The sequence below is a fragment of the Macrotis lagotis genome, chromosome 1, assembly GCF_037893015.1.
Source record: "Macrotis lagotis isolate mMagLag1 chromosome 1, bilby.v1.9.chrom.fasta, whole genome shotgun sequence".
Classification (NCBI taxonomy): domain Eukaryota; kingdom Metazoa; phylum Chordata; class Mammalia; order Peramelemorphia; family Peramelidae; genus Macrotis; species Macrotis lagotis.
The window spans coordinates 700443228-700731585 of record NC_133658.1 but is presented as its reverse complement, the minus strand read 5'-3'; the positions used below and the strand labels follow the sequence as shown (position 1 = coordinate 700731585).

General features: G+C 34.3%; 1 protein-coding gene and 1 pseudogene across 7 annotated transcripts; both read right to left on the bottom strand.

The window, feature by feature from the left end:
* Window positions 1–54316: 54316 nt before the first annotated feature.
* On the bottom strand, window positions 54317–247469 carry COBLL1 (cordon-bleu WH2 repeat protein like 1). Of its 7 annotated transcripts, none has more exons than XM_074215822.1 (14): window positions 247350–247469; window positions 124145–124330; window positions 115155–115356; window positions 110513–110741; window positions 109676–109714; window positions 105714–105811; window positions 105340–105573; window positions 95837–95990; window positions 95295–95369; window positions 83611–83845; window positions 82185–82270; window positions 73766–75366; window positions 66827–67003; window positions 56717–58020 (listed from the first exon to the last, which is right to left on the bottom strand). In XM_074215822.1, the coding sequence occupies exons 1-14, from the start codon at window positions 247403–247405 to the stop codon at window positions 57934–57936; spliced, it is 3459 nt and encodes a 1152-aa protein (XP_074071923.1). In that variant the 5' UTR covers window positions 247406–247469; the 3' UTR covers window positions 56717–57933. The 7 variants fall into 7 exon arrangements, with proteins under 7 accessions (XP_074071928.1, XP_074071923.1, XP_074071926.1 ...); XM_074215825.1 differs by lacking the exon at window positions 247350–247469 and adding an exon at window positions 203357–207859; XM_074215826.1 differs by lacking the exon at window positions 247350–247469 and adding an exon at window positions 203361–207859.
* Window positions 247470–287073: 39604 nt separating this feature from the next.
* LOC141523422 (U6 snRNA-associated Sm-like protein LSm4) lies at window positions 287074–287786 on the bottom strand (annotated as a pseudogene).
* Between the last annotated feature and the right edge of the window lie 572 nt (window positions 287787–288358).

Here is a 288358-nt window from a genome sequence, read left to right as displayed (position 1 = left end):
TTGAGGTATTGAAGAAGGTTGGAGGTTATAGAATTCACAAAGGAATAGAATAATCAGGGAAATAGAAGAGATACTATTTGATTTCAGCCTTACAGTATGGACAGGGTTTCGAGGGAAGGATTCTTATCAAGGATAACAAAATAAAGTCACAGAAGTAGAATGGCATGTTTGTGCAATATCAAGGAGACTACCATAAAGAGAGTGTGTATGCCACAACTCTGGGAAATAAAGTTGGACACCATAATTTCTATCCACCAGGATGTTGTTCTCCAAAATAAATTAAGAATAATGGTTGAAGCCTCAAAATAGAAATTTTAGTTCTCCTTTTGGATCTTCCTAATTTCTTCATTATTTAAAATTAATAAATGTTTAATATCTTGAGTTGTAGGCACAATGGAAATAACTAGCAAAAATGAATTTCTTTGGACAGCTGATAAAAGTTTCAGTTGCATTTTCTATTGAGAATGGTTTATCTTCTCAGCCACTTTAACCTCTGTTTGTCTCATGTCTTACTATGTAAATTTAATGTACTTTACATAAGCTTTAATAACTGTCCTTTTAGATACTATTTCTAGAATGAGCTTATCATAACCTCAGCCACAGTTATTGAGCCTTAAAAGTGAAAAGGAATTTTGGTAAGACTTTGTAGATGAAATCCTTTGAAATCTACTCAATGATATCATCTGTAATAGTCATTTTCAAATGTCTTCAGTGTGAAAACTCACATTAACACTCCCTGTAGATTAATCCCTAAATAGGTGTTTGGGGTTTGAAATTGGTTTCCTAGGGGAAAGAACCAGTCTCCTATGTTCTAGTGTAGCTTGTGAGTATGTATAATTGTGACTAAAGCTCTTAGTTTCTGTCTGTGTGCTGCCCATTCAGAGTTATCTAAGCTCAAAGCAAGAGTTAAAATGTCACAATAGTTGTAAATTATTCCCCCCATAATTCTCTGAGGGCATTTTCCCACAAATAAATACAATGTACATGGGAAGAGTGGACACAGGCTTACAGTACAGTAATGGTAAAGCATGCATATAAGATACTATGTGTCACAGACAACTCATCGTTCTGGTACTGTCAGGCCACATTGCCCTTTCACTACTTATGAAAAATTTAAATATTTCTAGAGTCTTTCCCTCTCTGAAGTCTAATTCTTGATTGCCTAGACTAGCTCTTTTCTGAGTTCATAGTTGGATCTCTTCTTTGCCATCCAGAGGTCATAGTCCTCAAAGCTTTTCTCAGCCCTATTGACTGCCTTTCATTCTATCTCTGAAAATATGAACTCTCAATTGTACCTGAAACTCACTCAAACTGCTCAATGAAGTTTCTTCTAAGCAAGAAGTTTTATTCTGCTTTTAGATCCCATTGTCAGTGGGAGGGAAAGAAAGAGAAACCCCACACTCCTTCCTGTAAGAGGTCACATTCCCCAAAGCACTCCTGGCCTGGATTATCTGGAACCTCCAAAAAGCCTCGTCTGCAGACATACTTTAGTAATAAAGCCTCCAGGGAAATCCCATAAGATGATGGAATGAGAGGAAGTCCTGCAGCAAAACTCTTTCTCATAAATACTTTAGGAAAGATCAAGAAAACATGATTGTCTGAGTGATGATAGTAAAATCGTTGGAGACATTTCAGTGGGTGCTTTTTATTAATCCCACCTTGACAAAGTGAAACAACTAGACGTCTATGGGTACTAGAAAAGGGGTCCAAACATGAGGCTCACACAGTGGGGACCACACTTCAAGGCTAGGGACTACAGCTGTGTACTAGGAGCCAGAAGCAAAGCATGAACCAAGGATTAGATCAGCTTGTAGGTGTGTCGTTCTGACCTGAGACCAAGGAAATGTAGTCAGGGGTAGAGCTTGCAGGTTTACATCTGGAGCAGAGCACTTGGACCAGGAGAAAGTCTGAATTTCATTCAGACTCAGGAGGGCCCTCCAGCATGTTGACAGTGACTGGGGCCAACAACTGTCTACTGAAGAGCTTTGACCAGTGGCAAGCTCATTCAAAGCCTAATCCAGGAAGCTTGCTGATTTGAACCACCCACTGTGATCCATTGTTGAAGAATACAGGGCTCAATTCACAGAAGAATCAGTCACAGATAATACAAATCAGAGCTAAAGGAGGTTTCATCATTCATTTTAGAAGTATTCTGAGCTTGATCCTGACACAATTCTACATTAAGAAATAAGACTGGGGGGAGGCTAGGTGGCGTAGTGGATAAAGCACGGGCCTTGGAGTCAGGAGTATCTGGGTTCAAATCCGGTCTCAGACACTTAATAATTACCTAGCTGTGTGGCCTTGGGCAAGCCACTTAGCCCCACTTGCCTTGCAAAAACCTAAAAAAAAAAATAAGGCTGGAAGGGCCTTGGTGAAGCAGTGGGCACAGCTAGGTGAAGTAGTGGATAGAGCACTGGCCTTCCAGGAGGAAGGATGTCAGTTCAAATCCAACCTCAGGCAATTATAATTACCTAGCTATGTGACCTTGGGCAAGTCACTTAACCCCATTGCCTTGCCAAAGGAAAAAAAAAGAAAGAAGGCTGGAAAAATGAGTAATAAAGGAAGACAATGATTTTATGTATGTCTGTATGCAAATTTATACACATACATATAGAATATTAATCAACCACATATTTATAATTTTTAAAATGTATGTGTTTATACATAAATATGTAAAATGCAAAATCTTAAGCAAAACACAAGACTACAAGTTCAACAAGAATTCCTGGAAGAAATCATTATATTTTAGAGAAATGCAAATCAATATGTGATCTTTAGGGAATTCATAGCTGAGTTTGAATCACTATTTTTCAGGGAAGAGAAGAATAAGGAGAATAAATTACTTGGTATAAAAGGTGGAAAATCTTGTTCAAGCAACAAATTCCCTGAAAATTTGGGTTACCCAGAGAAATAAGAATCTGTAGTACAATAAGAAATACTGGAACAAAATCAAAAGACTGAAAAAATGAAATAAAATGTAAGGCATCTCCAATCAAAAATAATTGAATTGGAAAACATGTCAAGGAGGGAAAAAAACTATGTCATTGAGCTGCTTAAAAATTGTGACATCAACTACCATATTTCAAGAAATTATGAATAAAAACTGCCCAGAGCTATTAGAATCTGGAGACAAAGAAAAATAAAAAGAATCCAATGATGTCCTTTTGAAATAAACTTTATCATTATTATTATTTAAATTTTTATATATGTGTTATTAATAATATTTGGTATTTTTAATTATTTTAAAAGCCCAGGCAAAATTTGGTCATAGCCAAAATCCAGAGTTTCCAAATCAAAGATAAAAGCCCTGTAAGTCGTCAGAAGGAGAATCCAAGAACAAAAGAAGTTTTGTCAGGATCAGATCAGTTAACTACTACCAATATAGAGGAGGAAAGAACTTAGAATACTGTATTCAGAAGGTAAAAGATATAGATTTTCCACCAAGAATAATTTGCCCTTCAAAACTCAATATGTAAATAAGAAAGGAAAGTTAGGTATAAAATGGATAATTTCAATTACATCAAGTTAAAAAGGATATGTACAAATAAAAAAATGTTGTTAAGATCAGAAGGAAAGCAGAAAATTGGGGGGATTAACACACACACACACACACACACACACACACACATATAACTGTCAAATCTGTAAGAATACAAGTCATTCTTCAATTGATAAATGGTTGAAGGATATGAACAGGTAGTTTTCCAGTAAAGAAATCAAAACAACTTGCAGTCATATTAAAAAAAAGACTCTAAATCATTATTGATTAGAGAAATGCAAATTAAAACAACTTTGAGATATCATTTTACACCTATCAGATTCCTTAAAATTATTGAAGGGGAAAGCCACAAATGTTGGAAGGGATGTGTCAAAATTGGGACACATTCATTAGTGGTGAACTTGTGAATTGATCCAACCATTTTGGAAAGTAATCTGCAAAAGAGTTATTAAACTGCCCATCCCCTTTGACCCAGCAATGCAATTACCAGATCTATTTCCAAAGATGACTTAAGAAAAAGGAAAGGAATTTATATGTAATAATATATGTTTATAACAATTCTCTTGTGGTGACAAAGAACTAAAAATTACAGGAATGCCCATTAATTGTGGAATGGCTAAACAAGCTGTGGTATATGATTATTATGGAATAGTTCTGTGCTATAAGAAGTGATGAACTTAATGATCATAGAAAAACATGGAAAGACTTGCATGAAATATTGAAGAGCAAAATGAGCAGGACCAAGAGAACATTTTATGCAGTAACAACAATATTGTTTTAAGAACAAGAGTGAATTTTGACTATTATAAATATTCTAATTATAAAGGATATATGACAAGATGCCATCTGCATCCAGAGAAAGAACTGATAAATAGATGTTTGTATAGAGTAATTTTATGTGTGTGTGTGTGTGTGTGTGTGTGTGTGTGTGTGTGTGTGTGTGTGTGTGTAGATAGGCAGTATTTTTTACTGTTGCCCTATCCGACAGCATGATTATTACTATTGCCTTTTTTTATTTAAGATGAAGCATTATAAATATTATTCTAGCCCCTTAATTTAATTGTATATGAATCCTTATTTTTCAAATGTTTTTCTTGTAAACAATATATTATTTGTGTCTATTGGTAGCCATCTCTATCTTGTAAAGAAATTTATATGATAACTTTATTATGTTTTTGACCTTCATTTTTGAAGAAGACCAGAACATCAGAGGTGATGCCATGACAAGCACATGAATTCAATTTAAGTGAAGGCTAAGTCTCATTTTCTCTTCCAGAGTTATTTGCATCCAGTGGCCAGATATGAATCAGAATGACTAGAGATGGTCCTGAATGTGAGGCAAATAGGATTAAGTGACCTGTCCAAGATCACACACTAGTAATGTCAGACTGGGTTTGAACTCCTGTCCTCCAGACTCCAAGATTAGTGTTCTATCCAACTAGCTGCCAGTGTAAAAGGTGTAAAAGATATTTAACTTTATTATATATTTAGCAAGTTGTAAATAATAGACTTGCAATTTCACGTGCAGTTGTCTTTTTTATCATACTATGTTATGGAAATGCTTGTTTTGAAAAATAAAATAAAAAATGTGGAAAATGTGGAAAAATATAATACTGAGGAAAACGATGTACCTTTAAACAGAAGACTTGCAAGAATTCTTGATGTGAAAAACCAAAACTGAATAGAAACTTTGAAATACAAACATAAGAGAGATCTGCTGCCCACACCTGAGCCTGGGGGGTGGGGGTGGGGTACTGTGTGTGCTCTGGGAAGAGTTCCTTTCTCTCACAGGGCAAAATAGTTATTGAAATAATAAATCAATTCTCTCCTGAAAGGGATCCCAAATGAAAATACCAAGGAATATTGTATCCAAATTCCAGAACTATCAGATAAAAGAGAAAATACTACAAGCAGCCAGAAAGAAATAATTTAGGTACCAAGGAGACACAGGAAGGATTACATAGGACCTGTCTGCATCAATATTAAGGGATCAAAGGGCCTAGAATATGATATTTTGAAGAGCATGGAAGCTTGGAATGCAGCCAAGAATTCACTGTCTGGAAAAACTAAGTCTTCTCTTCTAGGGGAAAAGATGGACATTTAACAAAATAGGAGACTTCCAACTTTTCCTGATGAAAAGACCAGAGCTAATAGAAAATTTTGACTTCAAACAGGAGACTCAAGAGACACATGAAAACATAAAAGAAGGGAAAAGAAAAAAAAACTGCAATCTAATAAGATGAAACTGGCTATACCCTGGGAGAAAGATTTTCATAATTCTTGAGAATTATAAATCTATTAGAGAGAATATACTTAACTAGAAATAATGGAGACTCATGACTTGTCCATGACTGATAGAATGATTTAAAAACAATATAGCCTTAAAAAGAGGGGACAGTAAAGAGACAGGAGGATGGAGAAGATTGAATGTGGGTAATTCACCTTACATGAAGAGGTAAAAGGACCTATTACAATTGAAGGGAAGAAGGGAGGAGGTGAGAAGGCCCTGAATCTTACTCTCATCAGATTGTCTCAAAGAAGGATTAACAAAAATACAGTTAAGAAATTTATCTTACCTCTCAAGTATTAAAAGGGGAAAGGGGAAGGTGGGAAAAAAAGAGGAATTAAGGGAGGGAAAGGAAGGAAGAAGGGACAAAGGGAAAGGGGAAAGAAAGGGGAGGGGGTTGGATATAAAGGGGCAAACATACTGAAGGAGGTGGTGTTCAGAAGCAAAATATTGGGAAATATGGATAAAGTGGAAAAAAGGGGAAAATACAACCAGAGGGAAGATAACATAGAGGGAAATAAGCAGTTAATAATTATAACTTTGAATGTGAATAGGATGAGTGCTCCCATAAAACATAAGCAAATAGTAGAGTGGATTAAAAACCAGAATTAATCCAGCCTCAGATACTTAATAATTACCTAGCCATGTGGCCTTGGGCAAGCCACTTAACCCCATTGCCTTGCAAAAAAAACCAAACAGAATTATACAATATGCTGCTTACAAGAAACTCAATTGAAGCAGAAGATATATATATATATATATATATATATATACACATATATATAGTATAAAGGGAGGAGGAGAAATATATTTTGCTTCAGAGGAAGTGAAAAAGTCAGGGGTAACAATCCTTATCTCAGACAAAGCAACTACAAATATAGATTTCATTAAAAGAGATAAGGAATAAAACTATATCCTCCTAAAAGGTACCATAGACAATGAAGCAATTTCAATACTAAATATGCATGTACCAAGTGGTATAACATCCAAATTCTTAGAGGAGAAGCTGAATGAGTTACAGGGAGACATAGACAGAAAAACTCAACTGGTGGGAGACATCAAAGTCCCTCTATCAGATATAGATAAATCTAACCATAAAATAAACAAGAAGTAAGTTAAGGAGGTATATAGGATGTTAGAAAACCTAAACATGATAGACCTTTGGAGAAAATTGAATGGGAATAAAAAGGAATATACTTTTTTTTCTTCAGTACATGGCACTTACACAAAAATTGACCATGTATTAGGGCATAAAATCCTTATAACCAAATGCAGAAAGACAGAAATAGTGAATACTTCCTTCTCAGATCATAATGCAATAAAATCACGTGCAAAAATGGGACCATGGAGAGTTAGACTTAAAACTAATTGGAAACTAAATAGCCTCATTTTAAAGAATGAATGGATCAAACAACAAATCATAGATAGAATTAATGATTTTGTCCTAGATAATGACAATAATGAGACAATATAACAAAACTTATGGGATACAGCCAAGGCAGTTATTAGGGGATATATTATATCTTTAAATGCTTACATGAATAAAATAGAGAAAGAGGAAATCAATGAAACTAAGCATGCAACTGAAAAAAATTTGAGAAAAAACAAATTAAAAACCCCCAATTAAATACTAAATTGGAAATTCTAAAAATTAAAAGAGAACTTAATAAAATCGAAGGCAAGAAAACTATTAAACTAATAAATAAAACCAAAAGTTGGTTTATGAAAAAAATAAAATTGATAACCTTTAGTTAATTAGATTTTTAAAAAGAAAGAAAACTAAATTACTAGTATCATAAATGAAAAAGGTGAACCTACCACCAACGAGAAGGAAATTAAAGTGACAATTCAGAATTATTTTGCCCAACTGTATGCCAATAAATTTGATAATCTAAGTGAAATGGATGAATATTTACAAAAATATAAGTTGCCCAGGTTAAATAAAGAAGAAATTAAATACATAAAATAACCGTATCGCAGAAAAAGAAAACAAGCCATCACTGGACTCCCTAAGAAAAAATCTCCAGGGCAAGATGTATTCACAAGTGAATTCTATCAGACATTTAAAGAACAATTGGCTCCAATTCTATACAAACTCTTTGGGAAAACAGGTGAAAAAGGAACTCTACCCAACTCATTTCTATGACACCAATATAGTGCTGATACTTAAGCTAAGAAGAATCAAAACAGAAAAGAAAATTATAAACCAATTTCCCTAATGACTATGGATGCAAAAATCTTAAATAAAATCTTAGCAAAGCAATTACAGCAAGTTATCACTAGGATAATACCCTATGACCAAGTAGGAATTATTCCAGGAATGCAGAGTTGGTTCAATGTTAGGAAAACTGTTAGTATAATTGACTATATCAACAATAAACCTAGGGTGGCTAGGTGGTGCAGTGGATAGAGCACTGGCCTTGGAATCAGGAGTATCTGAGTTCAAATCCAGCCTCAGACACTTAATAATTACCTAGCTGTGTGGCCTTAGGCAAGCCACTTAACCCCATTGCCTTGAAAAATCTAAAAATAAAAAATAATAAAATAAAACTAACAAAAATCATATGATTATCTCAATAGATGCCAAAAAAGCCTTTGACAAAATATAGCACCCATTCCTCCTAAAAACATTAGAGAGAGTAGAAATAAATGGATTGTTCCATTGAACGATAAGTGGTACCTATCTGAAACCATCAACAAGTATTACATGCAATGAGGATAAGCTAGAAACATTCCCAATAAGATCAGGGGTGAAACAAGGATGGCCACTATCATCACTACTATTCAATATAGTATTAGAAACAATAAGAGAAGAAAAAGAAATTGAAGGAATTAGAATTGAGATGGAAGAAATAAAACTTTCACTCTTTGCATCGACATGATGGCATACCTAGAGAATCCTAAAAAATCATCTAAAAAGCTATTAAAAACAATTAACAACTTTAGCAAAGTTTCAGGATATAAAATAAACCCTCATAAATCCTCAGCATTTCTATATATATTACTAGCAAGATACAGCAGCAAGAGCTAGAAAAAGAAATCCCATTTAAAGTAATTTCAAAAAATATAAAATACTTGGGAGTCTATGTGCCAAGGCAAACTCAGAAACTCGATGAAAACAATGATAAAACACTTTTCACACAAATAAAATCAGATTTAAATAACTGGGCAAATATCAACTGCTCATGGATAGACTGAGCTAATACAATAAAAAATGACAATTCTACCTAAATTAAACTACTTATTTCGTGCCTTACCAATAAAACTTCCAAAAAATTACTTTAATGAGTTAGAAAACATTATAACTAAATTTATATGGAGAAACAAAAAGTCCAGAATATCAAAGGATTTAATGAAAAAAAGTGCAAAAGGTGACTTAACCTTACCAGATCTAAAATTTTATTATAAAGCATCAGTCATCAAAACTGCCTGGTACTGCCTAAGAAATAGAGTGGTGGATCAGTGGAATAGACTAGGTGCAAAACAGACAGCAGGAAAGGATTAGAGTAATTTGCTGTTTGATAAACCCCAAAAGCCCAGCTTCTTGAATAAGAATTCTCTCTTCAATAAAAATTGTTGGGAAAATTGGAAGTTAGTATGGCAGAAACTTGGATTACACCAACATCTCATATGCTATACCAAGATAAGATCAAAATGGATGCAGGATTTAGACATAAAAGACAATATCACAAGCAAAAACAAACTAGATAATTTTGATTTCATTAAATTAAAAGGCTTTTGCACAAACAAAACCACTGTAACCAAGATCAAAAGAAATGTAGTGAATTGGGAAACAACTTTTACAACTAGTATTACTGACAAAGGACTCATTTCTAAAATATATAGAGAACTGAGTCAAATTTATAAAAAAAATAAACCATTCCCTAATTGACAAATGGTCAAAGGATATGCAAAGACATTTTACAGTTGAGGAAATCAAAGATATCCATAGTTATATGAAAAATTGCTCCAAATCATTACTGATTAGATAAATGTAAATTAAAGAATTTCTGAGATACCACCTCATGCCTTTCAGATTGGCCAATTATGACCAGAAAGGACAATGATCAGTGTTGGAAGGGATGTGGGAAATTTGGGACCCTAATGCATTTTTGGTTGAACTATGAAATGATCTGACCTTTCTGGAGAGCAATTTAGAATTATGCTAAAAAGGCAATAAAAATGCACATACCCTTTGATTCAGCAATACCTCTACTGGATCTGTACCCTGAAGAGATCATGAAAAAGGGTGAAAACTTCACTTATACAAAAATATTCATAGCAGCTCTGTTTGTGGAGGCAAAGAATTGGAAATTGAGTGAATGTCCATCAATTGGGGAATGGCTGAACAAATTATGGTATATGTACATTATGGAACACTATTGTTCCATTAAAAACCAGGAGGGATGGGATTTCAAAGAAGCTTGGAAAGACTTGCATGAGCTAATGCTGAGCAAGATGAACAGAAGGAGAAGAACATTGTACACCTTAACAGCAACATGGGGGTTAATGAACAACTTTAATGGACTTGCTTATTCCATCAGTGTAATATTCAGGGACAATTTTAGGGTATCTGTGATGGGGAATACCATCTGTATCCAGAGAAAGAATTGTGTAGTTAAAGACCAAAGACTACTACCTTCAATATTTTTTTTAAAAAAAGTTGCCTTATGTACTACATAATTTTGTTACCTCTTATATTTTGTTTTTTCTTCAAGGTTATGATTTTTCTCTCAATACATTCAATCTTGATCAATATATATATAGCATGGAAAAATGTAAAGATTATCAGACTGCCTTCTGTGGGGGAGATGGAGGGAGGAAAGGGAGCGGGGGGAAAAATTATAAAATTCAAAACCTTACAAAAATGATAGGTGGGAACTACTATTGTATATCCTTTCTAAACAGATAAAATAATTATTAAAAATAATTATGATAGTCACATCAAAGATTACTGACCACAAATCACAACAGATAAAATCATAATGAAGTTTGAAATATTCTGAGAATAACCGAAATGTGACATAGAGACATAATCTGAACATATGCTTTTGGAAAATAAATGTACCAATAGACTTGGTCAATGAAGGATTGCCACAAACCTGCAATTTGTAAAAAAAATACAATATCTTCAAAGCATAGTACAATGAAAGACAATAAAATGAGGTAAGTCTTAAATCTATTCACCTTCTTATTCCTTGATTCTCCACTCTCCCAATTATCCTCTCGAGTCAAATATATTTCAAATATAAAAAAACATTTGTGTGTGTGTGTGTGTGTGTGTGTGTGTGTGTGTGTGTGTGTGTATCCTACACTCTTTTGTCTGGTTCAGATGAAAGTAAGTTAATTTTAAAATGTTGATTGGATCAGAGATAGGTCAATCCTGTTTCATTGTGAGAAATAATTTATTTGGACTCATACTCTATTCTAATCAGTATTAATCAGTGTGATATGATTCCACAGAGGTATCAATTATAAGTTCTTTGCATTAGGCCTCAGAGCCATGATGTGCAGATTATAAATTAATTTGTTCAATGATAGGAAGCTAACTAGAGGTCCTCCACCCTTGTTTTTCCTTTGTTTTGGTGACCAAGTCCAGTGTGGTAAAGATGACTCAATTACATGGAAAATGTTCCAACTTATTTTTGTACCTATGGATCACTCTCTCACCCAACATGAGCAGGTGTTACGGCCATTTTATGACCATTAGATATGTTGGATATGTCCCATGCTTCACTCAACCCAAGGTCCTCTTGCTGATATACTATTTCTAGTTGATGCATCATTTTTTGGCCAGAGAAGCAAAATCTACCATCCAATGGGATTCCTTTTTCTTTGTATAATCTCCTTAGAATGTTCAAGTATCAAGTCTGATACCTGAATTATAAAAATAAGACCCTGGAAGAAGGGACCATCTTAAATCATTAAGTTGAGATGATGTGATTTGCCAGGATCTCGCAGTTAATATGTGCCTGATGTAGGATTTAAATTCAGACCTTCCTGAATCTATGTCTAGTATTCTGTCCATTGTACTCCCTTGTTCACTATATTTTTGTGAGTGGATTAAGGAGATGAGTGTGAGAGATATGGAATTAGAATGAACAAGCCTTGGCAAATGATTGGATATAACAGAACATAGAGAGAGAGAGGGAAGGTATAATAAGTATGGCTCTCAGAGTGTGAACCTGAATGTTTGTGGAAGAATATTTGTGACCTTGATAGAAAAAGGAAGTGAGAAATTATGTTGAATTTCTTTAGAAGTAAAATAATAAGTACTATTTTGGACTTTTAAATTTCAGATATCCCCAAGATAGCTAATTCAAAATGTCTATTTGGTAATTAGTGTCATGGAGCCCTGGAAAAATACTAAATAGGATAACTTTAGGAATCATCTGCACAGAGATGATACTTGAATCCATGGAAGCCAATGAGATTGCAAAGACAGAATATAGTGAAAGATTGCCATTTGTCCTTCATTCTCAAAAAGGACCATGACATCAGATAGATAATGTCATGACTTGCAATCTAATTAGATTTAAATGAGATAGGACTGCACAAGGTCACCTGTCTCATTTTCTCATCTGAAATTATCTGGGTTCTGTGGCAAGATATATTGTTAAGAATGACTGGAGTTGGCCCCAGATGAGAATGAGGTAAACCCACACTTATGGACATAGATAGTGATATAGCTAAGAAATTCAGAAGAATGAAGTGAGAGATAGCAGTGTTTACTTAGCATTCTTCTGGAATAGAGAAACAGGACATTGTTTAGATTCAGTAGATTTGAACTCTGACCTGGCTCCTTGACTAAAAGCTGATCTCTAGAACGCTCTGATCTTTATTTTCCTCATCTTTAAAACAGGGATAACAATCTCTTCACTGCTATTTCACAAGGTTATTGGAAGGATTAAATTAGATATGAGAATCAAATGACTAAGTAAAAGTACATTGAAAACTATGAAGTACTATACAATTGTGAGCTATTACTGTTTTTATTTTAGATCCCAAGTTGAGTCCTTGCTACCCAAAAGTCTGTCTTTCCTTCAATTCACATATTGAATAAAACTGGGCCCTCAGACATTCTTTGAAAGCAAGGAAAATCTTTTGAGAACACATTTCTCCCATCCATTATTCATTTCCCTAAAGCACCTAAGTGCATTTTGTTTTCTAAAAACTATTTTTCCTTAGCATATCTATTGTGCTTTGTCCTATATAGCTTGCAATTCTAGTCATTAGTTTTTTGAAATCATGCCCTTTTCCCCACTCTTCCTTAGAGTGATTACTTAGTCATTAGCCATAAGATGAATACTTATAGAAGAAATCATCATTAGGGAGGAATAAAAAAGTCTCATTACCAAAGGTAACTTGTTTGAATTTTCTTTATGACTCTCAGTATGGTTGTTAGCTACCAAAAGAAGTCTATAATATAACAGGATTATCGAGAAAAAGTTACTGTAGAAGCATAATTAGAAATGGTCCCTGGAATAGAAAAGATTTGTGCCAGAGTACGTGCTAAAGCCCCATTGTTCAGCAAAAGCAATTTAAATGGGGTTTGGGCAAAAATTAAGAAGAAAAGTCTCCAGCACTGTAAAATCTATCCATGGGCAAGAGAAAGGGAGTTTGTTTTAAATGGCATGATTTTCAAGAAGATTAAATGGTACATTGTCAACTTTTAAAAAATACACAAGGAGACTATAAGTAAAAAGAATTTCCCTTAGGAAATGAAAGAAATAAGGGTAATATGTTGTTCAACTTTTTCTCCAAGTTGTTTTCTGAATTCCTTTTTAAATAAAAAGTTATAATAATGACTTTGTTGGAAAAATTCATTAAAATCATAATAGCATAATGATAAAATATTCTGTAATCATGAAATTTCAGAATTTTAGTGGATCATTTGAGATGATCTATCCCAATTCTCTCATAGACAGATGGGAAGAGCAAGAGACCAAGAGACTCTATGACTTATCCAAGTTTGCACAGTTGATTGGTAATATAGAAATAATTTTTAAAGTCTCTTCAGGAACTTTCTTTTCTGACCATAATTCAATTCAACAAAAATTAATAAGTTACCTAGTATGCACATAGAGCTACGTGCTAGACCCTGGGAATATAATGTCAAAAAATAAATAGTCCTTGTCCTCAAGAAATTTATGCTTTATTTCATATATTGCAATAAGTAAATGCAAAATAGATTATGGATCTGTCTGAATTTGTTCAGTCTTTGATTTCAATATAGAGATTCCCACTATCCATGCAGATCATAGTCCATTCATCCCTGCCCTTTCAGAGGAACTCTTCTCTATATCCCACCACAGGTTAACCAAAAGGAGACTCACCCAACATCCTAAAGGACTTCTTCAGGTTTTGTTGACATTGCAAGAGCATTAGTACACACATGTGCTGTTAAATTATGTTCTCTTCATGTGATCATATTTCCTTTCAGTCATCCATTTCTTTAGTGATATATTTTATACTGTTTCTTCTATATAGCTTCTTGAATGTGATGTGTTCTGATTTCCTAATGTCCACTATCTTCTTCTTCATAATTTAATTCATTAGAAATATGGTTTTTCATGATTCCTAGTCATATCATTAAATAAAAATCTTTTGATTAATTATGGATCTCACTTAGGAGGCTCTACAGAGCTCCTGAGCTTGATTTAATTAGCTCAACATTGTCAATGTACAGAAGCAACTACATGCTATGTATGGGGGCACCAGCCCTGGAGTCAGGAGGACCTGAGTTCAAATCTGGCCTCAGACACTTGACATGTACTGATTGTGTGACCTTGAGCAAGTCACATAACCCTGATTGCCTCACATACAGAACCACCTCCAGTTGTCCTGATTTGTATCCGACCACTGGACCCAGATAATTCAGGAGGAGAAAGTGAGGTTGTTGACTTATCATAGCCCTACCGACTCAAATACAATTCACTTGCTTGTCATGGCATCACCTCCCTGATGTCATGGTCTTCTTAAAGAATGAAGGACAGGAGGGGCGACTAGGTGGCGCAGTGGATAAAGCACTGGCCCTGGAGTCAGGAGGACCTGAGTTCAAATTTGAATTCAAATACTTAATAATTACCTAGCTGTGTGACCCTGAGCAAGTCACTTAACCCCATTGCCTTGCCAAAAAAAATGAAGGACAGATGTCACAGGGACATCTACAGCACCTTACTACCTATTGTGAATTTCTCCTCAATCCTTGTAAATATAACGTATTACATAGTAATTTCAAAATGAAAACAGTTCTAGATTGTGGGGATAAAGAAAGACATTTTGTATGAGGCAGCACCTGAGTGTACTTTGATGGAAGCTAAAATTTTCTATGAATGAATAGTTAACTTTGAATTATAATGGAATGAACTAGAAAAAGATGTTTTCTGGAAGGTCAAACTCCTATGGCAGAAATCTAATAATATTTCATTGACTTTCATATCATATTTTAAAGTTTACAAAATGTTTTTCACATATTAACACACCAATCTCATATTAATCTCTCATTAATCATCATTAACTCTCAGAGCTAAAAATTATTATTTTCTTCATTTTGCAGGTGAGGAAACAAAGAGAGATTTAAGTGATTTGTACAGTCACATAGCTACTAATAAGTATCTAAGGTAGGATTTAAACTCCGTTATTAACTGACTCCAAGTCCCACACCCTATTCACTATGGCACTTGGTTGCCTGGTAGCATAGTTATTCAAAAATATTTCTTGAAAATTTAGAATTTTCAGGCAGTTGTTATTTTGGGAAAAGTGAAGATCAGATAAGTAGAAATAAATATACATGCCCTCCAGGGACCCGAAATAGAACTAATTTTACCTAAAATGACCAAAAGGACGCTAATCTCAACACACCAGAAATGCAAAGAACAGAACCTCTAAAACTTCTTTCATGTTCTCCAATCATGCTAGACTTTAGATATATGACTTATATGAAGAGAATTAATTTAATAATTTGGGAAATTTAATTAATCTTTACATGAAAGAATAATATGCTTTGGAAAACCACACTCAATTTTAAAATGCTGATTCTTTTTATAAATCTTTAAAAGATTTAATTCCTTTAAGAGAAAATAATTGCATCATCTAATTACTGCAATTTATTCCATATTAAATCTTTATTGACATTGCAGTAGGGTAATCCTCTTCTACCACTGACTAATGAATCCTTCAACATCTATGAAAATAGATTTAAATATTCCAGGATTTAGATGGTCTGTAATTTAATTGTTCAATTTAAGGATATTATTTACTATATTAAGTATTAGAGGCAGGTTTTGGAGCTAGAATTTCTTAACTCCCAAACAAGTACTCTGTCCACTATGCCAAAGGTTGAACTAAAGATACTGGGAAGCCTATGCTTTCTCTAAACCTTTCAAACTTATTTCCTGGGAAGCTTTTTACTTTTTTTTCCTACCATGCCACATTATTTCCCAAATACCTTTCTTTTGAGTATCTAATTTCCATCCCATTCATATATACTATTGTTATTAAGTTTAATAAACATTTCTTAAGTATCTACTATTAATACTTTAAATTTGAATGGCACTTTCATAGTTTCATAATCATTTTCCTATCCATTTTCTCACCCAATCCTCACAAGTACAAGTAGCCCTTCTTTTACTTATCTGATTATATGTCTTCAGCACTACAAGGCTCATATATATATATACATATATATGTATATATATATGTATATGTATATGTATATATATATATATATATATATATATATATACATATGTGTGTTTGTGTGTGTGTGAGAAATACTTTGGATTATATAAAATTTATCTCTCATACCAACCCTGTGAGATAGGATGAACCTCATTCTACATATGAGGAAAGGTCAGTGCCAAAGTCATGTGGCCATAAGCAGCAGAGATAGGACTGAAATCGCGGAATATTAAGCTTTTTGTTTGAATAAAACAAAATCCCTTTGAAGAATCTAATCTACTAGACACAATCCCAAAAGATCTTGCTAGGTTAGAACACTGAGCTAAACAAGAAAACATAGAATAGTGATAAATATAAGTCTTATAGCTGGGTTCAAAGAATCAATTTCACCAGTAGAAGAAGAGAGGATTGTGAGAAGATTGCCGCTTGTTTTAAAAAAAAAACTCAGTATCTCCCTGAGCTTGCAAGCAAAACATAAGTAAACAATATAGCCCCAAATGAGAATGTGATCTAAGGTTGCATTAAGGGAGAAAGTATCCAAAACAAGGAAGTTTCTAGTCCCTCCATCCACTGCACTGGTCCAGCCAAATGTAGAATTCAAATATGGATCCCACATTTTAGAAAAGGTGTTAATAAACTGGAGAATGTTCAGAGGATTGTTATCTAGATTAGCTTTCATAAATGGAGATGATCTGAAGAAAAGGAGATGTAGGTTGGACATGATAGAGTTAAATACCTCATTTGGGAGAAAAATCTCCTCTCTGAGTTCATGGGGTAAGTAATTGTGACCAAAATATATTTACTACAATATAAAAAGTACAGTGGCTAGAGTACCAGACCTGGAAACAGGAAGACCTCCTGATTCCAAATCAGGATTCCAAATTCCTGAATTCAAATCTGGCCTGAGACACTTATTAGCTCTGTGTTCCTAAACATGCCATTTGATTTAGTTTCCTCATCTATAAAATAAGTTGGAGAATGAAATAGCAAATCACTCCAGTATCTTTGCTAGGAAAACTTGAAATGGTATTACAGAGTCAAACACATTTGAAATGACTGAATAACAAGAACAAGAAATTATAGAGGTTCTAATAGCTCCTCTTATGGGAAAAATTACATCAAAGTGGCAGAGAAATAATTTTTTGCATATTGCAATCTTATACATTCCTGTTAGGACATAATTCCATTTTTACAAGAAGATTCAAATAAAAGGGAAAAAAAAGATGAAAGTGAAAATACCATGTTTCAGTCTATATTAAATCAATTTTCAGCCCTTTCTCTGGAAGCAGATAGTACGCTTCATCATTGTCCTTTGGGATGGTTTAAGATCTTTGTATTTCTGAGAATAGCTAAATCATTCACAATTCTTCATCAAACAATAGTTGTTACTCTATGTAAGGTTGTCTTCACCATGCATCAATTCATGCATCAATTTCCAGATTTTTCTGAAATCATTGTGCTTGTCATTTCTTACAGCACAATAATATTCCATTATGATCATATACCACAACTTGTTTAGACTTTTGACAATTCATGGGCTTTCCTTTGATTTCTAATTCGTAGTCATGAAGGAATAGTTGTAGTATCATCTACTTAAATTTGAGTCTACTCTCCCCCAGGACTGAGATAGCAGAGTCATGGTTGATTTCAAAGGTTTTATCCTCAATCTTTACAGTTTTTTCAGTCCTTATTACTTTATAAAAGTTCAATCTTGACTATGTTTTTTCAGTAGTTATTACTTTTAAAAGTTAATTAAACAATATTGTAGACAGATCAACATTTGAACATCATATCGAGAGGCAGTAATTACTAATGATAGCTAGTGGGTAGATAGATATAGAACTGGTGATGGTATTGGTGGAACAGGATGAGGTGTGCGAGTTATAGTCCTAGAGAAACCCAGACCCTAGTTGCTGAGGTGTAAAGACTCAATCTGCCAGTACATTTTGGTGTATGCTACACTTGACTATATTCATTTCTAGCTTAAAATATTCTAAGTGAATGAAAAATCAGTTAGCTGGAAAGTTTTCTTCCAGAAGATGAGATGTGAAATTAGAGATGACAGAAACTACAGAAGGGGGAGCAGGAGGTAGCCAGTAGGGGCAGCTAGGTGGTATAGTGGATAGAGCACTGGCTCTGAAGTCAGGAATTCCTGAATTCAAATCCAGTCTCAGGCACTTAACACCTACTTAGATGAGTAACTTTAGGCAAATCAGTTAACCCTATTGCTTTGCAAAATTTTTTCAAAAAAGCAGCCAGTAAAATATGGAGTGACATGTTCTATGAAACCAAAAAGAACTGTTGTTGGAGGTATGAACCAGTCTATTTCACAAAGTAATTTAGAACTATGCCTCTCAAACTAATAATCTGTACCTCTTCTTTGCTCCAGCAACTCTGCCACTAGGGATATACCCCACGCTCAAAGAAAGAGGAAAAGGACTCCTATATGCAAAATTACTTAAATAAGCTCTTTTTTGTGGTAGTGAAGAACTGGAAAATTGAGGGCATTACCCATCAATTGGGGAATGAATGACCAAGATATAATACATGACTATGTTGGAATACTGTTGTACTTTAAGAAATGATGAAGGAGATGGCTTCAGAAAAATCTAGGAAAAACTGTATGACCTAAAACAAAGTGAAATAAGCAGAACTAATAGAACAATCTACACAGAAACAACAATATTTTGAAAATCTCTTGGAATGACTTAGTAATTATGATCAACACAATGACCCAAAGCAATTCCAAAGTATTCATAATGAAATATGCTATCTATAGCTTGGCTAATGCAAAAATTAATTTTTCATAGCTATATATACTTAAAATGGGTTTTGTTTTTTCTTCTTCTCACTGGTAAGGGAAGGGAGGAGAAAGGGAGAAATAATTTGGAACTTAAGAAAGAATAAAGAAATTTCTGTGCTTTAAAGTAAATTAAATTCATTGAATGTTAAAAAAAAAAAGACAGAGGTAAGTTGTTTTTGGACTTACCTATGCATTTGTAAGAATAATTTACTGAAGTGGATAAATGCTGAAAAACTTTCATAATATATATAATTAGAAAAATAGAATAAAATATCAATAAAAGGGGCGGCTAGGTGGCATAGTGGTGGATAAAGCACTGGCCCTGGAGTCAGGAGTGCTTGGGTTCAAATCCGGTCTCAGACACTTAATAATTACCTAGCTGTGTGGCCTTGCGCAAGCCACTTAACCCCGTTTGCCTTGCAAAAAAAAAAAAAAACCTAAAAAAAAATCAATAAAAAAGAATAACTTACCTAACAAAACTGAGTATAATCCTGAATGGAAAAAATGACATTTGGAGTCTGAAAGACTTCAGGTATTTGTCAAAACTTAATAGAAAATATGGTAGAAAAGATCCAGAAAAAAGAAAAGGAAAACATTACAGACTAATTATAAGGTTCATTAAGTTCAAACTATTTACTCATATATACATTTTATGTATATATAAAAATGTCATCTACATACATTATATGTGTATATATACAAATATATTATATATATATATACACAAATGTCAAATGTATTCTTAAAACTGTCATCATAGTTACTAAGGTAGTTTGAAAGAAAGGTTGAGGTTGAATTGTGTATGATCAAGTCATTCTAAGAAACAAAATTGGGTAGGAAATGGCAAAATGGAATAATTATATTATAAAAATGGGGCATTTTTATTAATTGTTGTTGTTAGTTATTGTAAATGTTGTTCTCTTTGTTCTGCTCCCTTTACTCAGCATCAGATCCTGAAAGTCATTCCATGCTTCTCTACAATCTAACCATTTATAGTTTCTTATAGAACAATAATATTCCATGATATTCATGTACCATAACTTTTTAGCCATTTCCAATTGATTGGCATCCCTTCAGAATATTGTTTATAGTCAACAGCAATATTGTTTTTAAGAACATTTAGCAATTTAGTTATTTTTGGCTATTATAAATGCATAAATTAAAAATAAAGGATATATAAAGATGCTACCAGAAATCTGCATCTAAAGAACTGAATATATATATATATATATATATATATTTATATATATATATATTTATATATATATATATATATATTGTACACACACACACACACACACACACACACACACACAAATTTGTATCTAATGCTAGCCATTTCTAGGATGGGGTCTAGGGAGGGAAAAAGGAAATTTACACAATAATATATATTTGACAGGAATAACAAGTATAAAGTGGATTTGCAATTATCTTTTTTATTGTCAAGGGTTATGGAAATGCTTATTTTGATTTGTGAGTTAAAAATAAAGGAAATTTGTAATACAAAAAGATTCAAATGCAATGAAAAATTAAAAAGACAGAGGATCTTAGATTTGATGCTAGGGGAAATCTATTATAGTTTACTGAGGAAGAAAGTAGCATGGTTAGACTTGTTTTAGGAAGAATATTTTTGCAGCCTAGTAGAAGATAGACTTGAGGAGGGCTGACCAACCAAAAAAACTATTATAATATCCTGAGTATGAGGTGATGTGAACTTGTAACAGACTGATGACAATGTCAAAGGAGAGAAAGGGGTGTATACAAAAGTATGTAAAGGTAGAATCCATAGGCCTTGGCAACATCAGTATGAGGCTGAGTATGAGGAGTCAACAATGACACTTAGGTTGCAATCCTGGTTAACTGGGAGAATGATGGTACTCTCAAAGAATTAGAAAAAGAGGTCGGCTTGGTGGTACAGTGGATAGAGCACTGGTTCTGGAGTCAGGAGGACCTGAGTTCAAATCCTGCCTCAGACACTTAATAATGGCCTAGCTGTGTGACCTTGGGCAAATCACTTAACCCTATTGCCTTAAATAAATAAAATTTTAAAAAAGTAATAGAAAAATGTGAAACAGGAGAGAGTTTGCAAGAAAGATTGAAAGGTTCAGTTTGGGACATAATGAGTTTGAGATAATCACAAGACAACTGCCAAAAGGCAGTTGGTGATACAAGACTATAATCTAGGAGGGAATGGGTTTGGCTAAATACATTTAAGAATTAAGTGCAAACATCTGCATCCAGAGAAAGAATTGTGGAGTTTGAACAAAGACCAAAGACTATTACCTTCAATTTAGAAAAAAAGACCTGTTATCTTATTATGTAATTTTGCTATCTCTTATACTTAATTTTTCTTCCTTAAGGCTAGGATTTCTCTCTCATCACATTCAATTTAGATCAATGTATACCATGAAAACAATGTAAAAACTAACAAATTACCTTCTGTGGGGGGTGAAGGGAAGGAAGCAAGAATAGGGGGGAAATTGTAAAAAATCAAAATAAATAAATCTTTCTTTAAAAAAAAGAAATTAACTGCAGAGAGATATTTGTATCCTAGAGAGCTGATGAAATTAATATTAGAGATAGTATAATGGAAGAATAGTAGAGGGGCCAAAAGAGAGCCTTGAGAACACTCACAGTTAAGAGGGCATGAGTTAGAACAGGGTGGGGAAATTTTTCTTTTGCCAAGAGTCATTTGGATATCTGTAACATTATTTATGGACCATACTTGGTCAAACATTTAATTAATTCTAAAAAGCACCTAGAATTTTGAGTCCCACCTGCAACTGGCTTGCAGTGCCAGATCAAATGATTTCGAGGAACTTACACAACCTGTGGGCCAGATATTCCCCATCCCAGATCTAGATAAAGATTCAACAAAGGAGACAAAGAATCAGAAAATAAAATTAATGTCAGGAAAACCTAAAACTGATACCTGATTACCAGTGACAAAAGTAAAGAAGTCAAGAAGGATGAAGACTGAGAAAAAGTCTTTAGATTGGCAAATGAGAGATCTTTAGACTATCAGAAGTATAATTCAATTTAATAAATGTTTTATATCACATAAGGAAGCTAGACTCATTTTTTTTGGTAAATAGTCCTAGGACTGATTTTGTAAGTGATACAATTGAATAAATATTTATTAATCTCCTACTGAGAACACAAATAAAAAATGGAAACAATTCTGTTTTTGAGGAGCTTATGACCTAACCACAATTAAGAAGTCAGGTAATTATATTATTATTATATTTTTATTGGATGACAATTCAGATAACTATTCAGTACATAGCATTTGGGGTTATTGTTACAGTACAATTTAAAATTCACATTCCTGAGGGGCGGAGCCAAGATGGCAGCAGGAGAAGAGCTTTTCTTAGCTGCTCTCTTCAAAATATTTCAAAGACCTTAAAATTATGACTCTAACTAAATTTTTGAGAAAAATAGTGGTAAAACTGCATTCCATGGAATTGGAGGAGCAGCATGGCACCATAGTGAAGGAACTTCAGCCTCCCAGGAAAAGCCCCAGGGCTCCTGGGAGTCCCTACTCCCAGCAGCAGAAGTAGTTTCCTGACCTGCACCCCATAGAGCACCAAGAACAACTTGGAACATCAGATGGGAGATCTCAGCCACAGTAAGCATGAAGCCCAGGCCCTCAGTGAGGCCAGGGCAGCCCAGATCCCAGCAAACAGAAGCAGGTCCATGGAACCGCCTAGCAGGAGGCTGCAGGCAGCTGAGCCCTGAGTGCTCAGCCCATTGAAAGTAAGGGAATGGAAGGAGACTGCTGAGATCTGTACTCTGTCCTGGGAACAGGACTCTGGGGCTTTGACTACATGCAGATCCTGGTTGCAGTCTGGGCCCCCCATAGAGCAGGGACCCCCTCCTCACAGCCCTAGGGCAGAGGGGTGCACTAGTGGTCATTCAGAGAATAGGAGAGCAGTCAGAGCCTCACACACTGAGGTCCTTGTGGGGGGGGGTGTCCCAATAAAACTCAAAAGCTCAGGAAGCACCCCCAAACTAAGTACAGGTTGGAGAAATGAGTAAACAGAAAAAAAGGAACCTGACCATAGACAGTTACTTTGGTCCCATGGTGGACCAACATACTCAAACTGAAGATAAGAAAGTCCAAGCTTCTGAATCTAAAGACTCCAAGAGATATAGAAGTTGGGTTCAGGCTATGATAGAGCTCAAAAAAGATTTTGAAAATCAAGTAAGGGAGATAGAAGAAAAATTGGGAAAAGAAATGAGAGAGATGTAGGAAAAACATGAAAATGAAGTCAGCAGCTTAATCAAGGAGATCCAAAAAAATGCTGAAGAAAATAACGTGTTAAAAACTAGCTTAGGTCAAATGGATAAAATAGTTCAAAAAATTACTGAGGAGTAGAATACTTTAAAAAGCAGAATTGACCAGATGGAAAAAGAGATAAGAAAACTCTCTGAGGAAAATAAATCCTTCAGATACAGAATGGAGCTAAAGGAAGCCAATGACTTTGTGAGAAATCAAGATAGAATAGTTCAACACCAAAAGAATGAAAAATTAGAAGAAAATGTGAAATGTCTCCTTGAAAAAACAACTGATCTGGAAAACAGATCCAGAAAAGATAATTTAAAAATTATCAGGGTAACTGAAAGTCATGATCAGGAAAGAGCCTTGATCTCAATTTTAAAGAATTTCTACAGGAAAATTGTCCTGATATCCTAGAAGTAGAGAGTAAAATAGAAATTGAGAGAAAGCACCCATCTACCCCAGAAAGAGATCCAAAAACAAAAACAACACCCAGGAATATTATAGTCAAGTTCCAGAACTCTCAAGTCAAAGAGAAAATATTACAAACAGTCAGAATTACACAATTCAAATATTGTGGAGCTGCAGTCAGGATCACAGAGGACTTAGCAGCAACTATATTAAGGGCTTGTTAGGCTTGAAATATAATATTCAGGAAGGCAAAAGAGCTTGGAATGCAACTGAGAATCAACTACCCAGAAAAACTGAACATCCTCTACCAGGGGAAAAGATGGATTTTCAATGAAACAGGGGACTTTCAAATGTTCCTGTTGAAATGACCAAGCTGAACAGAAAGTTGGACCTTCAATTACAGGACTCAGGTGAAGCATAGAGAGTGGAGGCGAAAGGTAAATTATGAGGGACTTATGATGATGAACTGCATGTACTCCTGCATAGAAAAATGATACTGATAATACTCATATGAATCTCTTATTTAATAGGGTAGGTAGAAGGAGTTTTTATACATGAGGTATAGGAGAGAGCTGAATTTGAAGATATAATATATTGTAAAAATATATGTTTTAAAAACGGAGTCAATGGGTGAAAGGGAAGTGTACTGGGAGAAAGAAGAGGTAGAATAAGCTAAGATATTTCATATAAAAGCTATTTCATGTAGCTTTTGAAATGGTATGGAAGGGGGAAGGCATGGGGGAATGAGGGAACCTTCATTCTCATTGGAAATGGCTTAGAGAGGAAACAGCATACACACTCAATAGGTTATAGACATTTAGAATAAAAAGGAGAGTAGAGGGATGGGGGAGGTGATGGGGAATGGGGGTGATAGAGGAGAGGGTAGATCATAGAAGAGGATAGTCAGATTTAAGACAGTTTCTTTTTTACTTTTTGCAAGATGCTGGGATTGGGTAGCCTGTCCCAGGGGTCTTGAGTGGATGTGGGCTTGGAGCCTCTTGGTCCCAGGGCCGGTGCTCTGTCCACTGACCACTTAGCTGTCCCACAGCACAATTTTGAAGGGGGACAGAGTGAAAGATGAGAGGAAATATAACAGATGGTAGTGGGGAATTACAATCACCACCAGCAGCTGTGGAGAAATATGGAAGTAACTACTATGATGGACTTATTAAAGAAAGTGATCCACCCAAGACAGAGATGATGGTGTCAGAACACAGACTGAAACACATTTTTTTCTTTTACTTTATTTCTCATGAAGTTTTATATTTTTGTGGGGGAGGGGTATTATGTTTACTCTTAAACAAGAATATTTTAGTAATGGGTAAATAAACTAAATCAAAACAAAACAAAAAATAATGATTCACATTCCTTAAGTCAAGCAATATATTGTTTGTTTGCCTGTTCTTAACGAATGATCATTTTAGTAATATACTGTAGTCATAGTCAAATATTTATTCATGCATTTTTCCCTTTGTATGACTTGAGAAGATGTTGTCCATCAATCATTACTACACCTTCTAGTTAGTATCCATTTGTAAAAACTGAAAAAAGTAAGGAGAAAAATAAAAGAATATATCCCCCAAATAATAGGCACAAATAAAGAACATGTATGGGTAAGGCATACATATAAAGGGACAACAGTACATTATGGAGACCCAGGGGAACCTATGATATCTTCTGATAACAATGCCCTTCTGGGCCTGCTGACCTTCTGGTCTTGATCAGATGCATAGTCTCCACTAGATGCTGCCATTGAACATGTAATCTCTTTTGACCACTTCCAGACAAAACCCCACTGGATATGTGGTCATACAACTTTTCTTTCCTTCTAGCTTCTGGCTTCAGCTTAGATCTTTGCTTCCCTTTGCTCTTATTGTTCTAAGTCAGAACCTTTTTATTTAGGCTTTAGAAAAATGACTGCCCAGCTATGGACTAGCAAAAGACCTTCCTAGGAAGAATCAATCCCCTTCTTCATCTTTCCCTTTGCTAAGTGACTAGTTTTGCTCTCTTCAGCCTTGGCTATGGGCTCTCATAACCAGCAAGAGATTATCCATCCCAGATGCCAAGCTCTTTAGAGCAGAGGTACTCCTAGCTAAGGACCTAAGGACCATAGATTGATCTGAATTTTCCAAAATAATTATCCTGATCACTAAGCTTGGTTTTGTGTGATTGACCTCACTCTGGTTTATGATGATATACCTTCCAATTTTAATCTCTAAAGACTGGACTACAAATGGACATCACCCATGTTAGGGTTACTCACCGAATACCGCCAAAGGCCTTGAAATTCAGATTACTTTAGTTTTTCTATTCTTTTAAACCTCTTCTACAATTCCTAGGCAAATGAATTTGGAGGAATGGAGGGGAGGCATAGAGACAAAACTGAAGCTAGGGTTCAAAATCATTGATTTTCTCTCCTTCCTACCTAATTCCATTCTTATTCTTTCATATACATAGTTAAAATTTATTTATGTGCTGCCCAGGTAGATTATATGTGCCTATACGGGCCTGTCTAGAGGTGGCTTATAGGGAAGGATGAGCCTCTTTCACCACCCTTCTCCAAGAGTAACTTCTACTCCTCTCAGGAGGGGGTTGCAGGAAATTGGGGCTTCAAATCTGATCATCCTGCTCTCTGATCTTGAATTATGACTATTCATCCCTCCCCAAAATTGTTAGTCTAGGGGAAATAAATTTTAGGTTTAAGCTATACCTCTGATCACTATCCCTTTAGCAGGGAAAAAGTGTCCCAAGTTATATATCCAAAGACTTAACTACCTTTCCAGCAAATACCAGTTATATAGACCACAGATAAAAAACAAACCCATTTATCCAAGTCTAATGAAAACAGAAGTGAAAGCTAGATAGCAGTAGTGACTAGAGTATTGGTGGGAGTCAAGGCTCATCTTTCTCAGTTCAAATCTAATCATATGCACTAGCTGCTTGATCCTGGGGAGGTCATTTAACCCTGTTTATCTGTAAAATGAGCTGGAGAAGTAAATGGCAAGCAACTCCAGTATCTCTGCCAAGAATATTCCAAATAGGGTCAACAGAACATCAGATATGACTGAAAAATGACTTGACAACAACAAATAGTCAAACAGAAATTAGAGAAATTGTCCAGATGAGAATTTACAAGACAGTACACAGAGAGAATGAGCTCTCCCACTGGGAGTGAGCTTAATAAAATGAGAAGGTCTCAGATCCTACTCAAGAGAAATTAATTGAAGTCTCTAACGTAGTAAGTTGAGGTTAGGGACATGATCCTGGTACAAGTTCTTCTATATATCGACTTCTTTCTAGAGTCTTTCTCTTTCTTCAGGAACTTCTCTCCCTGAAAAGAAATTGGAAGCCAGAAGGCCAGGATATTTCTTCTCCAAAGCTCACACCAACTCTGCCTCTCAAAAATTGAGCAAGCAAACACCTTGTGTAAGTAATTTTAAGGAATCTTAGGCAATGGGCTTTGAGCCTGTAGTTATACATATATAAAAACCTAAAGACTTTTCTATTTAACCTCATAGAATTTAATTAATTTGTCATGGGACACTTTTCCTATATAGAGGAACATGTTTTGTTCCATTTCAGGATAACTAAAAGATTGAATTAAAGGAGTAGAAGCAATCAACTACTTCCTTTTATCTGGGGTAGATTAACAGTAAAGAAAGTAAATTAATATTAATTCCTTTGCCCCTGCCTAGCTACCTCATTCCCAATTCTTTTTTATCTACAATCTCCCTCTTAAGTCCCCTGGGGTAAGGCTGTACATCACATGAGGCTTCCAACTGGTTGGTATAGTGGTCAGTTTACTAGACAACATTGATTCTGTAATGGAACAGACTCTTATGAAGAACAAAGTTAGTAATGGTTCTTTTGGTTCTGGGTTTGAGAATATAATTCATTTTCAATCTTATTCTTGAGCATGGCTTCTTAAACTTCTTTGTATCATGGATCCCTTTGGCAGGCTGGAAAAGTCTTTTGTACTCTTCAAAATAATGTTTTTAAATGAATAAAATAAAACACATAGCATTGCCAAGGAAACCAATTATAGTGAAATAAAGATGAAATTATTTTTTCCCATCCAAGTTCACAGGTCCCTTGGAATATATCCATTGACCCAGGTTAAGAACTCCTGCTCTAAAATAATGACCCAGGGCTCTCAAAACTTCTAGACCTTTTTGTAGGCCAAAGCAACAAACCTGGAATTTGAAAACTGTTACTAAATATAAACCTTTCAAACATTTTCACAAATGCTTTCTCACTCTTTTCCCTACCCCCACTTCCAACCATCTTTCATTTCTTTCACAGACACATAGGCATAAATGTTCTGACACCTTCCCACAGGATTTGCTATTACAATTTCTCAGTTAAATCATTTTCCTTAGCAACACTTTTTAGGAAGTGGGGATTGCTCTACTTTATGAAAGGTGGGAAATTTCAATAACTATTTCAACAATTCAAAAACCATTCATGGGGATCAAGTCCAAGATTCCAGAATAGGAGAATTCAAGGGAACCAGGTTCTTCACATTCTGTACCAAATAAGTCAACATCAAATAAAAGAGAAATAGTTAAAAAAACACAAGAAAATGAAAACCAATCAAAATGAAAGTTGAACAAAGAAGACTGCTGGTATAATTTAAAATACTGTAGAGTAAATGAATCAGCTGAAGCACTGAGATGGAAAAAAAGATCACATATGATGCCCCAGGAGACAACTCCACAATGGATAAATAATTTACAAAATAAATTAGGCAAGAAGTGGCATTGATTTAAAAAAGAACACAAGACAAATAAAAGAATTTAAAGAAATTTAGGAATTACATTGGAAAATTAAATACAATTTACATACTTGGTGACAGAGTTCAAAAACATCTTGACAAGCTAGAACATTGTACTGAATTCAATAAAATAAAAGTTAATAGTATAAATTGAAGTCTTACTTGAGTTCAAAAATAACTGTAGAAATACAAGAGGAAGCCATTGTTAAAATAGTAGTTTGTCTGAAAAAAAATTCTGTGTTTTTAGTGGAATGTAAACTCAACATGAGTCAATACTATTTTGTCTTTCTCAAGGGAAGTAATGCTAAGACAAGCATATAAATTGGATTTGAGTGAGGGGGTGCTGTGCTGAGTTACCAAGAGTCATCTGGGTCCAGTGACCAGATATGAATCAGGACAACTAAGATGGCCCTGAATGCGAAACAATTAGGATTTGAACTCCCATCCTCCTGACTCCAAGGCCAGGGCTCTACCCACGGCGCCACCTAGGTGACTCTCAGCATTATGATATTGGAACCAAAAATGCTAATGCGATATTAGAATACAGTAAGATCATCATAGTGTCCAAAACAAAGCAGGTAATGGTACTAATATACTCCACCCTATTCAGAACATATCTAAAATATCATATCCAGTTTGGGGCACCATATTTTAGGAGGAACATCGCTAAATTGGAGAGCATAAAGAAAAGGTCAGCCAGTTGGTGATGGATCTTGAAATTGTGTCACATGAGACTCAGGAAGAACCTAAGGACCTTGTTCCTCTTCTCTCAAGCTAGAGAATATTTTAAAAAATAGACAGTGAGAAACAGTATCAAGAACAATGAGAATATAATAAAAAAAAATAATGGATTTGGAAATAAAGAGATCATGGATTAACTTGGAAAGAGTTTCAGTTGAGTTCAATGGCTTGGAAATTTTCTCGAACTGTTCCTATGCCTGAAATGCTGTCTTTCCTTAGTTTCCTTTAAGTTCCAGCAAAAATTCCAGTCTCTCTAAATTCTAGTTCCTTCCCTCTGAATTATTTCCTCATTATAAACTCTTTGAGATCAGGAAATTTCTTTTGTCTCTTTTTGTATCCCCAATGCTTGGCATAGTGACTATCACATAGTTGGTATTTAGAGATATTTACTGATTACTTCATTGAGGAGATAGTGATTAACAGTTTCAAAGGTTTCAGAGAGGTTGAGGAAAATGAGGACTGAGAAAAGACCATTAGATTTGGCAATTAAGAGATTATTATTATGGGCAGCTAGGTGGCGCAGTGGATAGAGCACCGGCCCTGGAGTCAGGAGTACCTGAGTTCAAATCAGACCTCAGACACTTAATAATTACCTAGCTGTGTGGCCTTGGGCAAGTCACTTAACCCCATTTGACTTACAAAAACCTAAAAAAAAAGAGAGAGAGATCATTATTAACTCTAAAGAGCATTGCCATAGAGTGATGAAGTCAGAAGCCAGATTGTGGAGGGTTGAGAGACTAGAGAGAAAAAAGCAGAGGCAGTCATTGTAGACAGCATTTTAAAGAAATTTAGCTAAAAAGTACAAAAGAAATGTCAGGTGGTAGCAGGTTGGAAGAATGCAAGAGATTTTAAAATTATTTTTATTTTTATTGAATTTTACAATTTTCCCCTAATTTTGCTTCCCCTCCACAGAAGGCAGTCTGATAGTCTTTATATTGTTTCCATGCTATACACTGATCAAAATTGAATGTGTTAAGAGAAAAATTATATCCTAAAGGAAAAAATAAAATAGATAGAAAAATTACATAAAATAACTTTTTTTAATTAAAGGTAATAGTCTTTGGTGTTTGTTTAAACCCCCACAATTCTTTCACTGGATACAGATGATATACAACATACACACTCAATTGGGTATAGATATTTTTCTTACCATACAGGAAAGTAGGAGGTGAAAGGGATGAGAGAAGGCAGCTGATAGAGGGTAGAACAATACATAGCTAGTAATTTTTACATCAGATTTTTCTGATAACTCATTTCTCAAATATGTAGAAAACCAAGTTGAATTTATAGAAATAAGAATCATTCCTCAATTGATAAATGGTCAAAGTGTATGAATGGGAAGTTTTCAAAGTAATCAAGGCTATATATAGTCATATGGAAAAATGATCTAAATTATTACTGATTAGAGAAATGCAAATTAAAATGAATGAACTTATCTTCAGATAATAAGAACAATAAATATTTACTGAATTGAACTTTAAAGAACAATAAATATTTACTGAATTAGTTAAATAGTTAACTCCTACTAGATTGGCTAATAAGACAGAAAAGGGAAATGACAAATGGTAGATGGGATTTGGGAGAATTAAACACTAATGCACTGTTGGTAAAGTTGTGTATAGATTCAACCATTATGGAGAACAATTAGGAACTATGCTCAAGGGGTTTTAAAAAACCATACATATTTTTGGATCAAGTATTAACATTACTAGGTCTATATTACAAGGAAAGAAAAAAACTATGTACAATGGCAGCTCTTTCAGTGGTGGCAGGGAATTGAAAATTGAGGGGAGGTCCAGCAATTGAAGAATGACTGCATATGATTGTGATGAAATACTATTATGCTATGAGAAGTGATGAGCAGGATGCTCTTAGAAAAATCTGGAAAGACTTAATAAACTGATGCAAAGTAAAATGCAGATCCAGGGAAAACACTGTATACAGTAAATGCAATATTGTATGATGAACTTAGCTTTTCTCAGCAATGCAACAATACAAGACAATTCTGAAGGACTTAGGATGAATGGAAGGAAAAATGATAGAGATTGAATGCAGATAAAGATGTTTTTCATTACTATTTTTCTTGGTTTTTTGTCTATTTTCCATCTCAGGATGACTTAAAATGGAAATATTTTAAACGACTGCATATGTATAACCTATGCCAAGTTTCTTGCCATCTCAATGGGAGGGGAAGAAGAAGGAGGAAGGGAAAGAAGTTGAAACAGGATATCAGCCATGTTATCAAATTCAATGAGGATGAACATGGCCTTAAGGTCAACTGCTACACTGTTGGTAAATTCTTCAACTTTAAAAGACTTCAAGGGAAGACCATAGTGAAGGGAGTATTTGTGCATGATCTTCTGTTTGCAGATGATTGTACACTCAACAGCCTCTGAAGCTGAGATGAAACAAAGTATGGATCAATTCTCTGCTGCTTGTTCTAGTTTTGGCCTAATAATTAACACCAAAAAAAAAAAACAAACCAGGTGCTCCATCAGCCAGCACCACACCATCCATATGTGGAACCATCTATTTCACCAAATAGAGAAGTTTTGAATACTGTGGACAAGTTCACTTACCTTGGCAGTGTCCTTTCCAGGGAGGTACACATTAACAATGAAGTTGACCCTCGCATTACCAGAGCTAGCTCAGTGTTGGGAGGCTCTGAAAAAAAAAAATGTGGGAGCGAAGAAGTGTTAGACTGACACCAAACTGAAGGTCTGCAGAGCTGTTGTGCTGACCTCATTGCTCTATGCTTGTGATACCCAGACAGTCTACCAGCACCATGTCAAGAAACTGAATCACTTCCATTTAAATTGTTTTAGGAAGATTCTGAAAATCACCTGGCAGGAGAATGCACCAGACACTGAGGGCCTTCCTGAACCTAAACTGCCCAACGTTCCAATATTACTACAGAGAGTGCATCTATGATGGACTGGACAGGTTGTTGCCAGATGTGCACTTACCAAAAAATCTATTTTATAGAGAACTCACACATGGCAAACACTCACAGGTGTCACTGAAGGTATCATTGAAGAACTTTGGAATTGATTGTACAGCTTGGGAGACACTGGCACAAGAGGTGCCCTCATCAGTGAGGGAGCTGCACTGTATGAAGAAGGTAGAATTGAAGCAGCTCAAAGTTTCGTAATTTTAAAGTAGCCACCCCCGGGTATTAACATGTACTATTTGTACCCAACCTGTGGTAGAGCATTCTGAGCTCATTTTGGTCTGATCAGCCACAATTGTACATATGGTATCTTTCTCTAACATGGTGATGTCATTTTGAAATCTTTGATAATGAAGGACAAGAACCAACCATTTGTAAAATGAACTTTAGAAGGAAATGTCAAAACATTCCAGTATCTTTACCGAGAAAACTCCAAATGGTGTAATAAAGTGTCAGGCACAATTGAAACAACTGAACAATAACAAACTGTGGTGAGGAAATTTGAGTAGACCTGCTTTAGGGAAAAAAATAGTAAGCCTCTCAGAAAGTTGAATTGTCCTTTGGGAAATGATAGGGAGAAGGCTATGTGTAAAAGCCCTAGGAGAGTAATGAGATCTGTAGGTAGAGAAATGGACTTGGAAACAGAATTCTCTAAGCCCTGACTAGACCACTGACTAGCCATGTGATACTGTGGCCTGGATTAGGTAATCTATATATAAAATAATGAGGTTCATTCCATTCATAATAATAAGAGTGTTGTCTTATTGCTCCAATGGGGTCTTATTTCCTCTTACTGTCCCATGGTTTCCTTCTTTTTCTATAAAGTAGAAAAGAAGTTTCATCTTATAAAGCAGAGTCCATTCCATTCTTGATGAGAACTACTCATTATTATGAACGGAGTGGACTCTGCTTTATAAGATGGAACTTCTTTTCTTTTTTACGAAAAAGGAAAGAAACCATGGGACAGGGCAGTAAGAAAAAATAGATCCCACTAGAACAGACATTTTCCAGTATACCAAAGGCTGTAGTGACATTGATCTAGCAATGGTAAATATGGTTTCCAAGAAACATTTAATCCATTGGTTGTACTTTATAAGGAAAAATGAAAGGACCATATTAAGAAATGTCTCTTCAACAAGATAATACAGGTCCTTGAGTCCTTTTTCCTGGGGTCTCAGAGTGAACAAAGTAGATGCTTAATAAACATTTATTGAATGAATGAGGTCAATTATAGAATGGCACTGAACAACTGTTACTGGTTTCTTTTATCCCTTAATTAAATCTTCTTTGCAGATTGAGTTAAGTCCTGTAAATTACTTCAAATTACTTCAGGGGAATACATGCTATTCATGGCAAAATGGATGACTAAAATCATTCCTTGACATACTATAAAAAGTCTAATTTTCAGTTGGATCAGAATAAAAATGACTTTTCTCCTAAATTCATCTGACATCAGTGACCCAGTTGTACTCTGATGTTTATTCTTTAGGCATCTCTGTTTATGAGCATCTTTGTGGAAACTTTTTTTTTCTTTCTTAATTGAATGATGATTCGGAGTCTTTAAACATAATAAATAAAAGTATAAATTGGACTTTTCATTATGGCTACCTAAACTGTTTTCTTTTTATGAATCTTTTCTTTGAATTTCATCTTTCTTTCAGTATTTATAATATACCATTAAACCATTATAATTGATGTGGTGTTTTTAATTCTTTTTAAGTGAAAAACCCTCTGACCCTAGAGTACAAATGTAGAAAGAAAAAAAAACAAATTTGTTAAAAGTTACCAGAAACATAAAACAGAGAAAATGAGAAAAAGTTAAGAATTTCTTAAAAATCATGTTTGGGTTTAGGGGCCAATGGTGTTAAGCAATAATCTAAATCAGGCAGGCTGCTGATTAGATTGGTTAGGAAAGGTGAGGTGTAAGAGAGCAAACCACACACACCAGAACCCTCTTAAATGCTCCTTCAGGGTTATAGATAGGAAGGAGATACTTTTTTTGGCAGGGGGTCAGCATCTGGTATTAGATGTAAGAGGGACTTCTATTTGATTCAGGTGATATTTACTACACTCGTGAAATTTAGCCTGGTGATAGATGAGCCTATGGTCAAGGTCAAAAAGGACTATAATTTACAAGGCATAAAAAAAAGACTAAAAGTGAAACATTTTAATAGTATAGAAAAGATAACAAAAATCCGTTCCTTACATATATATATATGTATATTAGATTGCAAGATTTAATTAATACTTTAACAGTACAAAAAAGATTACAAAACGTTTCTAAAATACATGATTATGGTATTTCTCTGTGGCCATAATTTTTCTGCATCATAATGACATTCATTATACTTTTAGAAATAAGACCTCAGCCTCACACATAGTTCTCTCATTTCCCCCCTTTCTTCCTACCCCTTTCTCTTCCAATCCAAAATTATAGTAAGTGCTGAGAAACAATGTTAAATTAAAATTTGGGAAATAATTCAGTGAATTTTTGAGTAATATAATTATTTTGTTTTTATACATGTAAATGGAAAGATCTATAGTGTGCTTGGCATGGTAGTATGTGACCATGCAAACTTTCTAGACCTCAGGAAACTTATCTTAAAAGAATAAGTCACTTTTCTACTCTAATATTAATATAACTTTTATAGGCAATAGGAAAATGAGGAATATTTAGAAGCACCTGCTTTCTAGGTAAAATCAATAATTTTATGTTCATATGGACTACAATTTTGTATTTCATCAATTTTAATGATTTTGTGTACATTTCAACATCTGAAATTTAGTGTAATGGAAAATAACTACAGTGACTGTATTCTCTGTATCAAAAAAACTGGGATCAATTCTAGTAAAGACATTCCTTTTGCAAAACCCTAATAAACACTTTGTTCTTCTTGAAATCAAGGCAGTCCTAAAAAAAACAACAAAAAAAACCAAACCAGGGCATATGATTTCTATAAATGTAATTAGAATGTTGGATGTGTCTTTGTGTACATATATAGGTTATATATACATAATTATATACACATATATTGAGTGGGGGGGTAAAAGAAAGAGTGCTTAAGAGAGAACCTATAATTTCACCGATTTAGGGAATTTACCAATTCCAATCAATGCCTTCTCTGCAATTTTATACTCATAAAGTTGTCTAGGGCTGTGAACGGTTAAGTGACCTATTCTAAGTCAAATAGCCAATAGGTATCAGGAGTAGGTTTTCCTGATTCTAAGGATAGCTCTCTAACCACTCATTCATTTTGTCTATCTGTTGTATGTACACATAAATATACAAATATATATGTATATTATTAAATTCTCCGAACACAACAAAAATGTAAAATTGCAGATTGTTCTGTTCTCAGAAATTGAAATAAGGTGTTATAATTTTTTAAAAGAATAGGATTACAGGCAATTAGAGGTGACATGGGGAATAAAGCACTAGACCCTGAAGTTTGGAGGATCTGAGTTCAAATTTGACCTCAGACAAATATTCACTTACTTTGTGACCCTGAGCTAGTGGTTTAAACCCAAATGCCTAAAAACAAATAAATAAAAATAAAAATATGCAGAAGAGGAATAAAAGGAATTTGTAGGGAATAAAATTTTCCTTGAGAAACAAATTATTGTACAATATTGACTATATTTAATACCTTTCACAATTTAACAAATATTTATCAGTCTTCTCTTAGACACATAGGTGTCAGATATTCAGAGTAAATATATTAGAACTGAAAAAAACTTTAGAAAATACCCAGTCCAAACTGTTTATATTATGAATAAGGAAACTGAGGTGCGAGTGGTGTGAAGTATCTTGCCCAAGGTCATACAGGAAATTCAGAGACACAATTGATCCTCATTGAATTTGATAACATGGCTGATATCCTGCTAAAAACTACAGGAGCAAGGAGACAGCCTCATTTGACTCCACTGGTGCCTGGGAAATCTCAAGAGCATCATCCACTATTCAGAACCCAGGCAAGCATGCTATCATGACATTGACGGAAAATACTGATGAACTTCTCCAGGCAACCAAATTTTGACATAATTTTCCATAAAATTCCTAATGACTAATAATATCAAAGGCCTTGGTCAGATCTACAAATATTATATACAGACCTCTATTCTGTTCCTGGGATTTTTCCTGGAGATGTCCAGCAGCAAACTGGACTGTTCCTCTACCCTTTCTGAAGCCTCACTGGCTCTCAAGAAGGTGACCAATTTCCAGGTAAAGGAAGGACTCGTGCAAGAATCTTACTAGCAATGATTCAAAGAGTAACTTCCCTGTGATTGTCACAGCACAATCTATTCCCATTATCTTTATAGAGATGGATGATGGAGACATCCTTAAATTCTTGAGGAATAACCTCTTCATACCATATAACATGAAAAATTTCAGTCAGTTTTTAGATGAGCTATGGACTCCCCACCTTATAGATCTCGGCTGGAATAGAATCAGCACCAGGTGATTTGACACTTGAAAGGAACCTAATGATATTCCAAACCTCTTCTTCAGCTAGGGGCTGACTAACTTCAACTTGAGGTAAGCAGTCAATGACTTCTGCATTGATTGATGATGGTCTGTTAAGAACTCTGCAAGTGTTCAGCTCACCTGTTCTAGGATCAAGTTCCTATTGTTAATCAATGTGGATCCATTAGCACCAGGTAGTTGAGATGCACCATATGCCTTTGGCCCATAAATAGCTTTCAGGGCATCATAAATGCATTTCGGTTTGTTATTGCATGCATAAAATTGGCAGTTAATTTCACAAATAAGAAAACTGAGGCAAATAGGTTAAGTGACTTGACCAGGGTAACACAGCAAGCAGCTGTCTGAGGCCAGATCTGAATTCAGAAAGATGAGTTTACTTGATTTGAGGCCAAGCACTATTCACTGTTCCACCTAGCTGTCCCCAAAAGAAGGTGGGTTCAGTTATGTTGTTCGATTATGTCCTAATCTTTGGGACACCATGGGCCATCCTGTTCCTGAGGTTTTTCTGACAAAGATGCTGGAATGGTTTGTAATTTCACTCTCCAGTGGATTAAAGAAAATAGAGGGTAAGTGACTTGCCCAGGCTCATATATCCAGTGAGTATTTGAGAGGGATTTGAATTTAGATCTTTCTGATTCTAGTCCCAGAGCTCTCTCTCAGTTACTTGCTTCTAAATTTGAGGTTTTGAGGTCTTCCTTCTGTTGGCCTATTCATAATTACCTAGGAATAAATGTTTTTATGGATTGAAACAAAATTACTAAATACATGGAAAAATCAGAAAGGTTAGGGAAATATGAATATAATTTTTTTTAGGTTTTTTGCAAGACAAATGGGATTAAGTGGCTTGCCCAGGGCCACACAGCTAGATAATTATTAAGTGTCTGAGACCGGATTTGAACCCAGGTACTCCTGACTCCAGGGCTGGTGCTTTATCTACTGTGCCACCTAGCCACCCCAAGAATTTCATGTCAAATGTTGCTACCTTTAGTCTTTGTATCCCTGGATCTGTTGGGATAGCTAGCTTCCAATCTTAAATTCTTTCACACAGATATATCGGGCTTACAAGAACCTCAGAATTTCTGATCTAAAAGGGGGCAAAATCTAAACTAGTGTAGAGCATTCCCGACAGATCCCACCCTTCTCCCCACCCAACCTTGGAGATTTGACTTTTGAGTTCAAGGGAAATATAAATTAGCATAATTTACCATCCACTAGCCATCTGGAGAAGATCCCTATCAAAAGCCAATGCCTTTCAGAGGAGTTAGATGGCACAAAGACTAGAGCACTGCTCAAAGAATGCCTCCTACACCTCCAACTCTGGGACCTGGGCAAGTCATTTAACATCTCTCTGCCTTAGTTTCATGAACTCTATTAAAATAGAGGTGATAATTAAGTGAGGATTATATAGATAATACGTGTATCATGCTTTAGGTTTTTTTTTTCTTTTGTTCCCTTTAAAACAAGATCAATCTTTTAAATATTATGTATGGACTGGGGCTGAAAAATTAGAAAAGGTGTAAATATCTCTGGGTTTGGATGGCTGGAAAGCAGAGCCTTAAATTTTCCCAAAGGCTCCCTTTAAATTGGACTCACAGTCTACCAGGTTAACTCCTTTTTCCATTTGCAGTTCTCCACCCAGGGATACCCTTTTAGCCATAGTCCACCCCTTTCAACTTCCTTTGGGTGTCTTCTTTCTCATTACCTTGTGAGCTCCTGGAAGGCAAAGACTATCTCACTATGTCTGTTCTATATTAAGTGCTTAATAAATGTTTACTGAATTGAATGCTTCATTGACTTATGTAGTCTGTGTCCCTGGTTCTGTTTCATGGCTTTTCTTTCTTACCTGGGAATATTCTGAGAAAACTATAGGGATGGGAGATGTCCTTGATGGAGTATGAACATCTATCCATAATCAATCCTTTACACAGTTTTGTCTAGGAAAGGTCTCAGATGAATTTTCATAGTCTTCAACCTGAGGAAGGTGAGGCCACCCAAGCTAGATTATTTATATAATTTATATAATAGAAAAGATCTGTACCACAGAAGTAAAAGTAGAGGAAGCCAGAAAATGAAAAGGCATGACAGACACAAGCTATCAGAAATACAATAAAAAGATAAATAATGCATGAGATAGTATAAACTTATAGACAGAATAGGAAAAAATTATATCAAGAATTGTTATATTTTGATTATAGTTTCTTATAGTTTGAGGGAAAGTGAATCAAAAACAGATTCATTGAAGATTATAGAACAATAAACATCATGAATGAAGTGAGAAACTCTAGAATGATTCAAAGAGAAATAAAAAAGCATATGTTTAGATGGAAATTATGTAAGAAGTTAGAATTCACAAAGCAGAAATAACTAAGACAAACAATAGAATAAAAAACTTAGAGCAGAGGATAAAGAATCTCTCCAAAATAGAAGCTATAAGAAACAGAATGGCAGATTTAGAACTTAAAAGCACAGAAATGGAGGAAAATTAAACAGAGAGAGAAACAAAAGAACAGCTTCTCAAAGCAGCTGACCTTTAAGACTGAGTGCATAAAAACAACAAAGAGTTTATCTTCCTCCAAAAATAAATTAATATAATACATTTGAAACTTGAATATTATACTATAAAAATATACATAGACTACCCAGAACTTTTGAGTAGATGACACCTTGATAAAATGCAAAGATCACCATCAGAGAAAAATCCATACTTGAAACTCCAAGACATGTAATAGTTAATGTCAATGTCCAGAACTGAAGCATCTAAGACAAAGATCTTCAATTATAAAATACTATTCATTAGTGGGGGAAGGGATTAGTCCATATTAATAAGAAATAAAAGAAGAAAGTAAAATAAGATCATTTTCCTTTAAAAAAATTCCCAAATTAGCTTTGACCAAAATGAATGTTTAAATTTGTTCTCTGAGCTCATCAGTTCTTTACCTAGAAATGGGTAGCATGTTTTATCAAGTCCTTTTTTTTCCTTTTCTTTTTTTTTTTAAGCTCCTCAAGATCCAACTTCCTTTACTGGGCTAGAAAAAAATAGTAACAAAATTCATCTGTAGCAACAAAAGGGCAAGAATAGCAAGGAAACTGATGAAAAAAATGTAAAGGAAGGTGGCCTAGCTCTACCAGATCTAAACCTATACTGTAAAGCAGCAGTCATCAAAACTGCCTGGTACTAGATACAAAGAACTAGAGTAATGGATCAGGACGGGTTCAAAAGAAGTCACAGTAAAAGACTACAACAATCTACTATCTGACAAACCCAAAGACATCAGCTTCTGGGATAAGAACTCACTATTTGACAAAAATTGCTGGGAAAACCAGAAAATAGGATGGCAAAAAGTAGGCATAGATCCACATCTTAGGACTACCCTTTCTTTCTAACCCTCTTTCTTATTTCCCTTTCCCTGTTGAGTGAAATATATTTCTATATTTGTTTTCTTCCATCTTTTGACCAGTTAAGATGAAAATGAGGTTCAAATGTTGCTTGCCAGGGCAGCTAGGTGCTACAATGAATAGAGCACTGGTCCTGGAGTCAAGAGGACCTGAGTTCAAATCTGCCCTCAGATACTTAATGCTTACTAGCTGTGTGACCTTGGACAAGTGATTTAACTCCATTGCCTCACAAAAATAAAAAAATTCATATATATATATACACACACACACACACACACACACACACACACACATATATTTCCATTTCTACTTTATGGTTCTAAAAGATCTAGGAAGTTTTCTTTTATGATTTCTTGAAGTATGATGACTAGGCTTTTCTTCCATGGTTTTCAGAAGGTCCACTAATTCTTAAGTTATCTTTCCACAATGTTTCCCAGGCTAGTTGTTTCTATAAATTACTTTATTTTTTCAGCCTTTTGATTATTATAGTATTTCTTGTCTCATGGAGTTATTAATTTCTATCTGGTTCATTCAGATTTTCAGGGAAGTATTGCTTCATTAAGCTTTTCTGCTTTTTTGCCAAACTGCTGATCCTATTTCTAATTCTTTTGTCTTATAACTCTTATTAAAACAAAGAAGGATTTTTTTTAACAATCTTGCTTCATTTCTCATATGAATTCTCAAATTCTCAAATTTAAACTCCTTCCTGGGCTGTTTTTCTTTGTTCATTTGCTTGTAAATATTTTTGAGTCACTCTCTTTGTCTGGGTTTATATCTTGAGCAACATTGTTACAGATCTTTAGGATGTAATTATTTTTGTCTCTTGGCTCATTCTTTAATCTACTTATTGATTTGGACTTTACATTAGGACCAGACTATGCATAGATCTGGACGTAACCCCTGGACTGGTCCTGTTCAGTATATTGAGTGTTGCGTTATTCCAGGTTTTCAGGAAAAATTCAGTCTGGTACCTGCAAGATTTTGGTGGTTCCAAAGTGGTTGGATCTTGGGCAAAATCTGATCACTGCCCTCCCTAATCTAAGAGCTTCTAATCTCTGACCTTAGTTTGGATTTGAACATTATGCCTTGGTATTCCAAGTAGAATGCTACTAGTTTCAGCCAACTAGAAAATTCAGAGGTTCAGAGCTATAGAACTATAGGCTCCTATTTGGTCTTAGATTTTTTTCTTTTATTATTCCACAGGAGATTTCAGATTGAACTTGAGATCCCTTTCTACTTTTTATGTCAGAGTCACAAAGCTGCTATTTATGCAGTTAGGGCTTGGGATGGCTCTTTATCCTGGGGGACCTTCCCAAGAATATGTTCCCTCCTCAGTGACTTTGGATCTGTTACTTGGGATCAAGTAGTGACAGTCTCACTTGGCACTTCTTCCTTCACCTTACACAAGGTCAGGCCCTCTTTTCTGACCCTCTTCTTATTTAGTATACATCCTTTACTTGAACTGGAATGCTCTTACAAGGCAATTCCTAGCTAAATCTCACCCACAGTGTCTTCTGACTTTTCTGTATATCTCCCTATGCCATCCTGGGATAGAAAAATGAGAAATTGAGTTTTTTCCTTGAATTTCCTTATCAAGACTAGGTATAATGTGTTTTCTAGATCTTTGTGGAGATGTTTTGATTATATGTATTTGTGTGTGTGTGTGTGTGTGAGCACATATGTATACTTCCATTGTCTACCAAAAGTATTTTTATAAGATACCCCCCCCAAAACAAAGAAATTTGAGACCTATCCCCACAAAAATAACCAAATGAGCTGACTGTTCAACTTGGGAACACTTTGAATATGTGTAGTGTAGTAAATTAAGTATTAAACTTAGAATCAAGGAAACCCACCTCAGATATATAATAGTTGTGTAACCTGGGACAAATTATTTGATTTCTCTAAGCCTTAGTTTCCTCTTCTGTAAAATGAGTGAGTTGTATTTGATGACCTTCAAGATCTTTTAGTTCTAAAGCAATGATTCTATGAAATAAGTATAGATTTTTTTGAACAAAGAATGTGATAAAAAAAAAATTGTTTCATGTTTCTAGGATACTGTTAAAAAAGAAATTAGATTGGGGCGGCTAGGTGGATAAAGCACCGACCCTGGAGTCAGGAGTACCTGGGTTCAAATCTGGTCTCAGACACTTAATAATTACCTAGCCATGTGGCCTTGGGCAAACCACTTAACCCCATTTGCCCTGCAAAAAAATTAATTAAAAAATTAAAAAAATTAAATTAGATCAAAGACAAATTTAAGAACAAGGAGAGATTATCAAAGGACAAAAATGATCTAAGAAACTAAAGATATAAGAGGATCTTAAAAAGTTAGGAAAAGGAGAAAGGACTGAATTAAAATTCATGGACTAAATTTCAATCTGCCTAATTGATGAATCAGTATCTTTGGGTGACTGAGCAATGGTGAGTAATACAAAGAGAAGTTTCTAATATTGGTTAGAGAGAAGGAAGAGAAAGAGGATTATTGAAGAGGCACCCCACCCTATCCAGGCTGGACATGAACAGAGAATAAATTAATTTTTTCACTATTTCAGGAAAAAAAAATCTTTGGAGGGAATACAGGACAAAAGCTATTAATGGGAAAGGGACTGGCATAAGAGGAGCAAGAGAAGACTAGTTAAGCTTGAGAAGGAAAAATAAAGAAGTATATTAAATATTCTCACAAGGGGTAGGTGAGAGATGTGAGCCTTTGTAAGACTCCATATGATGGAACATTAGAAGATGACTTTTCAGAGCAATACTTAGGCTTTTCAGGACAGCATACCCCCAAGGAGAGAAGATGTATGTACATGAGACTAATGCTCATAGTGGTCTGAGATGCAAAAATATATTGGTCTTAGAATGGGTGCATGGTCATACTAAGAGCAAGGAGTAGTAGTATTGGACCTCAGGTCTTGTGATATAGAATGCATCAAAATTCCAATTATGTCCAATGACTCTTCATGAACTGATATCTCTAAAGGTGAGGCAGACCCCATTCAACAAACAAGGCATGTACTATCTATAGTGTTTGGGGTTTTCTTTTTTGTCTTCAATTCTTTTATTTGGGGGCCATTGTTTTCTAAAGCACTGCATATTTATACAGAGTAGGATTTCTGACATATAAAAGTGTCATATTCATAAGAATTACATTTCTGGGTGGTATTAATGGAGAGCAACCAAATGCATCTATTCAAAAGTAAGGTCACCAAATATGGAATTTATTAATTCAAAATTATCTGACATGATGTATTTGAATTAAGAAAATATAATCATGTGGGGCTTCTAGGAGTGGAGTCAAGATGGCAATAGAGAAAGGACTTTCCCAATATTCCCCTCCATTCAACTTTTAATAATAACTCAAAGAGAATTCTATAGTGTCAGAACAACAAAAGGTAGAGGGCTTGGAATATGATATTTCTGAAGGCAAAAGAGCAGGGATCACAAAGAAAAATAACCTGCCCATTAAAAATGAATATAATCCTTCTGAGGAAAAAAAGAATATTCAATGAAATAGAGGAATTTCGCACATTCATGATGAAAAGACCAATGCTGAATAAAAATTATGACTTTCAAATAAAAGACCCAAGTAAAGCACCAAAAGGTAAATATGAAAAAAAAATCATAAGGAACTTTGAGATATATATATATATATATATATATATATATACATGAATGTGTATACATAAATTATATAAATGCATACACACACTATGTGTATATATATATATATATGTATGTATATATATATATATATATATATATATATATATATATATATATATATATATATATCTTTTCTTTTAGGTTTTTGCAAGGCAAATGGGGTTAAGTGGCTTGCCCAAGGCCACACAGCTAGGTAATTATTAAGTGTCTGAGACCAGATTTGAACCCAGGTACTCCTGACTCCAGGGCCGGTGCTTTATCCACTACGCCACCTAGCTGACATACACACACACACACACACACACACACACACACACACACACACATATATCTTCTAAGAACTTCATAATTTTTAGGGTAGTTAGAAGCTTTCTACATTGAAAGAGGATTTACAAGTAAGTAGATCATATTGGATAATGTAAAAAATGAATAGGTAGGAAAGAGAGATGTCTTGAGAAAAGGGGAGGGGTGTAGAAGAATGGAGAAAATTCTCTAACATAAAAGAGATGTATAAGGAAGCACTTTTATATGGATGGGGAAATGCTGAGGATGGAGTGTAATGCTAGAACTTCACTAAATTAGTTCAGAGAAAATTACACACACACACACACACACACACACACACACACACACACCCCACACATATTCAATTGGTACTAAAAACCTATATTACACAAGAGTAGGGAGTAGGAAAGAAGGAGAGAATGGGTTTTAAAAAAGGCGGGGGAGATAATCAAAGGGTAGGCAGATTAAAGAAGGCAGTGGTCAGAAGCAAAATATATTTTAGAGAAGTATGAAATAAAGATAACTAGAAGAAAGTTACTAATCAACCAGAAGAAAGCAAAGAATCATAACTGAGAATGTGAAAGGGATGAATCCACCCATAAAACAGAATTCAACAATATGTTGTTTACAAGAAAGTCTTGAAATTAAGATACACATAGAGTTAAAATGAAGGGCTAGAGCAGAATCCATTATGAAAAAAAGAACAAATTAAGAATTACCAATTGAAAGACAAAAAGGAGATACTGAAATCAAAGGGAAGATTAATAAAACTTAAAGTATAAAACAAATAAACAAAAAACTCACTGAACTAATAAACAAAACTAGGAGCTGGTATTGTAACAAAACAAAAAACAAAAAACACTACAATATAATAGATAAACCGTTGGCTAATTTGATTAAAAAAAGAAAGAATACAACAAATTATCAGTATCAAAAACAAAAAAAGGTAAATGTATCACTAAAGCAAGTACTAGTTATTTTGTTCAATTATTTGCAAGTAAAGCTGACAATCTAATTGATAAGAATGAATATTAACAAAAGTAGAAACTTCCCAGATTAACAAGAGAAATTATGTATATGTGTATACCTATATTTATATATTATGTATTATAAATATATGTATAATTTTTATATTACTTTATTTTTATTGAGGTTTCTCTTTTTGGGGGGGTGAACTTTGTTTACTTTTACAACATGACTATTACAGTAATGTTTTACATGACTACATAGTTTTAACTTATATCAAATAACTTGCTTTATCAATAAGGGGGGAATGGGGTGTGAAAAAGGAGAAAATTTGGAACTCAAAATTTCAAAGTGTAAAAACTTGTTTTTTACATGTAAATAGGAAAAAATAAAATAAAATATCTTTACAACAAAAAACAAATAGAAATTGAACAAGTCATCAATAAGCTAGCTGCCTAAGGAAGAAATCTCCAGAACCAGAAGGATATACAACTGAATTCCACCAAACATTTAAGAAACAATCCCAACATTATATAAAAGATTTGAAACAAATAGGCAAAGGAGTTCAACTAAATTCTTTTAATGACATATGGTTTTGATACCTAAAAGAGGGAGAGCAAAAACAGAAAAAACAAAACAACTATAGGTTGAGGCAACTAGGTGGTATAGTAGATAGAGCACTGGCCCTGGAGTCAAGAGGACTTGAGTTCAAATATGAGTTCAATTATCTGTGTGACCTTGGGCAAGTCACTTAACCCCATTGCCTTGCCAAAATACAACTCACTATAGGTCAATTACCTTAATGAATATTTATGCAAAAAAATTTAAATAAAATGTTAGCAAGGGAATTATAGCAATATATCACAAAGATCATATATTATATGATCAGATGGGATTCATACCAGAAATGCAGAGCTAGCTCAGGAAAATTATTAGCATAATTGAAATAATAATAAAAATAAAAGTCATTTGTATCAATCAATGCAGAAAAAGTCTTTGAAAAATACAAAACCATTCCTATGAAAAATACTAGGAAGCACAGGAATCAATGAATTTTTTCTTAAAATTATAAGTGATATTTATCTAAAACCTAGAGTGCATAATCTATGATGGTAATAAAAAGTTTTCCCAATAAAATCAGGAATGAAACAAAATTGTCTATTATAACCACTATAATTCAATATTATACTAGAAATCCTAGCTATGGCAATAAGAAAAGAAAATGAAATTTAAAAAATAAAATTTAAAGAATTAAAATAGGCAATATGAAAACAAAACTATCATTCTTTGCAGCTAATATGATGGTAAAACTTAGAGAACCCTAAAGAATCAAGTAAAAACCTAGATGAAACAATAAACAACTTCAACAAAATTGTAGGATATAAAATAAATCCACATAAATCATTAGAATTTCTACATTCTTACAACAAAACCTGGTAGGAAGAGCTAGAAAGAGAAATTCCCTTTAAAATAACTGCAGACAATATAAAATATTTGGGAGTCAAACTGCCAAGAGAAACCCAAGGAGTAAATGAACACAATTACTAAACATGTCACACATATAAAGACAGATCTAAACAACTGGAGAAATATTAATTACTCATCAGCAGACCAAGCCAATATAATAAAAAAGACAACTCTTCCTAAGGTAATTTACTTATTCGTGCTATGCCAACCACACGGCCAAACAATTATTTTATAGAGCTAGAAAAAAACAGTAACAACATTCATCTGGAAGAATAAAAGGTCAAGAACATCAAGGAATCAATGACAAAATGTGAAGGAAAACAGCTTCACAGGGTCTGATTTCAAACTATATTACAAAGTGGAAATCATAAAACAAGCTGGCTAAGAAATAGCATGCTGGATCAGTAATACACAGTAGTACACAGTAATACACAGTAGTAAAATGAACATTGTATCAAGTGCTTGATAAATCCAAGATTCTGGAGTAATATTTGCTAAAAAAAATTGCTAGAAAATCTTGAAAGCAGTTTAGAAGGAAACTAGGCATAGACCAACATGTCACACTATATACCAAAATAAGATCAAAATGGATAAATATTGTAGATATAAAGAATGAGATCATAAGTAAATTAGAGGAGCATGGGAAAAGTATACTTATTAGATTTATGGATAAGGGAAGAGTTTAAGATCAAACAAGAAATAGAGAGGAACCCAGTAAGTAAAATGGATAATTTTGATTATATGAAATTAAAATGCTTTTGCACAAGCAAAATTAATTCAGCCTAAATTAAAAGGAAAACAGGAAATGGGGAAAATTTTTTTTTATAGGAAGGTTCTCTGAAGAGGAGCTTATTTCAGGGGGTGGCTAGGTGGTGCAGTGGATAAAGCACCAGCCCTGGAGTCAGGAGTACCTGGGTTCAAATCCTGTCTCAGACACTTAATAATTATCTAGCCATGTGGCCTTGGGAAAGCCACTTAACCCCACTTCCTTGCAAAAACCTAAAACAAACAAAGAGGAGCTTATTTCTCAAACATATAGGGAACTAAGTCACATTTTTAAAAATATGACCCTTTCCCCAGTTGATAAATGGTCAGAGGATATGCATGTGCAGTTCAGAAGAAATCAAAGCTATCAATGTTCACAAAAAATGTTCTAAATCAATTAAGATTAGAGAAATGCAAATTAAAAAAACTCTGAGATACTACCTCACATTTATTAGATCTACTAACATATCAGAAAATGAAAATGATAATTGATGGAGGGAATGTGGAAAAAATTGGGACACTAATGGATTGTGGTTGGAGTTATGAAATAGTGCAACCATTTTGGAGAACATTTTAGAACTGTACCCAGAATGCTATGAAACTGTATGTATTCTTTGACCCAGCAACACCACTACTAAATTTGTATCTTAAAGAGATCAAATAAAAATGAAAATCTAATTGCACAAAATTTTTTTTAGAGATCTTTTTGTGGTGGAAAAGAATTGGAAATCAAGGGGACATTTACCAATTGGAGAATGGCTAAATTGCAAGAACCTCTAACACGGTGCCACGTTACAATTGTGTTCTAAGAAATAATGAGCAGGATGGTTTCAGAAAAACCTGGGAAGACATATATGAAATCATGCAAAGTGAAATGAGAAGCAGAATATTGCATACAGTAATCACAATATTTTAAGGATGTTCAACTGTGAAAGACTTAACTATTCTGATCAAGAGAATGATTCAGGACAACTCCAAAAGACTCATGAATAAAAATGCTATCCACTTCCCCAGAGAACTGAAAAACTCTAAATTCAGATCAAAGCATGATTTTTTTGTTTGTTTGTTTTTTGTAGGGCTATGGGTTAAGTGGCTTGTCCAAAGTCACATAACTAGTAAGTATCAACTGTCTAAGACAATTTGAACTCAGGTCCTCTTGACTCCACGGCTTATACTCTCTCCATTGTGCCACCTAGTATAATGTTTAAAATTTTATTAAAATTTTTTTATTTTACCATTATGAATTATACAGAAGTATGTTTTGTATGACTTCACATGTATTATTAATTTCAAATTGCTTGCCTTCTTATGAAGGGAGAAGATACAAAAAAGAAAGAATTTTTAAATTTTATTTATTAAGGCAATGGGGTTAAGTCACTTGCCCAAGGTCACACATCTGGGTAATTATTAAGTGTCTGAGGCTGAATTTGAACTCAGGTCCTCCTGACTCCAGGACTGGTGCTCTATCCACTGTGCCACCTAGCTGCTCCAGAACTGAAACTCTTAAAAATTGTTATTTTTATTTGTAATTGGGGAATATTTAACAAAATAAATTAAAATTTTGAAATTAAAGGGGAAATTAATTATTACAAAATGATTATCTTCATGTAGTAGTAAAATTTCTTAGGAGTAGCTTTATCTGCAGAGATTAGGTGAGAAGACATCCATACATATATTAGTCACTTATTGAGTGGCTTGTTGGATTTGTTGAATGAATTAACTCATTTTCTAAGAAATTTTGTAGTTTTCTAGTTACTATGGTGACTTACTTTTTTTTGAATTTCTAGTTTTTGAATTTCTAAAATACTTACAATTCCTAAACCACTTTACTGAAATATTAACTCACTCTTTTTTTTCTTATTAATATTTGAAAGAATTCCACTATAACATAATGAGTTAAGTAACTAAGAAACACAGAATATTTTCATGTCATTAAAACAATATATAGAAAATTAGGAATATTTACTTCTCCTGCAAAGAGGTGGGTTGGAACATAACACCTATTTACCAAGCCTTGCCAGTCAAAATTAGGAAGCTACTAGATGGTAGATTGGAGTGAACTGCTCCATTTTCTCTCTCTGTTTCCCCAACAGTAAATTCTGACCTATAAGTCCCCCTCAAAGCTTTACCTCGTTCTGAACATTTGCTTCACAGACAACTGAAAGTTGGCTTCCTATTGTAAATTAAAATTGTCTATTTTTCCAATAAATGGGAACTAAGAGTAATTTAAATCACCTTCATTTTTTATAATTTCCTAAAATATGTTCCTATTCAATAAATGTCAGTGCTTTAGGATCAATCATAAAACATTCTGTGTGATATTTAAAGCCCTTCATAATCTACCCTGCTCCTAATTTTCCAGTCTTTTTTCCACCTTCATCCCCTCCACATTCTTCGTGATTGAGTGACACTAGCCTCCTTGACATTCCTCAACAAAGACAATTCGTCTCCCCAAACTGAAGCATTTTCACTGGTTGTCCATGTCTGCAACATTCTTCTGGCTCTTCACCTCCATCTCTTGGCCTCCCTGGCTTCCATTAAATCCCAGTTAATGTCCTGTCTTCTTCAAGAACCCTTTGCCAGTTCCTCTTGATCTTAATGCCTTCTCTCTGATTTTATCCCTAATTTATCCTGAATTTTTGTTGTTTGCGCATAGTTGTTTGCATGCTATCTACACTGTGAACTTCTTGAGAGCAAAGATTTTGTTTTCCCTTTAAACTGCAAAAACTTCTAACACAGCACCTGTCACATGGTAGGCACTTGCTAAATGCTACCTTTCATATTAATGCTCCATGCCAGGGGACCTTGTCTCTGAATTTACATTCCTTAGAATCGAGGAATTTTTGCAATAAAGAATTTTTGTTCTCAAAGACATAAAAAAGACATAGAAAATAAAATAGGAAGCCAACTTTCAGTTGTCTGTGAATCAAATGTTCAGAATGAGGTAGAGTTTTGAGGGGGACTTATAGGTCAGAATTTACTACTGGGGGAAACTGAGGGAGAGAAGAAGGAGCAGTTCACTCCAATCTACCATCTAGTAGCTTCCTATTTTAACTGGCAAGTCTTGGTAAATAGGTGTTAAGTTTGATTCCTTCTCTTCAGCTGAAGGATGGCAAGTGTTGTCAGTGCACTTTAAATATGGTACCTTCGGTCAAAGCTCTGATTATACCACCATAGTTACTGCTTAGCTTTTAATTGAATATAGGGCAAAGGTTCACATTCAGAAACTTTCAAAAAGCCACCCATAATAATTTTTTCCCTTTACATTTGCCTGTCATCATCATTCTCACACTTAAAAGACTCAAGTAAGTGAATCCAATTTCATTTTTCTCTCTCTTTGAGGAATTTCAGAGACCTTTCTTCTGTTAAAGACAAGTACTGTAGGGAAGGAAATTAAAAGACCAACTGCCAGTGTTTGTTGAAGGGAAGCTCAGTTGTTATTCACATTGTGCAACAGATGGCATTAACAGCCTGAGGGTTTGAAAGAAAAAAATAAAGGGAAAAGAAGTACATTCCCCATTTAACCAACCAGCGTTCTTATCCGAATCCAAGTCTATGATCTCAAGCAGGATTACTTATTCACTTGCTTTCCTTTTAATTCTCTATTACAAATAGGATGATGTATTTAGTGTATGCACATTATCAGTTACTTTTGTTCAATATCAATCAATCAATAAGCATTTATTAGGCAGTTATAATTTGACTGGTTATTTATGTGGGGGACTCAAAGAGTCCCTGACCTCAAGAATCTCAAGTTCTATTGAAAGACAAAAACATGTACATAAAAAAACATATATAAAATGGGTACAAAATAGTTTGGGAGATATAGAGGAGAAAAGGAAACATGATTGGAACAGAGTCAGATGTAAAAAGGTTGTATTTATACAGGTTTTTGAAGAAACTGAGGATTTCTAAGACCTCTATTATTTGGTTTCAATACAATCTCTTAGAAAGGGCAAGTAAAAGTCTTCCAAAATACTGACTTAGAATTCATTTCTAAGTAAATAATCTTTCAGTTAATAGCAGCTAGTTGGTATAGTCAATATAGCACTGGACTTAGAGCCTGGAAGAGTTGAGTTTGAATCCTGCCTTACATTATTATCTGTGTAACCCTTACTAAGTCATTTAATCTCTTTCAGCCTCAATTTTCTAGTTTTTTTTAAATGGAGTTTATAAAAGCACCTAACTCACAGGTCTGTGAGGATCAAATGAGATAATACATGCAAAACACTTTGTAAAAACCTTCAAGTGCTATAGAAATATTATTACTGTTATTATTTTTGGATAATGATAGTTCCTACTTCAAGAGTTCTATGATGATCAAATAAGATATATAAAGCACTTGTAAATCTTAAATCATTATATAAATGTTAATTATTATCACTAACAAATAATGATGGCCAGTTTTTTGACTCATTTTATTTTTTTAGATTTTTCCAAGGCAAGCGGGGTGAAGTAGCTTGCCCAAGAACCATACAGCTAGGTAATTATTAAGTATCTGAGGCCCGATTTGAACTCAGGTACTCCTAACTCCAAGGCCAGTGCTCTATCCACTGCGCCACCTAGCCACCCCCTCTGACTCATTTTAAAAATCTATTTCAATAGAAGTCCAATAACCTTTGGTACCTGTCATTTCATCTAGCTATATGCCTTTAGTATATGGAGACTATTTTCTGCATATCTTAGGAATCCATATTTTTCTTTGGAGAGAGGTGCATACTTATGTATTGCAGGCAAATGGGATCTTTCTAACATGTCTTGTGCATTAGTGACATCAAGAAATGTAATCATTGGTTGCCCAATAGCACAAAAGTTCTTGTTTGGGACTTACATGGCTGGATAGAGAAGTGTTTTAGCCTTTCCATGATGTGGTACTTGAGTGAACTAAAAATAGGCAACCCTGAACTACGCAGCAGTTGAAGGACAAGATAAAAATAGGTAATAAACTTGAAAAATATTTGTATAAATAGAGTACAGGGATTAACAAGTTAACCAACAGGATTGAAGGTACTAATAGGATCTAATATTTGTGTTGGATACAGGAAATAGGATAGCTATTTAAATATTTAAGAGAAATGTAGATATAGCAATCTATCTATAAACCAAATTTAAATTGTTTGACATTCATACCTTAACAAATTAACACTTTGATTTAGGATTGCAGTTCCTTAGCTTTTCATTTTTAGTCCCTTGTCCCTTTTGATTTCATCTTCCATCATTTACCAGTCCCTCCCACCCCATCCCCCAAGCTAGTGCAATCTAATATTTGTTAAATTGAGAGTTGTTTGGAGCTTCCTAGATCTGACCCCTGCACTCTAGTATAGCAAAGTTCCATGAAGGCATTCTTGTTTGACAATTTATTCTATGATTCCCTAGAAGGTCCTGATCCTCAGATGAAAAAAAACAAAACAAAATGCTGAAATAGAGTAAGTTAAAAACACAAAGCATAATCCATTCTTGATACTCGAGTGTCATCCATACTTTTCTTCTCTTTTTCTCTCCTTACCAGTTCAATCATAAGAAGTTGCCAAAAAAAGTTGCCACACCTTCATGTTGTCTTGCATATGTGTCCCTTCTTTTCTCACTGTCAACGTCTTAGTTCAGACTCTGCTCATCTCCACAAACTCCTGCTACAGTTTTCAAACTGGTCTTGCCTCCTGGATATTTATTCCCTGTCCAATCTATGCTAAACCCTGCCGCTTCAATGATCAAATTAAAATACCACTTTAATCATGCCACTTTCATGCTGAAAAACCTACAGTAGCTTCCTATCATTCACAAGGTAACATTCAAAAACTTTGGTTTAGCACTCAAAGTACCAAATTTGACCCCAATCTAACCTTCATTCTTAGGAACCTCCAGTGATTCTCCATTGTCCACAAAATTGCCCCTTTCCATCCTGTGGCTCTAAGATTTAAAGTCTTTCTTGGACTAAAGGTTTGACTGGTGCAGGTGCTATTTTTTTTCTCAATAACAGTCTCTGGGATCAAGGAAATTGTGAATACCTAATTTTTTTTTTGTAGTCTAAAATAAAAATTCTTAGCCTGGCATTTAAAGCCATTTAGAATCTTGGTCCATTAACCTTTAAAGCATTTAACCCTTATAAATTCTTGAAATGTTTTTTCAACACCATCATTTCCATTTATTTCCTTCCTTTCCCCAGATAGTCATCTGTTATAACAGATAAAAACAATTTAGCAAAAAATAACCTAAAACTAAGTCTGTTAGTACAATAAATGCAATGTGACATTACCATAGTGCCACATCTTTGCAAAGACTGGAAGAAAGTGTTTTCTCTTCTTTTTCAGGGTTAGTTGTTCAGTTTGAAATTTTTTATTTTAATTTATATTTTTATAGTCATTGGTTTTATTGTTTTTCTTGTTTTGTCTTTTTTGTCAGTTCATTTAAGTTTTCATATTCTTTTCATATAGTCTTCATATCCATTGCTACTTATGAAACCATAATATTCTATGTGGGGATGGCCCATAATACAGATATATATATTCATCAATCTGTGAGTACCTATTTTGTTTCTAAGTTTGTTTTTTTGTTTTTTTATTACAAACTGAATTATTATAAATATTTAGATCTTTTACCTTCTTGAAGTATGTGACTAATGGTAAGTCAAAGTACATAGTGCATTTCAGTCCCTCTCTTAGTTTAGTTTCAAATTCTTCTCAAGAATGGCTGAACCAGGGTGGTTAGGTGGTGCAGCGGATACAGCACTAGCCCTGGAGTCAGGAGGACCTGAATTCAAATATGGACTCAGATGCTTAATAATTAACTAGCTGTGCGACCTTGGGCAAGTCACTTAACCCTACTGCCTTGCCAATTAAAAACAAAAAAAAAAGAATGGCTGGACCAATTTCTTTCTCCAGTAATGGTAATATGTTTACTTGTCTTTCTATAAATTCTCAAATAATGATTAATATAATCTTTTGTCTTGTCAATTTGCATGATAGAAGAAGAACCTTTGCTTTGATTTGCATGTCTTATGGGTGATAGGAAATAGCCTCTAAGAGACTTATAGATTGAAATTCTTTTGACATTTCCTTGTTTATATTGTTTGGTCACTTATTCATTAGAGAAAATCTTGTCACATTCCCCCTTGCATAATTTTTTTTCCAACTGAAAGCATTCTTAAATGTCTTATCTCCAGCAAATTTGTATTGACTAATCTCCATACCTAGAAAGCCCATGTTCTACATTTCCACTTATTGAAATTCTTTTCTTTTAATGTCCTGTCTAATCACTATAAAGTCTTCCCTTATCCAACCCCTCCAACACTCCAGTAAAAAGTGATCTCTTTCTCCTTGAATTTTGTTTGAGCATTTTACCTATATCATACATAGTTTTGCCCTTATCAAATACTTGCTAATATATAACTTTCTTGTGGAAGGGAAGGAAGAGGGAAAACATAATGAACTAAAGAATAATGTAAAAGATAAATGGAGCAATTTGTTTTTGGGGAGCTGTACAGACTTTTAAGCAGCAGCAGCTGTAGCAAAGGAAGCTACAAAAATTCCAAATGGAATTTATCCATTTGTGAAGTAGACTATCTGTAGTCCTTTAAAAATTAAGGGAACAGCTTTTAATCCCTCCATAAATATCAGTCAGAAGTTATTCCCTTATCAGTATAGAGAACAGATCTTGGCATTTTCCCTTGTCATGGACAAAAAAGAACTACAGCTTAGTTGTAAAAATCTGAAGCACTCAGGTTGAAAAAGATTTTTTCCAAGAGAGTGGTGATATTTAAAAGAAAAGGAAGAATATTCAATTGAGGTGACAGCATATTTGAGCACTGTAGATCTTGTGTTTTTGCCTGATAAAATGGAGGCAATATACTGTTCTATTTTGGGGCAGTGTATCATAGGATATAACCACTTCAATCTGAGCAAGGGTATGATAATAGTAATTTCTGTTTTAACCACTCATTTTAGGATTCCTTTCCTCACTCATCTGATGATAATTGAAAAATTGGCCAGCCTGATTTCTCCCTTCTTTTCCCTGACTAATGGAAGGTGTCAATAATCAGGGAAATGTACAAGTCTGGAAAAAGAATTAAAAAAAAAACCTGACAGAGTCCCCAAATGGGATAATCTAGAGTTGAGTCTACTCCATTATACTTCATACCTATTCTTACATAAGTGTGGATGGGATCACTGAAAAGTGTGTGACATTAAAGCATTAAATTAAGAGTGATATTTGTTTCTTTTGATAGTGGCCATGGCTATATTTGGAATTTAGACTTTGCTGGCTCATACTGATTGATCTGTAATCTATAATATTGTTGCTTAAACTAAACCAACTATTCTATCTCAAGGAAGTCAACATATACTCTACTTCTCCTTTGCTTTTGACTTCTGACTCTGAAACCACTACTTCATCCCTGCCAGGTTTCTTTTCTCTCTTCCTCTCTTTTTTTCCTCTGATACTAGTCTGAAATACAGTTACAATTCACACGTGAGTTCACCAAATGATACTTTCTTGAGTTTTGTGTTGCAGTCTATCTTCCTCCATAGTTTAGCCAAAAACTTTGTTGCATTGTATGTGGACTTGATACCAGTTGATTGATCCATAATGGGAGATGAAATTGACTGATCAAACACAATCTATTACTTCTCCCATTTTTCCCTTTCACATTGATTTACTCTCTTCAAATTCCTTGTTTTTACCTCATGATCTGTTTATCCCTTCCTTGAAATTGTAAGCATGACATTCTTTAGCAATCCTTTCCATCAGCTAATTGTGTTATGTCTAATTCAAGTTGCTCTGGACTGGGAAATAAAGCCAATCAATTTTTTTTTAAATTATGTGTCAAATAAATCTGTGCCTAAGGAAGTCTCCAATAACAACAATACAACTATATTATCTTACATTTTTTGGCTGAAATGCTTTGATTTCCATTTTTTCCCCCAAATTTTACTTTACGTTTAATTATCATCTCCACAATATTCATGGGATATTATTTTGTTAATACACTTCATTTCAGTACTTGTTTATTACAGATCATAAAGAGCTAGAAATGATCTTCGGATGATCTAGTCTCCCTGAACCCTGTCACTCCTCAAACCTATTTTATAGATCAGTTAACTCAACTCAAAGTTAAACACAGTATTCAACTGTCTGCATGTCTGATGTCTTAGAAAACTCAGGATCCATATCTGTCTTAATATAATCAACCCTCTCATATTTATAAAGAAGGATAATACCCATGCATGTATAACTGTATGGTGCAAACGACCTTTAAAGAAAAAGTCCTCAAAATTAAATAAGATAATTTTTATTTAACTGGAAAAGAATCAACATACTTTTAAAATTGGCAAATTTCATACTAGGGACAGAAATCTACCAGAATTCACAATCATCTTGCTTAACCAAGAGATATGATAATAAGTGATCAATTTAGCTCCTTCTTTCTGTGGACAAATATCACATAAAAATTGTAAAGCCTAAAAATCAAGTGTATCCCCACCCCCTACCAATTAGGCACCTCAAAGTATTCCAACATTAATTTACTCATTTTTAATATTTAGAATAATAAGTATCTCAATCTTAAATAAGTTTCATAATGACTTACAATTATATCACATCACTATAATTAAAACAGGTTGACTGGTATTTTCAAAGCCCATTTTAAATTGTTTAATCTAGACATAATCTAACCTTTTCCGGCCCTAATCATCAAAAATAAAATAGTTATTACTATAAATCAATATTTTGACAAAGGATATTTTAAGGCCTCTGGTATAAGGAACATGTAAGACTAATCTCTGCCCTGATACTCTAAGAATTATATACATGACATATTTAAATTTTCTTTGTGCATTTCAAAAGGTAAAAGCAGAAAAGTTAACTACAATATTAAAATATTAATAAGATCTTGTCACATAATCTTTGATTTTTGCATTGTTCCCACGGAAAAACAAAGTAAGAGAAAGAATCCTAAACACAAAATGATTCAACAATTAAAACCAATGTTCAACTGAAGACAGCTATTTGTTATCACTAGTATTTTTAGTTGGTTCTTTCTGCAGAATACAAAGTTGGAAATTTATGCTTATTACAAGTTTTTAATTTAACAGCAACATCAAGACAACATATGGCAGACATTTATTAACTCATATATTATGTTAAGGTACTTATATAATTATAACCTAAGGATATTAAAAACTTATCCTTTTGTCTAAATCACCATTGTAAATATGCTTCTACAAATAATTCAATGAAATCAACAAAATGTAATTATTTTTCATTTCAAAAACTGAAACTCATCTGCACTTCATCTTAAAAGCCCTACAGCAGCAAACTCAACTTTTAAGGCATCCAGACAAAAATATCACTATAAATTACATATTCCAATAATTCTTCTCTTGGCATTAAAAGTCATGACACAAAATTCACACATTTTAATAGACAATATCTCAATTAGTATTTTGTTGGCAGTAAAGTGCAAAATAGCTGGTGTAACATCTTTAATGGTCAGACTGTGTTTCTGTAGACAATGGACAGATGAATCTTGATCTTCCACTTACAGATATGGTATTGGATGGAACAGTTACCTAAAAGAGAGACAAACATGATCATATCTTTCCACTTAGAAACATACAGTTGCCTAATTTCAAGTTTTCATTCACTAGAACATTTTATTTATTGCTTAATTATAAGCACTCACATTTAGTATTTTATTGTTCAATGAAGTATAAATCATTAAGAATCAACAATCACTCATCCATGAAATTAAAAAATGAGAGATTTGTTATTTTCACAACAAACAAGTTAAATAATCCATTAACACATCATAGTCTTTATAAAATGACTAAACCAATTCAAAGGACAGGAGCACAAACACAGACTGCAATCCAAGCTGTTAATGAGCTTTTTTTCAGAAGCTTAATTCTAGTATTGAGAATGCAGAAAAATACAGTAAATTTTCCAAAATATTTTTTTAAAATGTGGATTTTGACTTTCATCCTAACTTTCCCCTTGCATAGGCTATATATTCATAGGGAAAAAAGCTATATTTGCATTTTAGGAATTCATGTACTTTGGCTAATATGACAAAAATGAAAAATTCTGGATGTTGGAGGCAACGCAGGAAAACTGGGACATTAAAAATTTTGGAGGAGTTGTGAACTGATCCCACCACTCTGGAGAGAAAATTGGAACTATGACCAAAGGGCTATAAAACTGTGCATAACCTTTTGATCCAGTAACACTTCACTGCTAGGTCTCTATCCCAAAGTCATCCAAAAAATGGAAAAAGACCTAATTCTACAAAAAATATTTATAGCAGCTCTTTTTGTGGATTAGAAATCAAAGGCTATGGCATATGACTGTAATGGCACATTATTGTGCAATAAGAAATGACAAGCAGAATGATTTCAGAAAATCTTTGAAAGACTTACATAAACTATGCATAGTGAAGTGAACAGAACCCAAAGAAAAGAATAACAACAATATTGTTTGATGATGAACTGTGAATGACTTAGCTATTCTCAGCAAAACAATCCTAAAGGACTAATGAAGCATACTATCAACTTCCAGAGAAAGACTGATATTGGGTGAATATAGATTGAAGCATGCTATTTTTCTTTTTTTCCATTTTTCCATTGTATTTGAGTCTTCTTGTACAAAATGACTAATATGGAAATGTTTTACATAATTTTACATGAATAAAATATATGTTTGCTTATTGTCTTAGTGGAAGGGATGGATAGACTTTAGAACTCAAAATTTTAAACAGAAAATGTTAAAAATTGAGAAAAAATGCATATACTCAAATGGCAGAAAAATACACAGATATTTCTATACTTGCTATATCATTAAAATTGTGTTATCAAAATAATTTGGATAGTGATAATTAACAACAGTTTAATAAATTCCTCAGAGACAAGATTACAGGATCATGTTAACAATTTTTCTTTATGAATTAATCTGAGAATCAAATACAATGAAACCTGAATTTTCTATTATCTCATATCATTTAAAAGACTAACAAAAATGTCATTAGATGAGGACATATTTAAGGTTTTCTGGAACCCTGAGAGAAAGATAGCTATCTAGGTGGCATAGTGGATAGAACACTGGACTTGGAAGTCAGAAAGACTTGGGTTCAAATCCTTCCTCAGAAGCTTAATAGCTATTATCACTGCTAAAATCATTTAATCTATCTTCCTCAAAGGGCTGTGAGGTTCAAATGAGATAAAGTCTGTAAAGTGCTTTGCCAACCTTTAAAATACTACATAAATGGGGTGGCTAGGTGGTGCAGTGGCTAGAGCCCTGGCCCTGGAGTCAGGAGTACCTGAGTTCAAATCCGTCCTTAGATACTTAATAATTACCTAGCTGTATGGCCTTGGGCAAGCCACTCAACCCCATTTGCCTTCCAAAAAAACCCCCTAAAAATAAAGTACTATGTATATAACTGTCAACTACTATTATTTTATAAAATTAGAAAAATATGAAAAGTTTAAAATTAACATGAAACATAATAAAAAATATTTCAAAAGAAAGGGAAAATGAAATTTTTTCTCCATTTAGATTATAATTGGTGAGGTTCTTCCCCCTTTTCCCTGAAAGAAAAAAGATCAGTTGTCCTAAAGACCAAATTATCTATACTAAATTATCTATCCTGGGCAAATATTTTGGCAAGCTACTGAAGAGGAAAAAAAAGAAAATTTTCCTGCCTTGGGCCACTGTGGCTCAATTTTTTGCCTGCTTCCTTTAGAGAGGAACTTGTAAAGCAAAAGCATACCATAGAATATCTACAGGATTCAAGTAGATTAAAAATCAGGTTTCTGGATTTCACACATGCCAAATTCGGGAAAGCCAGAACTAAACCAGCTGATATGCCTCTTGTTCACAAGCCCCTAGTAACAGTATGTTTTTGTCTCAGTGATAATTACACCGTTGTTGACATTTTCATGGGCAAAAATCATTTTTTGAGAATACTGGGGAACAGGAGGCTATTCAGATGGTAGAACATTGGTCGAATGTCACTGATATTTAGTAGTAAAACCATGGGGGGGGGGAGGGAGAGAGAGAGAGAGAGAGAGAGAGAGAGAGAGAGAGAGAGAGAGAGAGAGAGAGAGAGAGAGAGAGAGAGAGAGAGAGAGAGAGAGAGATCAAATGCAGTTAGTTTATTCTACTTCAGTATTAGTAAATCATATTTAATCATCAGGTTTTCTCTTAGTGTTCCATCAGAAATTCCCTTTCTGTGGCTCAATAGTTTCTGAAACAAAAGCTTGGAGCAAGTACATTAAACTGGAAATATGCCAGTAGATAAGGTGTCCCCTCACCTATGGGGAGAAGTCAAGAGTAAATTTTCTCCTTAGATTTGGTTTCCTTTTGCTTTGTTTCTTTCCTTGATCTAAAATGGTTCATTCATAGCAGTTTTGTGTCATGGACCCCCCCCCCCCTTTGGCAATCTGGTGAAGCCTATGGAACCCTTCTCAGATAAAATATTTTCAAATGTATAAAATAAAATACAAATTCTTACAAAGAAACCCAAATATATCACAATACAATTACAAAATTAAATTTAAATAATCCAAGGACCTCTGGTTAAGAACTCCTGATTGCTCAAAATTGTGATCAAACTTGTCTTTTCATGTACATTTTTATTCTCAGAAAATTCTTCTGTGTACTGTTGTCTGAGATTTCTACAACTTAGGTAGTTTGGGGGACAGGGAAGGTCAACTATTAGCTGAAATCAAATAGTGATATAATAGATTTTAAAATTCTCTGAAGAAGGGAAAGAATAATTTATTTACTGTTTATAATGAATTGGTGTCTTAAGATGGGGCTACACCGAAATGAACAATATTTGCTATACCTAGGATCCTTCCATCAATAGGGTTCCAAACTTGTCTAATGTAGCTTCATCTAATTTTCAATGGTTGGATTCAAGTCAGTTTTGGCCCAAAAATCTTCAGCTATTTTTTGAATAAAATAAGGAGTCAACAGGTTTTGTCATTATAAAATTACTGAAGATTAAATATACAAGATGAATTGTCAAAAAATTGAAAAGATCTCTTTTTCTACAGTGAAACTTTGAAAAATTCCTTTAAATTTATAGTTTTAAAAAAAGGATTGCTATTAGGAGTGCTTTTGATAGCTAAAAAACAATTCAAGGAAATATGAGAGAAATCAGCAGGAGACTAAGCTTCTTGACAAGTCTGCCCCACAGCCCCCCATCTCTAGCCTTTGGTCTATTTTTGGAAAGCCTCCAAAGACTGAATAAGTACTTTTCAGATAAAATAATAAAAATCATTCCTTAGAGTTTGATATATTCCTAAAAATTGTATTCTAATTCAAAATGGTATGTTAAAAGACATGTGCATAATTAGAAGAAGAAAAAAAATCTAATACTCTGCCACCAGGTGTCTTATAAACAATATGACTCAAAGAACCTTATGTTTAAAAATTAGTTCAGCGGGATCAACTGAATCTAAAAGGATATGCTGATCATATATTAGTCCTAATATCAAAAGCAACTCATAAAATCCCCCACCTTTGTTCATCAATCCCTTTCTGTACAATAAGGGGGATAAGAGAGAAATGACCTCTATGAATGTGTTGAACACATGGGCAGGGGAGGGGATGAATTTCAAAAGGTTAGGGTATGAAATCCATGACATACCCATGCTATGTCAGTTATGACTATATCCTCTCTAGAGCAATCAACCAGATAATTGCTCTAATGTGAATTTAACCATTATAATTAAGGTTAATTGCTGTGGTGTGAACATCAGCCATAAGGCAGGTTGATACCTGAAGTTAAATTGAACATTCTGGGAGCCAAGTCATAGAAAAACACAGAGCCAACTTTCTGTTGAACATCTAAACTCACTGTCAAAATCACTAGAGCTTTTATTTGGCAACATAATTGTTGTTCTATAAAAGAAATGTCATCATTTGAAACAAACTAGGAAAAATTTTCAGTGTACTGGTATAAGGAAGATGGTATGTAAGCATAGACCAGAATGAGAAATTAGATCCTGCAGGTGCCTGTTCATTTTTATGATATATATGAATTTTTACTTTTTTACTAAAAATCTAACAGTAGATTATGACCTCAGGTGCTTCTTGGAGGGACTGGCAGTGGCAATTATCTATGGCAGAATCACTGGCAGTAGTGGAGTGCAGTGTAATGGTTCTCAAGTGTGGTCTTGGAGGTCTTCAAGATCCTTTTAGGGGGTCATGAATGTCAAAATTATTTTTAAAATTCTAAGATCTAATCTGTTTTTTTTATTTCATTTCATTCAAATAGTGGAGCCTTCCAGAGGCTATATGACCTATGAATTAGAATTATGAATTTAAAGATTCAGCTGCAAACATGAAGAGTTACTCTCTCATCTGCAAAATTGCACTTTTGCCTTACAAATGAATGAATCTATAGATGTGCTGGCCTTGCTGTTTTGCTTCAATTCATCCAGTATTAGCAAAAACTAATCAGTAAAGAAGTGTGAATGTGAATTTATATGAATGTTTGGCAATAGATATAAGTGGCGTATTAACAAAAGTTCTTAGAGGGAAGGTTTCCAATAATTTTTAAGAGTGTTAAAGGGATCCTGCAATCAAATGAAAATAGGAGTCAAGAGTATTAGCTTTTCATCTCAATTCTTTCCATTTAACTGTGTGACTTTGGACCCATTACTTGTTACCTATGGTCCTCAGTTTCACCATCTCTTAATTCAGGGGCTTTATCTCTCTTCTGCTAACTCTTTATGATTCTGATTTTCCATTAGAAGTGAGATGGATGTTTCTTAGACAAGAAAAATCTAAAGAAATGGATATGAAGTAAAGCATACTGAATTTGTAATTGGAAGTCCTATTCTTTTCTGCCACTTATCAGCTATGTGACCTTAGACAAGTTATTTTACCTTTTAAGGTTCAATTTTCGCATCTGGGGATAATATTTTTACTTCCTACCTCAAAGAACGTAGAGAGAAATTTTAAATTGTAAAGTGGCATTTAAGTGTAAACTATTTTTTTCTGTCTATTGTGAGTGATATTATAAGAAGATCTAGACATTTTATGACCTGAATTTCTAACATCTATTTCTCATCTAGCCTATCCTTGAATTAGTGAAAGCTTTGTAATGTGAAAGGACTCTTCCATATCTGTAACATACTGAGAATACAGTGACTTCTTAGTTTGACTTTGCAGTCTATAAAAGAAATTCATACTTAATTTGTAGATTCTTTTAATTAATTAATTCATAGAAGATGATTAATATTTCCATTGACTTTACAGAGAGAAAAAAGAAGAGCAAGGTATAGTTAGTTTAGCTTTGTGTGGGTCTTAAGTACACTATAACCAGTGATCATTTCTAAATTTTTTTCCTTAGAGAGAACGGTCAGAAATGATAAAAATTTTCCCCAAATAATGATATCCAATTTTGTTAACCTTAGAAAACATACTTTTTTATCCCTTCTGCATATTTTGAACATGTAACCATACAATATGCAACAAATTTTCTATTTTAATTGCCTACTGAATAATTAGAAAGTATACTTCTAAGGCAAACAAAAACTCCTACAAATAAAGATATAAAAATATTCAAAAATCACATATTTTATGTCTCTTCTAAAAATAAAACCTAATCTCCTGAAATTCCCCTTCATCTTTTCTTCCCAAGACCCAAAAGAAACACCTGGAATAATTTCTGCAGTTGGTTAACTGTGAACCTGTGATAGTTTTGTAGTGGCCTCTAAGGTGGCTAACCTCTTGCTCCACAAGAAGAAAGTGATTGACCTGAGGAGGTCTGAGATGGCTTACCCAGAATCATTTGCACCTGTCTTTTCCTCTCTCTGCATAGTGCCTTTGCTCCTTATGTTGAACCAACTGTTCTTTCAATTCGCTTCATAAAGCACATATTAAATATTTACTGTGTGTTAGGCTCTGTGGTAGGTGCAGGGAGTTACAAAGGAAAAATGAACAACTCTTAAGAACTTACATTTTAGGGGTAGGGTATTATGTGCACAGAAAAAATAAATAAATACAAAATAATTTGGGGAGCAAAAGAAAACAATTGGGGACAGAGAACAAGTGATGATTTGGAAAAAGTTTTTCTTAGATACTGAGGCCTGAGAAATTTAGACTTTAAAGAGGTAGAGCTGCAAAGAAAATACATTTCAGATATAAAGGACATCTTAAGGGGGCAGCCAGGTGGCACAGTGGATAGAGCACCAGGCCTTGGAGTCAGGAGTACCTGGGTTCAAATCCAACCTCAGACACTTAATAATTACCTAGCCATGTGGCCTTGGGCAAGCCACTTAACCCCATTGCCTTCAAAAATCTAAAGGACATCTTATGCATAAAGTTTGGAAATAGAGTAATTACTAGATTTAGGAAACTGCTATTATGTCAGTTTAGATCTAGTCTTAGAGATGCTTAGTTCATATGGAAATTAAGTGACTTGCCTATAATGCAACAGATAGTGATGGGCGCCATGGTTTTAAGTTTTGGTGTTTTTAATTTGATGGTCAATCTTCTAAAATATACCATATTCCCCTCTCTGAAATCTTCTTTTCATTGACAGCCTTCTACTTTCTTCGAAATAATTGGTCAAAATGAAGAGGAGGGTATTTAGAGGATGTTCAAATAAGATCAAAGACAAAGTTAGAATATACAAGAATATCTCTAGTCTTACTTAATAGATGAGAACAGTGAAGCCCAGAGAAGAGAATGAAATTAAATAAGCCCACATCAGTAGCTAGCATGAGACCTGACATGTAATATAATATATTTTGCACCTGGACCACATCATAAGTCATTTTGGAAAATAAGCCTAAAGATTACTACAAAGCAACAATAATAAAAACAATGTGATACTGATTAAAAAAAATAGGGAGATTGTTCAGCAGAAGAGATTTAAAGCAACAAGCAAACCATGAGCGTGGTGCTCGCCAAACCAACACTCCAATTTTAGCAGAGTAAGGATTCATTATTTTACAAAAAAAATTGCTTGGGAAACTGGAAAGCAGTTTGGCAGAAACTGGGCATAGACCAACATCTCATACACTATCCCAAGATAAACTGCAAATGAATACATGATTTAGACACGAGGCAACATAAATTTAGAAGAACAAGGAAGAAATAACCTTTCAGTTCAGTGGATAGGGGAAAGATTCAGATGAAGAAATGGAGATTATAGAAAATAAAAAGGACAATTTTGATTATTATGAAATTTGAGGTTTTTTTATAAATCTAATGTAATTAAAACTAAAATATAAACAAGTCAATGGGTAAAAAAATCTTTACAATAACTTTTTTGTTACGGGACTCATACTCAAGATTGTGTGTGTGTGTGTGTGTGTGTGTGTGTGTGTGTGTGTGTATAGGCTTGACTGTAAAACTAAGAGTCATCCTTTCACTCATAAAAGACAAAAGGACATGAATAGGATATTTTCAGAGGAAAAAAAACAGGCTTTCAATGGTCAAATGAAAAAATGATCTGAGTCACTAATAATTAAAGAAACACACAGCAGAACAACATTAAAGTTCCATCTTATAAGACTGGCAAAGCTGGCAAATGAGTACACTGACAAATGTTAAAAGGGATGCAAGAAAATATGCCCTCAATCTATGTTTTATTGGTGGCACTTTGAATTGAACCAGCAGTTAAGGTACTTCTGGAAAGCAATTTGGTATGATGCTCAAATAATTTCAAAACTGTATATTATGACTATAATCCAAATATATCAAAGGGGGAAAGGAATCATATGAACAAAAATTCTTAAAGCAGCTCATTTCATAGTAACATTAAAGTGGAAAATAAGTGATACCTACCTCTTGGAGGAATGGCTAAACACAGAACCCTTTAGGAATATAATTGAATATACTTGTGCCACAAGAAATGATGAAACAGAGTAAACTGTAAAGTTTCCAGTACAATGTGAAATGAGCAGAACCAGGAGAACTTTTTAAATAATTACAACATAACAGAGGGAAAACAAATATTAGAGACTTGTGGCTGTGATAAACCACAAGTCAAGAGGAATGACAGTGGATTACACAATCTATCAGAGAGGTGACATATCTAAAATCCAGAATAAGACATGTAGTATTTGGATATGATCAGTGTGGGAATTTGATTTTCTGACTATGTGTATTTGCAGTGAGAGTTTAAAAAAATGTTTTGGGGAGGGAAGCAGTGAGGGGAAAATTATAATTAAAAAAATATGAATTCTTGCTAATTAAATATGTGTGTGTGTGTGAATTTGAACTTCAAAAAAAAAAGCTTATGGAAAGGAGCCCACTTTTAGTGTCCTTTTTTAGGTTTAAATGTCAGAAACAATTTTCCCTAAATTGACAATGTTGAAAATAAGTCCACTGTTATCCATCTGATGAAAGTAAGTTTACCCTTTTCAATTTGGCAGCAGCCTCTCCAGAGCGAATTGCGGTCAGCAAACTTTGTCGAATCTGTTCTGGGTCAGCACTTTGGAATGTTAAAGAAGTTTGTCTCTTAAGGGTGAATGATGGGCGGTCAGTTGATGACTGTGTCTGGCATTTCTGTTCGGTGTGTGCACAGCTAGCTTCCTATACAAGGAAATAGAAAATGTTTAGATGGCCCTCATGAGCACAATTGAGAAGGCAAGAGAAGCAGATGAGAAAAAATGATGGGAGAACCCCAGCAAGAGATGGTGCACTTGGGAACATAGACAAATTTCAGTTCTGTTATTCTTAGAACTTATAATTCATAGTCATCCTCCATTAATATTGCTATTCCTTTATTTCTAATATTATCAACCACTTCTAGAATGAAAAGAAAGCTACTATCAAGCCATTTTTCAGTTTAACCCATTCTCTGTGACCTCATTTGGGGTTTCCTTTGCAGAGACTGACGAGATTTGCTGTTGCCTTCTCTAGCTCATATTACAGAGGAGGAATTGAGGTAAAAAGGATTAAGTGACTTGCCTAGGGTCACACAACTAATAAGTGTTTGAGGTTGTTTTTGACCCCATGAAAATGATTTTTCCTGATTCCAAGTCCAGAGCTCTAACCAATGTAACACCTAGCTATTGATGATAGAAAGTAACACTGAAGAGAGATCTTGCTCATTTTGTAGTGTAACTATAAGATTATAATGCTAGAACTAATAATATATCAATAAATACTACTACTACTAATAATAAATGTAGTTTTTCTCTAGCTTTTTTATTAGCAACCAAATCAGAAAACAGGCCCTCTATTCAAATAAAATGTCATCCTAAAAATGGACATCTCATGCCATACACTGACTAATTTAAAGATCATGGTGATTCTAGAATGGTGAATCTCATGATTCTAGATCACTACACTCAATTTTTTTTGTGCTCTTGAAACTACTAGTTTACACAGTGCCTGATATAGAGAAATCACATAATAAATGACTGATTGAATCCAAGTTCTCAACCCAATAGCTCAAGTTATTCTGAACTCTATGAATTCAATATATTTCCTATTCTGTCCAATGAAGATTAAACTAAAAATAAAAAAAATATATAATTAGTATCAGTGACACAAAATCAATAAAAATTTTTTAAGAATAAACATTTAGGAAAAACCTAGTAAAAAGATTACTCTCAAAGAAGTACTTAGTCTTAGAATATTTTTTTTCAAAAGCGTACCTTTATGTAAATAGAAGTATAAAAGACTTTTTTCCAGAAATTATGCAAGACTTTAAAAACTCATTACTCAAAACTTTAAAAAATCATTACTGTTCATGGTTAGGCTATACCAATATGAGAAAAGTGACTATATTGTATAAAATTAATCTACAGATTTAGTGCCATGTTAAAGTGGCAAGATGATATTTTATGTAACTAGACACAAACAAAAATAGAATTGATTTGGAAGAATAAAAGGGAAACTCAAGGAAAATACTAGGAGAGGAGGGGAAGTAAGAATGAAGAGACAGCAGCAGTGCAATGGAAAAAAAAGTATTAGATTTGGAGACATAAGTCCCATGTTCAAAGTCTGATTTTGTTACTATGTATTCTTGGGTAAGTCACAACCTTGCTGGACCTCAGTTTCCTCATCTTTGAAATGAGGAGGTAAGAGGAGCTAAGGTCTGATCTATGATAGTTATCAGATATCCCATTATATCATAAAAATTAATGCACAACATAATCATATTCTATCATAAAATTAGCATCAAACTGGAGACAGTGAATAGAATGCTGAGCTTAGATTCAAGAATACCTAAGTATAAATCTCACCTCTGACAATTATTAGTTTTGTAACTTTTAGCAAATCTTTTTTTTTTTTAGATGTTTTTTGCAAGGCAACGGGGTTAAGTGGCTCGCCCAAGGCCACACAGCTAGGTCATTATTAAGTGTCTGAGGCTGGATTTGAACTCAGGTACTCCTGACTCCAGGGCCAGTGCTCTATCCCCTAGCCATCCCTTGGCAAATCTCTTAATGTTCATTATCAATTGACTCTCTCCAATATTAAGTCAAGGATTTCTCCCTTTGCAGGGAGTTCCCAAAGCTGATAGGCTCACAAATTCCTTGTATTTTGGAATATGTTAGTTAAAGAACTAAAAATTAGACCAATAACACAGATCAGATAAGGAAGGGATTAAGTATTTGTATAGTTCCTATTATGAGGCGCTGTCCTAAGTGCTTTACAAATATCACCTCATTTGTTCCTCATTTTATCCTGCAAAGTAGATACTGAAATTATTTTATTTCAAAGTTGAAGAAACTGAGGCAAACAGAAGTTAAATCATAGCACTTTATCTATTGTACTACTTAGCTACCTCTGATAAACAAGAGCCAGAAGCAGTAGAATACAACTCCCCAGCACGAGCAATCCAGGAACCAAACTATCAGGGGAGGTTTTTATTTGATAAAATCTCTTGGGAAAATTGTAAGGTAGTTTGACAAATTAGATTTAGACCAACAATTTTACACAATATATCAACAATAATACTATGCAAACTAAATATAAAAAGTCACATTATAAAAAGAGATGCTTTTTATAATTATAACCAGGAGAAGAATCTTTATCCAACTAGAAAGAGGTAATCATGAAAGATAATTATAAACAATTTTTATTACATAAAATTAAAAATGCTTTTATATAAAAAATATACCTAGAATAAAGAAACTGTCAGATGGGGGGGGAGAATCTCTGCACAAATACCTGGAAAAAGCCTCCCCTCTAACACAACTCTGTGTGTGTGTGTGTGTGTGTGTGTGTGTGTGTGTGTGTGTGTGTGACACCAAGAGCTATATTGGATAAATGGGCAAAGGATATTGAACAATTGTATGGAAACTATCACCAATCATATTATTGCTTCAAATAATTAATATTAAGAGTATTACAAATTAAAACAACCCTTAAGTTTCATTACACTTCTCTCAATGAAACTAAGATAATAAATAATTGATATAGTCAATGTTAGCAAATCTTAAAAGAGGTACATTCACTTATACAGTGTTGGGGGATTTTAGAATTTGACTGATATAGTCAAACTCAAATAGAAATGGATTCCTACAGCAGTATACTGACTAAGAAAATCACAAATTATCATTACCTATGTTATGTTGTATTTTTATTTATTTTTAAAACATTTACCAACATCCCATTCTCCCCTCCACTCCATGTTTGACACTTTCAATCTAACCAACTAATCTGAAATTTGAAACTGTGATTTATTTTTTTTTTTGGTTTTTTTGTTTTTGTTTTTTTGCAAGGCAATGGGGTTAAGTGGCTTGCCCAAGGCCACACAGCTAGGTAATTATTAAGTGTCTGAGGCCACATTTGAACTCAGGTATCCTGACTCCAGGGCCAGTGCTCTATCCATTGTGCCACCTAGCTGTCCCTGAAACTGTGATTTTAAAAAAGTCACTTAGTTGCACATATTCTTTGTCTCCCCCCAAACCTCCCCCAGACCTCCCAAAATACATATATTTCAAGAAGGCTGAAAGAAAGAAAAATCAAAACATTCATTGTAACCTTTTTTGTGTAACCTTTGGAAACAAACTGTATATTCACACCTTTTTTTTTAAAAGAACTCTATAACAATCCTTTAGTGAGATAAAAGGACACAAATATGCAATATATGGAGAGAGGGGAAAGCCTTCAGAATAGTCTGAAACTTGACTTGACAATGTATTTAGTATTATGTCAAACTCAGGATGTTTAGAGAAGTAATTTGAAATAATGGTGAAACTTTAAACTGAATAAGAAATTATAATCTACACTAGCATACTAAAAGACCATGAAGTACATAAAAGAAATCTCACTGCAATCTCCCTGTGATCACACAAAGTATTTTGTTCCCTCTATTCCACCATGAAGTCAAAACACACCACTTTTCCTTAACACGTCCCAGGCCCTCTTACTTCTGAAATAGGATATGGTCAATATGTCATAATGGTTCTCCCAGACAGATTTTTTGTTAGAATGACTATAAATGCAAGAATCTGAAACTGAACTAGGGAAAAAAGTGGCTTCAGAGGTTATTTTAAAAAACGGCTAACCAACATCTAAGATACATTTTAAATTTCTTTTCACTTGGTTTGTTAGGGAGGGAATAGCCTATTAGAAAGGTAATAATGGATTGGGGAATGGCTGAACAAACTATATAAACATAATAGAGTACTATTGCCCCATGAGCTAAAATTATGTCTTGTTACAGTTCCTTCAAGTAAGTGTATTTATTAATAATCAGTCGAGGTAACAATATATAGGAAATAGAAATGAAGAATGTAAAGGGGAACATGGCTGCCATTTGCCCCAAATGCCTTCTAAATTAATCAAGGTCACTTCTGGAGATTGTGTTAAATTAGAAAATACACAAGGAAGCAAATTACTAATTGGGAAATGAAGAAGGGAGCATATTAATATTTTATTATGAAAGATATTTTTCCTCAGATCTTCTTTCTATGAACTTATTTATGATATATACTTTTGTCAACAGAAAGAACTTGAAAATTCTGTATAAAACGTAATGGGATAACTATCAGGACAATGGGAATATCTTTAGCTCATTTAACCAATCAATTGTATGAATAAGAATTTAGGAAACTGTTTAATAAGGTTTTTTTTTTGTTAATTCTGTTACTTGTTTGTTTTTAAAACTGTCAGTTGTTTACCCTAACTTGTCATAAAAATACATTCTACAGTACTTGTCAATTCTAAGTTGTCTTATATAGAACTGAATAGTAAACAATAAAATAATGTAATGAACATTTATTACTCCAGAATATGAAAGGTGAAGTGAGAGAAATACTTCATTTGGACCCCACTCTAGTCCAATCAGTATCTCAGTATCCATCAATCTGATATGATTCCATAGAGGTAGTGATGATAAGCCCAGTGTATTAGATCCCAGATAATGTGAGTTGTGGATTGTAAATTCTCTTGCATAATGATAGAAAGCAAGCTAGAGGTCCTTCACTCTTGTTTTTCCTTGTCTTGGTGACAAAGCCCAGTGTGGAAAAGGTGAATCAACTACATGGAAAGTATTCCAATTTATTATCATACATCCAGACCATGTTCTTTAATACAGCATTAACAAATGACTCTCTTATCACTATCCTAGTCAATATGTATAGCTTGCACCATCTTTTCCTGCCTAACCTAAGTAGGAGCCTTTTTATCTTAAGACTACCTACCTTGACCAATCTGTGATCCAGACATATAGTTTTGCTTATTCTAGCCTATATATGCCATATGACAATCAATGGAATCATTCCATATTTAAGATGGCCTTTTTTTAAAGGTTTTTCCAAGGCAATGGGGTTAAGTGACTCAACCAAGGTCACACAAGTGTCTGAGGCAGCATTTGAACTCAGGTCCTCCTGACTCCTGGGCTGTTGCTCTATTCATTGTGCCACCTAGCTGCCCTGAGATAGCCTTTCTTAAATGTCTAGATACCAACCTCTATAAAAGTAAGACCCTGGAAGGGGAGGGCATCTCAGATCATGAGAAAAATCTAAGGTCCACTTCATGAGAGAATACCATGAACCCTTTAATAAAGTACTATGACACAGAGCTCTGTCTCAGGCACTTTTATTGAAGGCAAGCCAATTTTAATTGCCACAAAAGCATTAAATTTATGACACTGGTTATAGAATTATTGTTTTAGGGTAAAGAATATGTGTATAAATACATCTACATATACTCATGCATAGATAAAAATGATACATAGGACACACATATATACATGCATGAAATAGATTTCTGTTAATTAAAAATATACAAGTTGGGGGAGGATGCTGCAGATGTGGAGTATCGCATGCACTTTGAGATGAGATCACTATCCTTAATTTTATGTAATAAACATTTTTACAAGACGATGAAACATTCTATTTTTGACAGGCTGAGGATATAGAATGAGATATATATGAGTACATTTACCATATATATGTATTTTAGATAACATACATATTTATTTGTTTGCAGACACTGAAAAAATTGGTTTCACTTGACTATGCACATTTGTTACAAGGAATTTGTTTTTAATTTAGTTTACTTTTCAATGGAGTGGGGAGCATAAAGAGAAAAAAATAGATTTTTTTTACCTAAAAAAATTAGAAAGGGTTAGCAGTGTATTTGTGTGAGAAAGGGAGAGAGAGAAGTATGTATGAGAAGTGAATGCAATAATCCATATATAGAGAATGTTTCATACACTTTCAGAAATGTTCACTTTATCATTAGTCTTAAATTTTGCTAAAAGATGATAAAATGGGGTGGTTAGGTGGTACAGTGGATAGAGCACTGACCCTAGAGTCAGGAGGACCTGAGTTCAAATTCAATCTCAGACACTTAATAATTACCTAGCTGTGTGACCATGGCTAAGTCACTCAACCCCACTGCCTTGCAAAACAAAAACAAAAGATGATAAAATACATTATCCTTGACAGAGAAGTAATGGATTTAATTTACAGAATAGGAGTTATGTGTATTCATAGCACATAGACATATATATATATATATATATATATCTACAGATGCACATGTATGTCTGTATACATACATATATAGGCATATGAATACAAACACTGAAATTTGTTTTCATTTTCATTTTTTTCCAATTGAATGGGGAGTGGAAAGGAGGGAAAAATAGATTTTTGTTAATAAAAAAAGTAGAAAAATGTAGCGGGAATGGTGTTACTGATATGGAGAATTACATGCACTTCCCGCCCTAAGATCACTATATTATTAGTTTTATGTAATTCTTTTAACTTTGCTGAGTGATGCCTCCAAAGAGAAGGTAAACTAAATGTTTGCAAAAATTATAAATAAGACACATTAATAAAACTTTAAAAACCAAAACCAACAAAAGGAAAATAAAGTAATATTTACCTTGTCAGACTGTAGACCTCCCAGAATCTTATCTAATGGGGGGTTATTTTTTTCCTCTTCCTCTTTGGAAGTTGATGAAAGTGATCCAGGGGATGGATCCTCTCCAGATGACTGCCGTGGGATAGTGCATGTTTTACTGAAAGATTGGGATCTTTTGACTACAGCAAGTGCAAAAGGAGAAGGAGAAGAAGCTGTATAGGGCCGGGGTGCACCAAAAGTCCTCAAGGCTTTTAGGCTGAATGCTGCTGGCTGAGCAGAGGGGAGATTCACTGGTTTGGGGGGTTTGGTAGGAGAAGTTGGGGAAGCTGGGATGTCTATGTGTCTCCGACTGATATCACAATCAGTTTGTTTGTTGGGAAATTCAGAAGGGAAGTTAATTGTCTTATTTAAAGGAGAAAGTGTTTCCTCTTGGGGAGCTGATACCTTCCTTTCAACCTCTTTATGCTTCAGTTCATTTTGAGCAGAACTTGGAGCAGCACTGACGCTTTTGGCAGCTGCAGATGTAACATAATGACCCGAGGCCCTTTTCTGCATCTGGAGGAAAAAAGAACTAGGTTTTGTCTGGGGACTGATCACCTTTGATCTTCCTTTCGGCTCTATAATACTATTTAGGTGTTCTAAATTCAGCACCAGGGGAGTTGCACCATTGTCTTTATTTACTAAAGAGGCCAGTTTTGAAGAAGATACAGTACCATCAGTGATGCTTATTTCATTTTGGATGCGATGCTCTCTTCCCAATTTGGATTCATATTTCTTGTCAGCCTGTGTCTCCTTTGGACCTTCATAAATAAGATCAACTGTTTGGATAGCGGATTCCTTCTGCTTCTCATGGGGCTGGACGTTTTCTGAAGTGGGCATCACCTGATTGTTTTTACTGTACTGGGTGGTTTCTGACTCCCAGTCCTTCAGGATGTCCAGGGACTTGGGAGGAACTATTTTATAAGTTGTCATTCCAATTTTGGGTATGTAGTCTCTCGTAATTTCATTAGAAGGCTTTGGTTTGGTTTTGTAATCAGGTTTGTACAGAGGATAACTCTTTATACAGGAATCCATTGGAGTTTTATCAGTCCCATCTACTGGGATAAAGAGATCATTACTGCCACATGTAGGACTTATATCTTGAAGGTTGAGTATGTCTTCCTGCCCATTTAGTGGTCTCTGGTTCTTGCGTTCTCGTGAGGGATCTATAGATCCCTCTGTTTCAAAAGATGAGGTGTGAGATGATTTACTGTCATGTGAAAACTGTATGTTTTCATTGCCCCTGAAGTTTGACAAATTATAATTCAGGTGAGCAACTGTTTCACTTAAAATATTATTATCCAAATTGTTATGGGATTGAGTTGTCTGAATTGCTGCATCCTGAGTTTTCACCTTTTCCAAGTTGGATTGACTCAGTTTCTGATCTTGAATGAATAAAAGTGATGGAAGATTTTCCTTATTACTGACAGCACTGTCAGTTTTACATGTTTGAGAGTCTGGTAGTCTATTCGTGTCAAGCTTGCTATTTTCAATGACATCAGCTACACTTATTTCTACTGTCCTCATGCCATTTTTCATTTTTTCTTCTGAGTCCACTGGTAGGAATGTCTTATCATTTTGATCTTTGAAAAAAACAAAACAGAATAATTTGTAACTAACAGCTCAATACATAAATAAAAAAGAAATTTTCTTCCCCAAATAACTCATAGGCATAAGCCTGAGCTCTACATACTTTTTTTCTGAAATTGCTATCTATAAACACAATTCCCACGTTATGAATAATTTTTAAAACTCTAATACTTAATATGAGTTTATTTAATTTGTAAAAAGACTCATGGGATCATTTTCAAAGGAAGCATTTCCAAAAAACACATCATCAGTACATATTCTTTGTTGCCTTAATTCCCCCTTCTTTGACCAATCAGAATTTCCTGTCACCTACGAAGTATACAATACTATTAAATGCTGTGAAAGATATGAAATAAAAATATAAAACAAATCCAGTAACTACACAAATACAATTACAAAACACTTCTCACATAAAGACAGAGAAATATTATTTGCTCATAGGCAGGCTGAATCAACATAATAAAAACAATTCCACCTAAGTCAATTTACTTATTCAGTGTCATATTGATTAAACCTCCAAATAATTATTTTATGGAGCTAGAGAAAAATAGCGACAAAAGTCATCTGGAAGAACAAAAGATCAAGAATACTAATAGAATCAATTTTAAAAAAGTGAAGAAAGGCAGTTTAGAAGTACCAGATTTCAAACTATTTTACAAAACAGAAATCATGAAAACAATATAGAATTGGCTATAACAAATAAATTGGTGATTAGTAGAATAGACTGATAAACACAAAGATCCAAACTTTGGGGACAGAAACTCACCTTTAAGGGTAAGAACAAAAAATGCTAGAAAAAGTGGAAAGCAGTGTGGAAGAAACTAGGCATAGACCAACATCTCATACTATATATTAAGATAAGGTCAAAATGGATACATGATTTAAATTTATAAAGGGTGATATCAATAAATAAATGTACCTATCAGTATAGATCTATAGATAAGGGATGAGTTTAGGAATAAACAAGATATAGAGAGAATCACAGGGAGTAAAATGGATAATTTTTATTACAAGAACTTAAAAAGGTTTTGCATAAAAAAACTCATTCAACCAAAATTATAGAAGGAAAGGAGGAAATTGGAAAAAAAATATTTAGAGAAAATTTCTCTGATGAAGGCCGTATTTCTCAAATTAGAGAGGTAACTAAGCCAAATTTATAAAAATGAGAGTTTTCCCCTAATTGATAAATGGTTAAAGAATATGAATAAGCAGTCTTCAGAAGAAATCAAAGTTATCAAAAGTCATATGGAAAAATTCTCTAAAACACTATTGATTGTTGTTATTTAGTTATTTTTAAGTCATGCCTGACTCTGTGACCACCTTTGGGGTTTTCTTCGCCAAGATACTGGAATGATTTGCCATTTCCTTCTTCAGATCATTCTACAGATAAAGAAATCGAGGTAGACAGGGTTAAGTGATTTGCCCAAGTTCCTGTAGGTCACAAGTGTCTGAGGCCTGATTTGAACTCAAGTCCTTCTGATGCCAGGCCTGGCATTCTATCCACTCTGCCTCCTATGTGCCCTGAGCAGATAAAAGCAAATTAAAACAACTCTGAGATACCACCTTACATCTACCAGTTTGGATAACACAATAAAAATGAAAAATGAAAAATGTTGGGGAGAATATAGAAAAATTAGAACACTAATACATTGCTGGTAGAATTGTGAATAGATCCAACCATTCAGAAGAATAATTTGGAACTATAACCAAAAGTTTATAAAACTGTATTTACTCTTTGATGTAACAATACCACTACTATATCTGTATCTAAAAGAGATCAAAGGGGGAAATGACCTATTTGTTAAAATATATATATATATATATATATATATATATATATATATATATATATATGTAAATAATATAGCCACTTATGGTGGAAAAGTACTGGAAATTCATGAGACACTCAAAGTTGCAGTATATGACTGAGATGCAATACCACTGTGCTATAAGAAATGATGAGAGGGGAGGCTAGATGGTGCAGTGGATAGAGTTCCAGGCCTGGCATCAGAAGGACTTGAGTTCAAATTTGACCTCATTCACTTAAAAAAAATTACCTAGCTATGTGAACTTGGGCAAGTCACTTAACACCCACTGCCTTGCAAACAAACAAAAAAAAAAAAATGATGAGCAGTATGGTTTCAGAAAACCCTGGGAAGACTTACATGAACTGAAGTATATTGAAGTGAGCAGAACTAGGAAAATATGGTACATAGTAACAATACTGAAAGGATAATCAACTGTGAAAGACTTAGCTACTCTGATCAATGATCCAAGACAACTCCAAAGAACTGATGAAAACTGCTATCCATCTTAAAAGAGCGAACTGATGAACTCTAAATGCAGACTAAAGCTTACTTTTTAAACTTGTTTTATGTCTTTGTGTGTGTGTGTTTTCTTTTGCAACCTGGCTAATAGGAAAATATATCTGAATAATTTCTCATGTATAATCGAGATTATTATTGCTTGCCTTCTCAATGGGTAGGGTAGGGGCATGATGGAGAGAAAGTGGAATTCAAAATTTTTAAAAAGAATGAAAATATTTACAAAATTTTGAGAAATATTTAATGAAATAAATAAAAATATTTTTAAAAGATATAAACTTAAACCATGACCCTCAAGAAATAACTATCAAATTCCTCTTGCTTCTTTTTCAGCTTTGTCATGCTTAGAGAATGAAGAGTAGAGATATAGCCCTCTTAATAAAGATGAGTTCTCAAAGTTTATCAATATTTTTAAAACTCAGATCTAACTTTTTAACTTGATTGCTAAATGTTTTTTTTTTTTTTGTTTTTTACAAGGCAAATGGGGTTAAGTGGCTTGCCCAAGGCCACACAGCTAGGTAATTATTAAGTGTCTGAGACCGGATTTGAACCCAGGTACTCCTGACTCCAGGGCCAGTGCTTTATCCACTGCGCCACCTAGCCGCCCCTTAAATGTTTTAAAAAAAAAAAAAAAGAATTCTTTTCTTTCCCCAAAGGGATAATTAATCACCAATATATCTATTTTGTCACTTTTTTGGTTTAACATGCTTTCTTGGGGGGGGGGGAGATAATCTATACCTCCATTATTAACATCAATAGTCTTGGGACAAGACACCATTTTCCAACTACAGATTGACAAAGATTTCTTTCGCCTTAACCATAGCCTAGGAACCTGGAAGAAACAAGGGTTTTACTGAAATTAGAAATTTCATAATATTAAAATGAATTTATAAGAAGGTAATAGCTAAGGTGTCTTCTATAACTAAACAATAAAGGGAAAAGCTCTGCAAGTAAGCTGCCCTTCCTCTGCTGGCCCCTAGCCAGTGAGATGTAGCAGATTAGATTAAATAATAATGATTTGATAAGAATGAAGTGATTATTATTATGTGTTTTGCAGCTAGGGGAGGCTGGGGAAGATGGGAGGTGAGAATGAATAACTGACTAGTTTAAAGATAACAGTAATGAATTGGTTTTTTAAAGGTTTGAAAATGTCTCATTAAATTATGTACTTAATGTATGCAGACATAATTGAAAGCAATTTGAAAGTAGAGGTTTTATGCATGTACACCTGGGACTTTCATAACTATGTCAAAATCCTGAAATAACTTAGTAAATACAGCAAGATTAATTTTGATTTTGAAGAGTGGCAACCAGGTTTTGACATGTGAATTCTGAAAGGATGTGGGATAAAACAGTGTTGTAGGGGGGGGAAAGTCCCATATTTAGAGTCAGAGATAAACATGGGCTCTTCTGTTACCACTTCCTACATGACTGTGGACAAGTAACTGAGACCTCCAGAAAGTCATTTTTCTCATCTTTAAGTGAAAGGGGGTTAGACTAAGTGATCTCCAAGGTCCTTTCCATCTCTAAAATTCACATACCAGACATAAACAGTTTTAATCATTTTCTACTGGCAGGATATTTGCCATTACTTATATTATACATTCAATTTTCAATTGTATTTTCACATACCTATGGCCAGTAGTGTCGTTAGTGGACATATCAAGGCTCTAGATATTTTTATCAGATGCCAATGAATCAAATGCCACCAATGAGGCAGGCAAGCAAGTCTGTCTCATTAAGCAGGTGGGATTCCTGGGCAGCTTGGAGACAAGTCAAACCACTACTACCATTTGTCCTACTTCTTTCCCTCAGATTCTTATGAAGGTAAACAAAGAAACTGAAAACTTTGGTAACAGCAGAACCTCTATCCAAGACTATCAACTTTGCCTCCAATCCAGTTAGTAAGAAGAGTAATTGATATTGAGAAGGGGCTCATTTTCTTTGCAACTACCAACACTAACTACTAACTCACTTCTGAGGAGGTAAGTCCTAGAAATGAAACTACATACTTTTTCTGCCCCTAAACCATCAGTCTTATCTCTAGACCAAACCCTGAAGTTTTCATCCAAAAAGGAACCAAGGATGCAAATTAGAACCTCTCCATGCATGCTACAGCTCTTGCCTCCATTATCACCATCATCACCATCATCATCAATAACTAACATTTATATAATGCTTATTATGTACTAGACAATATGCTAAGTACTTTTCCAATTATTATCTCATTTGATCATCACAATAGCCCTAGAAGGTAGGTGTTATTACTATACCCATTTTATAGATGAAAGAAGCAAACAGAGGTTAAATGACTTGTCCTAGGTCACACAGCAAATAAGTCTGTAGTTAGTTTTTAAACTCTTAAATTCCTTTCTCTAAACCTAATGCTCTATCCTCTTTGCCATCTGGCTGCCAATAGGCAAAAGTATTAAAGCTCTAGAAAATAATTTCTTTTGCACTAAATAATGGTTCAATATCAGAAAGTTATTAATGCTCTTTTATTGTCAAATCTAATGGTCTTTTCTCAATCCTCATTTTTCTTGACTGCAAAGCATTTGGTCACCACATTCTCTATCTTGCACTCTCTTCTCTCATGTTTTTTGTGATACTTCCTGGTTTTCCTTCCCTTTATATCCTTCGGATTTTTTGTTGGACTATCTCTAGCATGCTTCCTAACCATGGATATACCTCAAGGCTCTAGCCTTTACCCTTTGGCTATTCTTAAGGTGACTTAGAAAGGATTTATTAATTATTCATTTGCATGCAATACACTATAAGTGCTTTTAAAAATTATCTTATTTGATCCTCACAACAACCCTGAGGTACAGGTTATTATTATTCCCATTTTATAGTAGGAGAAATTAAGGCAAATAGAAATTAAATGACTTGCCTAAGGTCAGAGTGACTGACAAAATGTAGGTGTTTCAATAAATGTTTATTGCTTTGAGAGAATTCAGAGATATCAGAGCGGAAAAAAAAGTGAGAAACAGGTAGATGGATCTTTTCTCATTATGGATTATGCTGAGGAAGGGAAAGAACAGGAAATGGAAATTGTATAAATCATTCTTTCCCTGAGTTTCTGGTAGTTTCTCTGTAATTAACAGTTCCCTGAGTTTCTGGTAGTTTCTCTTAATTAACAGGTCAAACACATCTTATGAATACCTAAAACTCTGTTTGTGTATGTGTGTGTGTGTGTGTGTGTGTGTGTGTGTGTGTGTGTGTTTTACTTTTTGCTATTTTTAATTATCTGAAACCTCCTCCAATAATTTCAATAGTTAAGAGATGATTATATTCTTTTCCCAACAAATTCCCTTTCTCCTGGTTTACTCAGAAACTATCACTAAGTTCCATTTCAATGTCTTATTGTGCCATAAAGGCAAATTTTTCAAAGTTATGCTAATGAATTAATCCTAGGACATTCTACTAACCTAAGTAGGTTTTAAGCATGAGCCTGGCACTAGAAAATAAGCCTGTATTTGTACAACCAGTCTGGTTATATTTTCAGAGACATATCCCCATTTGTTGGTCACTGATTAATTTTTTTTTAGTAAAACTAGCTCTTTAAGTAGATATACTAAGACATAGTAGGATTTGATCTACATCAGTTAAAGAACTAACCACAAAGACACCATCATGAGCTTTTAAGAGCTGAGGAAATTTAGAATACATAAGGAATATCTTACAATAATTATTGTGCTTGTAAGGAATCTCTTTTAAAAACCAATCAGCCGACCAACCAAAATATAACAGCACTGTTAGATATATGATAGAGCATTCAGAAGAAGTCTAAGACAACCTCTGTCATCAAGGTGATGATTACATTCAAACTGAGGCAAAAACAGCAATATACCTGAAACAAGACAGAAATCATTGGAAATCCATGAAGCTTCATGGAGAAAATAAAATTTAAAACTGAAATTTGAAGTAGATATCAGCAAGGGTTACATATGAACAAAGACAGCTTATAAAAAGAGAGTCTGAAGTCAATACAAAGCAATTATTAAGCATGAGAATTGGGGGGATACAAAGAAAGGTAAAAAACAAAATATAAACAATCCCTGTTCACAAGGAACTCATAGTCTGATAGCCAATTGGAGGAATTTTGACTTAATGAAGTAAGAAATGGGAGCCATTGATGACTTCTGTGTAAGGGAATGACATGATATGACAAAAGGATTCTTTTAAGAGTATTTATTTGGCAGGGATATGGAGGTTAAATGGAATGAGTGAGATAGACTGGAGTAAGCAGACAATAGATATGAGAAGGCCAGTTAAAAGACTGTAATAAAGTAAGGGAGTAATAAAAGGTTTATATTAGAATAATGACTGTGAAAATAGAGATTTACTTAAGGCTAGGATAGACAATTGGATGTTGTTTTTTGGTTTGTTTTTTAACGTGACTGACTATAAACAAAATAGATATGTCTTCGAGATACTTTTTAGGATTATAATACTATCTGATATCAGAATTAGTTGGAATTACTTACCATTATTCTTATTTTGGTCCAGTATTTTAGAGTTTCTTACATTTTCAGTTACTGTCTCTTTACTACTTGTACCATTCTGTAGTTCTCTGCAAAATATAGTAATGTATATTGTATGCTGATATCAATAACAGGCTCCCAAGTGCATGTGCACACAGACTCCCAAAGAACAAGAAAATTGGCAATGCATTCTGAAGACAGATGGACTAAAATAATCATCTGTTTCTGCCAAATACTGGAAATGTAATAGCTTGATAAAACAAAATACAACTGGGAGGAAATGCTGCTATGAAACATTATATTTCAGATGAAAGTACCAATAGAGAGCAGGAAGTAAAAAGCTTAGTAGACTGGACAATTTTCCAACTCAGTTAAAATGAAGGGGGAGAGACTGAAAAGTGTCAAACTTAAATCTGGCAAGGTCAGGCACATAATATGGGAAATGAATTGTTCTCATTGATTTTTTAAGTTTCTTTCCAGCTCAAAAAAATACAAGCCTCTAAGCCTTTGGTTCTGTTTGTTCTCTCACAAAACAGTTTTGTCCAGAAGATGAAATCCTAAAACAGGTTATAATAACCCTTTTAAAATGGCACAGAATTTGCTTTGCATTGTACTTTACTAATTAGACACTGGAAACATTTTTACACATAGCTTGTAGGCCGCAGGTAAAGGGAATTATATTGTAACTACTAATTTCTTTCTTAAAGGGGAGGTGTTATAAGACCTTAAATTCTTTTTTTGTAATTTAGTAGCTAGTCTGATCAAAATGTCTACAATACTAAGCTCTGCTGTGCTTTAAAGGATGCCTCGAGATAGACAAACAGGAAATTCATTTTTATGAAATGGATAGATGATCACCAAACACCTCCCAAGATTCAGAATCAAGTTCAGTCTCTCAGGCATGTCCAACTCTTTCAGACCTCATTTGGATTTGGGATTTTTTTTTTTGGTAGGTAATGGAGTGGCTTGCTACTCTCTTCTCCAGCTCATCTGACAGAGAAGGAAACTGGCAAACTGGGTTAAGTGATCTCCCAACGGTCACAAACATATTAAATTTGAAGTCAGATTTGAACTCAGGAAGAGGAGTTCAGGCTCAGCCCTCTATCTACTGTGCCATAAGAGTTGTGCAGATGCCAGTTATGGTCCTATTAAAGCTAAACTATTTTAATTAAATATTTTAAACTATAAAGTTCTGAGATGGCAAGTGCTTTAGATTCTGGTTCTGGTTTGAACCCTTCCTAACAGAACACTCTACTACTTAGAAGCTTTTATTAAATATTTTCACAGGGATGGTAAAAATTATAAAGAATTTTAAACCAGCAAGCTAGATATTTGGAAGATATTTGTATTTAAAATATTGAATCTAGATTTTAGAAGCCTCGTATCCATAAAATAAACCAACAACGTTTGCAGTATCTAGGTTACTTACTTTCCATCTGTGTTTCTATTTTCTTGTTTTTCTTCCTTACAGCTTTCTGGGTACTCTCTAGCAATAATGCCAAGTTCTGATGTAGTATCTTCTTTTTCATTCTTTATTACACGTGTAGATTTTAGAGAATTATCTTTTGGCTTAGAAGAAACATTTTCACTCTCTTCCTTATGGAGGACATTCAATTCTTCTTTTTCATCTATTTCTTCAAGGCTGTATTCAGGGTTAATTCCAGCTGCAAAAAATATGGTCATAACTAGTCAATTATTTACCATACATAATTATGCTGGGAATGTATTTTTTCTTTTTTATTTATTTATTGATTTTTCTTCACATTACTACAATAGTCTTGTTGTAAAAGTAAACATATTCTGACCACCTCACTCCACAAAGAGAAACTTCAAGAAAAATAAAGTGAGAGAGGGAAAAAAAAAGTGTTTCAGTCTGCATTTAGATACATACCATCAGCTCCAGTAAATCAGAGAAAATTGCTTCAATATTCTTTTCTAACAGTTGCTATTGCTAGCTGTATTTCCCTCAATCCTATTCTTCCCCCCACCCCATTATTCTATTCTATTCTATTCTATTCTATTCTATTCTATTCTATTCTATTCTCTCTCCTTTCACCCTGTTTCTCCTAAAAAATGTGTTGCATCAAGATCTTCCTTCTCTTCTATCACCTACACCCCCCCTCTTCTCCCTGTACCCTTTCTCTCTTCCCTTTCCTGTCCTATTTTCCTCTAGGGTGAGATAGATTTCTATACCTGATTGAGTGTATATGTTATTTCCTCTCTGAGTCAGTTTCAATGACAGTGAAGGCTCACTCATTCTGGGAATGTAATTTTTTTTAAAAAAATTGTGCTTCACTAGTTTTTTTTATAATTTGGACTAATCAACCCCACAGCCATCTGAAGCATCTATTATATGCATATTCATATCTATGATTAGCTTATCATAGAGCATCTACTATAAGCAAGTCTCTATGCTAGAGTATTAGAAAATGAAAGAAAAATTAGTTCCTGTCTCCAAGGTACTTATATTCTACTTGAGGTTAGGAGATAATACAACATATAGAAAAGTAAGTATAGTATTATCCAATTTGCATAGGAAAAGGGAGACAGCACAGACTGGTTAGACTAGAGAAAGTAATATTTAATTTATTCATCAAAGAAACAAAGACTCTGAGAGACAACAATGAGGAAAGGTATACAAGAAGTAAAAGATGGAAGTGAAATCTTGGAAAGAACAACACAGTTTGACTGGGTTGGAGAATAAATAAGAGAGGTATATGAAATAATGCTGAAAAGGTAGGTTAACAGTATATAACAAAAAGCCTTAGATGTTAGCCTGAGGAATTCCTATGTTATCCAAGAGAGAATGAAGGAGTGAATTGAAGGGTTTTAAGGAGAGTGACATGGTTAGACAGACATAAGGATAATTAGTTTGGCTGATAGGTGAGGGATAGATTAGAGATGCGGCAGACTAGAAGTAAGGAATCCACTTAGCTACTATATTTTTAGTAGAAAGAAAAAGGAAGATACAAAAGATGTTGGGAGAAGAATCAATACTATGGGGTAAACAATAGAGAAGGATAAAGGATAGCTCTGAAATTTTGAAATTGGGAGGCTGGGAGGATGGTGAAATCTTCAAAAATGATGGGTTTGAGGGTAAAGATAATGTTTTGTGTGGGAAATTTTATACAACATGTAGGAAGTCGCATCTAAGAAATAGTTAACACTGTGGAACTAACATTTAGGAGAAGTTAAGGTTGGATATAGTCATCATCCAGTAGAGCTCATGGATGAGACCACTGAAATAAGTAGGGGAAGAGAAGAGAAGACCAGGTCTCTAAAACTATGGAAGCATCAGAGGGATGATGATCCATCAAAGGGAAGAAAGAAGGAACATCCAAAAGTTATTGGAATGGGGAGAGATTAGTGTCATAAACAAAAAATAATGAAAGATAATTGAGGAAGTTACTAGTTTCAAAATTACAAAAGTCAGAGTAGGAAGACTTAAAAAACATTTATTTTTTTTAGCAGTTAAGAGACTATTCAAAACAATCAAATACTTTGCATAATATATAAATGTGCGTGCTTAAGCACATTTTCTATATGTTGTTATATAATTAAACTAAACATTTTAAGCAATGTTTTATTTTTTAAAAAACATTTATTCCCATAACGTTATACTGCAGAATAAATTTAAAGTTACATTTTTGAAATTTCAAAAAAAAACTATTCCAATATTAAGTAGTTTATTTTAGAGAATCAAATAATCTATACAGTTATTATTTTTGCAAGGTAATGGGGGTTAAATGACTTGCCCAAGGTCACACAGCTGGTTGGCTCTTGTCCTTCGTAATCGAAGAAGAGCAAAATGACATCACTACGTTTAAGACACATTACAGTGTGCCTAACTGTGGTTGATCAAATCAATGTGAGCCTGGGATGTTCTACCACAAGTTGGCCACAAATAATCCATGTGAGTACACTTGGGGTGGGTATTTGCAGTTAAGTAAGTATTAAGTACAGGAGGTCACATTTGAATTCAGGGCCTCCTGACTCCAGGGCCAGTGCTCTATCCACTTCACTACCTATAGCTGCCCCACAATCTATACAGTTATTAAGAACATTTTAACCAAGACAAACCCAGAAACTGTATGAACACAATTATAAAGCGCTTCTCACCCAAATAAAATCAGATCTGAATAATTGGAAAAATGTCAATTGCTCATGGTTAGGTCTATCTAATATATTAATATGACAATTCTATGCAAATTAAATTACTTATTCAGTGCCATGCCAAAGTACCAAATAATTATTTTACTGATCTAGGAAAAATAGTAACAAAATTCATCTGGAGCAACAAAAAGTCAAGAATAGCAAGGGAACTGAGGAAAACAGGTAAAGGAAGATGGCCTAACTCTACCAGATCTAAAGCTATACATAAAACAGTGGCCATCAAAACTACCTGGTACTGGTTAAGAAATATAAGAATGGATCATTGGATTAGGATAGGTTCAAAACAAACAGCAGTAAGTGATTACAGTAATCTACTGTTTGACAAACCCAAAGACCTTAGCTTCTGGAATAAGAACTTACTTTTTGACAAAAATTGTTGGGAAAACTGGAAAATAGTATGGCAAAAACTAGGCATTAGACCCACACATACCCTTTACCAAAATAAAGTCGAAATGGGTACAGGATTTAGACATAAAGGGTGACAACATAATAATAGACCAAGAAATTATCTATCAGATCTATGGGGGAAAATTTATGACCAAACAAGAAATAAGTACATTATAAACTGCAAAATGAATGTTTTTGACTACATTAAATTAAAAAGGATTTACACTACTACAATTATTGCTGCCAAAATTAGAAGGAAAACAGGAGGCTGGGAAACAATCTTCACAACTAGGAGTTCTGATAAAAGTCTCATTTCTAAAATATACAGAGAATACTATCAAATTTACAAAGTTACAACTCATTCCCCAATTGATAAATGGTCAAAGGATATGAACAGACAATTTTCAAATGAAGAACTTAAAGCTATATATATATATATATATATATATATATATATATATATATATAATTATATAAAAAATGCTCCAAATCACTATTGACTAGAGAAATGAAAATTAAAACAACAATGAGGCATCACCTCAAACTATCGGATTGACTAAGATGACAAAAAAGGGAAAATGATCAGTGTTGGAAAGGTTGTGGGAGGAATGGGGCATTGATGCAGTTGGTGGAGTTGTGAACAAATCCAGTCTTTCTGGAGAGCAATATGGAACCATGCCCAAAGAGCAATAAAAGTGTTCATTCCCTTTGACCTGGCAATTCCAATTCTAGGCCTAAATCCAGAATAAATCATAAAAAATGGGAAAAGCCCCACGTGTTCCAAAATACAGCAGTTCTTTTTTTAGTGGCAAAGAATTGGAAATCGAGGGGATGCCCATCAATTGGGGAATGGTTAAACAAGTTATGGTACATGAATATTATGGAATACTATCGTTCTATAAGAAACCATAAATGGTTGGACTCGAGAGAAGCATGGAATGAGTTACAGGATCTGATCTGAGTGAAGGGAGCAGAACCAAGAGAACAATGTACACATTAACAGCAACATTGTGAGATGAACAACCTTGATGGAAACAGCTCCTCTGAGAAATTCAGAGAGCTAGGACAACTGTATTAGACTGGCTATGGACAATGCTATCTCCCCTTCCAGGGGAAGAAAAACAAACAAAAAATCCTTTAGAATCTGAGGAACACTACCTTCACTTTTTAAAAAAATATCTCTTATGTATTTCTTTCCTTTCATCCTAATTCCCCATACCAAGAATAGCTAACCTGTAAACATGCTTAACACAAATGTGTTAGTACAATATTAACTTGACTGTTTTTCACTAAGGTGGGGGGGGTCGGAAGGGAGGGTAGAAGGAAATTTTGAAACTTAGAAATATGCGGAGGCATATGGATGAATGTTGAAAAAATTCATAACAAGTATTTGGAAAAGTAAAACATCAATAAAAAATAAAACAAAATAAAGAACATTTTGAAAGCATGCAAATTTCTAAGACTACTTAACCTAATGCCGAAGATTATGATAGCCAACTCCAAGTTTTCCTTGCTTTAAGATGAATAAGTTTAATTTCCTTTCTTCTCCCTATCCCTTCATTCTTCTTTGTGGAATCTCAGCATCTCTACTTGGTGACAGGTAAGCTCAAAGGAGAAGAAAAATTGGGTTTCTTCAGCTTTGTTAAAATTATTTTGGAAAAGAGGTGAAAGTGGAAAGCTGAATAAGGTTTAATTTTCTGCTTAATCCAATATTCATCTCCTTCATTACAAAACAAAGAGTTAATTATCAAACATTTTATTTCATCCTAATACAGATCTAAGTAAATGAGTAAATGAAAAGCATTTCTTTTAAAACTAACCACATGTCTATGTATTACGCATTTAGAAGAGTAGAGGATAAGGAAAGGACTCATGGTTCGGAAGTCACAAAATTACATTAATATAACTTATCCAAAGGCAATGACAGTAATAGTTTGACTACACAGACTACAACAAATTGACCAATTAACTCCCCCTTCCTGGGAGAGATGGAGGAGAAGAATAAAAGGAAGAAGTAACAAAAAAGGAAACAATAATGTGAAAATACATGATTATATAGAAACCAATATAACCAAAAAATCCAATTAAAAATTGAGCATATTTGCATTAGATTCTTTTTAAAATTATTTTTATTTTATTTAAAGCAATGGGTTAAGTGACTTCTTCAGGGTCATGCAACTAGGCAATTATTAAGTGTCTAAAGGTCACATTTGAACTCAGGTCCTCCTGATTCCAGAGCCATTACTCTATTCACTGTGCCCCCTAGCTGCCCATAAGATTCTTTAAACTGCTTCCTTATCAGTAATTTGTATATGTACATTACCTGTTTTACAGGACCACTTTTATAATATAAAATATATGTACTATGTATGTATTATGTAAGTACTTTTGAAGAACAGTCTTTCAATTGTCAATTATTAAAAACGATTTTCCTTACTTATTCTTTCAAATAAAGTATGAGAAAATAGCTAAAGACTAAATCTGAATTTTAAAGCTTAAGTAGATAAGCTTTTCATGTACAAAACTATATGAGGCAAAATTTTATTATTTTATTTTTTCATAAGATAGTATTATTCAAGTTCAATCAATCAATAAACACTTATTAAGTACCTATGATATGCTAGCTGGGGATACAAAAGAGGCAAAATACAATCAGTGTCCTATAGGAAGTAGCAATCTAATGGGGAGACATGTAAGCAAATGTATTCAAGGCAAGTTTGATACAGAATAAATAGGAAATAATAGAGGAAAGGCATTGGAATTAGGGTGGTTTGAGGAGCAAAACCACTCAAAGATCACAAAAATTTAGTCCAAGGGACAGCTAGGTGTTGCAATGGATAAAGCACTGGCCCTGGAGTAAGGAGGCACCTGAGTTCAAATCTGACCTCAGACACTTAATACTTACCTAGCTGTGGTACCTTGGGGCAAGTCATTTAACCCCATTGCCTTAAATTAAAAAAAAAAATTTAGTCCAAATGAGGTTTTCAAAAATATACTTGCTTGCTTTTTTACTAAATGGAATTTTAATATAAAATGTTGAGTACTTTAAAAAAATTAATAGATTGGTATAAGGTCTTTAGAAATATTGTGACTGTAAAAAAAAAAAATCCAAAACAAACCATTCTGCAGTCAGTAGACAGATATACAGCCAGTCCAAGTCTGACATCACATCACACTCCTTATAATTTCCCAGGACTGGTCAGAGCTTGAGTTTTATTGTCACTGCCTTTGCTAACTTGGAGTCTCCTCCATATCAAAGAAAGATATCAAAGAACAGTTTTACCAGAGGAAGACATGAAGTCACCACGATAAAAATAACTAAAATTAAATATTTTTCTGCACTAATTCATATACTCTCTGATCCAGAGACTCGTCTTTTTGCTGTTTTTCATGCACAAATCCCAATTCCAGTCTGACCATCTTCCCTGCCTAAAACATATTCCTTTATCTCCTAAATTCCCTAGTTCTCTCAACTTCTCTCAAAGTTGGTTTGTTTATTAAATATTGTATACCAAATTTCAGCCCTATATGCAAAAACAAACAAAACACAGAAAAGGGTCACAGGACAGAATGAAAGAATTTCAGACTTGGAAACAATTCCAGGAACTTTGCAGGTCAATTAAGCTTTGAAAAAGGGTGCCCTTTATAATAGAATACATATATACACACATCTACCTTATGCCTGCAGTGAGGAGGAACCTACTATCTTCTGAAACAGACTTCAGACATCTTTCAAGTAATTAATTATTAAAATACATTGCTTTTTTTGGTTGATTCTATTTACTAGGGAGCTTTTCTTGACATCTGACTTAAATTTGCCTTTCTGTCGCTTCTATCCACTGTTTTTTTTTTTAAGGTTTTTTGCAAGGCAAACAGGGTTAAGTGGTTTGCCCAAGGCCACACAGCTAGGTAATTATTAAGTGTCTGACACAGGATTTGAACTCAGGTACTCCTGACTCCAGGGCTGGTGTTTTATCCACTATGCCACCTAGCTGCCCCATATCCACTGTTTTTAAGACCAAAGATAGTAAATTTAATTTTTTCTCTTCTCTAATTTAAACAACCTGAGTTCTTTTATTAGCTGGAAGGGAGAACTTAAGTGACCTCTGAGATGTTTTAAAATTCTATGGTTAAATCGATATCACTCCATCTACAAAAGAGCTTTATACTTTCAAAGAATACATTTGTCAAAGAAAGAAATTCATGCAGATACTTTGCTTACTAGGGACTTTATTGAAGTATTTTTAAATGATTTCCTAGTAGGAATCACTTTGAAAGCATTTGATAAAAAAAAATTACTTAACTAAGCAAAAGTGAATTTTTGATATCTTTTACAAAAGCATCCCAATAATTAACATAAAAGAAAATTAAGATGCAGTAAAAGTCTACAGGAAAAAATTCAGGGCTAGGGTTACAAGAATGTAGCTAGATAAGGCAAATTCCTGAATATAATATTTCATAGAAATGAAAGTTACAAATCTAATAAAACAGGAAACAGTACAAAAAAGTGAAAGTATTAAGCATAGAAAGGAAGTTAGAAATCATTCAAGTCCATGAATCTTATTCATCTCCAGCAGTCATCTTCACCTATGAAGTTGAAAACAAAGTTTGAAAGGAAGAAAAATCAATTAAGTCTAAAGCCTGCATAATATTACAAATGAAAGCAAGAAGCATTGTTTCTATATGGGATAGCCATTTTATAAAATTTTTAGAAGAAACAAAAGTTGGCAAAAGAAAGCAACTGATAAATATTATTTTAAGAAAAGTAGCTTGGGAAAAAAGCTACCACCACCTACATTTCAGTGATGTAATGGTTAACTCAGGTGTTTTAGCACCATCAGAATAAGGGGCTTCATCTACCAGTACTCTGACAGTACTTTGGTCATGACCAGGTAGCTCAAAGCAAAGTGAAGCATTGGTCAAAGAAGTAGCTTATGAGTGAGAGTGCTTAGCTTAAAGCCTAACAAAAATTAAGCAGTCACTTAAAACAGCACGATTGATTCCAATCACATGTAGATAAAAATAAGGAGAGAGTGGGACAAAAGAAAAGGAGAACAGGGACAGTTAGAGCAAGTATTTTTTACAACTAATTAATGCATACACCTTTTCCAAATGCTTTTTTTAATACTTCATTTTCATGTTGTAAATGGGACACATAGCACAGTATTCAAACATTTTATTTTCTTTAAGACATTTCCTTGGTAAATAAGAATATAAGTGCTTTGGGATTCTTTTCTACAAGAGAGACAGAAAAACATATATAGCAAATTAATTTTAATTTCCCCACACACAAAACACATGATCACCAGTCTTAACAGTATATATTTTGTTGTTGTTGTTCAGTCATTTCAGTCACATATGACTCTTTGTGACCTCACAAGGTTTTCTTGACAGTTACTAGTTTTGACATTTCCTTCTCTAGATCATTTTACAGATGAGGAAACTGAGGCAAAAAGGTTAAGGAACTTGCCCATGGTCACACAGTTAGTAAGTCTCTGACCAGATCTGAAATCACAAATATGGGTCTTTTTTACTCTAGGCCCAGCACCTCTATCCACTGTGCTGCCTTGCTGCCCTAACGTATATGTTACAATACTTAATTACCTCTCATTAAGTTCACAGAACAGTGCTAGATAGTTTGGCGAAGACAAACCCATTACAGATATTTTATTTAACATGGCAGAAGCATCAAGGATCAGAATCTTAAGAGTCAAAGAAACTTAACTTCATAATTTCATATACTTATAATTAGAAGTTGATAAATCTTATCCACTGAATTTAACCGAGGAAAGTGAGGACTAAATTAGTTAAGTAACTTGCCCAAGGTCACAGAGAGAAGCAAGTATTAGAATTGGAATTAAAAATAAATTCAATGCTCTTTCTTTTCTCTATCAAAACACATCAAAGATTGTATGGTCTAGTGGTGTGAAATTCAAATAGAAACAGAGGTCACTAAAATCATCCATAAGAATCCTATTTGTTCAATTGTTTCAATTTGTTCAATTGTTCAATATCTCCCAATTACATTTTAATCTGATTTTTGTACTCAGAATTGTGGTGGGTCAAATACGAACACATTCGAGCCATGTGTATTCAGTCCAACTTTTTCATTTTATAAAGGAGAAATATAAATTCTTTGACAGTGGAATGACTTGCCTGAAGTCACAGAGTAGCAAAGTTAGAATTCTGGTACCTAGTTAGATTCAGTGTTTTCATTATTTACAAATTCATCAATAAAAGTGAAAAAAAATTATAGGAAGTGAATACATAAATCCTACAAAATCTTTCAAATCTAAAATACTATTCAAAAAAATGTTTGAAAGTATAGTAATATTTTTCCTTCCATATTTATGATAATATACTAGAGCACTATTATAGTTGCTATAATACTATCCTTTTTAATTTTAAAAATATTTATTCCAATTAATCAACAACCCAATTTTAAATCCACTAAAATTTTTTTTGAATTTAAAATTTTCTTCCCCCTTCCCCTTAACCCTCATTGAGAAGGCAATCAATTTGATATGGTTGATGTAGTCATGCAAAATATATTTCCAGATTAGTCTATAACGTCATTCTCAACCACATCCTTTCATTGATACAATGTTCAAAGAACAGAGGTGCTGGATATAAAGTAGGAACATGTGGGTTCCAATACCACTTTAATAACAACAGCAACATCATCACCATCAAGCACTTTACAGTTATTATCTCATGTGATCCTAAGATAGTATTCATCTCCATTTTATAGATGAGGAAACTGAGAAACAGTTAAGCATTTTGCCCTGTTCTTATTTGACCTCAATTCTTCCTGTATCCAGAAGTGGTAGTGCTTCACATTCACTTTCACATTACTGATTGTGACTCTGGGCAGGTTGGTTAACCTTTCAGTGTTCTAGGTAACTCACAAACACTTTAAATTTCAGCGAAGACACCTGTCTGCAGTAGAAGAAGGTTCATTTTTAGGGAGTACTTGAAAATACCAGGGAAATCACACCTTCACCACTATCCCTAAGATTTAAAGGTGTAATAGCCCTCTTGAGGTAATTAGGTGGTGCAGTAGATAGAGCACCAGCCCTAGCATCAGGAGGACCCAATTTAAAATTTCATCTCAGACACTTAATAATTGCCTAGCTATGTGATCTTTGGCAAGTCACTTAACCCCATTGCCCATTGCCTTCAATAAATTTGTGTGTGTGTGTGTGTGTGTGTGTGTGTGTATTCCTGTCCTCCCCAATGTATTATATTAATTTCCCACAAATTAGTATTTCTAAAAATTAGGTAAATCTATTGTAGTTATTGATGTCAATAAATAAGTGCTGTTCCTGAAAACATTTCTGGATCAAATAGGTTTATAGATAAATGTTAATAAAACTTCAAATTATGTTACTGAGTTGTTATTGAATAAATAAGAAACATTTTCATTTTCTTTTTTTTCCCTTCCTTCTCTTTTTCTTCCTTCCTTTCTTTTTTGCTAAAGTTTATGTGGTAACCCTATTCTTTATGAACAAATTTGATAACCAAATTCTGAACTTCCAATTATCAAAATGACATAAAGAACAGTATTTAACAGCTTTATTTTAGGTAAAGCCTAAGTACTTCACAAATCATCATGTATCAGTTAGCAAATGGGGTGGATAATATTAATCAACCTCATGGTGCCATATGGAACAAAAAAGATGTTCAAGGATGAGTATATTATTTAATGTTTGTCCTTCACTCTTGAAGATGACAACATCAGGGACGTGATGCCATGCCAAGCACATGAATTGGATTTGGGGGGGGGGGGGGCTGTGCTAAGTCACCAGCCTCACCTTCTCCTCCAGAATCATCTGGGTCCAGTGGCCAGATATGACTCAGGATGAGTGGAGATGGCCCTAGATGCGAGGCAATCAGGGTTAAGTGACTTAAATGTTGTGTCTAAGGATGGATTCAAACTCCCATCCTCCTGACTCTAAGGCCAGTACTCTATCCACTGCACCACTGAGCTGCCCCATATCATTTAAGAAACCCACAAGGAAAGAGCTTCCTCATTAGGATTTACCTATGCTGACAAAATCGCAGATCTGTACCAAAAAAAATTTAATCCCCCCCCAATACCCCAATAACAAAATTAAGAGTCTTATCAGTTTTGAGGATAGGTTAATAGAAGGTGGGACTTGGGATTTCATTCGCATAAGAACTGCCAGGAGCTGCAACTCCCTTTACCAATGCAAACTGGCATCTTCTCTGCATCTTATAGTTTTAGGTGTCTAGGACACTAAAAGGTTAAGGACTTTGCTCTAATAATAATGATACCTAATAATAATAGCTTAGGGCCTTTTATCATTACAAAAGCCAATCATTTCCCAGCATGGCCTTTTAAAAGTAATGATATCAGGGAATCCTAAACTACTGTTCTTCATACTTGAAGTCAGTCCTTCCTTTTTGGGAAATTAACTTTCAATCTATTATGTTCCTAATAATCCCCAGTACTTTTACCATATGACTTTTACCTATTACACATAATTTTTATTTTCATGAACCCCCAAATTTTTATAGGGTATAGACTACCTGAATCAGGTGACACTTCAGGAGGATTTGTTTCTGGAATATTTTCTCTTGGAATTGTTTCTACTGATTTCAGCACTAAAACAAAGAGAAATCAATTATCACAGAAATACTGTAAGTACATAAAAAACAAATTTTCTAATTAATTCCCTGATATACTATTATCTAAAAGTGTGTGTGCATGAATAGTTATGTTATTTAGCCAGCTCTCTGATGTTCAAATTAAGTTTAAATTTATACTTCTATTTATTTTGCCACATATCAGAATTATCCGTACTTTTTTGTGAAATGAATAGAAAATTTAGAATCTGGCTCCCATACACATCTTATAGTAGAAAATTGATTTGCTTATTTCCTCCCACCAGATTTTATCTGACTTTTCTTATTAAAAGAAAAAACATTTTTAACTAAAGAACAAATTTTAAGAGACAAATACGAAAATGATTTAACATAAAAATCTGGCTTCAATATCATTTTACTGTTTTCTACAGGCTAACCCAAAAACAAAATCAACAAATATTGTTAATGGATAAAGTCACATTTACCTGTCACATTACTGATCTCATAACTTTGATCTGGAGGTACATTAGAAGGAGGAGATGGTGCTTTGCGTTTTGTCCTTCTCAAAGATGAATTGGCTGAGGATCTGTTGCTGTGCTGCAGAGATCCTGTCCTCACTATGCCTGCTCCAGAATGATCCTAAGAAAAATAAAACAAACAACATACTAGCTAGTTATCTAATGATAGTTTATGAGGCAGTACATGGAACCATGGATAGAGCACTGGACTTTAAGAAGGCTTGAGTTCAAAACTAGCCTTTGAACTTGGTCTCTAGGTGTCTCTTATTAGTAGGTAAATTGATCTCTTTTAGGTTCAATTTCCTCACTGATAAAATGGAAAAAATACTGGTACCTATCTTCTGGAGTTGTTGGAGGATCAAATGAAATAGCTTACAATTCCTGTAAATGTTAAAGTACTATGTAAATGCTAGTTATAATTTGGCAGTTAATTTTCAGTTTAAGTGTCAATTTACATGAACCAAAGTCATGTTAACCAAAAGTAAACAGAGGAAGGCTAGAGCCTTAGGAAGGCTATAGACTCCTTATGAGGTTTTTTTTTAAAGGCATAAAATTCATTAGATTGCAAAAGAAATTTGCAAAGGAAATTTCACTTATATCAAGTTATCAAAAATATTGAAAAATAACAACAATGACCACAGACAAATAAGATTTTCAAATCCCATGGCAGAAGAAAAGGAGCAATGTAGTCCATGGATCCCAGGTTAAGTACATCTAGTCTGGGCTAACAATTAAATTGGCACTATGCAATAGAAAAACCATCAGATTTCAAGTGAGAGGACCTTGGTCTAAGTCTCAGTTCTTCCATTAGTTACATGGGCAAATTTAACTAAAAAATGTCTAACTGTGGGTGTGACTTCTATGTTCTCTTCCAACCCTAAAACTGTGATCCTGTGAATATATAATTAACTTCTTGAGGAAAAAAATGGGAGTAAAAACACTGACAGCAAATTTTATTAGTCAGCTAATAAACATTTCTTAAAAGCTACTATGCATGCAAATATTTTTTTTTAAAAAACAAGCTACTAGGTGCCAAACTTTGCTAAGCACTGGGGAACACAAAAAAGGCAAAAGATAGTACCTGTCCTCAAGGACCTTACAATCTAATGGCATAGACAACAAGTAAATAAATATGTACAAACTATATAAAGGATAAGAGGGACAGGTTGGGAAAGGCTTTCTGTGGAAAATATGGAAGGTTTAGCATTCTGTTTAGCCAGAGAAAATGACAACAGTCTTGTTCGAGAAAAATGGACTGTTTTGCTTGAGATACAAGGACAAGTGTCACATTATAGAAGAGTCAGTTGTGGGGAGCAAGATGTAAGGAGACCAGAAAGTTAGAGGTGAAAGGGAGCAGGTTTTAAAGGGGCTTTGAACACTAAACAAAGGATTTTTTTATTTTATCCTACAAGCAAAAGAGATCAGCTGGAGTAAACTGAGTAGGGAGTTGATACAAACAGTCAGAAATCATTTTTGTTGTCTGAATGGAGGATGGACTAGCATGGGGAAGCTCGTAAGGCAGGCAGACCCTCTAGTTCAAGCATGAGATGATGAAGACCTGAACTAGGTCAGCAGTAGTATACCAGAGGAGAGAAGGGAGCATATTTGAGAGATGTTACAAAGATGAAATTCACAGACCTAAGCAAGATTGGAGATGAGGGGAGGGGGCAAGAGAGAGTGAAGAGTCAAGGAAGATGACAAGGTTGTGAGAGTCTGAGGAACTGGGAGCATGATGTTGACCTCTAGAGAAGGTAGAGGTAGGAAGAATAAGTTCAGTTTTTGATGTGTTGAATTTGAGATGTATGAAAAGGGGTTGGAGATGTCAGACTAGATGTCAGCAGGAAAGATAGATTTGAGAATTATTAGCATAGATGGTAATTAAGTGATAAGATCACCAAGTGAAGTAATATAGATGGAGAAAAGAAGAGGGTGCAGGACAGAACTCCGTAGGACATCTATGGCTAAATAATATATAGGGTGAGGATACAAGATAGAAAAGAAGTGGCCAGAAAGGTAGGAGGAGAATTAGGAGAAAGTGATCTTCTAAAGACCTAGTGAGAAGATGACCAATAGTGTCTAGAAGAATGAGAACTGAAAAACAACATCCTGTTGCATCAAAAATTCTGAAATTTATAACAGTACCCATGAAATTAATTGTAAAAAACAGTATTTAATAAATAGGTAAGTACATTTCTGAAGACTCATTTTAAAAACAAAAAGATTTCTAAGTTTAATCTTGTTATCCTTCTTTACATTTAACCACAGTCTTCTACTTATTGAAAGTATTCATGTACATGACATTTGAAAATTACTTTTAGAGCTGATGTCATTTGTCTTCATGCCATTTTTTTTTCATCCCTCTACTCTGGACAAAAAATACTCTTTTGAAAAAGAATAATTAGGTACAAATAATCTAATACAGATCCTAAACCCATATTCTTCATAGCTAGTTTCTTGACTTGCTACCATGAGGAGGGTGGCATGTTCCACCATCTATTTTCTAGAGCCTTCAATATTGTCAGTTATTTGGAGTTTGACTTCCTTTTAGTGATTTTTTTTTCATTTTATGTAACTGCAGGCACATACATTATTCTCTTGGTTCTGCTTACTTGGGTCTACTTCAGTTTATATACATCTATCTGAACTTGTATTCATATCTCACTGAGCAATAATATTTCATGATATTCATCATATGATATTGGTTTTTCTCTTTCTTTCCACAAAAAATTGCAGTTATGTCTACTTTGGTATATAATGGACTCATCTGTCATTGAGTATATGCCTCCTACTAGGACTTGGGGAAGCAAGACATTGTTATTTCTTGACTAGTTTAAACTCCTTATTTCAAGGAATACACACACACACACATACAATAAAATGTACAACACTATTACCAAGAACTTTACTATTCAGAGGTTCAGCAAAACTGTGAATTCACATCACCTTCCCTGTGTTAATAAGGCACAGCTAGATGGTGCCATAATGCACATACCATTAAGAAGACCAGAGTGAGAAAGAACCAGTTCAAATCCAGCTTCAATTACTATGTATGACCCTGAATAAATCATTTTAATCCATTTACTTCATTTTCCCTCTAAGATAGTTCCTAACTCCCATGGTTGTTGTAAAGATCAAATCAGTAATATTTGCAAAGTACTTTGAAAATATTAAAGTTACATAAAGTTAGTTATAATTATTATAGGATTTCACAATGAAGGAATCTTTCTTCTTTTGCTGCTCAGTGATAAAAATGTGTTCTTCTCCTGGTCACTTATGTCAGTTTCTCCATTACTGTGACTTGTCTTTTCTATTACCTGATAAAACCCAGTCATGGCATTCATTTCTTCAGGAGATATATTTGCTTGTGAGTTAGACCTGGAGGTCATCTTCAAAGGACTTTTGTTTGTGCCTCAATTAAGCAGACTCTCCCCATAAACTAAGATGAAGGAGTAGAATTGGCATAAATAGACCCACAAATCTCTTCTGATGATCTTTCCACAATTGAAAAACTCAATGACAGAAGAATTTTGACCTTGTCAAATAACCATAGCCACATTTATCAACCTGTACCTCTGTAACAATCCCACGTTAGAATAAGCTGACATATTTGTTCAGGATATTTATATTTCTGTATATGTAGGATTTAGGATCTGCCACAAAGAGATATGTTTCAGTTCTACATTAAGATAAAATTTATTCTGTACATTTTTTAAAAACAGGTTTGAGTAGATGCTCAGCCTGTGGGATGACAACTGGGAGGGGAGTGGTAAAATCAGCATGCATGGTAGGATACAGTAAAGGTTTTATAACCTTATTTTCTGGGTAATTTTATTGCTACTAAGAAGGTATGGCATGAAAGGAAAAGAATGTTCATCACCAGAGCAGTGATGTGGTCAAAAAAGACATTCATAAAAAGTACAATCACACAAGAGCTTCCCTTCAGGGGAGGGAGGGACACGGTTGTCAGAAAGGAGTCTTGAGCTAGCCTGCTGTGACATGTCATAACTAGGTTTCAGGTGATGAATAATGACTACAGTTTAACTATATTTCCTCCAACCATGAAATCCAACAGTCAACTGGGAGACAGTCTTAAGGAGGACAAATTAAAGGGGGAAATGTAAGTAGGGTATTTGGATCATTAGCCTTTGGATAAAGATTACAGACAAAAGAAGCTATTTTCATCCAGATAAGATGATAACACTACCTCTTTGGGGAAAGTACTTAATTAAAATTAGAAATTAGAATCAGGTCTTATGCTATGCATCATATAAAGTCTTAGCCTCTAACCATGTCTGGACACTAAAGAAAGAAGAATGTTAGATTTGCATAAGCATTATAATGAGATTTTTTTTCCCCTTGACTCAGTTAAGTCTATTTAAATTTAAACTAAATAGAGCAAACTAACAGGAACAGCATTGGTATTAGAATCAAGATATTTGGCTTCAAATCTGTTTCATATTGTACAACATTAAGTAAGTAGCAACTTTCTGAATTTCAGTTCTCTCAATTTGAAAACGGGAGGGGGGAATCTTGAGATTTACTCATAAAAATAGGCTCAAGTTAATGATTACAGATAACTCATTTGCTGTCAAACAATAAACATTTTATTAAGCACCTACTATTCCCAGATACTGTGCTGAATTGGGGGGATACAAAGAAGGGCAAAAAACAATGCTAGTTCTCACAGAGTTCACAGTCTAATGGAGAAGATAATATGCAACTAACTATGTACAAACAAGCTATATGTAGGATAACTTGGAAATAAATAAGAAGGTACTCAAATTAAGGGAGATTAGAAAAGAATTCTATAGAATTCCAAGTCAATTTCCCTTTCACATGGTAAGCATAGTTTAGTTCAAATCCACTTTTCCCCCCATTACATCATTCTTTATTCCCTTTTTAATTCACTGAAATTTTGTGCAGAAATACAAACAGGTCTGTGTTTAAACCAGAGATTAATAACTAGTCTAAAAAACCAAGAAGAGGAGTACTTGAGGTGATTAAAAGATGCTTCTTTTTTTTTTGCAATGATTTAATATTCTACAGAAGAGAAAAGTGCTCCTTGCTACCAATTCATTCCATCCTCAGTCTTGCTTTTAGACTAAAGAATGATTAGATGGAAAATTTAAAGAAAAAATTTTGGGTAGTTTATTTTCCTTCCTCAGTAATTCTTTGGAAACTAATTAATCATCTGCTGAAATCAGCTTAGATGACCAGTAGCTTTTCCAGTATGTATTCCCATGGGAGCCATATTATCTAAGTTCAAAGATGACTTTTCAGGGCCCTTGGTTTTCCAATCCTATTTTAAAGGGTAATTACTGATACCCAAATAAAGTATGAAATAATACATACATACATGTACATATATAAATATGTGTATATATTATTTTTTCCTTTGTGAAAACACTGGAGCCTGCCCCATAAAAAAAAGAACAGGACAATCATAAAAATGTATTGGTTAAATAGGAAAAAAATAAGCAAATCAATTGTGAATATGTTTTATGTGAGAATTGATGTGATGGCTAAACCTGATATATCTATGATCAAATTACATTATCATATAGGAGAGGCAAAGTATAATGGATAAAGAATTTATTTCATCATCAAGAAAATCTAGATTCAAGTCCAATTGCTTCTGGCTTTGTGACCTTGGCCATGTCTCTGCTTCATTTTCCTTATCTGTAGGATGAAGTTGATAAATAACAACTACTTGTAAGGTCTACTGTATTTTTCAGTTCTTTATTTCTACCTGAAAACCTGCCCCTGAGACACACATCACATATTGAAATACCATTTGTGTGCCCATTAGTCCATCAAAAACTATTAGAAAATACTTATATGGAAACTGATGGTCCAAAATCAAAACAGCTATTGTAATGTCAAATCACTTGTTGACCATCATTAGATATCAACTACTTTTATTTGCTAATCTATTTTTCTCTATTTTCTCTACCTAGACAAATAAAAATGTGCATATTTATCTTTCTATCTCTCTATAACTGCTATATTAAGCTACATCATTTCCAAAAAAATTTTGTCATATGGTATTAAACATTTCCCATTTCCTTTGTTACTTTGGCTTCTTCACATTTAAAAGGAAAAATGAAACTGAAAAAAAAAATCCAAAGGCTTGTTGTACCTTTGTTAAACAGCGCTCTCTTGTGGTTTATTTTCACATGAAAAAGAAAATGTTCTCTTGAGGATAAATGGCTTACAGAGCTTATTTTGCAAGATTCTTTATTATGACTAAGTAAATAAACTGTATGCTCTGTCACAATTTTACCTCTTTCAGAATTCTGTTTAATTCATTTAGATGATCATTTTAATTTTTGAGTCAAACAAGAAACACAGATATGCAGAGATTAGGTTTACACTGGTTAGATTTGCTTTTGATCTGTTAAAATTAACCTGACATGTTAAACTCATCAAGATATCACCTAACACAGTAATGTGTTAAATTGTCTGTTTAGCTAAAGTTGATAGAAATTGTTAGTTGTATGCATTTGATTATATTAACAAATTAAATGCTAAAGTCAATTTCATTAAAATTCATTATAAAATTCATATTTAGTTTCAACTGAAGCCCCTTGGGCTAACTAACAAAGATTGTGAGATTCTGAGGTTCCCCCCCCCAAAAGAAGACTTTAAGATGAGATTGCTAAGAACCATTCTTATACTAGCAAAAACAAAAATAATTTTCAAATGACTGAACTACTTCTAAAAACGAAATATACATATAACCTCACTCCTCCCAAGTCTTGGGTATTTTTTTTCTGAGGTACAGCTCTGTGAAGCTTTGGTGTAAATGGAGTAGTGACTCCTACTTGGCTAAGAGAACTCTGAGGCAATGTCTCTAAGAACCTAAGGAAAGGGTAGATACTTTAAAGGTGGTGATCAAAAGAGGCAAGTGCAAACTTTTGAATGGAGGAATATAGAGCTCCCTGGAGTCACGCTTAGAAAAAAGCTAGCTTCTAACATGTTCCTCTCTCCTCATCTTTCAAACATAGAAACTACTAAGAACCAATTGCTTTCTCAAAGTGAGATCAACTTTCCTTTGAGATCTTACTTTACAGGTAGTTAGAGATTCATTTATAATGGCATAGCATATGCTTTCACCTATTCTGAAAAACCTCTGATTTTGTTCATTGCTCCCTTTGATAAGAAAAAATAGTACACAAATTATCAGTAATTGTTATTTTTTTGTAACCATTATTTAGCAAATAGTGGGGCTAAGCTAAGGAGAGTAAACTGATTCACCAAGATGCAGCAAGATGGCATAGTTAACAGACACTGGAGTTGGAGTCAGGAAGATCTGAGTTCAAATTCAACCTCAGACAATTTGTAGCTATGTGATCCTAGATAAAGTCTCTCTGTATCAGTTTACTCAACTATAAAATGGATTTAATAATAGTATATTACCTAGTTTGTTGTGAGGATCAAATGAGATCATAATTGTAAAGCAAACAGCACAGTACCTAGAATTTATCAGGCCCTTAATGGATTTCCCTTCCATCTTCTCCCCTCCTCATGAAGGTAGGAAAAAGTAGCTTTTTTCCCCCTTGAACACCTTATCATACCATTAGATTACAGATATTTGATGTGAAATAGATACATATAATTCTAGTCCAGCATACCTCTGGAGATGGAAGAGTGAAGAAGGGATTGCCAAGAGTCAAAAAATTCTGGATCCTTCCTACCCCACCCATAGTAGACTGTGCTCCTACTCTATGAAAAGATGAAAACTATAGTCTTATCCCTGATCAGGGCTAGGTAATGCCACATGAGATCCACCTATACCTATATTAGATAAATAAAATTTGTATTTAAACATATTAAATACAAATGAAGGGCTTGAAAGCAATTGCACCTTTTAAGTGACATAACTCACCCCCCTCACCTTTATATATCCTGATCAGGTGATAGCCATGAAATAATTCATTCAAAAAGCATCTATTAAGTATCTATTATGTATACAGCAGTGTGTTCAGGGCCTTGGGAGATAAATATAAAATATAATATATAAATATAATATAAAACTGGCTAAAATAAAAATATATGAATATAAAAAAAAGCATAATATATATTATGACCAAAGGTCCTTGATCTTAATGTATTAATCACCTAGTAGAGGAGACAAGATGGACACTTTCATTAATTCATTCAACAAACACTTATTAAGCAACTATGTCATGCGAAATCATGTTATATGATGAAAATGATAAAAAGTTATCCCCCCACTCAGTCCTTGGATAAACAGAAGGGGTAGAAATTTCCCCAGGTGCCCATGTGCTTAGTGATAGAAGCAAATGATAGTATAAGGAGAGTATGGCTAGAAAAGGGAAGACCATTCAAGGCAAGATTCATGGGAAAATATTTGAAGGGGTTAGAGGAAAAGCATACATAAATAAATAATGAAGAAGAAATAATTAGAAAAGGAAAAATCAGGAAAGCATGGAATTCCTTAAGACAAGAGAAAAGAGAAAATGCAGTAAGAAGAACCAAAGTGAATAGTGATTGTGAAGTTTTTAAGCCAAGGTCATGGAGAAAATGAGAATACCACTGAATGGGGGGAGGGGTAAATTGAGAGGAAAGGATAATGATTTTCATCTAGAAGAATTTTTTTTAAAATTGTTTATACTTTCATGAAAATATCATCTTCTATTACAATATTCAATTGCTGTACTAACAGGAATTCATAACTTCACAATCTCTACTGAATTCACCGGAGAAGATGGCAATCCATACCATTATCTTTGCCAAGAAAACCCCAAAAGGGGGGAGTCAGATGCTACAGAAAAACACCTGAACAAAGTACTAACAATTTTATTCCAATTAGTGTCCTTCATTTATCATAAATTAAAACATTTATTAATCCTCATATCTGCATTTTGTTTTAGTGTAATTTCGGTATAATACCCATGACACACTACTGTGAACTTAGTAGTAATCAACGAAGTCATTTAGGACAAGGGTTTATCTGATGAGGAATGCATAAAAATTTGTACATGGGTCATTTAACAGAGTAGTAAAGGTCTTCCCAACATAAGAGTCTCATGGGTACCACATATACATTATTTTGTGAGCAAGCATGGTTCCAAGTGTTATGAAAAAGTCATTACCTATGCCTTAGTACCTTATCAATACTTTCTGGTAACTCTGGTAACTTCAAAAAGAAAAGACCTGAATAATTAATGATTTTTGCAAAAAAAACAAAAAAAAACAAAAACAAAAAACTACATAAAAGTGTGTGTGTGTGTGTGTGTGTGTGTGTGTGTGTGAGAGAGAGATTAATAATAACACTTCAGGTAAACTTTATAAGCAATTATATGCAATAACTATACAAAAATTTATATACACTGAATTCTTAGCAACTTTATCTGACCATTCCCAGTAGCAAAATCTTCCCTTCTCAAGCCTAATAGTAAGTGAGGAAGAAAGAATAGTTTAAAAATAACAATAACATAACTTACCTTAGTTGTTTCATCCACACTAATTGACTTCACTACACAGGAAGCTGGTCTTATTTGATGTTCAAGATCCTGTGGAAAACTTTGAGAGGTTGTCATTGGAGGTAAGGGAGCTCTCCTCTTTTTTGGCACATCAGATGGCAGTGTATTTGAAATATATGGTTTAGAAATGGTATTTGATCTTGTAAAAGTTGGCCGAGGTTTACTTATCAATGGAGTTGCTGGAGCACTTGAAGTCTTATGAAAAATAAAAGGGTAGGGAGAAGGAAAAAAGTACCATAAGTATTAGGAAGATTTCAGAAAATAAAATACTGAGACTTGTTTTTAAGTTTATACGGAACTTTATAAGCTGACTCCTTAACCTTAAAAATACTTACTTGTTCCCTTTTTTTCTTGCTGCGCTGAAAAAAGCTGAAAAATTTTTTATTTTCTTTTTCCTTCATAATATCTAGGTTTTGAGATATTTGGCAGGAGTCTAAAATAAAAGAAAGATATATATTACTCTTTTTGTTTATTTTATTATCTTAGAACTCCTTTTTCTTAGGTTTCTATCACTGTCCAATTTAAAATATGTGTATTTTTAATAACTAAATCTTTAAAAAGAGAAATTGAAAAGTGTCTATTATGTTACTTTTTTCCTCCTTTTCATTATGCTTTTGGTTCATAACTAAAATACTAGAAATAACATTTTACCCTGCAAAATATGACTCCAATTTACTACTGAACATTTGGTTAAAAGGCTTCATGGTTATTACTATTTATTTCAAACACAAGTTTGAAAAGACTTTGATTAAAGAATAAAAAAGTTTGTCTAGATCTATACATAAAAATATTTAGCTTCTGCCTTAAATTTTTCTTAGTGTTTTTAAAAAGATACATTTAATCTCCAGTGTAAACATTTTTTTAATGGAACAAACTATGAATTAAGTAGTAAAAATGAAATTTAATACCTTCTAAACATAAAAATTTTATGTTTGTTAGGTCTTAGTATCCTTCAAAATTTCCCACCATATGAAATTTACAAACACTATATAGCATGGTTTCTCTTGGGAAATTCATAATTACTTAAGTAGTCACACCGACAGTCAAATAACTTTAAGTGTTTAACCTTAAAAAAAGAACTATGGTATAAATGGTCTTAAAGCTATTTAAATACATTTATTTTTTCTAATTTAGAATATGCCACAATCTTAATCTTAAACCTCGGGTACAAAATTCAAGTTAAAGATTTATAACAGGTAATGAGAGGGATTGATTGCTGGTTTTTCTTCTATGGTATTTTGCTAGTGATGTTTAATAGCCATTTTGGACACTATCAGTATTAAAGAAATTTTAAAACTGATGCTTTGGTTTACATACTTTTCCAAATGACTGACATGCTTCATATTCTTGACACTTTTCTCCATGGACTTTCTTTATCTGAGGAGATGCATATTTCCCTTTTTCAGTTTAACAATTATTTTTATTTTAATAAAGTCACCAGCACCTTACCCCCTAATTACAAATCAATAAAGGTGTTTCTAATTATCAATTATCAATCTGTTAGCAGGAAGTGAAGTTTTTCCATAGTTTAATTAAAAGATGAAATGTAGGACGTGTATAATATCACTAAAAAAATATCTTTGTTCCAAAATTATAGCAACTTCAAATTACTTAGAGATAATTCATCTTAAGATTTTTTTTTATATATTTTTTTCAAGGCAATGGGGTTAAGTGGCTTGCCCTAGGCCACACGGCTAGGTGATTATTAAGTGTCTGAGGTCGGATTTGAACCCAGGTGCTCCTGACTCCAAGGCCACCCTTATAACTCATCTTAAAATACTGCAAAGTAGCTTTTCCTTTCCTTCAGATGAGTAAATTTTGCTATTTAGAAATTATGATAAATGGGGTACTGACCATGTGAAAGTTAAATAACCTAATTGAGAGTAAGGGTTTGGAGCTATAAGAGGGAATTTTTTTTAAAAAACTTCAAGACATTCCATTATATTATTTTAAAATTAATAACAGGAAATTAAAAAGTTTATTTGCTATGTGTAACAAATAATAAAATGAGTAACTAAATACCATGGTCAATTAAAAAATACATAGAAATATAGGAAAAGCTTGGGGTGGCTAGGTGGTGCAGTGAATAGAGTACCGGCCTTGGAGTCAGGAACACCTGGGTTCAAATCCGACCTCAGACACTTAATAATCACCTAGCCGTGTGGCCTTGGGCAAGCCACTTAACCCCACTGCCTTGAAAAATCTAAAAAAAAAAACCCCAAAAAGAAACATAGAAGCAAGAAAGGGAAAACAAAGGAATATAAAAGAGGTAGAGGAAGAGAAAGGAAAAAACAAAGGATAGCAAAAGAGATGGAAAGGGAGAGAAAGGAGGCAAAACTTAAAGGCGGGGCTGTGTGATGGGGGAGCTCCTTAGCTCTACCCAACAAACATGAATTTCATTATTCATCCTCTCAGGTTCTAGAACTATAATGATATTCCTTTTTCTGGATCCATATCTCCCATGTAGGTGAGCTATGTTAGTGGATGTCATTGCCTAATAAAGTATTCTAAAATCTGTGATTTTAGAGTGATGTAAAAGAAATTTGTTCCCTAGTCTCTAATGCAGTTAATTGTTTTATAAATTAAGTTTATCCACAAGAGTAATGACTGAACTAAATATTATTTATGTACTATATCTGAGAAATTTCAAAAAAGTTAAGCCAACATGAAAGGAAAGATTATTGTTTGTTCTTCATTTTCGAAGAAGACTACAACATTAGGGATATGATACCATGACATGCACATGAACTAGATTTAGTGAGGGAGTGCTATGCTAAGTTACCAACTTCACTTTCTCTTTGGAGCCATTTGGATCTAGTGACGAGATATAAATCAAGACAACTGGAAATGACCCTGGATGTGAAGAAGTCAGGGTTAAGTGACTTGCCCAAGGTCATACAGCTAATAAGTATCTGAGACCCTTTAGTCTCCAAATGAGATGAGGGGCAAGAGATGTTAAATAATTTTTAACGAATACCTTCTAATTTACAGTTTTCTTGAGGATTATCAGTTTCTATATTCACTGTGTTTCTCAAATCACAAATTGAGATCAAAGGATTCCCAAGAGATAATCATACTCAGTTTTACAGATGGAAAAAGCTGAGACTTTTAGTGTCTTAATTTCTAGTAGAAAAGAACAAAGCATTTTTTCTATCAATAAAAATATTTTTGAAGAGAAAAGCAAAAAAGATTCTCTCAAAAATATTAATATTTTCTTCCTTTCTGGGGGAAGCTAGGTAATGCAGTGGAGAGAGCATTGGCCCTGGAGTCAGGAGGACCTGAGTTCATATCCTACCTCAGACACTTAATGATTGCCTAGCTGTGTGACTTAGGCAAGCTAAAAAAATTTTCACTAAAATTATTTTATATAATTCTCCTTTGAAAGGAAAAAAAGCATTTGCTTTTTAGTTTAGAATGATTTCCTTGGGGCAGCTAGGTGGCGCAATGGATAAAGCACCAGCCCTGAAATCAGGAGGACCTGAGTGCAAATTTGAATTCAGACACTTAATAATTACCTTGCCGTGTGACCTTTGGCAAGTCACTTAACCCCATCTGCTGTGCAACAACCCCCACCCCCCCAAAAAAATTAGTTCTAGAATGATTTCCTTTAAATATACCAGGTATATTTCAGGTAAATTATATGGGTACCCATTAATTTGAAAAAGGATAAACAGTAGAAAGCTTTTGGGTATGGACAAATAAAAGTATAACTTTCTGAGAATATTGCACAAACTGTCAAGCCAACTAGATGTTCTGGGTGATACTTTCCAAGCAAATTCTTATCTTTGCTTACTGTATTTCCATCTCTCAGAATTAGAAGCAGCAACAAAGGGTTGATTTCCTAACAATTAAAGTTTTTCCCCAAAATCGAATGGCATGTTTTGTAAAGTGGTCAGCTCCATCCCACAGGAGGCTAAAAAGCTATCAAGCATATTGTCAGCAGGACTTCTGAACTACATAGAAGTCTGGTCTGGAAAACTGTGAAGGGGCCTTCTACCTCAGATTCTCCAAGTTCAGAAAGTGAAAAGAATGGCTGTAACATATTTTTCAGAATCTGAGGGGAAACTTTTGAAAGTACACTTGTGTGAATGAAATCAATGCAATTCTAAACTGAAATCCATAAGCTTCAAGAACATTTATGTTGATTGTGCCTCGGGTGATAATAATTTGTGAAAGCTCAGCAAATATTCTAGAACCTAGACATACTTTCAATATACCCAGTAACCTAAGTAGACATGTCAAGGTGTGATGAGACTATCTACTGTGTATATTAAAAACCCAAATCCATAGCTCTTACCTGGTAAAGATGATAAACTGAAGTCAGTAACAGAAGGAGCTATAGGGGGAGGGGTAAAAAAGGTAAGTTGACTATAATAAAGATGTTTGTTCAAGTTCAAAATGTTACTGTCTCAAAGAAAGGGGTGTAAATTATATCTTAACACCCTCTTTGGGGAAGTGTTAATATTTTCTAAAGGTAGAATAATTGTTTTCTTTCTTCAAAATTTATTTCTTTCAAAAGGACACTAAAAAAAATCATAAACCCATACAATTATATCAGTATTCATTAGGATCCCATATGTTTGCATTTATACATTAGAAACGATTCTGAAGCATGTCAAACTAATATTCTTTAAAAATCTTTAAATCTTATAACATGAAATTATTTTGTCATTTGTTAAAGATGCATGCAATACTTCTTTTTAGATTTATAATTATAAAAATATAGTATTTTAACCAATTTGTCAGGTGCTAGGTTTAGGACATTTTAAACATGATATTTCCAAACTTAAATGAAATAAATGGATACAGATGGGACTTTAGTTAGTCAATAGTGTTCACACTTTATTAGAACAAGAGATTCACAAGATGTTACTCAATGTTTTTTCCATTTTAATCTAAGAAGTTGTGTTTGCTATTCCATTCTTAGCCAAAAAATTTTAAGTTTATGAGAAATGGAAATTATCAACCTTAGCTGAAAAATTCAATTTCTTATTCCAGGTCCATGAGACGAAATCAGTGATCCCTTACTTTTTTGTCTCACAATATATACAGATTTTAATAATTTACCAGATAAGAAGTAAAGAAAACACATGATAAATCAATTATCAAATGAAACAAAACAAAACAATCTTACCTCTACTGACATCCATTGCATAAAGTTCTCGGAGTCCAAGGTCATTAAAGGACTTTGCCAGGTCAAGAGGCTCCTGAGATTGATAGTCCTTCAATAATATGGTGTGTAAAGGGTCAAACTCACATTTACTACAGATAATAGGGGTGAGTTCTCGAAGGGATGCATGTGGACTGACTCTCACAACTGTCTTCTGTGTTTTCTTGTAGTTTATTACCACTCTTACAGTTTGCTGAAATATAAAAATTAAAGTCATACTTGTTGTTGAGTTGTTTCAGTTGTGTACAACTCCTTGTTCCTCCCTTTTGGGTTTTTTTTTTTTTTTTTTTTTTTACCAAAGATACTAGAGTGGCTTGCCATTTCTTTCTCCAGTTCATTTTATAAATGAGGAATTGAGATAAACAGGGTAAGTGACTGAGCCAGGGTCAAGCAGCTATTAATGTCTGAAGTCAGATGTGAATTCAGTAAAAATGATGCTTCCTGGTTTCAAATCCAGTGTTCTATCCACCGTGCTACCCACCAGTCATAGTATTATTATGATGAGAAAAAAGTATCAATTTCAATGACCTGGAATCCTAGAATTCATCTTCTTAGCTATATTCACACAATTAAGATTAATTTTATGTCTATATCTAAAAGTTATTTTGACTAATTTTTCCTAGTTCTAGAAGTCCTTAAACCAAAAGACATCAATTTAGTATAATTTATAGTACTTCAGCATCAAACTACAAGATAAATATTTCCTCAGTACATTGTAGACTCTTAATAAATTACCTTGTTTCTTCTACATTATCATTTTAAAATTAGAAAACATACAAAGATAAAGTTCTTATCTACCCTCCATTCAGGAAGTACATGTTTTACAAAAATTTTACTAATTAATAGATTTTTATGAGGTCTTTGTTCTAATTTAAGCACTTAGTGTTTTCTAATATTTGTATTTATAGTTACTTACATTTAGGTGTGAATTATCTTAATCAACCTAATCCCAAATCATGGTATAAACTAAAAGGGTAATTTTTATTCATTTTTGGTAATTTCTCCCCCCTTCTATGTACTTAGACTTATTTTTCTGAATAGTTATAGCTATCTAACTGAAAAATCCTTTTAGGATACTGAGATCCAATGCAAAAAAAAAAAAACCAACAAAAAGCAAAAAACACAATAACATCTACAAAAGGAGCACAAAGAAAACCATAAACTTCAAAGGGAATGTTTCTCTCTAACTTTGTGTATGTCATCACTTTTATCACTTGCTGAGTACTCTTGGCAAGCATGAATGTCTATATTTCAAAGGATCAATTAAAATTCACTCTGATTGCACCAATAAAGGCCCTTCACATAATCTTTTTTTACTTCTAGTTCAAAAATATATAGCTCTTTCTGCACCTTATGTCCAATATCTTTCTGCCAGGAGACAGGTAATAGGCTTCACTGTAGATCCTTTGAAGATATGGTTAGACATTGCATTGATTGGAGTTCTTAAGCCTTTCAAAGTTGTTTTTCAAAAAAGAAAATACATTTCATATGAGCTTAACATGCATGAGGGAGACATTCTCATAAGAGAAATTTTCAAATTTCATTTTCCTCCATGTCAAATATTTGCTGGATAGAGGTGCCTCTTTCTATGTAATTCTTTGACCCCTCGGGTTATTAACATTTTCTCCCATCTCAATTTTCCTTGTTTTATACTCATTTGTGTATGATAATATGCATAATTTTAAAATCTTTGTCCAAACTAAGCATATAATTAATATTTCAAAAAATATTTGTCAAACTGAATTGAAATAGTAATCCATGTTCTCTGTAGTAAAGTTATGATTCTTTTTCCTTCCAGCTTTGACAAGATATTTCTCTCTCTCTCTCTCGCTTTTTTGTAAGGCAGTGGGGTTAAGTGATTTGCCGTCACACAGCTATGTAATTAGTAAATGTCTGAGGCTGGATTTGAACTCAGGTCCTCCTCACTCCAGGGCCAGGGCTCTATTCACTGTACCATCTAGCTGTCCCAACAACATTCGTAAATATGTTTTGACTGATGATTCAATTAGAATTTATTTTGGTAAATGCTGTTAAGGTATGAATTTAGCTTTTTTTTTCATCCTTGCCCAACATTCTGTGACTCCTTTTGGGATTTTCTAGGCAAAGATACTAGAGAGGTTTAACATTTCCTTTCCCAACTCATTTTCCAGATAAAGAAACTGAGGAAAACAGGCTTAAAGGGATTTAACCAGGACTCACAGTTAATAAGCATCTGAGGACAGAGTTGAATAAGGTCTTTCTGACTCCAAGTCCAGCACTCCATCTCCTTCACCACCTAACTCTCCCCAAGACATGACTATGAACCCAATTATCCATCCAATTTGGTCATTAAAGACAAACTGCCCTTTAAAAAATACATTGACATATTCTATTTCTATATTACTTAATATTTTTGCAATGCTTCATAAAGATTTCATCGAGACAAGAAAGAACATAAATTATAATTGATGAGATCTGTTCAGTTTAGTTGCTGATAATAATCATATAATTTTCTTCCTCATTTTATATATCTCCTTGTAAATAGAGGGATTTATCATGAAAATTAATTCTTCAGTGATGCTGAAAATGTATTGTCTTCAACATAGATTATTTCTTCCATGTGCTTGATTGGTTCCTGATGCTTTTATCCACTTTATTTTCTTCAGTGTCATTACCTGCTCTTTCGGTAGTAGACTGAGCTATTTGACAATCCACATGTGGAATGGTTCTACTCCAAATGATGATAAGAATAGATAGTAGAGGAACAATGGAAAATCCTTTCCATCTTTTTTTGTATATATTTTGTTTCTGTCCTTCCAGGTTTATATTCACAAATTCCAATGAATTTTACATTTTCAAATCATGAACAAGGAAAACCATATACATCATGACTACACAAAATATATTGTTGTTATTTATCTTTTATTTTCAAAAAGGGCCAATGATATCACAGGATGATGTCTTGACTCAAGCATGAATTGAATTTTTATGAAATCATCAGCTTAATTCTCTCTTCCAAAGTCATCAGAGTCCAGTATCAAGACAAAAGTCAAGAGGACTGGAGATGTCCTGTGATGCAGCAGATGTGACCTTGGTGTCTTTGATATCTGACCAAACTATGCACAGGACAGCATTTGCTTCAGCTACCTTCACAGTCAATGGAATTGTTATCATTCATTCATTCTTCTGGGAAGTTTTTATATGCTTGGGGTAGATATCCCTCTATCTCGCAAATGAATCTGAAATCCATTGGCTAATCTGTTTTATCCCATCTGTCAAAATCCTTTACTGGGGAATGGTTGTTGTGCATGCTACAGCTTTTTGGAACCATAAGTTTGAATTGGGTGACCAGGTTAGTCATCAAAGAAGGATGAGCAGCTCAATAAGGGCTCACACCAGAAATGCGAGTCCTCTTTGAACATCCCGTAAACACCACACAAAATATAAATGGGAGGAAAAAGAATATAATCAAATGTTTAATTTTAATGACCCCAGCTAGGATTAGAGACAAGTTGAAAAAATGAACCTCTCAATTCTCAAATAAGTGAGGGAACTATCAGTGTAAAATAGTCTGAACATTGCCAATGTTCAGTGTATTGATTAGTTTTTTCTTTTTTCTTTTTTTTTAAACAATCTTAGTTACAAAGGGTGACTTTGGGATATAACCATAAATAAATATGACAGGGAAAGAGAAGACTCATCAAAAATAAAATTTAAAAATAAACTCACTTTATTAAAAGTGAAGGAAACTTGAGAAGAAAAAAATTTTAAGTAATGATATAATGCTTATCAAATATTAAGACCATAACATAAACTTTATCTATCTATGAATGCTATATTTAATATAAATACTTTTGTGTTCCACAAGTGACAGAGATTCATATAGGCAATAACCACTAGATTTTCTGTATTCCATATGCCACCTATATCTCATGGTATACAGCAATTAATTCAATTTACTCAGAAAAAGAACACAAAAAAGTCACTGACATGAAACATAACTAATAAAAATATAATAAAGGAAATTATGTAGACATCAGAATAGCCCACTCTGAAAGTAATTTAAGATTTACTGCTGTCTTACCAAAAAAAAAAAATCTTTCATTTAATTAAGGAAACTTTTAAATAAATAATTTTTCATGTAGTTTTAGAATAATAAATATTTAAATTTTTCTTAGGATTATATTGCAACTAATTTGAAAAACTGACAAAGCATGATCTGATTTGGGTGCCTAACACTTGAAAGTATTCTTTCTTTTTCTTTTGCAGGGCAATGGGGTTAAGTAACTTGCCCAAGGTCACACAGCTAGGTAATTTTTAAGTGTCTGAGGCAGGATTTGAACTAAGGTCCTCCTGACTCCAGGGCTGGTGCTCCATCCACTGTGCCACCTAGCTACCCTGAAAGGATTTTCTCAAATCCTGTCAATACATGGCTCTCAGTAACCATTTTCCCCTAGAAGTTTAAAAACTTAAGACTTGATGGTACCTTTTATTCACATTGCATTCACCAAATCTGTTTTCAATTAATTTATAATAAATGTTGCCAATGACTGAAAATCAACCAAGCAAAATATGACATTTCTCATAACTTATACCACAACATCAAAATTGGAAGCATGGTTCCTACCTCTGGTATCACAGGTGTAGGCTTCTTCTTATCCAAATGTTTTGGTTTTAGAATTACCTTCTCTACTTCCAGCATTCCAATTGGTGTATTGGGTTTAAATTTAATGGGTGTTTTTTCCGCTGATAATAGGTCAATTGTATAGCTTGATGGGTTTAAATGATATTGTGCACAAAGGTATATTAACAAATCCATCATGGGTTTGCTGTAAAATAAGGAAAATAATGATCACCAAAAACATACTCAAGATTAAGGACCACTAAAAATTAGTTTTTTAATAAAAGTCTGCTCAAGATTTAATCATGCCTATAATAAAGGGGTCAAATTTGGATGTAATGAGTTCACAGAAGCAAAAAAGAGGTGTATATAGTAGGAAGCTCACCAGATTTGAAAATCTGAGCTCAAACACCATTTTTGGATGTCATTTAACTTCTCTGAAAATCCTCCAGAAGAATCCTTTCCAGAAAATAGGGAAGTAAGAAAGGAGGTAATTTCTGCATCCAAGAGAAGCAAAAGCAATGAAAACATATTAAAGTGTGAGAAGAAGCAAAAGGGCACAAATGGTGGAGATTTAGCAATTAATGGTCAACAAAAGGCCAAGAGGGCAAGGGATTCAAGAGATTGGCATAATATAGGGTCAGAATTGGAAGAAATGAAAGGACCTGGGAAAATACTGAGTAGTGGAAGGATTTGAAGTCAAGGTGAGAATGAAGAATACAGGTTCCATGAGATAGAGAAAAATCATGATCAATTAATAAAATTTTTGGAATTCATGAACATGGAAATGAAACACATAAGCCAAAGAAAGGATAGAGAATATGACTAATAATGTAGTTGAGACAGCTATATGGCACAATGGATAGAGTTCTGGATTTGGAATCAAGAAGTCTCATCTTCCTGAGTTTGACTAGCCTCAGACACTTAGTAGTTATGTGATCCTGGTCAAGTTTTCTAACCTTGGTTGCCTCTGTTCTTCAATCTGTAAAATGAGATGGAGAAGGAAATGGCAAATCACTCCAGTATCCTTGCAAGAAAACCCCAAAGAAGGGCCAAGAGATGGACACAATTGAAACAATTCAACAATAACTTGAGGTAAAGAGTAGAACTGGTAGTTAAATGGGTTGAAGAACTGCTAAGTTAGGGTATTTGAGGGAATATCAGTATGTATACTAATAATAATAATAATTATAATTATGATGATAACATTAATAGCTATCATTTACATATAGCTTTAAGTTTTGCAAAGTGCTTTACATATTATCTCATTTGATGTAAGGAGAGGTCCCCCTGGTATAAGGAAAGGAATTGGGGTAGAGAGGAAGACTGAGTTAAGCATTAACTAGTTGAGAAAGAAAGGACAGTATCCTGCAGGTTGGTAGATAGATTATGCTTTCTGAGACTGAATTGGGTGGTCAATTTTGCTAGCCTGAATCTCAAAGAAGTGGTTGCTGAGTGATAGCAGTAAAGGGAGAGAATGGAAATGTAAACCTGAAGGCAAAGGGCTACTATTCCGATTCTCTCACAGTACACCAGTGAGATCATAGTTATGAGAGGAGGTAAACCAGAATAGAAAAGGATGGATGCAGTGTCACCAGAAGAATAAAGCATGAGGAAAAAAAGATAAACATGAGAAGTTTATTATCTATGAAGTAGCAATTACAAAGGACACCAGGAAAAGGAAAGTCTGGATTTGGGATGTAGGACTAAGGTAGAATCGGAAATAATGGTATGTACAGTGAAAATGTTCTTGGAAAGCCTCAGGTTTAAGTACCGCTGCAATGGGAAAAGCAAAAAAAGGGATAGGACTAACTAACTACTGGGGGCAAGAACCCAAGTCCTATTCTCTTCTTACTCTTCCCATTGCCAAGACCTATTAGACAGGATTAAGAATAGAAATCTGGGATTTCAACTGCTGATGAAAAACACTTCCAAAACCCAGTAGGCAGCAACCCTTTCAAGGAGTCAGATTAAAATGCAATCAGTATTTAACTAGGAAAAAAACTCCTTTAAAAATGCAAGAGAGGACATTGTTAGTATGTTACTTTCTAAATTAGCATGAGGCCTATAGGAATCTTTATGTACAGTTTAGTGGCCTGGGTATATTTAAGTCTGATAGCAATGTTCTAGGAAATAGTAAGTTCTAGGGAAGTTGCTGGTGAGAAAATTATTCCCCCAAAACATACAAACAAGTGTATATTAGAGTCAGCTTGAAATGGTTTAAAAGCCAATCACTAAGTTTTAAATCAGAACATTTATACCTCAGAAATCAACAAATGCTTCAAACTAGGGCTTGATCTATTTTGTTGATTGTCTAGACTTAGGAAAATGATAGAGAAAATGTTAACACATTAAATTTTAAAATATTTTCTTCTTATATTTTATAAAGCCAGCTGTTAAAATTTATGAGCACACATATTTGCACATACATCTATATAGATATATGTGTATATGTTTGAATCATATACCCACAAGCATGTACCATGAGCTTGTTTGTATTACATGTTATCTTCCTTGATAAAATGTAAGCTCTTTGAGAACAGAGATCTTTGTGGATGGTATAATGGCCCTTGTTTCTATTTGAGTTTGACACCACAGGTTTGGGGAACTCATTGAAGAGGGAATTTCTTTTAACTGTTATGTGATGTGGTGGACAGAACACTAGGTTTGGAATCAGATGGCCCCAAGTTCAAATTTGACCTTAGATACTCTAACTGTATGAATCTGCACAAGTCATTTAACCTTTGTCCAACAGATTCCTAAACAGTAAAAATTAATTATAATATGTTAATAATAACTGCCTTCCAGAATTGTGGTGAAGATCAAATGAAACAGTATTTGTAAACTGCTTAGTAGAGTGCCTAATACATAACAGGCACTAAATACAATATCATTGTTATAACTGTTGTTAGCAGTATTGCCTCTCTCCAAAAGCATTCTGATGCAGGAGGCTGATGCTGGAAGAAAAGTCAAGACTGGCATGCCAAGACAACACTCCTAGAATGGCTATATATTCCTCTGACTTAATCAGTCTTATTGGATTTTCACACAGACACATTCCCCTCTCCTCAAGTAGATACAAAACAACTAGCATAAAAAAGCAATATAATTTTTTACTCTTTTCCCTTCTCAAGTGGCTCGTGGCTCTCCAGATTCCTTTTTCTACTCTGCCCCAGAAGCCTAATAGGCCTTTCCTCCACTGCTGCCCTTTCCTCTGATTGGTAGGTTTCTCCTAGAATCTCCAGTTTAGGTTAAAAGACCCAGGACAACCAGGTTCACTCCTTCATTAATCTACGCACTCTGCTCGACTCCCCACCATAACTCCTCCATATGGGTACTTTCTCCCACTTTTTCATCTTTGTTGTTGTCTTCTCCTACTAGAAAATAAGCTTCTATAAAGCAGAGACTCATTCTTTTTCCTATTATTTATATCCCACAAAACCTTCAATGGTGAATAAATACTCGTTGACAACTTGACTAACTCCCAACATTTTCAAAGAGTACCAGATATTAAATGAATCCTTTAACTTTCCAAATTTTAAACAGCATTGTCCCATTTCCATCAGTAGGCTCAATCTCTATTCACTTACAATGAATTAGAGTAGGTCTAGAAACTAATTTGATGTGAGAGATTTAGAACAACATACAGGTAAGCTTAAGCCTACCTTTCTAGGTTTATTACATAGTTTTTTCCTCCCTCAATCTACCCAACTGGCTGATTTGTGTACCTGCCAACACACTTCCTTCTCACTTGACCACTTAGCATTTCTTTTTATTGGTGTTATTGTTAAGTCATTTTTAATCATATCCAACTCTTAATGACCCCATTTGGGAGTTTCTTGGCAAAAATATTGGAGCTATTTGCTATTTTTTTCCAACTCATTTTCACAAATCAGTAAACTGAGGTAAAACTTGTCCAAGGTCACATAGTTAGAAAGTGTCTGAGGACACATTTGAACTCAGGAAAATGAGTCTTCCCGGCTCCAGGTCCACTATGATACTGAGTTTCTCCTTTAACATCTCTATTTCCCTTTGAATGAAGTAAAGTGCTGCCTAATATTAGAAATCTATGATGAGTTCTGAGTTACTACTAGTAACCTCTCTCTGGAAATTATTATCTCTTTGATATTTAATTTTCTAGGCAGAAGTTTTTCTTTGAATAGAACATAATAAACTCCTCTATACACAAGAAATGTTGTGATTATGTTTTGGTATTCCCAGAAATAGTACAGTGTGTCAGAGAGAGAAAAGGACAGGATATATAACCTCATTGGTATAGAGCAATTAGGAATTAAAACTTGCCATCTATGCTTTCTTTTTGTTTTTCCACATAGTTGGTTACCCTTTTTTGTGTTTCCATATAGTTGGTTACCCTTTTAATCCTATGCATTTTATTTTATTAAATGTTATTCTGAGAAGTGTGGTCTTTTTGTTAAAAAGGAAAAAAATAATAATCTCAAGTACAGAGTTCTCAGCTAAGACTCAGCTAGATCCCTGAAGAATGGCGCCTTCTCCTCAACTCTGAGGCTTAAAGATGTGCTTTGAGTGCTCAGAAATTAAACGATTTGTCATGAGTCATATAGCTAGAACTTGTTAGAATGGAAATCTGAACTTGTATATTAGGCTTTCTCTTCCTATGCTATGGCAAGTGGCATAGTTGTGTTATATAAATGCTTTCTGAATAAGCAAAAGAACTGCATCTGAATATACTTTTTTTCATTTCATTGTATTGTCCTTTAGATAATTTCACAATTCTTCCAGGGCATCTTTGTCTAAACTCATTACAGATTTACTATCACTAAAATAAATGCTGGAAGTGGTGCAACAGATAGACCTGGATAACTTAAATTTGGCCTCAAACACTTACCAAACATGTGACCCTGGTCAAGTCACTTGGGCTTTTTCTGTCTCAGTTTCCTCCTCTTTAAAATGGAACTAAAATAGCATTTACCTCCCAATACCACTGTGAGGATCAAATGAGAAAAAAAGATTATAATGCCCTTAGTACAAAGTATTCAGTGGGTAATTTTTTTATTATAGACTTTTTAAAATAATAAAATGTATTATAATTATTTTTATTTTCAAATTCTTAGATTTCAGATCCTGCTTTTAAATCTATGCTTCTATAAAGGAAGCCAAGTAAGCCATAATCACCCCAATTTCACTCAATTCTTTGGCATGCTACTTTTAGCCCATAGATGGCACTGTATTCCACTTAAAATAGTCACTTAAGTTAGCCTTGACTAGATAAAATTACATATTTATCCAGTAAGACTATGGCTATTGTACCTAAGCATAAAAAGTCAAGATATATCCTGCAATATAAATCACTCTCAATTTTTCTTAAAACACACACACACACACACACACGTTCAGTTTAAGGTAGGACAAGAAGAAAAAGAAAGAGGATCATGTTGTTTTCAATCCTCCTTCACCTTAAAGGGGGGGGGGAGTATATCATGGTGTAACTGTAAGAAGTAAGTTCATTTACAAGTTTACAGCATTAGAAACAGGGCCTTACATTTTCTGATAGGGGAGAATGAAAGGTTCTTCTGTCAATGTATTTCCTAAATTGGGAAGCTGTATTTGAAAATGTAGCTTTGAAAAAGAAAAGAAAAGAGGGGAGGGGAGGGGAGGGAAGAAAAGAAAAAGGTCTAAATGAGCTGTGAGTTTTCTTTTTTCTCTGATATCTGGAATAGTTTTGGTGACACGCTCATTTGCATAACATTAAAAACATACAAATCACGAGACAATAATAGCTAGCATTTATAGGAATGGCCCTTTAAGTTTCACAGAAATACTTTCCCCCCTCCCTACAGCAACTCAAATGAGGTAGATACTATAATTATCCTCATTATGCTGATGAATAAACTGAGCACAGAAAGATTAAATGACTTGCCTATGGTCATAAAGTTGGGGAGTGTCTGGGGTCAAGATTCTGAGGTTTTCTTGACTCCCATCCCTACACCCAAATCCATTGTGTCATTTACATACTACTTTAAGGTTTTCAAAGCCTTCTATAAATATTTCATTTTATTTTTAAAGCAATCCTTGGAGGTAGGTGGAATAATTATGCCATTTTACAGATGAGGAAACTAAGGCAGAAAGTGGTTAGGTGACTTGCCCAGGGTCAAACATAAGTAGTAAATCTTTTGGGACTAGATTTTAACCTAGTAAGGACTCCAGACCTAGGATTGCCCACGTAACTTCTCAGTTCTTACTGATGCTACTGTAGCTAACATTGCTATCTGTGTGGTTGCCTGGAGTGGTATTTTTTGAAAAAGCATACAAAAATGGAATCTAAACAGAAAGAAGCCTATAGAAACAGGATACAATGATATAAATTTTTCCCTTTTTTTTTCATAAATGGTCAAAGACCATTTCCCTCTATCACTCTCAGAGAGCCTTCAGTACTCCCATAGAGATTTTAAAAAGAAAAGAAAAATCCAGAGCTTGATTACTGCAACTCAAAGGAGAAAAGTAATAAAGGAAAAAACTTGGTGCTTTAGAAACACCATTAAGATGATTATAATCAGCCTAGATATCTGTACCTTTGTTCTGAAAACAGAGGCTAAGAACCCATCTCCTAGCATATCCCTGCCACCATTCACTGGCAGAACACACAGCAATTTTACTCAAATCTCAATACTAGCATGGAACTTCGTCAAAGATACAAACATTTATTAAATAAGCACCTAGTATGGGACAGGTACTGCAAAAAGTTCTTTATAAGTTTTATCTGACTTGACCTTTAAAACAGCACTAGGAGATAGGTGCCATTATTGTTTCCATTTTACAGATTAGAAAACTTATTAGTTTTGTCTTCTTTAAGACAAAGGTTAAGAGACTTCTGTTTTTGTTTTCTGGGGGGTTTTGGAGGGTCTTTTTCAAGGCAGTGGGGTTAAGTGACTTGCCCAAGATCACACAGCTAGGTAAATATTAAGTGTCTGAGGCTATATTTGAACTCAGGTCCTCCTGACTCCAGGGCTGATGCTCTATCCACTGTGCCACCTAGCTGCCCCCGGTTAAGGGACTTTTACATATTTGCACAGCTAAGTGTATGATGCAGGATTTGAACTGAGGTCTTACAGATTCCAATTCCAATATCTCTCATTTAACTTTGTATTCAAGGAAGGTGGAAGAGTATTCTGGAACTCAGTTCCAGATGTTAAGAATGAGTTAAAAATGAGAAGGGAGGGCAACTAGGTGGCACAGTGGATAGATTACCGGCCCTGGAGTCAGGAGGATCTGAGTTCAAATCCGACCTCAGATACTTAATAACTGCCTGGCTGTGTGACCTTGGGCAAGTCACTTAACCCCATTGCCTTCGATAAGCAAAATAAAATTAAAAAAAGAAAAAAAAAACAAAAAACAAGAAGGGAGTAGTCTAATTGGACAATGTGGACTTCTAAAGAGAATAGCCCTGATAGTTAACAAGCATTTATTGAGAATAATAGATTTTCTTTCTTACTTAGATAATTTAATATAGTTAACTCTACCTGTTGTTTACTTCTTCTCTACTTAAGCTTTTAAAGTTTTCTTCTAAAGATTTGCTACTTAATGGGAACCTTGCTATTGCCTTTCAGGTGTACTCAGGCAATCTTCATATATTCATCATGGCCTACCTCCCATCTCAGGCTGATGAAAGTTTGAATGGGTTCGAAGCTCTGAGTACCAGGTGTTTATGGGGCTACAGAGTCTAAAGCATAGTGACATGGTGGATAAGGAGCTGATCTCAGTCAGGAGACCTGAATTCAAATTTTGACTCTAACAACTATTGGCTTAGTACACATTACTACACCTAAGAGGTAAGAAGGAATAACAGAAAATAGGTCTTATACGACTGACACATTGGCTATCTGAGCAAGTCACTTAATCTTTTACAGCCTCAGGAATTAACTCTATGAGCTGTAGAAGAGGCACAATGCTGCACTGATAGAGGAAATTTCTCAATAGGAGCTCCTCAGTGAATAAAACCATAGGTCTTGTCAAAAAAAAGCAACTACATCTTAACTCTTCTATTCTCATCTACTTTTCATGACTCAAAATTCTACCTAATTATGGAGATAAATCCTAAAATGAAGGCTGAAAGCTGTCATGTTATCTCAAGAACATGTTTGTCCTAGATAGAACCAGCCCAAACAAGACTTAAATACCCCATCTTTATTGCTCATCTAGTTTTTATTATGTACTGTAATTGTGAGTAAACTGAGATGAAGGCAGCTTAGTAAGCTTATGTCTTCAGAACACCCTCAGTGATCATACACAGTCAATGGAAACTAAAAGGAAGGGCAAGGCCAAGAATATTGACTGTACAAAGTAATTTTCCATGTCAGAAAGGCATGATAACTCAGACTTAGCTTTGTCCCACTTTTAACTTTTTAATATGGATTTTAAGAATTACCAGTGCACTAAAGCAAATCTTTACCTCTTGCTTTGTTAAAACTTTATTTTTATCTTTCCAGTTAACTTACCTACATCCTAGTGAATGATTAACTTAACTGATCAACAAAGAGGTAGAAGTTGGTGAGTTCTTTTTACACATACAACTTATTTTTTTTATTTATACAGAAAGAAATCTCTTAAACCTAAATGAAGAATTAGGAAAGTAAAGGTTTTTGTTATTTCAAAGTTGTTGGAATGCAGGAATAAATACAGTTTTACAAATCTAAAAAACCCACATGCCTGTGGACCTTTACTCTGGAAAAAGGGTTTTTCTTTTAAGGTTTCTTAAGCCTGGAACAAAAGATATGAAACAGTTTTGAATGAATGGAACAAATTTTGATTGGAAATGTAGAAAAATTTAAAGGAAGACAGTATTAGAGACAAAGAAAAATACTTCAGCAGACAATCCATGGCCTATTTATTTGGAAATTAATATCAAAATTCTGCTAAAATGAGAGATAAATAAGATGGCCAGAAGTCATCCCATATAAGACATTAATAGTAAAACTGAAATAGGTCACTTTTAAGTATCCTATTAGATTGCAGCATACCCGCCATGAACAGTTGTGGATTTGATCACATCCCCTGGAAGAACCACAGATAGTTCAATGTCTTTCTCCATCATGTTTTCTTTCTGCTCCATTATGAAATTAGAGGAGTCTATTGACTCATGCGAGGAAACATCAATGGATTGAATCTCAGCTGGAGGAAGTGGTGCCTTGCCTTTAGTTTTTCTTCTAACAAAAAACAGAATAAAAAAAATTAATTAAATTTAATGAGTAAAATGTAGCATGAAGTTAAGAGATTTATTATTTAAACATTGATGATTAAATATTACACTTTGGTATATAAGCAGAGTATAGTAAGAGCATCAATATTTACATGTTTCACACAATGAGCTACTCTTCCTCCCACTCACTCCCTCTCACCTACTCCCAACTAGAATATCCTACTTTGTTCTGCTAACCTAACCAAATTTCTATCTATCTTTCAGTTGCATTTCTTCTATAAAATCTTCTCTACTTGAGTAATACTCTATATAAATAATATTTGCAAAGTACTCACTTAAAACAGTGTTTAGAACATAATAGGTGCTACAAAAATGCCTGTTCCTTCCTCCCCCAATCCACTTTGCCTTCTTGCCAGATAACTCAGTGAACAGAGTGATAGGGTTGAACTAAGGAAGACTTGGGTTCAAAATGTAACATCAAACATTTCCTAACTGTGAGAGACCTCTTTTTTCTCATTTTTCTTCATTTTTCTCATTTGGAAAACAGAGAAAATAATAGTACATACCTTCCAAGGTTATTGTGATGATAAAATGAAATAATATCTATAAAACAATTTTGATAAAATTTCTATAAAATTGTTATTATTATTCAAATTCCCACCATACTTAGAAAAGATCATATTGGCAGTCCTTAATTCCACAGAATTGTTGAAGGGAAAGCATTTTGTAAAATGTTGGAGTGCTATTTAAATGTGAGTTATTATTAATAATATAGTTAATTGTATAGTAAGCATATAATTTCTTATGTGATAACCTTTATCTCCAGGTGGACTTTTTTTTTAAAGTGAGAAAGGGGAACTTCTGTATCTGACACACACACACACAACATTTAGCAAGAAAATAAAAGTATTCATTAAATACTGACTGATGTCAAATTTTATAAAAATGCAATTTTTAAAGACAATCATTTGAATACTATTTTCTGACCATTTAATAGGATAATTTGTTAGTTGAGCAGTTATAGGAGCAAATAATTTTCCTCAATTCTACTCAATAAGCATCTAATATATATGATGCACTAAGCTAGATGCCTTTGCAATAACAAAAACTAAATAGTTCCTGCTTTTTAGGAAGCTCAACATTCTACTGAGGGAATACAAGTACAAAAAAGTATTACACAAGATAATTTAAAGATAACAAAGGCATTAAAATTAGAATTTGTAGTTGGCATATTGATATTGAGAGATAAAGATAAGAAAAGAATGTTTTCCTGGCATGAGGGACAATTTCTTTGCTATAAGCTCCCTATATTCTACTTAAAGTCCAAACAGGAAGGATCCTTCCAAATCAAACTCAGTCTAGCCCAATGTGTCATTGGTGATAATGTATCAAATTCTAGAAATCATATAGTTTCTTCAATAAGATCCACAGTGACCCCAAAATGATTGGTCCAGGAATAAATGCAAAAAAAAAGTAAATAAAGAAAGTTCAAAATAAGTTGTATTAGTTGTATTAGTAGTCCATTTAGTCCAATAATAAATTGATTATAAACAATGAGAAAAAAAACTCACCTGGAATACATTTGAGAATTTACATGATGCTATTGCTGACACAAAACTACTTCCTGCAACCAACAAGTATCTTTTAACACTAACGTTCCTAACACAGAAAAATCTTTGAGATTAACTTCTGGGATAAAAGTCTGATATTCAAGGTTTTTGGGAACTGATACAAATAGAGGTTATCTTCAAACTCTTAAAATGGCAGATATGAGAACCAGGGGTAGAATAAAATCCTTCCTTCCTTTGACATATACCCTAAGACTATGAGATTCGTGAATGCACACAGGTCTCTCCTCTAAAATAAAAGCCTACAGATGGCACATGGCTTTGACTCATGCAATACTAGTCTTAGATGAAGCAAAAGTGAAATTACTCAAAGGGCAATGGGAAAAAGAACATGTAAGGTTGTAATATTTTGAAAAGGAGAGTAGTGTCAAATCATAAAAAAAACCAGATCATTAATTCACACATAAGGGTCCCTGTAGATCACATATTGAGTTAATTTTAAAATGTTATATTATCTGTTATATTGCATTTTTATAAATTTGTTAACTGTTCTCAATAATAGTTTAAACTGGTTCAAGTACATGTAAATTCCATGCAACTGGTGGATTACCATGTCAGATATCTCTGATGTTAAAAATGCCATCATAAGGAAGAAAAGATGAGCCAGGTCATGTATTGAGAATGAGGAATAATAATAATATTTGGAATGCTGCCTGGCTATTCCAGAATATTAGATCACTCACGGGCCATCAGAAAGGGGGAGGGGGTGGATCTTCTGTTTTGGAATTATGAAAGGACACAAATGATGCTTGCCCAGGGTGAAAAGAGATAGATGGGCTATTTTATTGATAAGAAGACAGATCCATGGAATATTTTCATTCAATAGACTTTCTCCATTTTTCCCATGGGTCATTGGTTTTAGGGTCCACCTCAAGGTATTATACTTTTTCAAGATTACTCTTAATAACACTATTTGAGACTTTCTTAGCAAAAAAATCAGTGGAGTCATTTGCCATTTCCTTCTCCTGCTCATATTGCAGATGAGGACACTGAGGCAAACAGGGTTAAGTGACTTGCCCAAGGTCATATAGACTATCTCTGAACTAAAGAAGATAAGTACTACTGACTCCAGGCTCAGCTTTTTATCCACTATGCTACTTATTTGCCTTAGACATTACATACCTGCTAATTTATCTTGTGGCAATAGAACAATATTGAAATTTTTTCTCTCTGACTTCCATATGTTTTCCATTCAGTCATTCAGCTAAAACTAACAACATTTTAAACTGCTAAGATCAATTTAATGACTTGGTGGTCAATTGAATGGATCATGGAAAATGGTAACTTCTATTTCAAATAACCTTGTTATTTATATTTGGCCTAAAATTTAATTATACACCAAATAAAAATTTTGAAAGTTTGTCCTTTAGTCTAACAAATATTATTTTAAAGGCAAATGCTGGTAAGTCTCACCCAAGGTATCATTTTGCAATTTGGTAAAAGAACAAGGAATATACACAGATGCTCCTTTTCTAAGGATAATTTCAATGTTTATTCATTCATTCTTTTAAAATTAAATACAAAGCCAAATGTTCTAACACGAAAGAACCAATGTTCTTAGGTGATTATCAGTATTTAATTCCCCAAATGGTTAGAAACTAGATAAAATATTAACAACATAACTATTTTTTTTAGAAAAAAAGTCATAACTGATTTTTAAAAGAGAATTCATTGTTTGGTATAAATATCACACCTTTGGAACCAACATATGGTAACTAAAATACTGTCTAATAATACTAAAGAAATATATTATTTTCATTTAACCTATTATAAAATTTTATCTTAAAGGTATCATAGAGAAACAAAATCAATGCACTTAGAAAGGAAATATTTAACTAGGAAAAAAATCTTTGAGATTAACTTCTGGGATAAAAGTCTGATATTCAAGGTTTTTGGGAACTGATACAAATAGAGGTTATCTTCAAACTCTTAGTATTAAGATATCTTATATAGAATAACAAGTAATTTCTCTATAGATAAATGTCCAAAGACAATGAAGAGGCAGTTTAAAAAAGAAAGAAATGCATACTATCTCAGTCATATGAAAACCATTTCTAAGGAAGCCATTAGTGGAGCTATGAGTCATTCAATTTTCAAATACTGCTACAAAGCATATATATATATATATATATATATATATATATATATATATATATCCCAAAGATATATATTTTTCCCCTCAAAAAAAGGGGGAAAAAATCCAAGACTACCAAAATGATGTTTATAGTGGTACTTTTTATTGTAGCAAAGAATTGGATATAAAAAAGGTGCCCCTCAATTGGGGAATAGTCGAATTAAAAGATTTTTTATTGTACTATAAGAAAGAACAAAAAGGACAAATACAGAAAGATTTGAAAAAACTTACAGGAAATATTCAGAGTAAAGTGAAGTAGGAGAATAATTTCTAAAATGATGATAATAAAGTAGAATAAAAAGCTCCAACTTCTTATGATTTAAGAACTCTGATCAATGCAATGACCAATTACAACTCCATAGGGCTAATTGATGGTAGGAAGAGATGATGGACTAAGATATACATTTTTCAGAGAAAATTACTGAAAGAATTTATTTTGTTTGTTCTATTTATTACTAGAGAGTGATTTTATTTGGGGACGGGTATGAAAGAAATGTCAAAAAAAGGGGGAGTCTGTGAAATATCTTTTCTAAAGATACTGAAGAAAAAAGAAGGAGCCCAAAGTTTATAACAAAAAAATTAAACTAAAAAGACTGTAGAGATCATGACTACTATATATTTTGACCTATTGAAAATATATAGCAGTAATAATAAAAGCTAACTTTAAAGTATGCCTAAAGCTCTTTAGGAAAATCATCATATTTAAATCCTCACAGCAATTCTAAGACAAAGGTGTTTTTATTAAACCCATTTTACAGATGAGAAATGTGGGGGCAGTCAGATGTCAAGAGACTTACCTAAGGAACTAGATAAAATGTAACTGGGAAATATTAACAAAATGAGTAAAATACAACATAACATATATAATATCAATGATTTTCTAAATCAGTGTGCACAGGGATTCTTATGTATGGCTTAGTGGCCCCATTTCTATTTGATTTTGACAACACTGATGAAAATCAAAGTCTTCATTTTATATAAATAGAAACCAAGGTAAAGGCTATCTAGATATCTAGCTGAAGGGCAAACTTGAATTCAAGACTTCAGCTTCCCTTGATCTACTATGATCATGACCACAGATTTAAATTTCATCTTTCTTTCTTAAGAAAAATATACTTATTTAGTTCATAAATGTAAAATATATAGTAAATATAAAATATTATATATTTATAAAAGGTAAAATACTATACATAAAATATAATACCACCTAATATGCTAAATATATTCATTAACCCATCATTGTCTGACTACATGTACAGAGAACTAAAGAGTGTGCTTTCCAGAAGCTGACAATCTAATTAAGAAGATTGGACATTCATGGAGGAAAACAAAACAAAATTGCATTATATTATTAAGATATTTTTCTGTCTCCATATTTAAATTCAAGTAAAAAAGTTTATAATGTTATATAAAATGTTATAGGAAAAAAATTTCCATAATATAATCTCATAAAAGTTAAATCCAAACCAAGCAAAAGTGATCCCTGGGGAAACAGTTAGAAGTAATCACATGCTAGTTTATGTTTCAAGGGAATTCCAGAGAAAAGAATGCATATGGGCTTTAGGAAAACTAGGATAAGATTTTATCTCCTAATTGTAGTATGCAGCCTAGATTGTGAAGGATAAAAAAGTTCTAAATCCTGAGATTAGCTGCTAGTCAGAGAAAAGGTCTCCAGTTTAGAATAATTATAAATAAAACCCCTCAAAATGATCATTTCTAATTTCTATAACCATTCTTAAGAGAGGAAAAAAAGTGTACTAATCTAATTCCACAATAAAGTAAGCCAGAATATTCTCTAAGGATATGGTAGAAGAATGACAACTCTAACAGGAAATAAAAATGCTAGAAGACTCTGAACATGGTCCATTCCAAGTCTAATAGGGTTGTCCTAGCTCTCTGAACAGCTGCTTCCATCACAACTGATCAAACCCTAAGGTGTTATTGTTAATGTGTTTGTTGTTCTATTGGTTCTGCTCCCTTCACTCAGCATCAGATTCCTTCCATGCTTCTCTAGAGTCCAACCCTTTATGATTTCTTATAGCACAGTAGTATTCCATAATATTCATGTACCATAAATTGTTTAGCCATTCCCCAATTGATGGGCATCCCCTCGATTTCTAATTCTTTGCCACTACAAAAAGAACTGCATTGAATATTTTGGAACATGTGGGATTTTTACCTTTTTTATGATTTCTTCTGGATATAGTCCTAGAATTGGAATTGCTGAATCAAAAGGAATGAACATTTTTATTGCTCTTTGGGCATAGTTCTATATTGCTCTTCAGAATAGTTGCATCAGTTCACAGTTTTGCCAACAATGCATTAATGTCCCAAGCCTCCCACTACCTGTTCAACATCAACTATTTTCCTTTTTTGTCATTTTAATCAATCTGATTGGTGTGAGGTGATATTTTAGAGTTGTTTTAATTTGCATTTCTCTAATTAATAATGATTTGAAGCATTTTTTCATATGATTATATATCTTTAATTTCTTCACTTGAAAACTATCTATTCATATCCTTTGATCATGCATTGTTTTTTTTAATGGAAATCTGGATTGGAGGCAAGATAAAAATGTACTTGAATACTAGTCTTAGAGTTTAGTCTGCTTTAACTAGACACTGAGAAACACCTGAAGAGTTTTGAGCAGGGGAGTAATATAGTAAAGTCTGTACATCAAGAACCCTAATCTGTGCAATAGAATAGATGGAGAGAGAGCCTAAAGTCAAGACAAACTGTAGCAATCTAGATGACAGGTGTTAAGGAAATACAAAGGAAGGATGATTTTGATGATGACACTGACAGGATTTAACAATTAATTCTGTATTCAGAAAGAAGAGTCAAAGCATGTGATGTTACTAGCCCACTGGATTAGAAAAATGACATTACAATTAAAAGGTGAGTCACGCTTTAGACACTGAGTTTAAGGTGTTGATAGGAAAGATGGGGGGAATGTACAAGCAGGCATGTGTGTTGTGTGTGTGTGACAGACACACACGCACACACACACGCACACACATACACACACACACACACACACACACACACCACCCCCACCCCGAGAGAAAGGACCTGGAATTGCTGTTGTCAGCAAACCAGAAAGAAAAGATGGGGGGAGGGGGGAGAAAGGTCAAAGGGAAAAAGCCTTCAGGAAAATAAACACTTTGAATGTAGGAGGAACTAAAGGGGACAAAAAAAAGAATCAAGGGAGAAAAAAGGAACTTCCTTTACTTTCTTTTTTTCCTTTCCTTTCCTTCCCTCCCCTCCCCTTCCCTTTTTTCTTTTGAATTGCATTCTTTGAATTTCATTCTCTCTCTCTCCTTTTCTCTTCCTTTTCTTTGAATTGCATTCTTTGAATTTCATTCTCTCTCTCCTTTTCTCTTCCTTTTCTTTGAATTGCATTCTTTGAATTTCATTTTCTCTCCTTTTCTCTTCCTTTTCTTTTTCTTTCTATTCCTTTCTCCCCTCTTTTCCTTTCCTTCTCATTCCCCTTCCCTTTCCTTTTTTTTTTTTTTGTATTTTAAAAGACAAACAGAAGTTAAGTGATTTGTCCAGGATTATACAACTTGTGCATATCTGAGGCCATATTTGGGCTCAATCTTTCTGACTACAGGACCAGTGAGTGCTGTATCCACTGTCTAAGGTGTCTCCATTTATGTCTAAATCCTGTACCCATTTTGACCTTATTTTGAAACAGGGTGTGAGATGTGGGTCTATGCCTAGTTTCTGCCATACTATTTTTTGTTCAATAGTGGGTTCTTATCCCAGAAGCTGATGTCTTTGGGTTTGTCAAATTGAGAATTGCTGTAGTCATTCACTATGGTTTCTTTTGAACCTGTCTTAATCTACTAATCCATTACGCTATTTCTTAAGCACTATCAGACAGTATTGATAACTGTCACTTTATAGTATAGTTTTAGATCTGATAGAGTTAGGCCACCTTCCTTTACATTTTTTTCATCAGTTCCCTTGTTATTCTTGAACTTTTGTTGCACTAGATTAATTTGTCACTTTTCTTCTAACTCAGTAAAGTAGCTATTTGGTAGTTTGATTGGCATGGCACTGAGAAAGTAATTTAATTTGGGGGAAATTGTCATTTTTATTATATTTAGCTTGCCCTAACCATGAGCAATTGACATTTTTTTCAATTATTTAGATCTGACTTTATTTGGGTAAGAAGAGCTTTATAACTGTATTCATACAGTTTCTGGGTTTGTCTTGGGAGATAGATTCCCAAGTATCCTTCAATATTTTCTTACAGAATAACAGTATTCCATCACATTCATGGGATATAACTTGTTCAGCCATTCCCCAACTGAAGGTCATCCTTCAGTTTTCCAACCCTTTGTAACAACAAAAAGAACTTTTTTCCTCGTACTGTTATCTCTTTTGGGAATATAAAGTTAGTAGTAGCAATATTGGGTCAAAGGGTATGTACAATTTAAATAGCTTTGATATAAAAACCGCTTTCCAGAATGTCTGGATCTGTTCCCAGTTCTACTAACAGTCTAATAATGTACCTGTTTTCCCAGAGTCCCTTCAGCATTTGTCATTTCTTTTTCTCTCTCATATCTTACTTACTAATCTGATGGGGTAAAATCTCAGAGTTCAGACTCATCTATCTACCTAGTATTCTTCAAATTTTATTATGTTCTATATTGCTCCTTCCCTCTCCTTGCATTTTTGACTATTAAAATGTAACTATTATTCAATGCTACACCTGCTACATTTCCTCATACTCTTTTTAAAATAAAATTTTGATATTTTAATTTTTATTATCCCTTTTCATATAAGAATATAAAAAGAACCAAAATCAGCAAAACTGACATATATATATGTATATATATATATAAAGTTGATAACACATTCAGTGACTTCCCTCTTGTGTCTATGGGCCCCACATTTGAAGAACACTGTAATTTTGGAGGTCTCATATGTCTTCTTTTGGAACCATGCTTGCTCATTGCAATCTCAGATATCTGCATTCTATTTTGACTGATTTGTGGTTATTGCTCTTTCCATTTTATATTTTTAATCCATAAATATACACATACTTATTCATATATATTGCTTTCTTGATTCTTAACTTCATTTTGCATTAGTTAACATAAATCTTTCAATGTTTCTCTTTATTCATTGTATTGGTTATTTCTTACAGTAACACAATCTATGCACCAGTTTTTTAAATTATTCTCCAAACAATGAGTATATATTTTGTTTTCAATTTTTTGCTACCACAAAAAAGTTCTGGGATAAATTTATTTTAGTGTATATGGGGGACCTTTTTTAAAAAAACTAAAATTCATTGGGAGTATGTCTATCGGGAGAATCTTTGGGTTAAAGGGTATGGGCATTCTATCCATTTTATTTACAAGATACCAAATCACTTCCCAAAAATGACTGTATTAATTCAAACTCCCACCTCAGTGACCCTATCTTCCAACAATACCTCCAATACTGACTTCTTAACCTTTGTCATTTTATACAATTTACTGGAGTAAGATGAAATTTCAGAGTAAAGTTTTAATTTGCCCTTCCCTTATTATTGGTAAGATGGATCTTTCTTTCATGCAGCCATTTAATAACTTGCAACTCTTTTGAGAATTTTGTTCAAGTCATTATTTAGTTTGAATATTATTTACTGTCTTCTATTTAATTCTGAAAGCATTTTTTATAAACCAATCAATAAGCATCTTATTAAGAGTTTACTACTTGCTAATAAGTATTGTTCAAGGCAATGTGAAGAATGAAACAAATATGAAGAATGAAATAAAACCTACTCTCAAAGATTTTTTTACATTTTAACAGCATAGCAGAACCTGTACAATGTCTGTAGTTATTTTTATATACATATGTCCTTTATACTGACTAAATGATTATGTTATTTAAGGGCAAGGTCTCCTTGGCCAAGTATTAAAGATCCTTCACAGTCTGAACCCAATCTATCTTCTCAATTTTATTACCTACTAATATTCAAGAGAATCCTATTTTAGTTCAATTGTCTGCTCATTTCTCTCCACAACAAAAGCATGGTATGCTTACATTCCTACATTCCTTACAATCCAGGGTCATCCCCACTTTCTTTGATCTATATCTGGCTTCTGGACTCAGATGGTTCTAAAGGCTGGTGACTTTGTACAATCTTCCTTCACTTAAATCCAATTTACCTGCATGTTATGGCATCAGATCCCTAATGTCATAGTCCTGTAGGAGAATAAAGGACAAACAACAACAATCTTTTTTCATTCATTATCCAATCCTTGAGAAGGCAACTAGTTTTTCCTGCATTTCTTCTTTTCTGAATCCCAGCCAGCCTTCAAAGGCTCTAGGTCAAATCACAACTCTTTCCTGATTAACTATTTAATAAATACTAGTTTTTTAGCATATGACTAACCATACTAGATTAACCTTTTACTATAAGGTACTCATTTTCCCTGAGAGGCCATGACTTGACTTGCACTGTATCTTAATCCATGTAAATGAGCTAGGCAAGTTATAACAGGGCTCAGTAGTACTTTATCAGTTCTTATTAACCTGATCCTTGGTGCTTCTTAAATCAAAACAGGTAATTTTTTATGTTAAAAAACAAAAACAATTCCCACTCTAATATGAACTTCTGTTTGAAACCTCTAGTTTGACACTATTGTGTTTTCTGTGACTTAAAAGTCATTAATAATGCACTAGGATAGAGGGCTAAAATACCACCATTATTTAAGAATAATCATGCAAAATATAATTATACTTTTATTTTAAATAGCAAAGAGCAATACAACCAGATAGTCATTTAATCTCAACAAATCTTATTCATTTTCCTCCATTGCAAGGTTGCTGCTAAAATTACTTTGCATAAAATAACTTCTGTTCTGTTTAAATCAAGTATGTATCAAGAGAAAACAATCCCTACCCCACCCCTAAAGTCAAAGTCTAACAGTTTTACTTTAAGAAAATATTTTTCCTATATATCTCACCCCAACTCTTCTCTATTTCTCCTGTCACCAGTCAAGTACAGGCCTTTATTCCAATATACCTTGAATTATAATGATCTCATAATCTCCTCAATTCCAGGTGTTATTCTACCAACCACTTTTCACACAACTATTAGATATTTTATTTGTCAATAAATCAAATCAACCAGTATTTCTTCAGTGCCTAATTCATGTTAAGGCTAATGTGCTAAATGCTAGTGATATAAGGTAAAAGAATTGAAATAACTCCTACTCATAAGGGAGAAAGATGAGTCCACATAAAATATATATATATATGTATATGTATATGTATATGTATATATGTATATAGCAAAATAATAAAAAAACAAAGTTTTTACCATATTTCTAGAAACTTATAGTTTGGTGCACAAGTACCAATTTGGAGTTTTATATTCCCAGGTACATAAGAAAATTCCCTAGTCAAGGTAGGCTCTATTTCTTTGTCTTGAGCTTACTCACTGCAAAGTAACAGCTTGCTTTTGTGAACTACATCAAATACATATCAACACCTCAAAGTCTTTGAAAGGAGTTATCTGGGGCTCAAGGAGAATGAGTAACTTGCTAAATGACTTCTAGTTGAGGCAGGGTTTGAAATCCAGTCTTCCTATCATGTTTATCACTCTTCTATGCCTGATTGCCTCCTTATTATGTCTGAGATTAAATAAAGGATACAAGCTTAGCAGTAGGTTAATATGTAGTTCTAGGACCTTAGTTTTCAAGCTTCTATTCACCGAGTTTCTGACTTAGGAGACAGACAGGAATAAAACTGCCTGTTTTTAAATTTTATTTTTAACTTATGAAATAAAATCATTTTCCTAACATAGAGGAATCAAAATATGATTTTGCATGAAATTGCAAAGCTATTATGTACAACTTATTATTTCATTAAAAAATATAATAAAGTTATCATATAACTTTTTTCTTTTTTTCTTCCCCTGCCCCTTGCTCTAGAGATGGTAACCAGGAGATACAAAATATACACAGACACAAACATATGTAAAATTATTCTATACATACTTCTAATTATCATTTCTTTCTCTGGATCCAGATAATATCTTCTTATGGCCTTTGTAGTTAATTTGTGTGTTTATAATAGTCAAAATGACTTAAGTCACTCAAGCTGTTCTTAAAACAATATTGCCATTATTGTATACAATGTTTTCTTGGTTCTGCTCATTTTGTGTGATTCTATTCATATTTTTCTAAAATCAACAAGCTCATCTTTCCTTATAGCACAGTATTATTCCATCACAATCACCCTGCCTCTTTCCTATAATTAATATGTCATTAGCATAGCATTTTAAGGTTTATGAAAAGATCTTCCGAACAAATCCACAAGAAATGTATCACAAGTATTACCATTGTTAAAATTCTCAAAGCATTAAACATAAAGCTTTAAAAGGGGCTAAAAGAGAGCTTGGACGAAGATACTTGGGTTTAGGATTTCAGGATGTAAAGCTGAAGATACCTTAATAGTATATTCAATATCATTATATTAGGAATATCTTTTTGAAGATAAAAGAAGACAGTGTGAAGTATTAGATAGAGAGCCTTCAGGTCCCACCTGTGACATATACTATGGCTATGGAACTCTGAAATAAGTTTTAGGGAAAACGGTGACTTGCATTGATAAAAGGAATTTCCTGATTTAGTACCAAAGAGAAAGGAGGGGAGAGTCATGGTTTATGGAAATGACAAAAATAAGGGTCTTAAAGCATCAATTTTTCCCATTTTATAATTTAAGAAACTGAGGTTCAGGGATGAAGTAGCTTCCTTAAGGTCACACAGCTAGGGGAGGCTAAGTGGTACAGTGGATAGAGCACCGGCCCTGGAATCAGGAGTCCCTGAGTTCAAATCTTACCTCAGACACTTAATAATTACCCAGCTGGGTGGCCTTGGGCAAGCCACTTAACCCCATTTGCCTTGCAAAAAAACTTAAAAAAAAAAAAGATCACACAGCTATTAAGAATAAGGGAGAAGGATTTGAGCCTAGGTCTCTGCCCATTTATGCTATCTAATATATTAGGCTGTTTCATTTTCTTGGAATGTCTGGTTGGACTTTGTGAAAGAGAGAAAGGAATGGGTTCTCCTTTTTCTCCCAAGAGTCAATTTGCTATCTGCTTCTGCTCTCCTGTCATTCACTGATAAGAAATATGGTCACTTTAAAGCTCTTTAGCAAACCTGGAAACTCCCTTCTAACATCCATTTGCATTCCTTCACTCACTTTTTAAAGGTCTTTTTTGAGAAGTTTCCTTGAAATAACTGATAATCTACCAAATCCAATCAATGGTCACAACTACTTTAATTTGGTTTCTTTCTTTACATCCAGTTAGTTTCTAGAAGATCTAAAATACTAAATATAGTCTGGAGAATTCCTTAAAGAATGAGGTTTTCTAACAGCAAATATCTTCTACTTTACCTTATTTCTATATATTAATAAAAGTTAATAGCCTGCTGTCAGTGGCCAGTTAGAACCCTTATTTCTTGGGGACTCAATTTTTGTATCTGTGAATTCAAGGATAGGAATCAAGACTCTAGCCTCTAAGCTGGTAATAACTGTGCTCTCATATGTTCAAAATTGTCTCCATAATTGTCTTTTCACATAAGTGAAAAAAGTATTACCAGTAATTTGAAAAATATATGATGATGATGATGATGATGATGAAATTCCTATCCATCAAATCAATTGTCAATTCCTATGGATTCTATTTCGACAGTCAAAGGGTTGTTTCCATGTGCCCAACCTTGTCTCCTTACCTCTTTGCTTAGATTATAAAATAGCCTAAAAGTCACCTGCCTCAAGTCTCCTCTCTCCAATCTAATAAATATATTTCACCCAAAGCTTTCTTCTTAAAGCACAACTCTAATAATCCCGCTGGCCTGATTGGTTGATTGTTTTTTAAACCCTCACTAATTTCCAGTGATCCACACATCAAAATCTAATCCAATTCAAAATCCTCTAAAATCTGGTTCAATGTTTCCAATCTCTCTCATAATGTGTCCTTTTCACATGTTCTGTGTTTGGGCTTCTCCTTAACCCTTAAACATATCACATTTTATGTTTTCTTCTCTTACAAGAACCTGTAATTGAAGTGTGTTCCTTCTACAGCCTTCTCCTGGCCTCAATCTCCATCTTTTAAAATTCTGCCTATCTTTCAAAGACCAGTTTAACTTTGTTCTTAAAAGATCCAAATTTTAATCGTTCTGTTATTTAACACTGCTGTCAGTGGCCAGTTAGAACCCTTATTTCTTGGGGATTCAATTTTTGCATCTGTGAATTCAAGGATAGGAATCAAGACTCTATCCCCTAGGCCGGTAATAACTGTGCTTTCATACAATCAAAACTGTCTCCCTACTAGTCTTAAGCACCAATACTCTAGCCTATGTTACAATAGTTTACACATTGTAGCCTTATGGCTCCTGTTCTGAAAATTCCTTGAAGGCAGGGAAATATCTTACTGACTTATTGAGTAAGGGAAGTATCTCCCTTAGCACCAGCTCAGACATTGCACACAGGAGGTACTTAATGCTTGTTTTATTGCAGTGCTGCCTAATTTTGTTTCTGTGAAGAATAAGAAAAATATTTGTACTCCCTGAGCATAAGCATCATAAAAAATATATAAGAAAAAGCAATCATAAGAAAAAATAATGGAAAAAGCACCAGCTGAAAAGTTAGGAAGATCTGAGTTCAAATTCAGCCTCAGTCACTTCATACTTACTGTGTGACCTTGGGCAAAGCACTTAACACCATTGCCTTGCAAAACAAAAACAAACCAAAAAATACCTTATATGAAGTACTCTGGTGACAAGAAAAATCAGTTTGGAATTAAATAAATAAAAAAGTTAAGTAGCTGGCACAATAGATATAGAATACAGAAGATCAGAGTTTAAATTCAGCATTAGACACCAGCTATGTGCCCTAGCAAATCACTTAATTTCTGTATGTCTTAGTTTATGTGAAGTACCTTACAAATCTTAAATTGCTATAAGAAAACCACTTATTGTTAAATGACTGTTCTAGGTAACTCTGCTAGCAATTGTTTGAGGTGGAACTGGAACCCAGATTTTTCTAACTCCAAAGCCTGTTATCTTTTTACTTTATGAGGCTGTCACTTAGCAAAAAAGAAAGGACAAAATTTTAGACCCAAAAAGGAACACAGCTCTTCTTAGAGATCAACTAAATTGAAATCTGCCCCCAGCAGCTAAAGGAATACTGCTCTTTAAGTACATATCAGATTTTTTTTTGCCAAAAATAAGTGTATCTGTACATGTATTGACTTACCTCATTAATTACAAATCCTGAAACCCTAAGCATTGGAGGGGAGAACTGCTCAAACCTAAAGTTCTTTTGTCCCACCTATCCCCCTCATACCACCCAAAACAAATTACCAAGAGGGTGATCCCACTTAGGCTCTTTATTATTTAGTTATCTCCACTGGCAGTTCTCCCTCAAATCCCATTATTACTGCCATATTCCTTTCTCTCTTTCTCTCCAACTCCCTTCCCCCCCATCCCTGAACCCCATTTTTAGTGCTAGGATCTCTTAACTTTACAAGATGAAAAAAAACTAGTGAAAAATTATGGGCACTTTCTCTTTTTCCCTAGGACTTTCATCCATTAAAACAATAGCCTTCTGGAGACAAATTATCATTTTAGTTTCTATTTGACATTCTATTTTGACATAAAATATAATAAAGTATATAGCAGTTAAAGTGATGTGGTATATAAAATTTATGGTATCAATTAAAAATAAATATGCATATGTATATATTTATACATCCTGCACACACATTTATAGATACACACCTTAAATATATATGTGCATGGGTGCATGTATATTTATATAGACACATTTATGGGGAATGTTAATAAAAAACAAAATATTTTAACTTAAATTTTACTGAATTCTTGTGGAAGTTAAAGAGCCTCATCCTAAGGCCCAAGCTAGTGGAATGAACCGAAGTCCTTCCACCAATCTATACCTGCCTATTTTTTCTAGTTCCATCAAACAATCAGCCTGATGATCACAGGGAAGAATAAATTACTCTCTAGGTCAATAATAGACATATTTTCTTGCCTCTGGATCGGCATACCTTTATTTAAAACTACTTTAGAAAGAAGTCATGAACACTTTTATAGACACAATATGGAGATGTTTGGAGGAGTAGACACTCTTTACAGCAGGAACCACAGGTTGTATTAACATTTTATGCATCATATTAAACTGAGTACCAAATTTCTTTCAGTCTCGACTTAACATTCCAAAGTTTTCCTCCTCCCTGCCAACCACCTACCCCAAACTGGAAAACGTCTAATTTAAGGCCCAATGCCTTCCCAGTAACAATATTTATGGAAAAAGCCACATTACTCTAGAATTTTTCCTTCTCTTTCTCACTAAACCACCTGTCTTACACCAGTAGTATTTTTCCTAGCACCATCAATTAATAAATCATTTGCTACAAGCATAGGGAACTTCACTACCTAGAGGGAGCATTATACACACACACACACACACACACACACACACACACACACATATATATTCAGGAATATTCAGGAAACCACTGCTTAAGGATAATAGGAATTCAGAAACATTTTTGTTATTGTGATTTTATCTATAGATAAATGTATTTTTCCAGACTACTGTTCTAAAGAGATTTTGATACTCACCTCTGTAACACAAAAACATGAACTAAGAAACTCTTAAAAATTCTAAGCTTTATTAAAACAAGTTTCAAGTTACATTGCAACATACTCCCTGAGGCACTTCAATAGAATTCCTAAAATATAGAGCACGAGAAATAATATAGTTCAATGTTAGCACTGAAATGAATAATGCAGTCTAGTACATGCAAAAAGATTTCACTAAATGTCACTATATCAGAAATACAAAATTTGAAATTCAAAATATTTACTCTTTAAGATGTGTGTGGGATTTTCAAAGTATTATTTTTAAGAAAAAATAAATGAATACTATTTACATGATACACTTCCTACCTTTTTTTCCTCTGGAATGACAGAGAAACCAAATTTAAATGAAGGATTTTCAAAGGAAAAAGTAAAATCTAATTTTATTATTACCACTACAATATAAACCACATAAAAATAAAAGGATATATATATATCTGAATAAAAATTTAAATACAAAGATACAAAATATAAGGGGACAGAGGCATCAATAAAGCAAGTATTCCTGACAAACAAATTAACTTTAAACTTCAATAAATGAATAATAATGATATCTAGAAAAAGCACTGAAATAGAGAACAAAGAACTGGATATAAATCCTTAGTTTGACCTTAGCCAAACAACATACCAATAAAACGAACTTCTCTGAGTCTCCGTTGTCTCATCTTTATAATGGGCATTTTATTACTAGTTAACTACCCACAAGGTAGGCTTGAGAAAAGCATTTTGTAAAATGATATACAATGAATAATTAATTATTATTATGAGAACTTCCTTTAAGCCACAGATTGCATGAACTACACTTGGGTCAGATAACACTACATATTTTCAAATATTTTCTTAAAGGTTTCCAGGAAATATAATCTTTAAATTCTCTTTCCACAAAAAAAAAAATTCAAAGGGAGAACAATCTGTTTTTGTTAACTAGCAATCCATGTGAATTTAATATTCCCAGATTACTGTCATTCCCCTTTTGTTAAACACTTTGACTAACACTTAAAAATATTTTAGGGGTGTCTGAGAATTTGAGGTCTAATAGCAAAGATGTTTATCTTTTATATTAAATAGGGTATTTCTAATAACAAATTTGTGTCATCTCAAAAGACAAGAGAGGCTCTAACTACACAGTACTTCCTTAACAGATTGTTTCCTAATATGCATGTGTCATGTGAATTTGGGGAGACTCTTTTGCTTAGTCATCTGGCAGTCTCTGCATCAGATAAGTAAGCTGCATTTACTCTCATGCATGACATATTAAATGCATAAATCCGTATATACAAAATCTGACAAGGAATGATAGAAAGGGCAGAGTGAAAATGTAGAACTAGGGAAGTAATATTGAGAGGGGTTGTGGAACCCATTCTATAAAGTTATCCATTAGTCAACTAACATTTGCTAAGCAGCTGCTAAGTAACAGGCTAATATTATGGTAGAAGTTGGGAATACAAAGGAGGAAAAAAAAAAAGTCCTTGCTCTCAAGGGTCTTACAATCAAATGGGGGAACCCAACATGCAAACAACCATATACAAACAACATATGTCAGATAAATTAGTGGGAGTTTGGCAGTCTGGAAGGAAGACACTAAGATTAAAGAGGAATGGGAAAAACTTTTTGCAAAAAGGTTGCAATTTATTTGGGATTTGAAGGAAGCCAGTGAAGCCAGAAAGATGATGTGAGGAAGAAGATTGATTTCAGGCAAAAGTGAAAATGCTTGGAATCTGGAGATGAAGATTTGTTCCATAAGAACAAATGATATACAACTGTAAACAAAAGATGTTGTTTAGGGTTGACCTTGGCCATAATATAATGTCATTTCAAATATCATCTAAGTTATCCATCTCTGTATCCATAATGTTTTCTCAGGAAAATACAACCTGCACTCAACAAGTCCTTAGAGTTAGACCATGAAGTACAGAGGTTGTACAGAAAATAGAATGGTAGGATTCCATGCTTAAAAGGAATTCTCTCCTTACAAATATATCTTAGACTCCTTTGTTTCCTTCAAGAGTCAACTCAACAAGCTCCACTTTCTATATGAGGTCCTCCATGATTCCCTCAAAGGCTAGTGCATTCTGCCTCCAAATTTCCTTCCAGCAAAATCTCTGAGGATCAGAACTGTTTCAATCTTATTTTTCTATTTCCAGTATTGAGCACAGTGTCTGGCACATAAAAGGCACAATAAATGCCTATTGTTGACTGAATTGAATAGGTGGCAATTTTTTCTTTATTAATAATCTTTCCACTACAGAACAGTTGAAAGAAGATGATATCTGGAGCTACAGGAATCAAACTCAAATCTAACCTCTGCTTCTTATCTCCTGTGTGACCTTGGAAGAATTTTAAGACTTTTCTGGGATTCAGTTTCATCACTGAACTAGATGATCTTTAAAGTATTTTAGACTCTAAATCTATCATTTATCCAGTTCAAGAATTGCTGGTTGCCTTTTGGATCACAGGCAATATAAAAAGAGGCAACAGGCCAGATTTGGCCCTTGGGCATTAAGTTTGATGAAATATCCATAGTAATGTACTATTGGTAGAATTTTTAATTGGGTCATTCATTCTGGAAAATAATGTGGAACTATAGTCTTAAATCTTAAAGAGATCAAAGAGGGGGAACCCCAGTATTTATATATTTAGAGTATTTTAGAGTATTTAGAGTAGTTTAATTTCTTGCAGCAAAGAACTGAAAACTAAGGCGTAAAACATCAATGAGGAAATGACAGAACAAATAATGGTATGTGAATGCAACTGAATACTATAATACTTTAAGAAATGTTGGAAGATAGTTTCAGGAGGACTTGAGAAAATTTTCATGAACTAAGCAAGGTAATTAACTTTCACAACAACCAATAAGAAAGAAAAATTCTAAATATTTCAGAAACTTGAAATGACACACTGTGATTTCAGAAAAATAAGGATGAAATTCTATCCAGTTTCTAATAGAGATGTGATGGTGTCAGATTCGGAATGAAATATACCATTTTTGGACATAACCAGTGTGCATAATACAGGTATGTTTTGTTTAAAACCATGACTGTAAGAAGGATTTTGTTTTACCTTTCTTCCCCCCCCCCTTCCAACTGGGGGGGGGGGGTCTGAAGAATAGCTCCCCCTCTAAAAAAAGAGAAAAAATAAAACTATTCTTAAAATGCATTGAGGTGAAGAGAAGGAATCATGAGCAGGACAGCTTTGAAAATAAAGCTGAATTAATTATGTATTTAAAAAAGAAAAGCAATATTTGTGGTTTCCTGTACAATCTTCATTATTTACTCTACTTTGGATAAAGAAATATTTGCTTCATTTGTTATTAGAATAAAAAAAATTCCTGAGGGGGACCATCCAACCTCTGCTTGACATTTATAAAGCACTTAAAAGTTAATAAAACACCAAAGATACATTATCTCAATTAAGTCTAACAATTCTATAAGTGTAGGTAGATACTTTCTTCTTTGTTCAGACATTATTTTATTTCTATAGGAAATTCCCTACAAACTTCATCTACCAACACAGATAATCAACTACTCTGAGACTTGGAGAGTTGAGTTAATGAGAAGTTAAGTGACAATACAGTTTAGAAGGGGGCTTAAATACAGGAACTACTTTGAATTTGGCTTCTCTGTCCAGTAATTTTCTCTGTGTAGACAGGTAGGAACATTTACAGATGTTATACCCATTTATCAGATGATGGGTTCAGAGACAGTTAAGTGACTTGCTAATGGTCACATTGCTAATAAATGAACAAAATGGGTTTTCTAACATTCTATTTTCTATACAACCCCTGGATAACGACCTGCACAAACCAGCAACTAAAACCAAGATTCTACAACAAAGTATAAACAGTTAGGCTTCTCAAAAGGACTACTCAGTTATCCAGTCAGTCAATAGTACGAAAATTATTTTAGTGGCTGAAGTGGGGAGAGACTTGCCAGCAGACTCACTAGCAGCTATTGCAATAGTAAAGGTAATAAGAACCTGAACCAGAGGGGTGGCAGTGTCAGATGAAATAAGGGGGTATATACAAGGGGTGATGAAGAGCTAAAACAGACAGAACTTGGCAACAGAAGGAACTGGGTGAGTGGGAGGAAGGGAGATAAGACTTAATGTGGAATGCAGGATGATTTCTAGGCTATGAACCTGAAGGAAAAGGAAGATGCTTGCCATCTACAGTAAAAAGGGAAAGAGGAAAAAATTGGGGAGAAAAAATACTAAGTTCTGTTTTGGACATAGTGAGTTTATGTTGCTACTGGACATCTTAACTGGAGATGTCTGAAAAGCCGGTGGAGATGCAAGATTGGAGGTCAGCAGGGAGGTTAGGGAAGGATAGGTGGAGTTGAGACATTGGCATTAGAAAGGAAATTCTTTGGGAGCTTAGTTTGGTTGACTTAGTCACTGTTTGCTTTTAGTTAAACTCAGCTAACTCCCTTCCAAAAGGTTTCACTCATAATTTACTCCACTAACATTCTATCAATTTTTAAAGCTTTGGCTTTAAAAAAAAAATTTAAGCTCAATTTTTTCTTTTAGTTATAGAATATTAAATCAATCAACAGATTCTACTATGAGCCAGGTACTATGTTAGATTCTGGGGTTACAAATAAGAATGAACAATTCCTTCTCTCAAAGCTCCTCATTTAAGCAACTTTTAAACCTAATTGCCAAAGAACCTTTTATTATGAGGTAGTATCTGATAGAATGAAAAACCCCTTGAGAGTTGAGATTATTTCATTTTGTTTTCATCATTTTCTCCTGGTGATTTGCATTTATAAATGTTTGTTGATTCATTGTGATTGAAGGTTATCCTAGGAGTGTGTGTGTGTGTGTGTGTGTGTGTGTGTGTGTGTATATATATATATATATATATATGTATGTATATAGAATGGGAAAAGTCCTTAAGAAACAATTAACTCAAATCCTTTATTTAGTCCTAGAGAAGTTATGCTACTTGCCCAAAATGACCTAGAGAGTAAATAGTAGTACTGAAATACAAATACAGGTCCTCTGATACCTTCCAAATTTTGTGCTATTTACCTTGCACCATATTGACTGCACTAAATGAGACTATGTTCAGGAGGTATAATGATCCTAGGACCTCTGAAACACAGGTTTCCTCCCTCCTTTCAATCAACCTTCCACTCGGAAATAAAACTGATTTCTTACTCTGTGCTCCCAAATGTAATATCTTCCCTATAGCATCTATCACAATTGGTCTGGCATTATAGTAATTTAAGAATATGTCCTTTCCCTTCTACATTTCCTGAGGGTCAAAATGATTCATCTCTATATCTCCTTCAGGGCTTAGAATGGGACCTTGGAAATAGTAAATGATAGTTCTGTTTCATTGAATATGTTTCCCAATTATGATTTTGTAATAAGAGAATCTCATAATATAATGTATCCTAGTCATCTCACAACTAGAGTACAAAAATATCCCAATTATAAGTTTCAGATCCAGAAAAAGCATTTTTTGAAAATGTAACAAAAGAAAACATGAAACAAATAAGGTAAAAGAGAGAGAGCACTAGGCTGAGAATAAGATGGCTTAAGTATAATACTAATCTACCATTAGATATCAGGGTGAATTTGACTTAATAATTTATTACCTAATTTGAATAGAGGATTATAGAATAAGAACTAGAAAGAAATACAAATATTCATCCTCTCAATTACACATGAGAAATGATGCCTACAGCACAGGTGATAAACAGAACCAGAATTCCAATCTGGGTCCTCTACCTCAAAATATAACTGCTTCCCTCCAGCTCCAAAAATGCAATTAATTCTATGATTGCAATGACTGGCAGAGTAGAATGTTATCTACTTTGGAAGGCAAGTAGGATCAGTTATTAATATTAAGACTGATCTTATTATCTATGTTAAAATACAAGAAAAATACATGACCAGCAGTATTGTACAACCTTCTTTTTTCCATTCTATTGGGTAGATGTAAATATCCATCCTATTTAATGTTTAAGTTTAGAATAAAAAAATTTTAATGTTCATTTTAAAATACATCTACTTTAAAAGGGTATTTTAAACTGCTTCTTGACTCCTTTATATTGAAATTCCATTAATAAACCAATAAACATTTATTAGGCACCAATTTATTTCAGATTCAGCAGATCTTATTTGCAGTTAAGACAGAATCTTTACATGACAATATTTTTAACCTAGTAAAATTTAGCAGTAATATTTTCTGAAGTATCACTAGAAAGAACCAGACTCAAAAAACACTAGATACAAAATTACTAACATCTCATATTTAGGAAAGCTACCTTTCTTGAATTAAAATTTTATATTGACTCCCATAGAACAGAAAGCATCAAAAAATCTATCACAAAAAGAAAATATTTAATTGTTTATTTGATCTTTTGTTATCTATATATAAAAAGAAGCTCTCCTTACCCATCCTTGCAGTCCCAAGAGAAAGTAAGTTAATTTATATTAAGTTTATAAATATTCTAAAATCCACTAGTTCTTTTTTTGGCCTAGAAACAACAGAAGGAAGTGACAAAGAAATATACAGTATTCACAATGATAAGAGAATATGCCACAGGAAATAGGTGGGTCTAGAAACAAAAAACTACAAGCTATGCCAAGTTACCCTGCTCAAGAGAGCACCATATTCAGAGTCTTAGCAAGAAGTTTTGTTCAGAAACAGCTGTTGAATGTTCAAAACATTTTTTTATCTGTCTTTCACATAGTAGATTTTGCTTTATTATTATAAAATAACAATTTCCAATACCCAAAAGCAAAGTATTACTCTTTTACCCTTAGAATAAAAATTAACTAGAAATATTTAAAATACATATGATAACATTTCTGTAAAAAATCCACTAAGTAATCTCTACTTGGCCTATAAAATTTCATAGAGCTATTCATGCTTATTATCTTGGCACTTTTATCCTTTCTAAAATTCATGATATTTTGAGTGAGAAGGCATTTCAGTGATCAGAGTCAACATCCTACAGATGAAGAAATTGAGGCCCAGAGAACTGATATACTTTATCCAAAGTCACACAGGTAATAAATAGAACAAGAATTCAAAACTTAATCCTCTGACTTTAAAGGATTAATAAACACAAGATTTCCATAAGAACAAACTAGAAGGAAGGGGAAAAAGTATGTTAGATTAATTATAGTTTCAGTGATAAGCATCTAATTTTCCTCCTTTATTTCTGTTAAAACTCTTGATTTATGGATTGATCTCTCCTCACTGCATTTACTCAGTATCTCTATAATACAACTCCAAACAAACAGAAACACAATCATTCTAGTTGAAGAGATGTGTCAAGTTAAATGTTCTTTAGATTTAGAAGGAATAAGACAGAACTAGCAGGTAATAAATGGCAATCAGTGTCATTGGAGGAAATTGCCACAACTAAATGATTACTGATCCAGTTAAGTATTTCATGACTATATGCGTATGTTCAACAATCAGTAAATTTTGGAGGATTAATGATTTCTCATGAATTTGAAGTTTAAGGAACTTTTTTTAAACACAGGCATAAATAATAAATCTCATAAGTAACCATTAAATATTCTTACTTTTATCCCCTTTTAATTTATAATCTAGTTTCTGTTTGAAGACAAAAGAAAATTCAAACTAGATGCAATTCATTCATCACAGAAGCACCTTCTACAAAATTATGTGAAGTGCTCAATTTTATATATATACATGTGTATGTATGTGAGTGTGTGAATCACAATATTATTTGAGTATAATTCTTGTCATATGGAATTCAAATTTATTAAATAATCTAACAAAACAGTCAACGCAATTATTCATAAATGATGCTGAGTCTTTTCTGTATCACTATACAATATGGACAAGTAAGGAACATAAGAGCTGTCACAGAATAAGACATGCTTTGCATTTATGTATGAGTGTAAATCTCTAATATATAGTCTGTATTCAGGAGCCAAATGTAAAGAATAATTTTATTATCTGAACATAGACATACTTTCAAATAAATCAGGGACATTCAAGATCTTAGGTGTAAAGAAATTTGGATGTTCTTTTCAAACTATACATTTCGGTTACTAATCTCCCCCCCCACACACACACCCAGTAGAGTAAATATATTAATATATTCTTTTTACATCTAAGTTGAAATGACTTAAAAATATACTTACTGCCTATGTTGAGTTTTACTGCTTTTTTTATATTACATGTTCAAATGACTAAATTCCTCTTCTTACCTCTAAGATTCATTTTTTTCCTCCTTTATGTATCAGATCTAATGATTTTCTTCCAAAAGACATATGAATCAGAAGGAGGAAAACAGACATTTCAGGAGCACTACCCCCCCCTTCACAAATGACATCATTATGCCTGTCTATTTATAACTTCACCATCTGAACTCACAACCCATCTGGATCATTCAATTTATTCAGCTGTTAATCCTTAAGTGATCCTGAGTAACTTATGCCTGCTTTTATGAATTCTGAAATTAAATATTTAGATTAAGAAACCATTAAAACTAATTTCATTTCTTTTATACTTCTATAGCATACATTTTAAATTGTAGTTTCAAAAAAAATCACAAAGTTATACTTTTCCATAAATATTGAACATTACTGTTTTGGCCCCACCCTCTCAGGTTTTCATTATCTTCCCACTTCTAAAGAAACCTCGTCTTTTTGTTATGTCATTGCAAAGTCAGCTATGCAATAATGAATACTTAGTTCAGTGCTCCACAAACTGAGTTCCCTGGAACTCTAGTGTTCTCCACTATATGAAAATGGATTCCATAAGGAAAAATACACCAAATTCTACCCAAAATACCGATATTTTCTCTCTCCTTTCTTCTTGCAGAACAAGAACTTCCAACTGAAATAAGCTAGGGTTTTAACTAAGGCAATCTTTTTGACTACCCACAAGTATTTCACTCAAATAATATTAACCTCTATGAAAGTATTTATTTTCGCTATAATTTCAGGTTTCATCTGACATTTATATCTAACCAGGCATATATTTAAGAGGTAACATTGGTATGGTTGCAATAAAATGGAATTTCTACCATACAACTCTGCATAAATAGAAATACCATAAATCTAGCTGGAGAAACAAGTCATGTTATATGTTTTTTTAGATTTAGTCAGTTAGCAAAGTAGCATATATTCCCAGACAAGTTCTGAAATCAAGGACAAGGCAATGCATAAATTTTATTGCCTGTTCCCCTACTCAAAGGTGATCTGCAACTACGCTTAATGCTTGTCTACTCAATCAAAACATATTTGTGTTTTCAAATAGATAAAAAGACCTCTGAATAAATGTTGCTTTTTACATTGTATTCAGAAAAAATAACTTAGGATGAAAGCAAGGTAAGATGAAATGGGTTGTAATACGTCAAATGACCAAGATTCCCATGTCATCTTAACTACTACACATTCAATAACCCTGGCTATGTTATTAAACTCTCATGAATTTATTTCTTCATTTGTATGGATTTAAGAACACAATGCTCCCTATGTCACAGGGTTATTAATATGATCAGAAGTTTCTTCAAATTCTAAAATGATTTGAAAGACATAAAAAGTAAAAGCATGCTTTAATTGGAAAAGTTCCCAAAAGAATATTATATTTATAAACAATTTTGCTACCCTTTATACAGAACTAGATCTTGGCTAAACCACTGAAAGCCTCTTAAAATAATTTCTGAAAGAAGTCTAACAGATAACATTAATTCCATTTTGGGGGGGGGGGGATTGTTGTTCTTGGAAATAATTCAGAAATCAAGGTGAACATTTAGAAGTAGGTTTTCACCCTCCCCAACAATATAAATGAAGTTTGGGACAGCACATATCTTTTCTATGCTTTAAAAGAACAAAAGACAATACAAATAATTTAGTCTCAAACTTACTCATTCAAAAAAGGTGGAGATTCTTCCTCTTTCTTTCTATTTTAAGATATTAACCAAAAATAAAAAAAAGATTACAATGAAGTTCCCTAAATACCAAAAATGAATACAAAACAATAGCAGAAATTTTTCTAGTTTTTCTTACAGTAGAACTAATAATAACTGCAAATTTTCTCTTTCATTTAAAAATTTTCCTTTTCATTTAAAAAAACACATACTAGGAAGAAAATAAGAAACAAATTATAAAATGAAATTTCTGGCTCTTTATAAACCTTATACATTTTAATTAATTAAATTATATATTATATAATTAATATACATATATACATTTTCTATATATACTTACAGCATTACCTAAAAGCCTTTATGAAAAAGGTATCATTCACTTGGGACATTCCCAGCATATGAGATTGCAAGACCAACTATCTGCTTCTTTTATATTCATGATAAACAGCAGCATTAGTAAGTGCCAGGCACTTCCTAACACTAGCAAATATCTTTTTTTTTTTGTTTTAAGGAATTTACTGATCTTGCAAAATTCTTCTTGGAAGTAATACTTTCACAAGAAGAATTCTTTTAAAAGGTGATGCATTTTCCATAGTAATCTTTTTTTAAAAAAGAACACTTCCTCTGAATAAAATTATTTAAAATATACAGAAGATAAAATGTTATTGCTTCAGGTCTTGTTCTACTTCAAGTATGTTTTTATAATAACAGTTTGTGTAGCTTTAAAGTTCTAACATCTACCCCAAAAATGGAATTTTTAAAATTAGTACCAGAAAAGTCAAACAGTAATTTAAGACTACATGTATTACTTACTAGAGGGGGGAAAATATTCTGAAATCCATTGGAGAGTAAAAAGGAAACATGTATCAGTTTAAATTCTGGCTCTTCCTATTTTCTACCTATATAACCTCAGTCAAGTCACTTTATATCTTAGAGTCTCAGTTACCTCATTTGTGAAATGAGCTTGTTGAAATCAAATAGGTATGCCTAATCAGAAAGCACCCTGTTTATTTAAAGCTTGAAAAATATAAACAAAATAGAATCAGTTATTGACATTTTTAAAAGCCAAGAACAAAAATCCTATTAATTTTAACCATTATTTTGTAATCTAAAGATTACAAGCAAAAAAGCAGAGAAAGAATGATGAGTATAGTAGTCCTCCAAAGGTTTTATTCACAGGTTACATTTATACTCTTATTAATAAGGATCCCAAAAGAACTTATCTCTGTAAATTTTATACATATTCACATGCACACATATGTTAATGGTTACTGTACTAAAAATTAAAATGATAAATTTGAAACATATATAAATTCATTTAAAAATATTTTCTAAAACAAGATAATTTATCCAAAAAACTATATTTATTTTATATATTCCCTGAAGGCTAGATATGGAATCAACATTCTATTGGTACTTTATTGCCTTCTCTGTTCTGCATAAATATTAAATCAAACAGTATCAAATCTATAGGACTGGTCAAATCTACAGGAAATGCTGATGGAATATAACTGGAACAAATATGATTACTGGTGCAATGATTATTCCTTTACTCCACTGTCATCACAAGAGAAACTGAACCAAAAATCTCAAGAAATATAACACTTATTTAACCACAGAAACATTCTAACACATTTATATCGATACTTTAAAAATATGTGTTTTCTCTACCAATACCAGGATGTTTGTTTCCATACAGCTAAAGAATAGATAAAAATAATAACTCTTGCTAAGCAATACAAAACATGTTCAATTTGTCTTTGATGATGGTATTTCTTGTGAAGGTCACATTTTCCACTGGCATATAGGTTTTTAAAGATTCAAACTAATCATTTCTAAACATAACTGGGGGATGGGGAAAATTTCTCGTTTCTCCATAGATAACTGGCCTGAATCATTATGCAGGTCAAAGCATCAAGAGTTAATAGACAAATAGATCAATAGATGGCTACAAAGATGTTAAGAGTTTAAATATATATATACATATATATATAATATATATATGTATGCATTTATAAATATATCTTATCTATAACTATTATTGGTTTTTATGTAACTCACCTAACAAATTAAATAATAAATTTTTAATATCAATAGATTTTATAGGCCTATTGGATGAAGACATCTTATCACTCCAAAAAAGGGATTAGTTTCGGGTACAAAAATAACATATTAGAAACAACTGCCAATTGCTAACTAGCTTGTTTTAAGTTGCTTTCCTCAGAAACAAATGACGATGAACAAAGAACAAAAATTTGTCATCATGTGACAATTCTAAAGGACAGCTAAAATAGGAGTCACAAAGTGACACATAACTAAAAATATTCACCATCTCTCAAATTTCTCTCTTTAATGGGATTTCAATTGGTAGGGCAAGACTTTATATAAAAAAAATCCTTTCCAAATTTCAATTTTCCCATAAGTTTAAGAATCAGGACCCTTTTCCCCATTCTGCTTGAAATTCAATGTTTGATGACTTCTCTTCTAATATTGGGAATCAATGCCATACATATGTCTACAAGTGACTCCCCTTAAAAGAAAAATCAAAATGTATTTTCCAGAGAACTGAATTAAACTTCATAAAAGCAGAGTTTGTTTTTTTCTTCATAGCTCTTAATTAGCTGATGCACCCCACCTGTGCCACTTCCCAGAGGCACATAGGCACAATTCTGCTTTGCACAACTCACATGCTCATGTTCAGACAGGTGTGCTTAGTTAGAGGAGGAAAAAGATCTCATATAAAACCTCTACACAGACACAACCAAAGTTCTTCATTCTCCTGATTAATGATTAGCATGAGGTTAGCACTTTGAAAGTTTAGATTTTTCCAAACTAAAGTCCCAAAGTAGGGTGGCTTAAAAATTAGACTTGAAGAGAAAGAAGATGAAATAGGTGAGAATTAGGAAGGGCCAGGGAAAAGTAAAAGATACAACAGTAGGAGACATAAATTGAGCCACACCTTAATTGCTCCCCAGGTGAATTTTTCATACAGTATTTGAGATACAGGAAGTATGAAGGCTTGCTTAATGCTTTCATAAAATAAAAGGTAAAACAGCTAAAAGCCCTTCATTCCAGGTTAATTGTAATCTTTTTTTTTTGTTTTTATTTCAGGTGTTTTTAAGAATCTAGTAAATTACTCCACTCTCCTTACTACTTCAACATTTTTCAAACAACAATCAACAAAGATTTATGATGCTACTTACTTTATAACAGGCACCATGCTATGCACCAAAAACAAAAATACGGAGAGAAGACAACATATGAAAGAGAAGAGAGGGAAAAGAAAAGTAAGTCTAAAACTAGGACATGGTAGAGAAAGACCTGTGGGTTGGTGGTGCAGGTTGGAGAGCAAGACACAATACTTTTCTAGTTAACTAAACCTCTCTGAAAATAAAGCTGTTTCTACAAATACCAGTGAATTCAGCAAGGGGAAAAATTGAATGTACCAATTTACTGAAATGACTTTCAATTAATTCAAACTAATCAGTCCTTCAGTCTTATGTCAAGACAGTCTTAAAAACATTTTTAGTTTGAATATGGACTTTGTGAAGTCCAAGACTTGTAGGTGGCTGAAAACATTAGTAATATATATGAAGCACCTGAATCTTATTTTCATTTGTCTCTTCTTAGAAATTTATTCAACCATTTTATTGAGATTTAGTAACTTGTAGACAGCAAATAATTCTTTATTAATTCTGCCACAAACATTCTACTTGAATTCTGTCTAAATACATGTTTTAGGCTTCTGGGCTTATTTATAAAGCAATTGATGGAATGTACACAGGATGATGTTTTCAGTGACTTGAGAATATTATGCCTTTAGTATGAGTGGGCAGGAGAGGGCAAACAGACACTGGACATGCTGTGTTTCCAAAGGAGACATGCTGTCGCCTTGTGAGGTTTCTGGACAAGCTATTAATATTCTGAGTCAATAATCTGCTCTCCCCTTTACTCCACCTGGAGAACAGAACACCCTTTAAAAAATAATTTTGCCTTCAAACTGCACATTTATCCCTGAATATTTCTTGCTTAATTTTGGGAAAAGAAAATCTTAAAGATTTCTCCAGCAATGAGGAATATGATTTTTTCCCCCTGTTATAGTATTCTGGATTAAGCAATCTACAATTAATAGTGAAGGAAAAAAACTTCATAACTCAAAACCTAACATTTAAAAATGCTGTCCATTACAGTTGTATGCTTTCAGTTTACGTTGTGGATTTTTCTATTTTTCACAGATTATAAAAACAAAAAAAAATTTGAGGAAGGTCTCATCTTGGGAGTTAATGACTGAAAAAAGACCTGACCCTCACTTTGCCATTATTTATTATTCTATGCATTTTATTCACTTTCCTGGTAAAAGTATTCCTGTAATCTAAGGATAGTGCTAAAGTGTGATTCCTTACATACATAATTTATGCTTGTTTCATTTTACTACATGATATTCTAATGATTTCAACTTTTAAACAAAAAAACCCCTGATGAATGTTAGTCTAACAAAGTAAAGAAAAACTTATTACCACGTTTCCTTTTTTACTTGGTAAAGAAGGTTTATTCTACTATTCTGTGCCAATTACACTATGATTAATCATCCCTATAATAAAAAAAATATTACTATTCATTAAAAACTTACCTTGGCACAGTACTAAACTGAAACTTACATTCTACTAAGGAAGGAAAATATATATATATATATATATATATATATTATATCCATATATATACATATGTACATACACACAGGTACATACAAGAGAGCAGATGGATGTAACTATATAACTATATAGGGGAAGTGATTCCTAGCAGTTGGGAGGATATGGTAAATAGAAAAAGGTGTGCTACAGGAGGTAGGGCTGAAGCTTAATAAGTTAATAAGAACTTGGCACAAAGAAGGCACTTAATAAATATTTATTGACTGACTGATCCTAACTGGTAGATGAATTTTTCAAAATAGTCTCTTTTGGTTGTAGCCCAGAAAGAGAATCTAAGAATCATTCAGACCAAATTCGAAGATGAAAGTCACTAGGTTTTCTGCACTGTGATGGAATTTTTTTCAACAATTCTTAAAAACTATTTATTAAATGGGAGGGAGAAAAATGGTCAAAAAAATTATTGTTGAAAACTACTGCTACATACAGTTGAAAAATAAAGAAATGAAAAAAAATTCAGTAGCCACCTAAGACCTCCTACCTTGTTATGACATTACTTTAGTCTTTGTAGATCTGTCCTTAAATGTCAATTAATATTTAGAACCAGGGAGTCCATAAAGCTTATCTGTGACTGTCTAGGCAATCATTCTAGACAATAAAGCAAGAGAATCTGATCTGTATAGATAACTCCAGATAAAGCAGGTTCTTAATAGAAGTCATGATATGTGCAAAAAGTTTTACTTAAATTGCCTGGATAATTGCCTTAGTATTCTGGGTTTTATTAACTAAATTCTGGAAATATATATTGAGTTCAATCAACATACTTGATGATTTAATAAAACACACAACTATTTACTGAATTTAAAAGGATTTGTAACTTGCCTCAATGGAGGTAGAGCCATCTCTTAAAACTCCTGCCTTTGGTCAGTTCTTTAATGTATTCCCTTCTAAACCCCCAGCCTCTGAATAGCCTTAAATTTCTTGAAAAAGTCAACTTAAATGGCATTACCCAATGGAATACACCAGCTACAAATGAGTTTTTCCCTCCAAGAATTTCATTTTTAATTTATTTATTTATATGGGTGCATGTTTTCTCTCCCTGTGCAGGGAGAGAAAAGGTCTGTGGTCTGGTGCTGCTGTGGCAACCATAGGCAGATCTCGAAATTCTAAAAATACAGGAGCTTTTAGGGATGAATCAATTAAATCTTTGACCAAATATAGCAGGTGAATGAGGTTATAAATATCTAAATGGCCTTTGGCAGAAGGGAAACTGTTTCATTTAAATAAATGCTTGCTGATTTAATGAGTGACCAATAAAAACAAAGCCGTCAAAATTCATTAGAGAAAAAAGACTGTTTAAACTCAATTCAGCATGCATTTGGGTACTATGCTTAAGTACTTGGGGTACCAAAATTCAACTGACCTCAAGGAATTTAATCAATGAAGATGAGGTGAGATGCAAATATTGACATAATTCAAAACAAATGTGGCAGAAGGTAGGAGCAGTAATTCCAGAGGAGGAGTAAAGAAGAATCAGACAAAAACACTAAAGCTTGAGGGAAAAGAGTGAAGCTAGGTGATAGAATGCTTTGTAAAGAAAATGTGATAGTGCAGATGAAAGTACAGACAGGAGTGAAGTAAAATAAATTTAGACAACTTGGAGACTTAAAGTATTAATTATCCTATAATATTAGTTTTCTCCCTAACACTATCCCTCCTTCTAACTTCCTTAGTTTTATTGAGTAAAACCATCCTAATAGACATCAGGTTCCCAAGACTCTACTCTTTCTTCTCATTCACCTAATTCCCATATGCATTCAGCAGTAAAAATCTTGTCCATTCCACAAGATTATCTCACATCTGTGCCTTACTCTCTATTTATAATCACTGCCTAGGACCAAGCCCTTACCACTTCTTCCTTGGTAGAATGAACTAACCTCCTAAAAGTTCCTTCTGCATTCAGCCCCTCCTGTCAACAACAATGTTAAATCAATATTCCTAAACACAAATTTTACAAAGAGGTAGTTAGGTGGTGAAATAGATGAAGTATTGAACTTGGGAGCCAGGAAGATCTGAGTTCAAATTATACTTTGGACAGTTAGCTGTTTGACCTTGGGTGAGTAATTTAATTTTTTTCTGCCTCTGTTTCTCCATTTCTAAAGAGATAACAACAGCACCTAAAAAAGAAACAATTAACAAAGTACTTTGAAAACCTTAAAAAACACTATAAATGGGGGTGAGGAGGGTAGAGAGAAAGAGAGAGAGAGAAGAAAGGGAGTGATTTAAGGAAGGAGAAGGGAAAAAAAAAGAAGGGAAGGAGAGACCAAGAGTGAGAAGGAGGGGTGAGGAAGGGATAACTCCCCTACTTATGTTTCAAGGGTTGTGCATTACCTTTAAGATAAATGCCCCTTAACAGAGGGAAAGGAGAGAGAAAATATAGTATATGGTAGTGGGGGAAATATGAATGCAGGGAGTTGCGATCAGCAATGGCAACGGTAGAAAAATATGGAAGTAGCTTGTGTGGTGGACTTATAAAGAATGGAATCCACCCAGAGACAGAGCTGATGGTGTTGGAACACAGACTGAAGCACATTTTTTTAATTATTTAAAAATATTTTTTCTCTTTCCTTTACTTTATTGCTCATGAGGGTCTATATTTGGGAGAGGGGTATTATGTTTACTCTTTTTTTGTTGTTAATGCCATTTGCCTTGCAAAAACCTTAAGTGGCTTGCCCAAGGCCAGGTAATTATTAAGTGTCTGAGGCCAATTTTGAACTCAGGTCTTCCTGACTCCAGGGCTGGTGCTCTATACACAGTGCCACCTAGCCACCCCCAATATGTTTACTCTTAAAAAAGAATATTTTAGTAATGTATTAAAAAAATCATTTGTACAAAAATAAAAAAATAAAAATAATAAATTAAAAATATAAATGCCCTTTGAATTCTTGTTCTGATCTACCCTTCCTTGCCCTCAATTCTAAAAATTTTCTCCCTCCTCACACACACTCTGCCTCCCTAAGAGCCCCACTTCACTTCAGGAGTTAGAATAAGAGCAAGCATCTTCAAAATTCCTTCAGGATGCTAGGATTCCCTCACTTGTTAATCCTTAGAACTGAAGCTTCCACCTTGGACCTTGCATTCTACTTCTCCCCTGCCCCCCCACCAGTCCCAAGTACCAGCACTACCAATTACAGAAACTTCACTATTTTAGCCTGCCATCCCCACATGCTGCTTGCTCTTCCTTAGGGCCATCTTTATTCCACGCTACCAAGTGGGCTACTTGCCCAGCTCCAGAAACAATCATCAAACCTTATACTAAAATAAGGGTTCTAGGGAGAACATGGAAAGATTTCTGGGGGGTGCTATGAATTTGGATAGGAAAAATAACTTTTTATTCCCAAATATCTAACTGCAAATTTAACATTTCCTTCAATTCTGAGTGTGGGCAACAAATATCATTCTGAGGAGTCCACAGACTCAGAGGGATCCATTACAGAACAAAGAAGCCCTAATCTACAGGACATGTCAATTACTATCTCAATGACTTCCTTGACCCAAAAAGGCTTCACAAATTCCCTCAGCATAGAGCCTGTCTTTGCTTTTGTATTCATAAGCTAGTGCCCAAAACATAAGTACCAAAGAAATGCTTTTCATTTATTCATACATCTACCTACAGGTAAACAGATTTTATGACTCTAGTAGAATATAAACTTCTTGAAGGCAAGGACCTTAACAAATAATATAAATATTATATTCCTTTATGTTTCTTATTGACACTTGAAATCAAGATTATAGAGTTTTTTAAAAATTATTTTGTCCCATTTTTCTTTAATCCAGATCTTTGACAAGCAAGAAGGTAGTTCAATCCTTAAACTGTATCTACTTTTTTTTGCAAGACAATAAGGTTAAGTGACTTGCCCAAGATCATACAACTAAGTAAGTATTCACACAGCTAAGTAAGTATTAGTTGTATCCATTCTAATGGGAAATAGTCATCCTATTCCATGCTTGGGACCTGAGGAAAATCTGGAGAAAAACTTCTGCATGTCAAGTAATGTCAACTTATTTACATCAACCTATAGATTTAGGGATAAGAGAATTAGAGGCAGGGTCCAGCAGGAGAAAAGTTTAAATTACTTCAACTAGGAAAAACACACACACACACATATGTATACATATATATTTACACATACATATGCATAATGATTTCAATAATATAAGTGAAAATAACAATAAAAGAAAATCACATGAAAAATAATTATAATAACCAATCTTGGTTCACAGAGTAATAGATCATCAATCAATGAACATTATTGGCAACCTTGCTCCAGGAACTTGGAAAACAAGCACAAAAAGTGAAATAGAGACAGGTCTGGGCAGATCAAGACAAAGTCCATAGAAGCCTGAGCAGGAAAAGAATATTGCAAAAGTTAAGGAAAAATTGTTTTAAAAGTTAGCATATAAATTTAAAGATGTAAATATTCCAGGCAAAAATTATAAAAGAATAAGGTTATTCTGGCAGCAACAGTGATTATGGCCTTAAAAAGAGAAAAAAAAATTTAAATATGTATGTCCACCTGCAAGATTTCCTTTTGAACTTATGTCTCCCTATATCAATGTTATATATCAATTTCATCTTCCTAATAAGATTAAAAACTTCCCAGGTACAGAAAGTCTTGATTAAAATTGGGTCAAACTTGATGGAAGGTCCCTTATGCACTGTTATTATTTGAAATAATATTTTGAAAAGGTTTATTTTTTCTTTTGTGTTTCTTCCAGCTGATATTTGAAATCAGAATCCTAAAGTTTTGAGGGGTGTGTGTCTCTCATTTTCCCTTAATCTCTATCTTTGATAATGGGGGGAGGGGGTCAACAATCTTAAAAATCTAACCTATTCTAAATGAGAAGTGAAGAGTCAATAATCCTTAATGCATTTAGTACAAGATAGAGCACCGGAAAGGGATCTTAGAGGAGATCCAGCAGTTCAACCTCAACTTACAAATTAGGATGCTGAAGCCCCAGAGACTAAGCAACCTGCTGAAGTTACACTGGTAGCAAGTGATGGAGTCAGAAATGGTGCTAATCTCTTCTGACTGGAAATCTGGCCCTCCTTTAATTATGCTTTCCCACCCCATTCCCCTCTCTATTTTGTGATTAATTAGAACTGATTGTTGTTTGTGCTTCCTTCCCTAAATACTGTTTATATCCATTTGTGTAGGCACACATATACTCTATCACTTTACTACTAGGACCAACTGTACTAATTGATAGTTTTTTCTTTGAAATTAACCTTTTCATCTATTTTCTTTCCATAAAGATTGCACAAAAATGCACTGCACCAACTGATGCAACTTGAGATAATCTCAAATTCCATCCCTAGTATTAGCAATTTGGATCTTTAGGTTTCTCATTATAAAATGAACAAGTTGGACCACATCAAATGCAAGGGTTCCTTTCAGTTCTCATAACCTATGATTCTATCAAATAAGAGATATTTTTTAGAAAAAAAAAACACAGGATACTCTTACAGAGAAATACACTCTCAAGAGTCTCTGTACAATTCCCAAAATTAAGGCTTTCCAAAGAAGAAGAAAATAAAAAGAGCAAGATTGGAGGGAATTGAAAGCAAAGTGGTAGGGTAGATAGAGTACTGGGTCTGGAGTCAGGAAGACCCCAATTCAAATTCAGCCTTAGACATTAGATCTGTGACCTTGGCCAAGTCATATAACCTATTTATATCATTTTCCTCAACTGTAAAATTGGGATAATAATAGCACCTACCTCCCAGGAATCTTGTGAAAACCTAATGAGATAATATTTAGAATGTTCTCACAAAGGACTTGACACATTGTATGAACTATATAAATGTTAGCTATTATTAGTCTAATTAACAGGAAACTACACAAAATAACTTTCACACCAGTACAAAGCTTCAAGTCAGTGACAAAATAGCTAGCAGTAGTTGCTATGGTAAGCAAAAAAAAAATCTTTCTCTGGCTGGCTGCATGCATTCCCACTCTTTCGGAGGAAATTGGGGGAAAGGGGAGCTTTACTGAAGTTTGAGGTATCAGGGGAAAAGGAGCTTCCACCTGAGTCATAGTCTTCTAAAGAAAAGATAGTTACCCTATGTGAGTTCAGGGTTTATTAGAAAATAAGGGTGACAGGTGACACCTCTCCTCTGATATGACAAGCTAATAAGCCCAAAAACAGAGCTATATTTTTAAATATGCTGGGTTGTTGGTTTTAATGTAATAGTACACCCAATTTACAGAAGTATAACAAATGGAAAAGTGTCAGGAAAATACATCAGATTATATGAGAAAAGACTAATACCTGGAATATCTTTGAAAAAAACAGAATATTTTCTGTAAACACTATTAAGGCTTTCTGTGACTAAAACAAGCAGTGTCTTGTCTACATACTAGAAAAAACCACAATATTAATCATAAAAACTTCCTCTTGGAACATAAATTCCCTGGGAATAGGAATTGTTTCTTTCCCTTCTATTTATATCTTTTCCACAACCCAGCATAATGTCTATATATATATAGGAGGCACTTAATAAATGCTTTTTGGTTGAAAATAAAAATGTATGGATATTTCCAAAATAATTTCAATTGATTAGATGTGGCTGTTTAACTGTGTTCAAAGGCGAGTTTTTGATTTCTTAAATCTATTAAACTGACCATTTATAAATACTCTGAGAAACCTACCACCATCATTATTTATAGAATATGTCTTATAATTTATTCTTTTTTTTCCAGAAATCCTTGGTACACATTCTTATTGTTTTATATATTATATAACACAATGTAATTTGCATATTGATATGCTAAATAAAATTAATATAATGTTTATTATAGATATATAAAACTACATTTTAAAGATCTGCATCAACAATAAGCTAATAATTCTTACTACCTTTGTTAGAGATCCATGACTTCCCTATATTTAAAAGTTTTTTATTCTTTTATTTTTTATTTTTATTTTTATTTTTTAGGTTTTTGCAAGGCAAATGGGGTTAAGTGGCTTGCACACAGCTAGGTAATTATTAAGTGTCTGAGACTGGATTTGAACCCAGGTACTCCTGGCTCGAGGGCCGGTGCTTTATCCACTGCGCCACCTAGCTGCCCCTATTTAAAAGTTTTTAATCCAATCAAGCATAGATACTGAATTGACCTATAACACATCTACTCTAATTAATTACCGAGCACAATTCTTTTCTTGCCACACATAGAGCTAAGGACTGGGTTGTGGTTTTTGTTGTTATCACCTGTCCTTCTCAAAGGAGATGACCTCAGGGAAGTGATGCCATGACAAGCACATGAATTGAATTTGAGTGAGGGGTGCTGTGCAATGTCATCAGGCTCACTTTCTCCATCTTGGTCCAGGGGCCAGATGTGGTTCAGGATGAATGGAGATGGCCCTGGATACAAGGCAATCTAGGTTGAAGTGACTTGCCTAAGGTCACACTGCTAGTGAGTATCATATGTCTGTGGAAGGATATGAACTAAGATCCTCCCATCTAGAGAACTGGTGCTCTATCTACTGTGTTACCTAGCTGCCCTGGGACTGGGAATATATATTGAAAGTGAGACAGTCTCAGTCTTCAAGGAGCTTACACTTTAATAAGTAAAGGCATAAAGACTATCAAATGACACATACTTTCCCTTTGACAATGATAGTATTGATTTGATTATTGAACTCAACTGATAGCATATTGGCAGGGATGGGCAGCTTTACAAAATTTATGAAATGTGAAGCAGGGCCTGGGACCAGGTAGGCACAGGTAACTAATTGAGTTTGCCTTCACTCACTAATCGAGATAGTTCAGCCAAGGGACATCAGAGTTACAGAGCTGAGTAAAATGGAAACATTTTTGTTTGTCTGAAGGTGCTGGGAGGGAGATTGTTTATGTAGTTACAGTCCAGGCACAGACTTAGGGGAACAATTACTAGCTTTGGAGTGTGGGGACATATAGATTTGAATCCCAAGTCTGATTACTACTAATGTGACCTCCTCACAAAAATTACTTATAGTCATTTCAGTTTCCTCATAGAAAATGGACTAGATGATCAGTCAGGTACTTTTCACCTCAAAATTTATGATACTACAAACAACAAATCTCACCTGACCTTACAGCTTATTGAAAGAAAACTTTTAAAGTTGCATTTTATTCTCTTTAGTCAAATGCTTCATTGTAATCAACAAACAATAAAGCTTGCACCTGAGTTAATTCTGAAATGATTTCCAGATAGGTAACCATATATTTGGAAAGACAGAGACAATTTTTTTAGTGATGTTGTTCAGTACTCACTGCATCCAATACCTTCTGTCTGACTCTCCTATCAAAATGGCTTCATCATGCACCCATATGCATAAAGTAATATAACTTTATAGGGTATAGGGAGCTCTTACCTTATAGTTAGCTTATGTGATGAGAATAAACAAAAGAACATGAAGAAAAACATGTAGTAAGCAATATTTAGCCAATTATTTATTTTTGTAATATTTTCAATAATTTATTAAGTCCCAAGAATAGGTAAAAGAAGACATTAATTTTTTTGATATTAACACCTTGTAAAGAAAATAAGCTTTACTCTTTTACTCTTCTAAATATTCACCTTAAAACCTCTATCTGGCTTCTAAGCTAAAGACCATGGCTGTGGATTCTAAGTTATTTCTTGGTCCAGAATTAGCTTTTTTCTTAATATGATATAAAATAAGCAGAAGATTATAGCAATATGGCAGATGTGTTATATAATATTATTATTATTCAACTAAAGTGCAGAGCAGTAAATAGTCTCAATCAATTCTAACATACAAAGGCTTCATTACCTCATTGCTATAATTTCTAAAACACCCAGCTGCAATTTCACTTAAGGTCAATATTTTTTGCAAACTTAACTGCACTTAAAGGTGAATAATGACGGCAAGGATAAAATGTTTAATTTAGTATCAGGCTCAAAATTAGGATAAACTACAAAATGCTGAAAAACTTTATCTAAGTTCCTTATATTAATAAGGAAGCTCCTGTAGAAATCTTTGTCATTAAAGTTCTAACCTCTGTCAGCTTATTTTCTTGGGCACTTGAGAAGAAAATGAGCAATATACAAAAGAAGGGGGAAAGGATGAATTGAAGACTTGCTTTTAGTATTATTCAATCAATGAAAATCTAGAAGGAAGAGACATAATTATTGAGAATAAAAGTAATAAACTTGGAAGGGAGGAGCTAATTCCATGAAATATGATCCTTATTAATTACCAAAACTTCAGAAAAAAATATTACAATAAGGTCACTTTGCCTCCCAAACACATATTCCTATTTATAAGCATATGACACTTCTAGGTCTGTCCTATTATTAATGTCTCAGAGCACAATTCTATCCAAGAGATTCTATTCCTTGGACAGTCATCTACATTGTCCAAAAATCTCCTTAAATTCTTTAGGAGACATAAAAAACCATGAACCCCAATATACCCAAATTCCAAAGGAGCCCCAGAAATCTAGAACTGGATTCCTTCAAAAATTCATCCACATACCAGTATAACTTTTGTTGGACAGTTCTTTCATTTTCTTTCTACCAATGTCCTAGGACTTAAAGTGTGTGAGAGTGTGTGTGTGTGTGTGTGTGTGTGTGTGTGTGTGTGTGAGAAAAATCTAAATCAATTTTAATTAGGAAAAAAAATGGAGAAAGGTGAATTATCTGACATATACAACTGCTAAAAGATGTTGTGATAGTTTTGGATCCTAGCTCCTCACATCCCACTCTTCCACCAAACAGAAGGGCATACTGCCACATCTTATCATATTTCAAATAATAACTTCTAATCTGCTTAGTTTTAGAAGAGTAAAAGAGTAAAGCTTATTTTCTTTATAAGGTGTTCATACCAAAAAAAAAATTGTTGTCACAATAGGTTTTTTTAATAATATGTAATGAGGTTTTCTCTTTTTTCTTTAACCAAGTTTTTTTGCAAGGTTTTGAGTTTTACATTTTTTTCTTCTCTCCCTTCCCCCCCACTCCCCCTGACAGAAAGCAATCTGATATAAACTCTACATTTATAACCATACTAAACATAGACTGTGGAATGAATTTTTCACTCTGACACTTTTTTCCTTCTAAAAACATGGGAACAAAGAGGATCCTCTTTTAGTTTTCACTTGCTATCCTTATTTACCCATGTTTTTGAACCTCCAATCATAAGTGATAAGATGCAAACTAAATGTTTGGATAAACATCTACTTCACTTCAACATACTTTGCCATGGTTTCACCTGACTAAAATGCCTTCATGACAGTACAATTTAAGAAGTGAAATACTCTTCTAAATAGTATGGTTTCAGGTCTATGATATGAAAAGTAATACAACATTTTATTCCATTAAACTATACATAAAAGAGCCCTTTATTAAGGATTTTTACAAATTCAAAATTCAAAATTTAAGTATCTATTCTCTGGCACACACAGCACTAAAGAAGAGTTCATCGTGCTGTACAATAGAAAAACTAATAAGCAGTAAGATATTCCAGAGTAAAGTTTTATTAGGTATGAAAATTATTGGGGCAATCTTCTCAGAAAGTAATCTTCAATTATGTTCAAGTTATTTTTAAATTCACATTTTAAAATTCACTGCATCCAGATGGCTAAAACATATAAGGTTATAAGAGAGTTTAAAGACTTAACTGTGATTAGGGCCATATTTCTACAAGGTCATAAATGCTATTTACAAATATGTGGCTTCATGTACTTGAAAAAAATGTCAGAAGGACTCCCTGATTGGACAAAAAAAAAAAAAGAATCCTGCCTGGATTTAAAAGTACACAGCCTCTGAAAGGGAAAATTCTGTTTTTAAAAATATAGGGGTAAATGTAGAAGCCCAAGGTGATTTATTATACAGTAGCCTGTTTCTGGAATCTGATGTTTTTGTAACCTTGAGAACAAAGAATAGAGGAAGCTCTGTATCATAAAAAGAGCACTGGGTTTGGAGTCAGAAGATTTAGATTCAAATTCTGACTTAGTCACTTAGAGTTGTGTCACCATGGGCAAGTCATATGTCTCTGGACCTCAAATTTCATATCTAGAAAATGAGTATACTGAATTATATGACTTCTGAAGTCCCTTTCTTCTCTAAAGCTATGATCCTAGGAAGCCCAAGGAGATTGAATAACTTGCCTGAGGTCATCAGATCTGGAATTTGAACTCAAATCTTGAGAATTCAAGAGAACATTCTATTTAATCTATGGAACATTCCCAATATACCCTCTCTGAAAGAAGCAAAAAAAAAGGAAGGAAGAAAGGACTGGGACAATATGAGTATGTGACTAAGTTACTTTGTGGTACATCTACATAAAGATCTGTATGTCAAGAAGAAGACAAATCCCCTGAATCTAAATGCTCTACTGTTTTCCAAAAAACTCTTAGAAGTTCATATCCTATCAGAACAAAAGGTAATGGTTTAATAAGTTAAAAAATTTGTTTGCCCCTTTTTCTTATAGGTATTAATGCGGGATTTTGTATATTATGAAAAACAAAGAAAAATATGAATTTTAAAAGCTTTTAAATCAATGCCAATGTCTAAGGCCAATACAAACAAAAACGAATTGTGAAGAATACTTATCACAGTTGACTGTCTCCTCTCCAAGTCTACTTCCTTCTACAACTGTTCTCATCTTCTCATCTCTGGGGAAACCTTGGCTCCACAAATCAAGTAATCAAATATGTTTATTTTGAAAGGGAAACTACCCTCAAACGTTATTCTTTCTCATTTATGCTTGCTGCATAAATATAACTATATAAAAAATTCTTAAAAGAGAATACAGAAGTTCAAAAAGCTGGGCTACATTATTAGTTTCATCAGAAAAACTTTGATTTGTGTTCCAAGCACATACTGGGCCATAAGCATAAGATTTCATTCACAACCAACCACCCAACGAAAAAGTACAATTGTCCAAGTATCCAAGCAAGGATTGAAACTGTTCCTTTCAAGCTAGCTCCAGTCAAAGCATGTACTCTGTAAATCACTCTTTGGGTCATCAATTATTAACAACAACTTAAGTAAACTTGATTTTATTTTTAGAATATACTTGAATGTGACAGCATGCATATCTATAAATATTATTACTATATGGGAATTCTCTAAAGTCCATAAAACTTAAAATTGTAAATATTACCTTGTTTTTTAATGGTTTTGCCAGTATGCATTCACATTTGCTAATGTCACCTCTTTTTTGGAGTGATTCTTCTATCCTGTGATAATCTCTAAAACAATTCCCCTCTAGTTTTCACCCCCTTTCTAAAACTTTTTTTGCCACAGGCTTCAACAGTCATCTCACCTGGAACTTTTGGATCAGAATTCCTCTGCCATGTGTGATCCCCTTCTCCAACTGGTAAGTTCTTCTTGGGGTCTTGATTTTTATTTTTGAAAGGTAGGTCTCAGGTTGACCAATCTTTATTCTCCTCTTGGCTCATCTTCTGACTTATCCATTCTGACACGATCCCTACCTAACCCCCTCCAGATTTCTTTTCCTCACCTCCCTTTTCAGCAAATTTTATGAAATTCCTAGAAGTTAAACTCTGACTTTTTGTTTGGGTTTTCATCTCCTGCATTTAGCATAGGGTCTGGCATATAATTAGTTCTAAATAAATGCTTCTTGCCATGCTTACCATTAAATAGAACATTCCAAATCATGATCACAACATTTTCTAAATTTTTGGCCCTTTACAAGACTTTTAAAGGTCACTTTTAAATTAGTGCTGTACTACCTCACTCAAAATGTTTTTATTTTCTCAAGGTCAAAAGCCTAAAATTATGATGTTTAAGTATTAAACACCTGATCTTGACTCATATCTAACTACACTGGGCAGAATCCTGTAAACTATAGCTCCATAGGCAATTTTTAAAACACAAAATGCATACTGTATTATGTCTCAGGAAATGAAGTTTTTTCATCATAGTTCAAAGATTCAGTGAAAAGACACAAACCCAGCTTTAAAAATAAATGATTTTTTCATTAAAAGTCATTTCTCAGATGCAAAATGTAGAAGCCTGCCAACTGTCACTAATACAAAAACCTCTGAAGAAAGAGGAGTTTGGCAGTCTCATGGAATAGCTTTGGCAATAAACTTGAAGGAAGTAGCTTGGCCAGCTGACCTAGCTCTTAGAAAGTCTCATTATGGTAATAATCCCAGGTAGGGTTGACTGCTTTGTGAGAAAGGGCACTTACATTAATGAAATTTTCTTTCTGGAAAAGAAAGATGAAAGCATATCTTTGTTGAGATGGTTACCATAAAGTCACAACAGTTGTGAATGTGTTGTTCAAGGGAATGGAAACAAAGCACCAGAAGAAAGGAATTTTATTTGCATTACCTGAGATTAACTAGAAAGTGAAAAAAGTTCAAGATCTTTAAATGTGGGACATTATTAAAGTTCAGTTGTGAATGGTGGGGTTTTTTCCTGAAGGAAACACTGCACAAGAGAGAAGGAAGTGGCAAAGATAGTGAAGGTGGAAGGTATTAGTACAGTCACTCCATTGCCCCATCTGTTACCATACATTGGATTTGTCATCACTGGGGCTATAAATTAGCTTTGAATCATCATCTGAAAATCAAATCACTTCTAACATATATCTAAAAGGTGGCATTCACAATTTCACTGGGTGTCCAATTTTAACTACATTTTATTAATGACTTAAATTCATATATTAGATAAATTAAATATTACACAATAATAATAATAATAATAATAATAATAATAATAATAATACTATTTATTCTTCATTTTCGAAGAAGACCACAACACTAGGGAAGTGATACCATGAGAAGCACATCAATTTTATTTTAGGGTGTGGGGTGGGCTGTGTTAAGTCACATTCTCTCCTTCTCCTCCATAGCCATCTATATCCAGTGACCAGATATGAATCAGGACAACTAAAGATGTTTCTGGACGCAAGGCAACCAGGGTTCAAAAGGATAGGGGCTTGGGGCAGCTAGGTGGCCCAGTGGATAGAGCACCAGCCCTGGTGTCAGGAGTACCTGAGTTCAAATCCGGGCTCAGACACTTAATAATTACCTAGCTGTGTGACCTTGGGCAAGCCACTTAACCCCATTGCCTTGCAAAAACTAAAAAAACAAAAGCAAAAAACTAACAAACAAAAGGATAGGGGCTAGTTACCATGCTAACAAAATACTTCTGGGCCTTTCATCCTAACATTATGTAATTACAGGAAGTCAATTGTTAAATTCCTTTCTGCTGCATTTAAACCAACTACCTTGTCACATTTTTTTTCCTCCACAGATTCAAAATGAGGGACACTACACTACTATGATGAATGGTATCAATAGTTTCACTGAATACCAGCAGTAATAAAGAATTGGGCTGCTTGTCATTACCTAATACTTTGTTATCTATCCCCTCTCATCAGGACCATATCTTAACTGACCAAATTTCCATAATTTTTCAAAAGCTAATTTTAATGGTTTACCTGTTAATTTCAATTCTTTGAAGAAAAAATGTCATGTAAATACATTAAAAATAATTTAGTTAATTTGAAAGTTCCCTTTTCCTTTCCTGATAATTCTTCTATGTTTATAGTACTGTTCCAATGATCAGATCAAGGAGGGGACCATAGCTTTGTCAAAGAGCCCCTTCATGAGAGGAAGAGGTCTATGCTCACTCTCTGTAACAGTTCTCTTCCTGTCACACTGTCCTGCTTTATTCTCTTGGTCTTCTGCCAGTCTCAGTTACATTGCATAAATGCCATCATTACCTGATGGCTTACTGCTCTCAAATCTCTCCCAGGGGATGATGGGGAAATGATATCTGGCTTGCTGTAAGGAACACAGATAGATCTTTCTGGGTGATGATGAGAATTTCTGTCTCCCTGGACCACTGGCACCTGACCTCAAATGTCTCTTCCTGAGATATGGCACCTACTAAAGATGAATTTGCCCTGGGAGCCAGAACTATGAATTACAGTTCTACCGATGACTTGCACTAGAATGAATAAGAGACTTATTATGTCTCATGTCAATTACCATACTCTATATTCATATACATCCAAAAATATATAAAGGAATGGGAATCTAAAAAATAGCCTAATTCATATATACAAAAGCTATAATCCTTCTAAAAATCTATAAGCTAATTTCTTCAAAATATTTCATGTACAAATAAGTCATTAAAATCATACTCTCATGCTTCATCATGGCAAAGAAGTAACTTCCTCTTCTAGTGGACTCCAGTAGCCTCTCAGGGAGGTCTCTCCTACCAAATTGGAAAAGCTTATATACTATGGGGGTGGGAGGTGGAGGGTGTGTGTAAAGGGAGCCAGAAGAGATGTTCCTGTATAAAATAAAGGGAAATTGGGGAGAGAACGTGGGAACTATCCTTCCTATAGGTCGTACAATGGTTACAGCAGCAGCCCTGAATTCAAATCCAACCTCTGACACTATTAATAATTGTGTGACCCTGAGTAAATCATTTATACCTGTTTATATATATGTTTCCTTATCTGTAAAATAAACTGGAGAAAGAAATGACAAACCACTCCAGTATCCTTGCTGAGAAAATCCTATATGAGGTCACAAAGAATCAAACAAAACTGAAATGATTGAACAGCAATCATAGCAAATCCCTGACTCTAGGTCTAGAGTTCACTATTCCACAAATGCACTTGGAGAGACAGCTCACAAGATTGCTTCTATATTCCTACCTCTCCTAGAACTCAGTCCCATATTTCCAATTTCCAAAAGCATAGTTCCATATAAATAATCTTTCAGCAAATCAAGAACATTACAATCAAGACATTTCACTTAAAAAAAAAGGAAAAAATCCAAAACCTGCCCCTTCCCTTCAATATATTTCTGTTAATGGCATCATTATTAATCAACAAAAATTCATGGGGTTACAAAGACAAGAATCAACTAATTCCTCCTCCCAAGGAGTTTACATTCTATTTAGGGAGAAAAAATGCACTTATAAATTAAATAAATACAAAGTCATACTCAAAATAAATATAAAGAAAAATAAAAAAATAAAAATGTCTTTGTAGATTAAATAAATACAAGTTACATACAAAATAAATACCAAAAAAAATAGGATGGGGGGAATAGACTTGCAATTGCAATAATCTGGAAAGGTCTTTTACTTTTAAAGGAGTTGCCATGAGGTGAGGCTTGAAGGAAAGAGATGATTCTAAGAGGCAGAGGTAAAAATCAGCATTCCAGATAGGCTGAACAGCCTGTTACCAAAGGCATGAAAGTGATAGATACGATGTTAAGTATAGAAAATGGCAAATAGATCAGAGTGACTGAAACATAAAGTTTATGGGGGAGGGGTGGGGGTAAGGAGGGAAGAGTAATCTATAAACAATCTGGAAAGATATGTTTGAGTTAGAATTTGAAATGTCAAATTAAGGAATTTAAAGTTACCTTGGAGGCAAAAGGGAATTTCTGGAGCATCTTGAGCAATTACTTTTCATCTAAATTTGGGTATAACAGTCTCCTAACTCTCCTTCTGGCTGGTATATCCCCTCTTCATTCTATATTTCAACAGATTTCCCTATGTGACGTTACAATTATGTTCCCTTCACACTTTAAAAGAAAAATTAAATTCCAAGGCACCTCATGGTCTACCAAAAAAAGTATAAAGTCCTGAGCTTGGCATTTAAGGTCTTCTACCATTTGGTTGCAATTAACTTCACTCATGAGATTCCTCTTCACATTGAATAAGGCTTTAGCTTTATATAGTTTTTATAGTTTTAAGCTACTGAAGTTTAAAAACTGCACTAAGATTTTTGAAACACCCAAATATGTTCCAACTAAACTAAATTACACTCATTCCCTGGTGTGTGTCCAGGGTCTTTGCCTCCAAATCAACCTTCAACACTTAATGAATTCCACTAGTCAAGATTCAAATTTGCATCTCAATTTATTCATAATACAATGCTTTATGGATACCACCTTCTATGTTCAGCTCAAGGTGATGTCTCCTTCTCCAAGTTTCTAATAGTACTTTGCCAGGACCTGTCCTTAACGCACTTGCTACACTCCCTCTTTTTATCATGTTTGTGCATATGTCCTTTCTCTTTACTATTATTATAAGCTCTTTGAGAACAAGTTATGTATGTCTACATTTATAGCCTCAGCAGTGTTTGCACATAGTACCTAATGAATGTTTTGTGAATTTTTAATAGCCTGAGTAACAGAGAATACACATTCCACTAAGAGAATGACTTTTCAATAGCTTCTGAAACCTAATGGCAGCTGAAGCTATAACTACATTGAATTTCTATGTGGAACTAGTAAATTATTAAAATATAAGCTGAAAGGCTATTATTATTGCCAAGGGCAGAGCAAGAAAGCCATAGCAATACAGGCTAGTACTGAGTATATTTGTCTTAAATGTGAAACTGTCTGATAACCTTTAGAGAAAAGTATTTGGCCTAATTTCATTACTGATACTTCCAATGTTCTTACAACAGAAACTCTGGAAAGATATATCAGTTCTTAGGACACCAATAGAAAAAATATGCCACATGGTGGCACTCTAGATAAATATTTATTTACATGGAGTAGGCTTTTAAAATCTTAATGTTTCTTTATCCCTAACTTCATTTAGTTAGTGAAGAAAGGTAGAACCAAAGTGAATTATATACTTATAACTATTTTGTATTTAATTTTTCCAATTATTTGGAGATATAATACCAGAAAAACACTTAATCCCACTAATTCTTCCACTTTTTTGCTGTTTTAAAAACAACATGCTTTAAAATTTACAGTAGCTATTGGCAACAATGATCCCAGATGCCTTGGATAATGTTGTGAACTAAAATCTTTTTCCTAGAGTTGAGGACATGTTATAAATAAATAGCAGATTAAACATTATATTGAGATACCACTATTACAGTTCAAGGTTGTGTTATTTTCTTTTCTCATAAGAAATTATTTCTTATGAGACAAGCAACTTAATAACTGAAATCAAGGGAAATGGCTAAAGAGTTTCTGCCTGGAAGAAAAGCCTTTCACTAGGAATGAAACAGTCTTGATGTACTTTTAAGCTTTAAAAACTCCAGAACTATAAATAATACAAACTTACAAAAACATTTGAAATTTTATTGAAATGTCTTTTTATGTAATTACTTTTGGGAACACAATGATTTTAATAAGATGGATTACCTTGTCATGATATATCACAGGTATAATAGTTAATGACCTCATCAAAACTGTTGTGTATGAATCAAAGCATTTGAATGATCATAAAGCTAGAATTTCAAATGCACTGAGCAGTAAGTAATGAAAGTTTTTGCTAAGTTTAAATTTTGACTAGACTGAGATATAATGCATAGGGGTAATTATGTTAAATTCTAAATTAAAACATCATTATGGGGCAACTAGGTGGCATAGTGGATAGAGCACTAGCCCTGGAGTCAGGAGGCCCTGAGTTCAAATCCTACCTCACACACTTAATAATCACCTACTGTGTGACCTTGGGCAAATCACTTAAACCTCACTGCCTTGCAAAAATAAATAAAAACATCATTATTTAACAATTTAAATAAATTTTAAAATATTTTCTGTATGTTTTTTAGCATACATACTTCCAAAGTTATTAAAATTTAAATCAGTGTTAAGACTTTGGGGACACCTTATACAATAGTAAAGAAGATGTTTTTAGAAAGTGGTTCAGATTATGTTTCATCAGTGTAAGGAATTTCCTAGTAAGGAAATTCTCTCTACCAATGCAGGTCAATACCTTTTCTGTGACTCAGTCTTAAATAACTGTCTCAAACAAATTAATGATTTGTCCAAAATCACAAAGTATGATATGGGTAACAGAAAAATCTTGGTCCCACTCAAAGGCCAGCTTGGGACCCATTCTCAAGGATATAAATAATTGATTGATTGAAGCCATTGTTTAAAAACAAGGAGAGCCAGAAAATAGATAAGTAATACAAATAATGAAGACAGACTACCACAGACTGAGATCACCCACCTAATATCTTTATAATCCATTCCTCTCATTCTGAAGTGACAGTTATCAGAAAATGTTGAGAAATTATGCAAGTAAATATGGTATTAATTATCAAAGCACAATATACAATTCTAACCGGAAGATAACATCAGAAGTTAAAATGAGAAAAGTTTCCATAAACTTCCTCCATTGACTAACCAATTTCAAAAAAAACCCTTAACAATAGTACATTTTCCACTTTTTTTTGTATGATCAGTTTCAAACAAGGTTCATGCAATATAGACATGTTTACAGTCCTGCTTTTAAGTAAGAATTTGGAAATATAGAATGTAATAATTAAAGTTCCTTTTAAAAATGAAAAATAAAAAGGAATCTTTTTGCATGTTTAGTCTAATAAAAGTAAATACCTGCAAACTATATATGGTACAACTCTGTATTTATTTTCAAAGAAACCATTTCACTTTCCTGTCAGTTCAAAAAGGTCTGAAATAAAATAAAAATAAAAGCCTGTGAGAAGTGATACTGTATTTGATTTCAAGACAATATTAATACTATTTATGCAATCATATATCCTGCCTTAAGTTGCTTGAAAATATGCTTTTATAATTCATTTCATATGGTGATCTATATGTGTGTCTATGTACACACACATACATATATGTATATACATATACACATACACACACATATAAATCCAATAAACATTTGGAAGGCAATATATAGTGGAAAGAGCACTGAATTTTCCCTTCCCTGATCCTTATAAATTAAAACAAAAAGATTGGACCAGCTAACCTCTAAATCTATAAAGACTTCCATACTACTGAAGTATCATATATATATATATATATATATATACCATTCCATGAATCATATGTTAAAAAAAACTCAACAACACCATATAGGACTCCATCTGAGTTCAATTAAAAAAAAATTACATTCCTTAGCATAATAATAAACTGTCCAATTATCAGTGAGCATTAGGATATTACTCTTCAAGAAAAGAAAAGATATCCATAAATCTCAACTTATCATTACTTGACTATATATCTCCCATCTCCATGCTTTTTCATGTTATTTTCCCTCAGCTACAATGTCATCTACTTCATCTTCATACATTGACATTCTATCTGTTTTTTAAGGTCTTTTTAAAATTTTTTTTTTAGGTTTTTGCAAGGCAAATGGGGTTAAGTGGCTTGCCCTAGACCACACAGCTAGGTAATTATTAAGTGTCTGAGGCCGTATTTGAACTCAGGGACTCCTGACTCCAGGGCCGGTGCTCTATCCACTGCGCCACCTAGCTGCCCTAAGGTCTATCTGTTTAAGGTCCATATCAAATGTTCCTCCTTCCTGAAAACCCTAGTCATAACAGATCTCTCTCTTCTGAACAATTACTGTAAATTGATACATAATCTTCACTAATATATTTTAAACCCTTTAAAGTCAAGAACATTATCTTCAACATATCACCAAAAATGCTTAGAACAGTGCTTAAGTTATAAAAGGTACTTAGTAAGTATTTGCTGAATGAACATTTGTACTCAAAGGTAAGAAAAGGGGGCGGCTAGGTGGTCTCCAATGCAATACTCAAGATAAATGAGATTTTGGGTGGCTAGGTGGCGCAGTGGATAGAGCACTGGCCCTGGAGTCAGGAGTACCTGGGTTCAAATCAGGTTTCAGATACTTAATAATTACCTAGCTGTGTGGCCTTGGGCAACCCCATTTGCCTTGCAAAAACCTTAAATAAAAAAAGATAAATAAGATTTCTCACTTGATTCATAACTTCAGCTGCTTATACTAAAGCAAAGAAATTGACAAAGTTAAACAAACACATCTGAAGATAAACAATAACAGAAACAAAATGAATTCAAAAATTTTTTTTTCAAAAATTTCCACTTAAGGAATAAATCCAGTGGACTTAGCAAGTAGGAAATGCTTAACTTCATGAGTTTAATATAGTACCTACAAACCCAGTTCTCTTACTATATAAATGCATAAGGATGTCTTAACTATTTGTACAATGGCATGTTCTTCTGAACTCCAGCAAAGTGATCAGTTATACTTTTGCTTCCATACAATCGTAGCAACCTAATCTTCTACAATAAGAAAATTAGTTAAATTTATCAACAGATTGTAATAATCTTTATTGCTCTTCTCCTTTTTCTAAAGGAAAAAAAGAAGATCCAGAAAAATAAATGACACAATTCAACATCAATAAGAAAGTTACTGATAGCAGGAATCCAACTATCTATCCTTAGATGCACCAGAAAAACGAAGACTCTTTTAGCTGGAACAATCTGTGTGTTGGCCAGTGTTACTTATATCATCCTAATTAATCATCCACATGGGAATCATCAATTCTTTCTTCTGAACATTATTTAAGATAAAAAAAAAAACAACCAACGATATTTCAATGATCCTAACAAAAATTCTGAATTTCTCAGTCTACAACCCAAAAAACATCTCCAATAACAGATTACCAACTTGAGTCATTAACTTTCCACTACCCAGAACTGCTTTCCACATGAAAAGTATTCTCAGAAAGTTGTAAAATAGAATAAATAATGTTTATTTCATTTAATGCAGTAGAAAAACTGCAGGACAGATCTCCCTGTTAGCAGGAGGTAGTACTTACTAAATAGCTTCAGGTTCAATGTTAAATAACCAACCATGATTCCTCTGAAATAAAGGATAAAAGTACAATTTATGATCTGTCACATATGAAAAGAAAACAAATGAGCATGGGAAATAATGTTCTCTGGGTCATTTGGGTGTAGAGCTATACATCTGTTCTCTGTTTATTGTTTTTAGGTCATAAATGGTTTCCTTTAAAAGTACTGCCAATAGGAGCAAAATGAGAAAAAACAACAGGCAAAGTTTCCATTGCCAAGAAATGGGAGTTGAAACTGAAATATGTATGACATGAACTTCAATTTTCTAACAATATTGTAAACTACCATTGAAGTTGAATAAATAAGTGTACTGACTTCTTCCAAGTTATATCTATGTCTTTCATTTCATCCAGTTCTTTAAAAGGAATATTATCTTTAAGTCCAGTAGAGTACATTGACTAACAATAGTTCAAAGTCTTTACTAGAACATGAAAAAGACAGAAAAGAAAAAAAGTTACATAAATAAATGTATGTGCATGTGTATGTATATGCATGTATACACATACACATATATACCCACATGCATGTTTCATCCTTTACAAAAAAAATAAATGTCTCTCCAATGTAGACATGTCTTCCAAACACAAATGAATCTGTGATTTAATCAAGAAGAATATTACCTCCAATGATGTAGGTCCTAATTTGTTTCTTACTGACCCATCTTGGGTCAATATTATCCATGTGCCATAAATTGTCCTGGTAGGTAGACTTCTCAGTATTTTACACATCCTTTAGTTATTTTGAATAGAATTTTTCTTTCTATATCTTCCTGATAAGTTCTGTTGATAACACAGAAAGTAATTGATGATTTAAAAGGTTTGTTTTATATTCTATAACTGCTGAATTTGTGGTTTCAATGATTTTTTTTGTTTCAATGAATTTTAATTAACTTTTTGATCATTCTTTAAATAGATCACACAATCTGAAAGTTTTAATTTTGTCTCTTTTGGGGCTCAGCTTATTCTTTCAATTTCTTTCTTTTTATTGCTATAGCTAACATTCCTGATTTATTTAATAAATTGAGGATGAGAGACAGAGGTAGAGGACCTATCAGGAACTATCAGAACTATTCTGATACTGAGCATCTTGAACTCAGGTAGAGATTAATAAAATAATGACTGAGTCAAAAAGGATGAAAGACATGTGCTAACACCCACATAGCCTACAGGTGAAATCATAATTTCAAAAATTTATTACACAAAATATTGATCACTGTGCTCCATGGATTATTACACAAAGTCTGGTGGAAAGTATGAACAGTATTATTCACTCCTTTTATTCTCTTATAATTTTTTTTCCTATGTGCTATTGGATAGGTCGAATACCTATCTCAGATACTTACTAAATGTGTGACCATGGACAAGTCACTTAAACTGTATAAGCTTGAATTTCCTTTTCTATAAAATGAAGATAATAATGTACCTACCTCATATGCTGTTAGAAGATGCTGTTAGAAGTTAGAAGACGTATAAATATATATATATATATATATATATATATATATATATATATGTAGGTATGAATATATATACATATATACAAAGTACTTGGCAAATTTTAGCTATCATCATAAAGAAATATGCAAAAGCAATAGCATAAAGAATATCAAAAATACAGAACTAAAATACTTGGGTTCATCATGTAGTGAAAGTAAAGGATAATCAATGGATTATCCACATGATCTACTAGTACCCTAATACAGTCAAGAGAGGCAAACTCTTTATGGTCAACTGATGGGAAAAGAGGGAATGAAAGTGATACAAAATAGCCAGTCAGCTCCATTTTCAGAAGAGAACTTTGATGTTGAGTCACATAGATCCCCTGGAATTCTAGAGAGCACTTTTCTTTCCCCACTCCGTAACAAACCCAAGAATTTTTTTTAATGGCTAAAGGTCCTTTGACTGCTGAGTAGCAGACCTAGCCTTTTGAACCTCTCTTTCTTCCCTGAGAATGTTTACATTAGCCTAATGTAGACAGGCTTCAATACTTTGCTTTGCCCAAAAGTATTGTTATGTAATATGCATGATGTACTTTGAACTTTTTATTTCAAGGCAAGTAGTAACCCATTTCCAACTGAATTAATTTCAAATGCAGGCTCTGAATCATTAGACTGTAACTGTTCCATATTGTATACCTACATATATTACACATATATAGTACAACATTTCCACTTTGGTGCAAATCAAACAGTGAAACAGAATAGGAAAAGAAGCAATCTTTATTGGGAAAATATGGCTTAAAAGGTAATATTTTTTTTCACTCAATGACAGATTTAAGTATCAAATAGAGAGTTTTTGTGTGTTACTGTCATTTCACTGATGTAGGAAGTTAGCTATGCAACATATATAGTCTTAATAGTCTGACTCACATAGAAGTTAAGTGATTTGCCCAGGTCATAGTCAGTAGCTGCCAAACTGATCAAACTCCAAAATCAGCTCTTTAGCCACTGCTTATATAATGACATCTGCTATAAAGAATGAATATACTGCTACTATCCCCATTTATTGAGTAGCTCAAAGATGAAACAGACAGTTATCCATTTTTATATGCAATCAGAAAATATTGTGGAAAATTTTCATATTTTATTTATATAGATTCTGTTGTGCCTATTACATAGTCCAGTATTTTATGTTGGATAACACATTTAAATGTAACTAAATAACCACTACTCACATTTTGGAGTTTCAAAAATATAATTCAATGTTCATGTTATTTCCATCACTACTCTACACAGATAGTTTGAAAATGTATAAATGTGAACCAAATGTTAATTTCAAATGTGTACAATGAATTGAGAAAATACAAAAACATGTGTAATGCCTAAGGCCCTCGCCTCAAACAGACAAAAATTTTATTATGTGACTACTACGAGTCCAACAAAGGCCTACTTTTATAATTGATCTAAATTCCTTCTTGGTCCCTCAAGACTGCTCTCCTTCACTATAACCTAATGCTTTTGACCATCCTATTTTACAATTGAAGAAACTGAGTTTCAAAAATTAGTTGATTTATCCAAGAACAAATACACTTACTAGCTATATGATCCTAAGCAACATTGTTTGCCTGATTTTCCGTATCTCTAAAGAAGCTGAAGAAGGAAATGATAAAACATTCCAGTACTTTTGTCATGACCACAATTCAAACAACAAAAGCACAAAAAGGACTGAAATCTAAATCTTGTGTCTCCTCTTTGCCCCTTAGACTGTGAGTTTCTAGAGAGGAAGGTCTGCTTTTTGTCTTTCTCCATATTTTCAGTGTTTATTGTTTTATAAATGCTTGTTGAATTGACCTGTCTCCAAATCCACCAACTTATTTTCCTTTCTCTTCCTCTCCAAATTATTAATTCCTCTTCAAATTATTATGTCTCTGGACAAGAATACTGGTTGTGAGTAAGGGTACAGTTAAAATTCCAAAATTACACTTCTGAGAATATAGAATGCAATGTAAAGGCTGTATTAAAAATCTGTCCTATCCAGAACATTAGGCAAAGCTATGAAGTCATTTATTTTCAGTTGCTTCACCTGTCCTCTTTGGGAACTTCTTCCCTTAAAGTACATTTTCCTAATGGTGTTCTATTCTATTTTGTGCCTTGATGACAGTCATTCTTTCCATTACTAATAAGTGATAAACATTTAAGATATTACTACTTTCATAGATAGTCAGATTTTAGTATGGAACTATCAAAATCAAGCTGCATTTTTTTAAAAACCAAAAGAAGGACTTTTCTATACTACAGTACCTCAGAGATCTAAAATTCCTCCAAGGCAAAGCAGAAAGTCTAACCTAGAATTAAAGGCTCTCCAAAAATCCATCTCATGTCATATACTTCTCTTCACACATTTCATGTGCCAGTAAAACTGGATTAATAGCTATTCCTTGATGTCATCCTCTCTTATCTCTGTGAATTTGCCCAGGCCATCTCCTTTGACTGTAAAGTCTGCCCACCTTCACATCTCTATTAATTGAAATTCTATCTTTCCTTCTGTTTCCATAAAACTTTCCCTAACCCCACTCAAACAGAAGTGATTCCTTCCCTTCCCAGTCTTTTTGTACCACTCCCAACTCTTCTATGAATTTATTACATTCAAACTGATGGTTTGATTATTGACATAAATATCTGGAAACACAAAGATCATGAAATATAAGTACATGTTAAATTAGGAGGTTCTTAAGAAGCATAATATGAACCAGGAATGAGATCGTAGCCATCTTTAAGTGATCAACTATTTTTGATGATTCCTGTTGCTTTTTTTTTTTTAACTCTTTTGAAGACAAACTGCTATGTAGAGAGGAGACAGTATGGAGTAAAGGGGGAAAAGCCTCTTTGATTTGAAGAAAACCTGGGTTGGAAATCTGGCTCTGCCACTTATGAGATAATCCAGGCAAGTCACTCAACCTCCAACCTCCAATTACTTAGCTTCATTATCTGTAAAATAAGAGGATGAGTCTAGATCAATATGTTAAACTGGAATAGAAGTAGGGAACACTAAACTATCCATAAGGATCCCTGTGACTCACATATTGACTTTAGTTTTCAGATGTATTATGTTCTATATTTTATTGTACTTTTATTCATGTTGAATATTTCTCAATTATATTTTAATCTGGTTCAAGTCACACTGGTGAGTATTATGGGCTGCATGCAGCATATATGTCAAAGGTTTGATCTCCCTGGTCTAGATGCCTTTCTAAGGTCTCCAAAACCATTATCCTAAGAGTGGATTATAGCAACCAGACTCTGATAATCTCAGGTGCAATTGAAAAGGGATCTATGTCAAATGAAAAGCTGCAAGAAGTCAAGAACTTCTACAGGTGCTTCTGGTCATGAAGAGTTATTGCTGGTCTCCTTGGATATCAAACTAATAGTCAACAGAACCATGAAAAAAATTTAACCAGGGATGAGGATTTCCCACATGGAAAAATACCCTGACAAAGTGCTTTCTACTAAAGCCAAAGCATGTTAATAAGCAACTGTACTGAGGCACTCAACTAAACAGTTCATTTCAATTACCCTACTAAAAAAAAAAAATCTGGAACATCTCAAATTATCTAATTCTATGGGAAAAGAATATGACCCTTGTTCCTCAGTCCTAGGAATCTCTCCAGAGTAAATTAGGCTCTAGTTAAATTTATTCAAACAGGTGAAAGTTCTTTCTCCATAGTCTTAGTCTCTTCCCGGATCAAGCTATCTTTCAAATAATCACCAAAATAAGCTAAGGCACAGATCTGGCCATGTCATTCTGCTGCTCAAAAACCTTCAGGGGATATAATTAATTAATTATTGAGTAAAATACAAGTAAGCCTGGAATCCAAGGTCCTCTTTGATTTGAATTGTACCCATCTTTTGAACATTATTTTTTTTTCTATGCTTCATGTATTATATGTTCTCATCAAATTAAACTTCTTCCTATCCTGATTTATATATTGACAGCAGGAGCTGTATCTCTCATACTTGGGATAGTTTCCCCTCTGCATTGATGTTATCTATTCCTCCTCTGAAACTCTGAACTTCAACCCCACCCCACAGCTAGAGACAGATCAACATCTCTGAGTTCAAATCCAAACTCAGATTCTTACTGGCTGTGTGATTCTGAGTTGGTCATTTGACCCTATTTGTGTCACTTTCCTCATCTGTAAAATGAACTAGAGAAGGAAATGATAAACCACTTCATTACTCTGCCAAGAAAACCCCAAAACGGTCTAACAAAGAACTGTCACCACCGAAAACAACTAAGCAACTATTTTTGAACAGAGAAAGAATGACATTATAAGCAAGATTATTCATCTACAAGTATTATGAAGGACTGATAAAAAGGAGAAGAGAGTTACAGAGGGAAACCTATTTTCAAATTAACATGTAAAATGCTGCAAATAAGTTATTTACAATTCTTAAACTATGTATTATTAGAGATGGATTTTTGAGAGATACTTTAAAAGAATAAACAAGAACTGATGAAAGCTAGGATAGAGTGGAAGTAGAAGATATAATCAAAGATATTATAGTAGTTTCAAACAAGGAAAACTGAGGAAATGGCAGTACAACTGAAAGAAATAATAAATCAGGAGGAGACTAAGTGAAAACGATATCTTGGTTTAGAACCCCAGGAATCTAAAGCACCCATGAAACATTCAAATGGAAATAACAATATGGAAAAAGAATTAGATTTCATGAATAAAAGTAAGGCAGAGATAGTCAGATTAGAAGTTTAATATTCAGAATTTGGAAGTGAAACAATACTGGAAAATGTCAGAGTTGTAATGAAATAAATTAAGGGTATATCACTAAAAGGAATGGAATTGGTCACTGAAGTTGAAGAGGCTGACAAATTATATGATTGGGGGGCGGCTAGGTGGCGCAGTGGATAGAGCACCGGCCCTGCAGTCAGGAGTACCTGAGTTCAAATCTGACCTCAGACACTTAATAATTACCTAGCTGTGTGGCCTTGGGCAAGCCACTTAACCCCATTGCCTTGCAAAAACTAAAAATAAATAAATAAATAAATAAATAGATTTTAAAAATTAAAAAATAAAAATTACATGATTGGATTGTTAAGAAGATGATCAGTATAGAAAAAGCTGAGGGTTGAGTCAGAGGAAAAAAAAAACCTGAGTCAAATAGTAAAGACATTTAAAAAGTTCCAAGAGTGACCTGGGAGTCTAAGTGAATCAAAAGGAAATACAACAAAGTGGATTAGATGCAGATACTTCAAGAAAAATTCAAAGGATAGTGAAAGAGGAATGGTAAAGAAGTGGGAAATGGAGGATGCCAAAACCAAAAGAACACTTGCTTTGGAATCAAAAGTTAAAATCCCACTCTTGTAACTTTAACTACCTGTGACATTGTACATGTCACCTAATGTGATGAGTTTCCTTACTATAAATTGAAGGGCTTGGACTACATGCTTTCTAAGATCTGTTTCAGGTCTAGAATTATGATCATGTAAACCTCAACCCCATCCCAGTCGTAGGTATCAAGAATTTGGGGGAATTGAGAGGAGTAATTTTTAGTGAAAAGGGATGCAATGAATAGGATAACCTCAGGAAATTTTTATTTCTATCACAGAAAGAAAATGAAAGCTTTTCCATTTAAAGGATCGAAAGTGTAGGTAAATTTGTTGAGAATAGAGTAGGCATTCCAGAAGATGCTGAAGACTGAGCTAGAAGAGAGTCAATGTAGAATGTAGTGGTCCCAAAGAAGATTATGGCTGCTTTTCAGGATAGGGACAAGGATTCATGGGGTAGTACTAGTACAGGCATACCTTGGAGACACTGTGGGTTTGAACAACTACAATGGAACAGAACAATAAAGCAAGTCACACAATTTGTTTTGGTTTCCCAGTGCATATTAAAAGTTATGTTTACATTATACCGCAGTCTATTAAGTGTGCAGCATCATCATGGCCTAAAAAATGTACATACCTTAATTTAAAAATACTGCATTGCTAAAAATGCTAACCATCAACTGAGACTTCAAGTTGTAAATGTTTTTGCTGGAAGGTGGGGTGGGGGGGTGGAATTCTTACCTCAATGTTGATGGCTGTTGACCAATGAGCTGGTAGTTTAGGATATTTGTGACAATTTCTTAAAATGAGACAACAATGAAGCTTGCCACAATGATTGACTCTTTCTTTCACTTGAACATTTAGAGGCTATTGCAGGATTAATTGGTCTAATTTAATACCACTGTGTCTCAGGGAAGACAAAGAACCAAAGGAGAGGAAGAAAGACAGGGACCTGTAGTCAGAACACACAGGTTTATCAATTAAGTTCACTGTTTTATATGGGCAGTTTGTGGTGCCCCATTTTAATAATAAAATCAAAGATGACTGATCACAGATCACCATAACAGAGATAATAATGAAAAAAAATTTAAATATTGTGAGAATTACAAAAATGTGCAGAGACACATACCATTGTGAGTACATGCTGCTGGAAAACTGAGGCCAATAGACTTGCTCAACAGAGTTCCAAAAAGCCTTCCATTTGTTAAAAAAAAAAAAACCCACAATTTTCCATAAAGTGCAATAAAATACAGTATTCCCGTTCAAAAACAAAACTTAAACCTAAGGCAGGGAGAGAAGATGATCAAGATTAGCAAAGCAATGCACCTCCTAGGTACTATTTTGTCACATTCTTAGTTGGAAGAATTTAAAGAATGGAAGACTACCAAAGCTAATGTGCCTCAAAGATTGAAATGAAAATAGAAAATTGGAGTTTTTGATTATATCTGCTTAAACATTAACTCAAGAGATCTTTTTGGTGCTTGACTATCTTTTACTGATACAGGGACTAAAGCACAGTCCAAAATGAGATCTGTGTGAAATTTCATCCTAAATGGATTTCTAACTTTTGATCATAATTGATAGATGCCTGAGCAGCATTCTTGTTCCAGTGATTTTTAATGATGTTTTACATGAAAACAGGAAATGATTTTTAAGAAATCCCAATAATCATTTTATCTTCCTTTGATGTTAGTTTGTCTCTGCTGCTGTGACAAATTGCTAAGCATATTACCACCATGTTACAAAAAGAATAATGGTATCAAATGAAAAAGGATAGGAAAGAGCAGATGACTTAAAGAACAAAAACTTTTTGATGAAATTGCCCTTCCTGACAAAAACCGGAAGGGAAGAACACAAAAATCACTGTGTCAGTGCTAAATAGCCTCTTCTTCAGTACATATATAATACATTAATGAATATTTCATTTGTACATGCATAGAAAAGAATTTGATAAGATTAATATGTATGAAGTTTGATCTTTTTTGTACACATCTGCAAACATTAAGCTTAAGTTACAATTTGTTTTCAAGATATACAATATAAACAATTATAGCTAAAAAACTGACTCTTTCAAACCCTAGGAAATGAAATATTTTAAGCATACTTAAGTACTTGAAAAGTTGAGGAATTCTCTCTTAATTCTTAGCACTTAATCAAACCACCTTTTTGTAAAAATTTTTCTAAGATGTATTATTTATTACTATGAAAGAGAATAGACTAAACATAAATTAACCTAACTAATCGAATCACCGTATCCACAATGAATACGTTTTAGTCCTTTAGTCATAAAGACCAAAGTTCGAATATGGCTTCAGGTACTTACTTGGCAATGTGAGCAAGTCACTTAATTTCTATCTGCCTCAGTTTCCTCAAATGTTAAAGAGGGATAATAATAACACCAATTTCCCATGGCTGTGATAAGATATTTGCAAAGCACATTACAAACCTAAAATCACTATATAACTGTAAACAGAAATATTAATATTGAGGCAGCTAGGTGACAAAGCATGGGAATTGGAAGTCAGAAAGTTACCTTCAAATCTTGTCTTACCTTGTTGTGTGACCAAAGGCAAGTCACTTAATTTTCCTGTCTTTTATTTCCTCATTTAGAAAATTGGAATAATAATGACATTTATCTCCCAGGGTTATTGAAAGGGTCAGAAATTAACATATGTAAAGTATTTTACAACTTTAAAGTGCTAAGTAAATGCTAGCTATTAATATATTTATTAACAATGAATAAAATTTAAGTTCTCATACTTAATGATACACTCAGATCTACTGTGGTATTTGAAAATAGAGTGGTTTGGGCCAACACTGAAAGACCAACGCAATAACATTTTTATGTCCTTGTTTTTGGTTTTTAATATTTTTTCTGCTTCCCCCCAACCTTTTGCTATGACTGTCAATGCTTAACTTACTATAATAAATGTAGCAGCCTGTAAATATATAGAACCTCCCTCTTTCTTCTACATAACCACTAAAGCAGATTTAGAAACTAGACAACCAATTTTGGTGAAAATAAAAGTAAAATATCTTAAACGTTTAAGCAGGTTTCCTATAAATAAAGCATATAGGGGTCATGCCTTCTCTTTTATTACCTAGTACAGAGTAAGCATTTAATAAATATTTATTGCTTGATTTTCCTCTTCTGGATCACGTGTCATTTCTAAATACATGAAAATACACTGTTTTAAAATCTTTCAAAAAAGTATCTACCACCAAGATGAGGGAAAATTAATTTGCTTTAATGAATAAAAAGGGGAAGTCATACTCTATGAATTTAAAGCATTTTTAATGCCTAATAAGTTCTTTTTAATGGAAACTTGCTCTACTTGTAGAATGCAAAGAAAACCACCAGGTAAAACTACTGGTATTCACTAGAAATCCCAAAATGTGGGTCAAAATCAGTGACATAATCAACTTAAGTACTTTTTCTCAAAAAGAAATTATTGTTAATCGAATCCATTGGGTTTGTTGACCCACTCAAATATTCTTAAATGGTGAGAACAATGTTTCTTTTCATATTTGAACAATGTATTACTTTCATTATCACTCGCTAAATATTCTCAGGGCATACATTACAAAATAGCATCGAGACCAACACTAATGGGCTATTTGGGCTATTTCTACAGCTCAAGGCCAAAACATGCAAAAGACGAAAATACAGACACACACAAACACACACACACACACACACACACACACACACACACCTTTTTATTACATTAATACAAGTTTCTATCTTTCCCCTCATGTATATAAAATTAAAATATTTCTCATATTTGCTTCCCCTACAATCCACTAAATAAGTAGGGTCAAACTCAAACAGAAATGGAAAGTCACTAAAATGTACATTAGGATCCATAAGGATTGTACTTTGAATTAGAAAATCATACATGTTTACACATTCTTTTTCTAAATTATTATTATTATTATTATTATTATTATTATTAATACATTAAAATCAGATAGGAACTACATTTTAATCTGCACTTGGGAGTGTTGTGGGCCCCTTGCAGAACAACGGTATTCTTCCTTTCTCAAGAAGTTTAGCACCTGGTTCAGTCATCCTTTCTACTCCAGATCTTGTTCTACTTTAAGGTTTCATACACATGTTGGTATCCTACCAAACATCCTCATCCCCTACTTCATTGACCTCAGTTAATGATCTGTTCCTTCATTCTACTTCAAGTCACTTACAAGAATGATCATATATTTGATCTCACTGTTCAATCTCCCCAATTAAGAACTCTGAAATTCTTCTCAGTTCATAGCCTTTTATTGTTACATTCCTTTTAAAATTGTTCTTTGTCCTCATCTGATCACTACTCACTCTAGTCCTCATGGCTTTTCCAGCACTCATCACTTCTGTTCTCATTTTATTTTGTGACTTCACAATCCTGAAATTGGTTAACTAGTCCAATGCTATCATTACCTTTTTCCTCTTTTCCCTTGTCTCTTGTCACATTAATCTCACTATTTGCCTTCTTTATGCCTATGTGGGTGCTGCTGACCATGACTGGAGGAAGTTATAGGACAGTACTGATTAAGTTTATTACAGATTTATGTTATGTAATCTTGACTGGTTACTCAACGTTCCAATCAATCATTTTGCTGTTCCCTGCCTGACTGGCTCTCTATGCATTCTGCACAGCAGTTATGCCAAACATTCTCATCTCTGCCAAATCCACCTGTGTCACTTCCTCCCTTCAATCAGTAGAAGACCTCTAGATAGAGAACTTGGCCAAAAATCAGTTAGACCTGAGTTCAAATCTGCCCTCAAGGACTAGCTGTGTGACCTTGGATAAATCACTTAATCACTCTTTACCTCAGTTTCCTCAACTGGATATTGAGGATCATAATAGCACCTACTCCTGGAGTTGCTGTGAGGATTAAATCAGACATCTGTAAAGTGATCAGCATAGTGTCTGGCACAGAGCTGGTGGCTAATATAAATGCTTGTTTACTTCCTTTCTCAATTTTGCCATCTGTCATAATTTCTCCTTTCTCTATCATTTCATACCACCATTCCTTAAGCATGGGAATAATCTAAAGTTTTTCTATTTTCTCTCTATAGTTTCTCATGACACCCTTAAGATCAATTATACTGCAGACTTCGAAATTAATAGAGTCAACTCTCATCTGTCTCCTGGGATTCAGTCCTGCATCACCAACTGCCTCCTAAATGATATCTCAAATTCACAATTCTCAAATTAAAACTCAACTTTTAAACCTGCCTGTCTCCTAAAGTCCCATGCTCACCAACTCAGAATCATTCTTAACTTTAGCATTCTCCCCCATCCCCATCCCCAGCTTGGGATAAAAAACCTAAGTCTATCACTTAATACCTTTATGATCTTGGATAAGGCAAACCAAGACTCTATAGGCTTCTGTCTCCTCAACAGTAAAATATAAGAGTTGGAATATATGGTTTTTTAGAGACTCTCTAATAACTATGAGATAATAACTTCTGACTCTTTATGGTGAGAGAATTCTAACTCTATGTCCTATGCAAGTCAGCCTAGTTTTTCCTTAAAAGGTATTAAAACTATCCTTGAGACTTGGATTGGATCAGAGGACTCAAGGGTCAAGTTACTGAAAATACTTCCTGGTCACAAGAGTATCAAACAGTCCAGAAGGCACTACAGTTATGTTTGAAAGCTTGGCTGGCCACAATGATCAGCTTAGGGACAGATGAACTTTGTTCAGATGAATCAGCTCAGGCTGATTCACATCCTTAGTGCACATCTTTATTGAATATCCTTTTACTGCTATGGCTACATACATTTCTTTTTGTTAAATCTTGAATGATCTCCGAGTATCTCATTTCACTCCAATAACAAACACATAAATTAGTCAAGCTCCAAATCTATGATCCAATGATCTCCTCAAATCTAACCAATCTTCTGTTCAAGGTGCCAGAGATACATCCTACATAAGCTGACTTTGTCACTCTATACTCTTCCAAAGTGGTTCCTCTAAAATAAAATATAAAGTCCTCTGGCATTTAAAGTTCTTGAAAATCTCTCCAAGAAATCTTTCCAAACTGAATTAATATTATTTCCCCCTCTACATTTTAGCCAAATTTTCCTATTCACCATATACAATTTTTGATGCACCACACTAAATGTCTTTGCATAGCTTTGATTCTTCCTTAAATGTTCTTCCCTCCCCTATTTTCATGTTTTAAAGCCTTCTGGCTTTAATCACCTCAGTTATTAGTACTCTTTCATATACATACACACATACACAAACACAATGCATATATTTTGACTTTATTTATTCATGGGTTAGACTTCTGCAAGTGAAATGCAAACTCCTTGAAGGCAGTGTTTAATTTTTGTCTTTATAACTCAATTAGGTAGCAAGCACATTAGTAAATACTTAAGTGAATTGAATAACTATTTAATATAACATGTTATATTGTAAATTTTTTGTGTTTTTATATACTTTATTATATATTTCCCAATTACATTTTTATATTTATTTATTGTCTTTTTATACAAATGTTTTTATACATTAATAAAATATTCTTGTTTAAGAGTAAACAGAATACCCCTGCCCCACAAAATATAGACTCGCTTGAGCGATAAAGGGGAGAGAAAAAAATTAAAATTAAAAAAATAATAGTAATAATTATAGGTATGGCCAGGTGGTGCAATGGACGGAGCCCCAGCCCTGGAGCCAGGAGCACCCGAGCCCATATCCGGCCCCATACACCCAACAATCACCCAGCCGGGTGTCATGCAAGCCACCCCCCAACGCCAATGCCCTGCAAAAACTAAAAAAAAGAAAAAAAAAGACCCAAATCAAATAAAATAGTAATAATAGTAGGGGTGGCTGGGTGGCAGACAGAGCATTGGCCCTTGAGCCAGGAGCACCCAGGTCTGAATCCGGCCTCAGACACCCAAAGATCACCCTGCTATGAGGCTCCAGGCAGGCCACCCAGCCCCATTTGCCCTGCACCTCCCCCAAATAATAATAATAATAAAAAAAATGTGCTTCAGTCTTTGTTCCAACACCAACAACTCTGTCGCGGGTACATCATATTCTTTATGGTAAGTCCATCACAAAAAATGTTACTTCCATATTTTTCCACCGTTGCCATTGCTGATCGCAACTCCCTCCTTCCGTATTTCTCCACTACCATGTACTATATTTTCTCTCTCCTTTCACTCTGACTCTGCTGTAGGGTATCTGAGTGGCGCAGCAGACAGATCCCTGGTCCTGGGGCCAAGAGGCCCCGAGCCCCCTACCACCCCTTAGACCCAGCATCCACCTGGCCCTATGGTCCTGAACAGGCCATCCAATCCCACCCCCTTGCTAGAAGTAAAAAGGAAAATGTGTTATATCTGACCACTCTCCCCCCATGATCCACCCTCTCCTCCTTCATTCACATCCCCACCCCTTCCCCCTGTCCCCCCTCCTTCTTACTCCAGATGCCCATACCCCATTGAGTATATATGCTGTTTTCTCTCCTAGCCACCTCTGATGAGAGAAGATTCCCTCATTCCCCCTTGCCCTCCCCCCTTCCATATCATTGTAATAAAGAAAAAACTTACTTATGAGATATCTTGGCCTATTCCCCCTCTCCTTTTTCTTTCTCCCATCACTTTTCCCTTTTTTTCTATTGACTCCTTTTTTACACCATATTTTATCTCCAAATTCAGCTTTCTCCTGTGCTTCAACTATAAAAACTGCTCTGTTAACTGAGAGGGTTCATATGAGTATTATCAGTGTCATTTTTCTATGCAGGAATACATGCAGTTCATCATCATTCAGTCCCTCATATTTTCCCCTTCTCCTCCAATCTCCATGCTTCACCTGAGTCCTGTATCTGATGATCAAACCTTCTGTTCAGTTCTGGCCATTCCAACAGGAACATTTGAAATCCCCCTGGTCCATTGAAAGTCCATCTTTTTCCCTGGAAGAAGACATTCAGCCTTGCTGGGTAGTTGATTCTCGATTGCATTCTAAGCTCTTTTGTCTTCTGGTATATTATATTCTAAGCCCTATGAACTTCCAATGTAATTGCTGCTAAGTCCTATATGACCCTGACTGCAGCTCCACAATATCTGAACTGTGTCCTTCTGGCTGCTTGTAATATTTTCTCTTTGACTTGGGAGTTCTGGAACTTGGCTATAATATTCCTAGGGGTTGGTTTTGGGGGATCTCTTTCTCAGGGGGATCGGTGGATTCTCTCCATTTCTATTTTGCCCTCTGCTTCTAGAATATCAGGGCAATTTTCCTGTAGTAATTCTTTGAAAATGATGTCAAGGCTCTTTTCCTGATCATGACTTTCAGGTATTCCAATAATTTTTAAATTATCTTTCCTAAGTCTGTTTTCCATATCAGTTGTTTTTTTAATGAGATGTTTCACATTTTCTTCTAATTTTTCATTTTTTTTGGTTTTGAAGTAATGAATCCTGGTTTCTTGTAAATTCATCAATCTCACTGAGTTCCATTCTTTGTCTGAAGGATTTGTTCTCCTCAGAGAATTTTCTTATCTTTTTTTCCATCTGGCCAATTCTGCTTTTTAAAGCATTCTTCTCCTCAATAACTTTTTGAACTGTTTTATCCATTTGACCTAAGCTGGTTTTTCTCATGCTATTTTCTTCACCATATTTTTGGATTTCCTTGACTAGGCTGCTGACTTCATTTTCATGTTTTTCCTGCATCTCATTTCTTTTCCCAGTTTTTCTTCTAACTCCCTCATTTGATTTTCAGTCTTTTTTGAGCTCTGTCATAGCCTGAGCCCAATTTCTGTTTTTTTCTTGGAGTCTTTAGATGCAGAAGCTTGTGCTTCCTCATCTTCAGACTAAGTATTTTGATCCTTCTTGGGCTCATATGCAAAATACTTCCCAATGGTGTTCCTCTTATTTCTCTGCTTGCTCATTTTCCCAGCCTGGGCCTGGTTTTGGGGTGCTTCCTGAGCTTTTGGGGCACTCCCACAAGGGTCTCAGTGTGTGAGGCTCTGTCCTCCCTCCTGGTCTGTGAATGACCATAAGCGCCCCCCTCTGCCACGGGGCTGAGGTGGGGGGGGGGGGGCCTGCTGTTCTATGGGGGACCTAGACTGTGATCAGGATCTGAATGTAGTCAGAGCACCAGATTCCTGTTCCTGGGACAGAGAGCAGAGCTAAGCAATCTCTCTCTCTCTTTACTCCTCTTCCTAGGTTCAATGGGCTCATGCCCTGGGGGCTCCTACTTACCAGCTCTACCTGCTTCTGCTCCTGGATCTGGGCTACCAAAAGATCAAGTTGCTAGCTGTGTGCCCTGAGGGCTGGGCTCCACGTGCTCTCTCTGGCAGAGGTCCACCGCTGTTCCCCCACTTTGTGTCTGATGCTCCCCGGGGGCATAGCTCAGGAGACTCCCCTGAGCAGCGGAGGCTCCCAGCACCCTGGGGCTGCCTCCGGGAGGCTGAAGTTCTTTTGCTCTGGTGGGCCACCCTCTGGTGGGCTGCCCCTCCAACCCTGGGGAGCAGAGCCTTTCTGCTCTTTTCCAGGTTACCTTGAGTAGGAGAACTGCCTCACTGAGTCCCTCTGTGGGTTCTGTCTCTCAAAAGTTTAGTTAGAGTCTTTAGTTTCGAAGTTTTATGAGAAAGCTTCTTGGCTCTGCCCCCGATATATTGTAATTTTAAGGGAGACAACTAATTTTTTTATTAGAATAAGAATCTTAAAAGTTAGAAGGCATCTTTCAAGTCATCTAGTTAGCCATTCATGTCATACAGGCATTCCCCATCATGTCCAAATTACAGGAGATTAATGACAGTAGTACCACTAGCTATGAAATACAGAAATCCAAATCCTTAGACTATGAAATCCAGGCAGAGGGGAGTAAGAGACTTGAAAGCAAGAGATTGGAAGAGGTGGAGATAAGAAGGAAGTAAATTTTAGGCATAAGGATAACAGCTAGGGTGAAGGCATAGGGATGATGGATAGAATATCAGGAATAAAGAATCTCAAAAGAAGTAACTTTGGATTTCTCACAGATTCAATGTAGGGGAATAATGTATAATAGGACTGGAAAGATTTGGTGAGGTCAGGTAGTAAAGAGATTTTAAAATGTTCAACAAAGGAGTTTATAATAGACGCAAGAAATAACAGGAAACCCTAGGAATTTACTAAATTGAAGGGTGACCAGACCAGATGTTCATTTTAGGAAAATAACATTAAGGTGTAACAAGATACACCCAAATTATTTAAACATCTCCAGTTGCAGAGAAGTCACTATTTTACAAAGTAGGTCAATTTGTCTTTGAATAATTATTTTAGGAAGTTCTTCATATGAAAGTAATGATATGAATTATACAAGCATTGTGATAAGAATTTTTTTAAAAGTATAAGCATTCCTATAGATATTCACATGTACTTCAATGCCCCAAGTACTAGTACCTTGTTCACTTAAGTTTACCTTAAATTTATTTAGTATATATTTTGTGGGTGTGTGTGTATACCCAAACACTTAAATGGAGATTCATGTATGTATGTATGTATGTATGTATGTACATGTGTGTATATATACATATATATATATATATATATATATATATATATATATATATATATATGCGCTTTCTGCACACCCATTATTTCCTCCAAAAGAATGTAAATTTTTAAGGGCAGGGATTAGTTTGGGGGAGGGGGGGTTGTTTTGTCTGTTTGCTTTATCTTGGTATTCTCTGTGTTTAAAATGCCTGTCACAGTCTGATGACTGGTTGACTCAAAGATCCATGATTTCATCATGTATATCTCCTTCACCAACACAGATCACAATTACTTTCCCATCTCCACGAGTTAAAAAACTCATCACAGCAAAGCCAAATCCATCAGAGCCTCTCTGACCTCAGCAAGACTTGTCTGCAGATGATATTAATATAACCCATGGCACATCCTATTTTCAAAGCCTTTCCTGATATTAAAACTTACAAGGAACTTTTAGGACTTCTATTCTTTTGATAAGACCTTCAAAAGATCCGGTTTCCTTCACACATTATATAATAAAGCAATAGTGCTTAGGAGATACATGAATTTGAATGAAAAAAAGTATTTATTTTCACTAATCTCTAAAATGAAATTTGGCATCTCCTTCAATTATCTAAAAATATGATTATGAGAAGAGATCCACAGGTTTGAGACTGCTAAAGGGATGTATGACACACACAAAAAAAGATTAAAAACCCAGGTCTTAGAGAGATGTCTACTAACACTGAGAGAGTTAAGTGACTGGCTCAGGATCACACACACACACACACACACACAGTCAATAAGTATCAGAAAAAGGAATAAAATCCCAAGTCTTTCTGACTTTGAGGGTGTATCCACCTTATCAAGTTTCCCACAGAAGGAAAATAGCACCATTAAAGAAATGAAACCAATTTCTTCATCTGTAATTTGAGAGCATAAACCTGGATGGTCTTTAGGTCATATTCCAAATCAAAAATTCTAAAATTCTAAATTCTAAAGGATTAAAAAGGTTGATATATTCAATTAATTAATCATTTTAATATAATTAGCCTTTTGAAAAGAACAAATTAATATTAACTGAAATAATATTCCTGAGCTTAATAGCCAATGTAGAACTATAAAGTGATGCCTTTTTGTTATTAAGAAACATGTTTCATGATTGTAAATGCATAAACTATATCAGAAAGGCTACTGTCATAGAGAAGAAAGAAGGAAGGGAAAGAGGCAGAAAAAGGTGGCATTCAAAAACTTAAAAAAATGTATGTTGAAAACTAGCTTTAAATGTAATTGGAAAATTTTTAAATAAAAAAGCATGTTTCATAAATTTCAATAAATATCTTTTGTTCTACAGAATACGAACAAACTGGAAAATTCTTTTCTTTGGGGATTTCTAACAGATTTAAAGAGATATTCTTTAAGATATGAAATTCATTTCCAATATGCATATGTATTTAAAGGGAGATATCACCTTTTTATACTTAATATAACTTTTGGTTTCTATTGTTTTTCTTTAGCAATGTAAACAACCAGTATTGTTTTCTTTTTTACATATATATAGGCTACAAGCCAAGTCCAAAGTGGAAGGAGTGTGGATGATCTATTTGCAGATGATTGTTCACTCAATATAGCCTCTAAAACTGAGATGCAACAAAGTATGGACTGAATCTCTGCTACTTGTGCTAATTTTGGTCTAATAACACCAAGACGACACAGATGGATCCATCAGCCAGCACCACACCATCCAGTTGTTAAACTATTGATTACAGTAAAAAGAAAAATTTTGAAAACTGAATAAATTCACTTATCTTGGCAGTGTCCTTTCCAAGGAAGTACACACTGACAATAAAGCTGACATATGCATTGCCAGAGTTAGCTCAGCATTTGAGAGGCTCCAAAAGAAAGTGGCCTCTAGAATCAAAAACAATTTGTTCATATTTTAGCTTTTAAAACCCTTCACAACCTGACCCCAACCTAATTTAACAGCCTGATTATACATCACCTAATCTCTGTTTGCCTTAATCCACAGCAAAAGAAAATGGCAAATCACTCCAGTCTCTTTGCCAAGAAAGATCACAAAGAGTCAACTTTAGTTTATCAACTAAAATTATCAGCTCTTTTCTAATAAATATATCACAAAAGACTCCAAAGGAAACATTCACAGTATTCAAAATTTTTCCTTTTGCTATAATCAATGGTTCCACATATGGATGGTATGGTACTGGCTAATGGAGCCACCTGTGTCTTCTTGGGTGTTAATTATTAGACCAAAAGAGAAGAGTAATGTATTAGACTACCAAACTGAAGGTCTACAGAGCCATTGTGCTGACCACATGGCTATATGCCTGTGAAACCTGGACAGTCTACCAGTGCCATGTCAGGAAACTGAATCGTTTCTAATTAAATTGTCTTAGGAAGATTCTGAAGATCACCTGGCAGAAGGTACCAGACACTGGGGTCCTTTCTCAAGCTAAACTGCCTAGTATTCAAACATTACTACAGAGAGTGCAACTATGATGGGCTGGACACTTTCTTGGAATGCCAGACATACACTTGCCAAAAAAACTATTTTATTAAGAACTCACTCAGGGTTCACAAGGGGGGGTAAGAAAAAGCAATACCAATATACCCTGAAAGGTCTCTTTGAAGAACTTTAGAATTGATTGTACAGAATAAGAGACACTGGCACAGCACCCAGCATGGCATGCCCTCATTACTGAGGATGTTGCGCTCTATGAGGGAGGCAGAACTGAAGCAGCTCAAAGGGACTGTGACACAAGGAAATTTAGAATACCCACCCCAGGTGTCCACATGTACCATTTGTGCCCAATCTATGGTAGAGCACCCTGAGCTCATAGTGATATGACCAGCCACAATCAAGCACACTGAAATTTGTCTCAGACATAGTGATGTCATTTTGGTCATCTTCTATAATGAAGGACAAGAACCAACCAACCAAATAACCAGCCAAGTGATAACAGAGGCAGCTAGGTGGTTAAATGGATAGCACACTGGGCCTGGAGTCAGGAAGATCAGACACTCACTAGCTGTGTGACCCTACCCAAGTCACCTAATCTTCTGTGCCTTAATGCACAGTAGAAGACAATAGCAAATCATTTAGTATCTTTGCCAAGAAAGATCACAAAGATCTATGGAAAGGGGAACAGTTTATGACTAAGGAAGAGTTGGAGAACATCACTAAAAACCAATTAGATGATTTGGATTACATTAAATTAAAAAGCTTTTGCACAGATAAAACCAGTGTAATCAAGATCAAAAGAAAAGTAGTAAATTGGGAAACAATCTTTACAACTAATGATTCTGACAAAAGACTCATTTCTAAAATATATAGAGAACTGAGTCATATTTTTAAAACAAAAAGCCATTCCCCAATTGACAAATGGTCAAAGGATATGCAAAGGCAATTTACAGATGAGGAGATCAAAGCAATCCATAGCCATATGAAAAAATGCTCTAAATCATTAATTATTAGAGAAATGCAAATTAAAGCTTCTCTGAGGTACCACCTCACACCTCTCAGATTGGCCAGTATGACCAGGAAGGATGTTGATCACTGTTGGAAGGGATGTGGGAAATCTGGGACACTATTACACTGTTGTCCTTCAATTGGGGAATGGTTTAGCAAACTGTGGTATATGTATGTCATGGAACACTATTGTTCTATTAGAAACCAGGAGGGAGGGGATTTCAGGGAAACCTGGAGGGATCTGCATGAACTGATGCTGAGTGAGATGAGCAGAGCCAGAAAAAACACTGTACACCCTAACAGCAACATGGGAGTGATGTTCAACCTTGAAGGACTTGCTCATTCCATCAGAGCAACAATTGGGAACAATTTTTGGCTGTCTGCAAAAGAGAGTACCATGTGTATCCAGATAAGGAGCTGTGGAGTTTGAACAAAGTACAAGGACTATTCCCTTTAATTCAGAAAAAAAAAAACAAACCCAGATGTCTTATTGTTTGATCTGGTTACCTCTGAGAATTCTGTTCTCTTTAAGGATATGATTTCTCTCTCATCACACCCAATTTGGATCAAGGTACAACATGGAAACAAAGTAAAGACTGATGGAGTGCTATCTGTGGGGTGGGGGTGGGGGGAGGGAAGCAAGATTGGGGGAAAATTGTAAAACTCAAATAATATCTTTAATAAAAATTTAAAAAAAAGAAAGATCACAAAGAGTTGGACCCAATTCTAACTAAACTCAGCAACAACAAAGTGATAAATCCCTAACTTTATCAACTAAAATTATCCGCTATTTTCTATTAAATGTCACAAAATCTTTTATTTCATTTAGAATAGCTAAAAGTGTATTTTCTTCCATTCTTAGCACAAACTATAAGTATTTATTAATCCCCTATGATTACCAGGCACTGTAATAGGTTCTGAAAATAAATACAAAAAAAAATGAAAAACCCTATATATTTATGGAACTTTTATTTCAATGAAGATGGCAAGGATATATAAAGCACCCAGGATAAATACATAGGAAAAAATTTAAAAAGCAATTACATCAAGGTAGTTTGAAAGAGACAGAAGGGGGGGAAAGGGTGAGGGAGTGGGGGGAGGGGGGAGAGAGAGAGAGAGAGAGAGAGAGAGAGAGAGTAAGAGTATGAGTTGGGATCAAGAATGACTTCAAGTTTTTAAAATAAGGATGGGAATAAATAGTGTCTTGAAGGAAAAAGACATTCTATGAAGCACAGGAAAGAAGGTAGTGAAGTTCAGGCATGGGGATCAACTGGTACAAAGAGAAAGAATAGGGAGATGTGATATTTTGTGTGAGAACAGAGACTCAGTTTGGTTGGATCAGTATAGACAGTGCAGAATGAGAGTAAAGTACAATCAGGCTGTAAAGTTAGGTTGGGGTCAGGTTATGAAGGGTTTTAAAAACTAAAAAAAAAGAACAAATTGTTTTTGATTCTAGAGGCCATAGGAAACTAGTTACTAGAGTTTACTGAGTACTGTGCAAAGTGTAATTTTTTTTAAATATACAACACAAAATTTGAAGTAACAAAGTGAGTCACTTTATTGAGAGCATAAGTTCTAAGTAAGAGCACAAGTTCTATGATCAGTATGTAAGAAAAAAATAATATATCATCAAAAAAGTACTCTTGAAAATACTTCAAATTTCCCATATTTGGAAAAGGGTTATGGTCTCTTTAAAAGAAAGAAGTCTATATAAGATAATATGATGGATTTGAGAAAGTTGCCAGGGAAACAAATGAATGTACATTTTTTTCTTTATCCAGTTACTCAACAAGCATTTATTAAATGCCTACTGTGTATCACATTCTGTATTAGTTACTGGGGATACAGACACAATGAATAAAACAATATTTAATTACAAGGAATGCTGGTGATCAGAAGCCAGCCAGGAAACAAGTTTTAAGATTCAAACAGAAGAGAACAGAAAACAGGTAAAAACTTAACCAGGCAGGAAAAATGATGATTAGTGAAACTAGTACTCTTAAAAGGGTTTTACACATAAGAATGATTATATTTGAAGGTGATTACAATTCCACATAACTATGATTTCTTCCTGTATCACCATGGAAAAAGAGAGGACACAAGTAAGTCAAAACGGAACGCAGCAGGGGCCCGAAGCTGCCTAGGAATGCTAAGAAGGCCAACTAAGGTTGTAGTTATCACAGCCTAAACAGAATGAATAGAGCATTTGTGGTTATGACAAAAAGGAGATTCTAGAATCACACTCAGTCAGTGAGATGTTGATACTATGAGAGGCACAAGTAACTGAGACCAAATGAGGGAACAGCAGATTCCCATCTCCCATCTCACTCACTCTGGGGAGACAATCACTGAATGAAAACAGTGATTTGCCTTTCCTAAATAGGAGCCAGCACTGTTTAAAACTGGGTGTTCTCTCCGTGTCTCTCCTGCCTCTTCTATTTTTCTCCCTACTCCATGGGAAGGGGGGGAGGGGGCAGTCCACAAAATTGAATAAAGTAAATTAATTTTATTATGGATTGCATAGAGTAAATACTGAATAAACACTAATTTACTGAGCTAATTCTGTAGGACTTAGAAATTTCTGTTAAGGAAAATTTAATTTAGTTAATTCTTTTTTCTTTTCTTCCTCTGTATTTCAATTATATCAAGGTTTGATCCATCCTCATAAACCTCAAATGAACACCAGCTACTGAGGAAAAGTTCACAAAATGATTTTTTCAAAAGTTCATCAAAATGTTAAGAATAACATAATCTTTGAGAAAATTCAAGTTAACCAATAAATGTCTTCCTTGAATTTGATTAAGATTGGCTTGCTTTATTCATACATAGAACTAATCCAAATTATCCTATTAGCACTCAAAATCCAATTAACAAGATTTTGTGATCCTTCCATTTGTAAATAAAGGATAGGAGCTTTATTAAGTAATTTTCTCCATTAAAATGTATTTCTACTTATTACTCCTTTTGTTAAGGATCACCCATTTGTCCTAAAAACCAAAAGATAAGTTTAAATTGACAAACAATAATGAGTTATAGCAATATATTCACAAGCATTTAATTTTCTATGTTATACAATTTAAGTAAAAGCCTTTAAACTTCAAACTGAATAATTCCATTTTTAAAATTACTTCTTTACCTCATGTTGTTAAAACAGAAAATGGAAATGAATTTAGAATGAGAAAATATAATTATGAAATATTAAGGATAATTAGCTTAAATAACTAATATAAGAAATGTTATGAAACTCATAAATATGGATGGTAAATTATGCCTTTATAATCAAAGATTTTATTGAAATTTTCTTATAGACTTTCAAGACCACTGACATATAAATTTCTGACTAAAGAAAGCATCTCTATTTTGAAGCTTTATATTTATCTAATAGTCCAGTCTTACTTTAAAAAAAGGAGCGGAATTTGGGGGAAAATGGGAGGAGGAACTAAGTGTTTACAATACCCACTTTCTCAATGGCAACTAGATATAAAAAAATAAAATGTTTTCTCATTCTCTTTCAAATTTTCTCATTTATCTTTCAGATAAAATGCCAAGCAGGAGATACGCTTTTTCTGAAGCTTAATTTCTGACTCTCAAAATTCAGACAAGAGACAAAAGCCCAAAACCTTTACTTTTAATAGTTTCAAATGATCACTAAGAGAGGATTTTTAAATGCCAGAGGTCTGGCACAAGTTGTGAACTCCACCTATCTATGAATCTATGCTCTCTTTCTTCTCTTTATAAGTGTTACTAACTCTTTTTAGAAACAAAGAAGTCCTTTGAAAAGTAACTTAGAAGATGTCCATATCATAATAATATTGTGAATTTTAAAGGGTAGGGCAAATGATTACTTACTACTATCAGATATATATGACAACTAGATAAAAGTAAAGGAAATGAAAAAAGGAAATTAAGCTATACTGACAGTCAAGCAGGGCCACTCCTTCTATCCTGCTTTCTCCTTGCTATGGCAGGATAATAAGAGAACGACAAAAAGATGATTAAAGAACTATATCAGGAGTAGAGTGATTTTCAGCCAGAGAACCTGGGGTTCAAATCTCATGTTAGCCACAGTGCAATCCTTACCAAGTTACCCAATCACTCTGAATCTATTCCCTCATCCTCAAAATGAAGAGTTTGGACTAGATGGCTTTTGAGTTTTCTGATAGCTCTAAGTCTATGTTGTTCTTGAACATTCCAGTTACAGTATACAAGGATTGCTGTTTGACACTGTCTTTAAATCTGTCATAGCTAAGCTAACTGCAGATAGAATAATATATCTCCTAGAACATGATATAGTAGAAAGAACTTGATTTAAAAAGATAGATTTAGGATTCTATATTCTGATTCAGGGATAATAAATCAATGTGTCTGATCTTGGGTGTCATGAATTTGGGGGGAGGGGTGTCTTTCTATCCTCATCTGTAAAGGAAGGAATATGGCCTAATTGATCTAGGCAAGTTAGGTGGCACAGTAGATAGAGTGCCAGACCTGGAATCAGGAAAATCTAAATTCAAATCTGGTCTCAGATACTTCTTACCTATGTAATCCTAGGTAAATCACTTAACCCCATTTGTCTCAGTTTCCTCATCTGTAAAATGAGCTGGAGAAGGAAATGGCAAACCAATCTATTATCTTTGCCAAAAGAAAACACCACTGGGGTCACAGAGTCAGACATGACTGAAATGCATGAACAACATTAACTAATCTCTTTCTAATTCCAATCTCTTTCTGAAATTAGATTAATTCTCTGATTTCACGAATCAAGGAATAAACTGTACGATAGAAACAAAAAAGAGAGCACCAGCAGAGTATGAAGTACATGTAAATAGCAAGATGAACTAGAGATTTTAAAACAATGAAGACACATCTTATCTCATAAAACCACAGACTTGGTGGAATAAGACCACTGACTGATTGGAACATGGCTCAGAAAGGGGACTCTGATAATCCAGATATCTACAGGAACTCTCTACCAAAAGCAAGTAGTTGCTAATTCTTGACATTTCTCTATGAAATTATCATCTTTCAAAAGGTAGAGGTACAAACAAAATACTATTTAGGATTTGATTCTCAAGAGTACAGAGTAGCTAACCAATGGAGTAGAAATGAAGAAGACCTTGAGAGGGACTATGAAATAAAGGGAAAGTGCAACATATATCTTAAATTTGAGGAAATAAGGTTTTAATATTCAAATAAAAGATTAGTAGGATCTCTACATGTCTACAGAGCAAGTCAGAATTCTGAAGACACACAAACAATAACAATTGTTATCAATGAGAAAAACAAAAGATAGTCACCATCTCTAACATATTTTCTGAAAAGCATACATAGAAGATGGAAAGAAAGACAGTTAAGGTTGGAGGAATACAAAAGTGATAATATTTTATTTTTTACAAAAGAACCAGTAATGCAAAAGTTCAGAATTAGTTGAGGCTGGTTTAAAAAAAAAAAAGGTAAGACTAACAAAGAAACTGGGGGAAGGAGAGAAGAGACCCGGAAGGTCATGGAAATGAATGGGATTATTAGCTCAGGATTAATAGGAGCAAGATAAAGATCACAGATACAAATCAAAGCCTATTCAACTTTAATTTTGTCATTTGTTTTTCCTTCCAAAGAGAATGATCTTTGAACTGGAAATGGCAGAATAAGAATGAAAATTAGGGAGTTGATCCCCAAATTGAGCAAAGAGATAGTGAGTAATCACCAGAATACGTACCTACCCTGGAGTCAGGAAGACCTGAGTTCACATCTGTCCTCAGAAACTTGACTTCTGTGATTTTGGACAAGTCACTTAACCCTGGCTGCTTCATATGAAGAGTCATCCCCAGTTATCCTAACCCATATCTGGCCATTGTCAAATAGTTCTGGAGGAGAAAGGAAGGCAGTAGGTAAGTTAGCATAGCAGTCCTCATTCAAATTCAATTCACTTCACATCAACTTGCTGAGGTCATGGTCTTCTTGGAAAACCAAGGACAAACAACAGTGATTCCTGATAATTTCAGGTCACCAGGCTTAGACAAGTGCATCCTTAGGTACTGAAGGAATTGACTGGAAGCATCTTTAGTTATCCTTTTGAAGGATTGTTGTCTAGAAGTATTACAGGATTGAACTGTCCCAGTTTTTTAAAAGCAGGTAGGATGAAGAAGATAAAGGAATCTACAAAGTATAGTTTACATTAGATCACATTTTATTAAAAAGTGAAAATGTTAACTATTACAAAGAACTAGAATAACATCACCAATTTATACAGGTCTAAACTCCTTTCTTTCTTTTCTTTTTTTCTTCCTTCCTTTTTTTCTGATAAAGTTAAATGAGAAGATGTTGCTGAAATAGTGTACACAGAAGTAAGCAAAACATTTGCTAAAAATATCTCATGTTATTCTTGTGATAAGTGGGAAAGATAATATTATAGTTCATATGAACTCACTGAATGGCAGTACATACCATGTAATCATTAAGGGGTTGATGTCAACTTGAAAACCCATCTCCTCCAGTGGAATATACCAGGGGATCTATGTTTGACCCTAGGCTATCTAAAAAGCATTAGTCTCTTGGATAAAGATATAATTTGATATTTGCATACCAAATAAGCACAGAACATAAAGCTGTTAGACAGATCTGACACAGTGAATAAAAAAAAGTCAAGATTCAAAAAAACTTTGATGGGCTACAACCACTGTGTGGTTGTGACATGTATACACACACACAGACACACACACACGAAGATGAAACAAGTGAACAATCTTACATACAGATGCAAAGAAAATTAACTGTAAATAAGGGGAGAGTATAACCAGACAGCAGTTTTTATGAACAAGAATTTTAGTGCTATCCAAATTTGCAATGAGCCAATAAAGTCAGAGTATCCAAGAAAATAAATATAAACTTCCAGAAATGAGAAGTAATTGTGCCTCAGTACCCTATACTGTTCAATCACCTCTGGAAGAGTGTGTTCAGTTCTGGCAACATTTTCAAAAAGAACACTGTTAAACTGGAAGATATCCAGATAACAAAGGCAAAGAAAAAAGTGAACAACTTTAAGTATATGCCATATGAGGACTCTGTGAAGGAAAATATGTTTAACTTGAAGAAGAGAAGACCTAAAGAATTGTGATGTCTAACAAAATATCAAAACAGCTACTATATGGAAAAGAGAAAAAAACTTATCTAGAGGTCTCAGAGGGCAAAACAGGTAGTAATGGTTAGAAGGTGTAATGAGAAAAATTTAGGCTGGATATAAGAAAATCCTTCCCAACAGTTAGAGCTATCCAAAAAGATATGGGCTGGCTCAGAAGGTCTTCTGGTATTTAAAAATATCTGGATAACCTCTTTGAGAGATATTTTGCACAATACAGATTGAAGTAGAAGGACTCAACAATCATTCTCAATTCTGAGATTACATAATTGTGATAATCAGGTTATAGTAAAATAAGGAAAATATCCTCTTTTATATTTCAAGTCTCTAAACTTAGCAGAGTTGAGCAACAAAAACTTCTTCTCTGACAGGTTATCTAATTAAAAGGAATCTCATTGTACCCTTGGTTCCTGGGATAATCAAAAGGTAACATTAGAACTATCTAAATTTATGAATTTTTAAAAACATGATTTTTTTTCTGATTCAAACCATCCTCTAAAACATGTTTCTTGTAACTTCAAAAAATTATGATCACCTTTCTGTCCTGGATAGTTAGATGCCTAAAAACACCTGATTTCTGATCACTCTCTAGCTCTGATTCTATAATTATGAAAGCATTCACTTTTAGCCTGTCTGATAATGAGAAAACTCTATATCAGAATTATTCATTTTATAAGACTTAAACACTCCATCAAAGTTAACAAGTGGGGTAAAAAAATAAACAACCTAAACAAAATCTAAAAGACTAATGATGTGCCAAGACACTGACAACTGTAATTCTGCAAAAAAAAAAAAAAAAAAGTTTAGAGGAACATATTTTTCTCTTCTCCGAAATCAGTGCTGATAAGAATTGAAGTCATTCAACTACTACCTTAAATTTACAATTTCTCTTAGCATTCTCCACTGTGGTTCTTTTTGTTTGTTTTATAGTGTTTCTGGTAATGCTTTCAATTGGATTAACCAATTAATTCCACACAAAGCTCTCCATTCCACTGTTATTTATATTTCTGTAGGTTGCTAAGATATAAACCCTATTTGGCCCAGGACAAGAACAAACAGCTATATGAGACCATTGGTTACAACTATCACTAGTCCAGGATCATAGATATTTTAATTTCATAAATAGGGATACAATAAATAAAACAAAATATAACAGGCAAAAGAATAAATTATTTAGCCCTCATTAGGAAATATCCTGGAGTTTTACTAAAATACTGCTTTCACAGGCAATATAGGAGACTAGCCAAAGATGAAATTATTACAAGGGCTTCCCAGTTAGATCTAGTAATTAACCACCTCTTCCCACCCCCAATTGAGGTAAAGAACAACCCACTAAAGCATATTATTCCCTGTAGGATAATGTACCATTTGCCAATTAAAGTTTCCTGATAGTGAATGTTGTAGAGCAATACACACAGATATTATGCTTTTAAGTATAAATTTACCTTTCAAAGAATCTATGACCTCCACATGGGCACTGCCTCTACAGTTTTCCCTTCCACATCATGACTTTCCCCATTGCAGTTTAGACACCTCTTGGGTCAGCATAAAAAATTAAATAGGAATTTTTTGGGAATTTTATGAAAGTCACAGACAACATGTGAAGGTCAGCGGATGACACAGAAAAATTTAGTAACTCAGAAATGCACAAAATATATTATAACACTGTATAACATCAACACGTTTTCACCTTTTAATACCATAATAATTCAGTCTCCTTCTTTGGTTTGAAGAGGGTTAAAATTGTTTTTCATGGATTTTCCAGATTGCAGCGGTGCTGCACCCCAAACCCCATGATGAGGAAGGCATCAATAACCATAACGATATATCCACATATTCCCAACCTGTGCTATTTTTGTTTGTGTCCTCCTATAAATTATCCATAAAGCATCTCCCAACTTTACGAAGGCCATTCTCTAAGCCTTTCAACATTGCTTGTGTTTCCAGTGCTACCCTTTTGTTATCCCTCAATCTCATTCCATGACCCTACCAAACCCTTTTCTAATCATACATTTTCTGATGACATATTCCTTCAAAGGACACAGATAAGAATATCATACTAGAGCCAACAAAATCTCAAAGACATCAGGGATACATTTTCAAAATATCTGAGAGGGGAATATATATGACCATGGGATAATTAAATGTTCATGTAGCTCTCTAAAACTAGAAATTATAGATGGGCTATCTGAACTGGAGGAGGCACTGAAAAGGCAAAGTTCCTTGACTTATTTTATACCTAACTTTAAATATTATAAAGAAATTAACATTAAAACGGCTTAAAAAAATCCCAAGTTGAGATAAAAGATCAGTTTTTCATGCAACATGAAAATGTTTCAGTTCCTCTACTCTTTTATTCTATGTCTATATGTTTTAGATCGGTATTTATAGTTTCCACCAAAATACAGAAGGTGTCTCAAAATTCTTAGTGTAAAAGAGTACACTTAAAACTGCATTAAGACTTTTGGGATATCATGTAGTTCATGTCAGTGTTCTATGATCAAATTATTTTGGAAATGGTACTATTATTAATCTTGAATAGTTTAAAAATTTTGGGGTTACTGCATTTCAAGCCATTACTATACAGTCAGATGAGTGCTAGAAAGAATATTATATTTCTTTATATCTACTTTGAGCTTGAAAACACTTTTTATGTGATTTGCAGCACTCTCAGATCATTTGGTCCTAAATTTTAAGGAAAGAAGGGAATAATCATTCCTTTTCATTCTATCCTGAAGAGAAATTCATAGAGAACTACTTGATCTTTCATTGGTCTGTATATTCTTTTAGACCTCTCCAGATTGGTTGTGATGGTAACAGAACTTTCAACTCAGCCCCTATTGAATTATTTTAGGATGATAATCACCATGAGTGCAAAGCAAAGCATTGAGGAGACCACAGGAAGGAGAAAAGCAGAAAAGAAAGGAAATTAAGTATCCCCTGATAATCAGTTCCTAAATCAGGTGAGGTTTTATCTTCCCCATCATTCATTCTTAAATGTACAAGAGTCTCTACTGTTGATTATATAGAAGCAGGACTATATCCAAAGTAGTATTAACAGCAGGGGTATCAAACTCAAATAGAAATGCGGGGGGGGGGGGGGGGGGGGGGCGGCGGGGGGGGCGGGGGGGGGCATTAAAATTTACACAAGGCTCCTCAGGTCCCTGTAACTTAAAACACACTCATACAAAAGTTACCTATGTCTTGCCTTTTTATTTATTTTATTAAATATTTATCAATTACATTTTAATCTGGTTCCTGCCTAAAACTTTTGGTCTTCAGGACCAATCTGATCTGATCTTTAGGACCAATCTGATCCAGTTCATTTCCTCCCCCCCCCCCCCCCCATCCCTTGCCACTAGCATCAGAAGTCTGAAGTCCTTTGTTCTTAAGGAAAGCTAATTACTGGAAAGTAATGAAATATCTAAGTCAGGAGGGTGATTATATGAAAAAGAGCACCAGATTTGGACCTGGGTTCAAGTGCTAGTTCTATCACTTATTTAGCTATGTGATCCTGAGTAAAACAAACTTCCTAGGCTTCAATACTTTTAACTGTAAAATAAATTGAAAGGGTTGCACTAAATGACAGAGTTCTGAGGTCCCTTCTGCATCTATAGAACCCTTGGGTGATTGTATAGAATAATGTGTGACCCTCGTAATAGAGCAGTCACCCTGGCATGTGGAGGACCTAAATTCAAATCCAATCTCAGACACTTACTAACTGTGTGACACTAGGCAAGTCACTTTATCCATTTTCCTCAGTTCCTCATCAGGAAATATTGAGCTGGAGAAGGAAATGGCAAACAACTCCAGTGCCTTTGCCAAGAAAACCCCAAATAGGGACACAAAGAATTCTGTTAAGACTGAAACAATTCTGGGGCAGCTAAAGTGGTGCAGTGGATAGAGTACTGGACCTGGAGCCAAGAGGACCTGAGTTCAAATCTGACCTCAGACACTTAATAATTACCTAGCTGGGGGGCGGCTAGGTGGCACAGTGGATAGAGCACTGGCCTTGGAGTCAGAAGTACCTGGGTTCAAATGCGGTCTCAGAAACTTAATAATTACCTAGCTGTGTGGCCTTGTGCAAGCTACTTAACCCCATTTGCCTTGCAAAAAAAAAACCCTATAAAAATTAATTACCTAGCTGGGTGGCCTTGGGCATGTCACTTAACTCCACTGCTTTGCAAAAAACAAAAATAAAAAAACAAGAGACTGAAACAATTCAAAAATCACAACAAATAATCCAATTATTCACTTTTAATACACTTTTTAAAATACAAGTATTTTATCTTTTATATTAAGTACTGACAACAAATGAAAATCTTAGATCATCTAAGTGTGGCATGAAACTAATTAAAATAATAGACACCAAGTTATAATGATCAAAACTTTAATGCTCACATTTAGATAGCTAAGAGATAGAAAATAAATCAAGGACCTGTTACTCTTATCAGTATGAATAAACTCCCTTCCCATCAATGCAGACAGCAACTCATCAGAGAGTGCCTGAAGCTCTCAGAGGTTGTGTCTTTTCCACAGTCACACAGGTAATAACAAAGTATTTAAACCTAGGTTTGTTCTAAGTCTATCTCTCAATCCACTACACACTATGTAAGATGAAGTCTCAAACTCATTCATTCTCTCTTCCTAACACTATCTACAAAGATGAATGTAAGTATGTATGAATGTTTATATTTACACATATGTAAATGCTTAAAATTCCTGAATTATGCTATCTTTTTCAAGAAAAAGCAACAAATATTTCTGAGAAGTAAAAAATAACTTGTAAATGTTTTTATTCTGGAAAAATGTAAACTATCCTATTGACTCAAAATAATTTCTTAGCTTACTCAAATAAATAAAGCACTTTACTGGGGTGGGTAGGTAGGTAGTACAATAGATAGAGCACTGGCCCTGGAGGGCCTGAGCTCAAATCTGACCTCAGCCATTTAATAATTACCCAGCTGTGTGACCTTGAGCAAGTCACTTAAAAAAACAGAAAGCATTTTTAGTCCTAGAGCAAAGGTTTCTAACTTCGAACTCAAAGACCCTTTGTCCATGTGATAGATTTTACTATATAATCAGATAGATTAATTTATTATTCATGAACTATAGGTGGGAAAATTACTTTATTTTCATTAATTTTTAACTGAAATTTAGCATTTTTTTCCATTATGACAATTGGCAATAAATATCATTCTAGGAGTTCCTCAGGCTTTCACCAGATTGTCAAAGGAAAGTGAGACACACAAAAATAATCTTTCTCTGATGACAATTCCTATATCTGATTCAATTTAAGCCAAACTTTAAACATCTAACAATTTCAAGAAAGCAAAAACTCTAATAATAATAGTTTAAGTGTTTTTTTGTCTACATTAGAGATACAGTGATTTAAGTTACTTTAATTTAAAAAATTAACATCTCAAAGAGTTATTTAAAGTGAAATATATTTGATTGGTTTTCAGTCATAATAAAACCAGCAACATAAAAAAATCTAAATGATTATTGGATACGAGTGAACAGATAACAAAAAGTTATTGCCCTCCGCTCATTTTCACAAAAGCAAAAATTACACTACAGCTGAAAAAAAAATCTGTAAAATTTGGATAAATACTTAAATCTAATCTTTTATCACCTTCCTAAGTCAGATGCATTCTTGAACAAACAGTAATATATTTTACATTTCACTTAAAAGTAATTTATAGTAGAATTAGGTAATAAGATACCTAACAGTCTTTTTGTTTTTTGTTTTTGCAAGGCAAATGGAGTTAAGTGGCTTGCCCAAGGCCACACAGCTAGGCAATTATTAAGTGTCTGAGACCCGATTTGAACCCAGGTACTCCTGACTCTTAAGGCCAGTGCTTTATCCACTACACCACCTAGCCACTCCCTTAACAGTCTTTCAAAAATGCAAACATTTGCTTGTTTGTTTGGGGGGAGCCCCCTCCTTCAGATCAGGAAGAAAAAAGATCTGAAAGGGTGAAAATTCACTCCATTTATACCTTAAAATGTTTTAGAGATTTGCTTCTGTCACTAGCAGGTAAAGTGATTTGCCAGTAATCATACAGCTAGAGGCAAGGTTTAAATTCAGATCTTCTGGTTACCAGACTAGCAGTCCTCTATGCAGCAAAATGAGAACATTCAAGGAATCAAGTTAATTATTAAAAAGGGCATTATTAATATTTTGAATAAACAGGAAATAAAAAGAATGGAAAATTGCTGCACCACACACACACAAAAAGGAAGAGATCGAGAGATACCTGGGGAAGACTTAAATGAATTGATATAGAATGAATATGAACCAGGAAAACAAAATATACAAATTCAACAATCCTCAAAAAATGAAATTCATTCCACTTTGTACTCAAGATGAATTGCTTTGATTGGTGAGTGAGTGAGTGAGTGTAAATTCACAAGTCCAATCTCAGACCACCAACCAGGTCAAGCACACATCCCATCTCACCTAGGTATCCATCCTTGGTCACTATGCTTTATTTCTAAAAAAGTTGTTACAGTATTGGTAAGGTTGTATAGCCTGTTAAAATATGTAGCTTCCTTTTGATTCACTGACAACAATAAAATCTGTAAATCAATAAAATCAATGAATCAAATAAGGAAATCAAATGGCATGGGATTGACATTTTCCAGCTTTGTGCAGTGGCAGTATTGTAGCCAATGAGGACATTTTCCCCAATCCCCTTAAAATAATAATGCTTTTGTCCATTTTTGAAGAAGACCACAACATCAGGGAAGTGATGCCAGGACAAGCACATGAACTGGATTTGAGTGGGGGTGCTGTGCTAACTCACAAGCCCCACTTTCTCCTCCAGAACCATCTGGGTCCAGTAGCCAGATACGAATCCGGACAACTGGAGATGGCCCTGGATGAGAGGCAACCAGGATTAAGTGACTTGCCCAAGGTTATACAAATAGTAAGTGTCAAGTGTCTGAGGCTGTTTTCTAACTCCTAAACTCCTGTACTCCTGACTCTGAGGTCAGTGCTGTAACCACTCTGCCACCATAAACAAGACTGATATTGGTCATGTGAGAACCTAATGATATTTATTACTGATTCCTTTCATTCAAAATCTGAAGCCAGAACTGCACTAAATGCCTATCTCATTTTCACAAGTATTTTTTAAAAAACATCTCCAGGAGACAATAAATACTTTTGGAGACTGTAGCAAAATAGAAACTGTAGTCTTTATACTTGTTAAAAATAAGAATTTCATTTCATTAAAATGCTTCTATGAATAAATTAGAAAGATCAATAATGAGCTGAGCATGCAACTTAAAAAACTAGAAAAAGAACAAATTAAAAATTTCCAATTAAATACCAAAGTAGAAATTCTGAATATCAAAGGAGAAATTAATAAAATTGAAAGTAAGAAAACCATTGAACTAATGAATAAAACTGAGTTGGCTTTATGAAAAAACCAAATTGCCAGTATCAAAAAAATGAAAATGGTGAATTAATCAACAATGAAAAGGACATTAAAATAATAATTCTGAGGGTTTTTTTGCCCAATTGGATGCCAACAAATCTGATAATATAAGTAAGATAGGTGAGTGTTTAAAAAATATAAGCTACCCAGATTAACCAAAGAGGAAAAGAAATATTTAAATAACCCCATTTCAGAAAAAGAAATTGAAGAAACCATCAATACAACTCCCTAAGAAAAAAATCTTCAGAGCCAAATGGATTTATTTTACAAGTGAATTCTACCAAACATTTACAGAACAATTCAATTCTATATCAACTATTTGAAAAAATAGGTGAAGAAGTAAGGATGACTCACAGGATCTAATGCTGAGGGAAGGGAGCAGAAGCAAGAGAACAATGTACCCATTAACAACATGAGATGATCAACCTTGATGGAAGCAGCTCCTCTCAGCAGTTCAGAGAGCCAGTTAAACTGGCTATGGACAATGTTATCCCCATCCAGAGGAAGAAAAATAAAACAAAACAAAACCACCCTTCAGAATCTGATGAACACTATATAAAAATTATCTCTTCTGTATCTCTTTCCCTTAATGCTGATTCCTCATACCAAAATTGACGAATCTGCAAACATGCTTATCAAAAACATGTATGTACCATGCTAACCAGACTGCTCACCACTGAGAGGAAGAGGGTGGGAAGAAAGAAATTTTCTAACTTAAAATATACATGTGCATATGGATGAAAAAATAAAAAATAGGTGACGAAGGAGTTCTGCCAAATTCCTTTTATGATATCAACATGGTATTGATATGGAAAACAGGAAGAGCCAAAGAAAATTATAGATCAATTTCCCTGATGAATATTGATGCAAAAATTTTAAATAAAATTTTAACAAAGAGATTACAAATACTAAGATAATACACCATTATACACTTTATATCAGGTAGGCAGGGATAGTTCAATATTAGGAAAACAATCAACAAATAATATTGACTTATTAATGACAAAATTAACAGAAATCATAATAGATGCTGAAAAAGTCTTTGACAAATACAGCACCCATTCCTATTTAAAACACTAGAGAGCATAGTAAAAATGGAGTTTTCCTTAAAATGATAAGCATATCTATCTAAAACCATCAAAAAGTATTTTACATAATGGGATAAACCAGCAGCATTTCCAGTAAGATCAGAAGTGAAACAAGCATATCCAACTAGCACCACTGTTATTCAATTTTGTATTAGAAATGTTTGTTTTAGCAAAAAGAAAAGAAAAAGGCATTTAAGAAATTAGAAAAGGTAGTGAGAAAACTTTCACTCTCTGCAAATGATATGATGGTATACTTAGATAATCCTAAAAAATCAACTAAAAACTACTTGAAACAATTAGCAACACATAAATCATCAAAATTTCTATATATATGACCAAAAAAGTCCAAGAGTAAGAAATGGAAAGAGAAATTACATTTAAAGTAACTGCAGATAACATAAAATACTCGGAAATCTAATTCCTAAGACAAACCCAAAAACTATAAGAACATAATTACAAAAAACTTTTGACACAAATAAAGTCAGATCTAACCACTGGAAAAATGTCACTTGCTCAGGGTTAGGCCATACTAATATAATGTTAGACAGGATGTGGGAAAATTGGGATATGAATTCACTGATGATGGAGTTGTGAAGTGATCCAATAATTCTGGAGAGCAATTTACCCAGAAGGCAAACAAACTGTGCATTCACTTTGATCAACAATACCACTACCAGATCTATTCCTTGAAGAAATCATGAAAAATGGGAAAAGTACAAAAATACAGCAGCTCTTATTTTGTAAGGGAAAAACACTGAAAATTTAGGGGATGCCCATAATTGGGGAATGACTGAACAAGCCACAGTAATATGAATGTTATGGAGTACTATTGTTCTTATTGTTCTCTTCCAGTCTTATTTATTGTTCTTTAAGAAATCATGAGTGATCAGACTTTTAGAAAAGCAAGGAAAGAGTTCCATAAACTGATGATGAGGGAAGCGAGCAGAGCCAAGAACATGGTTAATATTAACAGCAACATGATCAATTATGATGAACACAGCTCTCTCTGTTCAGCATTTCAGTGAGCAAGGACAATCCTGAGAGACCTTTTACGGAACATGCCATTCACATTTAGAGGAAAAAACTATGGAATCTGAATACAAAGTACATTTTAAAACTTCTTTTGTTTTTTTTTTCCTTTCTCATGGATTTTTCCCCCTTAGTTCTAATTCTTTTTTTAACAACATGACTGATAGGGAAATATGTTAAGCACAATTATAAATGTACAACTTTTACCAGATTGCCATAGGAAGGGTGATTGAAAAATGCAGAACTCATAAACTTACAAAAGGATGAATGTTGAAAACTAAGAGGGGAAAAAACTTCATGAGAAAATAAATAGGTTTTCTGAGACTGTAGCAAAACAGAAACTCTGCAGTCTTTATACTTGTCAAAAATGAAGGATTTCATTCAATGAAGTATCGATTACTTATGATTTTTAGAAGTTATTTTTGTTTTAATATATAACTTCACGTTACATCCCAGATGTCTAACACCTCAAAATAATCCCCAAATAGTTTGGCAGGCTCAATAGTATGCCTCTCCACAGATATGGTCTTAACTAAATTTATGAAAATATGGACATAAAAACTAGAGTGTCTTACAAAATTAATTTTATATGGCAAAATTCTGTAACAAAGCTCTACTTGGATTCAGTTTCCAAAAATATAACTTCCTGGAGATCTATTGAACAATACTAAGATATAATTATAAATAAATGGAAAATTTTAGTAACATTTTGCATTTATATGCTACTTTTTTACCTTTATGAAATGAAAAAATAATGAATATTCAATTGGTACTTGGTCTTCTAAATTTAGGTAATGATTGTAGGTAATGAGAAAAACAGCAAAGTAATGTACAAATATACACATGAGCATATGACATCTTTATTTAATCAACAACAACAAAAAATTTCACAGGCACTTATTTATTTTAGCCATTAAACAAACACACATATTCCCTTCAAAAGGCTTCATGGACTAGCTAAAATATTACAAAGTGAAACCTACTGCTAAGTCAGAACTTTGTCAACAATCAAAGCTTTACATTCATCACATCCCAAGAAAATGATGGTTGTGTTCCTCCAGTCTTATTTACAGCTTGGTTTTTAGTAGACAAAGTAGATATAAATATATTAACTTCTGTTAGACTGACAAGAGTTAGTGGTCTTTCCTAACATTAAAAGAGTAGTCCCTCACGCAATTAAATATTAGAAACTCTCTTGAAATGTTTTATTACTTTTGAAGTCATTTGATATGTAAGGGCAGAGTGGTAATATTATGGAAAGAACACTGGAATTAGAGTACTTGGTTAAGAGTCCCAGATTTTCAACCCTGAGTTAACTTCATCCACTGAAAACGGTTTCCTCATCGTTGAAATGGGGGGGATGGGCAATATGATCTCTGTGCCTCTTTTTAGCTCATTCTGATTTTCATAGAAAGACAACCTAACCAATAATGTACTCTTCTATCTGTTTTAATGTTAGTACAAAGAAACACTTAAAATTACAGAAACTTTACTGATGATGTCTAAAGCAGTTCATATAAATCTATTGTTGGATCTATTACATAACCTACAGGAAGGAATGTTTTCAGGCACTGAAAAATTTGGTGTGATATATTACTAAATAATCACATTCTATTAATTTCATGCTATTCTTCCCTGATAAAATATTAAAATTTTAGGGTAATAACAATGATTTCCAGGGTTTTTTAAAGTATGATCTGATTAAAAGACATAATGAATGATAAAATATAATTATCATTTATTATTTGACACTATAACACTTAATAATTATTTATCATTGTCACATTTATTTAAAGTAGCACTAATAAGACCCCAAAATAAACCAAAATAGCAACATCCCAAGTAGGCAAGACAATTTAAAGAGAAGTACTTGCTTTTGTGCCCTTAAAGTTAATGAATGAGGGCTCTCTTACAGATAAATTTATTTTTCTATGTGAATGTGATTAGATTTTCACGTAATACTGGGTTATCGGATCAGAGGTTCACTTTAACCTTCTGCTACTTTACACGCAGCTCTGCAATAAGATACCAAGGTTTTCCTTTCTCCTTACTTTTCAGTACAGCAATACCTTGATGAACAAATCTTGTGAAAACAAAGCTCTTTTATAACAAAGTTGGCCGTATTTTTAAAAAAGGAAAAACCCCCAGAAATCTTGCAAATCAGAGTCCCACATCCACAACTTAATGAAAATACTCCATGTATAACTTTTTTTAAAATTTTGCCTGAAAGACAGTAAACGCTGAGGTAAAATTGTCCCATTTGCCCTTTCTAGCTTTCCTTTTCTTCTCCTTAACTGAAGCTTCAGATACTCCCTTATCTCCTTACTCCAGACTCTGCACTGACTGCCTTCCATACCTGGAATTCTCTCCCTCCTCATCTCGAACTATTGGTTTCCTTCAAGTGTCAGCTGAAATCTTACCTTCTACAAGAAGCCTCACACAGTTTTCCTTAACACTAGTGCCTTTCCTCTACTGATTATGTCCAATTTTTTCTCTATAAATTCTGTTGTCTCCCCATTAGACTGAGTGTCTTAAGAACAAGAACTGCTTTCTATAGTATTTACCAGCACTTAGCACAATGCCAGTTGACTGACTAGTTGAATTCATTCTCTCTGTTACTGAAAGCATTCCTATTACTATAGTTAATAAATTATATTCTCTCATTGAAGTTTAGTGAAGAAATAATTTTTCTCTAGAATTATGAGTTAATAACCAGTTAATTAGAACTTAATTATAATTTTGATAGATAAAACATAAGGCTTTATTGCTTTCCTTTTTAATTAGGGGAATAGAAGACAAGGTTGCTTGATAATAGTTTCATTCATCTAATTCATAAAATTTACATTTTCTTCATTTGTCCAACTGATACCAGCTATTTTTTTCCTGATTACTGGACTGTATAACTTTTCAACAGCAACTTCATTTTCAGAAACATAGCAAATATCTACCAAATTTTTAAAACATTTTAGAATATTATTACTAAGAACCCTGCAATATACTATTATAGCACAGAGGTTTCCATAAGAATTCTCCCAACATAAAACTGGTATTTATATATATGTATGTACATATACGTATATATATGAAATATAGTCAAAAAGGTCACAAGTATATTTCTACAGGGCTGACCAAATATGTCTCAAAAGACATGTCTCAGTCAAACTATATAGCCAAGAAGTTATCAAAAAAATGACATTATTGAATAGATCAAAAATGTAATGCTCTCACATTCTCCAAAAACTAATAGTAATTTCATACAATCTTGAATACTGACATAAAAACTGAAGGGTCATAGATAAATTAATAACATCAGAATTCTTTAATTATCAACTATCAACAATCATTACTTGTCATCAATTATTTTATCTGATTTTTCCAATAACTCTAATGGAGTGAGTGATCTTCATGGTACTCACTACAGTTATCACTTAATATTTCTTTTAAGTACATGTTGTTGACCTTAAAACAAAATAAGAAGCAAAATTCAGAAAAAGTGGCAGAGAAACACTAGGGATCAATACAATTCTGGTTCCATCTGGAAGCTGGTTTCAAGAGCATCAGTTATGCTATAATAGATTGTCTTGTTGGTATGTGTACAAGCTCCGGGTCAAGCTTGGGCAATAATGTGTAAACAGACTAGGTTGTGCCACCTTCTCACATTCCCTTCAAGGCTACTCTTTCCCTTCTTAGCATTTATTTTCCTAGGACCATCTCTGGCTGGTTAGGGCACTGATTGTGACATTTCATTTGTCAGACCAACATCCTGTGCCAGACCTTTCCTTTATTGCTCTATTCTTTGGTCAAACTTGCAGGACTTGCAAACTTGCTCCTGCCTAGCACAGAATCTAGAACTGAAAAGATTTTAGGTTACCTAGTTCATTGCACAGAAGAGAGAACTAATTTTGCCAAGGTAAGTGGGATATACAATAGCAAATCCAGGATTTGGATACATGTCTTCCAACTCAAGATTCAGTACTATTCTTTGGTCAAACTTGCAGGACTTGCTAACTTGCTCCTGCCTAGCACAGAATCTAGAACTGGAAAGATTTTAGGTTACCTAGTTCATTGCACAAAAGAGAGAACTAATTTTGCCAAGGTAAGTGGGATATACATTAGCAAATCCGGGATTTGGATACATTTCTTCCAACTCAAGATTCAGTACAGCTGCATTTACTTTACTAAGTTACTAACTGGAAAACTAGTCAATGATAACGAAAGAACTTTAATGTGACACTCCTATAATAAGTTTCCATTCTAATGGAGAAAACCTAGTAACATCAAACCTAATGAAAATCTAATAATATAAAACCTAATGAATCTCTAGTGTTGAACATCTGACTGCCTGCATAGACATTCTGAAAGGGGAGGTTTAATTCTACCATTGTTCCTAAATAGGAATGCCAGCAGAGAAAAAAATCCAGACCTTAAAAACAATCATAAGCTTGTTGGAGCTATTTTTATAGCATTCATAAGATTTAAGTACAGTCAAAGAATTAAAATAAATTTATCATGTAGAAAACATATAATCAGAAAAGGAGGTGGGTTGAACATTAAGCAAGAAAGAAGGATATACAGATGGACAATTGAGTGTCAGTAGTCCTGGTATCTGCAAAATGTTAGGACTTAGGCGCATGAGAAAAGAAAAAAGTAGCATTGGATAATAATAAAATAACAACAATGGCTAACATAGAATATTTTGAGGCTGTACATTTTCATATTTGAGCTTCACAACCCTGAAGTAGGCATGACAATATCATTTTAGAGATGAGGAAACTAAAGTTTTGAGAAATCGGGTGATTTCTACATGCCAAACCTTGGTTTTTCATAAATCCAAATTTAACTTATTTTCCTCTCAACAAAAAGGCAAACATGGGTTTTGGGCTGCACCAGTGGAAGGTATCTGTCATTATATTTATGAGAACTCAACTCATTGAAGTAATTAACTGAATATGTAAATATACATGCAAGAGTATACTAACCTCTGGTTGAAATAAGAGTTAAGAATATTTTTTGATTTCTCAGTTATCATGGATTATTAAATGACAATATTTTTATGGTACTCATAAAGAATTCTCTATGTTCATATATGCAAAAACCATTGCTCTGTGAAAGTATGTATAGCTTCCTTGAAAGATGAAGCTATGGCTGAAAAAAATACATCATTACTCATGATTTCACTTGCTGACCCATTAAGCAAACATCTTACAGCAATATTTCATTTATCCATTATCATTGGAAAAGAAGAAATTTCACAATTTTTACATTAGCACTCTAAATTCACTCATTCGAAGGAAAAGAGCCAAAAAACTTTTTAAAAAACTTTTTCAAAATGTGACTTTCCAAAAAATGACCTCTTAAACATGGAACATTAATTATAACTTACTTTTTCCTGATGACTAAGTAACACATTATTATTTTTCTATTATAAATTTAATTTTTTCAATTAACAAAAATTTATGTTCTTTTTCTTCCAATTCCTCACTACAGGAAAATAAAACCCCTGTAAAAAAAAATACACAAAGCTAGGCAAAATAAATTCCCTTATTAGCCATGTCCAAAAATGTCTCATTCTTCAAGAATCTCTGTTAGCCACTGCAAGAAAATATATTATGGAACTATGGGACAATAAAATTTGTTTGAGCTTTAACAATTTTCTGTTTCCTTTCCAAATTATCAGGCTATCAAGTTGACATTTCTACTATCATGATATTTGTCATTAATAGCACTTCTTTATCATTTGCTACTTTTATTATTCTATGAGTTAGAAAAAATAACTCATGGTGCTTGTAATAAACTGCTGAATAAGACTCAGAGACAGTCAAGGTAGAGTCCCAACCAATAAATCATGATGTAATAGTAAACTTTGAAGTCTTATCTAATAGATCTCCAAGCTAATCACCCTTATTATACTCCCTCTTTCATATTCAAAAGCATGTTCAGGCCTCCTTTGACCTAAAGGAGTCTTTCCTTGGTCTAGATATTGTCCTTTCTCCTCATTATTAATATCATACATCTAGAAATCAGTCTAACTTGTCATATTTTATTGTTATTTGTGTCCATGACATTTCTCCTCTATTAAATTCCTTAAGAATAGAGCCTGGTTCATATTTATCTTTATATTCATTATCCTTAGGATAGCATCTTTATTCAGAGTAGGCCTTAATATACATGTTAAAATGTTGTTAAGATTTCCAATGGAAAGAAACACTGCTGTCCATTGCACCCCCAACCCAACATCCCCAAAGTAGCCACAGTAGAAATGATTTCAGATCAGTATGGCTTTGAATTATTTCTCTGATAGTCAACATATCTCTCTGGACTTTAATTTCCCTATCTAAAAAATGAGAGGGATGGATTAATTAATCCCAAGGCTCCTTCAAGTTCTAAATCCTAAAATTCTTTGATCTGTCCAACTTGAATTCCCCATGAAGAGAACAAGCACAGTTGGTTGCCACTATTACATCATTAATCAGAATAAATGCCAGCAAGCTTCTCAGTTAACTCCTAATCAGCCATTTATATACTCTTAGCTTCTTGACCACATTATCTATAACAATCTTTTGAGAAAACTTAAACAGGAATTAAAATACATATCAATACAAGGCAGTTACTTAGGGTACTCAGGTTCCTTTTATACTTATGTTTTAGGACTATGTTCTAAAAGGATATGGTGACAAAATCTGACCCTCAAGAGGAATTTTACTGTATCTTCTCTCAGGAACCACTTGTGTTTCAGGAAAGGGTGCCCCTTATATAAAATATGGGGAGAGTCTGTCCTTGGTAAGTCAAATTTAAACATGAAAGCTATGAAAACTTAAGAATACATTTGGTGCCAGAAAATCTGCCCAAATATCAGAGACAAAGTGAATAATGAAGTGAAGAAGGAAACAATTGGTGAGAAACCAGATATGCCTCTATTGCTCATAACACTGAAGCCAGGTTTCCATTGACTTTCATTTAAAATGTGTCCCTGTCTTGAAAGGCTGGCAGATTTGAAAAGGTTTTTGTTTGCTTTGGAGGGGGAAAAAAAAGGCTCCTGCCAGCTTCACCACTTGGTTGGGTTTTTTTCCCCTAAACTAAGCTCTTTAAAAAAAGCTACCAAAAATTTTATTTTGTGCATAATAAAAATACTATCATTTTTACAGCACATGTAGTGACATAATCAATCTAGCCCAGTGATCCTTGCAGAAGCCTTAAAATTACCAAATTCTAAGATCTAAGTATATTTAATTGCCTTGCCCTCAGAGTCATTCTGAATGTTCTTCTGAATGTCCTCTTTGTTCTTTATCCATTTCTGACAGGTTATGGCCAGAAGTGATAAAGTGCAGATAACTCAATAATTTAAAAAAAATCAGCTTTCTTAGTTGTATGTTCAACAATTTGCCCTCCTCCAGGTATGTTCCAACAGCAGGACTTGTTAGTTCATTAGTTGGCTGGTTTAATAGTAAATATATGCATGTAAAATGTCTGTCACTTTGGCAAAATGTTGCTACCACTGTCACTTCAGATCTGAGATCATAGGATCCTAGATTAAAGGAATATAGAATTACCAATTTAGAACTGGAAGTTAACCCTTAAGGTTATTTAGTCCAATTTCCTTAATTTCTAGCTAAGAAAACTGAGACTCAAAGAGATTAAATTATTTATCCAAGGTTACCCAGAGAACAAATGGCAAAAGACAGAATTTGAACCTAGGTCCCCTAACCCTGAATCCAGGAGTCTTTCCATTAACTCAGGCCTCTCCTCTATGAATGAGTGTCTCATAAGTATCTTGAAATAAAAAAAAAATCATCCTCATGAATCTGACAGTACATCTTTTTCAAATAACTCATTTTATTAGTAATAAGCAGTAGTTAACTTGATGCTTTTTAATTTGTCATGTAACCTCGAAGAGGTAAGTGTGGAAATCAAATATTAATCAAAGGTCATAGTGATTTCCAACACTTTTTTCCCACTCAAACTCCTGTGGCATGCACATGTCAAAGAATGGAAATAGAGCCACGAATATAAACAGCACAAAACAAAATCTAGACTATTTTGTAAAAGAGGAGTCTATCCTGTTAAGCTCAGAGATAAGGTCATTCCATTAAGCTCCTATGCTAACAATAAACTCCAATAAAAGAACATACTTGGCTAACTGATTATTTTACTTTTATTGAGGAAGCAGAAATAAAGGCTTACAATACACATATTGTGCTTTCGGTATCGGTAATCACACCCAATAGGACCTTTTCTAATCATTGCTAATGGTCAGAAAACCTGGTACCAAAAATTATATTACATTAATCAGCAAGAAAGCTAACAGGAATTATACTTTAGTTAATTTTCCTTCCTTTAAAAAAAACTGTAGCTTATGTGTTTAATGAACAATTTACACTATAAACCAAAATAGTAGATATTAAAGGAATAATTCTTTTTTGTTGTTTTTTGTAAGGCAATAGTTAAGTGACTTGTCCAAGGTCACACAGACACTTGTTAAGTGTCAGAGGCTATATTTGAACTCAGGTCCTCCTGACTTCAGGGCTGGTGCTCCATCCACTGTGCCACCTAATAATGACACATTTCCATTTGCCAAAGTAAACAAGTCTTTAGAAATTCATTAAAGTTTTTGTTTTAAATATAAAAATGAGATTTTTTTTTTGCCTTTTTCACATGAAGATACTGCTAGTTATTGAATTCAAGTCCGATCTCATTCAGGATAAGTAGACTGCTTTACAAATGTATTTTTATGCTTCTATAGAATGAGAATGAAGGGTAAAGAATTATTCCCCACTAATATATTTAACTTTGTATATGCTTTAAGTATGAACAGTCAAGAAAGAATCACCACGCCTCCCTAATTTCTCTCAACATGCTCAAATCTATTCTGACAGAGCAAAGGGTAAAAGTGATAGTCTGAAAAAGTAGTCTTTGAGTGCAAAGGAAGTTCTCTATCTAGCCATTCTTGGGATGGGTTTTTTCTACTTTAGATAGGCCTTTATTGCCTTGCCCTGTATACCTACCCTGTTCCTTTGGCTATATATACGGAAACTTCAATGCCTGAAGCAAACCCAATAATTTCTAACTCTTCTTATGATACCAGAGATAAGAAACTAGGCATGTATGTTGGAGATCACTCCCCCTCCCATAAAACACCTACCCCACTTTAGAATTCTTGAGTGTCAGCATCTATATAAGACAACTGAAGAATGACTGCATTGGAAAAAGAAAGAATAGAAACAATCAAGAATATCCAGGAAGATGGAGTCTCTCACATAATCATCTTTCCCTTTTTTCCTCCTAGTTTGATCCATACATCATTTCAACCAAGGCCTAGATAGCTATGGTTACCCTGAGGTATCTAGTCCATACAAAAATCTATTTATATCCCTCTCTCTCCAGTGACTATGATACAGATTTATTCTGGACTTATATTCCCCCAAATCTCAAATCCTTCCTTTCTCCTATCGTCAGTTCCCACTTCTTTACTCCCCCCCAAAAAAAGTATCAAATGATAGATCTAACACTTTTACTATCACTGGGTCACTGGGTGGCAGATGAGAGAATATTCAACTTGGGAGTCAGGAAGACTCAAATCCTGCCAAAGCTACTAACAATTAGTGTGACTCTGGTCAAGTACTTAGACTTAAAGTCTCTGTGCTTCAATTACAAATACTTACTTAACAATGTTGTTATAAGGCTCAAATAAGATAACAAGGGTAAAAGAATTTGGCACATCTTAAAGCACTACATAAATACTACATATTATTAGTCAATTTGTTTATTCTGTGGACATATCTGAGATCCATCTAATAGTAGCTACAATACACTGGAAGTTGAAGAAAGCTACTTTTCTAATCTATCCCTAAGAAGATTTGGGCTAAGGCTGTCAAACTAGGGGCGGCTAGGTAGCATAGTGATAAAGCACCAGCCCTGGAGTCAGGAGTACCTGGGTTCAAATCCGGTCTCAGACACTTAATAATTACCTAGCTGTGTGACCTTGGGCAAGCCACTTAACCCCGTTTGCCTTGCAAAAACCTAAAAAAAAAAAAAAAAAAAAGACTGTCAAACTAGGGGTAATAAAAAGAGTGCCAATTCTGTTTTTTAAAGCTACATTGGGAGCAAAAGGATTGGTGTGGGTGGACCAATAAAATTAATGGAGAACAGAGTCAGTCATTTCTTATTTTCTTTCTATTTTCTCTAACAAGGACAATGCCCTGGAAATGTCAAAAAATGACTAAGAAGGCATGGTTCACCATGGTAAGTAAGAAAATAGTAAAAGAACAAGCAATGGCCTGTGGTGGATTCAAATCACTTGGCCTAGGTGAACTATATCCTTGGGTTCCAAGAGACCTGAAGGTATGATTATGAATCCACTGTCAGTGATATCTGAAAAAAAAAATCACAGTATATATAAGTAGTACCTTATAACTGGAGAAAAGCAAATCCTTTTTTGAAAAAAATTTCAATTTTTTTTTGAAAATCAGAACAGGGGGGAGGCTAGGTGGCACATTAGATAGAGCACTGGCCCTGGAGTCAGGAGCACCTGAGTTCAAATCCAGCCTTGGACACTTAATAATTACCTAGCCATGTGGCCTTGGGCAAGCCACTTAACCCCATTGCCTTGCAAAAAAAAAAAAAAGAGAAAGAAAGAAAGAAAAGAAAATCAGGACAAAAAAACGATTTGTTGTGGACAAATGATCACATGCTTAAAAAAAAAATCAGGACAACCACAAATGAAAAACTATTGGAAAATAATCTTGTTTCATTTGAGAGGAAAATGCTAAAAAGGTCTAAATACCTAGAAAAGGAAGGCTGTGACAAAGAACCAAGTATGGCTTTATCAAGAATAGGTAGGGAAGAAAGTGAGGTAGAATAAGAGGGGTGTCAGATATTAAACTGAAAAGTAAAATTCCATAATATATAGAATATATATATATATATATATATATATACACAACAAAATATATACAACTAGTCAAATACTTCTTATATTAAAGACTAATTACTGCCTTAAGAGGGCAGCATATTAAAGAATTTTTTTTTAGCTTCCCTCTTCTCCAAACAAAATTATTTTTCACAATGGTCACATTCTTATAGCAATTGTATCTATAAAATAATAATATAACAGTCTTCATTATCAGTTCAAGATATGTGCTTAAAATATATTTCTATATCTTAAAGATATTATCTTAATGCAATCTACTGTGCTTTTAAAGAGACAATAGCTTAGAAAGGGTTCATGAAGGTATACCTATTTACAAAGTTTACTATTTAGATTAGCAATAAATAATCTTGATTTTGGATGAGCTGATATTCATGCTTAACTGATAAGATGGATATATACTATCAAATTATTTACACAGTAATAACTCCTTCATAGCACTCTCATCAATAGCATAAAGATAATTTTCTCTAACATTCTTCATTTTGTTCAGTAAGGCTGAACTTTGGGGGAATACATCCTTCCATTTCTACAACTTCTGCCCATTCTTCATATTTATTTGTATCCCTGTTGTTCTTTATGTACTGTTCAAAGGGGCTTTTTGTCTTTATATCTTTTTCACCACAGAAGACCCAGTTGTCTCTAAAATCAAGGTTAATGATGGTTGAACTTCCCAAGGAAGCAATCAGTAATCCTGCCTCATAAGTGAATTTGGTTGCTCTAGCATCATATGTTCCATTAAAATGTAGTTCCATCTTGAATAGACCTAAGGAATTCAATAAATGGTCTCACATCTCCTCCCCACATATCAAAATATTCAGTACATAACGCTTTTCCTTTTTTCCATTTACCAATGCAACATTGATTCCTCTTCCAACATTATTCTTTCCCCACTCATTAAAATATTGTTTTCTACTTCAATTCTTTTTGATAGAATTACTATACCAGTTATTAAGAGCAATGTGTCCCAAAAGTCTTAGTGCAGTTTTCCAACTATGAAAACACTGTGATTTTAGGGACACACTATAGTTTAATTAAATATTAGTTCCTTATTATCTATCTCTTCCTCACCAGGCAAAGAAGATCTTAGAGAGATGATGACATTTGCCCTTCATTCTGGAAGTTCAGAGATGTGATGCCTATAAGAAGTAAGTGAATTGGATGGGGGGGAGGTGTTGTGCTAAGTCACTTTCCCCTCCAGAGCCATCTAAGTCCAGTGGCCAGATATGAATCAGGATTAGTGGAGATGACCCTGGATGTGAGGTAATCAGGGTAAAGTGACTTGCCCAAGGTCACACAGCTAGTAAGCATCAAGTGTTGGGAGAGTAGAGACTAAGTAACAATTCAATTATGTGGATTCAGAAGTGACTGGATAGCCATATATAAAGAATGAGTAATGAACAGAGCAATGAACTACAATCTGGAAGACCTGAGTTTAACTCTGACTTTAGGCACTTTTACCTATGTGATCCTATGCAATAAATGCTTATTCCCTTTCCTCCTTAATGGCTTATTATCACTGCTGCAGGAGATCAACAATAAAATACCCCAGGAATCTGTGAATGGTCATTCAACATTTTTGCTATTCAACATTTTTATCAATGACTAGAATAAAGGCATAATATCTGCAGATGACATAGGTTGAGAAGTATAATTAACATTTTTAAGATCACTAGTAGTATCTGAAAGAATCTTAGCAGTCTAGACTCTAGACCATTGAGCTCAATCTCAAAAGATGAAATTAGATAGGAATAAATAATATCTGACATCTGAGTATTAAAAAAAAATTCAGTTTTGCCAATACAGTAGGGTTGAGGGAAAAAGATTTAGGAGTTTACTTACACTGCAAGCTTACTATGAGTCAGTAGTTTAATGAGGAAGCAAAAAAAAAAAGACTAATATGATCTTGCAGTATATTGAGAGGGGACAGTTTCCAGGAATAAATAGGCAAGAAACTCACTATATTTCTATATCACTTGGTGTATTGTATTATCACAATTGAAAAAGGACATTGATAATTTCCAATGTCCAGAGGAGACCAACCAAGACAGGGAAGGTCTTGACCATGTCATGTAAGAATTAAATGAAGCAATTGGACATATTTAGCCTGGGGAAACCAAAAATACAAAGAGGGTTTAGATTTGTTATGTGTAGGGGCAAATTATAACAATAAAAATTAAAGTAAGGGGCAGCTAGGTGGCGCAGTGGATAAAGCACCGGCCTTGGAGTCAGTAGTACCTGGGTTCAAATCCGGTCTCAGACACTTAATAATTACCTAGCTGTGTGGCCTTGGGCAAGCCACTTAACCCCATTTGCCTTGCAAAAACCTAAAAAAAAAAAATTGAAGTTAGATTTCAGAAAAAACTTACTAATAATTAGAGTTGTCCCAAAATGGAATGGGCTGACTTGGGCAATGGTGGTTTGTTGATGCTCTTAAGACATAAGATGACTTATTTGCTGAGTGTACAAAGTAAAGATTCCTTTCAGGAACAAGTACTTAGTGATCATTGAAGTCTCTTCCATGCCCAAGATGTGATTTCCATGAAGGGAAAATACTACTTGGGTACAAATACTAAATTTGGCAGACATCTGGTTAGGGAGAAAGATAATAAGTTCAATTTTTAAAATGGTAGTTATAAAGTCCTGGGACTGTACCCTGGATGGAGATCTGAAAAAAAAAAAATGGACCGAGGAGCATCAGATCCTTAAAAAGAGAACCAGGAGTATGTAAAATCATGAAACCCTAGATATTTCTATTCAGAAGAAAAGAGCAGTCAATGGGGTTAGATGAAGATTGAGAAAAGATCATTAGATGTGATAATAAAGAGATTACTGGTAACTTGGGGAGAGTAGTAGTTGGTTAAATTAAGTCAGAAGTCAGATCATAGGGGTTAAGAAGATAGTAAGAGGAAAAGAAGTAGAACATCTATGTTAGTCTTCTCAAAGAAGTTTAGCCACAAAGAGAGGAAAGACATGAGATGACTGAGTGGAGATGGATCAAGTGAGGGTTTTCTTGAAGATGGGGATAAAATGGTATGTTTATAGACAAAAGAGAGGCAGCTGGTGTATAAGGAGAGATTGAAAATAAATAATGAAAGAGGGGGCAATCTGTAGGAGAAGATGGGATGAAATGGAATCACTTGTCTAAGGAGAGGGGTTTTGCCTTGGCAAGGAAAAAAGACACCTCTTCGTGTGAGGCAGGAGTGAAAAAAGAAGAGTGAACAGAAGGCATTTGAGATGTAAACTGAGTAGAAGGGGAGAAGAGGAAGCTATTAGAAAATAGCCTTAATCTTTTCAATGAAATATGAGGAAAAGTTCTTAATTGTGGGGTGATCAACAAAATATATTTAACAAGTTTCTAAAAGTTTTCATTTAAGAGAAAATATCAGAAGCATCTGTCAAAAGGAAATGAGATTAGTCTGGCATGACCTGTTTCCTAAAATAATGTAGGGTGGATCTTTGTGATCAACAATTCTTTTTTTTCCCCAATACAAATTTTCCCCTTTCTTCAATGTATGTATGTTCCAAAAAATTTTCCAGAAATAATAGTGAAATTGTAAATTAGGTTTGAATTCAGAGATTCAGGATCCAAATTTTATTTCTACCATTTAAACTCTCTGGATTTCAGTTTCATTTCAAAAATCAATGAATGTAGGCTTATAGTTAGTATATTCTACACTCTTCTCTTTTGGGGAAATAGTTTTTCATAGGCCACGAAAGATTAAAACTCATCAAAGGTATTTTAGAAATTTTGAGATTATGACTTTCATTATTCCATCATAGAGAAAGTAATATGTGTGTATAAGTATGTGTACTTGTGCATATGTATGTGCACATGTGTGTGTGTGTGTGTGTTTACTGCTTCAGAAGTTGTTCAAAGATCTCTCTTTTTAGGGAGGCAGAATCTCATTTCCATTCTGAGAAAAGCAATCATATTCCTATTATGGAACTTCTATATACAATATATTAATTTATTACACAGATGAACTATAGGCAAATATGTATACTAGACTATTTATTATAATATAAAGATGATGATGATGAGGTTTGTCTTTTGTTCTTCGAGGAAGACCATGACATCAGGAAGGTGATGTCTAAGTAGGTGGATTGGATTTGAATGAGAGGGTGCTGTGCTAAATCACTAACCTCACTTTCTCCTCTGGAACCATCTAGGTCCCGTGTCCAGATAAGAACTAGAACAACTAGAGATGGCCCTGGGTGTAAGACCAAGGGTTAAATGACTTGCTCAAAGTCACACAGCAAGTAAGTGTCAACTGTCTGAGATGAGATTTGAATTCATATCCTCTTAACTCCAGGGCTGGTGCTCTATTCACTGCAACATCTAGCTGACAATTAAACTCAATCCCAAAAGACATCTTTTATAAAATATAGATTCAAAGTATGGTGATCCAATGGTCTGGGATCCCTCCATATCCTTAGCCCCTCATTTGGGGCTGGGCAGTGACAAAAGCTCATTACACAGTCAAGTTTTGTAGATTACAGGTAAAAAAGGTAAAAAACCAAGTCATATTTAAAGAATGAAGTGACTTAAAGTTACTTGGGTCTAGGACAAAATTTTAAATAGTAGAATATTCAAGTAATTCTTAGTCTCTAAATCAAAATGCCCTTTTTTGAGCAAAGGAACAGTTCCTTCATCTTCTCAAAAGATCATTCTTTGAGTCACACAAAACTCAGCTATAACTCAATGGCTGCCACAATTCATTATTTCCATAGCCAATCTGCAAACTATTCATTGCCTTCCTAAACCCAACCCATTCCACCCAAGTTCTCAGTCTCAGCTGCTAACAAGTCATACAATCATATTCAACTAAGCCAAAGAACAGAATTCCCAGTCAAAATGCCAGCTAAATCTAAGGTTACAGTTCCAGCTTCTGGCTACATGATGTAGCCTTGGAACCTCTGTTTCTAAGTGTTCTCTGCCATATTCAACTGTTGCACTCCAACAAATGAGAGTTAGCTATATTTGCAAATATTGAAAATATTTGCTCAACTCATCACTTCTGTTACCCAATGGTGATGAAAATTCTCAATTTATGCTGACAGAGCACTGAAATAAGTGGTAGCCTGAAAAATCTCTGGTTTGGATTGGGGAATATCTGTCTGCTCATTCTCATACCAGGCACTCTCTACTGGAGAAACACCACATCTTCCTTTCTAGTATATAATGCCCTATCTCTGAAACATTCCTTCCTCACCCCACCCTACCCCACCCGACATGGATATTTCCATGCCTGATGCAAAATCAATAATTGATGTTTCACAGCTTATAACAGAAGATATAGAAAACCAGATGCACCTAATAGATACTCCTCATAAAGCACTTGGCCTTAAGCATGCCAGAGTGGCTTCCTAGAATTATATTTATTTAAATGTAAATATAAATATTTGTTCAAAAATCTTAATGCTACAAAGCTTTCATTTACATAGTTTTCTAAATCCTATTCTTTGCTATACTGTTAGCTTCACCTTGTCCAGGACATTTTGCATACAATAGACACCTAACAAATGTTTATTGAATGCAGTAGAATTTATAGGTTATGTGAGATGTCACTTTTCACTCAAATGATACATTATACTGACAGCAAAAATAGTATGTATTTATTACCACTATCAAAACTATTTTGAATGTTTCATTGTCACAAAAACAACCCCACATAAAATAGAAAAAGAAAAAGGAAAAGGGCATCCCACTTCTGCTGAGACTAATTCTAAATAGTATCAATGAATGATTCAATCTATTAGCTTTAGTTGACATACTTAAGAGTCTTAGTCAACTATAGGCACAGGATTAATGTCAGACTAGTTACACTTTGGATTCAGAGAAATCACTTTAAAATTTCCAGGGGATAGTTTAAGCAACATTTTCCTTGAAGTCTTTATTGTTGATCATATGTTTAGAGTAGAAAAGAATACCAGAGTAGGCTCTTATTCATTCACAGATGCTTTCATTTCAAGCATTGGATTCCTATCAAATTCTATAGCAAATTATAGTTACAGTAATACATATATATAATAAGGAATTATGTCTAACCTAATTTTTCATTTTGGGTATAGAGGATATCCATATTTTACATTTCTGGTGTACAAGGGAAATCAGTTAATGGATATAAAAAATGCTTGTAGAATTTCAAATACATCAGTATACAGTACCTAAAATTTCTTTAATAGTTTAAATATCATTTGTTCTCAATTAACCTTAATTGAAATAAATTTCAAATATTTGGTCTCTTAATTTGCTGCCTGTGAATCCATTCAATTTATTATTCTTCAAAAATATTTTAAATTATTTGTTCTGAACTTAAATATCAAATAAAATGAGCATTTCTACAAATACTGTACAACAGGAGGTGATTATACATAAAACTGAATATTAATAAACATTTACCTTGCAAATCATTTTCTATACATCCTATGTTTGTCTTCACTAGTAAATAATGGAAATGAAGTATTATACCCATTTTACAGGTGAGAAAATTAGGGTACACAAAAGATGAGTCATTTTGTATAGCCTTACAAAAAGAGAAGCTTGTTTTTTTTTAATTGGAACCTTTTCTAGGTTCTTAGGGCACATGTTTATCCTTTAAAAGGTCATGTAATTTTCATTAAGGTAAATTATATTTTCCAATGAGAAACAGTTGGCATAGTCTTTCTGAATAGAACTCTATTCTCACATATTTTAAAATGAAACTATTGTGAGAAGACCTAGTTCTTTCCACTATTCTTTGAACTTGATTTAATACAGTATATTCTAGGATTATGATAAAATGTTATTAGTAAAAAATTAACTTAAAATGAACTGTTTATAACCTTTAAAAATTCCTCCACAGTAGTCTGAATTTAACACTACTTTCCTTTAAAAATAACACTTAATGTTGACTTCTTATCTTGTGAAAGTAATTAAGACTTCATCTAAGTCTGATTTGTTTTTCATTATTTACATATAATCCTTGAATTTTTCTTTGACCATATTACACATACTTTCCAACCGTAAAATTTCACTGTATATGTATATATATATATCATATCTCTTTTTAATAGAGTTGAACTATATCATCACTTCTAAATATTTTTAACATTCCATAATTAACATATGATCCAATAAATTTTAATGAAAATCAAAATAAACTATCTGTAAAGGCAAATGAATTAAGTAAACTAGTTCACTAAGCCAGACTATAAGATTCTCTTCAAGTTTAAGTGGCACCAACAAAAAAGCACTAAAATAGTTCTTGAAATTACTGTGCTCTAAATCAATTTCACCATTCTTAAATTGAGTTATCATTAAACCAAAATTCTTCTTAATAAATTCTAGATTTGAATTTCATCTTATTCTTATGCAAATGGAACTCCAATTTGAGTAAGCAAACATATCCATTTACAAACACATTTTCATAATTTCTTTCTAATTTGAATTTATTATAGGAATAAATGTAATATATATTCACTAAATATAATATTATTCACTAAACCCAAAAAAAGTTAGCACATATTCTATTCTTCTTTAAAACATATTTGATACTGTCAACAGTGTTTCATTTCAAATATTTCTAAAAACTTAGTCTCTCTCTCTTTTTTAATCATTGAGAGGAACTAACTTCTGCAGCCCCCCCCCCCTTATTAGAGACTTGAACTATAGAAAATGTGGTGAATGTCTAGATTTCAAGGGACTGGCAGAAATGTAAAGAATTCTTATTCGGTGCCTGTTTAAACACTGCCTTAGATCAATGCCTAATTCCCTTTCTCTGAATGCCGTTCAGTAATCCACATGACATGCCGTTGAAAATTTAGGTACTCATGCTCTGACTATGTGTAATATTTAGAAGCTATTAACCAGTTTACATATACCTCAAAGTTACTGTTTTCTGTGTGAATAAATGAAAGCATGTATTCCTAGAATTTTCACTTACGACATTAATGAATTTCACATTTCTTTCATAAATACCCCTGCAGAGAACATTCCTTGTAAAATGATCTTACAGCAAGGGAGGAATTTCATAATTGAGCATTCTCAGATTAACTATAAGCCCTAAAACTTTTAAATAAGTGTCATATGCCAGTTTCATAGCAACAATGCTGGTAAATGATACCCCAAATGAATACATTTATAGACTTTTAAAGGATGAATATAGCTGTTTCCTTATTAAATTAATGAAACATGTTTTGTAATTGGTTCAATTCAGAAGTTTTTAGGTCTTGAAGTTTACTATAGATCAGATACATCTCTAAATAAGTATGTCTTTGTTTAGATGTAGATATTGATATATTTAGACACATAAACATAGATGTATAGATAACACAGACATAAGATTTCCAACTGGCTGATAGACCTTACCTCCAAAGAACAGAAACTTTAGTTCAGTGTGGAATCATGCAAGAAAGTACATTCACTGAGCTGAATAATAGTGAATTCAAATTCAACTAATTCAACCTTGCTATTTGTACCATCACTTTTTCAACTCAATATTCCATACAACACTACTAGATAACTACTCTGCAGAAGTCAAACCTTGATTCAAACATTTTTAACTGCACATGTCCATTTAAAAGTTTACATAAAGATTATAAAAATGTTATTTAGGCAAGTTTTTGTTTACTAAATATAAGAGCACCAGAACTTGGTGGTACAGAAAATATATATCAAACTGAAGGCCCAGAAGTTGTAAGGGTGACAGGAGATGGGTTTTTGGGAGGTAGCTTTCAATTATTCTATTATCAAAACTTTTCCTATTGATTGTGTTCATTCCACCTGATTCTTTCTCACTCTGATTTTACACCATCATTTCTATAATATCAAAAATATCCATTAATGCAAAAGGAAAATATGTAAATGTGAGTTCTTTTCAGAACACCATGGAAACTACTCCAACACATTTCTATCCTTTTGTTTGAAAAAGCTCAAGAAAGAAATACATATATTTATATGTATATAAACATATATATGCACATAGAATAGTGACATGTTTAGATCAGGAAAGGAAAAATGGAAGTTTCAACATAATCCCATTTTCCCTATTCTGAGAATTAAATTTTCTCCACAGTTTTTAACCTGCATTTTTGGAGAAATGCACCAAATGCATGTCTGCCAAAGGCCACCTGGGCTTTAAAAGCATCAATGGAATGTACTTTGTCCTTATCAGACAAAGAGTTAAATTGCAAGGTAAACTACCTAGGATAATATAACCCTCTTTTCCTCATCTACCCTTATATTCATTCTCTCCCTCCCTTCTCCCTCTCCCTCTCCCCCCTCTCTCTCTTTCCTAGGTCCAGAGTGGCAATGATCTTGGCAAATTGTTACCTATGCTAAATGCCACTGAGAGGATATAAGAAAAAAGATCCTTCCATGAAAATTTAAGTGAGTATTACTATAGCAATAAATTGGGTCTGGATTAACAGGGTAAGTATCTCTAAGGACTAATCCTTTATAAACATTAACCTAAAAATGAAACTATCAATAGAAAGGGTATGGGAAGATAATGGGGAAAAGATACTATTGAATGGGATATATTTAAATTGAAGGTTTTTTTAAAATTTTACTTACCCCTTTCCTTAACAAAATGACATTATATAATAAGACAATGCTCTACAAACATTCTCCACAAAACAATGCAAAGATAGAAAAATATGTAACTAGAACTTCTGGACACCGAGGGCAAATTTTAAACCATATTCCTCTAATACACTATCTATAGACCATGCCTCTTACCATAGGGAGGTTTTGGTTTTTACACTGCTTTGTGTTCAGACCTTTAAGTTCACCTTAGTGTAACGTAGGGAACTTCCAGGATGGAAATTTTCCTCTGCAGAACAGCAATTCATCTGTATGAAGAGTTTCTTCAGAGTTGCCTGAGCCACTTGAGTCTGTCAGAGGTAAAACTTGACTGAATCTAAGGCTACTAGACACTTCATAATTCCTTTTATTCATAGTAGACACTGACGAATCATTTGTTAAAGATCTTGAAAAAAGGTATGGAGTATCTAATTTACTCCCCCCATCAGAATTTTATTGCTCCTACAAACTATCTAACTAGATTGGAATGTATTAGAATGCACAAAAATTCAATCTATCTTCTGTCTCTTTTCTCCACTGTTCAAGTATCTTCTTTTCAGAATACTTGTTTCTACTGACACTTTTTCAGTGTTCAAGGAACCATCATTGCTTCTTTCTTTCTTTCTTTCTTTCTTTCTTTCTTTCTTTCTTTCTTTCTTTCTTATCCTATTTCCCTTACAAGTCTTGGGTTTGGCCCTTGGATTTGATACCTTGGGATTCACAGCATTTTAAAAATCTGAAATTTCTAGAAGGCTAGTTTCTAGATGGCAGTTTTTTCTTGCATCGTGGAAGAAGGCAATTTAAAAATATAACTGATAAACTCTTCCTTAGTATCTGTAACACTTTGAGAAGTAGGAAAAAAACAACAGCATGGATTTAGAGTAATAATCCAATATCACAGTATAGCTTCCCTATGTTTTTTCAGATAACTTCACTACCTATTCCTTTGTAATGATGATGATGATGACAATAATAAATACTACTATTTACTAGCATTTTGGGAGCTAGATAATACAGTGGATAGAGTGCTAGGCCAGGAAGAGCTGAGTTCAAATCCAGTCTCAGATTCTTACTAGCTGTGACCCTGAACAAGTAAGTCACTTAATCCTGTTTGCTTCAGTTTCCTCATCTGTAAAATAAGTTGGAGAAGGAAATGACCAATCACTCTAGTATCTTTGCCAAGAAAACCCCAAAATAGGGTCACAAAGAATAGGGTACAATTGAAACAACTCAACAAGAGCATTTACTAGCATTTTTAGGTCTACGAATGTCATTTCAAATGTGATCTCACTTGACTCTCACAAAAGCCCTAAGATAGTATTATTATACCCATTTTACACATGAGGAAACTGAGGGTCACTCAACTAGTAAGTGTTTGAGGAAAGATTTATACTCAAGTCCTGTACTCAATCACTTCACCATCTATTTTCACAAATCAGTACCAAAATACTTAAAATCCACAAAAATGAAAAATTCATTTGCATATAGAAGTTTAACAAGTCATTCACTATGTATAATGTCTTAAAAAATCTATTTGTGATCCTTTTCTCCCTATGACAATCTAGCCTTCCATCTGAGATTTTTTATATATATATATATATATATGTATGTGTATATATATGTGTATATATATATATATATATATATATATAGTATACATGGTTATATACAAGTTGTCTCATTCTTTAAACTATAAACTACTGAACAGCAGAAACTGCTTTGAATTGAGTTTGTTTTTTGTTTCCCTTTATATCCCCAGCTCTTAGTAGTGTCTGGCATGTAGCAGGTATTTAATAAATTCAGAACTTACAAATTTTAGCACAAACATTTAATTAGAAACAAAAGTTCTGAATGGATTTCCTTTTAGCAACAGGCAAGATTGAGCTTCCATCCTTTTAATACAGAATTGGATTATTTTCTATGCCAAATACATTTTTGTCTAATTACAATACAATTCTAACCATGCGGCTGCACTGTTGAACATCTGTTCCATTTTGTTTGGATCAAATCACACTTTGATGAAGCTTTGGAGTAACTTGATATAGATTACAGATCAGATTGGCACTTTATACTAATTTTATCAGAGTGGAAAATTTTCCAGAAAAATCACTAATTTGATAAATGTTCTCAATTCTGTTAAATACCATTAATAGCAGGGAAAAAAATCACACCTGTTTTTCCAATATGAAAAGTCATGTAAGAATGTAGGAGAGTGTATGTATATGTGTCTCTGTGTGTGTACATGTGTGCATATATGTGTATGTATAAATCTATAAAACATTTATAATCATAAATATATGGGAATTGATAATTATAACTACAGGCAACTCATATTTCTCTTATGCTAAAATTTACAACTGAATGCCTGCCTTTGTTTGTCACAACCACTCTACCAAGCATAGGCTCACTAATTAATGCTGGCAGGGGCCTTAGTAATTGCTTAATAGAATCCTTATTTCATAGATAACCTCACAGGAGTTAAGTGACTTGTTCAAGACTACACGTACAGTAAGTAGCAGATGAGGATTTTTAACCTAGATTATCTGACTCCAACTCTATGCACTTTTAAAGATGAGGTAAAAATGATGTCTAAAGTGGTAAAAGGATATGTTCAGAATCACACCTCAAGTAAGTATGTTAGCCAAAACTTTTATCATGAGATTTGTGTTCTTTCCTACTCCACCACAGACTCCTAGCTAAAATACTCAAAGCATGAAGAAGGGACTGGTATAAAAGAATAAATTTAGCATCCTAGATTCAGATATGGAAGTGATTTTAGAGAATAATTTTATGGATTAGTAAACACATACTAGCCAGAATTTAAACCCAGGTCCTCTGATTTCAAATTTAGTGTTCTTTTCATTATAGGTTATACCCTCTGATTAAAAGATGATAGCAAACAAGTTTACTTTCTCCCTGACTAAAGCAATAGAAGGGAAAATGATTCATGTGAGGCCAGCTTCTTTCCATCTGAAATAACAGCTGGTTATAGAAATGTTTCTAAGGCTGGCCTTAAATGGGAGTAAGCAAATTATTTTTTCCTAATTTAAAGTATTCAACTTATTCCTAGGAAGGAACCCTTAAAAACTATATATATATATATATGCACATATATATATACATATATATATATATCAAAACAGATATAAATATGCTAAAAAACACAGGTGTAAAGGTTTTTCAAGAACCATGAAGGAAGAAAAGGAGTAGAAAAATCAATTGTACTTTGAAAGGCAGGAAGAAGTTGTTTTTCAGACAAAAAGGTGTGCTTTAGTATGGAGGGGCTTTTCCCCTCACACTCTCAGCAAGGGAAAGGTTAAATGGCAATGCCAGGAAAGAAAGAGAATAAATAATGCCACTCCAAGAAACAAGGAAAGGACTGGCAACTGGTAGCACCTAGCTTCCTCCAGTGCCTTGGCCCAATAAACATGCAGAGAGCCAATAGGAAATGCCAGGCAGGACAGAGCCCCAGGATATCTAAGGCAAGCAGGCCAAACAGGCTTGGAGGGAGGAGATTGTCCAAGGACCTTTGAAAGACCTACAAGTATCTTGCTGGGCAGAAAATGAAGATGGAGTGGGGAACAGAAGGAGAGCTCAGGGAGGAAAGAAAGGAGAACACGCCAGTGAAATGGCAGGATGCTGCTGCTGAACAAAAGGCTCACTGGATATCTTATACAGGGATGGGGAACCTTTTTTCTACAAAGGGCCATTTAGATATTTATAATATCGTTCCTGGGTCACATAAAATTATCACCTTAAAAAAAATTAAACCTAAAAAACTCCTAGATTTATTGAATTTTGAGTCCCGCCTATAGTTGCCTCAGCAGCACCATACTGAATGATTTAGGTTCTCTGCCGCTAATCTAGTAGGATCAGGTCAAACTGCTGGCTTTTCTTTATTTTCTATACTTGTGAATGCTCTGCCTAAAAGCCTGGTAAGGTTTTGTGGGGTTTAAAAGCCCAAATTAATCTGACTTTCCTTGATTGGTCAACAATAAGTCAGAGGTTAAACTGTCTTAATTATGGTTGCACCCAGAGTGAATGCAAAGAGTAATTGTTTGTTTTGACCAGAAACCCTGGGGGGGTCTTACCCTCCCAGATTGTTTTTTTTCTTCTTTTGGACTGTGCAAAGGAGGGGTTTTTTGCTTCTTTTCTTTCTTACCTGCCAAAATCACTAAGAAACTTAAAGGTCTTAACTTCCCAGTTTTCTTTCTTTTTTTTTTGAAGTGGATATTTTTGGTCTTCTTTTCCTCACCTCTCTCAAACTTATTCTTAATCACTGAAAGGGCATTGTCTCAGTCAAAATGAGACCTGGGAAAGACCTAGCTTTAAAAGACCAAGGCCACCACTCCCTGGATGTATTAAGGCATCTCCAGTTGTCCAAAACTTTATCTGGCCACTGGACCCAGATGGTCTGGAGGAGAAACTGAGGCTGCTGATTTTGCACAGCACTCCTCACTTAAATCCAACTCACTTCCATGTCATGGCATCACCTCCCTGGTGTCAGTCTTCTTTGAGAAAAAAGGATAAACATCATCATCAAGTTACATATGAGAAGAATAAAATCCAAGAGGGACTTAAATATCCAATTTTGAGCCAGATAAACCAGAATTCATGACCTTGCCACTAGTTGCAGAAAAATACCTACATAAAGAATAGGAACAGAGGAGCAATAATCACCACTTTCACGTCAGCTGAGAAATTGATTTTTCAATTCATCTGAAACAATAAATAGTAGGAATAATGGTAGCTTAAACTGCTGCTGTCACTACCAGAACTTTCCTTACATTTATCTGATTTTCAATTTCTCCAGAACCAGCAGTAAGAAGAGGGAAGAAGGAATGGGGAAAAGGAAGAAATCAAACTCTAAGTGGATATATCCAGTTTGTGATATTATATATATATATATATATATATATATATATATATATATATATATGTATATAGTAGCATAGAAAAACGTTTATACCACTTATCAAAAGCACCACTGTTCTCCTTATCCAGATAGTCATCTCAAGAAAAGTGAATATTTCAATAGCTACACTAAACAGAGATCCATTCTATGTAGCTGGTGGTACAGGTGGTACAGTGGATAGACTCAGGTTAGACTCAGGGTCAGGTTAAATCTTGATGCAGACATTTACACACTATGTGATCTTGGTCAAGACACTCAAGTTTCTCAGCCTCAGTTTCCTCATCTGCAAAATGGTTAACAGCTCTCACAGAGTTATTAAACAGACCAAATGGGATGTAAAGTGATCTGCAAACCTTAAAGTTCTATGTAAATACTATTCTATTTTGCTGGTTTTTGCAACTTGGGCTAAGATTAAAAGGGACTATAGAGGGCATTTCCATTTACCACTAAAGGTGGAATTCTTGGATGGGGACAAGACAGACTTGAGCAGAAGCATTTGGCAAGAATATTTTGCTTAATCAAGAATGAAAGTCAGAAAAGCTCAAAGATGGCCTGCCATAGTTCTGACTATAAATGATTAAGTCTAGAGATCAAGAAACACTATTACCATGACCCGCTAGGCAGCTTCCAGGAAATCAAAGTCTTTGGGATGAGGGGGAGAATATCTGTAGATATGAGAGGAAAAGACCATAGTGACGATCAGACCATTGAGAAACATGTTTGGATATACTGGGTTGTCACCAATTTGTCTTCAGAAAATCACATACTGGCAATTTGCCCAGCGTTATTGGGAACACTATGATGCCTTGTTGATATGGGAGGAAACCATATCCATAAGGCTATGGACTCCCACACCATTGAAACCATCAACAGAAGTCCCATCAAACCGGAGTGAAACAGCCTTCTTAAAGAGGCAGAGAATGATGTCTGGCCCAATATTTCCCTCACTATAATAAAACAAAATGTGCAAGTCATGCTGTTATTCATGTGATGTCAATGTCTTCTTCAATTACGAAGGAAAACTACTAAATACTGGCTATTATTCATGACACAAAGAACCAAAGTTCCAATTTCACCCAGAATGTAAATGGGTGTTTAATAAATATTTAATGAATTGTTCAATTAAATCCAGACTCTCAGATAGGAAGTTAAGAATTAGTGAGGTGAGCAAAGGGGTTATCCCTTAAATTCACCTGGGCCCTTAATAGACTCCACTTTAGTAATAATTAACAGAAAGTTAAGAAACTTAAGTATCACTCACTCCAAACTAAATAAAGGTACTAAGGTATTGACCTATACCTCTCTAAATCTTTAACTGGGTCACAGAAATGGTTAAGTGAGAATTGGCAAACCTATAGCTGATAGCACTTAATTAGTATGTTCACAGGTCTACAGCAGACACTCAAATGTGATGATCTACATCTATTAAAGTTAAGTAACAGAATTATAAAAATATCTTTGTCTTTTGTGCTTATCTCTCCAACCCCTAGCACAGTGGCAGCTACACAGCAAGTGTTTGATAAATTCATGTTGATGAACTAATCCTTTTCCCCCCAACTGTTAAAGTCTAATCCTATTTTTAAAATCTTTTTAGCTCTAATAGTACATTTAAATTAATTTTCTATTTGTCTTAGAGTAAGAAAAATTATATGCTTGCTGTGCTATGTCAGAAGAAAAAAACAACTTGGCTACATAGCACATTCTTGACTAGAAAACAATAAGGATTTGTTCAACTGGTTTTAAAATTTACAAAAGTAGCACTATGCATTTACTCTTGAGTAAATGGAAAGCAATCAAACTCTCCCTGCATTTTTCTAATGTTACCAAAACAACCATATTCATCTTTGGTAGTCTGTGAAGGGATTAATTTTCCTTAGATAAGCTTGAGGTCCTCATATAAGTCTGTAGACATTTGGCCCTTGGGAAAAAAAAATCATGGGAAACTTTTCTCTCCCACCCTGAAAGTTTGTTTTTAATGTAACAGATGGGGGAAAAAATTCCACACACAAAAAAAAGTCATAGCAAAGTCCAATAGCAACAAAGAAAAATACATCTTTGGTTATTTTCTAGAGCTCACAAAAACAGCACAAAATTATTTGAAATTTTCATTATATATGTACAGTATAACCAGATACACATTTGTCTTTGAAAAGACCACCACCTGCTACTAGGTAGAACTGACTCTCACCAACCCAGTTTGTTGGATTAGAGGCTATCCTTCCCTATAGATTTCCATATGGCTATCCATATAAAGATATTGCTTTGCTTTATATAATTGACATCCTCTTGAACACGTATCTAAATATTTTCGATAAAATATTACTTTATGCATTTTAAAATCCAAGAACTCAGCATTTTAGAGAACTAATCAGAAAAAAAGAAATAATTACAAAATAAATCATTTTGTAAAGTACCTCCTATCTAGAAAACTGTCTTTGCAGGTCCTCCCTTCTTAGCAATTACACTTGAACATCTCAAAAAGAACACCACCAATATCAGAAATGTTTTTAATTAGTGGGAAATGATACTAAAGAAGATACATTCTGAATTAAGAATCATTGAGCTTTTCCATCTGTCCTTTGGGTGAAATCTCCTGTATGTGTTCTCTCTTCCTATTAGAATATGAGCTTATTGAGAGCAGAAGTTGTCTCTATTCCATCTCCCCAGCATTTAATATGTAATGAACAACAAATAAATGCTTGTATCTTTCATCAATTGTCATTTCTTTATTCATTCATCCATTCATTCAATCATCTTTATATGATATGGTTTAGAAATTTGGTGGTATCTAATTTAAGCAAGACTCATGTGTACTTTAAGAATACATGCAATATTAAACATTCCTCTAAGCCTCTCTCTTCTCTGAATGTTATTCATTTACCCTTCTCTGACATTGCCTATTTTCTATCTGAGAGCAAAGAAGATCCAGGTATCCACCCAACCCAGCCTACAATAATGGTCAACAGATTTTGTTGACTGTCTAAATAAAATATTTTACTTGAATGGGGCTGTTTTCCAGATAAACATAGGAAATAGCATTATCAACCACACCTGGTGTTACAAGCATAAAAAAAGCCATAACACTGTTATTCGATTATTCCATAACTCATTCAGAGGAAATAACTAATTCAAATGTTATGTTTTATGGATTGCACAATTTTTCCTACGACCTCATTTTACAAGTGGGAAGTCTGTGGGAATTAACGATTTAATTCAATCCTTGCTGGTAACCCAAATTCCCATTTGTTTTAAAAAAAAAAGCATATTACAAATAAGATTTTAACATCATAACAAGTCCAAGTAATTGATTATACACTGTCATATGTGGTTCATATTTTACCCAAAAGAAAATTTTTATGCATGAATCTAAACTTTTAAAAAACCCACTCAATTAATTTAAATCCCCAAAGACTAAAGAAATACACTTTAGAAATACTCACATAAAAATTAACAATTATTTTAAATCCTATTTCATTTTTGTCTCTGGATTCCCTGTCTCTAGCATTGTGTCTGGCATATATTAAGGGTTGAATAAATGCTTGATAATTGGTTAAAATCCATGGCTACCCACAGAAACATTTTGAACAGCTGCTCTTGCAGAGATAAAAGTATTCTTTGGACATTTAGTGTACTCTTAAGAAATAAAATAAAATGAAACAGCAAAGAGAGTATGGTATTTTGTACACTGAAAAGAGTGACTACTTGTTGTCCAACCTTCCTTTCAAGGCTCTGTCACCATCTCAATTAGTGACATCTAACAAATCACTAAGTTTCCAAGCCTATCTAAGCTCTACAGGCTTCATGCATAAGTAGAGCACTAGCCTTGTAATCAGAGGCCCTCAGTTCAAATCCAACCTCAGATATATACTAGTTGTGTGACCTTGGGCAAGTCACTTAACCCCGATTGCCTTGCATCATCGGGGGCCATGTCCTGTTGTCCTTGTTCATATCTGGCCACTGGTTCTAGATTCACTTGCATTTGACAGTATCAGCTGGTTGGTTATTGTCCTTCCTTATCAAAGAAGACCAAAATGGTATCACTAGTTTGAGACAAATTACAGTGTGTTAGACTGAGGCTGATCAGATATGATCCAAATGCTCTACCATCAATCAGGCACAAATAGTCCATGTGAACATTAGGGGTGTGTATTCTAAACTAAGGTATCACTTCCCTGATGTTTTAGTCTTCTTTAAAAATGAAGGACAAACATCATCATGGACCTCACTACCTCTAGTTAAGGCACTAACTGGACAGATAGGAACCCTGTTGTCTAATTAAAATTAATAAGCAAAAGTTTACCAAGTTTTTCAGTTTTGTAACTTCTGTACAACTAATTTTCTTTGAAAAACTAATTTGGAAACAAAATATTAGAGGGCCTTAATTCTATAAGAAATGCATTTCTTCCAATATGTAAATTGTAGTGAAAGAATTTTAATATTCTTTAGAAAGAAAGCACCTAAATGCAAAACTGAGTGTAAAGCCAAAACAAAACCAAGCGAATAGGGTATGGAAGGTGACTTCAGGAATAAGCTCTTCTTCTTAGCAATTAATGACATTATAATAATTAAACATAAAGACGGGGGGGGGGGGGGGGGGGGGGGTTTGAGCAACATTAGGCCACTAATTAACAAAATGAAATACAACCCTGATTCCGACAAAAATACAATTTGGGGGATTATTATCTATCTCATTTCCTCTAATCTTCAAAAAAGGGTTTGCTCTAAGGGGAGGCTAGGTGGGGTAGTGGATAAAGCACTGGCCCTGGGGTCAGGAGTACCTGGGTTCAAATTCGGTGTCAGACACTTAATAATTACCTAGCTGTGTGGCCTTGGGCAAGCCACTTAACCCCGTTTGCCTTGTAAAAACCTAAAAAAAAAAAGGGGGGGGTTGCTCTGTACTAAGAACAAAATGGGAAGAAACGTACAAAAAAGATGCAGGATAATCACTTCAAGGTCATCTATTAAGTCAGCCAATATACTAAGTTCAATGTTGAGTTTCAGATAATAAAAGTATTGATGTTTTGGAGAATTTAACTTTACTCCAGTTGCTAACAGGCAAACTTTTCTAATATATAATTATTACTATAAACTAATACTTCATTAATCTACTATAATTACTTTTTGTACCTCATTTCCTCTACTCCTAATACATATATATAATATGCCAAATCATTTTTCTATGTATAAACCCATATAGTCTAGGGAGGCCCTTAATGTACTTTTTAAATTCTTTCCATTCAAAGATCCTATTCTTCAACCAAACTGGACTACTTGTGTATTCTCTGTAACTTTTGCTCTTTCCACATGACCCATTTATGCCAAAATTTTATCATTATGGGACCTGATGGAATGCTAACCCCTAAATAATAAAATTGATTTTTCCTTCCTGTATTCTTCCCCACTGTAGCACATTCTAGGCACTCTGAGATATTGGAAGGACCATTTACTCTGCTACTTACTAGGTAGCCAAGTGGTCAAGAGAGCACTGGACCTGGAGTCAGGAAAAGCCGAGCAGACACTTACTGGCTGTGGAGAAGTCATTTAACCACTGACAAACAAATAAGCCCCCCCCACTATTAAATAAGAACAGTGTTGGTCACTTGGTAGAGTTTAATAAACGTTTGATTCCTTCATTTCTGCTGGCTTTATGATTCTGGATAACTTATTTTAATTTTCTAAGCCTCAGCTTTCTTATCTACAAAATGACATGAAAATACTTCTATTATTTACAATAACTGTTATGGTACGAAAAGTGCTTTGTAAAACTGTGGAGTGATATGTAATTGTGTGCTACTAGTATAATTCAACAGCAAACAATTCTCAAGTGCCTACTAGATTTAAGGGCAGGAGCTAGATGTTAGAAATACGAAGATGAAAAAAAATAGTACAAGTTGCTGACTTAAAGGAGTTTAAAAATGGGATAATGAGAAGAATTCTAAGTCAAAATATAAAACCAAAAAATTTGAGAGATCCATGTTAATATTACTGAGTGTAAGATGCAGAAGAAAAAAGGAACAATGCTAATGCCAACAAATTTTGGAAAAATTAAACGTCATTCTGGGAAGAATCCTTAGGAAGAAGATTTTCATAAACAGATGTAGGGAAAGTCTATTCCAGATATTAGGAATAATCTTTGGAAATGCATGAAGACAAGACAGGATAGAATATAAAGGTAAGAAACCACATGTAGGATATTTTGCTGGAATTGAAGTTTGTGGATTTTTCTGGTAAACCCATAAAACACCAGCTAAATGCTAGCTGCTATTATTACTTCTTCTATGGCACTTGAATTTTTCCTCGTATAATTATTTGTCTACATTTTACCTCCCAACTAGACTGTAAACTCCTAAAGGTCAGGGTCCCTGGTTCATCTTCATAAGCTCCCATCTGGGGCCTTCCATCTTAGCTGACACTTAAATGAGGAAATGAACAGAAGAATGGGAGAAGAAATGGAATTGAAAAATACAATTGTTTGAAAATCTGGTAGCTCTCTGGAGCAAAATGAAAGAATGAATTCACATACAACATATTTCCTCAATGTAAGCATCATCCTAAATATCTTTCAGATTAGTCATATTGTTTTGAGAATTTTCCATGTTTCCCCTATTCAACTGCCAATGTTCACATGGCCAGTGAGATGAATAAACATGCTGTGACTTGCTTCTAAGGAAAGTCCTGTCATGTTCCAGGGAAAAAATGACTTGTGCATCCATTAAATTGGGGGAGAAAAAAACTATAACTCTCTTTCACCAGACTCCTACCATAAATTTTCCCAACTTTCCTATTTTCACCATGTTCTCATTTTTCCTTTAGGCATTTCTCATTTTTCATTTAGTCATAACAGAGTAGTTATGAAATGGGGGGGGGGGGGACCTGAGGTGGGTGAGGAAGGAAAAAAAGGTGCCAAGGCAGTGTTCTCTTTTAGGGCACCAACTGGCATTCTCCCTATTTTCAAGTCCTTGAGGTCTCCAGCAGAACTCCCAGTTCTCAGGTCTGTTTACACAAACTCTTAAGAACAGTCCCAATTTGCAAATCAGGTAAGAAAACTCTTCCCTTTACATTAACTCCTCAGGTGACCTCGCCCTCCCTCCCGACTCTCCCCCCCAAGCACGCGTGGATGCCAAGAAAATTATAGGGATTTTCCGTTTGCCTTGGCACTGCCCGGCCCCTCGGGAGCGCCTCCCGCAGGAGGGGGCTGGCACCGAAGGCCGGCCGCCCCCCACGCCCCCCCCCCCCGTCACCGCCCCTCCCCCACCCCCGGCTGTCAGGAGAGCTCTGACAGCGGCCGCCCCCCGCCCGGGGTCCCCTCCCGCCCGGGGTCGCTCCCCCCGCCCGGGGTCCCCCTCCCGCCCGGGGTCCCTCCCCCCGCCCGCGGTCCCCTCCCGCCCGGGCCGCTCCGGTCCGCCCGGGGTCCCCTCCCGCCCGGGCCGCTCCGGTCCGCCAAGGAAACTTTGCCCCGGAGCGGCGCCCCCGGCCCGGGCCGGACCCCCGGGCACGGGGGCGTGTCGGGGCCGCGGGCGGCAGGTGGCGGGGCTCGGCGAGGCCTGGCCGAGCGCCCCCCGCGCCTGGGCGCTGCCCGGGGCGGCCGGGCCGGGCGGGACTCACCCGGAGGCGGCGCGAGGCGGCCGGGGCTCCTGCGCTGCCCGGGCTCGGCCCTCCATGGCCCCGCGGCGCTCCGCTTCCGACGCGGCGGGCTGCTGGCACGGGGCGGGCTGCCGGCACGGGGCGGGCCGGGCTCCGGGGCCGCCCCCGCTCGGCTCGGCTGCGCTCGGCTGCGCTGGGCTCCTCCACCTGTGGGCACGGCCGGCGGGGGGGGCGGGCGGCGGGGCGGCGCCGCACCTCCCGGGCCGCGGGGCGGGCACCGGAGCCACGAGCCCGGCGGCCCGGGGCGGCGGGCTGGGCGCAGGAGCGGGGCCGCGGGCGGAGCCCACCGCCACCTGGCCGAGGAAAGGAAGGAAACTTTTCTCTTCCCAAAAAGAAAAAAGCGGGGGGAGGGGCCGGTCAGCCTGCCCTGCCCCCGCGGGGCTCCGGCCTCCCGGGCCCGGCCGCCTCCCCGCCCCCCCCCCCCCGGCCCGGCCTCCCCGCGCGGCGGGCGGGGGGCGCCTCTGCAGGAGCCCGCGCTGCCATCCCCGCCGCTAGGGGCGCCACCGAGGCCCCTTCCAGGAGCCCGACAGGTGGGAAGGGCGGGTGGTGCCCCGAGGAGCGGCCCGGGCGGGGAGCGATCCCGACCCGCCTCTCCAGCCGGCCCAGCGGGAAAACACCCCCGGACAGAGGAAGCCCCTGCCCGGGCCCGGGACGTTGCCGCCGGCTCCCAGGGAAGCAACATTCGTGGCAGCTTCGCACTTAGGTTTTTCATTCAGGATTTTTTTTTTCATTTGCTTCTATGACCTCACTGTTCTTTGGACCAATAAATCTTAACAGCTGACAAATAAGAAAAAGACATCTTTTATTTTTAAGAAAAAAAACTAAGCCATATAATGTTTTAACAGGGGACGTGTTTAAAAGTTTACTCTCACCTTCAAAATTAATTTGACCGCAGGACGAAACATCAAGCAAAACAGGAAGACAGTTCCCAATGAAGTTGGTAAAAAGTGGAGGGAAGAAAAGGACTAGCCCATAACAGCAGTAACCTTTACCAATTTAACCCTGAGAGATGTCAGCTTTTATAATGGCTATTAAGTTGCTACTTAAAAGCAAAACCTAATAAACTGATGCTTTGTTAGATTGTCCCCATGGATAATGAACCAGCGCGGCAAGAGTCTTCCGCCCATTGTGGCAACAGTATAAATTTTCTGATAGCCATCGGCACTCCTAATCTCAAATTCTCATAGGAGTGGCAGGTTTATGCCTTAAAGTTTGGGAAATACATATTTTCAAACAGGGGTTTTTTTTTTTAAATCATTGTGTTATATCAAGTTAGTCAACTTAATTTTATTTAAACGTCTGAGTTTTCACGTCTAATCCTTTAGTTCAGCATAAAAAGCAGTAACATGAATCAGTCAATCCTCCAAATGACTAGTATGAAAATTGCCCGCATAGTTGAAACAAATATTGAGTAACAGTGAAACTACTTAAGGTCTCTAACTGTTTCAATCACAAGACCAAGATTAAACATTTAATTAGTTTCTACCTCTAATCTATGACATGCTAGTATTATTATAGGCCTTAATGACCACAAATGGTAAGACAGACCTGGGTTTCTTTCGCCTGGAACTTTTAAATTCAAGTAAGAACTTTCTGAGTCACCAGAAGAATCTTGTCTTTTTCATATTAAACTACCCCCATTATACTTAGCTTGTAAAATACGACAATAGCAAATCAGTATGTTTGCACTTTGTTCTCTTTGCACAAAGATGAAAAAACTCCCTAATACAAATATATTAATTAGAAAAAGGTTCATCTTAATTGTTTAGAACTGTGAATTTTGGAATACATCTTTTTAAATAATTGTAGGTGTTTTTTTTCTCTCCACTTAAGACCTGCACAGAGATCATGTTTTGTAGTGGAGGTGATTCAAGGTTTTCAGAGGCTGTGCCAATGGAACATAGGCTCTCACAAGTCCTTCCAAGGTAGAAAAGTTTTGTGTCCTAGTCTGTGATAGACTTTTTGGTTGTTGGAAGAAGACACTACTCATATTTATTTATCACTCCCTTGACTATAGCTTGAGTACACTTTTGTAACCATAGTTGGTCTCAAAAATGACCTGCCAGAGTCATAAGAAAGGCTTCCATCTCCTTTCATGGAGGGAATGCCCTCACCTAGGAAATTGTATCTCCTGAAAGTTTAAGTAAACACTTTTATTGCTTTCAATTACATAGGGCTTAGTATGTCTTGGCAGCATAAGAGCAATGGATAGAGATCTGACCTTAGGGCCAGGAAGTTCCAGGTCTGACAAATAAGTGACCTAGGTAACTCTAAAACTATAAATTACAAAGTGGGCAGAAGAGATCTTTCACTAAGTAAGGTTTTTCTTAGCTTTTTAGAGAATGTAATGGCCAAGGGAAAAATAGCTGAGCCCTATACTTCAGGACCGAAGAGAGTTGAGGGGGTAGCAAGGTGTGGCACACATTGTGTTATGCTACACAAGCTTGTTTCCCTAAAACAAGTCTAAAGAACTTTTCAACCAAGTTCTGTCTCTTAAAAAAAAATCCATTGACAACGATGGCATTAGAGAGCACAAGGAGTATATTGTTATAAGCTACTTTCTAAAGATGTTAAACAAGAGCAACCATCTAGGAGTCCCAGAAGTTCCTCCTCTGGGAGTTGCCCGAAAGCTTTCAGAATTTGTCAAACCAAGGAAATGAATAGCTGTCTAAAAACAAAAATTGAAGGATCTTTGGGCTGCCTGGCAGCCTTTCACTAAGAAAAGACCATACTTACCAAGAGGAGTTTTCAGCCCCACCTCTTTAGGGGTGTGTCTCATCCTCCAAATTTATTTATATCCAAAGAGGAGGTAGAAATTATCCCACTAAGGAAAAGACTGTCATTGGTAGGATTTGAATTTCAGAATATCTGGGCAGGATATAGGTCAGTTAATATCTTAATGAATCTTTTTTGTTTTTCTTTTGGTCCTGACCTGATATAAAGAATCCTCAATAAAGAAATTCCCAACTAGTTCAGATCTGCAATCATTTTACAATTTACAGTCTTAGATATTTTCCAGGCAACTTAAATATTTAATCATTTGCCAGGGTCACACATATTGTTCTTCAGAGGTGTTACTAGAATCCAGGTACTTTACAGAGACTTGTCTTTGTAATTCCAGTAGTCATCATAGTCCTTGCAAATAGTAATAAAATTTTGCTGAAACAAGATTAAATGAACTTCCAACTTCAAAACCTTATGTTATTTGTGGTTTAATGAAAAGGGTTATATGAATGGTATGTATGCTAGCTGTGGAGAGAGATATTAATGAGAATGTGACTATAGGTGAACAAATCCAATTTTTTTGTTTGCTCAATATTTATTATAAATTAATTGGAAAATGCATATGTGTTTGTATACACATTGATTTATATATTTCTTAGTTTGTTTTAAATTTATTCATTTAGTTCCACAAAAATGTTCCTAACACTGTTGTTTCTTTAGTTAACTCAAAAAACCTGTTAGCCTTTTCTGAGCCTGGACTAAATGAATTCTGAAGTCCCTTTCAGCTCTAAATCTGTGAAACTTTCCATTTGGCTTAAAGAACATTAGAAAATAGTCTCAAAAAAATCATTTTAGAGGGAGTTGAGGTAAAAGAAACGGATATACTGGTAATTTAAAAGATTAACAATGGATACCAATCAATCCATTTTTTTATTGAAAGACTAAATTTTTGTTTTGAGAATAAGGAGTTTGTTGTTTTTAAAAAAAATACAAAATCTCAGGAAAGCACCCAATTTTTAATAAAAGCCTCATTTAGAACTTCAGATTTATTTTTCTTGGAAGCAACTTAATTTTAGGCAAAATAATGTTTCTGCTTATATTTTTGGTGAATTAAAAGACTGAATCCAATGATCTCAGCAGGGAATCAAAATTCCAGAATCAGTCATAATTAACAAATCATTCTCTCTTTAAAATTATAAGTAGCCATTTTATAGAGGAGATAAAAGTAAGCTTCTAATTTCTTTTGGTTTCATTTGAAGACTTACTTTTCCTTTTGGATTATAGTTAGGAATAGACCAGGAATAATATACTTACTTAGTTACCTATGTGAAAATGTTATTATATTGTTAGCTGAGGTATCTTGATTCTTCATGTGTTTTCATTATACCTTGCAAATGAGTATAGATTTACTTGAACTCCTTTCTTGTCTTTAAAATATAAGGATTAGATGAGATAATCTCTAAATTCTTTACAGTTGCAATATACTATCACAGTCTGGTCCTGTCACATATCTTCTCAGAAATCATCCTTTTGCCTAAACTTCAGACTCCTTTCCTAGCATTCAAGACCCTTTACAATCTACTGCCACCCCACCTTTCTAGTCTTCTATTATTCCTGTCTATCAGTTATATGCCAGTAAATTTTTAACAACCAGTCCCTGGGGAGGAAAGGAACAGGAAATGTACTCTGCCACTTTTAAGTTTAATTTGTATTATTGACATTTTCTCCATAACTTTCTCAGTCTAAACAATCAACAAAATAATAAATCAAATCCTGATTTGTAGTGTTTTCACATTATCAATGCAACCACTGTCAAGTGAGTCTTTTGACATTTAAAAAGGGGATATCACTATTTTTAAAGCCTGGATCTCCCTATCTTCTACAGGCTAGAAATGCAAGACCTCCCACTCTGGTTAGCTTTGGAGCTTTCCCTGCTCTGTTTCCTACCTGGGCTTCTCTTTAGACAACCTGGGAGTCTATATATTGGGAGATCTCATCAAATTTATGTCATAGTTAATATAGATACGTGACAGGTTTACCTCAATGCAGGTCAGAATTCCTAAACTCAAGAGATCCAAACAGCCTCAACCTTTTGATTATAGACCTTTGACTTAGTGTTCTTGAAAAAGTTGACCCTCATCACCTCATGGTGATAGACTCTTGGAAGGTTTACCTGCCTCCAGTCTCTCTCCACTTCAATCCATTCTTTATTCAACCACTTATGAAATTTTCCTAGAGCATAGATCCAATCATGTCTCTCCCCCCAATAGGAAGCAAGGGTTTCTTTTGCCTCCAGGAGCCAATACAATATGCTGTTGAGCATTCAATGCTCTTCATATCCTAGCCCGAAAAAAACCTTTCCAGTCTTCCACCTCAGCCCCCTAAACATACTCTTGGATTCAGTGACAGACCTCCTGGCTGTTGCACAAACAAAACACTGCATCTCTCAAGGTCAGGCATTTTCTCTTGCTGTTCTCCATTTGTGAACTGACCTCCCTGGCTTCCTTTAAGTCCCAACTTGAATTCCTACAAGAAGCCTTCCCCTAACCCCTCTTAATTCCAGTGCTTTCCCTCTTTAAATTATTTCCTATTTATCATATATATATATATATATATATATATATATATTTACCTATATATGTACATATGTATGTTTTTATATGTATTTGTATGTTGTTTCCTCCATTAGAAAAAGCTCCTTGAGGACAGGGACTCTCTTTTGCCTCTAACATGTAACAGGTGATAGATTTTTTGATTGATTGATTGATTGATTGGAATGATCCTTAAGACCCTTCTAGCTATGACTCTCTCTGCCTTGCTCAACCTCCATCCCACACATACCATGTTCTCTCCCATTTCACTGAATTTATTCACAGGTCCCTGAGCACAAATCATTCTCCCTTTCCCAATTTGTCTGTCACATTGCTGCCAGTCATTTTAAATCCTACTCACACACTTAGTGTAGGTATAAATTGATTTTGATGGGAAGAGATTTAAAAAAAGCAATTAACACTTGAGAAAAAAAGAAGGGGGGGAGGCAGAATTGGGTAAATTGCATCTCATGAAGAGGTAGGTGCAAAGGACCTATTACAGTAGAAGGGAGAGGGTATAGATTGAATCTTACTCCTAAGGATTTGGCTCAAAGAGGGATTAACTAACACTCTCAGGTTTAGAAATTTCCTACTCAAATACCATTCTACAAATCCTCCCCTGATTCCCTTGGTCAGTATTGGCTTTCTCCAATATCTGGCACTTTGTTTAGTAACTCTCTTATACAGCTACCATGTAGTATTATGTATTATAGTTATCTATGTTTGTCTTAGCCTCCTTCTAATCATAGCCTTCATAGGGATAGGGGTCCTATTTTATTTACACTTCCTTATTTAAATTTCCAGTATTTCCTAGATTTCATCACAGTGCTCTATATATGAGATGCTTGGGGAAAAATGTGATTTTTTTAAAATAGATTACTCATTTCTATACTGCTGAATAGAGAAATGATTTAATTCTTTGTGACCCAACAGCATTTTCCTTTCTTATAATAAGCTTAATGTTAGGTGTTTATGAATATTTGGTTTGAGTAAGCATAATCCTATTTGAGGGGAAGATGTTAATTACATTTTTTCTTTCAGATAACTTCTTTACTTTCCTTTTCCTGATTTATGGGCCATATAAAACAGCATACCTTAGAAAATAAAAGGACCTAGATGGAATATATTGAATTATTGTGTTTCAATATCTTTTCTCACTCATCATATTATTCGTTTTCTGGTATATTATTTGACCAGGTGACCTCTTTAAGTGAAATGTTCAAGAAAAGATACTATGACATTTCTTTATGCCAACCTAAATTTGCAGTCAAAAGATCTTGTATCATGATGACTGTAAAATCTGTAATTCCTTTCCTACAAAAATATTGGGGTTTTTCTTTCTAAATTAAGTATACATGGATACATGGATAAGATATTATCTAACTTCTTCAGTAGTATCCTACATCTTATTTGATATTTGAATAGAGTCAAAAAGCTCAAGTATCATCCTATTCAAAGACTGTCTTTTATTTTTTTTAAACCTTCCTACATTCCAGAAGTGTAGGTGAGGCTTGGGGGAACATGTATCTGCATGCACACCACCATAGAATTTATTACTGTGGGCATGGAGGGCAGAGTTTAGACCCACGGAACTTCTTAATACTTGCCCTAGGATTTCAGCTTTTAGTTGATAATTAGCTATAGCAGTACAAAAAAATTTAACAAATCTTCTTGTTTGAATTGCTTCCTTAAAAGAGCTTTGAAAATTAATTCAATGACTAGATGATATCCCTATAGGGCTTACCAAATTAATAGTAACATTCTCTTTTTAGAAATGAATAGCTCCTTACAGGCCAGGCCCTGGAGCCTGTTTTAAGTCAATTGTGTTAAAAAGTGCCATAAAGATTTAAAAGTTAACCAACCACCCAGCAAAAATTGAGCAGTTTGCTCGTTCATAAGATTGAAAAAAAAAAAAAGCTTGTTCATCTAAATAAGATTCTATTGTATGCTGTTGGTTTTTTTTTTTTGTATGCTGTTGTTTTAAGAGAAAGGATGCTTGCTGGACTTAGAAAGATTTGAATTTCCGGGTTCAAATCTAGCCTCATATACTTACTAGCAGTGTGACCCAGGACAAGTCATTCAACCCTCTTTGCTTCTATTTTGCCATCTGTAAAATAAACTAAAGCAGAAAATGGCTAACTGTTCCAGTATCTTTGCCAAAAAAATCCCAAACAACAAACTGCTATAATATAAACAAGATTTTTAAGAAACTAGCTAAACTCTTTCTGTCATATTGGATTTTTATATTTTTTTTAATCTTGTTTGATTCTTGCTGTTATTGCTATTGTTATTTCATAGACTAAAGAACAACTATCGCCAAAAACATTGAACAGTTTGCCAGTTTCTGAGGTAAAAATGCTCACTTTTAGGAATCAATTTGAGCTATCTTCAGTATAATTCTGAACTGAGCCTTGAAGGATGAAAAGGCTTCTAAGAAATATATTGGAGACATTGAAAGATAGCCTGTTCCAATGAGAGTTTGGTCTAAGACTGGTAGTTCAGTTTTGATGGAATGCTTTTTTGTCTTTTTTTTTTTTTTATGAAATTCATGAAGGACCAGGTAATACTAAATAGTTTGGAAAGCAGATTAGGGACAGATTTCAGAGGGTCTTAAATACTATTCTAAATTTGTATTTTGTCCTAATGATAATAAGGAACCACTATAGTTTGTGTGGTATTTTTTGCTTTTTTTATAGCATTAAACATATATATTTACTTTTTCTTTTAAAAATTGCATAATTTTTTAAATTTTAATATCACCTGTATTCAATATATCCCTCCTTCCTCACCTTCCCAGAGAGCTATCATTTCAAACAATGAAAAGACAAAAAAAAAACCACATTGGTCAGACTAAACACAACAAATCAGTCTGAAATGGCAAGCTGTATTTTATATCCATAGTCCCCTCACCTCAGCTATACTCCTGTCTCTTTGGGAGGGGGGACACATTTGGTTATTATTGTACAACATTTCATTTCAATTGTTTTGGTGTTTTCTTTCCATTATGTATATTATTTTCAACTTTGTATTAGTTCTTTCCTGTCCTCTACATATTTAGCATTTTTTATAGTGCAGTAGTAACAGGGAAAGATTATTAATGGCAGCTATGAGGATAGATTAAAAAAAGGAGAAACGCTGCAAACAAGGAGACTAATAAATTTAATACTAGTAGGCTATATAAGCCTTTGATTCTCATTTTGGATTTTTTATTCTGTTCCATTGAATTATAGTTTCCTTTCCAAATTCTTCAGAGTCATAAAATAATAGAAACTGAAAAAGATCTGAGAGTCCATCTCATCCAATCTCTTCATTTTATGCAGGAGGAAACTGAAGCCAGAGAGGTCAATTGCACACAGCCATATTGTGACTAAAATTCAAATTTCCTAACTCAGTTCTTTCCACTAAAGCTGAGCTCTACCAAAGATACAAAATTCTGGTCCCTAATCATTTCTATAAGCATCTGAACATTAACAAAAAGAAGGAACAGCTAAGCTTGATATACTGTAAGCTATCTACATGTTCAAAGTAATGATCAATGCCAGACAACTCTGCTAGATTGAACATAACTTTTTTTTCTGGTGAATTTCACTGAACTAAAAGCAAATTGGGAAAAAAAGAAGGAAACACTTCAAGGGTACTCTATATAATGGCTTCAAATAATATGACCTAGTTCTTATGTATGGCTGAGTAATGGACAGTACTCAGCCTAGCATGAAGCCATCAAGAATGGGCACACTGTTTATAAATTCAACTTTGGGTCAGCTATAGGTTGCAGTTGCCAACAGGTTTTCAAAAGATACAAATCATAAAGCATTCTCAAGGACACTTTGTGAAAAGAGCTGCTCTTTATACATGGGTTCTTTTAGCCTGCATGAATAGTGAGTATTACCAGTGGAATCATCTTTAAATTTGATAAGATGGAAGAAGTACAATGGCAGGTAAGCAACAGGGGACATATTCATTAAAGCCAATTCCATATTAGTAACTAGGTGTGCAAAGAAGATGATTTAGTTTTGATCTAGTCTGGGAATTCTCAGATGATCTAACAGGGTAATATAAAAAGGAATTTCATTCCTAGGAGATTTCATAGTTATGATTTCATTATATGCTAAATAATAATTCAACTCTGCTACAATACTTGTTCATACTTCAATACTTAATATACACATGACAGGATGATTCATCCTGAGAGGCTAAAAACTTCTCTCTTCACAAAGATTCATCTTGCTTAATTCAAATCTGACCTCAGACACTCACTAGCTAGGTGACCCTGAGCAAGTCACTTAACTCTGCTTGTCTCAATTTTCTCAACTGTCAAATTAGCTGGAGAAAGAAATGGTAAATCATTCCAGTCTCTTTGCCAAGAAAATCTCAAAAAGGGATCACAAAGCATCAGAAACAACTGAAAATGATTGAACAATAACATTAAGGTATTGTGGTATATATGATGCAGGACCTGGTGTCAGGAAGACCTAAGTTCAAATTTAACCTCAGACAATTACTAACTGTGTCACCTTGGGTAAGTCATTTAACCTCTGTTTATCTCTCTTTGTTTCCTCATCTGTTAAACAGCAATAATAACAACATTTACCTCCCAGGATTATTGCAAGGATCAAATGAGATAATAATTGTAAAAGATTTACCTTATCTCATAGTAAGTGCTATATAAGTATTAACTGTTAGTATTATTATTATTATTAGTAGTAGTAGTAGTAGTAGTAGTAGTAGTAGTAGTTTTAAATAGAAAAGTAAAACAGTTCCGGCTCCCCAGGAGTTCACATTATGAAGGGAGACTATTTATGAGAGTCAAATAGGAAAAGTTCCATGGTCCTTAGGGTGTAGCACCAAAGCAAATAGCAATACCATTTATCCGGATAAAATCCTATCAATTTCTGGTGTTAAAAATTTGACAGTGCCAAGGACTTAGGTGGCAACAGCTTTCTTTGCTGGGTTGGAGCTGTGGGGTTGCATCCTAGCATGACAACTGAGGTCACTGGGAAGCACTGCTATTCCCAAGGCTCTTGCGTTTAGGGTCCTGGGCTGTCCTTTAAGGATAGCAGAAGACATGTAGAAGAGGTATGTCCCATTTTAATAGATAGACTGCTAACTTCAGAACCAAGAAGATCTGGATCCAAGTTCTGCCATTGACACATACTGGCTGTGGGTCCCATAGTCACTGAGACTCTTAATAGTCTCTAAACTTTTTGATTGTGAATCTATCTGGAAAAAATGAAAAATTTCACATCCCCAATATATATTTATTTCCTTATACATTATCTTCAAATACTAATCATTATACATAATCATCAACATAGAAATAGAAATTAGCGAATGATGATAAAAAGGTAGAATAATATCCAATCCTAAATTCAATAGAAAATCACTGGAGTTTACTGAGTGAGGTAGAAACATCAGATCTCCCATTTATCAAATAAGTATTAAAACTGCTTGTGGAGCAACTCAAAACTAACTGACTCACATGAAAATTGAAATTTCAAGTTCACATCTTCTAATGCTCTAAACAACTAAACTTTTATATTTATAGTACATATATATATATATATATATATATGATTATATGTAAACACCTCCAAAGTATAAATAAAATGACACTATATAGGAATGGATGAACTCTTATTTATATCTATAAGGGGTAAGGAATAGAGAGAAGTAGTTGTCTGGAATTAGGAAAAAATCATGAATTCTCAAACCTTTTTGGTATTTGAATAAACCATTTCAGAAGATCAAAAAACACTATCACTCTTAAACACCACTCCTTTTGTTTCCTACTTTTAAAAAAGTTTCATTATAATTAATAGAAATGTGGTAGAACAAATGTGATACACAGAAAAATAGACAAACATAAACAAACTATTGATAAATCCAACCAACCCGGTTACTAAGGCAAAATCTCACTATCTGACAAAACTGTTGGATCAGTCTAACAAGAAACATTTATTAAGAGCTAGGTAGTGCAGTCAGGAGGATCTCATTTCAAATCTGGCCTCAGATACTTGACACTTACTAGTTGTGTGATCCAGGACAATTCACTTATCCCTGATTGCCTCCCATCCAGGGTCATCTTTAGTTATCCTGATCCATACCTGGTCACTGAACATGGAGAAGAAAGTGAGACTAATAATAACACAGCCCTCCTCTCACTCAAATCCAATTCACCTACTTGTTATAGTGTCATCATCCTGATGTAATGGTCTTCTTCAAGAACAAAGGACAAGCAAAATCATCACCATCATCATTAAGCAAATACTATGATTGTCTAGGTACTACTAAATACTGGGGATGCATAGAAAGGGAAAAGGTAGCCCATGCTCTTTAGGATCTCACAATTTAGTAAGAGAAAACAACACATAAAAAGAATTCTAAAAGAGGAAGAGATGGAGGAAAATGATGTACAGAGGAATGGAGTCAGATGGGAAATGATAAAATGTCTGACCCAGACACTCTCTTTAAATGGAGGATCTTGGGAGGCATTCTCCACTATCTATCTACTACTTTCTACAACCAGAGTTTATGAGAGGGAGAAACTAGCTTATTAGGAATAATCCTGGATTGGAAATTAGGATAGTTTAATTCTAGTCCTAACCCAAGTTTTCTCATCTTTAAAATGACTTGGGATAAATGGCTTCCAGGGTTTCTTCTAGCTCCAATATTCTATTAGTCTTTGGGAATTATTAGTGCATTAGATGAGGAACCTGAGCGACTAAGTGATTTGCACAGGCTTGCATAGCTAAAAGGTGTTTTAAGACTGGATTTGTATTCATATCTTTCTGACTCCAGGCCCAGTTCTCTAGCCTAGCTACCCTCCATCTTTCTATACTTTATCATTGTCATCTTTATCACCAACCACCTCCTCCATCACCATCATATGTACATATCATACTTAGATCTTCTTTGAGCTTCCAGTCGTCACTTTTCAATTGGGAGAAAATAGGAAGTTCTCTAAGGCTTATTCTTTTCTTTCTTTTTTTTTTTTTAGGGTTTTGCAAGGCAAACGGGGTTAAGTGGCTTGCCCAAGGCCACACAGCTAGGTAATTATTGAGTGTCTGAGACTGGATTTGAACCCAGGTACTCCTGACTCCAGGGCCGATGCTTTATCCACTATGCCACCTAGCTGCCCCCTCTAGGGCTTATTCTGCCCCTACTAATAGGAAACAATAGAAACAAACTTCAAAATTGTACCTCATTCTAGGGAAGGAGGTACCAAAGCCTTCTTGATTGAGAAAATTCCTTCTTATTATTCAACTTTTCTTAGACCAGAAGATAGAAAGTTGAGATTTCTTCCTTCATGAATTATTACCACTATGAAAACTGTTTTCATAAGAACATATATGCTTATAGGAACTATCAAAATGTACATATATGCTAATACTTAATATTCCATTAAAGATAAATGAATCTATTATATAACAAATACTATCAAATAATAAATCATATGTATAATGAATTATTAAAATCAACTTTAATTATTGAAGTATATACCTATTTTAGGAAACAAAGATCCCTAGGAATGAGGTCAAACTCTCCCTCTGTATCACCCTGATAAACAGAATACTTGGTTTTGAAAAGATAATCCAAATGAAATTTCCCTGAGCATTGATCTAGGACAATGGAGAGAGCAAGAGAAAGAAATGTGCCAAATATAGGAACAAGTTATCGAGCACTTTCTCAGGTCACTGGAGGAAAGTAAAACATTTTACCAAAATTTTTTGAATCATTAGATCATTTCTGATAAATGGTGACTATTTACATAAAAGGTTGGAAAAATTTGTTCTTAATCTAGGAAAGACTAGCTGCCATTCTCTGTTCATTCTTCCTTGCTGAAGCACCAGAAGTGAATCTTATATGGTAATCTCATAAAAACCACAGTCTATTAGTGCTTTGGAGATATATATATATTATATATATATTATATATATATAATAATATTTCAGCAACACTTGGCAAATTCCTTCAACTCTTTATGAAACACTGCACATTCTGGCTTTTGAATCTTGGCGGAAGTTGAGGAATTCAGGATGTAAGTTGGTGGAACATGATGAGAGTGGTTTGGAATACAGTTCCTCTGTACATGGGTTCCATGTTTGTACTGACACTGGCTTTGGGATCCTAGTCAAAAACAATAAACATGAATGAATTTCATCATTACTCTGTCTATTAAGTTTCAGAGACATCTCAGTTATGTGTAATGAGGTAATTCTTACTGACAAGGGCTAAGACTCCTAATTTCAAGTTTGAAATATATTTGCTGGATGACTTAGAACCCTAGTTTTTGGCCCTCATTTTTTATCTATAAAATAATAACCTGTAAAATATTACTCGATTGATCTACTTCTAAGATTTGGAATAAAGAACAATCATTACATAGAACTATATAGGACAAAAGTTATTTTTCCTTTTTATAGATATAAAAGCATGAATTCTGGAACTGTAAGAGACCTTAATGAGCATCTAGTCCAAGTCTCTTCTTTTACACTGAGAAGACTTAGGCCCATGGAGATGAAGTTATTTCTTGAAGTTTATGCAACTAGAAGAGCCAAGATCGGAATCAATCCATGATCTAGTATCTTCAGTACAAGGAGTTAACAACTCATTTGTATAGGAGTCAAAGCACTGGTGCAATCTCCAACTTTAGTTCACCACATTCAGGTGAAAGGTTTGGAATCCTATTACTAAATCTTGAATTGCTTTTAGCCCCAATGTAATTCGAAGATTTAGTCATTTACTGATCCTAGCTTCTACTGGAGCCAAAACATAAATTGCTCAACTGGGCATCATTGTTGCAGAATTTAATAGAACAACCAATCCCTAGAGCATGTCTTCTAGCTTGTTTTAGTTAAATCAAAACCATTTTTTTTCTGCAATAATAAAATTTTAGGCAAGTGTTACTATTTTAAAGCCAGAATCATTCAGATTCAGCTTTCAAAACTTTCTATAAATTTGAGGTCTTTGAATTACATTCTAGTATGCCTTATACAATTAGTTTCATTTGTTCATCTACATGAATTAGGTAAGTTAAACCTATATTTACCAGGCTCTTTTGGGCTTAAAGATTTTGGGGAATAAAAATCCCTTCCCCTGCTTTAGGTATGGTAAATTAACTTATTTATTTTTCACAGATTTCCTAACATGTTTTAGAATTAATATATTGCTTTCATTTTATAAAAGAGGAAACTAAAGTCCAGAGAGACTAAGCAACTAACCAGATGTTAACACAGCTAGCTAGTGGCAGTCAAGAGTAGCACCCAGGTTAAGTAACAATGCATTTTATAATAAAATGAAAGCTTTGTGCTATGAGGAAAGGTCCTAAAAATAAATTCAATTTATAATTGTTACTTGATTGTTATAATGATGTATGAGGATGCTAAATCTTATTGCTAATGTAAAGTGCTAAAGCAATCTATAAGGAAGCCAAGGATCTTCACTGTGCAGTGAGTCAAGAAACAGTGAGGCATAGTTAGTGTCTGGGAGTTAGAGTCTTAAGAATTCAGCTTGAGAAGCAATGAAAATCTTTTTTTTTTAATCTTAGACTAAGGGGTTCTGTTTTATGTCATGGACTCCTTTGATATTTGGATGAATCAAAAGGAGGTTTTCTCAGACTAATGCTTTTAATTTAATAAAATATATAGCATTACAAAGAAATCATTACATTGAAGTATAGCTTTCAAATTAATTTGGGGGCAGATAGGTGGCACAGTGGATAAAGCACCAATCCTGGAGTCAGGAAGACCTGAATTCAAATTTGGTCTCAGACACTTAATAATAACTTAGCAGTGTGACCTTGGGCAAGTCACTTAACTCCATTGCCTTGCAAGAAGCAAAAAAACTATTTTAAGACAATTTCAGAAATTCTTGGTTAAGAACCCCTATAGGCAGTGAGTTTCTTGGGTTATCAGCAGAGGAGCCTGTATATACATCCATTTATGAAGGAGTGGGACACCAAAGATTTATTCTATTATTTGACTTTCTCTGCTATTCATTTTGCCATTTTGTTCTCATTATATGTCGCATTACGTAAATTGATTGCTCTGTTACTAAACTCAAGCATCAAACTCAAATAGCAGTGTGATCCCAGAATTGAATGAGATGCTTGGTGTGTGTGTGTGTGTGTGTGTGTGTGTGTGTGTGTGTGTGTGTGTGTGTGTATACAGTGGAACCCCTTCAAAAACTTGTATTGGAAGAAAGGAATAAAAAGAGAAAAAGAGAAGACACCTTAGAAATCATCTGGACCAACTCCAATTATTTTGCAAATGAAATTACTAATGATAACAAATTCATTCATGTAGATACAGAGTAGTTCATATACATTATTTTACATTATTTTTCTGAAGAAAGTCATTTGAATATTCCTATCTCCATTTCTTCTTTCTTTCTTTTTTTTATAAAATGGAGGTACTGAAGATCATAGAACTTAATTGACTATCCAAGTTTATATTTGTTGTTACTGTTCAGTCGTTTCAGTCATTTCCTACTCTTTGTGACCCCATTGGGGTTTTCTTGGCAAAGATACTAGTGTGATTTGCTATTTCCTTCTCCAGTTAATTTTACATATGAGAAAACTGAGGCAAACAGGGTTAAATGACTTGTCCAGAGTCACATATCTGGTAAGTGTCTGAGTTTACATAGCTAGTTAGTAATGAATCTAGGACTTGAGCCCACTTTAATCCCCAGATTGAGAGCTCTTTCCATTATACCACAATGTTTCTAATGTACACTTTACAGGTTATTAGTATTATATGGAAACCTTGGATCCATTTTATATTCTAATACTTTATATGTAAAGAGAGAAGATTTATTGGAGATATTACAATCATCAAATATTCAAAGAGATATCACCTGGAAGAATGATATTTATTCTAGGTAAGAAATAGAAGAAATAGAAGTTGATGAGAATTTTAAGAAGATGAATTTCATCTCAATAAAGATTGCCCCAAATAATTACATTTTAAATTTATTTTAGTGAAGCATTATGTTGAACACAACAAATAATCCAAAAACTGGCCTATACTGTATCTTCCGTTAAAAAGAATATTAAGCAATAATGCCTTTCCCAGGCTATCAGTTCTTTACAACTCTTCTGTCACTGTCTGGTTTAACATCATTCTAGTCACCCAATTCTTCAGTCACATTCAAACAATAAATCTAATCTATTGCTAATTCTTCTCAATTCTAACTTTACAATAGCTCAGAAATATGTCTCCTTTCTACTCACACAATCATCCTCATTTTTGCCCTCATCACTTTTTGTACTAGACTATTACAAAAGCCTTTTGGATGAACTCACTCCTCCAAGTTTCTGACCTCTCCAATCTATTCTCCACTCATTTGCCAAAGTGGTTTTACTAAAGTGTGAGAGTGACTAACACCACCACCCCCAATAATCTAAAATGGCTCCCTATTACTTCTAGGGCCAAAAATAAAATGCTCTGTTTGGCATTTATAGCTCTTCTGATCCTTTCCTTCCTTTCCCATCTTCTAATATTTTATTCCTTGCCTTATACTCTCTAGTTCCTTTCCTTATATTGTCCAATGACCCTGGTTCACTTGCTCTTCTTGTTCCAACCCACAGTTCATCTTCCAACTCTGTAACTTTTCACTGACTATCCTTAATCTGGGGAATGCTCTTGTCTAAACCTCCTCCACTTGACCTTTTTCAAAACTTCCCCTCCTATTTGTGCATCCAACTTTCCATACTTCAAGATCCGTCCTTCGGTTGCAGAATCTCTAAAAGCTCTCAGCATCTAAGAACTTTTTCATAATCATTCATAATTTGTTCTTCTTTTAAAATATTATAAATACACCTCACTATAATGCTGTTAAAGCTCCCTTCCCAAGCATTTCTGGTTTTTTTACCCTCCCTCCCTCCACTGAGAGTTCTATCTTCTGTGCTCTCTTCTTTCCTTCCCAGGGTGCTGGGGGGGTGGGGGGGGTGGCACTTCCATTCCTTTTTTCTCAGTTGGTTTCTTATGATACTCAATACCATTCATTATCAAATTTCATACAATGTGATATGTTCAGGAAACCAATTAATAATGTTAGATAGGATATGCCTATATAAGAACAAACTTTCCCAAAATTAGGTCTGTGAAACAGATTGCCTTGTGAGATAGTATGTACCCTAAATACTAAACATTTTCAAGGAGTTAACTAACTCATAGGGATTTTATTGACAAGACTGGGTAAAAGACTGAACAAAATAACTTCTAAGATCCTTCCTACCTCTAAACTCTGTTGAGTTTATAAAGTGGCTCTATTGTAGCAGGATGAGAATCAAAGCAAACTCCAAATGATCACTTTTTTTTTCAGTTCAAAACATTCCTTAAACCTATAAAATAAGAAAATTTACATGAAAAAAACCTAGGACATTTATACACTATAAAAATTCTTTTATTAGAAATATTAGCTAAAACATATGGTGCCTTCCAGCAAGTCATAAAGCATATCTGAAAAAAATCTTTAAGTAATAATAGTATGTATATTCATTGTATCTATTTAAAGTCCTAAAGAGCTTTATAGATTTTTAAGATCTAATTAATCCTTGCAACACATATAATGCAAAGAAAAGGTATCATTATCTCTGTTTTACACATAAAGAAAATGAAGCTCATGGAAATTTAATATTTTGCCCAAGGACAGGTTGGTGGAGAAGGAGAATCTAGGTCTTCTGAAATCCATTCCAGCATTCAGAACACTTGTTGTGTACTATATAGTACCTACAATTATATTAGAACATTTTCTTACTGATTTTTAGGAATAGAATGCAATTGTGGTATTTTAATGGAGCAAATTCATTGTAAAGTGGTCAACCAAAAACAGACAATAATAAACTTAGCAAGTTCAACATTGATCATTATCTAGTTAGTATTTACTAAACATCACATGAATGTGATGTGCTATAAAAAATTTTATCATCACAATAGCCAATTATCTTAGTGAGATAAGTTTTCAAAGGGGAATGTAAGTTAAAAGATAATGCACTGATAATCTACATTCCGCATATTATAAAATGAAAAAAATTCTTTTCCCTTGTTTGTATCTTTAACAACATGATTCTATAAAAAATTAAACTGGCCATTCTGGAAACTCCAAGGAAAATTTCTTCAAATGGTTAACAGGCATATTACATCATAAACATATATCATCATGGTCATTTTACCAGCCAACATCTTCAGAAGGGTAACTTTAGTTTTCCGTTTTCTTCTAAACATTGCCGCTAAGATTACCTTTGTAAACTCTCACAGATTGTTAAATCATTTACCTTTTTTTTAAATAAAAGGAGGAAAGATGAGATCATGGAAATATATTTTTGACTAACATGAATGTTAGAGGGATTTAAAACCATTTGTATATCAATGAGCTTCCAATTTTTAAATGACTGTATTTAGCATAGCAATAGGGACATCATATGAACTTAGTAAATATCCATTGATGAAAAGTATAATAACAGAAATAAAAACAACCAATATGTATATATATATATTATACATACAATTCATATATGTGAGTTACTTAAAAGAATAACATATATTGATGTTTTCTTGTTTTTTAATTGTCATTATTTCTAGATATTAATAACTAGCAACTGGCACTGAAATTTGTCTTGAAACAAAAACAATTTAGCAAAAACATTTAAAACACCCATCTGACAATCTGATATTGTTTGACTGAGAGAAGATAGGTAGATTTCATTTTCTGTTCCTTGGGGCCATTACTCACAGCTTGACTTCCTTTTTTTTTTAGAGTAGGAAACATGTGGTTTGAGTGTGACTGGAATCAGAATGAAATATATTTGGGAAATATTTAACAAAATAAAAATATAATGAAACATGGATAATATTACATTTTAAAACTGTCCATAATGCAACCCACAGGGACTTATGTGGGTTTAATGATACCCATTGCTGTTTGAGTTTGACACTAATGCTTTAAGTGCATTTATTTATATTGCTATAGTCATGTCTATTTTTTCCAGTTGTACTTATTTTGCTTTGTATCAGTTAATACTCATCTTTCTGTAGCTCCCTGAGTCCCTAATATTTGTTATTTCATACTACATATTGATTTTCCCTTATATTCTTATACTATAGTTTGGGGATTGTTTTTTATTTTTAACCCATGTTAAAATGTTGTGCCAAGTTCTTTGATGCCACAAAAAGCTTTTGGTAAATATTTTGACATATATTGACATATATATTCAATATATTTTCTGTATTGGGGTGAAGTAATATATATAAGGCACTAGAGACTGAAGGTTAACTAAAATATATTATTAGTGGATTAAAACAGTCAAAGAATGAATTAGGCTCTTGTTTAAACTTTTCTTTAAGGAATTTGTGAGTTCAAGTAAAACTGCTTTAATTAATACTGATTAGAGTGGTATTCCTTGAATCTGGTCCTACTATGAAATGCAAATTATATTAATTAAATACTTCTAATTATCACTATCAATGACTTCCAAAAAGAGTCCTACATTACTGTTTAGAAGTTATTTTGGATTCCTGAAGGCTATGTCAACATAACACAAACTTTGATGATCTTGCCAAGTTAGAAAGGCTTGGCATTCAGACCTAGTAGTGAAGAGACTCATCCTTAGACTGGGCAAATCGAAATGAATTTTCAGCCACAACAACTCATAATGACCCTCTACTAAGTTATATTGATGTTTCAGTCTGGTTGGTGGAGGAAGAACTTATACTAATGAAATTATAGATAGTATTCATAGATTAGAAATCACAAAAGTTATGAAGAAAAATAACTATTAAGAGTTTTAAACAAAACCTGACCATTAATTCTTATAAACTGAGCAGTGAAGATATCTAGCACAACATCTGGCAAGTAGTAGTTACTTAATAAAAACTTGTTGTTTGAGTTAATGTATCATTTGTTGACTTTTGTGGTTGATATTAATTAACATTTGGTCTGGGGGTCATTAGACTTATGGAATGTAAGATATTATTAAAGTATCCACAATTTTAAGAATATAACAAGTTATACATATACAGGAAGCAGTACATAATGGGATAAAATGTGCCACATACCATATATTAAGGAGGTAGTCTGAGAGGGAAGACATCAATTGGGGTTGTTATATTTCTGGAAACTTTCAAGGCAAAAGGTGGAAGCTAAGCTAGAACTCAAATGATAGAATTCAAATAGGAGATAATGAGGAGGGCATTTTCAGTTAGGAATGTAAGCGTAAGCAAAAGCACAGACATAGGTTTGAAGAACAAAGAAATCATTCCAAATAATTTTCTTTATTGAGCAATAGAAAAACATAAAACTTGGGTAAATAGGGGTCATATGAAAGTTCTTGAATTTCAGCATGTGGGTAACGTATCTTATTATGGAGGATAGATTTATTTCATGTTTGGGAAGCAAAGGAAAAGGGTAGAATTCCACATCCTTTTAAGATGAAGTAAGGAGAAATATCCTTCTCTTTGATTATCCAGGGATAGTGCTATAGAGGGGGTAGGAAGATGCTCTCTTGATTATTCCTCAGCACACAGATTTCTTTTTATTGTTATTACTCATTATAATAACAATAGCTAGTATTTATGTACTCCTTGAAGGTTTGCAAAGCACATTACAAATATTATCTTCTTTTATACTCAAAACTACTCAGGAAGATAAGTATTGTTAATATCCATACTTTGCAGATGAAGACATTGAAGCTAATAAGTGACTAAGATCAGGCTTTAACTTAGATCTTTTGACTCCAGATCCAGCTCTATATCCACTGAAAAAAAAATTATCTTATTTTTATTGATACCATTTGTTTTTCTGTCACATGCATTTCCAAATATACTTCTCCCCAATCTCTCATCCTTTAACAATAAAAAGGAAATAGGAAAACTATCAACTAAATTTGACAATATGGATACATATATGGGTACACACACACACACACACACACACACACACACATATATACATACAAACACATAGTTTTCCACACTAATAATTTCTCATATTTCTTCAAACAAGTTCATAAAGGCATCCAACAAATTATAAATTTGTTGAAATCAGGGGCTGTCTTACTTTTTTTAAGTGTATCCTCAGCAAGTCCTGCTAGGTGATTAATAAGAGCTTATTGATCAACTTTCATTGCTGACCATTATGATATACTTATAGATTGAAATGAAAAGTACAAGTAAAACTATTATAAAAAAAGATTTTTTTCCTGCAATGTTTGAGTCATAGAATTTGTTCCTCTCAAGTGCTATTTCATGTTAGCTGAGGAAACTATTAAAAAAAGACTTTCTTTAGACTGCAGCAGCCACACCATCTGCTTTTCTAGATGAGGTTATAAACCAGCCAAACTCTGTAGGCTTTTCTGGCTTGCAATCGAATTGAGCTTGAGGCTAAGACAGGCAATAGCATGACTATGTTAGATGCTGACATAACTCATTCATTTACAGTGTCTCTAGAAGAGAGATTTGGGGATGAGAACCAAATCAGTTTTAATTGAAAATAATATTTAAAGACATTTCTTTTTTTAAACTCAATATCTTCCCATTCGAGAACCTGGAGAAAAAAATGAAAACTTTCAAATCTGAGATCTGAAAAGCTTAAGCTCTTCTACAAGATGTTACACCTTTAAGAAAGCTGAACAAGGCCTCTTATCCTGGTTATGGACTGTCATTCTGTCAGCTACTGACAAAGGTCTGACCTGGAGAAAATTTAACTTGTGCATTCAACTCCTAAATGTTGCATGTAGAAACATAAAACTATGGTGCAACAGAGAACAATGTGAATTTGTAATAAATTATAAGAGCTCTCCCAACTCAGTACTGAGGAGGACAGGAAGGAAAGAAGCACTTTTAAATCCCTGTCTGACTAAGGAGCATTACCCTAAGCTGGAGTATTTATAGTTCACCTAATAAGTATATTTTTAAGACTTTTTTCAAATGATAACTTACCATCTGTTTTCTGTTATAGGAAACTGCTCTATACCCAAAGATAGCAATCCTGACTCTGGCTAGTCATCAACTTATGTGGGTAATGATCTAAGACTATATGGATGAATCAGCACAATGTTTCATCAATGCTACAAAACAGCTTAGTCAAGTATATACCCTTTTGAGGGAGAGTTTAATAATATTCTGTCCATACTATATACAAGGCACTGGATCATTTTCATATTTGAAAGTCAGTTCATTTTTGTATATCAAACAGCCGTTAACCATATTAGAAGTTGATGCTATGGCTATTGCCCTTCTTCTATTTTTTTTTTTTGTAGGTTTTTGTAAGGCAAATTGGGTTAAGTGACTTGCCCAAGGCCACACAGCTAGGTAATTATTAAGTGTCTGAGGCCAGATTTGAACTTAGGCACTCAGGGCCGGTGCTCTACCCACTGCCCCACCTAGCCACCCCTTCTTCTATCTTTAAAAGTTTATTTTTTAATTAGTAAAAATTTATTTTCTCTCCCTTCCCTCATCATTCCTTTGATAAAAAGAAGAAAAGGAAAGGAGAGGAAGAAGATGATTATGAAGAAGAAGAAGAAAGAGGAGGAGAATGAAAAAAGTAGGATGAGGAGGAGAAAAAAGAAGAGGAGAAGGAAGAGAAGAAAGAAAAAGAGAATGAGGGGGAGAAGGGGGAGGAGAAAGAGGAAAAGGAGGAGGAAAAAAAATAAATTCCTTGCCACAAATAAGCATATTAAAGCAAAATAATTCCTTCATTGGCCATGTCTAAAATATTTGCCTCATTCTGCACTTTGAGTTCATTACCTGCCAGTCAGGAGTTGTTTAACACACTTCATCAGTCCTCTGAAATCATGGATGATCACTATATTGATATGAGATCTGAAATCTCAAAAATGTTTGCTTTTATAGTATTATTATTATTATTATTATTATTCTATAAATTGTTCTAATTCTGCTAATTTCATTCTTCAACAGTTTATACAAGATTTTCAAATAGTTTCTTTCATGGTGGCAAATATTTGTATACTTGTTTAATTGGTATGATTGACAAAGTGAAAGGAGAGTCATTCCATTGTATCCCTGAAAGGCAAGATACATCATACCTAAATCTAAGGCAGACCTTATACTAATCTCAGTTTGTATCAGGGACATGAATCTTCCTCACTGCATCAGGTTATTTATGTTTATATTGTCTCCTCCTTTGGAATATAAACTCCTAGAGGGCATTGATTGTTTTTTCTTTTTTTCTTTATAATTCCTTTGATTAGCCCATAATAGATCCTTTCCCCTTTAAGTTACAGGTTCAAGTATCCCCTAATTGGTAAACTTCTTAAGAGCAGAGATTATTTTAATTATTATTTTTTGTGTTCCTAGAGCCTAGCATGGTGCCAATGATATAAATGGTGTTTCGTAAATGCTTAATAAGTGATGATTAACAAATGATTGGTTGGTAGACATTGTCTATGCCCCACTCTTTCAGAGACCTCTGGAGAAGCTGGGCTAATTTTTCTAGTCTAATCCAGCTGGAACAGTAGAAGAAGATGGGTGATATGTAGCCCAACAAAGAGAGGAAGTAGAGGAACTTCAAGCTTCAGTAGGAAATATGTACCAAGTGGAAGGCATACTACCTAGGTGACAGAGGAGAGAAGAGGTAGAAAGTAAATGAATTGGTGTAGATGTAGGGGAGGAAGAAAAGGAGAGAGGCATGTCTTGGTTTGTGTTGATTGTGAAGTTGTACTATTCAGGTGATAAAGCAGAAAGTTTTAAATTCACCAGGGGCTATTCTGACCCAGACCTCAAGAGTGCCAAAAGACATTCTGGCCACAATCTTGCTAAAGAAATGTAACACTTGAGAGTAGGCACCATCTCTTGGGTAGGAGATAGGAATCACTGAGGAATTGGGATGGGGAACCAAACTAAAGACATGTGTCAGGAGTTATTAAATTGTTATTTATTTATAATGTTATTATATTATATATTATTTATATAAGAAACATGAAGTTTATATTATAAACTTATAACCTTTCATAATTTTAGTTGTATTCCAGTCAGATACTTTCCAGATTAGCAGTTCTTATTACTCAGATGAATTTGTGAACTCAATGATTTGGTATTCTATGCTTATCTATCTTGTATGAATTTTGCCAATTTCTCCCAAAAGTTCCCCTTAGAGACCACCCAGTGTGCTGAAGGTCTTCCTTGCTTTCTCTTAATATTAGAGGTTACCATGGAAGTGCCCTCTAAAAAGAAGGTACAACTCTGACTGTATGCCATTGCTCACCCTTGCACATTAACCAGTTTATCTTCTCTTCCTATTCTACAATTCTTTGATGATGTCCTTTAGACCTGTTCTTTAGCATTCTTCCTTGTTTATATATGGCAGCCTGCTTACACTCACTTTCTATTCTCCCTCTGTGTGATACCTGTAGATTTTCATGGTCAGTGGTGTTCTGCATCTTGCTGCTCTCTAGCAACAATGTTGAAATGCTCATATTGAAAAAGTAGGCCTTCACATGGCATGATTTATAGGATCTACTGCTGAGCAAAGGGAGCAAAACAAAGAGAACACTGTACACATTAACAACAACATTGTGAGATGATCAATCTTGATGGAAGCAGCTCCTCTCAACAGTTCAGAGAGCTAGGACAACTGTATTAGACTGACCATGGACAATGATATCCCAATCCAGAGGAAGAAAAACAAAACAAAACAAAACAAACCCAAAAAACAACCCTTCAGAGTCTCATGGACACTTTATAAAAATTATCTTTTATATATCTCTTTCCCATAAATCTAATTCCTCATATAGAAAATGACTAATCTGTAAACATGTCTATCAAAAATATGTATGTACAATGCTAACCTGGCTGTTCCCTGCTGAGAGGAGGGGTGGGGTGGGAATGGAGGGTAGAAGGAAATGTTTTAACTTAAGAATATACATGTGCATATGGATGAAAAAAATTTTGAAAAATAAATTTGAAAAAAAAAGAAAAAATAGACCTTCAAAAACCATTTGGTCTGCTCACCTTTTTTTTTTATTTCTAGGTTCAGCTAATATTGTATCTGTTCTGTCTCAGATATTCATACTATTAGATAAAGTTTAAAAGGCATCAATTTAAATGCAAGCTGAAATCTGTGTAATAGATATAGAGGGCAAAACTCTGAATGATCACAGATTTCTTCCAGGAAACTGCAGTGTCCTGAGACTTGATACATTCAGTACCACACCACTAGCAAACAGGAACATCTGGAGGATCTTGTCATTTATAGGGATTCTTTCTCCATGTGAATTTTGCATTGGTTCTCCTCCATCACAGTGATGACATATCTCCCTGATTTATGCCTCACCTGATATCTATTATCAAATGGTCATTGAATAAAGTTACTTCTATTGTTTTATCTTCCTTGGTATCATAGGTGATCTTGATGTATCTATCCCTCTAAGGCTAATTTCCATCTACTTTGTATTTCCTTTGTAGGTACTTATTTATGTCTATGCTGTCTCCTCCAGTGGAATATAAGCTCCTAAAGGGCATTGAATGCTTTTTCCTTTTTGTCTGCAATTCCTGTGCTTAGCACATAGTAGGTCCTTTAAAAATTCCTGTTGGTTTTGACAAATGCTTACTCATAATGAAAAAAGTAAACATAATAGAATCTTAAAGTATTTTCTATCTATATTTTAGTTAGTTTTTAAGATTATAAAAATGTTGACCATTGTTAATTATTACCTGTTTGCTCCCTCATTAGATATATCCTCAAAATGAGTGTGGGGGGGGGGGAGAGGGAGTGAGAAAAATTGTAAAACTCAATCTTTACTAAAAAAAAGATTGGTAAAGGGGCAGAGCCAAGATGATGGTGTGAAGGCAGGAATTCCCAGAAACTCATCCCCCCCAAAACTCCAAAAGCCATCAAATTATGACTCTAGTCAAAATTTAGAGGGGCAGAACCCATGGAAAGACTGAGTCATACAATTTTCCAGTCCAAAATAACTTAGAAGCTCTGCAGGAAAGGTCTGTTTCACCAGGAATGGGGGTAGGAGAGAGCCACAGCAGAGCCGTAGCTCAGCCTCAGAGCAGCAGATCCTGGATGGAGCAAAGCAACTCCAACCTTTCAGGAACAACCCCGTGGGGCACCTGAGCACTGGGGAACACCTGGGTCCATGGCAGAGGGGGTGATTTCCAGACCTCTTGGCCCAGGGATCACCAGGGACAGCCTGAAAGGGTGGTGAGAGGACCCTGCCATACCAGAGCAAGCATGGAGCAGAGCATTGATCTCAGAACAGACTTATGGTGAGAACCTACAGCAGGAATCACAGAAGCCACCCAACACTTCCAGAGTTCCCAGTCCACAGACAGTAAGGGGGTCAGGGGAGACTACAGAGGTCTTTGTTCTTCCTGGGGCAGGACTCTGCTATTTGTCCACACTCAGATCCAGGTTTCAGTCTGGGCTCCATACTACAAATAGGGAAGCAGGGACCCCTCTTCACAGTTCCAGGGCAGAGGGGAGAATCTGTGGTCATCCACATACCAGAGCACAGACAAGAGATCAGTCAGAGCCTCTCATAAGACCTTGGAGGAATTAAAGTCCAATGGGGTGTCCCAAAAAAACCCCAAAGCCTTAGAAGTGTGGTAAATCAGTCACAGGCTGAGGAAATGAGCAAACAACAGAAAAAGAAGAATCTGACCATAGAAAATTACTTTGGTCCCATGGAGGATAAAAATACATACTCAGAAGATATCAAAATTGAAGCTTCTGTGACCAAAACCTCCAAGAGAAATAAAAAAATGGGATCAGGCTATGGATGAGCTCAAAAAAAGACTTTGAAAAGCAACTAAGGGAGGTAGAAGAAAAGTTGGGAGGAGAAATGAGAGCGATGCAGATAAATCGTGAGAACCAAGTCTGCAGCTTGTTGAAAGAAATACAAAAAAATCCTGAAGAAAATAAAATGTTAAAAACCCGTTCAGGCCAAATGTAAAAAGCAACACAAAAGGCAAATGAGAAGAATAATACCTTAAAAAAGCAAAATTGCCCAGCTGGAAAAGGAGATTAAAAAGGCTCTAAAGACAATAACTTCTTCAAATGAAGAATGGAACTAAAGGAAGTCAATGATTTTGCAAGAAATCAGGAAGAAATGAAACCATACCAAATGTTGAGGACCACAGGTGAGTGGGCCTCTGACCATGATGGTTGAATAAACCCTCTCCATGGAAGGAGACTGCTCTCTGCCTGGTTTGGTTCTCTATCCCAGGAGGCCTAGGTAGTTACTTTCTAGCATACAATGTTCTTGGAAAATAAGTGGTTATGCAGTTATGATGCACTTGATATGTCAGTACATACAGCACAACCTGGGAACAAGGGAAGTACTCAGTGTTCTCAGGGGATTAGATAAAGAACGGACCCTGTGATTTTTGCAATATATAAGCTTGTGTAAGGCTCAATAAATCAAACTCTCTTTTCCATCTTGTCGGAGTCTCATCTCTTCGTTTATTATTCAATCACATAACTCATTAACTCTTTCCTCACTCTGCTGCAGGTAGGCAGGGCCCCCAACAACCAAAGAACTAAAAATTAGAAGAAAATGTGAAATATCTCATTGGAAAAACAACTGACCTCAATAACAGATCCAAAAAAGATTATTTAAAAATTTTGGGGCTACCTGAAAATGAAGACCAGGAACAGAGCCTAGACTTCAGTTTTCAAGAAATAATACAGCAAAATTGCCCTGAGATCCTAGAAGCAGAGGGTAATATAGAAATTGAGGGAATTCACCAATCATCTCCTGAAAGAGATCCCAAAAGGAAAAACTCCTAGGAATATTAAAGCCAAATTCCAAAATTCCCAAATCAAAGAAAAAAATACTAAAAGCTGCCAGAAACAAACAATTCCACTCTTTAGTGGCTCTTTAGTCAGGATTACACAGGATTTGGCAGCATCTACATTAAGGGTTTGTAGGACTTGGAATATGATATTCTGGAAAGCAAAAGCTCTTGGTTTACAACTGAGAATCTACTACCCAGCAAAACTGAACATCCTATTTCAGGAGAAAAGATGGACATTCAATTAAACAGGGGACTTTCAAATTTTCCTATTGAAACAACCAACACTGAACAGAAAGTTTGAGTTACAATTACAGGACTCAGGTGAACCACAGAGGAGGTGAACAAGAAGGATTAATTATGAGGAACTTAATGATGTTGAAACTGTTTGCATTCCTGCATGGAAAGAAGATACTGATAACTCATATGAACTTTCTCATTCATAAGAGCAGTTAGAAGGACATATATAGATAAGGCACAGGAAGGAGCTCGATATAATGGTATTATACAGTAATAAGATGGAGTCAATGGGTGATAAAGAAAAATACTGAGAGGAAGGGAAAGGAGAGGAACTAGGGGTTAAGATATTTCACATAAGAGTCAAGATAAAGCTTTTGCAATGGAGTGGAATGGGGGAAGGCGAGGGGGAATGAGTGAGCCTTCATTTTCATCAAAAATGTCTCATAGAGGAAATAACATACACACATAATAGAGTATAGAAATCTATCTTACCCTAGAGAAAACTGAGAGGAAAGGGATGGTATAAGGGGGAATGGGGTGAGGGAAGGGGGTAGTAGGTGATAGAAGAGAGGGAAGATTGTGGGAGAGTGTACAGATACAACTCACTTCTGAGCAGGGATGGTGAAAGGAGAGAGAGAATAGAATAAGTGATAGTGGGAAGGAATAGAGTGTAGGGAAATATAGCTAGTAATAGCAACTGTGGGAAAATAGTGAAGCAACGTCTCTGGTGGACTTATGATAAAAAAGGCAACTATCCCAGAGATAGAGCCTTTGGAATCTGAACACAGATTGAAGTACACTTTTCTTTCTCTCTCACTATTTTTGAGGTTTCTCTATCTTTTGGGGAGGAGAGGGGAGTTTGTGTTTACTCTCACAACAAGTGTATTGTAATAATATAAAATAAATAAACTAAAAAAAGAAAAAAATTGGTAAAAACTTCCATTGTATGTAGTTGGAAAAATAAATAATATAGGTATAGGATGGATGATAGTTATAAAGATTTTGTTTAGATGGCAGAGTAGGAATATGTTAGCAGTTATTAATTTTCTCTTGTTCACTCTTTTCAATACTACCAATATCTAAGGTTTTTCTTGCTTTTTTGTTATCTTTCCAACCTCACTGCTCTCACAATTGCATCATTTACAACATTGATCTTCTATTGGTCCATTTCAGTAAATTTTTCCAACTGTGTGATCTCCAGCTCCATTTTTCCCTTTTCTAAAGGTATTTCAGTATCTAAAGTGTGGTGATACTACATTCTTTTTTTTTTAATTTAAATTTTATTTTATTTTTCCAATTACATGCAATGGTAATTTTTCGACATTCATCCATTTGCAAATTTATGAGTCCCACATTTTTCTACCACCCTCCCTTCCCTTTCCCCTTCCCCATGGTGGTGAACAGTTTGGTAAAAATTGTACATGTACATTTGTGTTTAACATATTTACATTTTAGTCATATTGTGAAAGAGGAATTAGAAATATGGGGAAAGAAAAAAAAATGAGAAAGAAAGGAAAGACTCAAAAGTTTTTAAAAAGTCAACATAATATGCATTCAGATTCCATGTTTTTTTTTTTTCTCTGAATGTAGATGGCATTGTCCTTAGCAAGTCTCTGAGGGTTATACTTGATCTCTGAACTGCTGAAAGGAGCTGCGTCCATCTCACATATGTTATTGTTAAGTTTATAATGTTCTCTTGATTCTGTTAACTTCATTCAGCATCAGTTCTTCCATGCTTCTCTAAAGTCCACCTACTCATGATTTCTTATAGAATGATAGTACTCCATAATATTCATATACCATAACTTGCTCATCCATTTCCCAATTGATGGTCATCCCCTCAATTTCCAATTCTTTGCCACTACAAAAAAAGCTGTAATAAATATTTTTGAACATGAGAGTATTTTCCCAGTTTTTATGATTTCTTTGGGATATAGATCTGGTATTTGTATTACTGGGTCAAAGGGTATGATAAATTTTATTGTTCTTTAGACATAATTTCAGATTGGTCTCCAGAATGTCTAGATTAGTTCACAACTCTACCAACAGTGCATTAATGTCCCAATTTTTCCACATCTTCTCTAACATTGATGATTTTCCTTTTTTGTCATTTTAGTCAATCAGATAGATGTGAGGTAGAGTTATCTCGAAGTTAATTTAATTTGCATTTCTCTATCAATAATGATTTGAGTCATTTTTTGTATGACTATAGAATTTAATTTCTTCATCTGAATACTGCCTGTTCATATTTATTAACTGGGAAATAACTTGTAATATTATAAATTTGATTCAGTTCTATATATATATATTTTAGAAATGAGACCTTTATCAGAAGCACTAGCTGTGAAAATTGTTTCCTAGCTTTCTGTTTTCCTTCTAATCTTGGCTGCATTCATTTTATTAGGGCAAGAACTTTTTAATGTAATATAGTCAAAATCATCCATTTTGCAGTTTATAATGCTCTCTATTTCTCATTTCTTCATAAATTTTTCCCTTCTCCATAGATCCAACAGGAGTATTTCTTGGTCTCTAAAACAACCTATAGTATCACACTTTATGTCTAAATCCTGTACCTATTTTGACCTTATTTTGATATAGGGTGTGAGATGTGGGTCTATGCCTAGTTTTTGCCACCCTATTTTCCAGTTTTCCCAGCAGTTTTTGTTGAATGTGTTTAGGTTTGTCAACAGTAGATTAACATAGTAATTTAGTATTGTTTCTTTTGTACCTACTCTAATCCACTGGTGCATTACTCTGTTTTCTTAACCTGTATCAAGCAGTTTTGATGATTAATGCTTTATAATTATAGTTTTAGATCTGGTACAGCTAGGTCACCTTTCTTTGAATTTTTTTCATCAATTCCCTTGATATTCTTGACCTTTTGTTGCTCCAGATGAATTTTGTTATTATTTTTTCTTAGCATTGTAAAATAGTTTTTTAATAGTTTCATTGGTACGACACTGAGTAGACAATATAATTTAGGTAAAATTGTCATTTTTATTCTATTAATTTGGCCTAACCACAAGCAATTGATGTTTTTTCAATTCTTTAAATTTCACTTTATTTGTGTGACAAATTTTTTGTAACTGTATTCATATAGTTTCTGGGTTTGTCTTGGGACATAGATTCCCAAGTATTTTATTGGCAATTACTTTAAAAGAAATTTCTCTTTCTATCTCATGCCCTTGGGCTTTATTGTTCATATATAGAAATTCTGATCATTTATGTGTTTATTACTTCAATTAGTTTTTTTAGTTGATTTTCTAGGTTCATTACATATACCATCATATCATCTGCAAAGAGTGAAAGCTTTGCTTTCTCATTGCCAATTCTAATTCCTTCAATTTGTTTTTCTTCTCTTAATGATAAAACTGACATTGCTAATACAATATTGAATAGTAGTGGTGATACTGGGCATGCTAGTTTCACCCCTGATCTTACTGGAAATGCTCCAAGTTTATTCTCATTAAATTTAATGCTTGTTGTTGGTTTTAGATAGGTACTGCTTAGTATTTTTAACAATGCCTTTTCAGCATCTATTGAGATAATAATATGATTTGTTAGTTTTGTTATTGAATAGTCAATTATGTTGATTGTTTTCCTTATATTGAACTATTCTTGTCCATCTGGCATTATCCTAATAATAACTTGTTATAATCTCTTTACTAAAACTGTATTTAATATTCTTTGCATTGATACTCATTAAGGAGACTGTCTATAATTTTCTTTGTTTTGTCTCTTCCTCATTTAGTATCAGTAACATATTGGTATCATAAAAGGAATTTGGCTAAACTCCATCTTCTCCTATTTTTAAAAATAGTTTACATAAATTCACTTGTGGGGCAGCTAGGTGGCATAGTGGATAAAGCACCGGCCCTGGAATCAGGAGTACCTGGGTTCAAATCCAGTCTCAGACACTTAATAATTACCTAGCTGTGTGGCCTTGGGCAAGCCACTTAATCCCAGTTTGCCTTGCAAAAACCTAAAAAAAACCTCCATTTAAATAATCAAATAAATAAACAAACAAACAAACAAATAAATAAATGAATTCACTTGTAAAAACCAACAAGACCTAGAGATTTTTTTCTTAAGGAGATTATTGTTGGTTTCTTCAAATTCTTTTTTTCTGAAATGGGGCTATTTAAGTATTTATTTCCTTTTCTGTTAATCTGAGTAACTTAAATTTTGTAAATATTCATCCATTTCACTTAGATTGTCAAATTTATTGGCAAAGTAGTTCCAAATTTTTACTTTTGTTTCTTTTTCATTGGTAGTGAGTTCAACATTTTCATTTTTTGACACTGGTAATTTGATTTTCTTCTTTCTTTTTTGAAATCAGATTAACTAAATGTTTCTCTTTTTATTTTTTCCATAAAACCAACTCTTAATTTTATATATTCATTAAATGATTTTCTTACTTTCAATTTTCTTATTTCTCCTTTGATTTTTTAAAATTTCTAATTTGGTATTTAATTGGAGGTTTAAATACCAAATTTGTTCTTTTTCCTAGCTTTTTTGTATACTCAATTCTTTCTTTTATTCACATAAACATTTAAAGATATAAAAACTGCTTTGGCTGCATCCCATAAATTTTTGTGTGATGTCTCATTGTTGTCATTGTCTTGGACAAAATTATTGATTATTTCTACTATTTGTTTTTTGATCTACTCATTCTTTAAAATTGGTTATATAATTTCCAGTTAATTTTTGGTTGATCTTTCCATGGTTCTTAATTACATGTAATTTTTATTGTATCATGGTCTGAAAAGGATGTGTTTAATATTTCTGTCTCTCTGTATTTAATTATAAGGTTTTTATGCCCCACTTCATGGCTAATTTTGGTATAGGTGCCATGAACTACAGGGAAAAAAGGTAAAATCCTTTCTATCCTCATTCAATTTTCTCCAGATGTCAATCATATCTAAGTTTTATAAAATTCTATTTATCTTCTTAACTTTCTTCTTGTTTATTTTGTGGTTTGATTTATCTAATTCTGAGAAACTTACAGTTTTGCTGTCTAAATCTCCTTTTTTAGCTTCTCATCAAAGAATTTGGATGATATATCACTTAGTGCAAGATATTTAAAAATGATATAACTTCATTGATTATAGCGCCTTTTAAGAAGATGTAGTCTCTTTCCTTATCCCTTTTAATGAGATCTCTTTTTGCTTTTGCTTTGTCTGAGATCAGGATTGCTACCTCTGGTTTTTTTTTAACTTGCACTCAAGCAAAATATATTTTGCTCCAGCCTTTTCCCTTTACCCTGTGTGTATCTCTCTGTTTCAAATATGTTTCTTGTAAACAAAATATTATAGGATTCTGATTTCTAATCCATTCTGCCATATGCTTTCATTTTCTGGGAGAGTTCATCCCATTCCATTTAAAGGTAAGATTACTAACTCTGTATTTTCCTCCAAGTTACCTTTTCTCAATTATACTTTTCCCCCTTTCCCTTATCTCTCCTCACCAATATTTTGCTCCTTTTCCACTTTAACTTTTCTTTCTAATTTTAACTTTAACTTTACTTTTACTTTTGCCTTCCTTTTTAGCATTTTCCTTCTTTCCATTTTATTCCCTTCCCCCCCCCCCCACTTCTCTGTAGAGAATGATAGATTTTTAAATCCATTTGGGAATATATGTCATTCCCTCTCTCGACCACTCTGTTGAGAGTAGAACTCTCTCAATGTTCATATTATTCCTTCTTTCCTTCTGTCAAACCCTCTGTCAAAATATACTTCTTTTATCATTTCTGATAGAAGTATAATTCTCAAGGGTTAATTGATTGATTGACAAATAATTAACAATATCTCATAGTCACTGTCCAAGTATACTCCCTTCTTCAATCCCATTGGATATAACTTTCTCAAAAATCATATATAATGTCAAATGATAATCAATTTATACTCCACTTTTCAATTATCTTCTATAGACATTAAATCCTTATGAGCTATAGTATTCTGTAAAGCAAAATCATTTCATGAACCATTTATACACTCTCCCTCTAAGTATACTCCCTATAATTGAAGCTAAAGTATCAAGTAAATCAAAACAAAACCACTTCATCATAGGGCAGCTAGGTGGGGCAGTGAATAGAGCACCGGCCCTGGAGTCAGGAGGACCTGGGTTCAAATCCAACCTCAGGCATTTAATAATTACCTAGCTGTGTGACCTTGGGTAATCCACTTAACCCCATTGGCCTTGCAACCCCCCCCCAAAACCACTTCGTTAACTAATTATGTCCAGTCCCTCTAAGTATGCACTCTCTATTTCTGTCCCTCTAATACTACAACTACAGTATTACAATTTTTGTTAACTGTTATGGATAAGGCAAGATCACATCATGATCTGTTTATATCCAGTGTTTCTAAATACACTTTCTCCCTCTGTCCTTATTGTCCTACAGTCCTTGTTAACTAATCTATCTAGTAAAATAAGATCACTTTATGATCTAATTATGTACAGACTCTCTAAGTACTCTCCCTCTCTCTGTCCTAATAGAAATACAACCCTCATAATAAGCATCACTTCAGGACTCATTTATATCCATATTCCTTAAGTACAACCCCTTAAGTACAACTCTCATTTAGCAAGGTGTTGGCTAAAAGTTCAACACAAACCCGTCTCTAAATATGTTTCTTTTAACTATCGTAAGAGAAATACAACTTTTAAGAGTTACAAGTACAATTCTTCCCTTGTAGCTCTGGACTAGTGTTTTTTTCCCCTTTCCATTTATCTTGTTATGCATTTCTTGAATCTTATATTTGAAGATTGAATTTTCTCTTCAGTACTGGTCTTTTTATCAGAAAATTTTCAAAATCCTGTATTTCATTGAAAAATCCTTCTTTTCTCTTAAAAGAATTTGCTGAATTTTATAGGTTATTGCATTCTTGCTTGTAATCCAAGGCCTTTGTCCTCCAGAAAATCATATTTAGGGCCTTCTGATTCTTTAATGTTGAATTTGATAAGGCCTGTAGTAATTCTGATTTTAATTCCTTGGTATTTAAATTGCTTCTTTTTTTAACTGCTTGCATTATTTTTAACTTTAGTTGAGAATTCTGGAATTTGGTTACAATATTCCTTGGAGTTTTTATTCTGGGGTCTCTTTCTGGAGGTGATTTGTGGATTCTTTCAAGAACTATTTTTGTCTTCTTGTTTTAGGATATTAGGGCAGTTTTCCATGATAATTTCCTGAAAAATATTTTCCCAGGTTATTTTTTTTGATCTAGGCTTTGGGATAGACCAATAAATTATCTATTTTCCTGGTCATTTTTTTTTTTTTATTAAAAGTGCTTTACAATCTCTTAGATTTTATCAGTTTTTTTGGTTTTGTTTGATGGAATCTTGGTATCTCATAGAGTCACTAGTTTCCATTTGTCCAATTCTAATTTTTAAGGTTTTATTTTTTCCAACAATTCTTCCTATTGTTCTGGGTCCAGGAAGAGACACATTAGCCACAACATAAATTACATTGTGGTTCCTTTTCCAGTTGGTTAACTTTACTTTTTGATGAGTTAGTAATTTTTCCAGTTGATCATTTTTACTTTCTTCAGTCAGTTTTTCATAATTCTCCTGCATGACTCTCATTTCTTTTTTCCACTTTTTTCTTCTTCTTTTCTTCTTTGGTTTTTAAAATTCTTTTTTTGAGTTCATCCATGATGTTTGGATTTTAGGCCAATTTGTAAACTATTTTGAGGCTTCACCTGCAGGCAATTTGTTACTGTTTTCTTCTTCTGAGATAACATTTTTATCATCCCTATCTGAATAGTAGCTTTCTATGGTTATCATTCTTTTTGGGGGTTTTGCTCATTTTGACATTACTGGGGTACAGGGTGTAGAGTCCCAAGCTATTTTTGTGTTGGGGCTGAGAACTAATCCCTGGTTTATAGCTTAACAAGATGTTGCCTATGAAGGGGTTGCCTTTGCAGAAGTTTGTTCTTAACCCAGTCCTCTCTGTTGCCTTAGTGTTCCCAGGGCTTGGACTTTGTCTAGGGTTGGGACTCTCTCTCCTGACCTGCTATCACTGGTGGTTGTACTGCCTATACTGGGCTATTGTTCCTCATTAGCCCATAAGAGACAGACTTTTACTGAAGACTCTCCATAATATCTTGAGTTCATAACTACTTTCACTCTTTTTTTGGTGGAATCTGCAATTTTAAGGTCTGTACAGAGGTGTCATTTAAAGTTGTATCAGGAAAAGCTCCAGGACGCACCATCTTAGTTCCACAATACCACATTCTTGACATTAAAATGGCTTTTGAAATCTTTTCCATTTTCTTCCCCCACCCTTTTTTTGATAGTCTTCCTTCTATTTTCTTCCTTGACTACTATTGGGTTGATTTTGGTTTGCTGAATATTTTGCCACACTTTCTTTACTTTGTTTTACATCCAGTTATTTTATGAAACAACACTCCTATAATCATATCCCATCTTTCTTTTTTGGTTCATAAATGGGTGTATAGTCTTCCTTTGTGTTGTTTTTTGTTATTCATCTCTTTTTATCTGGCAAATAAACCAGATGTTTGTTGGAGAAGTGCCTTCTAGGCTCTTCTAGTTCACTCTAGTTCAAGGAGTCTTAATCTAAAGTCTGTGAACTTAAAAAAAATTTTAATAACTGTATTTCATAATAATAATAATAGCAGTCCTTTGATTTCAAAGAATACCATGCCAACCATATTAATGGTGTCATGACATGCACATCATGTTTATTTTAGGATAGCATATTTTGCAAAATATATCCTTCTCACTTGCATTTTTCAGAACCATTTCACACCATGGCCTGATTTGAAAGGAAGCAGGACTTCTAGGGATGGCTTGGATACTGTAGAAGTCATAGACCTTTGTGTATGATTTCTCCTCCTAATTCAGCAAGGCACCACAGTTGTCCAGCAATGCCAGATCAAGTGCCAGCATGTGATATCTGGTGACAAAATATCGACACATGTTTTATGAGGCACTGCAACATTTTTGGGCTGTAACATTATAACCTATGTGTTTCATGTGTTCAAGAATAATCCAGTGCACCAGGCTGAGTTTTCCATTCAGTTCAGTTCCTTGATGCCTCAAGGAACAAGATCCATGCCAGAAAAAGTTGAAATGAGGACTCCCTCCAATTATTGTGCTGCTATTGATACTAGGAACAGGGATAAACTTTGAGCCTTTTTCACTAGAGATAAGCCTGTATAGAGAAGAGTGCATGAAATGTTTGTAAGGTTGGGTTTTTTTTGGCTATATATCTGAAATAAACATCCTTTTGTACAGAAGTAATTTATGTTGTGGCTAATGTTGTGTCTCTTCCTGGACCCAGAACAATAGGAAGAATACAGTCAGTTGGAACTTGAACTAATGATGGTAGACAAGACACCCCTAACCCTTCTGAGTCACTCCTTGTATCCTGGAGAGACAATTATAGAGGCTTAAGTCTGGGAAAGAGGTCCAGAGGTTCTTGTTATACTACTCTACTCCACCCTATTTTTACTAATCCTTTTTTCTTTTGAATTTTACATATTTTATTTGACCTACATTCCAGCTCTGTTTTAATACTTTGTGTACACCCAAACATATCTAGGGTGGCCTGTGAGGGTACATTTTTGAAGCATATTCGGGTACTCCCTAACAGTGTTAATCTAAGTGATCATGTCAATGACTCAGGGGAAGGCTTTTTTCAATGATGAAAAATCTTATAATTTCATGAAGAACTGGAAGAACTCATGATGACTCAGATTTCTGATCTGGATTTGTGTTAAGTATACAAAAGGGGTGAGCTTCCCCTTTGTCCATTTTTATTCCCTTGACTGCTTCAATTGAGGTCTACTTTGAGCTAGTCCTGAAAGCCAACTGGGCTAAAGGGTACTCTAACTCCCATCCCTCCTTGGTAGTTGGGAGAACAGAGGCCACTTCTGTCTTGTTCACGCTTGCTTCCCTAATCCAGTGACCAAGCAATAAAGTTAAGATGAATTTGCCCAGGCAACATCCTCATGAGGTTCAGAGATTGTAGGAAAATAACTACAGTCTTATTTTCTCCATGCGACTAAGAAAAAACATAGGGAGAGAGTAATACCAGCAACCTACATTGGCAAAATCTAATAGCTTAATCAACCCATTGGAGAAGCACCCTTTGAAGACCCAGACCAACAGGATGACCCTTCATTGACCTGTGCCAGGACCTGCAGTAAATTTCATGAGGACTCCAGAAAGGAGGAAAAAAATAAAAGAAAAACAAAGTCATCTAGAGTGGGGAGTGGGAAGAATCTTTTTGTCACATGTCCTTTCTTTAAGTATTTCAATACTGCTATAAATACCTCTTTACTCACAGACTGTATATTTGCAGGAGAGTGAATCTCAGGTTTGGTAGGCAAATACTTTGTAATAACTTTGTGATATAGTCTTATTAAGTTCCTTCTTTATTGTTTTCAATTGATTAACAAACATTTATTAAATGCCAACCACATAGTAGGCATGGTGCTGGGTGCTAAGGATACAAAGACAAAATTAACATACACTCTGTCCTTAAGGAGCATATAAAAATATGTGTGTTTACATATATATGTGTATGTAAAGACATACATAGTCATGAATTTCACCTCAAAATTGATTTAACTTGTATTTTGCTAATTTTCAGTGATTCTAGAGCACTTTTTATTTTTTAATTTTTTTTATGGTTCTATTTTTTTTATTTCAGTCACACAAACTAAAGTGATTTCCCCAAAACAAATGCTGGGAGAAAAACGGGAAAACAACTCCAATAATTATCCTCTGAAACAAGTTCCAACCTCTATTTTTAGTTTAAAAAAAAAGAAGCAAGGTTGGGGAACAGACTTAAAGGAAACACCTCCTTGACAGTTTCAGGGCATGAAACTTTGAAGGAAAAAGCCTGCCATGTGTCAGAAATGCCCAAATCTTAAAGCAAACATCACAAGATAGATAGCAGCACAAGAAAACCACTCTGGAAATGCCTGAAATACCTCTAAAACAGCAACAAAGACCATCATGTTCGGCTACACTTAGAAAAATTGTTCAGAATCTTTCAGATGAAATAGCATTGAACTTTTCCTAGAAATCAAGTCCCCAGTAACCAACACTGTCAGAAAACTGAAAAGCTCCAAGGTTTCTGCCTCTAGAATGGCTGCTAAAACAAGTGAGGTAATGACTAACTCTAATCTTACCTAAAGAAGAGAATTTCAAATGATTACAAAAGACATGATTCATGGGATTCTTCCTCAACACCTGCCTAGTCCCAACTTTCTTCTTATAAAAAACATATTTATTAACTGAAAATTAGAAATAGGACGCCAATTCACAAGGCCAATACAGGGCAGTAGCAAGGGGGTCTTCCCATCAAAGTCTCTTGCAAGGCCTGACCAGAACCACCCTTCACTACTTCCCAGTCTGCTTGCCTGGTTTTTTTCCTCCTGCTGTCCCCTTCCACTGCTGGGAATCCCACCTTGGCCTCAACCTCCAAACACAACTCAGCCAGTTCCACCTGCACGGCCCTTCTGCTGCTTTTGCTGTTGCATGCTCCTCCGGACCTCTGCCCTTGGATACCACCTCTTCTTTTACCTTGCCAATAATCTCATCAGGAATCCTCAAGTACTTAATGGTGCTGCCTCAGAAGTAACACTCAGGCATGCTCCAGAATTTATCACCATCCCTGAATGTAAAGATGACCTCTCTCAAATTGTTGTTCATCCAGTTATCACAGCTCACGAAGTGAAACACAATCAGATTTACAGAGGACTTATGAGCTTCAACACAGAAAGACTGGAGGATCTGGAATACCATATTTCAGAGGCAAAGGACCTTGAATTACAACCAAGAATTTAATACCCTGCAAAATTCAGCATATTCTGTCAAACGAAAAGATGGATATTCAAAAAAAAAAGTAAAGAACTTCCAAAATTTCATGATAAAAAGACCAGAAGTGAACAGAGAATTCAATCTTCAAATACAAGACTTAAGCAATACATAAAAAGGTAAAAGAAAAGGGGAAGGAAAAACAAAGCAAAACCTCATTGTAGGTTTCACCATTTTTTAGTTCTACCAACATGGGGTGAATTCTGAGCAGTCTTCAGTAAGGATAAGGGCAGCATGGTGCGGGCAGCACTGGGGCGGGGACAGAGCTGGGGACTGCTCGGGTCACTTCCCCCTCCGTGGCCTGAGCTCAAGAGCCCTAGAGCACTTTTTAAATGCATGTGATAGCTTGGATTTCTTCCTTTGAAAATTTGCCCCTCATATACTTTGATCATTCATCTATTGCAAAGTGGTTCTGGTCTATATAAATTTAAATCAGTTCCATATATACATACACACACACACACACACACACACACACACACACACATACATATATATAATATCTATAAATACATGTATAGCCTATGTATATATACATATATATACATACACACAAACACATATATCCATATCTATATCTACATATATGAGAACTACATGAAGGAAGCTTACTCAATGGCCTGTTTCCCCTTCTAATTGTGAGGACATTTATTTTGTTTGTGTAAAAACTTTTAAATTTTATGTAACCAAATTGTTCATTTTTCTCTTTTGTTGTCCTCTCTATACCTGTTTTAGACATGGATTATTTTATCTAAGGTTGCTAAAGGTATTTTCTGTTTTGTTCCTCTAATTTTTTAGCGATGTTACC

Excerpts from the sequence above, each read along its gene's own strand:
- COBLL1 (XM_074215822.1), bottom strand. The coding sequence starts at position 247,405 with ATGGAGGGCCGAGCCCGGGCAGCGCAGGAGCCCCGGCCGCCTCGCGCC. Across the intron at positions 105,812-109,675 it reads CAGTTTATCATCTTTACCAG|ACTCCTGCCAAATATCTCAA; the intron begins GTAAGAGCTATG and ends CTTTTATTTTAG. Across the intron at positions 95,991-105,339 it reads GTGTGGATGAAACAACTAAG|GATCATTCTGGAGCAGGCAT; the intron begins GTAAGTTATGTT and ends TATTTTTCTTAG.